At 39.1% G+C, this 280,125-nt stretch overlaps 32 protein-coding genes, 4 long non-coding RNA genes, 3 other non-coding genes and 3 pseudogenes across 48 annotated transcripts in view; 20 read left to right on the top strand and 22 right to left on the bottom strand.

Moving 5' to 3' along the window:
- LOC126583647 (pentatricopeptide repeat-containing protein At5g39980, chloroplastic) overlaps nt 1–1,845 on the top strand; it is a 2,695-nt gene extending 850 nt beyond the window's left edge. The window contains exons 1-2 of the mRNA XM_050248112.1: nt 1–1,610; nt 1,707–1,845. The exon at nt 1–1,610 is cut by the window's left edge and continues 850 nt beyond it. Of these exons, the coding sequence (XP_050104069.1) occupies nt 1–1,238 (1,238 nt within the window). The 3' untranslated portion in view covers nt 1,239–1,610; nt 1,707–1,845. The remainder of the gene's footprint in view (nt 1,611–1,706) is intronic.
- A 7,746-nt stretch (nt 1,846–9,591) lies between these two features.
- On the top strand, nt 9,592–13,239 carry LOC126583646 (beta-glucuronosyltransferase GlcAT14B-like). The gene is made up of 4 exons (XM_050248111.1): nt 9,592–10,628; nt 10,748–10,823; nt 10,953–11,068; nt 12,340–13,239. Exons 1-4 carry the CDS (start codon nt 10,049–10,051, stop codon nt 12,852–12,854), a joined length of 1,287 nt encoding a protein of 428 aa, XP_050104068.1. The 5' UTR covers nt 9,592–10,048; the 3' UTR covers nt 12,855–13,239.
- A 6,601-nt stretch (nt 13,240–19,840) lies between these two features.
- LOC126583645 (uncharacterized) lies at nt 19,841–20,906 on the bottom strand. The gene is made up of 2 exons (XR_007609792.1): nt 20,556–20,906; nt 19,841–20,303 (listed from the first exon to the last, which is right to left on the bottom strand). It is a non-coding gene; the product is annotated as an uncharacterized LOC126583645 (long non-coding RNA).
- An 8,418-nt stretch (nt 20,907–29,324) lies between these two features.
- On the bottom strand, nt 29,325–31,236 carry LOC126583644 (AAA-ATPase At3g28580-like). Its single transcript, XM_050248110.1, has one exon. The coding sequence runs from the start codon at nt 31,034–31,036 to the stop codon at nt 29,606–29,608; it is 1,431 nt and encodes a 476-aa protein (XP_050104067.1). The 5' UTR covers nt 31,037–31,236; the 3' UTR covers nt 29,325–29,605.
- An 8,504-nt stretch (nt 31,237–39,740) lies between these two features.
- LOC126582510 (AAA-ATPase ASD, mitochondrial-like) lies at nt 39,741–45,154 on the bottom strand (annotated as a pseudogene).
- A 2,325-nt stretch (nt 45,155–47,479) lies between these two features.
- LOC126583631 (AAA-ATPase At3g28580-like) lies at nt 47,480–49,376 on the bottom strand. The gene has a single exon (XM_050248096.1). The coding sequence runs from the start codon at nt 49,192–49,194 to the stop codon at nt 47,626–47,628; it is 1,569 nt and encodes a 522-aa protein (XP_050104053.1). The 5' UTR covers nt 49,195–49,376; the 3' UTR covers nt 47,480–47,625.
- On the bottom strand, nt 47,480–69,168 carry LOC126583632 (AAA-ATPase At3g28580-like). Its single transcript, XM_050248097.1, has 2 exons — nt 67,376–69,168; nt 47,480–47,597 (listed from the first exon to the last, which is right to left on the bottom strand). The coding sequence occupies exon 1, from the start codon at nt 68,969–68,971 to the stop codon at nt 67,403–67,405; it is 1,569 nt and encodes a 522-aa protein (XP_050104054.1). The 5' UTR covers nt 68,972–69,168; the 3' UTR covers nt 47,480–47,597; nt 67,376–67,402.
- LOC126583642 (AAA-ATPase At3g28580-like) lies at nt 51,105–51,813 on the bottom strand. Its single transcript, XM_050248109.1, has one exon. The coding sequence runs from the start codon at nt 51,697–51,699 to the stop codon at nt 51,220–51,222; it is 480 nt and encodes a 159-aa protein (XP_050104066.1). The 5' UTR covers nt 51,700–51,813; the 3' UTR covers nt 51,105–51,219.
- A 4,168-nt stretch (nt 69,169–73,336) lies between the features above and the next one.
- Nucleotides 73,337–73,462, bottom strand: LOC126584011 (small nucleolar RNA SNORD14). Its single transcript, XR_007609933.1, has one exon. It is a non-coding gene; the product is annotated as a small nucleolar RNA SNORD14 (small nucleolar RNA).
- Nucleotides 73,463–73,544: 82 nt separating this feature from the next.
- LOC126584050 (small nucleolar RNA R64/Z200 family) lies at nt 73,545–73,645 on the bottom strand. Its single transcript, XR_007609967.1, has one exon. It is a non-coding gene; the product is annotated as a small nucleolar RNA R64/Z200 family (small nucleolar RNA).
- Nucleotides 73,646–73,863: 218 nt separating this feature from the next.
- LOC126584042 (small nucleolar RNA Z199) lies at nt 73,864–73,949 on the bottom strand. Its single transcript, XR_007609957.1, has one exon. It is a non-coding gene; the product is annotated as a small nucleolar RNA Z199 (small nucleolar RNA).
- Nucleotides 73,950–74,730: 781 nt separating this feature from the next.
- Nucleotides 74,731–75,951, bottom strand: LOC126583639 (thaumatin-like protein). The gene is made up of 2 exons (XM_050248105.1): nt 75,795–75,951; nt 74,731–75,559 (listed from the first exon to the last, which is right to left on the bottom strand). Exons 1-2 carry the CDS (start codon nt 75,856–75,858, stop codon nt 74,835–74,837), a joined length of 789 nt encoding a protein of 262 aa, XP_050104062.1. The 5' UTR covers nt 75,859–75,951; the 3' UTR covers nt 74,731–74,834.
- A 1,604-nt stretch (nt 75,952–77,555) lies between these two features.
- On the top strand, nt 77,556–80,650 carry LOC126583634 (serine/threonine-protein kinase D6PK). Its single transcript, XM_050248099.1, has 2 exons — nt 77,556–78,658; nt 79,695–80,650. The coding sequence occupies exons 1-2, from the start codon at nt 77,997–77,999 to the stop codon at nt 80,566–80,568; spliced, it is 1,536 nt and encodes a 511-aa protein (XP_050104056.1). The 5' UTR covers nt 77,556–77,996; the 3' UTR covers nt 80,569–80,650.
- A 1,411-nt stretch (nt 80,651–82,061) lies between these two features.
- LOC126582509 (uncharacterized) lies at nt 82,062–83,203 on the bottom strand (annotated as a pseudogene).
- LOC126583640 (uncharacterized) lies at nt 82,877–84,637 on the bottom strand. The gene is made up of 2 exons (XM_050248106.1): nt 83,418–84,637; nt 82,877–83,379 (listed from the first exon to the last, which is right to left on the bottom strand). The coding sequence occupies exon 1, from the start codon at nt 84,449–84,451 to the stop codon at nt 83,843–83,845; it is 609 nt and encodes a 202-aa protein (XP_050104063.1). The 5' UTR covers nt 84,452–84,637; the 3' UTR covers nt 82,877–83,379; nt 83,418–83,842.
- Nucleotides 84,638–98,306: 13,669 nt separating this feature from the next.
- Nucleotides 98,307–100,376, top strand: LOC126583633 (glycerol-3-phosphate acyltransferase RAM2-like). Its single transcript, XM_050248098.1, has one exon. The coding sequence runs from the start codon at nt 98,440–98,442 to the stop codon at nt 99,985–99,987; it is 1,548 nt and encodes a 515-aa protein (XP_050104055.1). The 5' UTR covers nt 98,307–98,439; the 3' UTR covers nt 99,988–100,376.
- A 1,539-nt stretch (nt 100,377–101,915) lies between these two features.
- LOC126583637 (probable prolyl 4-hydroxylase 7) lies at nt 101,916–104,542 on the top strand. Its single transcript, XM_050248103.1, has 8 exons — nt 101,916–102,105; nt 102,202–102,288; nt 102,415–102,472; nt 102,590–102,694; nt 103,408–103,465; nt 103,563–103,738; nt 103,834–103,894; nt 104,051–104,542. The coding sequence occupies exons 1-8, from the start codon at nt 102,005–102,007 to the stop codon at nt 104,359–104,361; spliced, it is 957 nt and encodes a 318-aa protein (XP_050104060.1). The 5' UTR covers nt 101,916–102,004; the 3' UTR covers nt 104,362–104,542.
- Nucleotides 104,543–105,094: 552 nt separating this feature from the next.
- LOC126583638 (transcription factor MYB35-like) lies at nt 105,095–107,347 on the top strand. The gene is made up of 3 exons (XM_050248104.1): nt 105,095–105,418; nt 105,536–105,665; nt 106,492–107,347. Exons 1-3 carry the CDS (start codon nt 105,286–105,288, stop codon nt 107,141–107,143), a joined length of 915 nt encoding a protein of 304 aa, XP_050104061.1. The 5' UTR covers nt 105,095–105,285; the 3' UTR covers nt 107,144–107,347.
- Nucleotides 107,348–107,875: 528 nt separating this feature from the next.
- LOC126583643 (uncharacterized) lies at nt 107,876–108,899 on the top strand. Its single transcript, XR_007609791.1, has 2 exons — nt 107,876–108,506; nt 108,590–108,899. It is a non-coding gene; the product is annotated as an uncharacterized LOC126583643 (long non-coding RNA).
- On the bottom strand, nt 108,783–111,496 carry LOC126583635 (uncharacterized). The gene is made up of 9 exons (XM_050248101.1): nt 111,104–111,496; nt 110,943–111,023; nt 110,429–110,779; nt 110,186–110,321; nt 109,924–110,086; nt 109,599–109,727; nt 109,273–109,467; nt 109,053–109,175; nt 108,783–108,957 (listed from the first exon to the last, which is right to left on the bottom strand). Exons 1-9 carry the CDS (start codon nt 111,252–111,254, stop codon nt 108,847–108,849), a joined length of 1,440 nt encoding a protein of 479 aa, XP_050104058.1. The 5' UTR covers nt 111,255–111,496; the 3' UTR covers nt 108,783–108,846.
- A 700-nt stretch (nt 111,497–112,196) lies between these two features.
- LOC126583636 (uncharacterized) lies at nt 112,197–115,275 on the top strand. Its single transcript, XM_050248102.1, has 10 exons — nt 112,197–112,392; nt 112,490–112,587; nt 112,699–112,794; nt 113,411–113,515; nt 113,599–113,703; nt 114,010–114,148; nt 114,359–114,471; nt 114,550–114,606; nt 114,741–114,954; nt 115,129–115,275. Exons 1-9 carry the CDS (start codon nt 112,251–112,253, stop codon nt 114,849–114,851), a joined length of 966 nt encoding a protein of 321 aa, XP_050104059.1. The 5' UTR covers nt 112,197–112,250; the 3' UTR covers nt 114,852–114,954; nt 115,129–115,275.
- A 7,806-nt stretch (nt 115,276–123,081) lies between these two features.
- On the bottom strand, nt 123,082–125,353 carry LOC126583630 (inactive LRR receptor-like serine/threonine-protein kinase BIR2). Its single transcript, XM_050248094.1, has one exon. The coding sequence runs from the start codon at nt 125,221–125,223 to the stop codon at nt 123,421–123,423; it is 1,803 nt and encodes a 600-aa protein (XP_050104051.1). The 5' UTR covers nt 125,224–125,353; the 3' UTR covers nt 123,082–123,420.
- A 1,586-nt stretch (nt 125,354–126,939) lies between these two features.
- Nucleotides 126,940–131,252, top strand: LOC126583629 (uncharacterized). Of its 2 annotated transcripts, XM_050248092.1 has the most exons (5): nt 126,940–127,078; nt 127,224–127,400; nt 128,176–128,229; nt 128,377–130,059; nt 130,571–131,252. In XM_050248092.1, the coding sequence occupies exons 1-5, from the start codon at nt 127,061–127,063 to the stop codon at nt 130,601–130,603; spliced, it is 1,965 nt and encodes a 654-aa protein (XP_050104049.1). In that variant the 5' UTR covers nt 126,940–127,060; the 3' UTR covers nt 130,604–131,252. The 2 variants fall into 2 exon arrangements, with proteins under 2 accessions (XP_050104049.1, XP_050104050.1); XM_050248093.1 differs by lacking the exon at nt 128,176–128,229 and having other exon boundaries at nt 126,955–127,078.
- A 3,130-nt stretch (nt 131,253–134,382) lies between these two features.
- LOC126583641 (uncharacterized) lies at nt 134,383–135,148 on the top strand. Its single transcript, XM_050248108.1, has one exon. The coding sequence runs from the start codon at nt 134,383–134,385 to the stop codon at nt 134,872–134,874; it is 492 nt and encodes a 163-aa protein (XP_050104065.1). The 3' UTR covers nt 134,875–135,148.
- A 2,464-nt stretch (nt 135,149–137,612) lies between these two features.
- LOC126583627 (type I inositol polyphosphate 5-phosphatase 4-like) lies at nt 137,613–140,518 on the top strand. 3 transcript variants are annotated; one of them, XM_050248087.1, is made up of 8 exons: nt 137,613–137,737; nt 137,886–138,142; nt 138,261–138,351; nt 138,442–138,552; nt 138,671–139,252; nt 139,539–139,802; nt 139,925–140,114; nt 140,231–140,518. In XM_050248087.1, exons 2-8 carry the CDS (start codon nt 138,043–138,045, stop codon nt 140,354–140,356), a joined length of 1,464 nt encoding a protein of 487 aa, XP_050104044.1. In that variant the 5' UTR covers nt 137,613–137,737; nt 137,886–138,042; the 3' UTR covers nt 140,357–140,518. The 3 variants fall into 3 exon arrangements, with proteins under 3 accessions (XP_050104044.1, XP_050104043.1, XP_050104045.1); XM_050248086.1 differs by lacking the exon at nt 137,613–137,737 and having other exon boundaries at nt 137,744–138,142; XM_050248088.1 differs by lacking the exon at nt 137,613–137,737 and having other exon boundaries at nt 137,744–138,142; nt 138,218–138,351.
- LOC126583628 (uncharacterized) lies at nt 140,477–142,960 on the bottom strand. Of its 2 annotated transcripts, XM_050248089.1 has the most exons (9): nt 142,843–142,960; nt 142,481–142,650; nt 142,333–142,395; nt 142,220–142,239; nt 142,066–142,110; nt 141,676–141,737; nt 141,344–141,480; nt 141,154–141,242; nt 140,477–140,737 (listed from the first exon to the last, which is right to left on the bottom strand). In XM_050248089.1, exons 1-9 carry the CDS (start codon nt 142,913–142,915, stop codon nt 140,605–140,607), a joined length of 792 nt encoding a protein of 263 aa, XP_050104046.1. In that variant the 5' UTR covers nt 142,916–142,960; the 3' UTR covers nt 140,477–140,604. The 2 variants fall into 2 exon arrangements, with proteins under 2 accessions (XP_050104046.1, XP_050104047.1); XM_050248090.1 differs by lacking the exon at nt 140,477–140,737 and having other exon boundaries at nt 141,123–141,242.
- A 3,318-nt stretch (nt 142,961–146,278) lies between these two features.
- On the top strand, nt 146,279–171,850 carry LOC126583623 (ABC transporter B family member 15-like). The gene is made up of 9 exons (XM_050248084.1): nt 146,279–146,788; nt 146,921–146,978; nt 147,092–147,270; nt 148,092–148,549; nt 151,091–151,646; nt 152,162–153,055; nt 169,000–169,470; nt 170,161–170,440; nt 171,153–171,850. The coding sequence occupies exons 1-9, from the start codon at nt 146,534–146,536 to the stop codon at nt 171,770–171,772; spliced, it is 3,771 nt and encodes a 1,256-aa protein (XP_050104041.1). The 5' UTR covers nt 146,279–146,533; the 3' UTR covers nt 171,773–171,850.
- On the bottom strand, nt 160,610–161,484 carry LOC126583624 (uncharacterized). The gene is made up of 2 exons (XM_050248085.1): nt 161,419–161,484; nt 160,610–161,338 (listed from the first exon to the last, which is right to left on the bottom strand). The coding sequence occupies exons 1-2, from the start codon at nt 161,437–161,439 to the stop codon at nt 160,685–160,687; spliced, it is 675 nt and encodes a 224-aa protein (XP_050104042.1). The 5' UTR covers nt 161,440–161,484; the 3' UTR covers nt 160,610–160,684.
- Nucleotides 163,821–164,682, bottom strand: LOC126583626 (uncharacterized). Its single transcript, XR_007609790.1, has 3 exons — nt 164,510–164,682; nt 164,329–164,426; nt 163,821–164,153 (listed from the first exon to the last, which is right to left on the bottom strand). It is a non-coding gene; the product is annotated as an uncharacterized LOC126583626 (long non-coding RNA).
- On the top strand, nt 171,799–177,331 carry LOC126582508 (ABC transporter B family member 15-like; annotated as a pseudogene).
- Nucleotides 175,060–175,604, top strand: LOC126583625 (uncharacterized). Its single transcript, XR_007609789.1, has 2 exons — nt 175,060–175,154; nt 175,259–175,604. It is a non-coding gene; the product is annotated as an uncharacterized LOC126583625 (long non-coding RNA).
- Nucleotides 177,332–195,750: 18,419 nt separating the features above from the next.
- LOC126583622 (ABC transporter B family member 15-like) lies at nt 195,751–203,354 on the top strand. Its single transcript, XM_050248082.1, has 7 exons — nt 195,751–196,236; nt 196,650–196,704; nt 196,796–196,974; nt 197,142–197,599; nt 198,092–198,632; nt 200,464–201,366; nt 201,722–203,354. The coding sequence occupies exons 1-7, from the start codon at nt 195,994–195,996 to the stop codon at nt 203,111–203,113; spliced, it is 3,771 nt and encodes a 1,256-aa protein (XP_050104039.1). The 5' UTR covers nt 195,751–195,993; the 3' UTR covers nt 203,114–203,354.
- A 5,338-nt stretch (nt 203,355–208,692) lies between these two features.
- On the top strand, nt 208,693–210,633 carry LOC126583621 (paired amphipathic helix protein Sin3-like 4). 2 transcript variants are annotated; one of them, XM_050248080.1, is made up of 4 exons: nt 208,693–208,801; nt 208,947–209,111; nt 209,247–209,436; nt 210,196–210,633. In XM_050248080.1, the coding sequence occupies exons 1-4, from the start codon at nt 208,782–208,784 to the stop codon at nt 210,364–210,366; spliced, it is 546 nt and encodes a 181-aa protein (XP_050104037.1). In that variant the 5' UTR covers nt 208,693–208,781; the 3' UTR covers nt 210,367–210,633. The 2 variants fall into 2 exon arrangements, with proteins under 2 accessions (XP_050104037.1, XP_050104038.1); XM_050248081.1 differs by having other exon boundaries at nt 209,247–209,440; nt 210,196–210,364.
- Nucleotides 210,634–214,243: 3,610 nt separating this feature from the next.
- Nucleotides 214,244–223,015, top strand: LOC126583616 (paired amphipathic helix protein Sin3-like 2). 3 transcript variants are annotated; one of them, XM_050248070.1, is made up of 24 exons: nt 214,245–214,565; nt 214,676–214,751; nt 215,481–215,690; nt 215,779–215,959; nt 216,042–216,140; nt 216,263–216,436; nt 216,525–216,819; nt 217,414–217,550; nt 217,743–217,818; nt 217,903–217,932; nt 218,128–218,327; nt 218,410–218,564; nt 218,753–218,880; nt 218,990–219,244; nt 219,347–220,018; nt 220,139–220,230; nt 220,343–220,963; nt 221,048–221,148; nt 221,247–221,385; nt 221,501–221,653; nt 221,755–221,918; nt 222,200–222,311; nt 222,485–222,653; nt 222,755–223,015. In XM_050248070.1, the coding sequence occupies exons 2-23, from the start codon at nt 214,678–214,680 to the stop codon at nt 222,614–222,616; spliced, it is 4,200 nt and encodes a 1,399-aa protein (XP_050104027.1). In that variant the 5' UTR covers nt 214,245–214,565; nt 214,676–214,677; the 3' UTR covers nt 222,617–222,653; nt 222,755–223,015. The 3 variants fall into 3 exon arrangements, with proteins under 3 accessions (XP_050104029.1, XP_050104027.1, XP_050104028.1); XM_050248072.1 differs by lacking the exon at nt 222,755–223,015 and having other exon boundaries at nt 214,244–214,565; nt 222,200–222,324; nt 222,485–222,640; XM_050248071.1 differs by lacking the exon at nt 217,903–217,932.
- Nucleotides 223,016–224,633: 1,618 nt separating this feature from the next.
- Nucleotides 224,634–227,166, top strand: LOC126583619 (uncharacterized). Of its 2 annotated transcripts, XM_050248077.1 has the most exons (4): nt 224,644–224,716; nt 224,885–225,004; nt 225,247–225,313; nt 226,051–227,166. In XM_050248077.1, exons 2-4 carry the CDS (start codon nt 224,942–224,944, stop codon nt 226,869–226,871), a joined length of 951 nt encoding a protein of 316 aa, XP_050104034.1. In that variant the 5' UTR covers nt 224,644–224,716; nt 224,885–224,941; the 3' UTR covers nt 226,872–227,166. The 2 variants fall into 2 exon arrangements, with proteins under 2 accessions (XP_050104033.1, XP_050104034.1); XM_050248076.1 differs by having other exon boundaries at nt 224,634–225,004.
- A 2,103-nt stretch (nt 227,167–229,269) lies between these two features.
- Nucleotides 229,270–231,135, top strand: LOC126583617 (probable galacturonosyltransferase-like 10). The gene has a single exon (XM_050248073.1). The coding sequence runs from the start codon at nt 229,270–229,272 to the stop codon at nt 230,626–230,628; it is 1,359 nt and encodes a 452-aa protein (XP_050104030.1). The 3' UTR covers nt 230,629–231,135.
- Nucleotides 230,934–233,216, bottom strand: LOC126583618 (uncharacterized). Its single transcript, XM_050248074.1, has 5 exons — nt 232,655–233,216; nt 232,289–232,550; nt 231,644–231,742; nt 231,350–231,561; nt 230,934–231,134 (listed from the first exon to the last, which is right to left on the bottom strand). Exons 1-5 carry the CDS (start codon nt 233,101–233,103, stop codon nt 231,059–231,061), a joined length of 1,098 nt encoding a protein of 365 aa, XP_050104031.1. The 5' UTR covers nt 233,104–233,216; the 3' UTR covers nt 230,934–231,058.
- Nucleotides 233,217–234,307: 1,091 nt separating this feature from the next.
- LOC126583620 (protein transport protein SEC13 homolog B-like) lies at nt 234,308–236,086 on the bottom strand. Of its 2 annotated transcripts, none has more exons than XM_050248078.1 (2): nt 235,919–236,086; nt 234,308–235,472 (listed from the first exon to the last, which is right to left on the bottom strand). In XM_050248078.1, exon 2 carries the CDS (start codon nt 235,390–235,392, stop codon nt 234,490–234,492), a length of 903 nt encoding a protein of 300 aa, XP_050104035.1. In that variant the 5' UTR covers nt 235,393–235,472; nt 235,919–236,086; the 3' UTR covers nt 234,308–234,489. The 2 variants fall into 2 exon arrangements, with proteins under 2 accessions (XP_050104035.1, XP_050104036.1); XM_050248079.1 differs by having other exon boundaries at nt 234,308–235,487; nt 235,919–236,085.
- Nucleotides 236,087–237,009: 923 nt separating this feature from the next.
- Nucleotides 237,010–241,787, bottom strand: LOC126583615 (alpha-mannosidase 2-like). The gene is made up of 4 exons (XM_050248069.1): nt 241,057–241,787; nt 240,584–240,733; nt 240,399–240,431; nt 237,010–240,297 (listed from the first exon to the last, which is right to left on the bottom strand). The coding sequence occupies exons 1-4, from the start codon at nt 241,618–241,620 to the stop codon at nt 237,559–237,561; spliced, it is 3,486 nt and encodes a 1,161-aa protein (XP_050104026.1). The 5' UTR covers nt 241,621–241,787; the 3' UTR covers nt 237,010–237,558.
- An 897-nt stretch (nt 241,788–242,684) lies between these two features.
- LOC126583614 (uncharacterized) lies at nt 242,685–246,411 on the bottom strand. Its single transcript, XM_050248068.1, has 14 exons — nt 246,181–246,411; nt 245,995–246,092; nt 245,689–245,868; nt 245,528–245,588; nt 245,366–245,412; nt 245,152–245,244; nt 244,934–245,024; nt 244,507–244,555; nt 244,090–244,206; nt 243,847–243,994; nt 243,546–243,638; nt 243,379–243,447; nt 243,178–243,220; nt 242,685–243,060 (listed from the first exon to the last, which is right to left on the bottom strand). Exons 1-14 carry the CDS (start codon nt 246,227–246,229, stop codon nt 242,960–242,962), a joined length of 1,239 nt encoding a protein of 412 aa, XP_050104025.1. The 5' UTR covers nt 246,230–246,411; the 3' UTR covers nt 242,685–242,959.
- Nucleotides 246,412–265,545: 19,134 nt separating this feature from the next.
- LOC126583604 (protein NRT1/ PTR FAMILY 5.8-like) lies at nt 265,546–268,803 on the top strand. The gene is made up of 4 exons (XM_050248056.1): nt 265,546–265,904; nt 265,986–266,203; nt 266,919–267,433; nt 267,861–268,803. Exons 1-4 carry the CDS (start codon nt 265,853–265,855, stop codon nt 268,705–268,707), a joined length of 1,632 nt encoding a protein of 543 aa, XP_050104013.1. The 5' UTR covers nt 265,546–265,852; the 3' UTR covers nt 268,708–268,803.
- Nucleotides 268,804–269,911: 1,108 nt separating this feature from the next.
- Nucleotides 269,912–271,160, bottom strand: LOC126583611 (metalloendoproteinase 2-MMP-like). The gene has a single exon (XM_050248065.1). It carries the CDS (start codon nt 271,125–271,127, stop codon nt 270,198–270,200), a length of 930 nt encoding a protein of 309 aa, XP_050104022.1. The 5' UTR covers nt 271,128–271,160; the 3' UTR covers nt 269,912–270,197.
- Between the last annotated feature and the right edge of the window lie 8,965 nt (nt 271,161–280,125).

Below are 280,125 nucleotides of genomic sequence, written 5' to 3'. Positions count from 1 at the left end.
ATTCGATGATCAATGTGTTTGGGAAAGCTAGGTTGTTTAGGGAAGCTCGGCTCCTTGTTAAAGAGATGAGGGAGGTTGGTGTTTTGCCAGATACAGTTAGTTATTCGACGCTTTTGAGCATGTACATTGAGAACCAAAAGTTCGTTGAGGCGTTGTCTGTGTTCTCGGAGATGAATGAGGTTAAGTGTCCGCTTGATCTCACGACGTGCAATGTTATGATTGATGTTTACGGGCAGCTCGATATGGCTAAGGAAGCTGACAGGTTGTTTTGGGGCATGAGGAAAATGGGACTTGAACCCAATGTTGTCAGTTACAATACTCTTTTGAGGGTTTATGGCGATGCTGAGCTTTTCGGGGAAGCCATCCATCTTTTTCGATTGATGCAGAGAATGGATATTGAGCAGAACGTTGTCACATACAATACGATGATCAAGATTTATGGGAAGTCACTTGAACACGAAAAAGCTACGAATCTTGTGCAAGAAATGCAGCAGAGAGGGGTTCAGCCAAATGCAATTACATACTCAACGATTATATCTATATGGGGTAAGGCTGGGAAACTGGATCGGGCAGCAATGCTGTTTCAAAAGCTGAGGAGCTCCGGGGTTGAGATTGATCAGGTTCTTTATCAGACCATGATTGTGGCTTATGAGAGAGTAGGCTTGGTTGCTCATGCTAAGCGTTTACTTCATGAGCTCAAGCGCCCAGACAATATCCCTAGGGAGACTGCAATTACGATTCTTGCTAGAGCCGGTCGCATTGAAGAGGCTACATGGGTTTTCCGTCAAGCTTTTGAGGCTGGGGAGGTGAAGGATATATCGGTCTTTGGTTGCATGATTGATCTTTTTTCAAGAAACCGGAAGTACGCGAACTGCGTTGAGGTGTTTGAAAAGATGAGAGTGGCAGGATACTTCCCCGCTTCCAATGTGATTGATCTAGTTCTCAATGCTTATGGAAAGTTACGGGAATTTGAGAAGGCAGATGCTGTATACAGTGAGATGCAGGAAGAAGGGTGTGTTTTCTCCGATGAAGTTCACTTCCAGATGCTTAGTCTTTACGGTGCAAGAAAAGATTTTAAGATGGTAGAGGCACTATTTGAGAGGCTGATCTCTGATCCCAACATCAACAAGAAGGAGTTACATCTCGTCGTTGCCAGCATCTACGAAAGATCAAATAGACTTAACGATGCATCCCGGATCATGAACAAGATGAATGAAAGGCGAATTATGATGTCTTGACCCTCTTTAGAAGTCCATAGCAACGTGTTAAAAATTTACCCTGTTACTGTGAATACGATGTTCTGCCGGTTATTCTGTAGATAATGTACTGCGTGACCAAGTTATAGGCTGCAACACAACGGAACTACGAGTATCCAAATTTTGGACTTGAAAATGTTCTAACTGTACACACCTGCAGAATTGTAAGTCCGTTTTCGCCAATTTCTATGTGGAGGAACCATTAAACCAGTCCTTTTGTTCTTATAGATTGCGGATTTTCAACAGCGCTGAAAAAGCAAGTTGAAGTGTCCTGTTGACAGCTTCTACTTCTCCATGTTTAAAGAGAAAGAGTTTTGACTGCAGTCCCGTTACATGTTGTACTTGTATTTCGAGGTTGGTAAGCGACCATCGTTTGAAAAAATACCTACGATCTCAATTCTTTCTTTCTACTGACTTGTCTCCCCTTTGTTTCCCCCTTTTTTTTTCCAGATTCGACATCGTTAAAAGCTTCTGAACTTATACTTTTGTTGCAAGTAATGTAACTTGGAAGAGATACCTTGTTCTGTATTTAGGGTTTTCCAGCATACATGTTCAATCGTGCATTATACCAAACGCATTGACACCTTTATCTTTTTTTCGTACCATTTTCTGTTGCATTGCTGGATAGGACCGAGGCTCTTTCCGTCCCTCCAGTAGGGGAGATTTTAGCATACAACTGGGATATATTACGGGCACTGTTCTAAAAATCCTCGTCTAGCGCCATCTAGGTGCTAGGTGGTTAACCACCATCCTGATTAATACTTAGGCGTTAGAAAATTAAGAAATGATACCTAGACTTGATGAGAAGCTCGCCTAGACTGCCTAGGCGCTCGTCTAGACTACGGCTCACTTAACAGAAAATAGATAACTTCATTTTGCATTTTATTTTTTTCAATAAATTGTAAGAGACTTGTTGAATACTTAAATGAACGCACATTATATGCTTGTTCTTCATGTTTTCATTATGTTCCAATACTTCATAATATATATGTCATTCTATTTTGTAGTTTATGATGAAATTATATATATTTTAAGTATAAACAGACATTTATTTTACACGAAATATAATAGATTTACTTAAATCCGCTTAGGCGTCCGCCTAAACCCTGCCTAGCCGCCTAAGCGTTCAACCCCAGCCTAACGCCCGACTAGCATCTAGCGTTTTTTAGAATCTTAATTACAATCTTAATTACGAGACGAATGATATGAAGTGATGGTGATTTTTTCCCTCTTGTGAGCATGTCACTGTCTAAGAAGATGTAAATGAATAAACCGAGAAGTCTTGGGATTAAAGAGGTTACATATTCCTAGCCATTCATGGTGGATGATAACCTACTTTCCACTAATTTCAACTTATTTGGGATTTTTGAGAATGTTGGGGGGGGCCATATTAATTCGTAGGCGTAGTTGGTAATTGAGGCTTCAGTGGGTCCCGAATTGGGTAAGACTTCACAGGCAACCGTGACGCTAAATTCTTTCGCATTTGGCCAAAATATTTGAGCTTGAGCCCCGTAATTGGAATCAAATTAACTCACACAGACATAGTTCATCGGAAAAATCGAGTCTAATACGAGTGAGTTCAATTATTGAGTGTAATATATAGATCTTGTGAGCTTGATTTTAACGAATTATGCCTCTCACAACTATCAAACTCACATCACAACAAAAATAATGTTATAGGAATCTAACTTAAGAATCAGGCTGTATATGGGAATTAACTCGCATAAACCTATTAAAGAATACTTAATGTGACGGTTTCTTAAATCAATAAAATGATGCCGTGTTAATAGGTTAAAACATATAACAGCATGTGATAGGCTTTTTATATCGTTATTTTAACGTCCTAGTTGGATGTTAACAGTCAAATAAGGTACCCAAGTCAAGTCGTGCCATATTAAATTCACAATCAACATGCTAAGTGCTTCCAAAATTTCATTAGTGCGTGTGAAAGTGTCCTTTTGACTTTTGGTTCTGGTTATTCAAAAGAAGAAAAAGAAAGTTCATAAAAAAAAAAAACAAAATTTGACTCTTTCTACATGATCTTCTTTGTTAATTATTTTGGCTTAAAAAACAAAGAATGTCCAAAAATCACTATTTTTAATTTGAGAATGGATTTCAGGCTTGTATTTTTTGTGAGTCTTTTTAGTCTTCGAAAATATAGGTTGACTTGACGAAGTCATTAGCTGATCATTTTTTTTAAAACAAGAAACAAAAAAGCACTAATTTTACTATTTTAAGAGTTTTATTCTACAGTCTCGATCTCCCAATTCGAAATATTGTTAGAGTTAGGTCACTGAACTCATGAAATATTCTCTTGAAAATAAAAGAATAATTTTTTTATTTTATGTTATTTTTCATAGAGTTAGCTGATCCCTTTTTAAAAATAAAAATCACTAATTTTACACTTTTTAGAGTTTTATCTACAGTCTCGATCTCCCAATTCGAAATATTGTTAGGGTTTGGTCACTGAACTCCTGAAATATTCTCTTGAAAATAAAAGAATAATTTTTTATTTTATGAAATTTTTCATAAAGTTAGCTGATCCCTTTTATAAAAAAAAATCACTAATTTTACTCTTTTTAGAGTTTTATCTACAGTCTCGATCTCCCAATTCGAAATATTGTTAGAGTTTGGTCACTGAACTCATGAAATATTCTCTTGAAAATAAAAGAATAATTTTTTATTTTATGTTATTTTTTATAGGGAATTATTATTGGCACTCCAAAATTTTCATTTAACATTTCAAACTTTATAAAATTAGAAAGAAAAATACACTTATAAGGAGTGTAGTATGAGATTTTTAAAGTACTAATAACACTTCCATTTTTATATACTATACATTTTGTAATGACGAAGAACATCCACTATATGATGTAATGTTATGCTTATTATACAATAAATATTGGTTAAATTTTTTATCAATACACCTAATCCACCAATACATTATTTTATTTGGCGGTAATGTTGTTTAACTTTGATTAGTTGCTTATTTGTTGAGGAATTATTTTTGCTCACCAATATTTAGTGTGGTGTATGCTCACCACTCTATTTATTATCATTAGATGAGTTTGAATTTCGAGATTTGTACTTATCTACTACACGAATCTTGAAATTCAAACTCATCTAACGGTGATAAATAGAAAGGTAAGCATACACCACACTCAACACTAAATGGTGGTGAGTAAAAATGCATTCATTTGTTGACGTGAGCATTGTGATTTGTTGGTACCATATATTGGGCCTCGTATATTTGGGCCTTGGGCCTTGTATTTGGGCCTCACACTAAAGCCCATACTTTGTAAAAGAGGAGGAGCCCCTTATTCTATAAAAGGGGACTCCTCCCCTCATTCTAAAGGAGGCAAAAAGCCAAGCCTAAGAAGGCTAAGAGAAGCTCTCATTACATTCAGGAGAGACCTCACACCACCGAGGCTCTCCTCTCCCTTCTCTTCTCTCTCTGGGGGACTGCCCCTCAAACACTTGTATCCATACAATTACAGAGAAACAGAATCAACTACAGTGTGGACGTAGCCCAAACATTGGGGTGAACCACGATAAAATCCTTGTGTTCTTTGTGTTCTTCGTGTTTTTGAGCGTTTGTGCGGATTCACGGTCGGATTTACGTTGTTCCAAGACCTCCGGTTTTGTGCATCAACCTTTGGCGCCGTCTGTGGGAAGCGATACTAAAAGTTGTGTCGGTTCTCTTTCATTTTTTCACCTCCACCGTGAATCTGCAATAACCCAACAACCCAAAGCTTCCAGAAAACCCATGGAGCCACCTCCTCTCTCGATCAGTCGCACACAAAAATCGATTTGCAAACCCAAAGAAAACATTTCCTCGTTTGGTTGCGGCTGTCCTTTCTCCTTCTCCCGTCATGTTGCTTTCCCCTTCTCTCCCAGTAAGAGCCTCACGTCACATAACTTGAAACCGACTCTCGTAATTAGCACTTCTCTGAGATTCACGAAAGCAGAAAGCTCGAGAGAGTGAGAGAAAGAAAGCGTAGAGAGAGAGAGAAAGAACCGATGGCTTTGAGCCTAAATTCGATGACCTTCCCGTCTCACAACCTCACTGCCAAGTCCCACAATCTCAGATCTCCAGCCCTGGGAAGCTTCCTCGGCGTCAAGGAGTCCTCCCGCGCCGAAGTTGTCAAGCAAATCTGGGCCCACATCAAACTCCACAACCTGCAGTTTATTCAGTTTCATCTGGAATTCAAAGATCGTCAGAGTCAAATATCCTCTGCTTATCATTGACAACTCTGGCGGTGTTGCGGTACAAGGCTCGCTCTCCTGGACTTTCCCGCCGGCAATTCTCAACCTCATCAACCTGCAAATTCTCAACCTTTCTCGTAGGCGATTCTCAACCTTTAATGGGTGGTGCCGTCGCTAGGATGCAGCCTAATCAGCAGCAGGTGCAGCTCATCGACGACCTGATGGTGATGATGATCCCTCCGTCGTTTCTGAACAAGACATACGATAAGGTGGACGAGCCGGATTCAAATCGGGTCATGTCGTGGAGCAGGGAGGGGGGAGCTTTGGGGTGCGAGACCCACATATTTTTGTGATGAGCCTCATGCCCGAGTACTTCAGGCACAATCATTTCTCAAGCTTTGTGAGGCAGCTTAACACTTACGCACCATTTGAAGAATGCGAAGAGCACTCACAGACGGAGAATAACATATATGTGCGCTGACAGTGGAAATCTAATGGCGATTGCCCAACAAGTCACTCCGCAGCACCAGCAACAACAAACAGCAGCACCACCAACAACAGTTGCATCCAGGAAGTTTAATCCAGAAAAACAGAGAGAACTACAAGCTCTTGATACTGCCTTCCTAAAGCCCGTATTTTCCTTGGGCCCTCAAACTTGGGTCGCTCCCGTAAAATCAGAGCCGAAGCCAATTTACTGGTGGTGCACTGAGCGCGCCCTCGACTGGGACCCTGGTTTTGGACCAGATCTAATTGCCGACGACGATGGTGACGCCACTCACTGCCCTGCCCCGGTAGACCAGATCTGATCGTCGACTCGGTCAGCTAGATCCAACGGTTCTGTTTCCTCTGCTGCTTTCTACGCCTTCATTATCCATCGATCCCTCCAAATCTCTAGCGATCAGAACCTCATCGAAGACACCACGTTCCTGTTTTCTATTTTTGGGTTCTCTGAGGAATTTGATCAGCTCAAAGTCATTGAGGACGCAGACGATGGAAATGGCGGTATCAATTTCGACGCCTACGAAGACATCCCGGTGGAGGCGAGCGACGAGGACATTCCACCACCGGTGGACACATTTGTCGAGATCGATTTGGCCGGTGCAAGTACGTGAAGCCCACGCCGATTCAGCGCCACGCTATTCCAATAGCCATGGTTGGCCGCGGCTTGATAGCCTGTGCTCAGACTGGGTCCGGTTAAACGGCTGCGTTTTGCTTCCCTAGTATCAGTGGGGTCTTAAAGAACGGTGTGGGGTTGTCGCCAGCTCGCGTCGTGGATGAAACTGAAAAGAAAACAGTGATGTCTTAAAAGAACAGTAGAATGGGTATGAAATTGAAAAGAAACCCATTTTTCCCGAAAATACTGTGGATTCAAAGGAGCCAATTCCTAGGCAAGTTCCAGGAGATGGAGATCAAGACCAGATACCTCCACCAAATGGAAAGTGCGATCTTTTCTCCGCGGCAGTTCCTGTTCCACGTCCATGGCTCCACCGCTGGTGACATCTGACTGGAAAAGCAGTGAAGATCCCAGCATGCCGAAAGCAAAGGAAAAGATAAAGCAAAAGCAAAAGTGGAGATAAGCTTTCTATTATTATCACTCATTTTGTCTGCCAAAAGAAGGGACAGAGAATGAGCAGAGAATGAGCGGGAGATAAAGAAAAGTAAAAGAAAAGATTCTTTTCTTATTGTTAATTCTATTAATCATCCTTGTTTGCCATGAAGCAGAAAAGAGGAAACAAAAACAAGGAGAGAAAGCAGAAAGCAAAAGAAAAGGCATAAGGCAAAAGTAAGGAATAAACACCTCATCAGAGTGATGTAATTTATTTTCCTTATCTTTCGAAAACATCTGTATAAACCCCATCAAAGGGTAATATGTATAAACCCCATCAGAGGGTTAAAAAAAAAATTAAAAAAAAAAAAAAAAAAAAAACGACAAAGCCCACAATAAATGGGCTGTCATGTTGTGGAGGGCAAAGGCCCATAAGCCCAAAATAGCACCAACCAGGTCATCAAAAGTACGCCCAGTACTTCAAATCATACATGAGCATTACTCATGTCAATCATACATAAACATTCATGAGCATTACTCATCCAATCATACATAAACATTCATGAGCATCACTCATGTCAACATCCATGAGCATCACTCATGTCAATCAAACATAAACATTCATGAGCATCACTCATGTCAATTAGCTTCAAACACTTCATTTACAAAAGCTCCAGCTTCGAAAGCTTCATTTACAGAGCTCTAGCTTCGAAAACTTCATTTACAAAGCTCCAGCTTCGAAAGCTTCATTTACAGAGCTATAGCTTCAAAGCTTCACTTGCAAAGCTTCACTTACAAAGCTTCAGTGCATGGTCTACAAAGACCGCCTCCGAACAACCGCCACTTCGGCCCATACATGGATTCAATTTGAAGTCTCCAGCCAACAGACTCTATTGACCGAAGACTTGGGGGACTACATTATGTACTATATATTGGGCCTCAACTGGGCCTTATGAAAAATACTTGGGGGACTCTAGCCCATTATTTATGTATTAAGGAGCGAACCCTTATTCTATAAAAGGGACTCCCTCACTTTCATTGAAAGATCACCCATGATTTATGTATTGAGGAGCGAGCCCTTATTCTATAAAAGGGACTCCCTCACCACCATTAGAGAGCATCGCCGCCTACTGAGCAACTGTCTCACTGCGAGCATCAACTCTAACCCATCACTTATGTATTGAGGAGAGAGCCCTTATTCTATAAAAGGGACTCCCTCACCTTCAAACGCCACAAGCCGAGCCAACCAAGGCAACACAAGCTACAAGCAGAGCGGCCTCGCAACATGTGCTACTTCTAGTTGAGCATCATTTCAGATTGGGCACCGCCTCATATCGAGCATCAGTTCTAGACGACATTTAGTTACTTCGGCCCACACATGGACTGAATTTCAAGTCTCCAGCCAAAAGACTCTCTTGACTGAAGACTTGGGGGACTACTGTTGGTACCATATATTGGGCCTCGTATATTTGGGCCTTGGGCCTTGTATTTGGGCCTCACACTAAAGCCCATACTTTGTAAAAGAGGAGGAGCCCCTTATTCTATAAAAGGGGACTCCTCCCCTCATTCTAAAGGAGGCAAAAAGCCAAGCCTAAGAAGGCTAAGAGAAGCTCTCATTACATTCAGGAGAGACCTCACACCACCGAGGCTCTCCTCTCCCTTCTCTTCTCTCTCTGGGGGACTGCCCCTCAAACACTTGTATCCATACAATTACAGAGAAACAGAATCAACTACAGTGTGGACGTAGCCCAAACATTGGGGTGAACCACGATAAAATCCTTGTGTTCTTTGTGTTCTTCGTGTTTTTGAGCGTTTGTGCGGATTCACGGTCGGATTTACGTTGTTCCAAGACCTCCGGTTTTGTGCATCAACATGATTAAAAGTTAAAACTCATAGTTGACGTGCAAAACGGTTTCAATTTTGACACGATGTTTGACACTTTTCCAAATAGACAGAAATATTCATAGAAATTAAACGCAACAACTTATGCAATTGAATGTAATAACTTGAACTTAATCATTTTTATAATTAAAAAACAGGTCAAATTCATCATTTCACTCGAAATTTCAAGTTCAATTAACTGTCGTATACGTCAATCATTTAAAAATAATAAATAAACCAGCCAATAACAACGACATAAGATCAAAAACAACCCAGGCAAAGGAATTAACTTATTGCACAAGGCCCTGTATTAGGGTCCACATTAATCCCTAGTTAATATTAAGATTAAAAATAAGAATTTAACTTGTGCATTTTTTATTTTCTTAAATTTAAATCCTACTTATAAACAAATTAAAAAAAAAAACAACAACAACAACAAGAAAACCGAAAAATGGAATCACATTTTGTTCCAAGTTTGTTTTTCACTTTTCACCCAATGAATCCCATGTTTTTTGTTCAACTCAAAGTTAGAAAACGGCACAACGTTTTTTTGACTATTTTCCGACTTAAAAAACACCTGAAAACAAATAACGTTTAACCAACAAGCATAAATCTCGTGGGGCTCAGATTTCTTTCCTAATTTAAATCATTTTCAAATCCACCAAGAAAATGTGTATATATATATATATGGATCCTGAAATTTGTAATTTTGTAACTTCTAGTCCACCCTACTCGTCCCTCCCCGTCGCAATCCTTTAGAATTTAGCCCCTCCTGTCACGGCGGTTGGACAAATTAGTCCGTCCTTATCCGCCGGAGACCTTTCTTCTGTACTGTTCACCGTCCTTCATATAATCCCCTCCATTAACCCAGCTCAGTGGACAAATTAAAGAACAAGTCTTTAGTCACTAATCACTGATTAAACGAACTAATCACTTCTTTAATCAAATCCCACCAGCAAAAAGATCATTTTCTCTTTCATTTTCTGTCCTTTTCCCTCACTTTCCTTCCAACCAAACAGAAAACACATGCTAACAAGCACCCACCTTTCATCCTTCATCTCGAAAACCCAGCAGGATTAGCCCGTTTTGGAATCTGGGTCGGTGGGATTTTTTTGTTTTTTTTTTGGATTCTGGTCCGGAAGTTTGTGAATTTTGAAAAATGAAGAAGCTCAAGAGCTACTACTCCCATCTGAGGCACCACCAGACAATTGAGCTCAAATGGATCTTCCCCTTGGCGATTGGCTCCATTGTCTCCCTCTTCCTCCTCTTCCTCACCACCCTGACGTGGTCCGGCGGCACACCGCTGCTCCCCTTCTACCGCTCCTTCTCCATCTCCAGCTCCGTCTTCATAGAATCCAAGCTCCACCCGATTCCCGTCTCCTCCCTCCCGCCGCCGCCGCGCTTCGCCTACTTCATCTCCGGCTCCATCGGCGATGGCAACATGCTGAAGCGGACCCTCCAGGCCCTCTACCACCCGCACAACCGCTACGTCGTCCACCTGGACCTCGAGTCGCCGCCCAAGGAGCGGACTGATCTGCAGAATTACGTTTCTACCCACCCCGTTTTTATCAGGTTTGGGAATGTGAAGATGATCAGCAAGGCCAATCTCGTCACTTACAGGGGCCCGACTATGGTGGCCAACACCCTCCACGCGGCCGCCATTTTGCTGAGGGAGGGCGGCGATTGGGATTGGTTCATCAATCTCAGCGCTTCTGATTACCCACTTGTTACTCAGGATGGTGAGTCTAAAATTTGGGCCTTTTGGACTGCTTTCGTTTAAAATTTGGGATTTTTGGACTTTTTTGTGTGTTAAATTTGAATAATTAATCATTGGATTTTGATTATTTTGGTTGATTAGATCTGCTGCACACGTTCTCATACTTGCCGCGGGATCTTAATTTCATCGATCATACGAGCAACATTGGATGGAAAGAGTATGCATAACTTCCCCCATTGTTCTTTATTTTGTTGTCTATATTTATAAAGTTTCTGTTTTTATTTTCATTTCTTTTTCTGAGTGAGTAAAGTTGTGTGATTGATTTGGAAATGCTGCCTGTTTATAGGTATCAAAGAGCGAAACCGATAATTGTGGATCCGGGTTTGTATATGACCAAGAAAGCTGATGTTTTTTGGGTTACACAGCGAAGGAGTGTGCCAACAGCTTTCAAACTTTTTACAGGTACAAATTTTAGATGACAAATCATATAGGAGGACCAAATGGGACCTAGAAAGTAGAAATCCAAACATATATGAAGTACGTAAATTTATACATATATTGTTAGGAACGGAAATGGCTGTCCTTTTTCTGCTTTGATTTTCAGCAAATAAACTTGTTTAGTAGTCTATGGATTTGAAAATTGGTATTGAAATATGGCTAAGCAGTAAGACAAATGGGGTTTTGCCAAATTAATGACAGCCTTTGCTTTTTTTTAAAAAAATATTCAATTGTCACAAGAAAACATGAGATGAACAAAGGATGTCCCGTAGCTATTAGAATTTGCAATTGAAACATATTTTTTTGTGTTGAGTGCATTAGAATCAATAATTAGCAACCTTTGTTCAGCTTTGGTGTTTGTGCAAAACTACAATGCTGACAACATGGGATTGCTTGGAAACATTAGAGTTCAACTCCGAGTGGATGAGGCTATATGTCTCAGCCCTCTCTGGTTGTTTTCTTTGAAGAAGCAACTCCTAAAACATCTTTCGTATCATGAGAAGACGTCTGTTCAATTTCATTTACCCTGAAGTGAAAAATAGGAACAAAACAGAACATCATATTGATGACTCAATAACAGTTGCAGTTAAGGAATGACCTTTATTTAACAACTTTCACAAATGCATTCCTAAGTGTGTCGAACTGCTGTCTTTTGCAGTTGAACCAAACAACTTATATGTGTGTGTGGATTATATCCTCTTGTTCTGCTGTTCTGAAACCGTGAACTCATAATAGTTGCATGTGCATTTGGACCCTAGTTTTTATAGCCGATATTCTCTATTAGGCATAAAAGTAACTTAGTATGCTTTTTTTTATTTCTCACCATGTGGGATGAATTACCACGATTAATAACAACATCAAAGCATTAAGCTATGTAATCTGATTCCATGTTGCGTGATTGTTAAATTGTCTCTTATACAACGCTGGGATTTCATGTACTCTGCACATTAAAAATATATAGTCCAGAGGTCCTCTAGGGTGCTAGCTAATTTCTTTACACACCACTCTTATAGTTCCTTTTAGCCTGACCTTGGCTTTTGTAGGTTTGGACGTTAAAAAATGTGGTTTTTTTTAGTGAGATTTGCTAACTTCCCATCAATTCTCCACCTGTTGCTCCTCTCCAACTGCTACCTGCCCTTACAGAATCCCTTGAAAAATATCCATAAGCTCTACATTGAGAACCATTTCCTGTTGCCATAAGTTTAATTTAACCAAACGTTTGCTTTCTCTCATAGGTTCTGCGTGGATGGCACTTTCAAAGCCTTTCGTTGATTACTGCATATGGGGCTGGGACAACCTACCTCGAACTGTTCTCATGTACTATGCAAACTTTATATCGTCCCCGGAGGGATACTTTCACACTGTCATCTGTAATGCTCAAGAGTTCCGCAACACAACTGTGAATAGTGACCTACATTTTATAACGTGGGACAACCCTCCCAAGCAACATCCTCACCACCTTAACCTTGCAGATATGCAAAGGATGGTCGACAGCAATGCTCCCTTTGCAAGAAAGTTTCGCCAAGATGATCCAGTGCTTGACAAAATTGATTCTGCGTTATTGTTTAAGGGTCCTGGCATGCTTGTTCCTGGTGGTTGGTGCATAGGAAAAAGGGACAATGGGTCCGATCCATGCTCTGATATTGGCAGTACCACAATCCTCAGGCCTACCCCTGGAGCAAAAAGGCTCGAGGTTTTGATCAGCTCTCTATTGTCCAATGAGAAATTCCGACCAAAACAGTGCAAATGACAAGAACTCAAAACTGCTTGTTTAAGCTGGTTGAAGTGCTTCCCCGCGCCAGTTCAGTTAGTTTACAATTGACAATGGAATACAGCATGATCAGGGAAATGGTATTCAATATGGTTGGAAGACGAGATGGCTGAATGTATGCACATACTTCCGATGAGCTGTAGTGCTTCCTGCTATAGTGGCATGGTATGTATCATTGATTTATAGGTTAGCCCACCATTTCCCATTTACCTTTTTTTCGTTCTAAAATTTTTGGATACTGTATTTCTCATGGTCCGGGCATGTCGTATGCTGCAGTAAAATGTGTCTTGAAATGATGACGGGAGTGTAAGAACTGCTGGAAAGATGTACATTTGAAAGAGGAAATCTAAAGAAAACTTGTCTCTGATCCTGTGCAAACCTGTGGACCTAAAGCTGTTTCTTTCCAAAAAAAAAAAAAAAAAAAAAAAAAAAGCCGTGTTTTGCTCGTCTTGTTACGTTTAGGGGTTTTTTTTGGGTCTTTTGATATGGATCAAAAGTAATTAAAAATTGGATCTATTTCAAAAGTCAAAAGTCACTAAAAATTGACCTATTTCAAAATTTTCTTTTTTTTTTCGTTGCCAACATTTTGTTTGTTGGATGATAATTCATTTGGTCATGCCTATGAATTGAAGCCCATGACCCCGTCGGCTTTGGAGCCTCCTAAGCACAGGCCATCCATGACGTTCCCCCGCCGTGGAGAGATTCTAACACATACCCCCGTCTCAATATTTCTCGTCTCATTTCATATGGTAGATATACATTTGATTACACTCAAGAATCTCCTCCCACCGGAGGAAAATCTCTCTTTCTTTTTCTTTTTACCCAAACTTTTATAATTTTGTAGAATAACTCTTAAAGTAGTGTTATGTGATCCCTCCAAGTGATGTATTATATTGCAATTAAATGAGTTTTACATTAAAATGTGAATAAAATCAATGTTGATGGTGGTGCTCATCACCACAATTAACACATATTTAACACTTAAAAATGGGCATTCATTTAGCTAAATAGCTACTCATTGACCAGCCCTACCGTCCACTAAAAGGTTTCAAACTCCATTGCTGCCCGTGAGAGATTTTATTTTCTGTTACATTGCAGACTTTCGGATTCTGAATTCAGGCTACTCATACCCATCACTTTACACCCCACCCACCCTCATAACGGGCTAACCCTAGTGCCTTTGTGAAATTATTAACTCTAAAAGGAAAATAAAATTATTAACTCCTAAAAAAGCTTGTATTTCTCTTTTCTTGTTAAGATTTGGTTCACTCTTATTGATGGAAAGTAATAAAGAACACTAGTGCATGGTGTTAAGGTTGAAGGGGACTTGACATCAACATTAGGGTTTGCTGCAACTAGCAAAACATAAAGTGATGGACTCATGCGGTTGATGTCACAATATTACAAATATATACAAGTTAACTGTCTTGGGATACAAGTAATCTTAAGTCCACAAGAATTTACAAAACCTAGCCCATGAGAATCCTAATTGAATTCTCCTATACTAACACCGGTAGAGGAATATGGATTTTTTTTAAATAAAAAATTATTAGTATTAAAGGAGAAGAAATTTCAAAACTATTTAATTTTTAGAATATACACTCATACAAATTACTCATGTGCCAGGAACCAGATTTGAACTGGTGACAAATCCGCTGAATAAGGGGAATTTGCTTTCTCCTGCGGCTGAACATGCTTCGGGACCACATAGATAAAAATCTAACACCCGTACACTAAAACATTGGACCATATGTCCTGTAGAGGACTATGGAGTGATACTTTTCCTAGCCAAATTCATTGCATAACTCTAAATAATCCAAACGGGTGTGGCTTTCCATACACCTGTGTTGTGCATGCTAGCTAGCTTTTTTTTTTTTCAATCATTTTCTTTCATGTAAAATTATTGGTCCCAAACACCTTTTGTGTTTATCTACGAATGCAAGGCAATTTAGAAGCATGCATTGAAGCAAATAGTGGCCCCACTTTCAATAATTATCTTCCACATAATTCACGTCAATGGCGTATGTTTTATGAGTAATGTTTGGGAAACTAATTTTTAGATAAAATTTACAAATTAAATGATGTATCATAAATAAAAATAATTACGTTTATCAATGCTTAAGTCATAATTCAATTATCAACTTTCATGTCATTTAAGCTACAAACTTTTATCTAAAAATTTACTCTCCCTAGGATTACTATGTTTTATTGTTCTTGTTTGGGAGAGTTTTTTTTATGTATAATCAGTGATATACATCTTTGTAATTATATTTTGAATTGTGTAATTGAGAATATATGAGTTTATATCTATATCACTCCTGATATAATAAGTGAAAGATATATTATGATATATTTTGGGTGTCCGAATCCTCTTGGTGAGAATTTCAAAAATTTGTAAATCGTGTTCGTTCATCGTATATCGTGTAGTTAAAAATATTTGTAAATTTTTTTATCTAAAATTAAACACAAATAGTATTTGACGAAAACTAATCACACGATATACAATAAACGGACACGATTACAAATTTCTAAATCTTCAAAAAAAAATCGGAAAATATCCTGTTGGTACTAATGTTATATATTAAAAAAATGAAATGGATTCTCTCCAGATCTCTTCCATCAAATTCACCCAATAAATCAATCCGAACTTTTGAAATTTGATCAAATAGCTATAAACAGAATACCTTTTAAAAGTTATAATAATTTTAACCGTTGGATTAAATTTCAAGAGTTCAGATTAGATGATTAGATGAATTAGGTGGAAATAGATCCTTTCCTGAAAAAAAACTCTCATTAGTCAGTTGATTTGACGCTCCTCCATCTAATTCAATCAAACTTTCTGCCATTTTTTTCAGCCGTACACCGTTCAATCTAGCTTTCGGCATCGTAAAATAGTTGAATTACCTCTTTACGACCTATCTAAAGAAAAATTTCTACCGTGCAACTGTAACGATAAAGAGAAAATACTTTCTACTGCAATTATGATCGGCTAAATGCTTATAAAAAAACAATAAACATAAACTAAACTGACTACAAATGTATGAATTGACACCACCACTATCATCACCACCATCATCACCACCACATATTACAAATGTATGAACCACCACTATCATCACCACCATCATCAACACCACATTACAAATGTATGAATTGACATCACCACCACCACCACCGATTACAAATGTATGAATTGACACCACCACCACCACCACCACCACCACTACCACCACCACGGTCCAAGATACGGGTAGAAGCTCCCAACCATAGAAAAAGAAACCCCTAAAAGTATATATCATGAAATCACTGGGACCACAAAAGTGTGTATATAGTCCCTATATATAAAACCATTCGGACCACAAAAGTGTGTGTGTATATATATATAAAAGTGTTGTTGGTACTTCAAAAAATCTCATTCTATACTCCTCATAAGTGTATTTTTCTTTCTAAATATAGAAAATTTGGAATGTATAATAAGAATTTTGGAGTGTCAATAACAATTGGGAAATTTTATTTAAAACCATGTAATCTCTTTCTACACCCAACTTAAATTTTAAATGTTAATTATCTATTTTACCCTATTGCATAATTACTATTAAATACAAAATGAAATTAATAATAAAACTCAAATTTATCAATAAACCCAAACACCATAATTAAACCATACGATCACTCTTTGTTTATCCTATATTCATTCCGGCTAAAACCCTAATAGCTCTCATAGAGAAAAATAAGTTTTTTTATTGATGGATGATGATTTTGAAGTTTTGAATCCTCCAAAAAAGGTATGACCCAATTTATGAATTTTTTGTTCGTTTGATTTCAATTTTTTAGAGTTTAGAAGATGAGTATTTTGGTTTTAATTTTTTTTTCAATCAATCCTGCATAGTTTGTTTATCTTTCTGCAACAGCAAATTGCGGCAGTCGCTCAACAAAAAACAAGAAAGAAAGTGTTTCAATTAATATTAGAAACCATGTTGAAATCGATTGATCGAAGGAGGAGTCCCTACGTAGCTCCTGCTCCAATTCAATGCTTATTCCTGATTCACGTGCAGCAATCTGTCTCTACCACCGCCACCACTACCACCACCTTCTCTCTCGTTCTTTCCATATTTTGCGCCGATTTTCTTTTTTTTCTGTAGCTACCTGCAACTATGTGAAACCCCCCCCCCAATCAAAAAAAAAAAAACAACTTCGATAAGACACAACCTAATCACCTCAAACCCTACCTAATTTATTAATTAACCAAAAATCATCATGAATAAATTTTAAACTCATCAATTTATTCAAACTTCCAATCTCCTTTCATATATGGGCTTTTATCGAATTAAAAATTAAAATGGGGGGGATTTGAAGAGAAAAACAAAACCAGAACAATGCACCCGTTAATTGATAATGCAAAGGGAGAGATGGTGATACATGATTTTTGTCAACATTTATAGAAGTGTTAGTCTTGTAGTCAACCATGGCTGAATTCACATCTCAATTTTTAGTGTCCATTTCTAGACAGCGTAAAGATAGAGTTAAAATTAAATGGGTCTAAAGAAAAATCTACATATTGAATTGGGTTTATCAGGGTATAATAAGTTTTGGTTTAAAGAGATATTAATAGTTTAGTTAAAAGGGTAAAAAACTATTTACTACCCTCATGTTTCGTGGTTTTCAACATTTAGTACATCAAGTTTTTTTCGTCCCAGAGTTATACCTCAAGTGTTAATTTTGGGTCAGTCTCATACATCCGTTAGTCAAACTGTTAAGTTTGCTGTTAACTGATGACGTGGCACCTATGTGGACAATGACTGGGCGCCACATGTCATTAAGGGATCCATGTGGAAATTAAAAATTCAAAAAATTAAAAAAAAAAAAAAAACAAAACAAAATAAAACCCATAACCCCTTCATCTTCCTCACCCCCACCCGACATCCCTCCATCCCCAGAACCCCATTATCTTCCCCACCCGACACCCTTTATCCCTGCTTCCTCAATTTCCTTGTTATGGATGTCGTTTGCAAATCACCATCTACACCTTCCTTCAGCAGCTGAAGACTTCGCCTCCTTGTCGTTGCTCAAAGAGCAGGTGAAGCAGGATGAGCTTGACCACAACATGGCATCGAATGACGACGCATCGTTAATAGAAGAGACGCATAAGGAAAGGAACGAGGCCATTTTCGATTACTACTCTGATTTGCAGGAGTGCTACTCGGAGGTGGAAGAATCTGAAACGATGAAGCGGAGAAAATCAAGAAGCGACGCATGTGAGGCGATGTCGGCGGTAGCTGATGGAGTTGAAATAGGTAAGCTGGGAGTCGAATCGGGTCACTATCGGCGACTGTGTGTCAAGGACAGGTCGAAAGCATGGTGGGACGAGTGCAACCAGCCGGATTTTTCGAAATCGGAATTCAAACCGTCATACCAGATCCGGTTGATGACTCAGCTTGTCTGTCCGTCCCTCATTCCCTCATTTCTTCTCCCTTTCTTCTCTCTTCTGCACGAACCCACCAAATCGTCCTACCAGATCCGGTCGATGACGTAGTCTGTCTTGGGCTGCTGCTACAAGCTGTCTCGTCCTCTACGTCCAGATCCTGGACCACCGCCTCTTCTCTGCCCTCTCGTCTCTTCTTCTTCCCTTCTTCTTCCTTTTTCCTTTTGATTTTCCTTTTCTATTTCCGTTATTTTTTCATCTCGAAATAGACCCCAATTTTTCTGGGTTCATAAAAGAAACCCAATATTAGTTGATCTGAATATTTTTTTTCTTTTAAACTATATAGTTTTCTGGAAAATTGGGAAGATTTGGGTCTCCTCCACCCGCTTCAAGTTTGCATTTTCTGGTCCAATTCGAAATGGCCCAGAGGATGAAGAATTTGATTTAATGGTTTATGCCCCAGATCTTGTCAAGATTATTGAAACCTCAGTCCACACTTTTCAGCTTTTCCTGAAGATGGAAGTCACTTGTTTCTTAATTTGCTTTAATTAAACTTCTTGTTTCATTATTTGAGAATTGTGATAGATGTAGAGAGATTGAGTAGCGAGGGAGAGGTGGGTAAGACGGATTGAAGAACGATTCTAATTTAACTTCTTCTCTTTTCGTGGAATAAGGGTCGCGAGATAGGCTTTTTCTGGGTTTTTCTTCTGGGTTCACAAAGAGAAGATCCATACTTGAAAATACCAAATTCTTGTTGAAATAGAATTTCTTTGGGTGGGATTTTGTTGGGTTGGGTGTGCGGAGATGATGGGTACGGGTTGTAGAGGAGAGAAGGGAGGGTGGTGCAGGTGCAGAAGAGAGAATGGAGGGAAGGGGTGCGGGTTGCATAAGAGAGAAGAGAGGGAGAGGTGCGAGGGATATGAGGGAAGAGACAAATGTTTGTTTTTTTTTTTCTTTTTTTTTTTGTATTTTTAATTTTTTTAATATTGAAGTGGGCCCAAATTGACACGTGGCGCCCAGTAATTGTCTATGTGTGTGTCACGTCATCAGTTAACAGAAGTTCTAACAGAAAACTTAACGGATGTATGAGACTGTCCCAAAATTAACACTTTTGGGATGACTTTGGGATGGAAAAAAATTGATGTACTAAATGTTAAAAACCACGAAACTTGAGGGTAGTAAACAGTCTTTTACCCTAGTTAAAAATCAAATGGATGTAAAGAGTAAGTTGAATGTAGAAATAGGTTACATGAGTTTAAATAAAATTTCCCATAACAATTCCCTATATATATATATATTTGTTTATTTATGGAGCACAACACTGGAAAGAAAAGATAATTCTTTAACGACATATACAAACATCTGTCTACATATATAGGAAAGTGTTATTGGCACTCCAAAAATCTTATTCTACAGTCTTCATATTTTTCTTTTTAAATATAGAAAATTTAGAATGTAGAATGAGAATTTTGAAGTACCAATAACAATTCCATATATATATATATATATATATATATATATATATATTTATGGAGCACAACACTGGAAAGAAAAGATATTTCTTTAACAACATATACATACATCTATCTACATATATACATGTTCAATAATATTCTGGGCCAGAAAAATTGAATTCAAATAATAATTAAAATAAGAGAACATAGGGTTTGCTGCTATCTCCAAACTATATAAGCTGGCTTGAATATTTAGCAAAATATAATAGAGAAACACCATTTGCAGGCTTACAATGATTTTTAAGTCCTAATTAACACTGCAATCACATGTAAAATGACTATACTTGCGGCGAACCCTCTGAACACAAGATCTTCAATTAGCTCTCCATCCTTTAGCCTTCATCTGGACAAAGGAGTATACAAACCCCTCTCAGAAGAAATCATGTGCTTGAGTCCTTCACTAGCTAGCTAATGAGCGAAACCCCCGCCGACCAGGCCATGCGATTCTCCGTTGCCTTTGTAGAAGAGGACGTCACAGGTGGCCGGATTTAGCTAAAAGGAGAGGAAAAACCAATGTGCATTTGGATCTTGGAAAACATTTGCTAGGTACTCACAAATACATACATACATACATACATATATATATGTATATGCTTTCTATTCTTTCGATCCCTTGCATGTATATAAGCACTTACCATGATCCATTGATCCAAGAAAATAGGTTTTGTTCATAACAAAATCTTAGAGTACAATAAAATTAGACAACAAAATCCAGAAAAAAAGGGTAAAACAATACTACTTCACCTGATCTTTCTCCAAGCTTGCAAAAAATTAAAGATGGGTTTTCTTTTCTGTAGAATCAAAGCATTAGAGGCTTCTGTCGAGGAGAGATGAAGCTCGCTGCCCCGAATTACGTGGCATCGGCACCATCTCACCCACGACAGAAGTCCCGACGATTTGATATTTCGATCTCGCTTTTAGTACGGTTTTTCGATCCACTGGGTAGATCTCTTCTCCGGAATCCTCATGATGCAGCTTTTTATATATAGGCATGAAAGAGCCAGTATAGTATTTCTTCATTTTCCTTTTTTATTTTAACAAAGTGCAACTCGTTCTATAAATAACTATTATTCGTACATTATAAACTCCAAATTTCTCTCTCACAAACAATGATTAAAGCCCCATGGTCGTGGATAAGGGACACAAAATATAATATACAATACATATTTAGTACAGCTTTGGATATAAATATATATTATAAAATGAAACAAATATATAAACTTATATTTAGGAAGGGGTTGTCCTTGGGTGAATAAATTTATTTTTTCATAAAAAAAAAAAAAAAAAAAATATATATATATATATATATATATATATATATATATATATATAAACTATGTCATTTATGATCTCAGCAGTACTATATGTTTATTTTTAGATTTAAGACCTAGCCCTAAGCTCATACATATGAGTTGATGAATTATTCATGAAATTTGTCAAACGCAAAACAGTTGTGAGATGAAATCGATCTGCAAAACCAGTATTATTAGTTGATTAGTAATCTCTTGACCAAGTCTGAATGATAAATTAGTACTGCAATATATATGAGATCACCAAGAATTCCATCATCTAATCATACCAACTTATTATATTTACAGCTCCAAATAGAAGGAACCTTTTATTATTAATCCACGTTTTAGTGCGGTAAGATCAATCATCAGATTATGATAATCATGATAGGCCTGTTTTAATTAACAATGTATATATGGCTTCTGCAGTAGATACCTAGCTAAAACAATCATATCTTGACAAAGTCAAGCTTAAGTAATTGAGAGTATATTAATCAAAAAATTAATCTACAAACATAAGATAAAAATCAGGTTGAAAAAAAAAAACTAAAATGTCGTAACGTTAATATTTGCTTGATCTATATAAGTTATGGAGTGTGGTTCTGTAAATCAATGGAGTTTACAGACCTTAATATTAAGGCCTTACCCAAAATAAGAAGTCGCAAAATGTGAAGACCAAAAAGAACCCAATTAACATATCCTTATATACACAGACTACAGTCTACAGAAGTTGTAGGATATCTGATCGTCACTAGCTTAAAGGCCAGCAGCGAGGCGTCCGTGCCATTCCTCCTGACAAGGGTCCTCAACTCCTATACATATTTTCTCTTTGAAGTTTAAACCATGCCTTCAATCCTCATACCCTCTCGTTTTTATATTTAAGGAGGTGCTATCTACATTATACTACTTTTTACTTTTTACACATTTTTCTCAATTTCTGGAAATCGGCTCGATTTAATCGAAGAAAATCAAATAGCAGAAATTAACAAATGATGTAGGAGATAAAAATAATTGTGTGAATGGAAAGTAGCAGGTTGGAGAAATTGATTGGGCGTCCATATATACATTAACAACTCGTTGAGTAGAAAGTTGTCCGGTGCAATTCCAGTAAAAAAAGGTAGGAAAGCAATCCCTACATATCCTTCGGCTTTCCCAGTCCATTCTACCATGTATTTTTATATATTTATTGAGAAAGTAAGTTAGTAGCAGAATTACACAGATAATGATAGCTTCTAGATGGAGAGATCGATCAGCTCCAGAAGGCACATCGACCCTATATTGATAGCTAGGTTAGAATATGTTAGCTTCCCTGCAAACAAGGCCGTCTCTAAGATTTAAGGGGCTCTGTGTGAAATTTATAAAAGCACCTCTTTTTAAGATAATCTTAAAAAATGTAGGACAATGTATTGACACTAAAAATCAATTACTTAAATCAAAACAAAGTTTAGCACTCACTGATTGCAAGTTTAAAAATGTCATCAGTAATAAGTAAAAGAACTACAAACATAACGTTCCCTAAATAATCAAAAGTATTTCACTCTTAAACAACCAAACAAGAAAACAGACTTCAAAAACTCTAACTTTAAAGTTTCACTTGAATATGTAACATTTTTATATAATAATATTGAAAAATACCGTCTTTTATGGGTATTATTGACACTCAAAATATTTTATTGTACTCTAAATTTTTATATTTAGAAAAGAAAATAATTACGCTTATAAAGAATGTAAGATGAGATTTTAAAGTGCTAACAAAATCAATTTTTGAATATAAAACATTATCTCATAACAAAAACAATTTTAAATATAGAATATTATTACATATAAATACTAGATGACAAAAATTTTAAGAACCCCTTCAAATTTAGAGTCATTTATGACTGCATCTTTTGCACCCCTCAACGCCCCCTCTGCCTGCAAGCACATGCATTTGGAGGAGTCGTTCCTTTCACACGTAAAATTTCCAGATTATAAAATTTGCCTCAAAGAAACGAGACAAGCTTCCGACTTGCTTCATCATTTTTAATCACATGGACTGCGACATGACCTTTTTTTGTTGATAATTTGAGTGATGACAAAAAGAACGAAGAAAGGAGGACAAGTTTATTGGAACGTGGACAACGAGGATGAAAAATTAAAGTAGCAACCTTATGGCACATAAAGTAGTTTTATAATTACTATAACTAAAAATTGGTCACAAAAGAGATCAAACGTAACGGGAAAAGTGCAAATGGCTTGTTAGCAAGTTAATTGAGTTTGTTCGACGAAAAAAAAAAAAACGTTAATAGAGTTTGTTGCATTCACATTAATTAGCAAGACAAAAGTATTTGGAGAACTAACAAAGATAAGAAAAATATCATGAAATTTAATAAGATCATGACTATGAATAAACAACTACAATATATATATGGATGCAAATATTGAAGATGGAGTTGGTACGTGCCAACTTACCAATATACCATTTTTTTTTTCTCTTTGGATTCTTGTTAGATGGCCATTTAGAAAAAGATCAAAAGTTGTAGAAGTTGTGCAGAGATTTTTGGTCACAGGAGAGATGGCAACAATTGTTGACGCAATTGCAGTACAATTAGTGCCATCTCTCCTGCGAACATAAATCCCCCAACCTTTCTTAATTCCATCACTTCTCTAGAGTACCTCTCTCCCTCTCTCCCTTTCTCTCAATGAATTTGGATAATGCTGCAGTTTTCTTTAATAGAATGAAGAAATTATTGCATCTACATAAAGAAATAAAGGGGTTCATGTCACAGGAGGATGGAACATGCTGTTAGCCATAGCGTAGCTCGTACCATCTCTCCTGCGACAAGAATCCCTTAACCTCTTTTATCTCTTCTTGTTTCTCTATACAATGTATTAATGCTCTACGACCATAGATAGCCCCCATATTTATAGCCATCAAGCTAGGCCGATGTTTCTCTATGTACTCAGAGAATGTTAGGTTTATCAACAATGTAAGGAAATTACCTTTACATTTCCATGAAGTTTACTTTTAATTTGCAAGGACTTTGCCCGTGATTACATAATATATAAAGTGAGATAAATTGGCATATGCTAATGAATTAATCATTATTCAAAATCAAATATATTGTTTTAAATTTGGAAAATTGATCTTACCACACAAATTAGAAACTCACCAGTAATTTACAGGGTTCATTTTTCCATGGAAAATAATGAAAGTTACAAGCACACAATTTCGTCGAGACCTTCATATCTCCTAATAGATCTCCATCGCTAGTCAAAAGAAAATGAAAATGATGTTAGACTCTTCGAATGACTGAGTCATTCTGGCTTGGACTAGATTTTTTTATAATGTTAGTCATATATTAGAACTAATCACAGAATTTAACTTGTAAAACGATTCTTAGCAATGAAATTTCAAGTTCTCGTGAAAAGTGAGACAATTTTGATCCGTAAATTGGTCTAAGAAATAGCTAGGAAATAAGGGGTGTAATTAAATAGGATTTAAGAGGACTTTAATTGACTTTTTTAAGTGATGGTTTTCATTATGTTGACTTATAGAAATTTCATATGGATTTTGGAAGATTTGAGAAGATTTTTTTTCTTTTTGTTATATTAAATGTTAGATTAGTGAGCCGACGAAATTTGAACCCATGCCATGGTGTAAGAACAACACTTTCCACCACTGTGGTACTTATGATGAAGATTTGAGAAGATTATATAATAGATTTTTATGGATTTTGATTGACTTGCATTGAATCTTGACTGTCGAATAGATCAAATGATGATAAATGTGCCTAGGTTTAAACCTAATCAAATTGTCACATCATGGCATGGGGTTCGAATTTACGTTGAATACACAGATTTGTGATTCTATTTCGTTCGAGTATTTTCTGGTTGCGGGGTGTACACATTGTGCGCTCTTTGCGTGGTGTTTCGAAGACAACCTCTATGAAATTCAAGCACCAGGATTCCAAGCATACTACAAAACCTGGGGATTTAAGTTGCATCTTATCACTTTGTTTCCAGTTTGACATGTTTGTTCATGAATATGCAATCATTCTCTATAAGATATATGAGATTCAGACTGATGTATCAACTGATTGGTTTCCGAATACAAGATTCAAGTTAGGAAACTATTAATCTGCCACAAGTTTACATGCTGCCTTCAACAAATCTACTATAATTAATTAAGCAAATTTTACATAGACATCGATCTGATTAACCAAATTGAAAGCCACATTTCTTGCTTAATTACCTGTATCTGCCAAAGATTAATCACATCATTTTTGGCTCTATTGGTGTTTCCATATATTAGTCTTGGGATCTAGTCATCAGCCGGCCATTCCTGTATATGATACTCGAACTTTGAAGAGGGTCTTGTGAGGAGAAGCCGGATTAGGGACATGTGAGAGGGAAGTAGGACCAAAGAGTGGTCCAAGGTTAGCATAACAAATCATGAGGATGGACTGGTGGATTTTTTTTGTGTCTTGGGACCGCACAGACAGGCGATATGATTGCCAGATCCCAAAATTTCTTCAAACTTGAAAGAAAAATAATAGATACCTCAACCCCTCCCTGATGGTGCTTCATTTGTCATGGGCATCCAGTGCTAATTTTTGAGCTCAATATTAAACATATACGGTCTGTGAGCAATCATGCACTCTGGTCTGGATACAACATTCCTCAGATAAAACTCCCTTTCTTTTAACTGGAGAATATATTAACAAGTACGTACGTATATTTTATATAATATATACTGAACCATGACATGTGGGGAATATTTCTTTCTAACTTTATACATTTTCAATCAGTTTGTCCAATGCCGGGAAAGCATGAACACCCGGTAAAATTCCTAGCAGGATCATTATGCAGTGCGAAATTCATTGGTAGTATCCTCAATATAATACTGTAGAAAAAGCGGCCTACTGGAATCTTATGTTGTTGCTTGTGATTTGTGTCGAAGCTTTGTGCTTCTTTAAGATTACGTTCTGGTGCAAATTTGCACTTTTTCCCTAATAACTGAGTGTCCACCACATGCTAGTTAAATTTGTGTGAATAGAGGGGATTAGTTATGCCCGATTGTATATTCATGTTCGAGACAGACATATATTCCTTTTGGATTGGATATCTCTCAAACAATGGATGTACAACCGACTCCAAGATAGATTTTTCCTAAACATGAGGCTACATGCCCAACAATTGCCTTGCTCAAACCTTGACACAATTTGGTAAATATATATATGTAAGCTGGTTATTGTGGGAAAGAACTAGGACCACATTGGCGGTACCTAAAGACAACCACACTTTAACTTTGTGATAGATTTGGGATATAACCGCCGTGTCTTTCCATGTGTAAGTAAAGTTTCTTTTATATATGGGTTATGGATACAAAACTTGAAATGCAATACCCAACTTCAGGTAAATAAAGTCATATTAACCTCCCCAAGAACTGCTAGAATATTGCCCATACGAACATTAACCCGCCGACCGTGGATCTGAGGTGAGCGAAAATGGTTGCCGGAACCATGATTTGGGGTTCAAAGTTTGAAACTTTTTGCTTGTTCTTGGGTTTCTTCTGCGTGATCGTGCTGAAAATGTTAAAATTTGTATAATTTTGTGGAGAATAATGAAAATATATTTAATGGAAAAGGGGTTTTTGGGGTGAGTCGGTGTTGATTATTCTGTGCGAATACAATTAAACGTGAAGGTCCAAAAATTGACGGGTGGATTTGTTTCAATGCAAAGAAGTTGGCGTGTGTGTGTCTGCGGGGAAGAGTCGTGGAATCGTTTACCTTTCTCCGTAGGTTAGCTTAAGGTGGGCCAATGGATATATTATCTTTAAAAAAATGGAGTTTTTTTGTTTTTTGTTTTTATAAAATGGAAATTATTATTAGTTCCCTGACTTCATATAACAATGATGTCATCATAATCTTTTAGTTCAACAGTTCAACTGTTCAACATCACATGGTTGTATCCTCTCAGTTTGAATTGCACTTAGTGGCAAAGGAAATGCCAATTAGTATGGTCCCAAAATAAATCATGAACTGAAATGTTTGGTAGGAAAACCATCTGCTTATTTTGTTGGCAAATATGATATCCACACATAACTGATGCGATATATTGGACGGATGTTTGTTCCATAACTGGATGAGTACGGAAATATCAATTAGTAACTATGTTAAACATAATCTTTAAGGGAAGAGATTCCTATTTTTTGAAAAAAAAATTGGAGATTAGTGGTACGGCTCACACCACATCGAACTTCAACAATTCAAACTGTCTATTTTTCAAGTTGCACCCCATAGATCATTTTTGTAAAAATATTAGCCAATAGGAAATATCTGAAGCATAATTGAGTTCAAAAAAATTGACGAATACTATGATATAAGAAATATTGGAATTTCATAGTGACAATTAAATAAGCAAATGATTTCGGATTGAAATGAATTTTTGTAATGATGCATCAAATAATCGAGACTTAAAAAATCGACGGTTCAGATTATTAAAGTTCGATGTGGTGTGGGCCTCATAACTAATCCCCATTTTTTAAACAAAATGAGAATCTATTCCCTTAAATGACCTGTAATTATTGATTAGCCTCTAATTATTGATATACTTACTTCGAGTAGGCCTATCTGTGCACCTTCTAATCCTTTCTTAGGATGTTCGTTAATTGGTATGTCTTCCCTTTGTTTTGTATTTTGAACCTACAATACAAGAACATGTGTGAGATTGACGATGTATTAGGGTTGACGGTAGTCATGAACTCTTTCCACCCAAGTTCTTATTACATTATTAAGATAAACAGTCACATTCATCAGGTTGTACAATGGAAGAAATAAGGTTGAAAAACCCCCACCCCACCCCCAGGCTGACTGTTTTCTTCAAAGTATGTCTGCTGGAGTCGCCGTTTAAACTCCGCTTTTCTTGCATGGCCTCTGTATTTTACAAAGACGGGCAAGCAGTCCACAACTAACCGTAAACAAGGAAACTAATCAGTGTTCGTTTGCTGTTGACAATCAGTTAGCAACATATATATGCAAGCTAAAGAAAAACAAGGAAACTAATCACATTTCTAGTTATATTGACCAAATCTGATGGAAATTGTAGACAATTTGTTGTTAATTGATAAAATTATAAGCTTTTCTTGTATGCCCCTCCCCCCCCCCCATTTTTCTTGTATTTTGTTTTTCTTGCTTTATGATGGGTAAGGTTTATTCGTACAGGCGAAGTTTCTCAATAAATTTATTCGTACAGGCGAAGTTTCTCAAAAAAAATAAATAAATAAATAAAAACTTGAAATAGGGTTCACACGCACGTCACACCGGCGATATCTGAGCCTAGTTTAAGCCCACACCCATCACACGCATTCTTTCTGCTTCACTTTCAGTTTCAATTATAGTTAAAAGCACCTTCCTGTAAATCACATATTGCGACAAGTGCATAAATATCTAATTAAAAAATGCAAAATAAATAAATAAATTACACGCATATCAAATTGTGTGACACAGCGGAAGTTATAGGTTAGGTATCACGAACGGTCACCTTTGGATAGAATTCTGGAATACCAGATATTGAAAGAGAACTCTAGTTTAATTTCTGAATTTTATTGAATGAAAGATCCTAAAATACAACCCTAATAGTTGTTTAAGTAGTCTTAACAAACCCTAGCTCCAAATAAAAAAAATAAATTAAACAAATAACAAATAAAAATTTCTAAAATATTGAAACCCAAATTAAACACATTATACGACATAATTAGCCTAAATTTCGGCTGGGCTCGTTGGGCGTCAACAAGTCTTGTAGATCTCGTCGTTTTCTTCGAATTCATATCTTACAGGATCAAAATTGACATGCCAATAAAAGTAACATTCATCCAAACAACTTGAAAAGCCTAAAATATAAACTTTCTAGATATGGCACCAGCAAATAATCTATTAACCCCCTGAATTACCCATTTCTCCAATTACTTTTCTTAATTAAATGACGCTTCATTGTATACTTTGATCTGAAATTAATTCAGGAATGTATTGCAGTAAGAAAATCTCAATAATTAGAGACAGTATTACTTACTTTCACCTTGTTCTTCACAGCAACAAGAGTTGTTGTAGATTAACTTGTTTTGCTTTGCTGCCCACAAGTTTTTTGTGCCTCGCCTTTGACTCTTTTGTACTTATATTGTAGATAAAAGAGAAAAAGATAAAGAAAAAATAAAAGTGGCTGCAAACCATATACTTGAAGACGCTTATGTGGCTACACAAAATGTTTTACAACTCCATTAAATGATTCTCATTACACACTAACAAAAGGTAGAACATATACAAGAAAAAGGGTTTGTAAACTTTGTAGCTCATCTGCTACGAGCATTCGCTCATTGAACTCGGGATTCTGAGTTCGGTTCCCTCACATCCTCATACTGCTTGTATAGAAAAGATGATGAGGATATTATATAAGGTGGAAAATATAGTACACAAACATCACACTTACATAAACAAACATAGCATTAGAGGATCCGATTCTTAAATCCTAATTTTTGGCTCTCTTTTTATCTTCTATCAAATGATCTTGTGTGCTTGTCATGCACTTCCAGCTGATTGCTCCGTATTTCCTTTCTTCCTTGGCTATTAACTTTCCGTTATTTTTCTCCCTTTTGAGAGCTTGGACCAGGTTCTGCAGGCAGATGTCAGCGCTTTGAGAAAGTGTCTTGGGCATCAAATGCTCTGCGACATCAGCTGGAACCACATTAGTTTCCCCCAGCAACTCGCAAATCGTGGGGAACAAATGGTGGGATTCAAGTTTAAGGTAGTTTCTAGAGAGCACCTTGAATGCTTCAAAGGTGCAGTATGATAGTTCTATGTGCTTGTCCAACCGTCCTTTTCGAGTGAGTGCAGCGTCGAGTTTCTCCACATGGTTGGTGGTGAATACTATCAGCCTCTCTCCTTTACAGGCTGACCAGAGCCCGTCAATGAAGTTCAGAAGCCCTGAAAGAGTAACCTGGCTCAGTATATTTGCTTCCTTTTCCTGTCCTCCGTTTTCCTTTCCATGACCTTTATCTTTGTCCTCTTTATCTTTATCATTCTTCTTAATCCTTTGCCCAGTGAGATCAAGTGAACAATCAATGTCTTCAATCACAATAAGAGACTTGTTCGATGTTTCAAGCAGTAGCTTCCTCAGCTCGGTGTTGTTCTTCACTGAAGTCAACTCAAGATCGTAAATATTGTAGCCCAAATGATTCGCCATGGCGGCAATCATGGTTGACTTCCCAGTTCCCGGGGGGCCATAAAGGAGGTACCCTCGCTTCCACGCCCTCCCAATGCTTTTGTAAAACTCTTCCGCTTTGCTGAATGTCATTAAATCGTCCATAATCTCCTGCTTCTTCACCGGATCCATGGCTAGTGTCTGAAATGTCGCAGGGTGCTCAAACACAACATGGCTCCATCGTACCCCGCTGTTGGTATAAAGCTTCCTTTCCCGGTTTCTCAACTTAATTGCATTGCCCTCTTTCATGACATGTTCGATATAACGCCCGATAATGAGATCCCTCTGCGTCTTATGAAAAGTGAGCTTGTAGTACATCCTCTCACAAGGAACTGGATGGTGTAACGAACTCCGTTGCATAACAATGGTTTTCCCGAAAGCCCACCATACTTTGGCTCCTTCAAACTCGTCAGCAACCTTTTCATTTGCATCCATGCTAAGCACAAGGGACTGGTTGTTCGTCACGCAACCACGCAGCCGATTTGCTTCTTCGCAAGCTTTGGACCTCAGGTAGTTCTCAATGGCGGAGAAGGCTTCACTGCGCATGAGGTTATGTTCTCCAGAATATTCATTGAATTTGATTTGGATGTAAGGATAGTAAATGGAACCGAGTACTACTGGAAAGAGCATATCAACGTGTCTTAGAAAACCGTAGGCAAAGCAGAATTCTCTTAAGATAGCCCACGCAGACGAAGACATTATATCGCTAATTGCTGTTTATGGGTGCTAATTAACCTCCTTTTCACTCTTTTCTTGCTTCTCTCTTGGCTTCAAGTCCTCCATTATATATTTACAGGCAGCGCCAGGGTTCATGTATTTCTTTTTCTTTTTTAAAAAGTGTTAACAAGGGCAGCAAATCTATCTACATTTACTGCTTACAATTATTCTATTAAGAGTTATTTGTCGACTTCTCCTCACTTGCACAGAGTTAAATTTTTCTGAACTTTAACTTTAGTCAGTTACGCCCAGACTTTTATAATTAGCCAATTTCTCTTCTAAATTTTAATTTTGGTCAATTACCTTTTGAACTTTTAAAATTAACCAAGTTATTACCCTCTTAATTTTTATAATTAACCAATTTTCCCCTGAACTTTAGTTTTATTATTGCAAAAGATAATTTTATCCCTAATGTGGACAAGATGTTTTTTTTTTCTTCTTCTGCTAGTTTACTCCGTACACTTTTTGTTTGAATTTTTAGGATTTAGGGAGAAAATTAGTTAATATAAAAGTTCAGAAAGGTAATCGACTAAAACTAAAATTCTAGGGGAAAATTACTCAATTATTAAAGTTAAGAGAGAATGGTCGGTTAAATTAAATTTTAAAGAAAAATTGACAATTCCTTACAAGTTCGAGAGAAACATTGGCCAATAACTCTTCTATTAATTACATAGATTTCTTGTCGGAGTTTCTTCTTGTAATCAAGATTTGCTACTCTGGTTAACACTAAGGTTAAGTTTTCGGAAACTTACTTGCAATTACAGTATATATAGGAATCAGAAACACAATTTCCCCCTTCGACCCTTCTTCATAAATTCCCCGACTTCTTTCTTAAAACTTTTAACATAGTATTCTTACTACGAAAATATGCTCACATCTCCATAACAAAACTATGCGGGCGCAAGAACGACAGTGACAGGCCACCAGCTTTACTAAATATGACTTTGATGGAGAGTATAAAACATTATCCCGACTGATGTCAGTGTGTCGTGCAAGGTTCAGACTGGAGTAGGATTCTCTCGAGAAATTTTTCATTATGATCGGAACACGAGTGTCACACCATGTGTTTTTATAGAAGTAGTGAGAAATTTTATTTTTTAAGTTATTAATTTTTTAACACACATATCTTACCATTTATATAGTGACATGTAATGTACCATCCCGTTTATTAACAGTTCTTTTTCTGTATTTTTAAGGATTTCAATCGAGGCGGCAATTAAAGTAGTCCTCCGGTTGGACTCATGCTTTCTTCCCATGACGCACTTCCTGCGTGTAGAATCAGGTGTGAAAAGTTCTTCTATGGCAGATCGCGACGGTTTCCAATCGATTGTTCTTTTTATTTTTCATGACGCAATTCCAGTTGGAAGTACCCGGACTTGTTTATTAATTACGATGGTTCTTCGAAACTTCCTAAACAAACTTCTTCTGACCGATTTCCTTGCGGCTCTTATGTCTAAAGGTAAACCCGAGATTTTAGAGAGAAAAATCTCAAAGAGTTTTTTAATTAATTCTTGAATGTTCCATTATAATAGAATTCATAAGGCTTAAATAAACTTAATTTGCCTCTTGGGAAGTTGTTCTTAGGGAATGTAAAAGACATTAATCGAACATAAAACTAAAAGTCTGATTTTTATTACAAACATTAAAACATTGTTTTGAAGGCTGAAACCATCTTTTTTTACTTTAAACATTTTGGAGGCTAAAATTATCGTTTTTACCCCAAACATGACTAGGGATGGTATGGGTACGATTATCGTATCAATACTCATGTACCTATTATCATACCAAACTTTTGGTATGGCAAAATTTATTACCATTACCGTGCCAAATTTTTAGTATACCGAATTTCGGCATGCCAAATAGTTCGGTTGACATGGTATGGTAATAGTAATTACCACATTGTTTTTTGTTTTTTTTTTCCAACTCAATTCAAGGCCCAAACTTGTTTTGGGCACTCTCTTTGGGTTTTTAAAACTTTTTTAATTAATAATGAGAATTTTATAGAGATTTATTTAAGAAAAATAAGTAAATAAATGGAAGAATTGTTGAAAGAACTCAGCATCCCTAAAAAAATTAATACAAAGATTCCTAAATTCCATCTCTACGTTCTTTAAAATTGTACAAAAATTAACTTGATATACGAAGCCAGGGAAAAAGACAACTCAATTTGATGAAGGAGAAGATGAGATGGACTGCAAAGAAAGAGAGTCGCCGGAATGGGAGCAACAGAGATGAAGTCCATGGCAAGATGAGTGAAAATATGAAGTAGCAATAGAGAAGGCTTAGGGTTTTTTATTGAGAAAGTAGAGGTTAGAGGGTGAGAGGATGGTCTTGCATAAATGACTAGGAAAAAAATATAGAAGTGCATATATAATGATAATAATACATAATTACGTATATAAATGAATAAATAAATGATATAATATTAATAGGAGCGGTATGGTATGGTATACCATTGGTAATGGTTTTGAATATCATTACCGTACCGAAAATGTATGGTACGGTACAAATACGGTACCATTACCAATGGTACAATTTTTTTGGCACAACTTTGGTACGGTACGGTTGGTAATTCAGTTGGTATGGTAATTTGACAAAAATTTCACCCCTAAACATGACAGGTTCATTGTATATCCATAAGTCTTGTTTTGCTCGTGATTATCTTCAAAACAACGTATTGTACTCGAAATTCTGACACCAGTATATTTCTTGATGTCTTTTATGTCGCCATATCGATTGAATCCAATATTTCCCAACTTTAATTCTTCTTTTTCGTAATTTGAAACATTTTATTTTCTTTATTTTTTTTCATTGGTATTGACCCATATCTTGACCTACATCAACCTCTTCCACTTGAATGGAACTCGACCTCAAGTTTGTCTTAATATTGACTCTGATACTAGGGATCTTGAAGCTAGATAAGCACATATATACTCTAACATGCAGTCGATTTCATAAATAAGATCTGAATATGCAGTTGACTCATCATCTTGTTGTTTGGGTTCACATGCTTAGTACTTCATGTTCGTGTTTGATAATGGCTTATCTCTACAACCATACAACCATCGACCACAATAGTTTTAGTTTTATCAATACCTTGTTCATCATGGATGCTAACTTGATTGTCTTCTTCTATTATGGCTTCCTCTTCAATCACGAGATCACTTTGAATTGGTGATTCAATTCTTTTATGTCAGAATTCATTGTCGACTCCTCAAATACGATCACATCATTCGGCTCTCCAAGCACCTTCATTTGAGATTCTTCCCCTTTCTTTGCTTCAACAATTGGCTTAGCTTGTTTGCAATTTGGATATTTCCTTAATAAATACAAATCGTAATCATAAGGAAACAATTGTTCCACGAATAGCCGTTTCATCTTCCTCCCTGTGTTGACTTCTGATTTGCCTTGTTAACGGGCTTTCTTTATACTTTTCCATGATATTTTAGCAGTATTCCTAATCCATAATTTCAAAGAACAACTCAACATCTTCAATCTATAGGAGAAATCTCTTAATACACTCACAATCTTTGAAATAATGAATATCCTCCATGAAAGATTGATGAAGTTGGCCAGGGGCAAATCCTATAAGAGCAATTCCACCTCATACTATTAGGCTGGCACCCAACTTGAAAAATGGACAGGCCTCCTCTTTTTTTGCTCCACCTCAGCCCAAGTCAGGCCATAAGCGGCCTATAATCGACAGACCCATGCGACGGCCCATTTGACGCCATGCTGATGCCAGCGTGGCGTCGGAGGGCATTTGAATTTTTTTTTTGCACCAAGCGCATGGGAAGCACCTGCGATTGGGTGAATGTCGCTAACAAGAATTTAGAGCACGGGGCCCGCATGCGTAGGGGCACTTTGCAAACAAATGGGGAGGCCATGTGGCCCGTCCTAGGCCGTTGGATTTCCAACGGTTAAAAATTTTGAATTTGACATCCAACGACTAGTGATGTGGCTTGATTTGGACCTTCCGATCCAGAGATCAACAGTCCACGTTCCCCCCTCCCCCCCCCCCCCAAAAAAAAGAAGGCACAACGGTCAGAATTATGACAGTTGGCCACGTGTCAACGTATAGGCTGTTGGATTTGAATCTTTTTCTAATCCAACGGTCCAGATTAATTAACTAAATTAAAATTTATAAAAAAAATTTACTAAAAATTGTTAAAAAAATACATAAAAAATTAAAAAAAATCTATAAAATTTTTGTATAATTTTGTATTTATTTGTAGTACTTTATTTAATTTCGTCTTAATTTTTAGTACTTTATGTAATTTCTTATTTATTTTTATTAATAGATGTAATTTCTTATTTATTTTTAGTACTTTATGTAATTTATTATTTATTGGTAGTACTTTATGTAATTTCTTATTTATTATTAGTACTTTGTGTAATTTCTTATTTATTATTAGTACTTTGTGTAATCTCTACTAATTAATGAAACCCTCTTTGTCAACCAAAATAAGATGAAAAGACAATTTAGTCTTCTATCACACAAAAAAAAAATGATGGGCAATAATTTAATTTCATAAGTCTAAATTTTACTATTTTTTATTGGAGCATCACTTACAGGTGATGTTAAAATATCTCTAATATTTAAAAATAAAAAAAAACAAAAACCTCTCTCTCTCTCTCTCTCTCTCTCTCTCTCTCTCTCTCCTTCTCATTTTCCAAAAAAGATGTGTTCATATACACAACATGTGTAAGCAAATGCTAGTTTCTTATTTATTATTAGTACTTTATGTAATTTCTTATTTATTTTTAAAACTTTATGTAACTTCATATTTATTTTTTGAACTTTATTTAAACACATCAAATAAGATTACATAACCTCATCAAATAAACTTTAAAAAAAACACACTAAATAAGATTATATAAATTCACCAAATAAACTTTAAAAAAAAACACACCAAAAAAACACACTAAATAAGATTACATAAACATACCAAATAAATTTTAAAAAAAACACCAAATAAAATTACATAACCTCACCAAATAAACTTAAAAAAAACACACTAAATAAAATTACATAAACTTAAAAGAAAAAAACATTTTATTCTTCAACCACAAGCTCATTTTAATTATCTTCACCTTGTTGCAATCCCCACTGGTGCTCAATCAAATCATTCTGGCGGCTTAATATGCCAGTATGGCTCTTGCATTGAAGTGTCCGCTCAATGATCAATTCATTGTAACATTCATCCCGTTCCAACGGCCCGTGTTGCATGGGATTTTCGGTCCGGTCATGAGCATAGTAGATACGTGTTCTTGAGTTGTTCATCGTATCTGGCTTGTATTCATCGACATCATCATAATCATACTCATCTTCCACAATCATGTTGTGGAGAATAATACACGTCATCATGATGGATCATAGAGCCTCAACATCAAACATTCTAGCAGCAACCCTAATAATCGCCCAACGAGCTTGCAAGATACCAAAACAATGATCCATATTCTTCCTACATCCCTCTTGACATTTTGCGAAGTGTTTTTCTTTTTCACTCTGTGGATGTGACACTGTTTTGACAAACGTTGTCCACCTTGGGTAAATGCTATCTGCAAGGTAGTATGCTCCGTCATATTTATTGCCATTAACCCAATATGTGCATCTCGGCGCTTTTCCTTGCAGTAGTTCGTCGAACATTGGAGATTAGGCAAGGACATTTAGGTCATTCTGAGCTCCTGGAATACAAAAAAAAAAAAAAAAAAAAAAAAAAAACATGCCAAATCCATGTATCAAATGAAGCCACTGCTTCCAAAATGATACTTGTGGTTTCTTTTCTGTCGCCATAAGCTTCTTGCCATACACTTGGACAGTTTTTCCAAGTCCAATGCATGCAGTCGATGCTTCCAATCATGCCAGGGAAGCCTCGCATCTCACCCTTCCTCAGAAGCCTTCGCATGTCCCTTGGCGTGGGTTTCCAGAGGTACTCATTATTGTAGAGGGTTTCAATTGCAGAGCAAAAACGCATTAGGTACTCTAGAACAGTTGTTTTTCCCATCCTCGCGATCTTATCCACTTGATCTGTAGATGCTTTATATGCAACCATTCGTAAGGCAGCCGTAATTTTTTGCTCATAAAGAAAACCTAGAACATGAAAAGCATCCTTTTTTTGCACAAAGTATGGATCATGATTGCAAATAGCACTCATGATTTTGTCCAACAAACTTCGTTGCATTCTAAAACGACATCTAAAAACATGATCAGGGAATACCTTGTTAAGAATAAAATAATTTTCCAAGAGATCTTTACCTTGTCTTTCCCTTTTTCTATTGAAGTTTGCGGCACGCTTGGGTTTGGCTATCTGACCCATAACTTCCATGACACGGCGGGAATGTGAGGCCCCTCTGCCTTCTATGGTCATCATCCTTATCCTTCTCCATTGCGAAAGCCTCATCTTCACTTCCACCTTCCTCAAGATTGACTAATTCTTCCTGTTGTGCCAACAATCTTTTTTGTTGCTCCTCAAACTGTTTATACGCACGCTCTTCCTGAAGAAGACATTGTAAGAACTCAAGATTTGAAAATGATGAAGAAGGATTCTGAGATAAAAAGAAGGATTGAGTTTGGTGTGAGGATGGATGTAGAGATGTAGGGTTGATATGGACACAAAAAAAAAGGATGAGGTTTTGGACAATGACACGTGGGTACTACGTGATTGGTTGAAAATCTTATCGAAATCTTGGCTAAATTATTGTAAACAGATAGTGACACTTGGTGCGTCGAGATTGGTTGAAAATTTATCCACAAAATAGTACGTTCGGATAATGACATGTGGCATGACAAGATTGGTTGAAAATCTTATCGAAATCTTGGCTAAATTATTGTAAACAGATAATGACACGTGACGCGTCGAGATTAGTTAAAAATCTTAGCGGAAATCTATCACAAAATAGTACTTTCGGGTAATGACATATGGCGTGACGAAATTGGTTAAAAATCCTATCCGAAATTAAAACTATTTTATTTATTTATTATTTTATAAAAAATTTAATAATATTTTAAATGGGGTGGGTGCCAGCGCATTTTGTAGGGGTGAAGATCGTTTGTGCCAATGCATTTTTTAAGGTAGAGATGCATTTAGCCTATTATTGTTCATTGGGGTCTATGACTGTTTACTGAGTGGATTAAATGAGCTGGGTGCTGGCGCATTTTTTAGGGGTGGACTTGCTCTAATGCATTCCCTTCAATATTTGGTACTCCTTTACGAACAACGTCGCTTAGGGTTTTACTTCTTCCACAATTGATTGCCATTAAAATAGGGCAAATATCTACTAATACCAACTGACACAGCACGAGCTAGAAGGAATATATGTGAAGGTTTTTCGAGGATCCTTTGAATATCTGATATGAGACTTTTTTGTGCCCATCAAGTGTGTCCACATATATAGTTGTAAACATGAACAGTCTCTCCCCTCAATAAGCTGGCCAAATCCAATCGATTAAGGCCCCGTTTGGGATTGAGGTGATTTTAAAAAAAGCCACTGTGAAAAAAAGCTGAGGGTCATTTTTGTGTTTGGTAAACTGAAAAAAATGGCTTATTTTGGAAGCTGCTGTGAGAATAAGCTGAAAATCAAAGGAAAAGCTGAAGCTGCTATTTGCTGCTTTGAAAAAAAACCAGTTTTTTCAAAGCACACGGAGCTACAGTGCTCCTTTAATGAAAAGACACACTATCATCCTGCTTTTTTTTTCCAAAAGCACTTTCACAAAAAAGTTTACCAAACACTCTACTGGCTTTATTTCACAGCCGCTTATTCTCACAGCACAGCCGCTTATTCTCACAGCTTTTTTTCAAAGCACAGCAATACCAAACCAGTTTAGCAGCCCCGAAAGAGTCACCTTGCTCGGTCCTTTTTTTCATTTTCCTTAATTTTTCGAACTGGATCCTTTTCTTCATTGTCCTCCTCGTCCTTCTCCTTCTTCATCTTTCTGTATCCAGTAAGATCAAGCGAGCAATCAATGTCCTCAATCACAATTGTAGACTTATTCGGCGAGTCAATCAGTAGCTTCCTCAGCTCAGTGTTGTCCTTCACCGTCGTTCACTCAAGATCTCAGACATCATAATCCATGAGATTAATTAAAATATATTTAATGGGAAAGGGGTTTTGCGGTGAGTCGGCATTGATTATTCTGTGTTAATATAATTAAACATTATGGTTCAAAAATTGCCTGGTGGAATTGTCTCAATGCAAAGAAGTTGGGGTGCGTGTGTGTGTGTTAGCGTGGAAGAATCGTGGACTCGTTTACTTGCTCCATAGGTTAACAAGCCAATGGAAATTATTATTAGTTCCATGACGTCAATAACAATGATGTCATCATCATCTTTCAGTTCAACGTCACATGGTACGTTCCTCTCGGTTTGAATTGTAGTTCGTGGCAAAGAAAATGCCTCTTAGTATGGTCCCAAAGTTACTCTGAACTAGAATGTTTGGTGGGAAAACCATGCACCTCTTTTGTTGGCGAATATGATATCATTGATTCATTATATTAACTTCCACGGTATAACTATAACACATTATAACTGAATGATGTCAATGTGTGTCATGGTTTCTTCCGGTGATGAATCTTCTTTCGCTCTTCTTTTCATTTTTTAGTATTTTACGTATAGGCCGGCGCTTTAGTCTTCCATTTGGACTCATGCTTTCTTCCGGTGATGAATTCTGCCTGTATAAACCGGTGTGCAAAATCTTCTTTCACTCATCGCAGAGCTTTCTAATTGACATATATGTATTTACACACACACATTTTATCGTAGAGATCAATTGTTCGTAAAAAGTTTTTCTGAACAATTTCCTTGCGGCACAGGTTACATATGTCCTTGATGATCGAAAACGCTTATGTGCCATACATGATTTATTACAACACCATAAAATAATTCTTATTACATATTAAGGAAAACCACACACTGATCAGGCTGTACAAGCACAATTTAAGAAAGGTTGAAATTTATACAGATAATTTCACTATATTTCTTACACCTTCAAGCACTTTGTTTTCTTCGCGCGTTGCATCTTATGTTCCATTACATTTTTCTTCAACTAGCAGACTGGTCTTTCTCCTTTTCTCTCTCTGCCTTGAATTTTTCTACTTCTTCTGCCTTTAATTTCGCTTCTTCCTCGGCCTTCACTCTTGCCTCCTCAAGCGCTTCGATCAAGTTCTTCAAACAAGACTCAGCATATCCTGTATAACAGACTTAGGCATCAAGTTCTCAGCAACATCAGCAGGAGTCATATTGGTTTTGCCCAACAAACGCGCAATCGTTTCAAACAACTCGTGTGAATCCAAATCCAAATAATTCCTAGCAAGCACTTTGAATGCTTTGAAGCAGCAGTAGGACAACTCTATGTGCTTGTCCATCCTTCCTCTTCTAATGACCGCAGGATCAAGTTTGTCCACATAATTAGTCGTAAACACGACCAGTCTCTCCCCTCCACAAGCTGACCAAATCCTATCGATAAAGTTTAGCAGCCCTGAAAGAGTCACCTTGCTCTGTGTGTTTTCTTCATCTTCCATCTTATTTCGAACTGGATCCTTTTCTTCCAGGCCCCCCTTCATCCTTGTCCTTCTTCTTCTTTCGCTGTCCGGTAAGATCAAGCGAGCAATCAATGTCCTCAATCACAATTATAGACTTACTCGACGTGTCAATCAGTAGCTTCCTCAGCTCAGTGTTGTCCTCCACCATGAGTCGATTTTATACTATATATTATTTCCTATTCTTGGTATATTTTAGTTATTATTTTGGTGAGATTTTGATGTTTTGCTATGTGTTTTTAATGTAGGACATGCGAACTTGTTCTAAGCATAAAATAATCAAACGGTGGAATTTTTGAGTGATTTCAATTGGAGCCGGTTCATGAATCTGTCAAGAAGGTTGTGTCAAAATTTCATAATTTTATCCGTAAGCATCTAATCGTGACGAATTAATTTATGCCCAGTGCTAGTAGATGGGGCTGCAGAGCTTATTTGTGACTTGGGCTGAAAGATGATGGATTTTGGACTTGGACTCTTCTTGGAACTTGAAGAGGAGGTCATAATCTTTCATTCAACACGTTAGTGTTGTAAGCAGGATTATAGTAGTCAAAATTTTCCGTAAAGTACTACAACAATAATGTAGATTAAAAGTTCGATCAGCCAATAGATATTGTAGCAGCTCAAACAAAGTCGTTTTCCACAGGGATTGAATGAATAATTTATGTTTAAAACAAACTCTTAATTAATTATTTAAAACAAAGTTTTGAAAATATTGATTTTGGAATTTAATATAATAAAAACGAATTTAAATTAAAAAAAATTAAATAAGTCAACTAGAAACCAATTTAAAGCCCTAGGGTTCATCCGTCACATTAGCAATCCTACGTAGTTCTTCCAATTACTTATGAATTATCCATGCATATTTATAATGTTAGGTTTTCCTAAGATATATTCTATTTGGAACCTCCAACATAGAACATATATCTAACATGAAATCCATTCGGATGTTCAAATCAAATATGAACTTGAAAGACTCATTAAGTTTTATGAAAACCCTTTGAAAAATCATGCAACCCTTAAGACGTGGTGTTAATCCTAAATGAAATTACAATTATTAACCACAAGAAGCCAGCGCCAATTTCAGGGAACCTTCCGACCAAAATTGCATCAAATTACTTTTCTAAATATCCTAATGGTAGCGAATCACTAAAACACTTAGATAGTTCACTACTACAAAAGAGGTTATCACTGGCGGTGCAAAAACCAACACTAAATCCTAATTAATGTTGGATTTTTCGTAAAAAATCGACATCAAATCATGCAATGTCGGATAGGGGAACCGACATCAATGCTAGCATCACGAAAGGCTTTTGATGTCGGTTAGTCCTCTTAATCCGCCATGAAGAATCCGACATGAAGAAGAAAGCAATATAAAATAAAAAAGGGTAGTAATGTCGATTAAATGTGACACTGAGACTGACAAAAGCTGTTGATGGAGCAGACTAGTGTCAGTCCTAATTGACACCTAGAAAAATAAAATAACCAATATAATGTCGCAATGACACCACAAATTTTTAATAATATTTTAAAAAAAATCTATCTCAATTATTAATAATAATTAGCAAAGTAAAAAATATATATAAGTAGGAAATGTTTATATCTGAGAAATATGGATCAGGAAATTACCTCGGCGGCGAGGTAAATGGGAGCGCTAGTACCAGTACATTGGGCGTAGCGTCCCTTTTCGAGGAAACGAGGGATACAACCGAAAAGGAATTGGAGGTCGGCTTTAACTAACTTGGACACCGACTTCTTCCGCCGACGCCCTTGGTGCCTTTCGTAGCTTCCATTCTCCCTGAGTTTTTGGGGAAATGAAAACGATTCGTTTAGGAGGGAAAACGAATTATTATTTCCTCAAAATTCAAAAAGTCATTTCTGCTTTCCTACATTTTCCAATCTAAGCACAAAGATCTCCAAATCACACTAATTATCTCATCTTCTTCGCATTGAACATATCGAAATGAACAAAACCCACATTCATTTTTTCAACCACGGTGTGGGTTCTAAGTTTACATGCAAGCTCGAAACCAAGCTAGAAAACGGAAACTGAAATGAAATGGAGTAGTATGGAGGCTTACCAAGTCAAGAGCTCGAGAACTAGTTGGGGTACGCGATGAACAGTGGTGGAACCCATTATGTAGAACTTGGCTTGGCTTGGTGTCCTTAGCAGATCCAGAAGCTCTGTGCGTGGAAAAGGAGAAGTGCATTGGTGGGATAAAGGGAGATGTGCAGTGGAGAGGTAGAGGAAGGGATAAAACTTGGCAGGTTGTAGGCTAAAGGGAGATGTGTGGTGGAGAATAAAGGGAGATGTTTGTAGTGTTTTGATTTGTGGTTTTTCATAAGAGAAGAAGATGGAGGGATGGGAAATGGAGAAATCGAGGAAAGAGAGAGAGAATAGGAAAGAGAGAGAGGGATGAAAGAAGGTTGAGTGGGTGGGTGCAGAGAGATGTGATGGAGACGGAAAAGAGAGGGGGTGAAAAAGAACCAGTTAAAAAAAAGTGAGAGAAATGAGACATGTGTGTCAGAAAGAGAGAGAAAGAAACCCATGTGAGGGAACTGATGTGTGCGTAAGAGAGAGAGAGAGAGAGAGTCAAGTGAAGTAATGGGAACGGAACGGAACGGGCCAAAATTGGGTTTTAAAATATTAAAAAATAATTATTAGTGTCGGCTACAACTGACACTGGGTTTTACAGTATTTAAAAATTATTATTAGTGTCGGGTAGAAGTGACACGATTCTTCATGTTGACACGATTTTCTTTTTAAGCGACACCACCATTCATAAAGATTAAAAGCTATGTCGGTTATACTCGACAGTAATTCCGACACCATGTAAAGAGGGTGTCAGAAATGTCTTATCCGCCAGTATATTATATAAAACCAACACCAGTCATCGACAAAATAAGCCACTTTTGTAGTAGTGGCTTAAAACGGTGATCAATAATTCAAAACATGCATGCATAATATCATAAGTAAATTGAAAAGAAACTACATATTCTTACTAAGGCTCAAGGCTTCGCCCTAGCAAAAGAAACTAGTTACGAATAATCATAAAACAAAATATTATTAAGAACATGGAAAGGAAACACCTTGAAAATAAACTTCAAAAGCTCTCTAAAGTAGTGCCCGTGTTCTCCTCCCCTTTCCTAATGGCTAAAAAGCCTTATTTATACTACTCCAAATTAAAACCCTCATAGAAAAGGTTTTCTAAAAATAAGGAAATAAAATATTAAAAAGATAACTAGGAATTACATTCTTATTCTGACTAGGAAATCTGCCCAGCAAAGAAATAGCCACGTTTCTAGACTTTCATGGCTCCAAATCAGGCCCAAAACGTCTTGAATTAAAGACTATGACCTCCTCTTCAAGTTCCAAGAAGAGTCCAAGTTCAAAATCCATCATCTTCCAGCCCAAAATTCGCAAATAAGCTCTGCAGCCCCATCTGCCAACACTGCACGTTGACCATAAATTAATTTGCCACGATCAGATGCTTGGGGATAAAATTATGAAATTTTGATAAAACTTTGTTGACAGATTCACGAACCTGCTCCAATTGAAATCACTCAAAAATTCCACCGTTTTATTATTTTATGCTCAGAACAAGTTCACATGTCCTACATTAAAAACACATAGCAAAACATCAAAATATACCAAGAATAAGGAATAATATATAGTATAAAATCGACTCAACAGTCGTTAACTCAAGATCATAGACATCATAATCCATGAGATTAGACATGGCAGCAATCATAGTAGACTTTGCAGTGCCTGGTGGCCCGTAAAGGAGATAACCCCGATTCCAAGCCTTCCCGATTTTCGCGTAGTACTCCTTTCCCTCCCTGAACTTGGTGAGGTCATTGATGATTTCCTCCTTCTTTTCTGGGTCCATTGCTAGGGTTTTAAATGTTGCCGGGTGCTCAAACACTACAGGACTCCACTTTGTCCCCCTGTAGGAATACCAATTAATTATGTGCAGGATTGTTAACGTAGAGCTTTCGTTGCCTGTTGCTCACCGATATTGCCTTCCCTTCTTTGATCACAAGATCAAGGTAAGACCCCGTGATGATATCTCGATGGCATCTGTGGAACGTCAGCGTATAATGTTTCTTCTCATCAGCCCGAGGATATATAGAAAGAAAAAGTCTGATTCGTCGGTAGTTTCCTGGAAGCCGATGAAAGCTTAATGCCTCGAAATTCATCAATCACTTCTTCATTGTCGTCCATGCCAAGGACTAGAGACTTGCTGTCCTTGACATCATGAGCTTTTAAACGCGTAGCCCGAGTGGAAGATTTTGTGCTGAGGTAGCTCTGGATAGCCGAATAGATTTCGCTTTGGTTGCGGAAATCATTGGTGAATTCATCAAAGGTGATTTGGATGTAAGGGTAGACAAAGCCCACTAATTTTTGAGTGTATCCTTCGACATGGTCCCGAAGTTGGAGGGGAAGGTATCGTTGAAATATGGTGATAACGAACACCATACTCGCTATCACCGAGCCCATTTGAGGCCACATTCCCCCAATCATCTTCGTTTCTGACCGAAGGGTTTACGGAATCTCTTGAAGGTTAAGGGTTTTAATTTTGTTTCTGCTCAATGAAAGACATGGTTTTATATAGAGTGGAGTATTTGTTCTTTTCTTAAAAGCCAAGTTTTAGTTGTTTACGATAACTCAGTGACTAAAGGGGAAAAAATGAGGAAGTTTGCTGGGATCTTCCGAAGGGAAAATTTTTAGTTGTGACGAGAATACGGATGATACAACATGTGTTTTTATGCAAGTGATGAAAACTTTTAATTTTTAAGTTATTAACCTTTTAATACATGTAATCCACCATTTATATAAGGATACGTGATGTAATATTTCGTGTGACGAAAATATTGAAAAATCTCTTCTTCCGAAAGTAGCCGCCATTATTGACAAAAGACTACAAAAGACAATTATTTTTGGCTTATTTTTCTGTTTTTAAGAGAAACTCCGTTGTACGAGTTGATGTTTTTTTTTTTAATTTAAAAAAAAAAGTCATTTTTTAATGATGGAAAAGAAGAGGACGTAAGGAGAAATTTGAAGTGGAGTGTGCTGGAAAAATTAATTTGTTTCTAAAGGGAAAATGCATACGCCTTCATCCTGTTACTATCATTGCTATTGTTGTCACCACTATCACCAGTGTTACCTCTACAGCTCAACAACCACCACACCCCTTTATTAGCACCACTATCACCATCACAACTATTGTCCTTGCTACTGTTCTTGTGGTTATCACTCGTACTATCATGTCCATTTTTGTCATTGTATACAATTACATCATTTTTACACCAAAGTTTTACCAATCACTTTTACACTCCTTTCCATACTGAAAAGACTTTTAAAAATAAAGTTTACCAAAGCTCAAACTAGCCCTAGTTCATACAATGGTCCAATCATAATAAATTAGTAACAAATTTGTCGTTTAAAATATTCAAGCTAAGACCTCCAACTTGTAAAGAAGAATAATACTATACAGTTTAGACCATATTACTAAATAACATATTACCGGACCTTAATCCCAATAGTCAAAGGTTAATTTACCAAAACTTGTTAATCAAGTGACAAGAGTAATTAACCACATACGTTTCAAGAAGAAAATAAAACTAACCTAAACAACGAAGGACAACAAAAGACATAAATTAACAAAAGCAAGAGACACTGAAGACAACATAACCCAACAAGTGGGATCAGTGCGTACAGTAGAACATATATCCTTTGTTTTTTCCACCCAATAATTGATATTAGAAGAAGATAAAAATGTCGAACGGGCTGTAGCACAGCCAGTCCTGTGGCTCTCTATGTCCCTGGGTTTTGGTTCATCCGTTGGCCGGTGAATACGCAAACCTTCACCGCCCGTCGTCTATTCCATTGCGCTATAAAGTCGAACGGTGATACAAAATAGTGACTACTTAGAGTGGATGCATTATTTTTTTCGGAACCTCTTGAAGGTTTAGGTTTTTTTTGTCACGACTAATGAATGGTGGAAAAAAAGAAGGGGCATTGGTTCATTCCTTTGGCTGGTGAATAAGTACTCAGAGCAGATGTGTTTTTTTATGTCCGAGTTTGAATATCCTTTTCTCTAATTTTAAAGACTCGTTTTAAGAAATTTCAGATGGGAGCTGCTCTTCTACTGCTGATTCTGTTTGATAGGCCTGGCATTTTGGACCCAACCCGACCCAACCTGTTAATATTTGTATTTAGGTGGATGCTTAACGGGTCGGGTCGTTAACAGGTGAACCTGTTAACAATCCGTTAAATAACGGGTCACTTTGGGTCAACCCATTAGACCCGTTAGGACCCGTTAACATCCGCTAGTTGAGGATATTTTAGTAATTTTAGTAAAGTCTTAATGACAAAAAATAAACTTTATGCAAAATATAAAAATATTAATAATTGTTAACGGGTGTTAACGGGTGAAACGGGTGACCCGTTAGCTTGATGGGTCGGGTTCGGGTGACCTGTTAGCTTAACGGGTTGGGTTCGGATGATCCGTTAACTTAATGGGTCGGGTTCAACTCGATCCAAATTCAATAAACCCGACCCGTTTACAGATCTACTGTTTGACATGTTGCAATTTGACAGGTTGGTCCAAGGTGCACAGAAAACAAGAAATTGCAGATGGGAGCTGCTCTTCTACTGTTGACTCTGTTTTGACAGGTTTGTCCAAGGTGCACAGAAAACAAAAAATTAGTGAAGTGACTAACAAGAGTGCAAGTCACTACATACTTTTCATTCTTTCACCTTCACAAGGGGATGAAGAATGTCAAGCTCTTGACATCCGAGCCTCCAATTAATTTGGCCGAACCATGCAAATACTCGTGTTCTTTGAATAATTGTCGGATTTTGTTGTCTTAATCATAGCTATTCGTTTACTCTAATTGATAAAGCTTCATCAATTGAGAATGTAAATGATAAGTACAGCCTTAAAACTTCTAAGAAACTTTAATAAATAGTAATGAAATTAATGGAAGACATAAAAAAAAAAACTTCAAATTACTAATCTTTTCGTTTAGATTAGATTAGTAATGGGGTGGCACCATTTTCCTTAACTTTTTCAGCTAATGTTCCATTACATTTCACTTCCTCTTTGGTAGATTCATCTTTCTTCTCCTTTTCTTCTTTCTCCGCCTTCAATTTCCCTTCTTCCTCCGCCTTCAGTTTCGCTTCTTCCTCCGCCTTCTGTTTTGCTTCCTCCTCCGCCTTCACTCTCGCCGCCTCCTTGGCAGCCTCGAGCGCTTCAATCAAGTTCTTCAAACACGACTCAGCATCCTCGACATCAGATTTTGGCATCAGATTCTCCGCAACATCGGCAGGTGTCATGTCGGTCTCTCCCAACAAGCGCTCAATGGTTCCAAACAACTCGTGCGTTTCCAAATCCAAATAATTCCTAGCAAGAACTTTGAACGCCTCGTAGCAGCAGTAGGACAGTTTTATGTGCTTGTCCATCCTTCCTCTTCTAATCAGAGCAGGATCAAGTTTATCCACATAATTAGTCGTGAACACGATCAGTCTCTCCCCTCCACACGCAGACCAAATGCCATCGATAAAATTCAGCAGCCCCGAAAGAGTCACCTTGCTAGTTGTGTTCTCTTCTTCTTCCGGCTTTTTCAGAATTTGATCCTTTTCATCACCATCTTTGGCCTCCTCTACTTTCTTCTTCTTTCGCTGCCCGGTAAGATCAAGCGAGCAATCAATGTCCTCGATCACAATAATCGCTTTACCGGATATGTCAATCAGCAGCTTTCTCAGCTCGGTGTTGTCCTTAACCGCGGTCAGCTCTAGATCATAGACATCATAATTCATTAAGTTCGATATGGCGGAGATCATGGTGGACTTCCCTGTCCCCGGTGGCCCGTAAAGGAGGTAACCCCTCTTCCAAGCCTTCCCGATTTTCTTATAGTAGTCCTTCCCTTTTCCGAACTTCAAAAGATCGTTAATTATCGACTGTTTCTCCTTCGGATCCATCGCCAATGTCTCAAACGTCGCCGGATGCTCAAACACCACATGGCTCCACTTCGTACCCTTTCCGGTGTTGTTAATGTAGAGCTTCCGCTGCCTGTTCTTAACCGCAATCGCCTTCCCCTCCTGCCTCACATGGTCAAGATACGACCCCATGACAACGTCCCTATGCCGGCGGTGGAACGTCAGCTTGTACATCTTCCTGTCATCGTACTCGGGAAAGAACGAAAAGGATGTCTTTTTCGACGCACTCTTTTTGGACGCCCACCAGAGCTTGATGCCCTCGAACTCGTCGGTGACCTCCTCGTTGTCGTCCATGCCTAGAACCAAAGCCTTGCTTCCTTTAACCTCATGAGCCTTGAGGCGCTTCGCTCGCGTCGATGATTTCGTGCTGAGGTAGCTCTGGATGGCGGAGTAGACCTCGCTCCGCCGGTAAAAGTCGCTGTCGTATTCGTCGAAGGTGATTTGGATGTAGGGGTAGACACAGGCTACTAATTTCTGACAGTATTTTTCAAGGATGTCGCCGAGATTGTCTGGGAAGAATTGCTTGAACATGGCATAAGCAAACATCATGCTCGCCATCACCGAGCCGAGCTGCCCCCACATATCCCCCATCTTCGCCATCGGTGAAGGAGAAATCTCGTGACAGTCCGACAGTAACAGTATTCTCAAGAAGAAAGTCGACAATTACTCTGTAATTCTCTCTGATGGAGGTTTGAAAATGGAGGCGAAGTTATATAGAGAAGACGATGAGGTTGGCTAGGTGATCAGGACACAGGACTGCCTCCAGAGTAGTGTGACCAACTAACTAGATGCTCTGATCAACTCAACTTCCTGGCAGCTTCCATTTGGCCACCATTGATTTCTATGAATTTCGCTTTGTCCACCTACCAAGTTTGACCGAATATTGTGCATGTTCGCATACATGGAATTGAAATGACCAAGATTATAAGATATTTTTTTTAAAATATTAGTATTTAAACGAATACTTCACGTATTATATAAAATATATAGTAAAACATTAAAAAATATATTATTTTTAACACGGGGGATCGATTTAACTTAGGTCACGAGGTAATCGATATGAATATGAAACAGAAAGCGGTTTTCTCGTTAAATTATTTACTTACGGTCATGAATTGAAGTAAAATTAGTTTGGCTACTGGAATACTTTTGTATACGATAACATTTACTACTCAATTTTCAAGGAATTGTTTTTGGTCTTTGAGCATGGAGCATTTGATCATGACTTGTTTAGAGGTACTTTTAAAATTATTGAAAAAACGTTGTTAGATGAAATGTTTTTGGATTCTCAAAGCACTTGAAGTGCTTTCTGAGATAATGATTTACTTGCATTTTTACCAAGAATTAATTTCAAAAATAATTTTAAAACAAATTATTTTCAGTCATTTTAAAAATATTTCAAACAAGCACTTGTTTGGAAATGCTTTTAAAATGATTAAAAATGTTGTTAGACAAAATGTTCTTTTGATTCCTAAAGTACTTGAAGTGCATTCTGAGAAAAGAATTTACTTACGTTTTTATCAAAAATTAATTCCAAAAATATTTTTACAAAAAGGGGTAAGGCTAGCCGACATTCACCTCTCCCAGACCCTGCGTAAAGCGGGAGCCTTGTGCACTGGGTACGACCTTTTTTTTTATTTTAAAAATATTCCAAACAAGCACTTCCACAGAGAACAATTTCATTCATTGTTCCTTTTAATTCCCACCTAACATGAGGAATCTCACTCGCCCTACAAATTAGTAATGGCATTCCTAACTTACTTACAAAGCTATTTGATGGAAAGGGATCCTCTCCGGATTCCTTCATCCTAATCCACAAAATCAGTGGATCCGTGCCATGAAAATTTAATTCAAAAGTTGAAGTTATTATAACTTTTAAAGTGGGTCTCTGTTTGTAACCGTTAGATCAAATTTCAATGTCACAGATCTACTGATTTTGTGGATTAGGAGTAAATGATCCGGAAATGATCCATTTCCCTATTCCATGACCTTTTAGAACAAGGTGTCAAAAATTAAATTGGTTAACCATCTTTTCCATCTTACCTTAAAATTCATAAATTTTAATTCATCCCTTAAAATCTTAATTAAACACGCCTTTTTAAAAATAATATAATTTTATATAAACGGTTTATTAATTTACATCAATCAAAATGGATCAATATAATTATTAAAATTTTACATGCTAATTAATAGTAAACATAGAATATCAAAAAATTTGTGAGTGTAATAATTAAAAAATTTGCACACCTAATACAAATTCTACCTTCTTTACACATAAAAATTGCATTGTCACATCAATCACCTTCACTACTTTTTTTCTTTGCCGATTCACCTTCACTTGTTCACACAAATCAAATAGGATGAGTACACCGGCTTCTGACGTTTTCTATTAGAATCGGTCACCAATTAGTATACGTTGGCGTGACCAACACGATATAAATTATTCTCCGTTCTCCACATCACACTTCAACACTCAATTTAAAATATATATATATATTTCATATCATTTTCTGCTTCTTCTGCCTTTAATTTCGCTTCTTCCTCGGCCTTCACTCTTGCCTCCTCAAGAGCTTCGATCAAGTTCTTCAAACAAGACTCAGCATCCTGTATAACAGACTTAGGCATCTAGTTCTCAGCAACATCAGCAGGAGTCATATTGGTTTTGCCCAACAAACGCGCAATCGTTTCAAACAACTCATGTGAATCCAAATCCAAATAATTCCTAGCAAGCACTTTGAATGCTTTGAAGCAGCAGTAGGACAACTCTATGTGCTTGTCCATCCTTCCTCTTCTAATGACCGCAGGATCAAGTTTGTCCACATAATTAGTCGTAAACACGACCAGTCTCTCCCCTCCACAAGCTGACCAAATCCTATCGATAAAGTTTAGCAGCCCTGAAAGAGTCACCTTGCTCTGTGTGTTTTCTTCATCTTCCATCTTATTTCGAACTGGATCCTTTTCTTCCATGCCCCCTTCATCCTTGTCCTTCTTCTTCTTTCGCTGTCCGGTAAGATCAAGCGAGCAATCAATGTCCTCAATCACAATTATAGACTTACTCGACGTGTCAATCAGTAGCTTCCTCAGCTCAGTGTTGTCCTTCACCATGAGTCGATTTTATACTATATATTATTTCCTATTCTTGGTATATTTTAGTTATTATTTTGGTGAGATTTTGATGATTTGCTATGTGTTTTTAATGTAGGACATGCGAATAGGGGTGGGTTCAAAAAACCAAAAACCGAAAAAAACCGAAAACCAAACCGAACCGAAACCGAAAAAACCGAACCGAATGAAAAAACCAAACCGAATTGAAAAAACCGAACCGAACCGAATTCTTTTGGTTCGGTTCGGTTTTAGTGATCTAAAAACCGAACTAAACCGAACCGAACCGAATTAATTAAATTAATTTTTTTATTTAATTATTTGTTTTGGGTATTATTTTCTAAACCCAATTTGTAAGTTAAAATGTGCTAAACCCAATGTGTTGCCAAACTTTAAGCTCAAAATATTTAAAAAAGGCCTATAAAAACTCTAAACCCTAACCTATTATTTATCCCCCATATAAGGTTACGGAACCAAACCTCCTCCAGAAGTACCTACATCCATCTCCATAGCACTGCCTACTTCTGCCCTAGCTTTCTTTTCCAAATCTACTCTCATATAACATGTAACAGAATCCATAAACATTTATTTCGGGTAGATTACTTGGGTAATTTGTGATGGAAAAGAATCTAACACACACTAAATAAATCCACCCACGCATTATTTTTACTAATCAAGTTGTCAACATGCAATTACAAGCAAACAACCTTGATCTTTGAACAACATCATACAATTTAACTTTTCTAAGTCATTTGTACGATTTTTGTGTTGTGAGGTTGTTAGTTTGGACTTTGGAAGACTTGATTGATGATTTTAGTTCAATTTTAAATGTTTATTTTCATTGTCTTTGATTCTAGTTAGAATGCTTATGTTATGATTGTGTTGGATATGTTAAAATTTAAAATTTCAATGTTTTTCATTTTTGAAAAAAAAAATAAAAAACCGAAACCGAACCGGAAAAAACCGAACCGAAAAAAAACCGAACAGAAAAAAATCGAAAAAAAAATGAACCGAATCGAAATTTCGGTTTGGTTTCGATTTTGGCAAAAAACCGAACCGATTTAAACCGAACCCACCCCTACATGCGAACTTGTTCTGAGCATAAAATAATCAAACGGTGGAATTTTTGAGTGATTTCAATTGGAGCCAGTTCATGAATCTGCCAAGAAGGTTGTGTCAAAATTTCATAATTTTATCCCTAAGCATCTAATCGTGACGAATTAATTTATGCGCAGTGCTGGTAGATGGGGCTGCAGAGCTTATTTGTGACTTTTGGGCTGAAAGATGATGGATTTTGGACTTGGACTCTTCTTGGAACTTGAAGAGGAGGTCATAATCTTTCATTCAACACGCTAGTGTTGTAAGCAGGATTATAGTAGTCAAAATTTTCCGTAAAGTACTGCAACAATAATGTAGATTAAAAGTTCGATCAGCCAACAGATATTGTAGCAGCTCAAGCAAAGTCGTTTTCCACAGGGATTGAATGAATAATTTATGTTTAAAACAAACTCTTAATTAATTATTTAAAACAAAGTTTTGAAAATATTGATTTTGGAATTTAATATAATAAAAATGAATTTAAATTAAAAAAAATTAAATAAGTGTTGACCCTAGAAACTACAAAGCCTACGTGGCGCGCAGGCCGAGTAATTAATGAGCTAACTACGTCCTTCGGTGAATGCGGGGCGTGCCAACTCGTCGGCCGAGCTCGGCCGAGAAGTAAATTTGTTGATGTTGCGTTGGGTCGCGCTACTGACTTCTGCGTCTTGCGATTGCGGCCGAGAAAGGAACACGTCTCGGCCTCTTGGGCTCTCGAACCTGAAGACAAGGTTACTATTCTTACGAAGTTCGATATCAAATTCGGCTTTCAATGTGCCGAATGTAATAACTGTAACACCTCACTTCGCCGAGAAGGCTGATGAGATGACCTCGACCAATAAGGATTTAGAAACCCTTCTCGCCCGAGACTTGGATAGGTAATCAATCGTTCTCGCCGCAGTGCTGTTGATGCCAACGGAAGATACTGCGAGACCGACTGACTCTACGGTGACAGAGCTATCTATGCCGACTTAAGATATCACCGGTTGCTTCCACAGTGCTGTTGATGCCAACGGAAGATGTGTCAGCGAAAAAGGAAAAAAGAAAAATCACAAGTTGTGAGAGTTTGCGCAGGGCAATTTTGTATTGATTTGCAGGGGCTTTGAAGGATGTGCAACCTCTTCTATTTATAGCAATGGCTCCCCTCAAGGTCAAGTTAAAAACCTACTCGGACTAGGTTTTCTTCCCCTGATCAGCACCAACTCGACCAGTCCTACCTTTACTAGGACTGTGAACCTAGTCCCTAACTGAGCCGGATTCACTTCCGGGTCCTGCCGAGACTCCTTATTGAACTAGGATTCGACCTCTTGCGTTATGACCTAGCCGACCTAGGTTTGGAGGCCCACGTACAGAACGATCCATGGTATTCTTGCCGCAAGGCCTTCCGGGCCAAGAATGACCCTACACTCGGGCCAAACTGTTATTTTGGGCCCAAACATTGCCCCCTCGCTTCTGAGGTCCTCGGCCTGAATTCTTTGGCCGAGTTTCGGCCTTGAAGAAGCGAATCTACCACCCAGAACCCTAATGCCCGAGTTCCAAGGCGCATTTATTGAACATGATTGCACGATCTTGATCCTGCTAACCAAACTCGCCACGTGGCGTCCTTTAATACGGCCAACTCCAATGATGACGTCCAAGGCGTGCGGCTGCCTGAACCGTCGACATTATGACCACTACCTCAAACCGCGAGCCACTTCCTCAGTTCGTGAGCCCACTTGTCATCGTGCAGGCGTCGAAACGTCTTCCGCCATTAATTTCGTCGTCACACGCAATCGTGCGCCCCCAACATCTGAAACCTTCGGTCTTCTCAACTGCATTTCCCAAATGTTCATCATGATCAACGATTCTTTCGGTCGATTTTGCCCCTTTGTTTTGAATTTCAAACGATTACCCTTCCTGCCAAAAGCCTATAAATATTGAAAATCTCTCATTCGCACTTTACGCTCCCAAAACTTTCTGAAAAAACTCTCGCTCTTATTCTCCAACACCTTTCTTTTTCAAGTCTTCGTCTTCAAATCTTTGTTTTCAGATTTCCGAACCCAGAAAAAACTCCATTCGCGTCGTGCTTTTCAATCTTCCTACAACGGCTTCCTTTATTTCCAAATTCTCCAAGGAATGCGACCAGTGCCAAAAAATTCTTGACCGAAGCTCAATCAAAACTATACGGTTTGAAAGTGACATGAGCACCATTCACCAAATCCTGGGCCCTCTCTTCAAAGCAACCGTACCATCAACTATCACCGAGCTTCTACAGGAACACTGCTTGTCACCCTTGTTCCAAGGGTTTGAATGGTCAAGATGGGAGGCAGCGAAACCCCAAGGCTCCTGGCCTTCGACCACTACAACCTGGGCAACCTGGGTCGTTCGAATGGAGAAGCTTTTCGGCGAGCAATGGAAAGTCCTCGGCATTTACGACGCCATTCTTCTTTCGTCTATGGACGTCGTTCTCGACAAGGAGCTTCTCCTAGCCGCCCTATGCTTCTGGTGTTCGGCTACCAACACCATGGTTCTCCCTCTTGGTCATATCGGCCCCACCATTCTTGATGTTACTGCTATCTTGGGGACTTCAGCAACTGGAATCCCCATCGATGCTGCCCTCTCCGGATATCGGTCGAATCTCGACCTGAAGACGCTCTTCGACCGACGGGCTTTTGAGACGTTGAGCCGTGAGGGTCATATCCCCTCAAAAGAAGACGTTCAGAAACTCCACAAGAACTTCTTCAACTACAACACCCTCTATCTCCATTTCGCTGGCCGAGGAGAAGAGGCCCTGCGGGAAGGGGAACATAAAGCTTTCCTTTTCTACTGGTACAACAAGTACATTTGTTGTACCAAATCGAACAAATGCCTGGTCGAGAATATGCCAGTGGCCGAGGCCCTGGCTAGCGGTCACGTCCTGGCACTTGGCCCCAACATCTTGGCCCATCTCTTCCGTTGCCTGGCTAAGATGACCCTGCACAAAATTGACCCATACCAGAATGGTCCTCTCTGGGTCTTCCAACTATGGCTCCAAGTGTATTTCGCCTCCCTTCGGCCCGCCATCGTCGATTTCTCACCCACAGAGGCGCTTGGACCTCAGCTGGCCTCTCGACCAATACCCCCTCACCGAGCCGAAGAAATATTTAAATTCTTTTTCGCCCTCAACGATCTCTCCAACGATGAGTTCCTGATATGTCGTCGTCGGGAATATCCTTCCTCGGTCAGGCTACCTATATCGGCGTGGAGCGCAGATGAAGACGCCGACCTTCGTCAGTCCTGGGGGTCATTCGTGCTTGCTCGCGACCTCCCCGTCAACTGCGATGGAAAACGAGCGGGCTGGGAAGTGTATCATCCCAACTTCCTTGCTCGGCAGCTTGGCTACCTCCAAGGTTACCCAGTCCCCCTTCTCTCCTCTCGGTCCGTCCTAAGTCGCGGACGCGAACCTGGCTCCTCAGAAAAGGAATGCGCCGACGCCAAAAAGGAGTTCCAGGAACGGTGCCAGAAATTTCACCTTCGACCGGCCATTCCAGAAACCCTTTGCACCGACACCTTCGGTGATTGGTGGGACAGTTATACCCAACGGTTTTTTGGGGTCTCGGTCAATACCATTGTGGACACACTTTTTGGTGGTCGACCTAAAAAGTCTTCTGCCCCCCAAACCCAAGGTAATGGTTTATTTCTACCTTATTCTTTCAATTTTGAACTACTGATCTACCTTGCTGACTTGCTTTTATCTTCTCAGGTAGTCGGCATTCGAGAAAGACAGAGGCTCTCGCCGCGGCCACGGTCGAGAAAAAATCGGCAGTGGTTAAAAGGGATAAGGCTGCTGGTCGGGCCGTGCTGACCAAACGCCCTCACCAAGAGGCCGAGCCGGTCGTCGAACCTCCGCCGCCTGCCAAGCGGGTAAAACAGCTGGCCAAGAAGGGCGCACGGGAGATCCACGTCATCTCCAGCCAAACTACAGGGGCGACAACTCCCAGTGTTTCCCCTTCTCCTGCCGTTGTTCAACCTTCGGTCGAGAAACAGCCCGCCCCGGCCGCTGCGACAGTTCGAACGCAGCCCATCTCTGGGACTGGTACACCAGTTGTGCCTCCCTCCGTCGAGGAAACACCTGCTCCAAAAAAAAAGGTTTCTGCGACCGAGGGAACCACCCTTGGAAATCCAAAACCCTCGGTCTTCATTCTGGAAGAGAGTGAGGGGAGCGACGAGGTCCCGCTGGCAGATCGTCCTCACTCTCGTCGACAACCTCTCCCAAGGTCTGAGATGGTGATTCAAACCGGCCCCTCCACGGCTGATCGTGGCAAACGCCCGGTCGAGGAACCGACAGCGGTGGCCGAACCCCTCGCTCCTTCTCAGGACCAGGATGTCCCTGCCTCCTCCGAAACGGCTGCCCCGGTCGGCCCATCTGCAGCAGACCGTGACAAACGCCTGCTCGAGGAACCCGAGGCAACGGCGGAATCGCCCGTTCATCCCCAAGACCAGGGCTTCCATATTCCTCCACAAGAGGTTACCTCAGCCTTCGTAAGTACCTTCGACCATCTTTCCTTGATTGTTTTTTTTCTAGAATTCTAAACGAGGAAAATACTAAATGTCAGGTGCCTGTACATTCTTTTCACCGACAATTCTTCGCGCCGAATGGCGTTATCTACATTTCTTGGCCGCCTCAGTGGCCATCAAACGTAGATAATCTCCATCGGCCGCGTGAACTGAGAAACAATCTGAAACACTGGGCTCGGCCATTAAGTTCTTTAGGTTCGAGCAACGATCCTGGAGACATGGCCGAGGTCTCCTCTCGGCAGGTTAAAAAAAAACACGAAACCTTCTTGCTATTCTTGTCACGACTTCTTTTAAACTTAACCTGATTTGTATGTGCAGGCTTCATGGGAGGTCGAATTCAAAGCGCTACTCTCCAGCACAACTGCAGAGTCCGGTCCTTCGGCTGCTACAACTGAAACTGCCGATCCAAGCGCCCTTACCCAGTTGCGAGAAGTCTTGTCGCTTTCAACATCGCAAGTACTTGAGCGCAACGGTCTTGATCTGCTCGGCGTATGCCTGAACGACCTTGGAGCCGACGGTCGCCTGAGCGGAGATGCCATAGTTCGGGCATCGTCTGCCTTGGAGCGCGTTCGGGAGACATTTAGTATCTTCCAGACCGCTCTAAAGGCCGAACAGGACCTACAAGCCGCCATGGCCATTCAAGACACCCTTCGTCCGAAGATCGATGATCTACGGGCAAAAGGAGAAGCGTTAACGGAGCTCGACCGTCAGATGGCCGAACTAGCAAAACGTCGGTCGGCCATTGCTTCCGAGCTCGCTAAAGACTTCGAGTCAGGCGGTAAGGATCGCCTAACTGAGTATGCGGCAACCAGAAAACGGGTCGAGCAGCTGAAGCTGGACAAAAAGAATCGGCAGGCCGAAGTTATCATAGTCGACGTGCGGTGGTTGGAATTGAAGGCCCTACTCAGCACTCTTCTACCCTCCTCTCCTTGAACGACTTTGAATGTAAACCAATCTACCCACTTATTTGTAAATGCTTATCAATCGTAATGGACTGGTTTTCTATTCTCGCATTTCCCATGTGACCAGATAGTATTTCTTTAAAAACTTCCCATTGATCGGTAATCTGTGAACTACACCGGTTCGGTCTTTAAGATGATACGCCCCTTTTCCGTATACTTTATGCACAATGAACGGCCCCTCCCAATTCGGCGACCACTTGCCGAACCTAGGATCTTTTAGTCCTACGGGCAACACCGTTTGCCACACTAATTCACCCTCGCCGAATGTTTTCTGTCGCACCTTTTGATTATAAGCTCGCTCGGCAATCTGTTTTTGTGCCACCAATAAGTTATAAGCGTCAAGTCGCGCTTCTTCCAAATCTTCTATTTCCTGTCTCATGGACTGATTATATTCGGCGCTAAACAAACTACTTTGTTCAATTAATCGCAATGAGTTTATGCTCAACTCGACTGGTAGCACTGCATCGTGTCCGTAGGTTAATGCGTACGGGGTTGTCGACGTCGCCGACCGGGGCGACGTTCGGTATGCCCATAATGCCTCATTCAACTTCAAATGCCACATGCCAGGCCTTTCTTTTATTATTTTTTCGAGGATGCCGATCAACACTTTATTACTTGCCTCGGCCTGCCCATTCGCCTGTGGATAATACGGTGTGGACTGTTCCAACCGAATTTTCAAATTTGCCGTGTATTCTTTAAACCTTTCGGCTGTGAAGATTGTTCCATTGTCGGTTATGATCGTTTCCGGTACACCGAACCGGGTCACAATGTGTTCCTCCACGAAGTCGCAAACCTCTTTAGATGTTAACTCGGCGTATGATTTTGCTTCGACCCACTTAGTAAAGTAATCAGTTGCGACTATTATCCATGCATGCTTAGCAGCTCCAGAAGTCGGCGTGATTTTGCCGATTACGTCCATGGCCCATCCTCTAAACAGCCATGGTTTAATGACCGAATGTAACGATTCGGCCGGGACCCTTTGTATTGGCCCGTGGATTTGGCACTGTACGCATCCTCGTGCAAACTCGATACAATCCTTTAGTATCCTTGGCCAAAAATAGCCGTGCCGTCGAAGTAACCATCGCATTTTCTGTCCGGATTGATGAGCTCCACAAACCCCTTTATGAACTTCCGAGATCGCCCGAGCACCCTCTTGAGGGCCGAGGCATAGCAGTAGTAATCCATCCTCCCTTTTTCGATATAACTCGTTCTGGTACGTGACATAGTTCGTGGCGTGAACTCGTGTCTTGCGACTATGTTTTCCATTGGGATTGTCAAGGTACTGCATAATGGGTTTTCTCCAATCATCTGGTATTGCCTCGACGGTGCAAACCTCTATAGTATCTTGTCGGTCTAACAACGAAGGTAAAGACATGACTCGAGTGCGTATTACATCGTCGCGCCGGAGGATTTGCTGGTTGACCAAGGCCGGGTATAATTGTCGTAGCACCGGTATTTCTCGGCCTAGCTTGCCCCCCAGGAGTTGTGCGCCAGAGGCAATTTGAGCCAACTCATCTGCGTCGGTATTATGGATCCGGGAAACATGCTCGAACGTAATACCGTCAAAGGACTCGGCCAAATAGCTGGCAACCATGTGGTAGGGTGCCAGGGTACAACTCATGCAGCGAAAAGATCCATTAAGCTGGTTGATCACAAGTTCAGAGTCACCGAGGACGAGGGCACGGGTGGCCCGCAAGTCATGAAGGAGGCCAAGGCCGATGATTAAGGCTTCATATTCGGCCTGATTATTAGTGCAGTCAAAATCCAACTTAAGCGAAAAATACCAACGATCATGATTAGGAGATTGAATGACAACTCCAACGCCGGCCGAGGATGAAGTACTGGACCCATCAAAATACATCGTCCAATAGTTGTCGCGTGCTTCAACCAGGCCGATTTCGACCTCGGTGTCCCCAAAACCATAGGGGGAAGGATGGTGAGCCAGGAAATCGACCAATGCTTGGCCTTTGACAGCTTTCTGAGGCACGTATTGTAAGCTAAACTCGGACAACGCCATCGTCCACTTCCCAATTCTCCCTTTTACGATCGACCGGGTAAGCATGTACCGGATGACGTGGGTCTGGGCAATGACTTGTGTGACCGACGGAAGCATGTAATGCCGGAGTTTGGAGGCGGCGAAGAACACGGCAAGACAGACCTTCTCCACGGCGGAATAATTGATCTCCGGTGGATTAAGATTTCGACTGAGGTAAAAAATAGCCTGCTCTCGCCCGGCATCATTGTCTTGGGCAAGGAGGCAGCCGATAGACTCTTCAGCCGCCGAAATATATAGTTTGAGGGGTTTACCGCGCCGAGGTGGAACAAGAACATGCGGCGTTGTGAGGGAGACTTTGATTTGTGTGAATGCCGCCTGATGCTCGGTAGTCCACGCAAATGTATCCGAGTCCTTAGGTTTCAAAAGCGTGGAAAACGCTTTCATTTTTCCTGTCGAGTTAGCTATAAATCGGCGGAGAAAATTTATCTTGCGGAGTAAGGACTGCAGCTGTTTCTTCGTAGTCGGTGGTGAAGCACTGATGATTGCACGTGCCTTATTCTCATCGACTTCAATCCCACGATGATGTACGAGGAAACCAAGAAAATTCTCGGCCGATACACCGAAGGCACACTTGGCAGGGTTCATCTTGAGGTTGTGCTGACGTATGCGGAGGAAAGCCTGTCGGAGATCGTCCAGATGTGTCCGTCGGCGTTTAGATTTGACGACAACATCGTCGATGTAAACTTCGACGATGGTGCCAATTAAATCATGGAAGATGGTGTTCATCGCCCGTTGGTACGTGGCGCCAGCATTCTTGAGGCCGAATGGCATGACAACCCATTCGTAAGTGCCGAGTGCCCCCGGGCAACGGAAAGCAGTTTGGTGCACATCGGCTTCGGCAATAAATATTTGGTTGTACCCGGCATGTCCATCCATAAAGGATAAGATCGCGTGATTTGTCGCGGCATCGATTAACAGATCTGAAATCGGCATTGTATACTCATCTTTGGGAGTTGCCAGATTCAGATTTCGAAAATCAGTGCAGATGCGCAGTGCACCATTTTTCTTTAATACAGGAACGATATTCGCCAACCATTCGACATATCGAGCTGTCCGAACGAATCCGGCTTTCAAAAGCCGAACTAATTCGTCCTTGATACTGAGTTGTACTTCGGTCGAGAATCGACGAGGTGGCTGACGGAAAGGTTTAAATCCAGGCTTAATACGTAATTCATGCTCGACCAGAGTACGATCTAGGCCGGGCATTTCATGATAACTCCAAGCAAAACAATCTTTGAATTCCGTAAGCAAGGCACGAAACTCGTCTTTCATTCGTTGGGGAAGTAAAGCACTAATAAACAAAAGCCGTGGGTCATCGGCCGTCCCAACATTAATCTCTTCTAAAGGGTCCTTAACTAGGGGCCGATGATCTTCGAGCTCGGCCGGGGCGGCTCGAATTTTATCAAAAGGTAATACAGGCCTATTATCTCCCTCAGCAAGGAACTCGACGAGGTTGACACCCGAATTTGGTTGTTTAAATATCGTATACCAATGGGCCAGCAGCCGTTCCATAGTAGATGAAACCGCGACCCGGCGTGTTTCCCGATCGGTGTCAAACATCGGCTTCGGGGAGGAAGTTGGCTAATCCGAGTCTCACCGAATCCTGCTGGACAGTCTCGGCGCCAACCTCGATAGCTTTCTGAACGGAAATACGAGTCGGCCGTCCCTCTTCATTGAAGCCTTGCAAAGTAATGTAACCGACGTGATCGTCATAATACCGTGCTTGGATCATGTTAGCTTCGAAGGGCTGGCTATCGGCCGGATGAACAGTGACCGATTTGCCGTCCCAAAAGACGAGCACTTGGTACAATGAGGAAGGAATACAGCTGGTTTGATGAATCCAATCTCGGCCGAGCAATGCATTATACTCGGTTTTGGAATCAACCACGAAAAAGGCGGTCATGTGGGTGCGACCGGCAATATTCACAGTTAACGGAAGTACACCTTTGGTGTGGGATTTGTCGCCGACAAAACTACTCATTGTGATTCCTGACGGAATAAGTTCATCATTTGAACGGCGTAAGGCCTTCATGATGTTCAGAGGCATGATATTGACGGTAGCTCCACAATCGACAAAAACTTTAGAAACTGGATATCCCTCGATGTGAGCCGTCACATATAATGGCTTTAAATGGTGAAGCTTGGCCGATGATGAACGAGGGAACAATTCGGCCAAAGCGGCCTTTAGACTATCATCTTTTGCTGTTGACTCGCCTTCAGCAATCGATACAAAATCAACATGGCCGGGTTCCTCGGCAACCACATCTCCATCAAGGAAATTTGGTTGAGCCGTGCTTGATTGAAAATCAGCAGGTAACACATGGACCATACTGATTTCCATATTATCCAGGACTGACGGGCTCATCTGGTCAAGACCCTCCTTGTTCGGTTGGTCGGCGACTACGGACTCAGTTGTCGTCAAAGTCGGACAACGAGATTCTTCTGTCCCTTCTTCAATGTCGTCACTCGGCGGAGCTGCTTCGGCCACTTGTTGGTTCTGCGTGACCGCCTCAGGTAAGGTTGAGATTGACAATGAACTTGGGGTCAGGACCTGAACCTGCTCCTGGTAGTGTAGCCGAGCATCCCTAGTGTCGAGATAAGCATCCAAACGGGCAATACGTGCGATTTCATCGGTCGTAAGGCTGAAGAGAGAAACCGCCGAAAATACTTCAAAGTGATATCGTAAATACTGAAGGTCCTCCAGCGAGAAAGGAAGGTCGGCTACATCGATATCGGTGTACGGGTCGACTTCAAATCCAAAGACACGAGCTTCTCGTATGTGCTGGAACCTTGCTTTCAATCCTGGATCTGAGGTCTTCTGGATGATCCGCTCAGCATCCGGACAAGTCAGGACAAGATCAATGGTGTCCTGGCATGCCTTCGGCAAACCATACAGATCGTTGGCCGAATGTTTCTTATGAAATTCTCGCATATATTCCAAAGACTCCCCAAGGAACGGGGGATGCAAATTCCGTCGAATTTTGACCAAAGGTTCTTGTATAGCCGGCGGGGATAATTTGCTTTCGGCCTCTTGCCTGAAATGTTCAAGGCGTGCCTTCATCTCCCCTGGTCGAATGAGAAGTTTGATCCGTTTATCAGCTTCTTCAAACGTGGTCTCGACATCTTGATCGACCAGCCGTTTCCCCTGAACCAACTCTGTCATAATTGCTGGAGGTGGTCGCTCATCATCTGTGGCAACTGTGTCCTTCGGCCGCCACTTAGGGGCCGAAGTTTCTTGGGCTGCTCGTCGGCAAGCCATACAATCTATCCGTTGATGCCGGCGTTTCTGAGATTTGGACAACGCGATGTAGACGCCCTTCGAAGAATGATATGTGTACCAACGTTGATCTCTAGGCTCGGGAGGCTTGAAGGTCTTTTGGCTCCGCGATGATTCTGAACTGCTAGAATTACGTTTATGGTAATCATCGTCATAGAATGAAGCATCAAAATCGAGGCGCCGCCTGACCGGGGGTGTCTCTTCCATCCGTACTTTAGGACCGAGCCTCTCAAAAACCCCGTGATGTTGGCCTTCATTGGCTACCTTTTGCCGAGTTGCGGCCACAGGTTGCGAAGAGGGCTTCTCCTCTGGTTCACTGTCGACCTTCGCTCTACATTTCCTGCACAAAACCGCCGTCCCACTGTCTTCATCGGTGCTATAATCCATCATAGGTTTGACAATAGCGGGCCCCGTTAAAGCCGTAGGTAGTTTGTTTGAACGAAAATCGGCCATGAACCGTGGCCGAAAATTCTGATTCCGCGGGCGTTGCGTCTCAACCTCTTCGGCCTTGCCTTTCCCTTTGTCCTTGGGTAGGTACGCGTCGACCATATTTACTGTTTCCGTGGGGAACGGATCAGTATCAACACTCATCCTCTTCTCGGGAAACTTCAGTTTGCCATTATCAATCCAGCTTTGGACGTTATCGCGAAATACAACGCAATTGTTTGTCGTATGTTTGCTCGAATTGTGGTATTTGCAATACACCTTTCCTTTAAGCTCTTCGGCCTTAGGAATGTTATGACCAGGCCGAAGCTTGATGATTCTTGCTGATAACAGTTGGTCAAAAATTGCGTCAGCCTTGGTAATATCAAAAGTATAAACCTTTGACGGTTTCAATGTTCCCTCAGTGGCCGAGCGACTTTTGGCTTCTCTAGAATCAACCTGAGTCAATGCCTTGCAAACGTATGGCTTATCTATCACTATCTCAGCCGCATCCACACTAACGCATTCATCCTCGGTTGATGCATAATTGACAGTAGGGTTCTTGTAAATCGTTCCCCGAGTTGGAGTTTTCGAAGTCTTTTCCTCGCGGAGCAAATAATCATACTGCTCGACATGTTGGGCTAATTCATACATATCCCGAAAGTTTACCCCCAAGAATTTTTTTTTGTATTCAACGTCGAGGCCGTTCAAAGCAAGCCTGACAAATTCGACCTCGGGTAAAGACACTCGGCACCAATTCCTAGCTGATTTGAACCTGGTAAGATAATCCATGGGTGACTCGTCAGATGCTTGAGCCATCCATGCTAATGAAGAGACTGACATCTCCATACCCGGCCGATAAAACTGCTCGTGGAATTTCTCGACCAACTCCTCCCAGTTTTGGACGGAATTAGGAGGAAGATTGATGTACCAGGCAAATGCCGAGCCGGTCAATGAAAAGTTGAACAGCCGTAACTTATGGAAATCACTATTTACATCTCCGCATTGCGCGGTGAAACGAGCCACGTGTTCCAACGAAGACAGGGACGATTCACCGGCAAAAAGACTAAAATCTGGGATCTTGAAACCCTTCGGGTATCCAAACGTTTCCACGTAAGCTGGGTACGGATGAATAAACTTGGGAAACTTCGGCCCTTTCTTCATGGCCGAGTCGATCATCCGCTGAACTTCGGTCATATCAACAGATGTTGCTTCGATCCTCTGGTCGGTTCCGTCTGACCTACTATTCGACCCTCCTCCCTTTTCCAAGTTAATTGGTTTGAGCGGAGCAGGAATAAGCTCGGCCGGTACAATCGGTACCGGGTTATTTCCTGGTGGACAATGTTGGAGAAGATCGAAAGGCCTGCTGCCACCAACTTTACTAACCAGCATTTCGAGCAGCCTGGTTTGTCGATCGTTGGAACTGAGTATCGCGTCATGCAGCTTGTCAATGCCTCGACTAAACGTCTGTTCGACTGACCGAGACTGCTAGTCTAGTCGCTTTCGGAGAAACGACCTCGTTGGTGGGTCAGATCCTTCACCACCATCCTCGTCACACTCCTCTACTATCCCTTCATTGAGAGCGCATGTGTTTCTGTTAGGGATTTCTAAACCATGGAGTTGACCGCCGAGATTAACTTCTCTCTCTCGGCGAGTCGCGCTCGTGGACTCAGGTGTCACAGCGCTAAGGGGATTCTGCGCCTGCGGCACACTTTGTCCCAGGCTTTGATTCGGCAAATCGGCTGTCAACTTTCCCATAGTTGTTTTCTTTTTTACCGATTGTGTTTCAATTGGCATGAACTTCGTAGTTTAGCACTGGGTCCCACTGGGCGTGCCAAAATGTTGACCCTAGAAACTAAAAAGCCTACGTGGCGCGCAGGCCGAGTAATTAATGAGCTAACTACGTCCTTCGGTGAATGCGGGGCGTGCCAACTCGTCGGCCGAGCTCGGCCGAGGAGTAAATTTGTTGATGTTGCGTTGGGTCGCGCTACTGACTTCTGCGTCTTGCGATTGCGGCCGAGAAAGTAACACGTCTCGGCCTCTTGGGCTCTTGAACCTGAAGACAAGGTTACTATTCTTACGAAGTTCGATATCAAATTCGACTTTCAATGTGCCGAATGTAATAACTGTAACACCTCACTTCGCCGAGAAGGCTGATGAGATGACCTCGACCAATAAGGATTTAGAAACCCTTCTTGCCCGAGACTTGGATAGGTAATCAATCGTTCTCGCCGCAGTGCTGTTGATGCCAACGGAAGATACTGCGAGACCGACTGACTCTACGGTGACAGAGCTATCTATGCCGACTTAAGATATCACCGGTTGCTTTCACAGTGCTGTTGATGCCAACGGAAGATGTGTCAGCGAAAAAGGAAAAAAGAAAAATCACAAGTTGTGAGAGTTTGCGCAGGGCAATTTTGTATTGATTTGCAGGGGCTTTGAAGGATGTGCAACCTCTTCTATTTATAACAATGGCTCCCCCCAAGGTCGAGTTAAAAACCTACTCGGACTAGGTTTTCTTCCCCTGATCAGCATCAACTCGACCAGTCCTACCTTCACTAGGACTGTGAACCTAGTCCCTAACTGAGCCGGATTCACTTCCGGGTCCTGCCGAGACTCCTTATTGCACTAGGATTCGACCTCTTGCGTTATGACCTAGCCGACCTAGGTTTGGAGGCCCACGTACTGAACGATCCATGGTATTCTTGCCGCAAGGCTTTCCGGGCCGAGAATGACCCTACACTCGGCCCAAACTGTTATTTTGGGCCCAAACAATAAGTCAACTAGAAACCAATTTAAAGCCCTAGGGTTCATCCGTCACATTAGCAATCCTACGTAGTTCTTCCAATTACTTATGAATTATCCATGCATATTTATAATGTTAGGTTTTCCTAAGATATATTCTATTTGGAACCTCCAACATAGAACGTATATCTAACATGAAATCCGTTTGGATGTTCAAATCAAATATGAACTTGAAAGACTCATTAAGTTTTAAAAATCATGCAACCCTTAAGACGTGGTGTTAATCCTAAATAAAATTACAATTATTAACCATAAGAAGCCAGCGCCAATTTCAGGGAACCTTCCGACTAAAATTACATCAAATTACTTTTCTAAATATCCTAATGGTAGCGAATCACTAAAACACTTAGATAGTTCACTACTACAAAAGAGGTTATCACTGGCGGTGCAAAAAACCAACACTAAATCCTAATTGATAAAGCTTCATCAATTGAGAATGCAAACGATAAGTACAGCCTTAAAACGTCTAAGAAACTTTAATAAATAGTAATGAAATTAATGAAAGACATAAAAAAAAAAAACTTCAAATTACTAATCTTTTCGTTTAGATTAGATTATTAATGGGGTGGCACCATTTTCCTGAACTTTTTCAGCTAATGTTCCATTACATTTCACTTCCTCTCTGGTAGATTCATCTTTCTTCTCCTTTTCGTCTTCCTCCGCCTTCTGTTTCGCTTCTTCCTCCGCCTTCAGTTTCGCTTCTTCCTCCGCCTTCTGTTTTGCTTCCTCCTCCGCCTTCACTCTCGCCGCCTCCTTGGCAGCCTCGAGCGCTTCAATCAAGTTCTTCAAACACGACTCAGCATCCTCGACATCAGATTTTGGCATCAGATTCTCCGCAACATCGGCAGGTGTCATGTCGGTCTCTCCCAACAAGCGCTCAATGGTTCCAAACAACTCGTGCGTTTCCAAATCCAAATAATTCCTAGCAAGAACTTTGAACGCCTCGTAGCAGCAGTAGGACAGTTTTATGTGCTTGTCCATCCGTCCTCTTCTAATCAGAGCAGGATCAAGTTTATCCACATAATTAGTCGTAAACACGATCAGTCTCTCCCCTCCACACGCAGACCAAATGCCATCGATAAAATTCAGCAGCCCCGAAAGAGTCACCTTGCTAGTTGTGTTCTCTTCTTCTTCCGGCTTTTTCAGAATTTGATCCTTTTCATCACCATCTTTGGCCTCCTCTACTTTCTTCTTCTTTCGCTGCCCGGTAAGATCAAGCGAGCAATCAATGTCCTCGATCACAATAATCGCCTTACCGGATATGTCAATCAGCAGCTTTCTCAGCTCGGTGTTGTCCTTAACCGCGGTCAGCTCTAGATCATAGACATCATAATTCATTAAGTTCGATATGGCGGAGATCATGGTGGACTTCCCTGTCCCCGGTGGCCCGTAAAGGAGGTAACCCCTCTTCCAAGCCTTCCCGATTTTCTTATAGTAGTCCTTCCCCTTTCCGAACTTCAAAAGATCGTTAATTATCGCCTGTTTCTCCTTCGGATCCATCGCCAATGTCTCAAATGTCGCCGGATGCTCAAACACCACATGGCTCCACTTCGTGCCCTTTCCGGTGTTGTTGATGTAGAGCTTCCGCTGCCTGTTCTTAACCGCGATCGCCTTCCCCTCCTGCCTCACATGGTCAAGATACGACCCCATGACAACGTCCCTATGCCGGCGGTGGAACGTCAGCTTGTACATCTTCCTCTCATCGTAATCGGGAAAGAACGAAAAGGATGCCTTTTTCGTCGCGCTCTTCTTGGACGCCCACCAGAGCTTGATGCCCTCGAACTCGTCGGTGACCTCCTCGTTGTCGTCCATGCCTAGAACCAAAGCCTTGCTTCCTTTAACCTCATGAGCCTTGAGGCGCTTCGCCCGCGTCGAGGATTTCGTGCTGAGGTAGTTCTGGATGGCCGAGTAGACCTCGCTCCGCCGGTAAAAGTCGCTGTTGTATTCGTCGAAGGTGATTTGGATGTAGGGGTAGACATAGGCTACTAATTTGTGACAGTATTTTTCAAGGATGTCGCCGAGATTGTCTGGGAAGAATTGCTTGAACATGGCATAAGCAAACATCATGCTCGCCATCACCGAGCCGAGCTGCCCCCACATATCCCCCATCTTCGCCATCGGTGAAGGAGAAATCAAGTGACAGTCCAACAGTAACAGTATTCTCAAGAAGAAATTACGTAGCGGTACGACTGTCACATCCTAAATCTCTCTGATGGAGATTTGATAAGAAGGCGAAGTTATATAGAGAAGATGATGAGGAAGTTTGGCTTGGTGATCAAGACAGAGGACTGCCTAGAGAGAAGTGTGACCAGTTAAGTAAAAGCTCTGATCAACTCAATTTCCTGGCAGCTTCCATTTGGCCACCATTGATTTATCTGAATTTAGCTTTTTCCACACCTACCAAGTTTGACCAATGCAAAATATTGTGTACGTTCACAGACATGGAATTGAAATGACCAAGACTATAAGATGTATTTTTTTTTAAATATTAGTATTTAAACGAATACTTCATATTTTATAAAAAAAAATATAAAGAAACACGAAAAAATATATAATTTTTAACATGTGGAGTATGCTTTAACTTAGGCATGAGGAAATTGATGTCAATATGAAATAGAAAGCGGTTTTCTCGTTAAATTATTTACTTACGGTCATGAATTGAAGTAAAATTAGTTTGGCTACTGAAATACTTTTGTGTACGATAACATTTACTTCTCAATTTTCAAGGAATTGTTTTAGGTCTTTGAGCGTGGAGCATTTGATCATGACTTGTATTTTTAAAATTATTGAAAAAACAATGTTTTTTTATTTCCAAAGCACTTGAAATACTTCCTGAAATAATGATTTTACTTGCGTTTTTATCAAGAATTAATTTCAAAAATATTTTTACAACAAATTATTTTCAATCATTTTAAAAATACTCCAAACAAGCACTTATTTGGAAGTGATTTTAAAATTATTGGAAGTGTTGTTAGACAAAATGTTTCTTTGATTCCCAAAACACTTGAAGTGCTTCCTGAGAGAAGAATTTAGTTGCGTTTTTATCAAAAATTAATTTCAAAAATATTTTTACAAAAAAATATTTTCAATCATTTTCAAAATATCTCAGACAAGCACTTCCACACAGAACAATTTCATTCATTGTTCTTTTTAATTCCCACCTAACATGAGGAATCTCACTCGCCCTACAAATTAGTAATGGCATTCCTAATTTAGCTTACGAAGCTATTTCGTGGAAAGGGATCTGCAGATCCCTTCCTCTTAATTCACCAAATCAATGAATTCGTGCTATTGAAATTTGATCCAACGGCTGAAATTATTATAACTTTTAAAATGAGCCTCAGTTTGTAGCTGTTGGAACAAATTTTAATGGCATGAATCCACTAATTTAGTAGATTAGGAAGAAGGGATCCGGGAAATATCAATTTCCCTATTTCATTACCTTTTAGAACAAGGTGTCAAAAATTAAATTGGTTAACTATCTTTTCCATCTTACCTTAAAATTCATAAATTTTAATTCATCAAAATCCATTATAATCTTAATTAAACACGCCTCTTTAAAAATAATATAATTTTATATAAACAGTTTATTAATTTACCTCAATCAAAATGGACCAATATAATTATTAAAATTTTACATGCTATTTAATAGTAAACATAGAATATCAAAAAATTTGTGAGTGTGTAATAATTAAAAATTTTGCACACCTAATCTAAATGGACCCGGCTTCTTTGCCCTCTCATTTTCCATACACTCTCATTCCTCCTATTTTGTGTTGTCATGGTTAAGCTACGTCAACATTTTATATTGATTTTTTTATAGATATAAAGACAAAAAACAATAATAATATAAAATGTTGACGTGGCTTAATCGTGACCGCACAAATAGAAGATGATGAGAGTGTATGAGAAGTGGGAGGGCAGAGAAGTCAGGTCCGCGGACAAGGATGGTGTGCCCCCCCACTTCCGATGCCCTCCCGTGCCCTCCTGTTTTATATGGTTACGGTTAAGCCATGTCAACATTTTATATTATTTTTTTATAGAGATAATAAAACAAAAATGAATAGTAATATAAAATATTGACATAGTTTAACTGTGACCACATAAACAAGAAGGCATTGGAGGGCAGACAATCATTGTCCCAATCTAAATTCTACCTTCTTTACACATAAAAATGGACTTGGATTGTCTGCCCTCCCATTTAGGTGCCCTCCCCGTGCCCTCATGTTTTGTGTAATCACGGTTAAGTTACGTCAATATTTTATATTATTTTTTTATAAAAATAATAAAACAAAAAGAAATAGTAATATAAAATATTGACGTGGCTTAACCGTGACCACAAAAAACAGGAGTGCACAAAAATTGGAGAGCAGACAATCCAAGTCCCATAAAAATTGCATTGTCACATCAATCACCTTGACTACTTTTTTTCTTTGCTGATTCACCTTCACTACAAATCAAATAGGATGAGTACACCGGCTTCTGACCTTTTCTATTAGTATCTGTCACCAATTAGTATACGTTGGCATGACCAACACAATATAAATTAGGGAACTTTAACGAAAAGCACCCGGTACTGTTCACTTTAACGAAAACCACATTTTTACACTAAAAAGTCAATCCTGGTACTATTCACTTTACCCTTTATTTTGTCCTTATCATTAAAACTCAAAGTTTTCAAGCCCTTTTCATTAGTTTTCCTTATAAATTATTCTCCGTTCTCCACACCACAATTCAACAGACAAGGACTGTCTGCCCTCCCTTTTTTCATGTCTTTTCATACTTTTTTGTTTGTGTGGTCATGATTAAACCACGTTAATATTTGATATTATTATTCATTTTTATTTTGTTATCTTTATAAAAAAAAATAATATAAAATATTAATGTGACTTAACCGTGACCACACAAAACAAAAAGATATGGAAGGGCATGAAAAAAAGGAAGGTAAGTAATCCTTGTCCCACTTCAACACTCAACTTTTTTTAAAATATATTTCATATCATTTTTATTTTTAAACTAAGATATTAAATTGTTAAAGCAACGTAGCATTTTTGTTTTTATATTAGTATATTTTATATATTTTGTTTTAAAAAATTTTGATACAAATTTAATCTTCTTAATTTTGTCAAATATATTTATGAGAGAAATTTGTGCATTACCCAAATGTATTTATAAGGCCATCTCCAATCAACCCGACCAAATGATCATTGAGCTAAAAATAGTTCGGAATGACACGAAAATCTTCTCCAACAGAGGGTTATCCCAAAGGGCTTATGGGTTCCATTAGGCCAAAACTCCCAAATCAGGCCAGTGGGCTGGTCATTTCCAGCTAACCAACCATCCCTCTAGTGCCAGAATGACAAGCTTGATATTTTGCCAACCCTCCAGCTCTAGAATGTCAAGCTTGATATTTTGTCAACCCTCCAGCTCAGTCCATTTGAATGCAAACAGCTAGTTGTTAGAATTTGAATTGTTTTTTTGGACGAATTTAAAAAGAAAAATTCTAATTTTTTTTCCTTATAAATACCTACACCATTCCTACAACATTGAAAACTGAAGATAAGAAGTGTCACGTAGATACAAATCTTATCTAAAATTTGCACAACAAATTACATCTTGACAAATGACACTCGAAATCCTATCCAAAAAATTATTAAGATTAATAAAGATAAGAAATCTGGAGAGTTATGCACTTTAGGAACACGTATCACTCAAAATCTTATTCGAAAAATTATTAAGATTACATAAAGATAAGAAATCTGGAGAGTTATTTATGTTAACGTCACATGTCACTTAAAATCCTATCCAAAAAATTATTGAGATTATATAAAAAGAAATTTGAAAGCTTATTCATTTGGCGACAAGTGATACTCAAAATATGACACTTAAAAAAATAAATTATGTTTACCCTATGACCCTTTGGCCCCATCGGTTTGAGATAGTTTTTTGTCAAATGACTATGTTTCGCCTATGATCCTTTGGTCCCCTCGATTGAAAATGGTATAAAATATAACTTAACACTGTTGATTAAAATATAATTTTTTGTAAGCCTATAGAGTTAAAAAGCATGACCTAAGGGAAATTGGTTGGTCTAAAGGGGTAATAGAATAATATTTTAATAAAATTGACTAGGTTATTTTTTGTTAAGGATGAAGATGCTTTGATCTATTACTGTTCAAATGGGTTTATTTCTGTTCACTTAAAGTGAATAAATATTAAGGTTTATTACTGTTCCTTGAGTGGATAAATGCGGAGGCACAAGCGCAAAGTCTTTGAGGGTGAAAATGCTCTTAGAGAAATTGGTTGGCCTACGTCTGACAGCAAACGCCGCACAACGTCGGAGGAGCTCCCGCGAACGGAAATATGGGAGGAACGCCGCCGAGGAAGGCTTTCTTTGTGACGTCAAAATTCACGAATGTTGCACGATCAAAAACTGAAACGAAATCGTTATCAAACATAATAAAAACAAATTGCAAGGGAGTCAATCTCAGACATCCAAGGAAGGATAAAAGCAGCATAAGCTCTCAAGCCCGGCGAAAGGCGAAAGCTCTTAGGCGGCCACTGCGAATGTTCTTGAGAAACAAGCCTTCGATTTTGTCATCATCGATAATTTTATACTTATACATACAAATTATGATTTAAAAATTCACAAATGCAAAAATCATAAATTAACAATTTTTTTTGTGAATGCGATCTGCTCAGATAATTTGAATTTTCATTCTCATTGATTTAAAATAAATAAATCTCTGAAGTCTGACATGTGAATTAATTCAGAAATCATCACAGCAGAGAAAAAAATGAAGAACAATTAGAAAACTTTCGGATATTTTTAACGAAAATTTGAAATTGGTAAAATTGGAAGAGCGATCAGAGATGGTTAAGGGTTGTCGGTCACGGTTAAATCAGAAACACGGACCAATAAGTTCCTCATCATATCACAATTGAAAAATAAATAGGCTTAAATTTGTGAAATTCATGAAATAAAATAAATAAATGGAAGAGTGGAAAGAAATCATCAGAGACTTAAATACTAGGAATCATGGAAAATGGAGCGTATCCATCATATTGTTGCAGTATTTTCTTCATCACCTGATTCGCCTTCCACATCACAGAACTAAAATCGGGGCGGTAAAACACGCTAACTAAATCACACGTAAAGAGATAGAGAGGCCGAGGGGCGGCGGAGGGAGTGTGTGCGTGTGCAGAGGTTGAAGAGAAACCCTAGAGTGATAAGAAGAGGAAGAAGACGATGGTTTGGAACTGCAGGAGAGAATATTTATAAGGTAACGGCTGAGATGTAAAAACCCTAATGCCAATCTTCTGGGTTTTGATATGGGCCGTGAGACATAAATGGGCCTTGTATTCACTTAATACGTATTCATAATGTAATGGCCTCTCTATACCACATGGTATAAGGTCCACAAATGAAACCCAAAAACTTATCTTTTGGGCTAGTTTAACCTAAAGGTGGGCTGAGAGCGATCCGGTTTGGTTTGGTTAAACCCTCAAATCGCATACTGACTTAGATCTTTGCTCATTCATACTTTTTTTAAGTGTGAATGGTTGAGATTTAACTAATTAAGCTCGTGAGAAAAAAGGGCACGAAGAATTTCCACATTGACCCAATGTAAGTGTTAAGAAGATAATAAAAGTAATATTGACAGTTTAGTTCGGTTTAAGTCAATTCTAAATAGTTAATTTTGAGTAGTCTTTTCGTATAAGATTTCATTGCTTTAACGTAAAATTTGAACCAAATTGCTCAAATTGGTTTGGTTTGACTGAGTTGAATAGTTTGGACAGTTGTCAGACTATTCCTAGATTTTTTTTCCCCCTAAAATTTGGAGAAATTGAGTGTCCAACGAAAATAAACGTAACAGTTTAATCTCCAACAACATTATTTGTGGTGTTGATTATCAATTGTACATTAGCCTTTACACCCGAATTTCAAAGTAACACAACATGGGGCAAACTAGTCTTTAACCTACATGGAGATATACCCAGCACCAGCAGCACCCCACCCCGCAGGACAAAATGTGATCACATACTTACTCGCCTTGCAGGTCACCAATGGAGGTGGTGTATCATAAGCATAGCTGTAATACGAAGGGCAAGCATCTTTGAATAACTTTGAGTACACACTCGGCTTGCATTTTTCTGGGGTTCCATACTCTTTCCGGCAACAATACGCGTCCGTATTAAACGCCAAGCAAGCGCTTTTGCACGCCACAACTTCCCCTTTCTTGTTTAAAACCTTAAGCTCTTTGGGGCACCGAGTTTTCAAATCTTTCAAACACCCTCCGATAGTGCAATTGGATGCTACTGGATTTGATAAGACCACGACCGGAAGATTGTATCCATCAACCACGCTCACATCGTAGAAATTCAGCTTGTCTTTGTCGCCTTGAACTGAAACTTGCACTAGTGTCACTGGTGGATTGCCTATTAGCCCTTTGCATGCTAATCGTCCGTCACAATCTCCTGTTTCGCAAGCAGGATTCCCGTTGGAAACAAAGTTGCATCCTGTTCGCGCCCAAATCCGACCGCTCCATGACCACGGGGCAGTAACGCGCTGAGTCTTGCCAGCGGGGAGGTAGAAGCCACCATCAGCTATCACGGCCTTTCCGGCGTTGGGGGCAGTTGCTGGCCATATGTTGAAGGGGCACTTGTTGTGTACGTAAAACGCAACTGTCTGTGCCGTTCCATGACCTGCAATATAACATATTGATTCAAAACTAGTAACAATAAAGTTCAAGAACAGTTTAGACACTGAAAAATATGAATCTGCTTTAACAAAGGAAAGCGATTTTCGCATTCCCTCCCCCCCCCCCCCCCAACATTGTTTCCCTTAGGGAGGAGTACATACCGAGAGAATGGGAGTATGAAAATCACTACCCTGACAAACAAAACTGTTAAACGAACATGTTTGTTTATATGAACTTACCAAAAAAGATGAAAGTCCACACTAGGAACAGAAAGAAAGCAGCAACAAAGTCAGGCGACTTCATGTTTTGGATGCATATATTCAGGTGGAATGCAATGTTGCTTAGGAGCTACATATATAGGTAAAGTTAAATGGTGCTTCTTGTTGGATTGCACTTCAAGGTTTGGTGTGGACAATCTTCGTACATAATTAATACAAGATTATAGTAATGTTACCCTTTAAGCAACGTTCTTAAATTGTCATTTGGACATTGACCTCTGTTGACAAATCATGAGAAGCAATACAATGTCTAACTACCTTTGCAGAGAAAAATCACCAATAATAGGTCACATGTAAAACATCAGATGAGAGGTAATTATCAGCAGTGCTAACTTTAAGGTCACTCTTTCATAGGGTAAATTATTCGGTGAATCCGGTTGTATATTTTGTGTTTATCATGAGAAAAGCGAGATAGATACAAGATTATATGCATTCCGTTGTGCCATAAGTTCTCTAATTTCATAGCGAAAAGTTCTAGGCACAACCAAGTGTATATCACCCTGTCTTTGTTCCTTCTATATCTCCCTTCATGTGATACGGCACATGAGGAGCAAGATAGGCACAAAAAAATATACACTCGAGTGTGTATTACTTTGTTTTTGTTCCTTCTATATCTCCCTTCATGTGATACAGCACATGAGGAGCGAGATAGGGACAAAAAAATATACAGTCGAGTGTGTATCACTTTGTTTTTGTTCCTCCTATATCTCTCTTCATATGATACGGCACTGAAAAGCGAGATAGGCACAAAAAAATTATACACCCGATTGCATTTTAGTTTCTTTTCTTTATATAGAAAGGAGAAAGGCAAAAGCTTTCCAACAGTTGGACAATGATGATGAATGATTTGTGTAATATAAACTTATGAGCGCTGCTTCGCTGCTGAAGGTTTCAGCAGGAGTTCCTGCTTACACTTGGGCTAAAACCTTCAGGAGCGAAGTCTTTATTCTAAACTTATTTTCTTTTCAAAATTGAAATAATACAAAAACTCTCAGATAATCATCAGTGCAATTAATGTGGTAACCAAGAAATTCAACCCAGGATTCTGACCTGACCCCCTCAGTTTTTGTGCATTGTTTTATTCTTTCCAAAGTCCAAATAATATTTGTTATAGTAGTGTTATTTACACACTTATTTTTATTTCTTACATACTTCTTGCTAATCTCTATCCTTCGATCAATTCATTCGATTCGCAACCGAAAATTAAGAGTGGTGTGTGAGAGGTAAAAATAAGTCTGTGAATAACACCACCCTATTTGTTATAACAATGGTGATATTTCTTGCCCTTTTTATAACAAATTAATAAATAATGAGTTCCTTTCTTATTCTGGTCTCTGCAAATGTGTTTCAGAAATTTAAAAAATAAAAAATTGCCTCTTTTTAGTAAAATCTATTCACATACATGGAAAAGTAATTATTGTCCAGGGTGGTTTACCTTACGTTCTCCTTCTCCTGCCACATTTAGCTGTCAAGAATATCCAATGGTATCCACACTGCATCCTCTGCATCAATTGCACTTTGCAAATTTGCTATTCACCATCTACTCAATTCTGGATACAGTACACTGAAACTGTTCATAATCCGTCACAAGATAAACTTCTATATATCAAAATGTCACCGCGACGATATTTCAAGTTAATCACGAACAACCCACCAACCCAAACTTGAGACCTGATGTGGGTTTATCACATGGCACCAAACACTCAAACCAGAGGGGGAAGGCAATAACGGTATTGGCTGAGGAGGTGTATAATATACATTTGCACTTTTGGTTTCATTAGAAAAATCTGAGAGGCTTTTGTCGTCCTCGTAAACAGGGATTCTCTGTTTCCTTCTCTCTCTCTCTCTCTCTCTCGGTGTTGTGTTTTGTCTCCAAGCTGTAACATTTTCTGGGGCAGAGAGTAAGAAAATGGACATTGGTTATCTCACCCCGTTCTTCCCACACTCACGCTCTGATTTCAAATTTGAATACCGTTTTTATACACTCTGTTTTGGGTCCCTACGCTCAGCTCCCTTCTTCGCGCCCGCATCTCTCTCGTCCTCCCTTTGACCACCTCGGTCACCCCCCCATCCGTCCCCCACCCCACCACCAACCCCCATTTTTAACCCCAGTTTTTTTCTCTCTGACATTTCATCGAACACTTCATCCGCAACCTCTCAACCATGGACAAACCACCCCACTCCGCCGAATCCCACGACGGCGAATCCGTCGTCAGCAGCCTCCAAGATCTCAGCTTCAGCATCAGCATGTGTAGCAGCACCGTTTCTGGCTCCGACAGCACCAAGGTCAGCAGCAATGGCACTCCGGAAGCAAACAAGAACGCCGAAAATGCCGATTGCGAAGACGAAAGTTACAAAAGCAGCTTAACCCACTTGGGAAATTCCAACCGGTCCGACCCGAACGAGGGCAGCTTCCGGAGTTTCTGCCCGTCGAAGCCGCACAAAGGCAACGACGCGCGGTGGGACGCGATACAATCAGTGAAATCCAAAGACGGAGACTTGGGACTCGGCCATTTCCGGCTGCTGAAGAAGCTCGGCTGCGGCGACATCGGAAGCGTCTACTTGGCGGAGCTGAGAGGGATGGGTTGCTTCTTCGCCATGAAAGTAATGGACAGAGGAATGTTGGCGGGAAGGAAGAAGCTGATCAGAGCTCAGACGGAAAGAGACATATTACGGTTGCTGGACCATCCGTTTCTTCCGACCCTCTATTCGAATTTCGAGACCGATAAGTTTTCTTGCTTGTTAATGGAGTTTTGCTGCGGCGGCGATCTGCATACGCTGCGGCAGCGCCAGCCCGGGAAGCATTTTACTGAACAAGCAGCGAGGTTAGTGTCCCATAATTTGCAACATATTATGTAGGTCTGATGATATTAAGGACGTCGTAATTTTTTGGTCAAGGCATTGTTTTCGTCGCTACACGTTTATTTTCTCTGTAAATTATAATGGTTTATAATATCGTCTTATAAATGAAAAATTCTTAGTGTTTGTTTGGTATTCTAATTTTTTTCGTGGTTAAAATGATTTTTTTTTAATTTTGATTAGGCTTAACTGTTTTTTTTTTTTTTCACAGCTAATTTTTATTCACATGATTTAGACCAAAAAAATTTCAATCTTACGCAACAAATAAAGTGATTATTTTCTCAGCACAGCAATATCAAACTAATCACGTGTTGCCCGAGATGTTGAGGACTAATTTTATACCAGTATTCCACGCAACATGTTCTAGGTTCGATTATTGGTTTGTATGATTCACACGATGATGGTCATGAGGAGGAGGCTTGGTGGTCAGGTCAGTAGGAGGCTGAAATGCCAGCCACTAGAAGCCTTTCAACCTTGAAAAAGATAGATTACCGTGATGAAGCCACCATTAGTCTATTTTCAGAAGAAAAAAAAACTATTATAATAAAAAGTGATTTATTTTTAGTTTAACTCTTGTACTCTTGACGCTGGGAAAAGGGTCTCTCCTTCCAAATGGTTTTGCAATCAAAATATTTAGAAATTTCATTAGCTTTTGAAGCTTTTATGGGTATAGCAAGATCACGAGTTGTTCCACTTTTCAACTATCTTTTTATGTTCATAGCCACAACACCCTTTTAAGTGCTTGGACCTAGATCCCGAAACCGTCAGCTCGATAACCATGTAACTGTGACAAATGTCATATGTTTTAACTTTCTCACATGCTGTATTAGTTACATTCATAGCGAAGTATCCGGTTTATGTAAATCTCTTTCAGTGTAATGCTTGAAAGATTTATCTACCACCACCAATGATTTGATAACTAATTCCGGTTAATTTTGATGCTAACTTCTCAATCAAACAGTAAAAACATTTGCTCATATCAAATTGCATTTTGTTTTGCAGGTTTTATGCTTCAGAAGTGCTTCTCGCCCTCGAGTATCTCCACATGATGGGCGTGGTGTACAGGGACTTAAAACCCGAAAACGTACTAGTGAGGGAGGACGGCCATATCATGCTTTCCGACTTCGATTTATCGTTGAGATGTTACGTGAGTCCGACTCTTGTTCAGTCCAGCGACGATCCGTCTTGTAGAATATCTGCGTACTGCATTCAGCCAGCATGCATTGATCCCTCGTGCAAATTGCCGGTTTGTGTTCAACCTGCTTGTTTGCAACCCTCTTGCTTTAAGCCTCGGTTTCTTAGCTCCAAATCAACCAAGGAGAAAACCGAAAGAGTAGGATTTGGAAATTCAGATTCGTTGCCTGTACTTATTGCTGAGCCAACGAGTGCGCGCTCTATGTCATTCGTTGGGACACACGAGTATTTAGCTCCCGAAATAATCAGAGGTGACGGTCATGGTAGCGCGGTTGATTGGTGGACTTTCGGTATCTTCTTGTATGAGCTGCTGCATGGGAAGACGCCATTCAAAGGGAATGGTAACCGGGAGACATTGTTCAACGTGGTCGGTCAGTCTCTTGAGTTTCCGGATGGATTCAACGTTAGTTTCGCTGCGAAGGATTTGATCCGGGGCTTACTTGTGAAGAACCCTCAAAAGAGACTTGGATTTAAACGTGGTGCCACAGAAATTAAACAGCACCCCTTCTTTGCAAGCGTAAATTGGGCTCTCATCCGCGGCACGCGCCCGCCGGAGATTCCAAAACCGTTTGATCTTGCGACTCTAAGTCACACATTCAAGTCCGCAGTGCCTCAAAACAACAAGGTGGCTACCGAATCGAATCGATCATCGGGTCCATACTTAGATTTTGAATTTTTCTGATGAATTTTGATGGGACGAGAAAAAAGGATTGTAGCATTTTTCTTGCGACATTATTCATGTTCTCAATGAAATATTTTCTTCACATGATTGTTTCATTCAACTCCGTGCATAGGGAGGTTTATGCTAAAAAGTATAATTGCGCCACGATGGTGGGGTATGAAGCAGATCAAACACTGACATATGAAAAAGTTAAAACATGATACCCTATATTAGTTTAGAATACTGTCACAATCATATCTCATTTGTAGGTGATTAAGTTTCTGTCCCTCTATTGGTGGTGGAGAAAAACATCGGGCACATACTATTTGCCTCGTTCGCCTCACACAAAACCAGCCGTCCCCATGTATTTTGTCACACCCGTTGTTCTTGAACCGTACCTTTTGTACTTACGGCCTGAGTGCGGTAGCTCTACTGAATACTCCATATTCTCGTTTACTTGTAAGTTTCTCTCCATCTACTGGTGCTGGAGTCTGAATTGACATGTAAAATGTCCGAAACTTTGGCTGGAAATGCACTTTTTGAAAAGAAGATTAAGAACGAGACAACACAAAAAAAGGGAGGAAAAAAGAACCGTGATTTTGTCTCCCTGGCACTTTGATCTCTTTTGTTCTTATATAATCTGCTTTTATCAGTGTTGGATTCTGCTTTTTATTGAATTGTTCCATGTGCTTCTTTGCTTTTTTTTTTTTTTTTTCCAGTGCAGCCTGCCTTTCTTCAAGATTATACTTTATCAGTGTCCTTTTCCTAAATAGTGAAAATGATTTTACAAAAAAAAAAAAAATTGTGAAAATGGATACTCACCAAAATATGAAGAAATGTTTTCATTTCTGATATCGGTTTTCTTCGTTTTACCCGCTGTCTTTCGGACAATACTTGGGTACTCACTGAGGAGTACCTAATTTACTGACTTCATAATATGAGTCAATAAAAATCGGGAGTAAACTGTCGATTTACCCCCTGAACTTTCACTTAACTTTCGATTTCCCCCCTGAACTTTTCTATTGGAAAATTAAGGACTCAAACTAATTTTTTTAGCCGATTTTCCATCCATATTTCTGTTAAGTGAGATCATGTGCACAACATGTGACAATTCTTTAAGGGCAGAAAAGTCATTTAGCAAGACTTTCACACAATATACCCTTTGCACAGTCGATGTTAAGAAATCTAGGGTTTACACACGATTTGCAAGGTGGGTGTTCACTGAAACTTAGGGGAAATTGACTTCATAGTTTGTTGATGGTGGATTCGACAAAATCATTGAGATTACAAAAAGTTTTGAGAGTTGAAGATGCCCTTGGAGGTGCGCAGTGGGAGGAATCGTCCTATGCATGAAAAATGACATGTGGTGTTATTGTCTTCATAAGTAGCTAAGTTAGTATTTTTCTTGAAGCATGTACTACCATTTTTATTTTCTCTAACAAATTAATAATTTGACAAATGCTCATGATGTTATTGTCTCCAAAGCAATGCATTAATACAAGAAACATGTTCAAAATACTCATAAAAAAATGTTCAAGATAATTACATACTTTTCATAATGTCATAATAATCCCAATACAATTCCACAAAATGATCCTTAAGAAGTTGGAAAACATAAGAGATTTTATCATCCATAAGGTATATAACCCATATAATTTGGATTACAAAATATGGGCATTCCACTTAAACAAACACAAGCAAAATAAGGTTTTAGTTATCAAAACAAGAGCACAAACATTCTGCTCGAAATGCACATCACACGTGGAGATCAACTACACTTTCCATGGCCTTCCTCGTTTGGCTGGAATCTTGTACCTAAACCTATTTTCATTTCTAATGGCTGAGTAAGGTTGAGGGTGTGATGTAGAAGCAACAACTTAAGGTTGTGCTGCTTGAGATACATACCCTTCTCTTGTAACCTAAAAAAAATATCAGTTAAAGCATTAACATAAATCAGTTGAAATATAAAAACTTCACTTGAGATTCATGCCTTCCTCTTGTATTTTCATTTATACCTATAGAATAGAAAATGATGTACTTACAGAAAAATTTGTCGTCCTTTGAGCTTGAGATTGAGATTGAATTGGACATTCAGAATGAGCTTGAGTTGGAACTTGAGAATGAGTTTCAACTTGATCTTGCTTACCTCCTAAACCTTGAAGTAATTCAATGATGTTAACAATAGTTTATTTACCAATTTAAATAAAAATAAAAACTTAAATTGATGGTTTTCATCACCCCTGTTAAGTTTAGAGCTTCTCCGCCTCCTCTTGCTCCTCCACGTTGTCGTCTTGCTCCTTTTACCTCCCCTTGCTCCTCTTCCTCTTCTACCTCCTTATCCATCCATCTGCAATAAAGTTGGGAATTTCAATGAAATGCGTGTGAAACTATGAGAACTAAATTAAGTTCAAGTCAAAATTTGAGAATATCATAAATCAATTAAGTGAAAGTGAAATACATGCTCATTGTTGCGACAAGTTGCTGAGTTATGACCATCAACACCACAAATGTTGCAATTAATAACAATGCCATATCTTTTCAACTTTGTTGCCTTTTTTGGTATCTCATCAGCTTCCTTTTTTCGACAAGTTTTAGGTCTCCCAGGTTGTTTGTGATACAAAGGGGGCTTGATAGGCACAAGGCCTGTTTTCCTCATAAGCCATATGCTGGCCTCTTATAACAAGAATGAACATAATCAAGTGGGTTATGCTCTTTCTTGCCTATTGCAGTAATAGCATGTGGACATGGGATTCCACATAAATCCCACTTTCGACAAGAACATGTATGACCTTCCAAATCAACAGCATACATACCACCATGAAGATGGTTCACCTGATACTTTCCCTCACCAGCATATGAAGATGGTTCACCTGATACTTTCCCTCACCAGCATATGAGGCTATGCATAAAAAACTTTCAATTTTATATTTCTCAACTATTTCAAATATTCTGGGCCTAACTTCATGATTCCAAATTGTCTCTCGAACCCTAGCCATATAGCAGCATTAAAAGACTCACACAAATTGTTGAGTAGTATATCACACTTTGCATTAGTATTGAAATGTGACCTACTCCAATGCAATGGTCTACTAATAGCAACTGAATAGTACCTTACAGCCTCCCTGCATGCCTTCATGTCAGGAAACTCCATACCCAAATAAAAGGTTGGATTTAACAAGTCAGTCTTTCTTTTGAATTGTTTAAACCTTGGAGCTTTTCTCTTTCGTCTAACCTTTTTCACAACAATACCTTCTTCATATGAATGCTTCTCTTCATCAAGGCTTAGCAGCTCCTCTTAGTTGTACTCATCAGTAGAAATTTCGTCAGGCTCTTTATGCGATGCCTCAAAAGCCTCATCAACCACAAACCTCTCAAATAGAGTATCATCTTTCACAACGTCAGTATCATTTTCAGATTGCACATAATCAGAGTCAACATATTCAAAGTCATTTTCACTTTCCTTTCTTGCACCATCATCTTCCTCCGTATCAAGCTCTGATCCCACTTCATCATCATCACCAACATCTTCATCATCTTCATTTTCATTTTCATATTCATCATCAGCATCTACATCAAATATTTTTACATCAACTCTTTGATTCACACTAGCTTCAACATTCACACCTTTTTCACATTGTACTGTAGCATCTACAAGATGGTTGTCTAAGTCAGTTGCCAACACTTCTGTCTCAAACCAATTATCCCAACCATCACCCCACTGACCATTATTTGTCAAATATAAAACTTGAACCCTAAATGAAGGTATATGAGAAACAAATTCACTAACATCGGCATCTGCAATAAGAGGGACAAACCCTTTTACTTTGTCTTTGTAGTGAAACCCCGTTTGTAGATGGTTGTAGCCAAGTGATACAGCCACATCATATATGTCTAGCATAGACATTAAGTCAGCGTCGAAGTTGTCCACCCACTGTACAAGACCACCAACATACTCTCCATCCTTAAGATGACCTCCATGGTGAATCTCTATTGTGAATAAATCAGGCTTAGCTACAAAAATAAAGACACATAATTAAAAATCTATTTTTGTTAAAATAATAAAAGGCCCAAGGTTCAAATCCCTACAATGTAAACAACAACAACAACAACAACAACAAAGTCTTTTCCCACTAAGTGGGGTCGGCTATATGAATCCTAGAACGTCATTGCGCTCGGTTTTGTGTCATGTCCTCCGTTAGATCCAAGTACTCTAAGTCTTTTCTTAGAGTCTCTTCCAAAGTTGTCCTAGGTCTTCCTCTACCCCTTCGGCCCTGAACCTCTGTCCCGTAGTCACATCTTCGAACCGGAGCGTCAGTCGGCCTTCTTTGCACATGTTCAAAATCACCGGAGCCGATTTTCTCTCATATTTCCTACAATTTCGGCTACTCCTACTTTACCTCGGATATCCTCATTCCCAATCTTATCCTTTCTCGTGTGCCCACACATCCCACGAAGCATCCTCATCTCCGCTACACCTATTTTGTGTACGTGTTGATGCTTCACCACCCAACATTCTGTGCCATACAACATCGCTAGCCTTATTGCCGTCCTATAAAATTTTCCCTTGAGCTTCAGTGGCCTACGACGGTCACACAACACGCCGGATGCACTCTTTCCATCCAGCTCGTATTCTATGGTTGAGATCTCCATCTAATTCTCCGTTCTCTTGCAAGATAGATCCTAGGTAGCGAAAACGATCGCTTTTTGTGATCTTCGCTAGATTGCTCCGGTCATTAGTGTGGATAAGTATATAAATGGATAGAGATAGGAAAGCAAACACAAGATGTACGTGGTTCACCCAGATTGGCTACGTCCACGGAATAGAAGAGTTCTCATTAATTGTGAAGGGTTTACACAAGTACATAGGTTCAAGCTCTCATTTAGTGAGTACAAGTGAATGATTTAGTACAAATGACATTAGGAAATATTGTGGGAGAATGATCTCGTAGTCACGAAACTTCTAAGTATCGGAGTGTGGTGTCGTCTTGACTTGCCTTATCTGTCTCATAGGTAGATGTGGCATCTTCTCTGGAAGTACTCTTCCTCCATCCAGGGGTGGTATCTTTAACTGGTGGAGATGCACAAGGTAATGTATCAATTTCACTTGAAGCTTACTTGTAGTTTCAGGCTTGGTCAAGCGCGATACAAACCATGTAGTAGGAGTCCCCCAAGTCGCCGAGCTAGGGGGTCTGCTGAAAGAGGTGACAGACAAGGTAAGCAATCAGAGCTCCGACTGATTGTTCACCTTCTCCCCATCTTGCAGCAGCATGAAGGATAAAGAGAAGAAAAATGAGAAGAGATGATATGAGATACTTTTGCTTTTGAAGAAGTAACTTTCCACAGGCTTATTCTTGAACTGAGCTGGAGGGTTTTCTGGTTTCCTCCAGAGTATAAGGCCGACTGAAGAATTTGAGGGTCAAAACAAGTCCATCAAATCTAGAGTACGTTCCACCCTGCTGATATGGGATACTTTTGCTTTTGACAGAGTAATGAATGTATCGGCACGTGTGCTGTTACGCTTGTCTCCACATGCTTCCTTGTATCCTTCGCACTTGCCCTATCTGTTCCTCAAGCAGATGCGGAATCTTCCCTGGAAACATAAGATGTTGAAGATGAGTACTCGAGAGCAATGCCAGGTAAGTAATCAGGTAAGGGGTTCCAGGCAGTCAGTTCCTGGCTGGGAGCTTGATTCCAAGTGCTGACTGATTGCTCTCTTTCTCCTTGTCTTGCAGGTAAAAACAAGGCCAAAAGAAAAGACAGGGAAAAAGCATGATATGGGATACTCTTGCTTTTAACCCTGATGATATGAGATATTCTTGCTCTAGTATAGCTTGTTTGCAGAGGTATTATCGGGGGGAAAGAAAGCTGAATATTTCGAAAGGCTTCGTTGGGAGTGCCCTCTCAGATATGATGAAGGGTTGAGCATTTTTGCAGGTCTGCCTGTCCGTTGGGGATGGAGGTCGACATATATAGGAGTCTCCCTAACAACAAGTAGTAATGCTATTCCTTTACCCTGCTTGGTCATAGCACGGTAGTGGGAGCTGCCAGTTTCACATGTTTTAACTCTGTCAGAGCACTTTGAAAAAGTGGTCTGTGGTATCTGGCTCTCGAGATTCGGAGAACGATGCCTCTTCGATTTTTGAGAAAGCAATCATGCTGGGGGTATGACTCTCGAGATTCGGAGAGCAGTGTCTCTTCGATTTTTGAGGAAGTAATCATGTTGGGAGTCTGGCTCTCGAGATTCGGAGGGCGGTGCCTCTTCGATTTTGGAGCAAGCAATCTTGTTGGGAGTGTTGTCTCGAATGTGAGTAAAGGTTGGACATGTTTGCTAGTCTACCTTGCCACGAAGCACAAAGGTTGACACACAGGGACTTTCCAATTATCCAGCAATGGTACTGTTCCTTTACCCTCTCTTCGATTTTGAGAAAGTAGTCATGTTGGGAGTCTGGCTCTTGAGATTCGGAGGACGGTGCCTCTTCGATTTTGGAGCAAGCAATCTTATTGGGAGTGTTTTCTCGAATGTGAGTAAAGGTTGGGCATGTTTGCTAGTCTACCTTGCCACGAAGCACAGAGGTTGACACACAGGGACTTTCCAATTATCCAGCAGTGGTACTGTTCCTTTACAGTTGTGGGTAATAATATGGTAGCTAGACCTTCAAACTTTATGTGTCTAAACTTTTGTTAGTGCTGTTTCTTTGCTATTCTTTTACCTTTCTTGGTCAGAGCGATGTAGTGGGAGCTGCAAGCTTCACGTGCTCAACTTTGGCAGAGAACTTTGGCAAAGTTATTTGTGGTACCCATGAGCTATTGTTGCGTGTGGGAAGTGGGTGATTGAACAGTAAGATTCATGTGCTTTCTACTTCACCAGAAGTCTTCGACAGAATGCCCATAATTTCTGCAAAGCTGAGTGTGCGTGTGACAGGTGCTGACAAGGCTAGAAAAGTAGGTGCCTCTTCGATTTCTGAGATCGGCCCTCGTGGTCTCTGAGCAGCCCAGCTTTTGAGAAAGCGAGCGCCTCTTCGATTGATTCGGAGAACGATGCCTCATCGATTTTTGAGAAAGCAATCATGCTGGGGGTCTGGCTCTCGAGATTCGGGGAGTAGTGTCTCTTCGATTTTTGAGAAAGTAATCATGTTGGGAGTCTGGCTCTCGAGATTCGGAGGGCGGTGCCTCTTCGATTTTGGAGCAAGCAATCTTGTTGGGAGTGTTTTCTCGAATGTGAGTAAAGGTTGGGCATGTTTGCTAGTCTACCTTGCCACGAAGCACAGAGGTTGACACACAGGGACTTTCCAATTATCCAGCAATGGTACTGTTCCTTTACCCTCTCTTCGATTTTTAAGAAAGTAGTCATGTTGGGAGTCTGGCTCTCGAGATTCGGAGGACGGTGCCTCTTCGATTTTGGAGCAAGCAATCTTATTGGGAGTGTTTTCTCGAATGTGAGTAAAGGTTGGGCATGTTTGCTAGTCTACCTTGCCACGAAGCACAGAGGTTGACACACAGGGACTTTCCAATTATCCAGCAGTGGTACTGTTCCTTTACCCTTGTGGGTAATAATATGGTAGCTAGACCTTCAAAATTTATGGGTCTAAACTTTGTTAGTGCTGTTTCTTTGCTATTCTTTTACCCTTCTTGGTCAGAACGATGTAGTGGGAGCTGCAAGCTTCACGTGCTCAACTTTGGCAGAGAACTTTGGCAAAGTTATCTGTGGTACCCATGAGCTATTGTTGCGTGTGGGAAGTGGGTGATTGAACAGTAAGATTCATGTGTTTTCTACTTCCCCAGAAGTCTTGGACAGAATGCCCATAATTTCCGCAAAACTGAGTGTGCGTGTGACAGGTGCTGACAAGGCTGGAAAAGGCTGGAAAAGTAGGTGCCTCTTCGATTTCTGAGATCGGCCCTCGTGGTCTCTGGGGAGCCCAGCTTTTGAGAAAGCGAGCGCCTCTTCGATTTTTGAGATCAGCCTTCGTGGTCTTTGAGCAGCCCAACTTTTGAGAAAGCAAACGCCTCTTCGATTTCTGAGATCAACCCTCGTGATCTCTAAGCAGCCCAGCTTTTGAGAAAGCAAACGCCTCTTCGATTTCTGAGCAGGCGCCTCTTCGATTTCTGAAGCTTCGTCGAGTGCAGATTTTTATAGGGGCTGGCATTAAGTTCCAAAGCACACTTGAATCTCCACCAGTAGAAGCTTCATTCTTGCACTTCTAAGATCTTGATTTGTCCGACCTCTTCTCTCTTCAACACCTTTGAAAATGTATGGCCCCTCCGACCGTCGTTTTGACTTGAACCTTGTTGAAGAGGCAGCCCCGCCTTCTCCAGACAACATATGGCGCCCATCCTTCGTCTCCCCTACTGGTCCTCTTACCGTTGGGGATTCCGTGATGAAGAATGATATGACCGCTGCGGTGGTGGCCAGGAACCTTCTCACTCCCAAAGATAACAGACTACTTTCCAAACGGTCTGATGAGTTAGCTGTTAAGGATTCGCTGGCTCTCAGTGTTCAGTGTGCAGGTTCTGTGTCTAATATAGCCCAACGCCTATTTGCTCGAACCCGCCAAGTTGAATCATTGGCGGCTGAAGTGATGAGTCTCAAACAGGAGATTAGAGGGCTCAAGCATGAGAATAAACAGTTGCACCGGCTCGCACATGACTATGCTACAAACATGAAGAGGAAGCTTGACCAGATGAAGGAAACTGATGGTCAGGTTTTACTTGATCATCAGAGATTTGTGGGTTTGTTCCAAAGGCATTTATTGCCTTCGTCTTCTGGGGCTGTACCGCGTAATGAAGCTCCAAATGATCAACCTCTGATGCCTCCTCCTTCTAGGGTTCTGTCCAGTAGTGAGGCTCCAAATGATCCCCCTCCGGTGCCTTCTCTTTCTGGGGCTCTACCGACTGCTGAGACTTCTCCTAAGCAACCTTTGTGAAGGCTCCCTCTTGTGTGCTTATTTTGACTCATGTATATGTACATATTTGTAGCTTATCGGGGATATCAATAAATAAGCTTTCCTTCATTTCAACTTATTGTGTTAAATACACCAAAGCCTTCACATCCCATGGAGAGTATTAGAATCTACAGAGTGGTATTACAAGATTTTTGATCCAAAACTTGAAAAAAAAAAAGGATATGGGACGACAAACTGACTAAAGCAACTGCAAGGTAGTAACCAACCAATTCAAAAACATTGTTGAACGCATCATCTACAAGTTATAATTGGCAAATCCTAACCAAATGGAGGCTCAAACTGATTCTTTAGTGACTAGATTTCGTACTTCTGTATCAATAAGATTGCGGTAGATGGCAATTAGACCTAAAAATCTATTTTTACATCAGCATCTTCATTTTCATATACATCAGTTGTTAAAAAAAATCCAATTGTTGCCTGGCACACCCATTCCCTTCTTCTTCTTTCCGTGTTAAGGTCCACATGCTTTTCTTTAAGACCACATATACATTTGACCACAATTTGAAACCAAAACGAAATCTCATACAAAGCTATAAAAGAGAGAAAAAAAACCATGTAAAGCCGACATCTTCCTATTAAACAAACAATTACAAAAGGTATAAAATAAGGAAAACTAATGAAAAGGGCTTGAAAACTTTGAGTTTTAATGATAAGGACAAAATAAAGGGTAAAGTGAATAGTACCAGGATTGACTTTTTAGTGTAAAAATGTGGTTTTTCGTTAAAGTGAACAGTACCGGGTGCTTTTCGTTAAAGTTCCCTATAAAATATACTTACAGTACTTTGGACGATTCCCCCACCTGCGCACCTCCAAAGGCAACTTCAACTCTCAAAACTTTTTGTAATCTCAATGATTTTGTCAAATCTACCATCAACAAACTATGAAGTTAATTTCCCCCAAGTTTCAGTGAACACCCACCTTGCAAATCGCGTGTAAACCCTAAATTTCTAAACAGCGACTGTGCAAAGGGTATATTGTGTGAAAGTCTTGCTAAATGACTTTTCTGCCCTTAAAGAATTATCACATATTATGCACATGATCTCACTTAAGCACTTTTTTGTCGTTCTATTGGGGGTCCAACTTTTGTTTTGTGCTTTATGTGTAATTAGGCCTTTGTTTATGTACATATACTGTGTTAGTAATAAAATTTGTCGTTTACCATAAAAAATACGAAGAAATGTGTATACAAAGTTTTATTTTACAATACGATGTATATGTTTAATTACTCTGATTTTTATATACAAGGACGAAGATTAAAACGTGAATGCAAAAGGAGGAACACAATAATCTAGCTAACCAAAACTAAACACGTATGCTTTCGACTTGTAAACAATATTGCGACAAACTAAGCCAAATTCAGCTCAATGATTTACCAACAACATGGTACTTTTTCCCCTTTTGCATTATTGGTTGTGGCTTCACGTCTCCTCTGAAGCCCAATTACATGTACAAGGCTTAGTTGTTAGTTGGAATTTTTATTTTCTTGCTAACGAGAGTTGATTGAGTTGGTAAAGATCGTTCTTTTTTAATAAACTAAGGCTTAGGTTTGAGTTCCGCTACAAGCAATCTCACTTGGTGGGTTTTTTGTAAAAAAACAACAAAAAAAGGGTTGAGCCCCACTCAATAGCCCACAAAGAGGCGTGTGATATACCCTGACCCTGAGACGGGGAGTAGCCTCTTCTTCCCCTAAACTTTTGGTAATCTCCCACTAACGCGCATGCACACAAGCAGCACAGCATGTATAAACATTACATATTGAATGTCGTTGCATCTTTGTTTATGAATAGCATACATCCTTTATAATGTAATAAAAATAAAGAAATGATAAACACACATTATTTTTCTTTTTTTTTTATACCTCTCATTGATCTTTTCATTGTTTCCATTTTATTTATGGGAAAATTTATTTAAACCCATTTAACTTATTTATACACCCAACTTACTCTTTGCACCCATTTGATTTTTAACTAAATTATTAATATATCTTTAAACCCAAATTTAATACCTAATATACCCCCATAAACCCAATTCAATATGTGAATTTATTTTTACACCCAATTCAATAGGATGGCCTTTGCAGACCGCTGGGGGAGTTCTTGCTATTGTTGATGGTGTTTCTGGGTATGGAACTTATGTTGGCTTGCTTATCTACCCTATGACGTTTTACGATTCGAAAAAGAACAAGAAATCCAGGAAAATTTGGTTTAAGAAACTCCAAGGAGTGGACACATAATTCATCTGTTGATTTCGAAAGTTCTGATCTTCTCATTTTTTTGGCTTGGCAGTTGGGCTGAACAGGATGTGGATCCTTCATTGTTCCCCAAAGAAGTGATGGCCAACGTCTCAAATCTTGTGGGAGATGAGGATGTAGTTTCTCTCAAAACCAAGTACCACTTTCACTATTGTTAAGTAGATTTTCGAGCTTGTGTAAATTTCATGTTTGCTATGAAACCCAAGGCATATCCCATATAGCAGGTGAATAACAATCCTCATATTCTGATAGGAAAGGCACATGCTTATACCTCCTCGATAGGTTCTGCTACAGTGTAAGTTCATCATTTCATTCAAGAAATCTTCGCTGTAGTTTGCCATATTTGTTCAAGAGATTCTTACTTAGCTTTCCCTTTATCTAAGTAGAATTATAACCAAAATACTCATCTTCTAAACTCTAAAAAATTGAAATCGAATGAACAAAAAATTCATAAATTGAGTCATACCTTGGTTAGAGGATTCAAAACTTCAAAATCACCATCCATCAATAGAAAAACTTATTTTTCTCTACGAGAGCTATTAGGGTTTTAGTTAAAATGAACGTAGGATAAACAAAGAATGATCGTAGGGTTTAATTATAGTGTTTGGGTTTATTGATAAATTTGAGTTTTATTATTAATTTCATTTTGTATTTAATAGTAATTATGCAATAGGGTAAAATAGATAATTAACATTCAAAATTTTAAGTTGGGTGTAAAAAGAGGTTGCATGGGTTTAAATAAAATTTCGCTTATTTATTTACTTCGAACCATTACTAAAAATAGGCAAGTGTCTAAAAATTGTGGGTGAAAATCTATATACCCTACAAGTATCACTTTCATTATAATTTTAAGTTCAATTATCTTCGCACGAAACTTATACAATTATAGCTTAATTAATTAGTAAACTCCCCTCTTTCCTATCTTTCCCATAAACGAACAAGAAAAACAGTTATGTAACCTTCACCTCTCCACGGAATCATCAAATGACGTGTTTGAAAGTCGTATAACATTTTATGGTCATCATTCAAAGTTATACTAGTCGACAGTATTGAAACGAACCAAACCACCCAGTCCATGAGCTCAATTCTTCACCAATTACATGCACTAGCCTTTGCTCATACTCTACTCAAACTTAACACAACAAATCATTATTTTCAGTCTTCTTTCCCACCAACAATATATTTCATAGGATAATCTAATACAGTTGGTCCAGTGAAAAACGACCAAATGTTTGAAATCTTTAATTTAAGTTTGTATTCTTATGAATGCATTTTTTCGAACCTTCGATTCTATTTTGGCGTACCGTTTGACTTCGGAGCTGAAAGACATTTTCGCCTCATGGGAGTTGGACTACATGGGGAGGAGGATTTAATCTAACATCAATGTGCAGCGGGATAGCTTTATATTAGTGAGACCTAAAAATATAACTTTCTATTAAAATAAAACGATATTATTATTCTAATATAAATTTAAAAAAGAGAGAGTTTAAATATGAAAGTAGTAAGTTGAAGATAAAAACTTTATTCATTACGGCAATAATTCAAGACAGAACAGGGACAATAGTCTTCCACCATAAATTTTGGATATGATTTTCATACACCCCATTTTATATTATACGTGCTCTAAAAAACTATTACATAATTTTTTTTTTGTTAAATAACCAGCTAGTGGAGAAGCTACGACAATCTATCTTCAAAGGAGCCGAAAAAACTTACAAGGACATTTTAGCCTTTTCTAATCACTATCGTATATGATTCACTAACACTATAAATCGAACTCAAAACAAACAGTATGAAATAAGAGTTTAATAATCGGCCTGACCGGGTCAACCTCTAGCTAGTAGAATGTGTTGCAAGTCATGTAATTTTTATCTCCCAACTACTCCCCACACTCTTGCCATCCCCACATTATCAATGATAGGTTTGAAAAGTCAATGATTTAGGTTATGGTTATTGGGCTACCGGTGGGCCGAGGAAAACAAATATCACGCGAACAACTTTCCATGATCGTGTTAATAAGGACATATACGAAGCCACGACGCGACAGCCCATCAGCGGGACGTACGAAGGTGCTCGTTTTAAATGTTCAAATTCTTTCACCAGAATGCAATAAAAACATAAAAATATAATAGAGATCAACGACTACGTCATTTAAGTCATGTATGGCTAACAGCTTAATATCATGACTAGAAAATCAATTCATTTTAAATTTTCAAATTCTTTCACCATAACGCAATAAAAACATATAAATATAATAGAGATCAACGACTAAGTCATTTAAGTCATGTATGGCTAACAGCTTAATATCATGACTAGAAAATCAATTCATTTTGGTAGTAAATCAAATTCCGACGTGATATAGTCTGTTCACATATATGATAACACGATGATACTGCATTTATAATTTTTATTAATATTATACCTAATTCATGTGTTGGAATAATTGGGTCTAATTGCTTTATTAAATCACATAAAAATTAAAAAAGAATTCATGCAATTATATATCAAAATTAATGCATGCACATGATGTTAAATGAACATGACACAATGGATTAGAAAAACCTAGAAAATACGATCGAGGCAAGTGTTGTACACTTTGTCCTTAAGACAAGTTTACATCCCACCATGGTACTCATGGTTGATCGGCTCATATCTCCCAAGATACAATGACTATGTCCTTGCAATAGTAGCACTCCAAATCACAAGGCTCCATGAACTATGATTGTGTTGAAAACTCTCTCATATGAACTCAATGAGACTCTCTAATATTTAATGCACTGTATATATGTATGATGAAAAGTTATTTTGTGATTATAGGGGGCTTCCTTGTTTATAGAATGTGAGATAACTCTTTGGAAAACATGTAACTATTCATGAAGAGTCAAAAGATGCAACTCTTCATTTGATTAGACACATCTTTCTACCAAAAGGCTCCACTTCTAATTTCCATTCAATTAATAAATATAATAATAATATTATTAAATTTTCCAACAATCCCCCACATGAATGGAAATTGACTCAATACCATACAAATGACAATGCAGACACTAGAGAGAGAATTCAGTATGAAAAGTACCGCATCGGGATATGTGGCTTTTGGCTTTAAACCTTCCGTAGTGAATTACTTTCGGATTTACTTGGCTAATCAATAAACGTAATGTCTTGAACTGCTCAGCCATTTGTGTAAACCAAGACAATAAGAATCACACAATACCCTTCCAGACACCCCTTGGTTGCTCGGTTGTGTTCATTTTGGCCCTGAACAATTCTTGGTTTCTCATGAGCGCTTTTAGAGAACTAAGCCCTTCAAAAAATTCTCACATGAACGGTCTCACTCATCACTCAAGATAAGTGACTTCCCATTAAGAGTATCTTGCAATACCCCACTTGTTATTTACAGGTATAGGAATCATTAAAAGCAAAGCTAATCCTAAATACACTGCAGATAGCACTGTTTCATCATAGGACATAGGTAGGAGATTATCTCCGTAGTGCTCCCATTGAATCATCCACAATTCGGTTGTCCCTTTGAACCTAGATCTTGGGATCTCCAGTCAGCTAGGTTGGGTTGCCATTATGGCGATTCTTAAGACGTAGGCTTTTAACCCATTCTCCTTGATGATACAACTTACTCTCTAGTCAAACCTTTAATTAATTGGATCCACTAGGTTGATGACTATCACTTATGGTGCGCACTTCCATTTATGAAATTATATTCATTCGAGAGTAGTTGTTTTCCAACGCTAAGTCCTTCAAAACATATGTTAGGACTTAAAAAGTAATTTGCTAACACTCGAGTACATTCCCCCACATTTAAGGTTTTTTTTTTTTTTTCGGAAGGTCTCTAACCTTTCAATACCTTAAATTAAAGAATATCACTTTTCTTGAAGCAAATTACTTTTCCATTATACTTAAGTATATCATTTTTCAAAAATAGCTAAGCCACCCCCACAATTCCCTTACATTGTGATTGCTTTTTAATGCTATCAATTACTAACTCATCATACTTAAGAAGTAGGAACCAATGAAGATATTTTGTTTTTATCTATTTTCACTTGTTATGCCTTAAAGTATCACTATAGCATCTTCCCGGAGAAACATGTTTTGAACTTTGCATTTAGCCTATAAACTTATCGAGTTCTCATGGCTATACCTAGCTTTGATCAATGACAACACCAATTTCAGTAGTCACACTTCGAAGTCAAAACATTATTCTCCCATGTACCTCCCTTCTCGGAAATAATTGTCTTTACCTTACTTCCCTTTGCGGGAGTAGTTATTTTTCTTTCTCTCAATGTTGTTTTCCTTTGTTAATCACAGTGTTTATAATAAAGATGCAAACTCTGCTTGTTTCCTTGTAGGCAATTAACAGTGAAAACTATGCCCTTTGCACACTAACATTTTTCACCAAGAGTTGCATATGCCTGTAATGTTGGCCAAGTCATCACCTTGAGATAACTGTCAACCACCAAATGATGATCATTGTGATCATCTTACATGAAACAATAATATGCATGAAGCACCTATTCAAGCAAGTGTGGAAGTCTGCAGTTTCTGCAAATGTTCCTTCTAATGCCCGGCAACACCTTATGGCGAAAGGAGCATAGGCATTTTATGCTTCAATTTTAATGACCATCATCACCTTATTGTGATCACTAGCAACAAATATACACGATACTACTATCATGCTTTGTCCTGAAAATGTTCAAACACCTTCTCTTTACCAACTATATAATTGTTGGGTGACTGCACAATCTGCAGATGCTTGATACATGACCGAAATCAAACGATCCTTATGCGGTTATCCAGACTGGATACCCCATCGCCATAGTACCTTTTCCAAGTGAAATGATGCGTAGGAGACAAGATTAATCTGATAATTAATTGTAACTCTAGATTGAAAAGGTGCATGGTTTACAAATACCAAATGAGATTTAAGTGTGCAATTCACTATTATCTTAAACAATTGCAAGAGATTCCGGGAAATACATATATCCCAAAAAATCACGTAGGTATATGTTCTAATACGTAACGAACAAAACTCGTGTCCTTAGAATAATGTCAGGATATTTAGTATAATAATAATAGAGTGAAGCCGTATCTTGATTACTATACCCAACACTCTCACGGTTTGCAAAGCCAAAGCGTTTCACCATTTCATATATTATTCAAATTAATTAATTTTAAGGAAAACTAATGAAAATGGTTTGAAAACTTTGAGTTTTAATAATAAGGACAAAATAAAGGGTAAACTGAATAGTACCAGGATTGACTTTTTACTGTAAAAATGTGGTTTTTCGTTAAAGTGAACAGTACCATGAGCTTTTCGTTAAAGTTCCCTTAATTTTACCCAATGTATTTCTTCCAAAAGTAAAATTCATTAATAACTTAGTTGACATACAAAATTTGCCCCAGTCAAACAAAGAGTTCACACTAAGCATCGTAACCTTAACGCTCAGGCATCACAAAATTGAAATTCAATGCAAGGCAAAGAGGTAACCAACTAACCAAGAATATAATAATTATTTTTGCAGTAAACAAAACAAGACCACTTCTTCATATGCAAGATTAGATATGAGACCATTCTCCCACAGAATTAATCAGGAAGAAAATTCACGCCTATAGGGACCAAGTATTATATCACGGATAATTTAATTCTCAAACAAACATAGCAATCAAACCATAAACTTGTCTTAAGATTGTTAGAATAATTGGGTCTAATTGTAATATTAAATCACATAAAATTTAAGAAATAATTCATGCAATTACATATCAAAATTAATGCATGCACATGAGTAACCAATGCTAAATGAACATGACATAATGGATTAGAAAAACCTAGAAAATACGGTTGAGGCCAGTGTTGTACACTTTGTCCTTAAGACAAGTTTACGCTCTATTAGGTTTCTCATGGTTGATTGGCGCATGTCTTCCAAGATACAACGACCACGCCCTTGTAATAGTAGCACTCCAAATCACAAGGCTCCATGAACCACGATTGTGTTGAAAACTCTCTCATATGAACTCAATGAAACTCTCTAATATTTAATGCACTATATATATGTATGATGAAAAGTTATTTTATGATTATAGGGGGCTTCCCTATTTATAGAATGTGAGATACCTCTTTGGAAAACATGTGACTATTCATGAAGAGTAAAAAATTGCAACTCTTCATTTGATTAGGCACATCTTTCCACCAAATGGCTTCACTTCTAATTTCCATTCAATTAATAAATTTAATATAATAATATTATTATTAAATTTTTCAACATCTTGTTATAATATAAACATGTTAGTATTAAGTAACGCAATGTGATAATGAAACGTTTCGACGCCCATAATTTGGCCCATAATTTTAAGCCCTAATACAATAATTAGCATTTTTCTTTCTCTCGTTCATTATTAAGCATTTAAGCCTAATACACACAACGCAACTAACACAAGACAAATGGGTAATGAGTCAAATGATGGTGTCACCATTCTCTCGGCGACACTGTCATTGGTCACATAAGTCAAAAAATTCAAGCAACCACCCTATTTCTCTCTTTCTATATATATATCCACAGACATACCATATTAGGCAGGTACTAATAACAAATTACTAGGAAAAAAAATATTAGTACCAACAATTTTTCCATAGCCAAGTTGGTATAATTTGCAAAACTTTCGATCCCCTCCATGGCCACCGGTATGAAGGAAGGTTCTCTTCCTACCTTGCCGGCAATCGACCGCTGCCCTTCAATCGGTCGCGAAAAACACACTGTCGTGGCGGACATGGACGGCACTTTGCTAAGAGGACGGAGCTCCTTCCCTTACTTTGCCCTCGTCGCCTTTGAGGCCGGCGGCATACTAAGGCTTCTCTTTTTACTACTGGCGTCTCCACTCATTGGTCTGCTGTACTACTTTGTCTCGGAGTCAGCCGGCATTCGTGTCATGGTTTTCGCCACTTTCGCCGGTATGAGAGTCTCCGACATAGAATCTGTGGCGCGTGCGATCCTCCCCAAGTTCTATTCCGCCGACTTGCACCCCGAGACGTGGAGAGTCTTTTCTTCGTGTGGGAAACGCTGCGTTCTGACCGCAAACCCGAGGATAATGGTGGAGCCGTTTTTGAAGGAGTTTTTGGGCGCTGACATGGTTCTCGGGACTGAGATCGCCACCTACAAAAGCAGAGCCACAGGTTGGGTCCTCAGTCCTGGGGTTCTGGTCGACGGAGGCAAGGCCAACGCGCTTAACAAAGCGTTCGGCACTGACCCCTCATCAGCTCCTGATGTCGGGCTTGGCGACCGAAAAACGGACTACCCATTCATGAAGTTATGCAAGGAAAGCTATGTGGTTCCTGCTACGCCGGAAGTTGCGGCGGTGAGCCTCGACAAGTTGCCAAAACCGATAGTATTTCACGACGGAAGGCTGGTTCAGAAGCCATCGCCGCTCTTGGCGTTGCTTATAATTCTTTGGATCCCGGTCGGTTTTACTTTAGCTTGCTTGCGAATGGCAGCGGGCGCACTGCTTCCTATGCCCGTCGTATACTACGCTTTATGGGCGTTGGGCGTACGGGTGTACATCAAAGGAACCCCACCGCCTCCCGCCAAGAAATCAACAGGCCAGACCGGAGTCCTTTTCATTTGCTCACACCGCACTCTCCTCGACCCGATTTTTCTCTCAATCGCTCTGGGCAGGCCCATCCCGGCCGTGACCTACTCTCTCTCCCGTCTCTCCGAACTCATCTCGCCAATTAAAACCGTCCGACTCACACGGGACCGGGTCAAGGACGCGAACCAGATTAAAGACCTCTTAGAACAAGGCGATCTCGTCATATGCCCCGAGGGAACAACGTGCCGAGAACCATTTTTGCTACGATTCTCCGCCCTGTTTGCAGAGCTGACCAACGAGCTCGTCCCCGTAGCCATGTCAAACAGCATGAGCATGTTCCACGGGACGACGGCCCGAGGGTGGAAGGGGATGGACCCGTTCTACTTCTTCATGAACCCTAGCCCGGCGTACGAAGTAACGTTTTTAAACAAGATGCCGTACGAGCTGACTTGTGGAGCCGGAAAGTCGAGCTACGACGTGGCGAATTGCATGCAGAGGACCATCGCTGCGAGCCTGTCGTATGAGTGCACCACCTTCACGCGGAAGGACAAGTACCGGGCATTGGCGGGGAATGACGGCATCGTCGAGGAAAGGTCTAAGCGTACGGCTGCAGCCAATAAAATTATGGGCTGCTAGCCATAACGTGATTAATTAAGACAGAAATTATATACAAATTAGCGTGTGTGTTTTGTTTCTCAAAAAGTTAATCTCAGATAATCACATGCATATTGGGTAACAACCTATGCATGGCAATGCATGGCGATAAATTTTTCAGTATGCCGAAAATACAGTCAGGTTATGACATTCAATATACCGAATCGTAGTCTCGGCACACTAAAAAATTTCTCATGCATGGAAATTAATTAATTAATATGTTGCAGTAGTTCAAATGTATTTTTCCTTTGGTTTGGTATTTTTTTTCCCTGAGTTTAAATGTATTTTTCCTTTGGTTTTCAATTGGGAGTTAGTTTTGATTAGCCAAAGGCTAGTTGCCCCATTAAATAATATTTTTCGTTTGATTGGTATTGATTTAGAGGTTTCGTGCAAGACAATATAAATGTCGCTATTGCATTTGTTTGTGAACTTTATCATAGTTTGTCAAAAAATATCACAAATTTAAATACTGATTAAAACCAAAGATTTTTATATCGCGTTAGTTAGGAACACAGTTAAAGGTTAACTGATAAAAACCCTAGAGCCGGAAAATTTTCTTAGAGAATCTCCAAATTAAGGAGATGTAAAAAATTAATGTCAGTTGGACAAAAACGTATATTTTTAATAGCAAAAGTGGTTCCAACCGATGAACCAAATGCTGACTTGAATTGAAGCAGGTGCTTCCAAATATTTTTAATTTGATTAAGATAGGGTCCACAATAACTACAACCTTTTTGGTTTCCTTTGAAATTATTACTTTCCACTTTCTTTAATAGAAATGGAAAATAATATAAAATGAAACATTCTGATATATGATGGAGTAAGAAGTTTTGTAGGATACCAAATTGCCACATAAGTTCTCAAATTAAAATTTGATATTTTACATTTGATATCTCCTTTTAGAATGTGCTTAAAAACTCATCAAGTCCGAAAAAATAGTCTTAGGAAATTAATCAATCTTTAAAAAGTAATGCTACACTACCACATATTTGTACCATCATTTGTACTATATATATCTAATAGAGGTGAGGTCTACCAACACATGAAATCTCGTCCATATGAGAAAAATGATAAAAAAAATTATACAAATATATGAAAAGAGTAGCTTTATTACCTTCGAAACATACGTAAGTTAAAAGTGTGGCCAACAGTTAATATAAACTGGCCCAACAATAAAGAGGTTGGGTATCAGCACCCTGGGAGTTGGAATTCCCACAAGATTTCTAGGCCCAATATTTAACATTGTGTTACACAATGCAAGCCCATATACGCCTAACCCAAATCCGATAACATGTATAAACTGACCTGCCGAATGGGAAGTTGATTTAGTTGTAGTGCCTAACTACGCCTAACTCATAAAGATTGTTGGTCGATCAAACAGCAGGACGTTGACCATGAAAATTCAAATCCGATAAAGAACATGTATAAACTGACCTGCTGAATCAACTAGTTACAAATCCAAAAACAAACGACGCTAAAGCAGACGACCTAAACCCCGTTGTCATCATAAGTTTCAGACCCCTGATGAGTAAGACAATGCAACATTGCTACAAAACATGGGTTTGATCCAACACTACACTGATCTACTATATGTGAGAGCTATCCAATCAAACAGTTCTACCGAAATTTCTCTTGAGACCCTTTATTTGTTTTTCTTTCTTTGGACTAGCCTTTTGACCTTGTGTACCCTACATTACCTCAAACAAACGGAACCTTCCAGACAATCACAATTGGGGCTTTGACTGCAGACAACAGAAACAAAAACGGACCAAAACGATGCGGTGGGCGCCCATTTTATTTGTCCCAACTGAAGAAAAAGCTAAAAAATCGAATTAATTAATTAACTTTTTGCCAGAAAATTATTTAATTTGCAAAACAACCCACCAATTTAGTACATTTTCAGCATAAAACCCCTAGGAAGGGCCGAAGTCTTCCATCTTCGTCTTCCTCCGATTCTGTGACATTTCTTACAAACCTTACCAAAACCTTAGATTTTCTCATGGATCTTGGATATTTTCTCGCACTTTCTCTCTGTTTCCTCTGCATTTCCCCTCACCTCGCCCATTCCCTCGTTCCGGGATCGCTCGACGAGAAGAAAGCGTATTCCCATCTCTCTCTCTCTCTACGTAATTTTTTGTGTACATTTTCGTAGTTTCGTTTATTTAATTTTTGTTTGGAAATTGTGTGAATTTTCAGGGAGGGATCGGTGATCAGATTTAGAAGAGGAGCTTCCTCTGCTACCTTCGATCCGACTCGTGTCAGTCAGCTCACATGGCGTCCAAGGTGAGGTTTTTATTTTTCTCTCAATTGCATTTCTAATAATTTCTGCTGAATTTCTCTTTTTATTATTGTTTCATTAATTTTATTGTTTTTTTTTTCTTAATTTTTCGTGTGATCGACAATCTGCAGGGCGTTTTTGTTCAAGGGTTTTCTTTCTGAGGAGGAATGTGATCATCTAATTGAAATTGTAAATGATTTTCTTCCCTATATTTTCGTTGAATTATGTGTTTTTAGTCCATCCAGAATTCACTAATTAGAGTCTCTAATCAGTATTAATTTGGTTTGTGTGAATTTCGCGGAGTAGGCGAAGAATAAGCTAGAAAAGTCTATGGTGGCCGATAACGAGTCTGGTAAGAGTATAGAGAGTGAAGTCCGGACGAGCTCCGGAATGTTCCTTCTGAAAGCTCAGGTTTGTCAATTCCTCTGCTTTCTTGAATTAGTCATTTTACTTCGTTGAATGATTTTGAATTACTTCATTAATGCCGCAATGATTTTGAATTAATTCGATGTACTTTTGAAGGTTCGTCTACATACCATGTTACGTATTGATTTATACTGTAAACAGTAGTTTCAACTCGTACGAGTTCCTCCACGCAGTTTTGAACCTACTTGTTCAGCGGAGTTGTTAACTTGCCTTTGGTGTTGTCCAATTTGTGGAATTAGACCTGAAACGTCTAACATTCATAGGGTTAATAGTTATGTTTTTTTCCTCCGTCGTTGATAGACAATTGAACTCAGAGCAAGTGTATGCGTCAAGATGATCATCCTCTTGCATCTTATTTAAATCAAATTGGGTTGTAGACTTTTCATGTCAAATGAGTCTGAAAGGGATCATTGATCAAACCTTCGTATATTCGTGTTCGGAAGAAGAGAAGTTTCTATTTTTTTTTAGCTGTCAAGTTAATCCGTCTTACTATGCCCTGAGATTCAAACCCGTTGCGCTTCTATGTTAGATGATAATCCCATCATATGCAAAAGCTTATGCGGTAAATGTAGCCATTGTGATGGATTGTTTTTAGGCATTTATTAGAAAATGCAAACCATGTTCCATTACTATGGTGTCTTGCTTTCTCTGACTTTTGAATTCAGACGGTTTACTTGGTGTTCTATGTTTCACCTTAGGATGAAGTAGTTGCTAACATTGAAGCTAGGATTGCTGCATGGACCTTTCTTCCAATTGGTAAAATTTCTCTCGCGCTTTTGATTTACAGTTTATTGGACTCTTAAGAAAGTGCCTTATTTCATCTTTGTTGAACTTCCTTTCTTTTTCTAATCAGAAAATGGGGAGTCCATTCAGATACTGCACTATGAACACGGTCAAAAGTACGAACCGCATTTTGATTATTTTCATGACAAGGCTAACCAACAATTGGGTGGCCACCGTATCGCCACTGTATTAATGTATCTCTCTAATGTTGAAAAGGGTGGGGAAACAGTCTTTCCCAATTCGGAGGTAATGGATTACTTGCAAGACTGAATTCGTTTGCCCTCCTTTTCTTTCTCCTTCCTTACCTCTTGAATTTCATTCATCTTCTTATGCGTTGACAGGGAAAACTGTCTCAAATTAAGGATGACGACGCTTCTGATTGTGCTAAAGACGGCTATTCAGGTATCACATTATGATATGGTTTGAAATTCATGTTCTGTGTAAAGTGCGGAAGGGGGTAGTGAATTATAGTTTGAAATGCATACAAAACATATTTGCTGTTATACTGTTTTATATGTGTTGTAGTCACTTATTTACTATGTCTATGTATCCCTACAGTGAAACCGTACAAGGGTGATGCCCTGATGTTCTTCAGTCTCCATCCCAATGGAACCACCGATCCAAGCAGCTTGCACGGGAGTTGCCCTGTCATTGAGGGCGAGAAATGGTCTGCAACCAAGTGGATTCATGTGAGATCCTTCGAGAAGTCGCTATTAAAGTCTGCAACTGGCAAGGGTTGTTCAGACGAGAATGATAACTGCCCCCTTTGGGCTAAAGCCGGTGAATGTCAAAAGAACCCGACTTATATGATAGGCACACAGGGCCTTCCTGGATATTGCAGGAAGAGTTGCGATGCGTGTTCGTCCTAAGGGAGGTCAATATTTACAGAGCGCGGTTAAATGCTTAGGTGTACATAACATTGAGCTCTGCCATAGTGAGATATATGTTCGGAGCTGCTGTGCCCCAGATGGAAACTTTAGAACATTATTCATTTGTTGCGCAGTTTACTATTACAAAAATGAAAATTTTAATTTGGGAGTCTTAACGAAATACTCATGGTACTGTTCATTTTTAACGTTAAGGACATTTTGGGAGTCTTAACGGTTATCCCTTATCCGTTGAAGCATCACGAGCTCTTTACCTTGACGATTTACGATCTCTTCTTCTGTCTGTGAACTTCACTGAATCTTGCAATGAATGCGGAAGCGGGGACATTCCCTTGGAAAAGTTAGGGCCAAAATGAAAGGGAACTAGTTTTATCTACGTACGTATTTGAAATTGTCAACCTAATGCATGTCCGGTTCCAAGTTTGTGAACATTCACGACCTGTAAAAGCTTATGTCCAACTGTTTAATTCTGCTTGTGCCTTAACCAAATAATTCATCCAATTTGGAACAGCTGGGTGAGAGAGAGGGCGCATAGGTTGGTTTGTGATGTCATGTTAAACCGTTTTCTAAGAGGAGAGATTTTTTAATATGCCGGAAACATTGTTCGGTACACCAAGTGTAATAATATAATTGGTTGGAAACTTAAAATAAAGAAATCAACCAATTGTAATATCACATTTTGTGTACTAGACCGTGTTCTTAGCATACTGAAAAATTTCTCTTATAAGAGATGAAAATGTTCATGCAAGTCTGGTTAATTGAGAGCCTATTAGCATGCATTCCTTGCCTTCTTCTCTTTGCCAATTTCTTTCCTCTTTTTAAATTGCTCTTGCAAAGCTTGGAACTTTGCATCACCATTACATAATTACTCTCTCTCTCTCTCTCTCTCTCTCTCTCTCTCTCTCAATGGGAAGGCCGCCTTGCTGCGATAAATCGAACGTGAAGCGAGGCCTCTGGACTGCAGCCGAGGATGCAAAAATTCTTGCCTATGTATCGAAACATGGAGTCGGAAATTGGACGTTGGTTCCTAAAAAAGCAGGTTCGATTTTTATGGTTAACTTCGTTAACTGTTTATCTAAGCGTCTGTTTGATAACTATTTCGTTAGTTCGTCCGATGTTTAAAATTTACGTGTTTGCATGATGAGTTTATCTGCAGGACTCAACAGATGTGGGAAGAGTTGCAGGCTTAGGTGGACTAATTACCTGAGGCCTGACCTCAAGCATGACAACTTCACTCCTCAAGAGGAAGAGCATATCATTGACCTGCACAAGGCCATAGGAAGCAGGTGGAGTAGTTTTTCTTTTACTTTTCTCCTTTCATGTGAACGTAACTGGTAAAATATAACATAAATAACCAAGATTATATCTTTAAGTATATAAAAACCAAGAAATTAACCCAGATTACCATGAGAAGAAGTAAATAATATATCTAGAAAATTAGGGAATTTCCCAATAAAAACAACAAATTAAAATTTTAAATGTACATGTAAAAGAAATTCTGTGTTTCTAATGAGTTAATAATATTGTAAACGTCATACTGTGATTTGTAGCTAGACGTCATATTGTGATTTGTAATTAGGTAAGGAGTCAAGCGGTATTTTCCCCTAACTTGGTTGGTGTGATATTTTGGTTTTAATGAACTCTTTTAGGAGTAAGGGACTTGTAGCTCAAGTGTTTATGATCATTATTCTCTATGCACTCGAATTCCTAGGTGCACTGCCCCGTCTCACCATCACTTGTATGATTGTATCAAAACAAAAAATTAGATGAATCCAGAACTATTAAGATATTCATTTGTAGTGAAGAAAATAGACAAATACGATTTTATATCACTAAATTTAATCCAATAGTCATGTGATTTTGAATTTGGATGATTTATGGTAGACATGATCTTTGAGAGAAACCTAAAAGATAGACGGTTTGGATTGTTAAAATGCATTACATAATGACCCTAAAAAAAGGTGTGTAAAAGCGTATGTTTTCGAATTTTCACCCTATATATGTATATATAACTAACTGTTTAACAGCCTGTATTAATTCTGTTAGAAGTGCATGTACAATAACTCTCTCTCTCTCTCTCTCTCTCTCTCTCTCCATGCTTATGTAGTGCAGGTGGTCTCGCATTGCAAAACGACTACCAGGAAGAACGGACAATGATGTCAAAAACTACTGGAACACCAAGCTCAAAAAGAAGCTTTCCAAGATGGGAATTGACCCTGTCACCCACAAACCCTACTCTCAGATCCTCTCCGACTACGGAAACATCAGCGGCCTCCCAAGCACTGCCGGGAATCATCCGTTCTCGTCCCTTTTCAAGCAATCGAAAAGTGCATTCGCACCCGAATTAAACTCTTCCTGCATCACAGGAATTCCATACACCAATGTGACCATGAACCCTAATATTAATGGACAAGGATTTTCGCAACCAACTAACGCGTGCCGGGAGTCACAAGAGGCTCAGATTACGCCGTCCTCTTCTTCGTTCAATTGGAGGGAGTATCTTCTGTGCGATCCTTTTACATCAGCTGATCATTTGAAGCAAGAACAAGATTTGATGTCTTCTTCAGAAAACCCTACATTTGGAGTGCAAGGCAGCTCCGATGCAATTGAGGGATGTGATTTTGTAGGTCAAAGGAGCTATGACTGGCCTGATCACCAAGCTTCTTCGACTTCCATGTGTTCGTTTGTGGAGACTATCTTGGGTCAAGACAGTGAGATGCAGGCAGCTTTTCCTCAACTTTTGGATGCTTCTTTCGATTATTAATTAGTTAAAACTATTTTTTGATATGATGATATCCTATAAACTATTATAATTTAGAAAAAGAGGATTCAAACTTGGATGCAACAGACGAGCATACTACCATTATACTGACAATAACTCACATCTGCATTAATGTAGTTAATTTATTGTCTTAGCTTTAATATGTTACGTTAACTACATAATGAAAGCTTTAATTTTCATGTCCAATTAATCCTTTACGGTTTATACCCTTCATTAACTTCTGCGTCTGCTTTCACCTACCACCAAGGATGAGACCACAATAATCAGTATCAAATTATTTAAGGTTGAGGGAGATTTTTTTTTGGTTACACAAAGGAGCTAATAGCCCCGACAAAAGAGAAATTACAAAATAATGTCGCGAGATCGAGATATCTCAAAAATATCAAACAATAATAACTGCTTACAGAAGATAAAGCTTGCTCAAAATAGACCGGACCCAAAGGATGAGCGAGGCTCACATTGGCCAACTGATCATCAACAAAATTCATCTCACGATTGATATGTCGCTTATTACATTTCCGGTCACGCAGTAACATCGCACGACAAGCTTGAATCAATTCATCAATAGGATATTATCAATTGCACCATGTGATATCAACTAGAGAGCAATTGCGAAATCAGACTCCACCAAGACGCTGAACGAGAGATATTATCACATAATACTAGAATAACATCACGTAATTTTAACTTAATTTTAATATGGGTGGATTATTGTTAATATTATAACCTAAGACATAAAGTCGTTGTCCACTCATATTATAACATGGACTCACAAGTTACCAAAACTAAAGAAAGATGATGGTAAAGGGCATAGTAATGAATTGCATCTAGAATAAAATTGTGGCTATAATTATGAGTAAGTGGCCACAAACTCAAAACAAGAAGCTGTTTTGTTTGTTAAAAAAGGAAAGCCTATTAATATCATCCTCCGAGCAAAGGAAGAGACCAAACAAGACGGATGAAACAAGGGAACACGAAGACAGCGACCGAGGAAGGGAAGACACCGAAAGTATCGATCAATGACGGCGTTGCGGAGATCGTCGATGTCATTTCGAAGGCAGGGCTCCTCCGGCCTCATTTGGGAGGATAAGAGTCAAACCGTCGAGAAAAAGCCGACTCTGGAGGTCACAGTTTCGATTAACAAAAGTGACGGGGAAGAACATCCAAATCCAGACGAAGGGTCTCGAGAAAGAAAGGATGCTGATTCACATTCCCCACCAGATTCATCTTTACGTTCTAAGCCTGATCACAGTGTTCATAAATGTTCGTTTTCTACGGTTTTCGGGCGATGTCTGAGGCCTCCTGCAGCCTAGTTGGAACCTCGTTTTATAAGTGCCTCACGACGGTAATTATGAATGAAAATCTTTATTTCTTACTTTCTTACCATGTACATCTGGAAAGATGAACTTATCGATCATCAGCGTGCAGATAAAAGCAGCAGCTTCCAGATACAATCAGTGGATTTAAATGGAGGGGAAGGAATGAGACCTGTAGATGCAGCAGCAGGAGGAGGAGAGGAGAAGATTCTGGCTCTTGCTCCGATCTATAGCCAAACCCCTTGCTGCCAAGAAGCTGCAAACAGAAACCGAAAGCATACTGGACACAGAAGTATGAATACAGATTTTATCGTAGAATTTGTTTTTCAGTTATTTATTGATTTGAAAAACTCGAGCATCGTGTTGGGATTACAGAGACTTTGGATTCAAAACTCCTGGTAATGATTTATTATTGTAGTCAACTTTGTTCAACCGTATGCTGCATAACAAATGTTCAGGCAAGTCTTCTGGCTTGTTCCCCTATTTGAAAATCACAATGCATAGCACAGATTAGGTGTCGATCTTAAGTATGAGGTAAATGCGCCATGCTCAGATTAACGAAATATATTGTTTACCTGAATTGTGAGACCAAAATCCAATACCGACAGCTTCATTCTTTCGTGAAATGCTTCAATACCTTTTCTAGAGATGTAGCTGAATCTGTGCATATCCAAATCGATCTCGAAGTAGTTTTCTCCCTATATGAGTATGATTGACGGGAAAGAAAAGTTAAAAGGGGATATATGGTGTGTTTTCCGATAATTACGTAGGTGGAGAATCAAAACCAAAAATTACCAAGTAAAATTCATGTTGAGGACGTGAAAGAACAGGTTTTTCATTGTAAGCATTCATTAGCTTCTTCTCGGCTGTGCTTAAATGAAGATCCTCCAAATTTGCCACTCGGCCCAAAATTTTCAATCTTTCCCTGAAGGGTGCAATTGTATCGACAGGGAATCCTCTAACTCTCTCCACTTCGTCATTGATCAGTCTCTGTCACGGAATTAACCAAGGACACAGAATAATTAATAAGCTATACATACTAAATCAACACAATGAGCGAGTCTTGAGTCTACTATACGATAATCAGGAACCGGACACATCTAGAGTTTCACGCAGCTTACAGTGATACTTTCTCGGAAATGAGGGGGAAGCTCTTTGGAATAAGTTTCAGAAATCTTATAGTACATAACCAAGTTCATTCCTTCTCCATCACTATCGCCTTGAAAAAAATTGGCTGGATAAAGTGGTATCTGTAGCATAGAAGATTCACATAGAATTAGCAATTAGGGAAAAATTACAAAGAATGTTTAGCCAAAGAAAAAAACGATTTCCGAACCTAGAGGACAAACAGATTATGAACATACCAACAGGTTTAGCATGGAACATTATTATTATTATTTAAAGCGAAACGAAATAAGTTCAGAGTAATTTGTGAAGAATAGGCACCTGAACATTTACAACAAGAATAGACGGGATGTCTCCAGTGGTACTCACAACTGGAAGTTCCACAAAACGAGCAATGTGATCAATCTTTTTCTGAGATACGAAAATATCAGCGGCGAAAGGATAAAATGCAGCGCAGCTCGGAGCAATTTCTTTCTTTTTATCCCTGTCAAGCAAATGAAGAGTTGATATACAGACAAATCAGACAGATTGTTCCAAGAAAAAAAGAAATCGATCAATTCTATTGAAAGTACTAAGCTCTCACCTAAGATAATTTTTACCCCGGACTTTGAATGTATTTGGCTCGAGAGGTGACCAACAATCTGGAATTCTCTTCTCAACGGGACAGTACGGAATTGTAGAACCGGCAAGTGGTCTTTTCGCAAGCGTTCTGGGGGAAACTAACACGAACACAGAAGATTAAGATCAGCTGCCAATCCACATTGTTAAGTAGCACGATTTAACATCACAATACTAACAAAACGGCAAGTATACGGGCAAAACTCACGTAATGTGGGGGTGGAATCAGCTGCAGCTGCAGCACTAGCAGAATGCCCTTCCCTCCATTTAAAGGAAAGGACTTTCCTCCTCAAGCTTGGCGCGGCCGGGGTTATTCTTTTGTCGCCCAACGGGCTATTGGAAGTGGAAGGAAGACAAGGCAAGCAAGAAGTTTGAAGAATCCAACAATGATCCAGTCCCTGCATCTTGTCCCCTCCGCCAATTTCATCCACAGTCACCTCCGCGGACACAGCGGAGGTGGAATGCAATGGCGGCGGTTTCAGTGCCAGCCGAGAAAGACCTCTCGGTGAAGACACACTCAATGTGGATGCACTTTCCGACTCGTGTAATGACATCACATCTGCAAACCAATACAAAGCAACCCACTTTTCAACTCCACCGTTCACTTCCTACAACTACTCTTGCACAAACTCGCTTTAACTACAAAATTCAGGCCAAATTCCTACGCAATTATTTAAAAAAATGGAAAAAAAAATTACTGAAAATTGAGAAATGAAAAATACCATCATGAACACTGTAAAATTCGTCATCTCGCTCCGACTCGATCGCCGAATTCGCATCAAAAAACGATGCATCCATACTTCCTGCTGGACAGAACTCGTCCAATTAAATAAAATAAAAAGAAAAACGGAAACCCAACGAATCAAAAGAGTAAATTAAAGACCTTGGTGTGTAGGAACGGAGTGAGAGCGATCGGAGGCCGACGAAACGCGCCGGGGAATGACTCGCCTCCGGCGGCGGGCGCCGCCGTCATTCTTCTTCTTCTTCTTGAATCCGAAACTGCAGCCCTTCGGCCTCGAAGCACAAGCCCCCATTTCCCCCAAAACTAAATTCCCTCACTTTCCAATCGGATTGGGCAGCTTGTGCTTCTGCTACTGCTCCTCCACTCTCTGATCGATCGATTGATTAAAAATTAAATACTTAAACTAATTAATTAATTAATTATCAAGATTCGACGCCTCTTTCTCTCTCGTTTGCGGCATCGTAACTGGCCAAAGTTGGTGCGCGAGTCCAGTTTAGAGATTTTCCAACGTCACCGGTATACGGCGTGTATTAATGATGTGATATATTATATATGCGTTGAGAAGTTAATAATTTAAAAAATAATTTTTTTTATAATTTTTATAAAATACGTGATGTATTATTTATATTTTTGTTATCATCATAATGAAATTTTTTTGGAAGCAGATTATCTACCTTCTGTTTGGTACTTTTATTTATCATCTTCTATTTATGTGGTCACGATTAAGTCACGTAAATATTTTATATTCTTATTGTTTTTTATCTTATTATTTTTATAAAAATAATTAATATAAATATTAACGTGTCTTTATATGACCGCACAAAATAGAAGAGTATGGGAAGGGGTGTGAAGACAATCTGCCACCAATTTTTTTTCCAGTTTCAGTGACGCGGTCTTTCCACGCATGAAATCGACGGCCTACCGAATGCCGCGTGGCAGGGTGATCGTGATCGTGATAGCTAGATACCATGTGTTCCATGCGTTAGTGTATACTGACGTGTCTCAGTTTGCGAGATCCTGTTTGGTGACGCTATTGGTGGATAGATTCGGACACGTGTGGACGCGTTAACAAGGCACCGGGTTCGAGGAAGAGTCTGGTTGTTGGGCTAGCCGACTAAAATTGTAGGCCCATCCACCCTTTTTCTGATTTGTATTGATTCGACACATAAAAGCCCACATATATAGGCCCAGCTCGTATTCAGCCCAACAGAAAGAAAAAGATAACAAAGTGAGAAGCTTTCACTCTGCAGTCTACAGCTTGAGTTGGAGCTCTGAGCTCAGGGCGGCAATGGCGGTTTCATCTTCTCCGATCCTCTCTCCATTCCGAATGAAGATAACAGCTACGGAATTTGTCTCGCCTTCTTCCACTCTTCCTCGCATCAATTTCTGCAACAATCGACGGCAATCACCTGCCGTCGTCCTCGCTTCCAGTAAACCTCGTCGTTTTTATACGACTCGGTTCATTCAATTGAAATTTCGTCGTTTTTATTAGAAATTTGAAGCTTTTTTGTGTGTTAATGGTTGCAGAGTCGGAGAAGGAATCGTGGAGTGAGGCCAAGAGAGTGTTGATGGAGCAGTACGGCTTCAACCCCGATGAATCCTTATCTCCTGAGCCCTCTCCAAACGTACCCTCTCTCTCTCTCTCTCTCTCTCTCTCTCTTTAATCCGTTTGTTATATATAAAAAATATATATGTATGTATATGTGTATATTTACGTTTGGGAATTGGAATGTTAGGGAAAGAGGAAGAAAAAGCTGAAAGAGTCTGGACGGGGCGTTGAAATTACACCAAAGGAGCCGAAGGCCGCTCGAACAACCCATAAGTTGCTTACTGTATGTAATTTCTCCAAATTTTGGGGGGTGTGTTCAATTAGGATTTTGAGGGATTTTAATTCTTTTAATGAATCTGGGGTATTCAATTTAAGTGATTCTCTGAAATTCAATGTGAATTCAATCAAGATTTTAAGATAGTTTATGAAAATCCTTAGAAATCCGGGTGTATTCAATTAGAATTTTAAAGAAGTTTATAACATTCAAGGTGTATTCAATTAGAATTTGATTTTAAAGAATTTGAGAAAGTTCAGGAATTAGAGGGAATTGGAAAGATTTCGTAGTATATTTTGAGCATCCACAAATCTCACCTCCCCCAAGAGATTTCGAGGAAATTGAATCAAAATTTTACATGGAATCTCTACAAATCAATTAAACTCCATAAAAATCTATGGATTTATAAATCCATTAAAATCTCTCAAATTCTCAATTGAATACACCCTCCTTTGTGTCTTTCCTTCTTAATTTAATGCAAGTTAAGAACACATTTAGCTGCTACTTGTTGATTAGCGAAACGGCGGTATACAATAACATGTTTGGCAGTTGGAAATAGTGAAATACCAATTACAGTAATATTTCTTGAGTCTAAAATTGCAGCCAATGATTACGGCCAATGTAGGTGCTTGGAGGAAAGGCGCGGAGAATGAAGTTGCTAAGTCCAAAAGGTATGGATGTGCGCCCGATGATGGAGGTTGTGAAAGGTGCAGCCTTTGATATCCTGCAGGTAAGTAAGTCTTGTGCCTACGACATATGTGCCTGTATTCGACATCTGTGCTTGTAAATTAATATTTGCGCTGCAAATCTTAGGCTGCTGGTGGTTGTCCTGCATCTTTGAGGCCTGGCCGTTGGTTAGACTTGTACAGTGGTACTGGATCGGTTGGAATTGAAGCTATTAGCCGAGGATGCTCCGAGGTACCATTCATAAATTAGTTCATATCTCTTGGTACTACAAAATTGTTCAATGTTTAATACAATAGACTTACGTATGTACTTTGGTGAGTTCTCAATTCATATCTGGACCTACAACAGTCTAAAGCAGTCTTCTAATTTTAGGTGAAGTTGGGGTTTGAATGTGGAATTTCCAATGAATTATTTTTTTTTGCAATGCATTTATTTTCTGTGTTTGTTGTACTTCGTAGCATATTATATCTTTTGTGTCTTTGGGTCAAGAACTTACATCTTGATGAATTTCCTACCTTCACCAATTACAAATTCCAGGTACATTTTGTTGAGATGGATCCATGGGTTGTTTCAGATGTTTTACGCCCAAATTTGGAATGGACTGGGTTTCTTGATATGTCAGTTATACATACTGTTCGTGTTGAAAAATTCATGGAACGTGCACAGAAACTTGCAGGTATGTGCTAATAATCTCTCTTTCTTTCTTGCTCTGTGTGTGTGTGGTAACCATAGACAAATGTTTAAGTGCGGATTAGAAGTGACCTCATTGTGCACAAACATTGTTATAATCTTAGATTCGTTATCGTCATATTTCTTACAACATATATACCATCTTTCATTCTCTTTTTGTATCCAGTCATTACAAAATAAAATCAATTTCCTGCAGGCAAAGAACCATTTGATTACATTAGCGTTACCCCACCGTATATGGAAGTTGACTATGCAGTACTGATGGATCAAATATCAAGTTCAGATCTAGTTGGAGAAGATAGCTTTATAGTAAGTTGTGATTTTCTATTTCTGTTATTGCTTATATTTTTGCCAGTTCTTCACTAATCTTCCAAATTCATGGTCTAGGTAGTTGAGTACCCACTAAGGACTGACATGCTGGATTCATGTGGATGCCTTGTGAAGGTAATGCATACTATCAGTAGTTTTACAATGGATAAAGCATTATGAAATGTGAGATAGTGATAGCTATCCTGACCTTATAACTGTAGAATGTTTGGGATGGGTTTAATTGCTAATGGTTTCATATGAAACTGCAGATAACCGATCGACGGTTTGGCAGGACACACTTGGCTATTTATGGACCCAAGTGGGCCCAGAAGAAGAAGAAGAAAGAAAAGTCACTTCGAGGAGCAGCAGTAGAAATTTGAAGGAAGTCTATCTATGGGAGGGGGCTCATGGAAACTGAAATATGAAACTATGATGATTTTTCAGATGATGCAATTGCACATTCTCTAATGCCATGTCGAGAAGGTGAGCTTGTAACTTTGAGTCATGCTGCATCAGCCTTAATGAACTTGCATTGTAAGTTACTGTTTCACGGGCAGTATATATGAATTATGTTTTCCACATGGTCCCATAGATGTTACTATTATGTATATGTCCATATTGTTACATCTCTCTGATTTTTGGACCTATATATTGCAGGTCAAAGACTTTGGTGATAAATTATAGTTTCCTGGATGATCAACTACTGTTGAAATTGAGTTAAACTTTATTATGTTAAAGCTGAGTTTTGTCAAGAATGTAAGAAATCTGCAACTAACTTTGTATATATATTTCTTTTACTGGAAAGTTAACTGTGTAGGTAGAGTTATTCTTTAAGTATTTATCATCTCCCAATATCTGAGTTGCTCAAATTATTAGGTCTTGTAACCAGCTTATCATTTGGTTTTGCATGAAATAATGGCACCAAAATTGCTCCATATCAATACCTGCTATATTTGTGAAGTCTTTTCTTATGTATGCAGGATGTATATGTGCTACATAGTCATCTCCTGATCTTCCAATGCTATAGTTATAAATTTTGTTTTATAACTATATGAAAATTCTTTTCATTTTGATCGCAAGATTTATGTATACATGTGCTACATAGCCTAACTCTTGATCTACCTATACTATCGTCTTATCTTATCATTCCCAAAATGTAGTTGATCTGTAGCATAACAGTTCCTCTAGAATTTCTTTAAAAATTGGTTTCCTTTATTTTTCTTTGCTGATGTGATGGTGGCATTATCTTATTCATATTGGTGTGTAGTCTTACTCCATTCAAGGTCGGTAACGGAGGTCTAGAAGAGCGCATAGCATCTAGTATCAAATTGGTTGACCCCACTAAATGGTTTATGCTTCTAAGATCTAAGGTAAAGGAAATACTTTTGACTTGATTCTGTTGGTTTTAGTATCAGAGAATCAAATTGGGCCCTTGAAAGCACAATATATGTTCACCTAATAGAGGTGACAGTATGTAAAAGTACAAATGTCATAAAGAGAGGTGAATTTTGATCAAATGATGAATGGTGGGCCTAAATAAATACTTTGAGTTTTGTAATTGCAAGTTTGAAAGCACAAATACGCTGCGTAGGGAGGGGGAAAACTAGTAGAAATCAGTAAGGCCTTATATCAGACATGTAGGGTACACTCGCTTTGGACAGAAATACTGACTTTGAACTAGGTTCATGTCTTCATTGTGGGATGAGGGCTTGATGTTTGGATTCATTGTGACTTGTTAATCTTATTTGTACGTCAAATTGATTAGCTCACTCACACTCGCATATGGTGCATCACAAAGAACAAACATTTTCTGACTGGATATATTTGTAGAATCGGATGGATAAATGTCTAAAATTCAAGTCAAGTTCAGTGTTCTTTTTTTCCTTTTACTTTCTGGCAAGAGAATTGAGTTCTTTCAGGTTTGTGATTGGTGATTATATGTTTCATGTTCTAGGTTTTGCTACTTATACTCCAATCTTTGTTGTGGAAAGGGCAGTTAGCATTGAGTAGGCATCTCACAACATCTGAAAGTTGATTAACTTTTTTGCGAATGATTTAGATGTGGTTTGAAATTTTGAATAGCATCTGCATTGCTGCTTCATATCAGGAGCTATCTGCATTTCGTTGAACTGATGATATTTCATAGCTAATGTTTGCCCCATTTCCCCTCTCCCTTCTCTCCTCAGAACTGTGAGAAACTAATTGGGCTAAGTGGAAGTTGGGACCCAAAAAGGTAAATTGTTGTTGTTGGAACCCAGTTAATTAATAAACTATAGTCTCCACATGTACTTATTTATGAAGAAAGAGTTGGGACCTTTTGGTGGACCGTATATCTCATATGATTGAAAGAGATGCCCCCACATGTTGATTTGAACCGTAGTTCTTTCAATGGAGCCATGGATTAAGAATTTGTTGATGTAATACTTATCTCTAGCCTTGAAAGTAACATGGAGAACTTTGAACATAAAATAGTTAAAGCTAATATTTAAATACTATTAGATAGGTAACATTACTGGTAGCATTTCTTTATCTGTCACTAAATATATATCGTATGTCGGGCAAGCTGCCAAGCTTTAGTACACATCAGTTTCTGTAAGTAGTGACCATGGATATTTGTTCAATCATATATGGTATAATCGTCAGATTTCGTAAAAACACCACTAGGTTTTTTTCAGGATTCGATGTTTCTGATTCCTCAATTATTTGGGACACTTAGTGTTATGTTTAAGGATTTGTGTCTGGTCCCCCCACTTGGATTGCAATGGCATCCTCTTTAACTGTCACTCTCTAGTTGTATTTCTTATAATGCTATGGTTGTTGTCGACATTGACGAGTCTGATGGGTAATCCCCTATTATACCCTTCTCGTGTTATGATTAATAAGAAAGTAGATTTTAGAGATGTACTTGTGTTTGCCTCTCCAGTTTGTATCTTTGTGACTGAATTTAGTAGATTAATTATGTGCTCACATCTCTTTATTCAACTCTTATTCCTCTATAAGCTTTCAAATTTTGCACGTCCACATGCATATGAATAAAACTAGTTCAAACTGTTACGAGATCATCCTTACTTGAAGACGCTTAAGGAGTAAGTAGCGTAAACTTTTGTGATACATCGTTTATCATATATTCATGTGACCGACTGATGTCGACTAGTGTTGCAACTGATTAGGGGACAGATATACCTTATGGTCCTCTAATGAATTGATTGCATCAAAGTAATTGCATACTTGATGGCTTAATTGATAGTTCTAAAGCATTTAGCATCTTTTCGTTGGGACTTTTAAAACCTGTTTGGAAATTTCACCTCATTTTGAGGGCATATTTGGAAATTTGTCTAGTCGACTAAGACAGGTACATTATCAAGTGCAGAATACATTGATCTGAAACTTAGTGCCAATCCAATTTGCTATTGTTTTTATTTGAATGAAAAGTAGCATATGGCCTTACTTTTTATTGTTAATTATTTTTACTTTATTACAGACAAGCATATGTTGAGATCCTTACGAAGCAAGGAAACTCTCAACCGTAGCCAAAGTTTTAGCCTGACGCCTTTCTGTTTATTAGTATTATTATTATAAATATCATTTAGTTTCTGTTGTTTGGGTGTAGTTGTTTATATAATGTGGGTGAGGGCTTTAGGGTTTAGTTTAATTCAGTTAAGAAATCAGGGGGTAGCTTGTTCTCTGGAGCCAAGTATTCATCATAGGTGGGGAGGGAGGAGCTCTTGTGTGAAGCTAGTGTATAGGGTAGCTGACTCAAAGGTGTAGGACCAGCGTGGGGTTGGGTGGGACCAAATACAGGGGGTCCCGCTCTGTTGTGGGGAGGGTCGGACAGGTTACTTGGTCCAGCAATTGAATCCTAGAATTTTCCGGTAGGGAGGGGAACAAACAAACCAGTAAATAGGGGGTTCCAACTTCCTCAGTCCCGAATGTTATATAATAGGGTAGCTCCAGGCTCTATGTCTTTTAGAAACTTGGGAGTACGCAAGGATTACGAGGACAGTGAGGTCCCCTATTAGCTGCATGAAAATACACAAACCAAAGCAGAGAAAGAGGGTACAAATGGACCCATTCAACACAGAAAAGGAATAATGAACGTTTCTGTTTATTATTATCCATTTATTCTCTCTCTCACTCACAGAAATACCTCTCATAGAGCACCTTCCTGTATGAGCCTTTAAATAGAACCAACCACTCTACCCGCCAAGTTAAAGATCACCTAATCATTTGTTCAATTCTGTTCTCCTTTTTGCTCTCTCTCTCTCTCTCTCTCTCTCTGTTTTCTGTTTGTGCTTGCTTGTCTGAGAGTTCATCTTTGTACTCTCGCCACAAGCATTGGTCTTTGGGTACATTCTTTATCTTGGTTTCAAATGGCCGGCCATCAGGCTTGGTCGGAAAGCCAGTAGGTAAAACTTAAAGCCGGAGGGGGCTGAGGAGAGATATATACATGGCAAGTGGCAGGAAGGTTTTAAGAGCTATGTTTGGAGCTCTTCTGCTTCTGGGTGTCTTTTGGTTTTTCCTTGCTGGAATTCTTGTAAACCGCAGTGCCGAAAAACCAGCTGTTACAGTTTCACCCACCGAAATCTTCAAGCATTGGAAGTTGATTGGAAGAGAGAAGCATGCTGTTGTCTGGGATTCCACCTTTATTTACGTGAGCAAAAGAAGAGTGCCAAATGGACCCGATCCCATTCATAACAGGTACTTATATTTTCCTTAATCAATTTTTACTAGTATATTTCTCCGTAGCACTATAATTTACTGCTGCATACTTAAAAGCTGCTTAATTATGAGGGGGGGGGGGACATGCATACTGAGACAGAAGAGAGAGACTTCCCTACACCCGGGTATGCCACTGGGGCATCTACAACGCAATGTGGGGAATTTAAAACTCGTGGCATTGTATCATTGGTTTTGGTTTGGGATGCTAAAATGGCATCCCGGGGTGTAGGTAAGTCCTCCCCTACACAAAGATCCAAAAGAAAGAAAACCAATAGGGAAAAGCCAAATAACAGTAATTGGAAAGAGAATATATTGTTTCCATAAATTTCATTTCATATATTCGCTTTCTGGTTTTCGGAGACGTGACCGTGAACTTCTTTCTTTACCTACAAGTGGCTCACTGGCTTTGATATCATCCTGAAATATTAGTTTCTTTTTTCTTTTATTTTTTTTTGGGGGGGGGGTGGGGGTGGGGGTGGTAAAAAGAAATGCATCCCTGTTTCTTTCTTTGTTTGTTGGTATATTTTGTATGGAAATTGAGGATTGTCTCCCCCTTTATTTAAAGCTTCTTTATATACCAAGCTTTCTCTTATTTTTATAAGGAACACGCATAAAGGCCTTGGAGAAAGAACTTAACAACTTTTTGTTGTGGGAGGACCTTTTTCTTTTGATAGTTTTGTTAATATATATACAGTGTTGATCTACTCTTTTGGCCCCATATGAATTCGAGATTAAAATTGGAGTATTAATTTTAATCTTAGGAAGGCTTCGTGCAAAACCGAGCGCAGTGGCTTAGTATTAAACTCTTGATAATCGGCATGTTTTCCCAATTTGCATACCATTTGCTCGCTCGCCTCATCTTTTTAGTGCTTTCTTTTTTGTGTATACAGGAGAGCAGTGAAGACTAGACAACCACCTATGCGAGCCTAGACGTGCGGAGTTTTGAAGCTTCAGAACTTGAGCAGGAGGCATGTACAATAAGTTAATTATATATCTGCATTCTGCATTTTTTTCCCCTTCAGTTAGTTATCATTTTCCCCGCCCGTAGGAATTAGAACTTGTGGAGTGATTAGTTACTAGATTTTTTCGGAGAAGGATAAGCTTAAGCTCACTAGTTTGATCGATTTCCAAGTTCCCAGCATTGTTGCAGACTCATGGTAAAGTTGTTCGTGGGCATGGAAAGAAGCCAAAGCTTTATCTCAAACAAAATATACACGTTCAAGAATCTTGAGAAAGGAACAACTTTTGAAATGTATCTCGATGGTATTTGCTTCAAATGTTTTGGAGGCAAGTTTATGGAGTGGATTTTGCTTTTGTATTGAAAAAAACAGACCAACTAGATATACTATAAGAAAATTGGAACACCGCCCGAGGAAAATCCTATTCTGGTTCCATCTGATGTGAGAGTTAGCCGGTTGAAGTCTCGGTCCCCCATATGATATATGTTGATGTCACTCGTGAATATCTCACTCATCATGTGATCTCGCACTGTACGTATTGGAGTATTGAAGAGGAGTGGGCTTGTAACTTGTATGACTCATTCATCACTCCTCTTTCTCCTCTTTCTTCAAGTGGCTTTTGTCGTTTGTGTTTCCCAAGTAAAGCAATTCCCTCTCAATAAAGGTAAGAATCCTTGAATGGTGTTTGTGAAATAATGTTGCCGTTTCATTTTAATTTTAATTTTTTTTTTCCAAATTCATGTTTAAAAAGAAAGGTGTTGAACGCACGGGGCCTAAGCTTGTTTAAGAGCGTTTATCGATGCACTTGATATGTGGGCTTCGAATGGAATTCCCTCCTTTAACTTCGATTGTATCCAAAAAAGGAACGTAGAGACCCACCAAAAAAAAAAAATATATATATATATATATATATAATAAAAAAAAGATTTAAAAAAGAAAAGGGAAAAAAGAGAAAGTAGAAAGCAACGCATCGAGTTGAATTCAAAGTTAAGAAGAGATGGTGAATATGCAAAGTGAAGAATCGACTCTCTGGAGATCTCGTAGCTAGAGCCAACGGGTCGTGTAATCCAGACCACACGTTTAAATCCTATGGTTCCATAGGAGAGAGGATCATTGTCGGATCTTCTTTGTGAAAATCTTAGAAATCCTCAAATCACATCCGCTCATCGTATATTAAGTATTGTTTATATTCAATTTTAAATAAAATTTTACAATAATTTCTGACCGCACGATATATGATGAACGGATGTGATTGGAGGATCCGGCAAGGATCCTCCTGGCTATTAGTCTATTCCACTTGTCACCTCACACAAACCAAGAGTCCGAATCTCTTTTTATTAAAAACGGTCTCGATTACTCTGTTGGTTGGCTCCGAACTGCGAGATCCAAAGAGAATCTGAATTGCAAAGTAAAAATGAAGGAGCTAAAAAATGTGGAATTTTGCTTTAACTTTTGCTTCCTTTTGTCGTTTTGATTTTGATTGATTCGAGAGAGGGAGAAGGAAGACTGGGTCCAAAGTCCCTTTTCTTTGTTGCATGGGACACAGATTCACCTCCCGTGCAGTGCCGTTCCCTTCCCCTTGCTTTGCTTTAAAGAATCAAGGCAGTAAAAAGAAGAATTTTCCCCCTCAAACTATTCCACTCAAATTAACACTACTTAGACAGACAAAACTAACGACATTGTCTATACTCTTTCAAATATAGAGGTGGGGACATTTACTATTGCAAGTACGATACACCTGTATTAAAGAGTCGTTAATATGATCGGTTTTGTACGGCTAAATAACGATACTTGTACTAAACATACACAAAAGCGGTAATGGCACGATGCATGACAAATCTTGCAGGATTGTTGCTGGATATGAGGGTTGGTCGTTCGGTTTTATAGCATCGATCGACCAGTTACTCACATCTAGTCGAGCACTCGAGAATTACTAGCGATGGCATTGGTCAATTACAAAGTATAATGGCCCAACTCATCTCATGCTAACTATTTGTCAATGATGAAAGTTGAAATCAAAGTGGTGCCGTGCTGAAAGTGGTGATGGTAGCAGTGGCCTAAGTCTACGGATTAGACTTGGACTGCCTGCCGCACACAACTTAAATTCTTAGTGGTATGAAGGGATCAGATTAGACTACAGTATTCAGTGCCTCAGACTATTTCTTTGCCACTGTGTTGTGTAATTCCAGCTGTTGTATAACAACACTCAACACCTCTATTTCTAACCTTGTTAGTTCGGGGGCACGAACGATTTTTCTACGAGTTTCTATCACTGCTTAACGAGAAAGAACTAGCATATCCCGGTTGTGTGCAACATGTACAGCCGCGTTCTTCTCCTGGCTCGACGCTGATCTACCTAAATAATTGTTAAACTGAAACCATCAATCTACAAACCCCATGTTGCTCCTGTACCAGTTGGTATTTAAAGTGATGTATAAGAACTCGGAAGTGGATACCAATTGGTAATGCGTTACCACTTCGGATATTTTCATCACTGAATGCACCTCCTAATGAGCATGTCTAAACAAGAAGTAGAAAGGCTCAGTCTGTATCGAATGGGTCCAGCTGCGCTGTTTCTTTGGTTCTAGCCTAGCACCTAGATCGGCATCAGTTCTATCAGTTGTAGTTCAGGCCTCTAAGCTATCCACCACTCTTTTAGCGAATGCATAAATTGATCATCAACATCTTTAAGAGTGCAAACAAAATCTTGTTTAAATCATAAACACAGTTAATATGCAAAGGAGGTCGTAAGAAGTTGAACACGGTAGAATCAGCACGCGACACAAAATCTTGTTTCAATCTGAACAACGAGAATGTGAAGGTCATGGTAGTCTAAGGAGTCCAGCACGATTCAGATAAACTTAGACGTTCTGAAATATTTTCGTTGTGTCAAGCAGTAAAAGAAATAGCACTTCAAAACAAATTGAGCAGATAGAAGGCAAGGATTTAACTGTTTGCATATAATATCTTACACTGGAACTTCCATTTTTCGATCTTTCGTTCCAACTTTCTACGGCGAAAAACTGGAAAGCATATTGTAAACATCACTGGATTTATAACAAATAGTTTCGTGGGATGCAGGACCTTAGGATGTTTATTGTATCATACAGCTAACTAAAAAATAGGGAAAAACCGGGTAATTAAAATAAAGATCACATCGTACCATCGTACCATTTACATATATGAACCTTATAATAAAACTTACCTGAATACGGAATTCTGTAACCATTTGTCATCTCTCTCCTCTTCGATTCGAGTTGAAGCTGAATCCTTATTCCGTGTCTGGCTTGCGAAAGAGCAATGGAAACTCGTCGTCTTGTTCCCTGAAACTGTGTTCTTTGCTCATACTCTTCAATGCATGGTAAACCTGGTACATAGACCACCTGTCCTTAGGCCGAGAAATCACACAACTACTAGCAATCTTCAGAAACTGCAAAATTTCCTCGTCATGCCCTTTTCCGATGAGAGCTTTATCGATGGCATCCTTGGTTCGACCAGAATTATATAGATGATTCACCCAATCCACAACATTACCCTTATAACCTTCATCAGCCGTGCTGACTTCGAGAGGCATTTGCCCGGTCGCCAGTTCCAGAAGCACAATTCCAAGTCCATAAACGTCCCCTTTCAGTGAAGCAACCAGAGTACTCGGATACTCTGGAGCTACATAACCGAGCTCTCCCAAATCTCCGTTAACGAAACTGCTCTCCTTAGGATCAGAAGCCGTGAGCGTTGCCAATCCAAAATCCATTATCCTAGCATCAAAATCCTCGTCGAGGAGGATCACATTGGAGCATATGTTCTGATGCATAATCGGAGGTTGGCAACCGTGGTGAAGCCAAGCAAGTCCCCTGGCAGCACCCAAACCAATCCTAAACCTAGTCGGCCAATCCAATCCCTCACCACTTCCGTGCAACAACGAATGCAAAGTCCCACTCGACAAGTACTTATACACCAAAAGCTTCTCCTCCTCCACAATGCAGAAACCCAAAAGGGGGGTCAAATTCGGATGCCTAAGCTGTCCTAACCGGTTCATCTCCAACCGGAACTGCTTCTCACCGAGCTTACAAGCACTAAGCCGCTTAATGGCCAGCGCCGACCCATCAGGCAGCAGGGCCTTGTAAGTAGTCCCCGTCCTAGTCGAAATGATCACATTTTCGGGGCTAAAATTATTGGTAGCCGCCATCAAATCCGCCAACTTAACCTTCACAAGTGGCTTCTGAAACAAAGAAACTTGAGTAAGCCTATGAGCCCTCAACTTTTCAGCCCAATCTTCCCTCGCAACACCATAACCTCCCGTCCTCCGCTGCTTACTCAGCCTCAAATGGTACCACCACCACAGCCCCAAAGCCGCCAGCAAAGACGCAGCCGCGCCAAAAACTCCGGCAGCAATTATAATAGCAAGACTCTTTTTGCTCAAGCCACCACACTTGGACCCGAGAGGACCGCCGCAAAGCCCGCTGTTCCCGGCAAAATCCGCCTTATCAAAACGGTCGAGAAACGAGGGGATAGCTCCCTTCAACTTATTATTCGCCACCGAAAACTTCTTAAGCCTACCCAAGCTAGATAATTCAAAGGGAATCGGACCCGTAAGCTTATTATCCGAAAGGATCAGACTGTTCAGATACTTACAGTGCTGGAGGCCAGGCGGGATCGGGCCTGAGAAGTCGTTCCCGGACAAATCCAGGGTCACCAAAAAGGGCAACCAATCGCAAATATCCGGCGGAATCGGCCCGGAAATAGCGTTGCTGCCGAGATCCAGATTCGTGAGGCTGCCGCAGTACTCTATCTCCTTGGGAACCGCGCCGGTGAGCTCCATCTCTCGGAGCTCCAGTTTGACGATCCGATTCTCCTTATCGTTCCAGCAGGTGATGCCGACGAACTTGCAGATGACTCCTGCGGTGGTGTTCCCGAAATCCCAAGACGCCAGCTTCTCGAGCGGATCATGCAGCGACTGCTTCAGCCCCCGAAGGCACCTCAAGTCGTCTTCGACCACGGCGTAAGTGCAGAAATGGGTGCTCACACAGCTCAAAAACAACACCGGAATCCAAATCCTGGCTGTACGGGAATCCATATCCGGCCAATTCAGCAGGTAACAAATTGTGGGTTCTGCTCCTTGAGGTCTGAAATGCTCAAAGGTCCGGACTTTTTAGTCAAATTTGCGCGTATTCTGTGGGGAAGAAGAAGGTAGGCTTGTAGAGAAAGCGAGGGCCATTGACTTCTCTGCGTCCCTGTCTGAAAGTCTGAAATTACCAATTTACCACTACATTCCAGGCAAATAGTTGCATGGAAAATTTAGGGTTGAATTGGATGAATCTCTGCGAAATGTGTGACTGAAAATTGAGAGTTGAAAATTATGAGAAATTTTTAATTGTGATGAGAATATGGATAGTACATCACATGTTTTTATGTAATTTGTCGAAAAAAATTACTTTTTAGGTTATTACTTTTTAACATACATATTTCACCATTTATATAATAAGACGTAGTGTACCACTTCGTGTACCGTTACATTGAAAATTCTGGAATTCTTTTAAATAAAATTTTAATCTTGGTTTAGTAGGCAGGTGTTTAATTTAATTAACTTTAATTGAGGGATTGTTTGACTTAAAGGGGCTGCCTGCTATACTACATAATGAACCGAATATGGTACTTCTTTCAATTATTTAACTAACTTCCAATTAGTTTCTAATTAATGTGTGTTTTATTCTTCTGTATTAGTTTGTCCTTTAGTGCCCAGCCAATCAGGGTTTGGGAATATGCATCATTGACTTTGACTGCCACTGGCTTGTAGATTGGGAGTTATTTTTTAATATGTCTGGAATACAAACGTATACGTCGGATATTATTTAGAATGACACTTGAAAAAAAAAATTTATATTATGAAATTCAGTGTCTTGGACCGCATTTCCGACACATTGAAATTTTTTTCCTTGATAGGATGGAATTTATCTTAGTATTGCTCCACCTATCAAATTTATGACCTTCTAGTTTGGTCATATCTTTATTTTTGTTTCATGTGTTTTTTTTTGGGTCAAATTTGTTTCATATTATAACCACTTGCGTTTATTTTATTCTTATTTCGTTGATTTCGTTTAACGTTGATATCATATACATGTACATTGATAATGTGTTGGTTCTTTGCATTCTTATTACGCGTACATCAATAATGCGTTGGTTCTTTGCATTCTTATCCATATAAATTGAAGTACTCTTCAAAATTATCTTGTAAAACAAAAACTAATATCAAGCTATTGAAATTATTCTGTAATATCGACAATATCGTGAAAATATCATCGATATGGGAAGAAACCGACTTACTCGCAATCTCAGTGTCAATATTCGGAAAAAAGAGGTATTATTGGCCGAAACTAATACGTGCACTTACATTTCTTTATTAACTTTTAACATTCAAGAAATAAAAACTTTTAAAGTAAAATAATCCTAATTCATAATTTCACTCTTTTTCGATCGAAGATCTCAAAAACAAATTTGACGATAACTAACCGACTCCTATAGTATGAATGCAACAGTTGAATCTTTCCTGGCCCAAAATATCCTTTGACATCAAAGCCCAATAAATAACAAAAACGAGGCCCAATAGAAGCCCAGTAACCCTCCAGCGGAGACGTGACCTTGACGGCGCGTTTACAGAAGAACCGCGACCCGCGTCGTATTAAACTGTCGGAAACAGCTTTATGCTACCGGTGGGCCCCCCAATTTTCCCTCCTCGCGCGCCTAAACGGGTGAAATGACCAAACTAACCCCCAAGACCTAACTGACAGGGGCACACGCAATACAGGCACGGCTTAACAACCGAAAACCTCCCCCCTTTTCTCTCTCTTGCTCTCTCTCTCTCTCTCTCTCTTACTCTTTCACTACTCTCACTAGTTCGTTGGCCCCCAAGAGAAATGGACGACGAGGCGCAGGTGAAATTCCCGACCACCTTCCACCACTACTTGTGGCGCCGCCACCATCGCCGCCTCAAATTTCAAATCTTTTCATCTTATTTTGTAAAATCGGGTGCTGATTTACTTTGGTTTGTTGGTGATGATGATGATGATGATGTTGCAGAAAATGGAGGCTCTGAAGAAGGTGTACGCGGAGATAATTCTGAACACGGCGAAAGAGGCGGCGGCGAGAGTAATGGCGTCGGAGCGCAAGGCTCTCCGGTACCAGCACGATCTGCAATTTACGAAAGACGAGGCGCTTCGCGTGCTTTGCCGCTTAAAGCAAATGCTCGATTCCAAGGTTTGCTTCTTTCTTATTTTTCTTCTTTTATTTTCCTTCTGAATTTTGCATCCTTGAAGCTTAAAGTTCTGTTTTTTTTTTTTTTTTTTTAACTAGTTTTGATGATCGGATTCCTGTTCTTGGTTGGAAAGAGGGGTTTTTTATTTGTCAAAACTAAATGGAATCATCAATCTTGAATCTTTGTGATTTGTTTGGATGGAATGAATGTGTTGGAATTCTGGAGGTTGTAATTGTGATTTGTTTTCGCGAAAGAAGCCATTTTCTGTTCTATTGAACTTAGATGATGCTTCACTTTCGAAATTGGGTGTGTAGACATCGAAATTTCGGTGAACATTTATTTCGAAATTGGGTGTCTTTTTGTGTGCTGTAAAAGCAGTTTTCTATTTCTAAAAGCGAAAGCTCTTTGTTAATCTTTAGATATACTGAACTTTGACGAAATGGAAGGTAGCAATTGAAGAATCTTTGTAATCTAATTTGGATGGAATGTGAGTGTGTTTTGATTTGAGAGTAATTGCGATTCGTTGCTATGAAAAAGCCTTTTTCGGGTATTTTTAACCTTGAAGAAGCTTCACATTTCAAAAAGCAAGAAATCCCTTTGCATCTTCTGTTCAAGCAATTAAATTTTCCGAAAAGCTAGATAGCATTTCCCAAGTGCTAACTACTTGTTCGACTGTCAATGTCGTCGTTTAGGAGTAAGCTCTTTGTTGATGTTTAATCAATCTACTCATTTTGAAACTTCTGTGATGCATCCATTATGCCTTGTCTAAATTTGCAGGGTTTCCTCCTTGTGATGTTTGGTTGTACTTGCGTCGTCTGGCATTGCTTGAAGGTTCTATAGATTCTCTTTGTAATATACCCATGTGCAAATTGAGTGATGCAAGAGTTTTATGTATATCGTATGGAATTTATACTGATCACTCACTCATTGTATTTACTATAAGTGCTCTTATCTTAATGGACATTTCAATTGACGCAGACAAGTGAAGCGGAGATAACTTCTTTGAGCCAGCAAAGAAAGATTGAAGAGCTTGAAGCGCAGCTCCAAGAGGCGGAGGATATCATAACTGATCTGAGATCAGAGTTGAAACAAGTATGGAGTGAATTGGAGAGGGTAAATAACAATCAAGTGAAGCCTTTGGACGAACAAATGACGAGGGAAGATGCATCATTTTCCTACAATCCGATACCTGAGCCTATCATACTATCTTCTTCAGCTACAGGACATGAAACTATTCCAACTTCTGGCCCGAAGAACATCAAAGCAAATAGAGGTATTGAGCATAAGTGCTGTAATGAAATGAAACGAAGTGTTTCTGATTTGGATAAATTTTTTGCACCTGACTCTGACCTTGCCTCAATAATCATGAGACCCAAGGAGCCTGAGCTGCTCAGAAATGGATGCACACAGAGAATTCGTGCTTTTGAAAGAAACTTACTTGATGATAAACCGCTGCCTTCTGGATATGTAGACAATAGCATTTGCCATGAGAAGAATGAGTTGGTCATCAAAGCAAATGACAAGGAGGAAGAAAAGTGTGGTTCACCCTCTTTTAGCGACAACAGCGTGGAAGAAGTTAATGGCCCATCTTTGGAAGAGACCAAAAGGAATGCTAAAGTGCACACATTACGAAGAAGGCAGACTGGATTTGGGAAAGCCAAAACCTCGGGCCGATATCGTCCTAGTGAGCTCATGAAATCTCACCAACAAACTTCTGTTCCTTCTCGTTGTAGAGTATATTCAGTCAATGGAAAAGATAGTTCTCAAAAAGAAGCTTGCATCCTGCCCTCTATCAAGACCAAGAATGTAGACATGACAGGAACTTCCAGTGGGTTGGAAGAAAGTTCGCAGCATAGTAGCTGCTATTTCATGGACAGAGTTAAGAATATTCCGAAGGGAAAAAGAAAAAGGAAAATGAAAAGTAAGAATGACATTACAACCTCACTCACGAGTACTGATCAGCCGTCTTCTGTTCTGTCCCGCTGCAGGACTTTTGCGTATTTACTTTATGGTGGTGTGAAATCTTGGGAAGATCAACCAATCACAACTGAAAATGCGGCTAAGATGAAGTCATTGCCCCGTCTGGATCCTGGGTTGATATTAATGAGAAATGATGTGGATCCTATATCAGGGTCAGCTAGTGTCACGGTGAGCATGAAGGGGATGAATAAATCTGGAACTGTCCAGGATGCAGCAGACAAGGACATGGAGTTGATAGATGTGCCTGTGTTGATGACGGAAAGTGATGGTATTGAGAATTCAGAGGCCCCGAATTCTGAACTCGACCTTTGTTCTGTTGATGTATCACTAATGAACTCCGAGTTAAAAACTGTCAAAGTGTCATTGATGAATTCTGAACTAGAACATGTGAATGCATCATTGGTGAAATCTGAATTAAATGATGCAAGTGCATTATTGATGAGTTCTGAATTAAAAGATGTGAGAGCATCAGAACAATCAAATGGATCTCCTAGTCGTGTGGACAACAGCAGACTTCTCAAGTACACATTCCAGAGGAAGCGCAAGAATTCCTCAAGGAACCCTGGTGAAGAGAGCACTGCTAAGAGGAGGATGGAAGAGAAGGAATGTGTTGCACAACAGCCACAAACGACAGATGAATTATCTAGGGACAGCCGGCGACTAGCTCAGGTTGCTCGACAGGTTGGTTGCCAACAATCCTTTTCTTCATTCCAAATTTGAATTGAAAACTGAGATAACTTGACCTTATTTTTCATATCCGTGAATTGTATTAGCACACCAAGGGCTAAGGTCACTGTGCACTGTGTTTGGGAAAAGTTTACTTAGGCTGGGGAGGAAAGGAGGTCAATTAGGCAATCATGAATCATGAACTGTGTTACAACTCACACGTATTTGTTAAATTTCATAGAGCAAAACAAATACAGTTGGATATTGTAATGTTCCATTGAAACTCGGGATCTTAGGTTGAAATGACCTGAAGTATATTGTAGAGCTTTAATCCCCACGGCGAGAACCATAACAAGATTGCTAAATAGGGGAACTTAGCCGGTGTTGTCTCCAAACTTATTTATGCTTTGATATATGGTTTGTCTGTGAAATCTTTATTTTTGGGGACTACACTCTGTAATCTATATGCTTGTTAAGTTACTGCTACGGGGTCATTGATCTCTCTTAATCTTTCATTTGTTGGCAGCTCATATCATTGTCTGGGAAGAGATGGGATTAAGAACCACGATCGGAGGTAGTTTTTGAAGGATGTTTTTCGACAAAAATTTGACAGACAATTGGCTGCAGAGTATCAGGGGAGAGAGAGGGGGCAAGAGAGATTTATGAATCTGCAGTAATGTCCGTTAATTCGCAGTTTTTCAATACTATTTTTACAAATCCAATACCGGTTCTAAAGCTTCTCCCAAGATGCCTCCAAACATTATTCTCTGCGATTTTCAGTAAGCATATTGCAAGCTGACGCTTAGAATCTTTTGTATCTCATTCTCGTAGCTGCTCGAACAAGTCATCATGTGAGTTAGGTCAGTTTGGTTATAGGCAGAGTGTCCGCCTGCTTGTATCCGATTCAGTCCCCTCGGAAAATTAGAGCAGTTTAGAATGATAACCACTTCACAGTGTCTAGTTTCTGAAAGTTTGGGCCATTTCTTGTTTACTTGATTCTTTTTTCTTTTGTTTTGGTCCGCAAAGGGTGCAATCTAAAAACCGATGCAATTCACTTCCAAAGGTCTGCCCACAGCATAACGAGCTGGTTTTTGAATTTCAGTCCGGTTCGGTTTTAGACAGTTCAATTTTTTTGTCCAAACCAAACCAGGTTCAGATTGACCGGTTTGGTTGGTTGGACCATAATAACGCCCACACTTGCGCTTGAATGGTCTGTTTTCATGTTTGGAGAGATTTTCTCATGTTATCAATTCACCACGTGGTAATTGATATTTGCTATTGGACAAACAATGTACTTTTAAAACACGTGACAATCAACTATTTAACAGTGACAATATCAAGACTGAATATTGATTGGACAAGAGAATCTCTTGTCTGTTGTGGACCTGTAGATTGAAATCTCTTCTTTCTATGAAAATTTGAAAAAACGCAGGAACCCAAAAGAACCAAAAGAATGATTCTCTGGTGTTGACAGCTGCTGCCACCGGCGGAGGGGGGGGGGGCGGTGGTTGTGATGTAATTACGGTGGCATGTGGGGTCGTTTTTCTGATGATGAAGCAATCAGGCGTGCTTTTTCGACCTTTACGTTAAAAATGTGATTTTTCGTTAAAAATGAATAAGATTAAAAGTATTTCGTTAAAACTTTATTTTGTTGCCTCTCCGTTACGCGGCAAGGCACGCTTTCCAAGTTCCAACTTCCGATTCGAGTAAAAATGCATGCGCCTTTCCTTACTACTTCTCTAGAATTTCGCCTAACTTAAGCTTTAATTAAATTAAATCAAATAATTTTCTTCTATTTTCATACAAGCAAGGAGAAGATCACATAATCTCATTCATTACTTTAAATTATGTAACGGGTGAGATGGAGTGATGAACATATTTGATTATGTGTAAGAATGTCTTAAAACCGAATATAAAAAATTTTGCATGGTTAAATCTAAAGTCAAGAAATTGTTAAGAATATATTCCTGCATGACTATGACAACACTCATATGGAACACATATTAAGAGAATTTAGCCAAGCTAAGTTGCCAAAATCAAGAAAACATTTGAGTGTAATTGAGGATATCCTCTATCATACTTACGCCTCACGTAAGAGAGAAATAGGAGAAAGACTTCTATGAAACGTGTTTACCGTTACGTGACGTTCTTTATCCAATAATACATTGTCATACGCAAGTTTTTCCCCCACAGCAATATCTTATTAAATCAGTATGCTACGTGGCAGTGCACATATCAATATATTATTGGACAAAAGACGCCACGTGATGGTGATTGTAAACCTATTTCGTATAAGTTGCGCTTATGATAGAATGAGTACACGTAAGAATATTTTCACAAACAGCTAGAAGACTAAATCCAAATTGGAGAACTCATCACATGGTTACAATGCAGGTTGCTGAAGGGAAGAACATGGACTGCAGGGCCTGTAGGCTTCAGTGGATATACGTCTAGATGTCTCCCCTCCCCGAGCAATTGCTTAAGTCACGTCTCTCTGATCATCACAGCTGCTCCCTGAAAAATTGAAGCGCACTCAGAAATCCCACAAAATCCTCTCCTGTCCAGCAACCCAAAGTCCCACAGATAAATCCCACCCCCCAACCCCTGCCCCTGTATATATAAACCAGGAAAGGCCGGATCTCTTCCATCTAATCATTCTCAGCAAACATTAACGGCTAAAGTTATTATAACTTCTAAAGTAGGCCTCTGTTTTTAACCGTTTGATCAAATTTCAAAGGTCCGAATTGTTTGATGAGGAGGATTAGGTGGAAGGGATCCGGAGAGGATCCTTTCCTATAAACCAAACCAAGCAGATGATATCACAATTTGTAACATCTGAGAAAATCAAACACGTACATTGATATTGATAGGGATTTTGCCACCTATGCAAATAAGGGCAAAATCACGTGAAATACTTGCAAGAATACAAGGATGTAATAGTATAGATGTCCATGCAATGTCGTTCTCCTCAAGGACTATTTAAATAATTTATGTAAAAACAATTCCTAATTAACTACTTAGAATTAAAACTTGAGAAAAGAGATTTTGAGATTGGGTAATATTAAAAACGAATTTTAACAAAAACTAATACAATCGAAGAAGAGAGTTTTAAAAACCAATTTATAAAGGCACTAGGGGTCCACCATCACCTAGCAATCCTACGAATTTCTACTAATTACTTATGATCTACACATGCCACTTTGAATGTTAGGTTTTCCTAATATATATTCTCTTCGTGATATTCAAGCAAGAATGTATATTTAACATGCAATCTGTCTGTGATATTCAGATTAAATATAAACATGCAAGACTCATTAAGTTTTATGAAAACATTTTGAAGAACCATGCAACCCCTAAGAACGTGATATTCGCTTTAGATGAAATTACAATTATCAATCACAAGAAGCAATACTCAATCCTCTAGTGATATTCCGACCGAATTGCATCCAATCACTTGTCTAAACATCCTAATGGTGGCCAGTCATCAAGACAATTAGATAGTTTAAAAACAGTGATCAATAATTCAAAGTGTGCATGCAATCAATCATAAGCAATTAAATAAAAATTACATATTCATGCTAAGGCTTAAGGCTTCGCCCTAGCAAAATGAATTAGTTACACATATTCATAATTGAAATCATAGAAAATATTATTAAGAAGAAAATGAATGAAAACACATTAAAGTATAAAATCTCCAAAAACCCTAGCAAAGTTCTTTGTCTCTGAAGTTGAATAATAATAAGCGTAGAGAAAAACTGTAGACGGCCAAGCAATATATTTGCTAAGCCATCACACAAACCCTAAAACATAGGTCTCTTATTCCAATTAGGAAACTAAGAAAAATAATAAAATATCTTAGAAAATAAAACCCTAATTAAACTAGAAGAATCTGCCATGTAACTGTACAGCCACGTTTTAGCCTCAGATCTCCTCCAAATCCGGCCCAAGATAGCTTGTTTTAAAGATCAGGACGTTCTGAACACATATCCAGAAGGCCACGAAACCATCTGAGATCATCTTGGGCTCCAAAAACGCAATTTAAGCCCAAAAACGTCATTTTCCAGCACCGCACATCACTCCTTTATTTTATCGCCAGAAAATAACCACTTGATGGAAAAATCCCAAATTTTGATACGATCAAGCTAAGTGACTCACGAACGTCCTCCAACTGGAATTACTCCAAAATTCGTCCATTTGGTCCTGTTTTGCTCATGAGGATGTCGAAAGTCCTATATTGAAAATACAATTCAAAGTATCAAAATTCTTCCAAAATGTTAACCAAAATATACTAAGAATATGGTAAAATATATAATATAAAATCTACTCATCAGATATCATATGGAGAAGATGAGAGAGGGTGGGAGAGTAAACACAGTTTTGTTCACAGCAGGAGCAGCTGTGTTGATGGCATGTTTGAAACGTTTTATATTAATGGTGTTTCTCATGGAGCATTGGCGGGCGTGGGTTTTCCTTCTACTCAACCTCGTCCTCCTAGCCGTTGTTTTCACCTCCATTTCTTCCAGGACATCGAATACTGATCGAAATCGCGAATGTGAAAACAATGCCGAAGGGTTCAAAAGAAATGAAGGAGCAAAAAGAAGAGAATATCGATGCCCATCAGCTCCTCAAATAGTTAAACGAGTTAAGGTATGTGACGATGAAGTGTGCAAGAGATCGGCGAGCGGTGGCGGCGAGAGCGAGCAAGAGCGGGTTGAAGACGATACGGAGGAGGAGGAGGTTAGGAAGCTGTCGAAGGAGGATTTGAATGAGAGAGTGGAAGCCTTCATCGTTATGTTCCGGCAGCATTTGGTTTCCGATTCAAGGAATTAAGGTTGTAGGGTTTAGGGTTTATAAACCAGCACTCTGATTTATAAACCTGTAGTCTGTTTTAGTTTGTGTAATAAATGGGGGGTTTACCGGTTTAGGGTCTGATATACATTGTCAAAACTTGGGGATGAAGTTCAGTTTGACGCCCAAATATTCAAACTATGTGTGTTTTTCTTATGGGATACTTTGGATGCGGTACTTAATCCTTAACATTATTTGATTAAAATCTTAATAGTATTCAAAGTTTGATCTAGGTCCCTTAACTTTGTACACCTCATTATATTACTATTAATACTTATATTTTTATAGTTTTGACATTAATTATTTGATATTTTATGAGATTTATAATTTTATAAATTTAAAATCGCTCATTATAATACTATTCGAAACAGTTACAATAAAAAAATTCAAACATTTTGATTGAATAAATGGATAAAAACTATGTAAAAATAAGAAATAATAAATGGCAAAAGAATGTATCCATAGTGTTAAAAAATTGGTACATTTTACAAAAAAATTGGTACATTTCACATATAACAAAGTGCTACATTAATAAAGAAGAATGGGTACATTATAAATAAATTAGGGTACAGATAAAAGATTAAAAAAATTATGAGTACAAATGAATTTTTAAAATATATAGGAGCTAAAAGAAATTAATACATGGGTACAAAATAAAACTAAAAAGAAAATACTACAAATTTAGAAAAATGTTGCAAATTAAAAGTGGGTACAAACTAAAAATATAAATACATGATACAAAGTTTAGGCATAAAACATAAATATACCATATGTAATTTTTCTATCATTGATTAAATATACAATGTCACGTGACGGTATACACATGGGTACAAACATAAATAAAACTTTAAAAAATATGGGCACAAAGAGAAACTAATATATGGGTACAAATTAAAAATGAAAAGAAAATTGGTACAAATTGAAAAATATTTGCAAATTAAAAATAAAAATATATGATAACAAATTTAGCCATAAATATAAATATACTAATTGTAACATTTTTAACACTAAAGGAATATATTTTAAAAATAAAAATGTTTTATTAATCAAATAATTAATGATGTTATTAATACCCAATGACCTTGATCAAAAAATTAAAAATGAATAGAATTTTAATTAATAGAATAACAAAAAGAAGGATGTGAACCTAATTTCTCATTTTCTTATTATATTATAACTTGTAAAGAGACTTGCATGTATCCAACGTATATTTTGTATTTACGTTTTATCTTACGCGATGAAAACGTTTTTTCATGTAAGAGATCAAATAAAAACGTTTTCTCATGAAAAAAATCACTTAAAAAGAAATATAGATACGAACCCGAGCCCGTGATACATGGGTAGCAACAATAACAAATGAATTAACAAGGTTATTTTTCCCACCCAAACAAACTTCCAAACACTTGACAAGGTATTCAACTCCTATGAAGATGGGTGCTATAATGGGAGGGTAAGATCGTCATTTTACGCGTAAAGATTGGAAAACGAATCAAATGGTCCCCAAGGAAGGAAGGTTGAGGAGTAGGCATCTCATTATAGTTTGAGGTAGAAAGCTATCTGCAAAGACTATAATCGCATACACTTCTCCCGCTAGAATGTCTCAAACCCATGAAAACAAGAAGAATTTAATTAAAATACGTCAAAATCCAGCTTCCAAAGGATAAGTGTGGATCAAATTAATTCCGATCCGCCAGTTCAAATCTACAAGGTACATTGAGGCCACAAAAGGTCAAAGTGCATAAGATTTGAACTCTAGGCCAGCCTGCACCAATGACGAAAAATGTAACTTTCGTTTGTTTTTATATGGTTATATTGAAAGTTTCGAACTCTGAATCTAACCTATTTTTACTGATCACCGTACTCATTCATACCACCTAACCTATTTTTGCATGCCATATACTTCATGTGCTTGTACAATAAATCCAAACGTACAAGTCACTGGCGTCATTACTACTTTGGACCCCATTATCCATGCTCCCACATGGACTGATGGTGAGACGATCTACATTTTGGAGTTTTATTTTGGCCATTAATCTTTACTAGGAGTTGGGACAACAACTTATCACATATAAACCAAAAGAGCTCAGTGGTTGGTGAGTCGTCGGCCTCACTCTCATCCACGATTGGTGAGTCATGAATTCACTTTCATTGACGATTGACAGTCACTCACATATATGCCTGTCAATTGCTCGCACAATTCATTAACGAGTTAGGTTGTTATCGGTTAAGAATCCAATAAGACATCGTTTGTCAGATCTAGACATTAAACATGATAATTTCTTGCATAACTTGTTAACCTAACATGAAATAACACGATCTATAAAGGAATTGGGTCGTTATCGGGTCACCTGTTTATGACCCTTTAAGATAGTAAGTGTAACACGAAAACAACACGAACACGACAAACACGACCCGTTTTCCAGACGTACTCATATAGTCCAACAAGTTATTGATAGGTCGTGAGACTCATATCAACAGCTAACAAACCAGCCACACATAGTTGAATATGTGATTAATTAATGGAAGATACTCCATTTAGTTAGTTAATGCAGCATTAGTGAAGTCTAAGAAGCCTATAGGGGCAGATATGTAAAAAGATATTCTAGCTTGTTGATTGGACTTTGGACCCCTCGTAGGTGTACCCAATGCGATAACCCTATAACCTGGCTTTTTAATTATTTGACTTGGACATGTTATATACTTGTCATGTAGAAATACCACGACACGAACGTGACAACTACCAACCTAACCAACCCGAATAATCAAACCAAATGAAAGAGCCATTGTCCTTTTAACCCTCCCCTACTTATCCTAATTCTTAACCATCTCTGCCTTCACACGCACGGTATGTTTTCTCTCTTGTGTTTGCCGCCGGATCCGTATTTTCTCTCAGCTTCTTGCGCTCGTCTGTTCCTATGCTTTGAATCGCTTCCGAACACGGCGGGCTATACGATGTTCTTACAGCTAAACCCGCGTTTTGTTTTTGTGTCCAGAGCAATGCGGCTAGAGGCCGCCATGGTAGGAGGGGAACAGCCTTCCATCTGATCAGCAAGGCGCAGGAGTATTACGGAGTTTCACAACGGCGATCCTCTGGTACTCTATCTATTTTGTAGTTGATGTATGGACATACGAAAGACCGGAGAGTAAGGCATGGACGGAGAGAAACCTAAGTCGAGGAGAAGAATGTTTAGAAAGTGGTTCAAGAGAAAGCATAAGGGAGCTGAACCCTATCAACTGAGTCAAGTTTCAGGTTTTGTTTCTTCTAACTATGGATCTGATACCGACTTCTTTCTTATTCGCGTTCTTATTCTTCTTCTGTCCACAGAGTAAGTTCAATCCGGACTGAAGTTTACTGAATTTTTCTCCAGATGGGGGCGAAGATGAAAGCACGGATTACTTGGATGATATTCTCTTTCAGTCCATGGAGATGGATCCATGCACTTCAACTAGTGAGTTGAGGTAATTTATCGATTTATGGAAGAAAGAAAGCAACAAGAAAGTGTATGATCTTATAGTACTTCGTCTGATAACCATTTTCGTATGTTTTAGAATCTTTGTGGGAACTTGGAATGTTGCTGGAAGGTCTCCCAAAGGGAGCTTGGCAGTAGATTTGGATGAGTGGTTGAATCTTAAGGACGCGGCAGACATGTATGTTCTCGGGTATGTTACATAAACTTGGAACTCAACATTACACATGGTGTTCATATTTTCTTGATTTTTTATCTGACTAATATGAGAAAGCAGCATGGATATCACAACTCGGATATATCGCTTGCAGATTTCAGGAGATCGTACCTTTGAAGACCCGAAATGTGATAGGAGTGGAAGACCCAACCGAAGCAAGAAACTGGAACCTGCTGATAGGGAAAACTCTCAACGAAAAATTCGGGTGCCCTTGGTTGACGCCCATTGTGCATCCAATTTCTAGTGAGAACTACAATTATGTGCAAGTTTCTGAACTCGAACCTGAAATCACGAGGGAGCAATCAAGAACCCTACAAGAAAAGCCAAAGAGTGTGAGTAAGTACAAGCTAATTGCAAGCAAGAAGATGGTTGGAGTCTTCCTTAGTGTATGGATGAAAAGTGAATTGGTCAGAAAATATGACATTTCAAATGTTAAAGTTTGTTCCGTGGCCTGTGGCATCATGGGTTATTTGGGAAACAAAGGTTCGGTTTCAGTTAGCATGACAATCGAAAGAACTAGTTTTTGCTTTGTTGTTGCCCATTTAGCTTCTGGAGAGAAGAAAGGAGATGAAGGTAGAAGGAATCATCAAGTCGCAGAGATTTTTAAGCGAACGGCTTTCCCTCGATCCTCTTCAGACAATGATATTCCTCATCCTCTCACCATCTTAGGACACGAGTACGTGTTCCTCCCAGTAGAAATGTAGCAGTAAAATTTTCCCGTTATTAGTTATTCAACCCAATAATTACAAGAGTTCCTAAAACTGACAATGATAGGACAGCTTTTACAACTAGTAGCATGCTTTAACGTAACCAAAACTCAATACTCACAGGAGTCTGTCAAAATTTAACCAGATTTTAAAACCTATAAGGTATCTGGATGACCCGATTAACTGAATGAGTCAAAATTATCAAAGAATGGAAGAAGTCATCCTTAACGGGCTAATTTTTCTGTTGTGAAACAGTCGGATTTTCTGGTTCGGGGATCTCAACTATAGGCTATACTTGGAGGACAATTCAGCCAGGCAGCTGATAAGGAAACTAGACTGGACAGCGTTGCAAGAATTTGATCAACTTCGTAGGGAACGAGAATATGGTGGGGTATTTCAGGGTTGGAAGGAGGGAGCTTTAGAATTTGCACCTACCTATAAGTATTCTTCATCAAATTGCAATCGCTATTCAGGTGGGCTTCCAAGTAGATCAGGAGAGAAGCAAAGGACTCCAGCATGGTAAGAACCACCAGAATCAGTTGTCTACCCCCCGATAGGCCTCCCATGAGCCTTGATCAACAAATACCTTAACTTTCTTCTGCTACGTAAAAACTAAAGACGTAATTTAATTATGGTGGCAGGTGTGATAGAATTCTGTGGTATGGAAAAGGGGTGACACAGCTCTCTTATTTCCGGAGTGAAAGTAAGTTCTCAGACCATCGGCCCGTCTCTGCCCTATTCTCAACACAGGTAGATGTAGTGCAGTCTACTAATCCAAGAATGGTTTCAATGCATACCATTCTTCCCGCCATACCAACTCCTAAAGAAATTGTAAGTTTTCTCTAACAAGGTCAAGTTCAGTAAACTATATGTCATGTTCAATTTGAGTTTTGTAAGAAGATGAAGCTTTTGTTGTTGGAATAATAAGAAGAAATTTATCAATGCAGGTGCAGAGCAACCGTGATGAAGAGGCCAGTTCTACATTTTTATCATTGATCATAAAGGATTTCAAAGAATCACCAACACAAAATGCAAGTTGTATAGAACAAATAGATGACAGTGGTTGCAGCTAGCATTTGGCAAGTGTGTTGTTTGATGCATGCTCTCCAATATAGTGTAGTAAGCAATTATCTATGATATAATTTAAAATGCCAATTCAGCAGTATGGAACCTTAAAAAACTCCAAGGAAAACTGTGGTCATTGATAAATTGCATATCGATTTATTGTTCTACAAGTTCTGATTTGCAGTACATTACTTGTTAGGTAAAACGAACATATAAAGTGTAGTGTAGTTATGTGAAGTAGATTACTTACAAAAAATTAATCTGCCTCACTTGACTGAATTAATCCACCCAGGACGTCCACATTGTCAAAATGACAACTGGGACATACGCATCTGCTCTGCAACGTCTCACCAATAGTAGCACAGATTTGTTCCAGTTCTGAAGTCTGCTTATTTCCCGTCAAAGGCAAAACTTATGTAGGTCATGCTCACAAATATGGTATTTAGGGCAAACTAGACCTTAAAATCCAGCATAGCAAATTAAATTCTTGACTTCATGACTAAAACAGGCATTCACTTCGGAAGCTTATACAAATAGCTCTTGTGGATTGGGTTGCATTCAATTATGGCAGTTTTCAAATGATGAAACATTCAAAACGGCCTACGAAGTGCATTTGACTATTCTCACAATCATTTATAAGCATTGGGACTGCTTTAAAATCCTTCGCCTATGATCAATAAATAATAGCCATATGGGATGCATAATTTTCTTGCATTCTAATTTTCTCGATGGTCGGGAGGAATAATATATTTTTTGCTTAAGCATTGAATAATTTCAGTAACCAATGCATTCTTGAAAAGGATATCTTGTCAAATCATGCACTTCTTTCGTTGCCTTTAACAACTCCTCCATCAAGAACACCTTCCTTTCACAATCACTCAGCACCTGCTGGACCTGCAGAGGCAGAAGTGCCATACAATCCAATTACTTAAGCTAAGCTTCTAGCAAACTGTAAAGACCCATTCGTAATGTTTCCAAGACCGATTATTCTTCACCTGCTTTTGAGTATTCTGTTCAGCTTTGTATTCTTCTTCCGCTTTGGTTGTCTGAGACACCACACCAGCAAGCATATCCTCAAGTTCTCTTAAATCACCTTCAGTAACCTCCTCCTTTCCTAGCTTGGGATCTTCTTCTGAATCAAAAATTGCAATTTTATTTTAGTTGCTACCCACACTACATTACGGAATCATTTTGTTCCTCTAATGAGAAATATTTATTTTGAAGATTAAAAGAGAGACAGAGGAGTTTAGTCCATAACAAATAGAAGATTCAACAAATTGAATATGTCAAGAGATCAATTCTACAGGTTAATGGAAAAACGTATCACCTTCTGCACTTCCACAGTACTCTTCCTCATGAATATGGCCAGCAATTGACTCTTGGAACTTTCTACATTCACAGATTTTAACAAGTACAGTAGTAATTTAGTAACTGCAGGAAGGCACTGAACGCTTTTGAAACATAACTCACATCAATCACGTGAAAGTAGACTATAAACGGGGCACATAAATATCTCCAGTATTCCAAATTATCTGTGAACTTGTTACAAACTGCAGCTTGGTCGCGGTCGATCAAGTTGTGTACAATGTCAGTATTGATCTAAGCAAAATTCAGTAATATGTCTGTCAAGAATACGAAAATGCCTTCTCTTCTCCTTTAAGATATGCATTAAACGGAGCATACAAGTACAACATTTTGCTTTTGAAATGAGGCTAACCTTATCTTAGCGTTGATCTCAAACATTTCGCTTATAAACTCATCCCTGCGTAAACAATTATGGAAAATAGGAAGGTAAGCAATTGGAATATTTCGAAAAGAAAAACAGATGTGAAAAAATAAAAGTAAAAACAATTGAGATGAAAATTTCATACCTCGAAGCAGCTTCTTTGTTCTTTTGCAAGATCCAACAAAAACAATGTAAAATTAGGATCAGCAATCAAAGATTTTAGCTGAGAAAATTACAAGAAACTGAAACTTCAATTACCTTAAGAGCTTCTACTTCAGATCCGACGGCGGAAATCTCGTCTTGCGTATGGGAAATCCTCAACTGAATTTGAAAATCCGATCGGAACCTAATCAAATTAAGAACAAAATCACTCAATCCAAACAATGCGCAAAAATAACAAACAAACCTCCAGCGTTTGAATCGTTGCTTCGTTCATCGCCAATTCGACTTCGAAGCCTTTGACCTCTTGCTCGGCGGTTTCCTTGGTGCGCTTGGCTTCTTCGAGCTCCGCATTTGCAATTTCCAGCTCGGATCCGAGCTCTTCGATTCGCTTCCTCAGACTTACCACTCTTCGCTCTGCATTTCTCAAATCATGCACGTGAAAATTCCTTTAGCTGAATTTTGAAAATCAAAGAAATCGGAACTCTATTTGTTCATTTCCAGGTGCAAAATTGATTTTTCAAATTTTCCTTTTCCTCTACATTTTCTCAGGAACCAAACAGAGTAGCGAATGCAGAACGGGAAAAGGTGTGCAGGTAAGGACTGTACCTCCGTGCGACTTTTCGGATGCGAAATCGTGAATTAAGTTCAGAAGCTGCTTCCGAGCGTCGCTTCCCGCCATGACTCGTGTGCTTCTTTTTCGCGCTTCTTCTGCAAATACGTAGTGCTCAACAGTCTCAGACCAACACACCCTACCGCGGATGTTCTTGCTTATATGCGAGATCATAAATTTATATTGTTGTTTTAAGCCCAAGGCTAGGCCCACTTCCCTCTTTTCATTTTTGATGGGTCAGGCCCAAAAAGGCCCGCTACAACACTTGTAAAAAGAAGGTCGTATTCAATTTTCAACAAGGGTGGTATTTGCTCATGCATCCGAAGTTTTGTGCTTCGAAGTTCTCGCTAAGTTATTAATATTGTTTGCTAAACTACCCTTGTGTTTGAATTTCTCACAAAATATTTTCAATAATAAGATTGAGTTAATAAAGAAATTTTTGGCAAGTGAAATTGAATATAGTTGGGGAGGAACATTATTTTCATTATAACTTTGTTGGTCTTAAAAATAACATAGCTTAAGTGGCGTCTAGGCCGAAACGATTAGGAGTTAAATACATTTCTTTCGATGGCTGAAAAGTTGATGCGTGCCAATTCGTTGCCTGGATCAGCCGGACGAATAACTTGAATGTGGTGGATGTGGTGAAATGCGCTATTTTGGGTTCTATAAACTATAACTTGAAGTCTATGTTATGCAAATCATTGTCAAGTTCTAAACCTTCTACACTAGGTTCAGTAGCCTATACTATATTGGTGAGAATATAGGTTCGTCGAATTGATATCAAGTTGTATGAACAAAAATACTCAAAGGGGATGATTGTCTTTATTGTAAAAGTGGTTCGAGCATTTGCGTGCCGAACTCTAAAGATAACTTGAAAGTGACAAATCACAGATTCACTTCGCCGAAAAAGCTGATAGAGTGACATCGAAAGAATTAAAAACTCTTTACCAGCTAAGACTTAAGATAAATAGTCAGCCAAAGACTTAGGAGAATGCACGTCTATCCAGTCAGTCGCTTTCCTGGTTACTTTTGGAAAACCTCGTCTATCTAGTCGATTGTCAACTCAACCCTATTTATCCAGTCAAAAGTCATGCTCATGGTTAGTGAAGCAATTAGTTTTGACATAAAAGTGTAGGAGATATTTATCATGTATAGCATTGATTTTTATGTTGAGTTGAAAGTCTTTTTCTCTTTTCCAATACTCTTAGGGCCCGTTTGTTTTACTTCACTAAGTTTCACTGGACTAGACTGGACTAGCTTTTAGTCTAGTCCATAATTTTTTATCATGCAAGGCTAAGATTAATGAGATTAGCCCGGACTCGCCGGGACTAGCAGCGTCACTAGAGGTTCTTAGCTAGAGTCCCCGAAAACCATGGGACTAGCTAAGACTTGCTTCGTTCATCTGTTGCTCGTTTGCTTCCCTTTGCCAACTCCACTAGAAAACGGGTTTGATTTTTCCAAAAAAAAGCTCGATGACTCCACCGTTGAATCACCGCATGTCTTGCCGCACATACATCGGAAAAGCTTGGACTTTCACAACCTCCGCCATTGAATCGTCGACTCAACACACCAACTCCCCCAACATGTCTCAAATCGTCGGGCTCCAACTCCGAAAAGAGTCTGGGTTGGCCGAATCTGGGGCCTGGGAAGATGACAGTGAATTGACAAAAAAAAAAAAAAAAAAAAAAAAGAAATTCAAAATCGCTCAAGACTTTGGGTCCTTCTTGGAAGCTCAACTGCAGGAGAATTAGAGCAAGTTTCTTCCTTTTCCACGACTTGAGATAGGAGGCAGAGAGGGAGAGCATAGAGAAAGATGATGAGGGCGGGACTGAGAAAAATGAGGAATAAAAACAGAGGTTGATAGATGGAGAGGTTTCTAGAATTAGGAATAAATTATGAATTAAACTATATAATATTAGAATTTATTATTATTCTGCTTCTTTGTCCGACACTGCACCAAAAACTTCACTAAGCTAGTCCAGCTTAGTCTAGTCTAAGCCAGTCCAGCTTAATCCCTGCAACTAGTCCAGTCCGAGACAGTTCGGTGCAACAAACGCACCCTTATACCTATAGGACTAGGTTTCGTAATACTCCGGCCGGAGTGCATATCGTGTGTTTTCCACGTCATTGTGACTTTGTCAACAGCAAAACATAAGTTCGTTGTAGGAGATTCATGCACTTGCCAAGCAATTTGGCTGAATAGGCTACTTAAAACACTTCATTATCAGCAGTAAAAGCCCAACAATAGTGTTTTGTGATAATATTTCTGCAATTAAGTTGTCCAAGAATTTAGTTTTACATGGCAAAAACAAGCATATAGATGTGAGATTTCTTTTTCTGCGTGACCTGTGGAAGGATAAAGTCATTGATATGATTCATTGCAAAAGTCAAGATCAGAATAATATTTAACCAAGTTTCTCAAGTTGCCTGTGTATTTGAAGCGAAGGAAGGAGCTGGGAGTTTGTTCATTGAAAGATACTGCTGGATGAAGTTATATTATGCACAAGAACTAAAGTCGTTTTCTCTACACCTGGAGAGCATTCAGCTTAGAGGAGGATGTTAGGAATTAATTTTATTAATTTTTTTATGTTTAGTTATCTGTAAATTAATAAGTAGTGGAAGTCCTATTCTTTAGGAATCAATTTGGATTGCCTACAGATTAGGAGTATCTCGTTTATATTAGAGTATGCAGTTGTTACATATTTTTAGCTATTTTTGTTATTTGTACATGTAATTATGTTGAAGTTTTGGTCAATGAATAAAAACACTTCAGTTAAAAAAAAATTCATATTCTCAAGCTTTCAATTCTAGTCTTGTTTTCAACACCCTTCCGCGTAGGTCTAAATTAGACCACCTACCCGTAGTCCACACAAGTCACTTCTAGTCTCATTTAAATTAGTCCTTGAGCACATCAAACATAGTATTATAATCCTAGCTTATCCAATCCTAGCTAAGGAAGTGAAACAAACAGCAATCTAAGTTGGAGTTAACACAACATGTTTACGTGGTTTAATCGTGATCATTTAATAATTGGATTAGAGAGGAGGAAAATTTAGAGGGAAGAGAATCATATTCCATTGAAGTTAACATTGAGTTATTGTTTTAACTTATTCGAGATGCATTATTAAAAGACAGATTAATTGGTGACGCAGAATGATAAACTAAACGTCTTGTATGTCTTGTAACTTTTTTAGTTCGTCTCCCACTATAAGATACCAAATTATACTTTTAACAATAATCCAATGGAAATGTCTACTCCTTGAGTTGAGTCCTTGTAGATATTTTAACTTTTGTACTTTGCTTTATATATATATATATATATATATATATATATATATATATATATATATATAGCAATTAGAACCATAGAATGATATTTGCCTTCCAATATTATTCTCAATGTCATGCCTCACATGCAAAATAAAATGTTTAAATTCCACTTACAAAACGTGACACTACATGCATTAAGTACTATGTTCCACCAACGTGAACAAATAATTTCCAGACTTTTCTATCCAAATCACTTTATAAATTGTTTGTCAGAATGCAAGCCAACTACCAATAAAGCAGGAGATGGATGCTAATCATGCTATCCAGTGGCCATTATAAACAAGAAGGCCAGCAGGTTTATTTTTGCATTACTAATTAGTACTGCTTGTCATCATCTCCGAGAGAGACTGAGAAAAAATGAGTAGTGCAGAGAAGAGTAGTAATGGAGAAAAGAAGAAGAAGAAAAACGGGTCGATACGCTCCATTTTCGTGCATGCAGACGGAGTGGACATGTTGTTGATGACTCTAGGGTTGCTCGGAGCCATTTTTGATGGATTCACATCGCGGTTGCTTGCCGTTCTCGCTAGCCGGTTGTTTAACCTTATGGGGAGAGCGGACAGACATGGAGCCTCAGATTTCGACGCACATATTTTGCACCGTTATATCAATAAGGTATCTCTCTCTCTCTCTCTCTCGACCTTCCCACTCCTCACACATGCACAAGCACAAACACTGAAAAACGAGTACTGAAAACCCAATCTCAAGTTTGTAACGTTGGTTTCTGATCTCAATGGCCTCATGCAGGACGGAGTACTCGCTTTCATATACTTAGCCTTGGCGTCGTGGGTTGCTTGTTTCTTAGGTAATCAATCCGATGCGATCCAATCTTAAGCGTCAAACGAGTTATATAGTTTTTCTCTTTTTTTTGTTTTATTTTGCATAAAGTAATTTTCTGTGTAATTGTGATTGTTTTAGAGGGTTATTGTTGGACAAGAACAGGGGAGAGACAAACTGCAAGAATGAGAAGTAGGTATTTGAAAGCAGTATTAAGGCAAGATGTAGGTTACTTTGATTTGCATGTAACAAGCACATCCGAGGTCGTCACAAGCATCTCAAACGACATTCAGGTCATCCAAGATGTGCTTGGTGAAAAGGTTTGATCCTACAAATCTATTTTCTGAATTCTAATTATATATAGTGACGAAGTTAGAAATTTATGTTAGGAGTGTCATACTTTAGACTAAAATATTTATGGACAACTATATATATATATATATATATATATATATATATATATATATATCAAATTCAAAGATGATTGACTATACATTTAAAGGTGAGTGACTATGCATTTATTCTTCACATTCAAAGGTGACCTGAATCTCGTTCTTTTGTGCACCTAGGTATCAAATTCAAAGGTGAATGACTATGCATTTATTTATTCTTCATTATATACATGGACAACTATATCAAGACTTGACAATAAAACATTAAAAGCACATCCGTTTATTCTTCATCCTTGATATCTAATTCAAAGATGAGCGATCATATATTCCATTTCTCATGGTGATCAAGAGAACATTTTTTGTAAAAACATTAGGCATAAGAGATTTTGAAAGTTTTTTGTGCTAATTTGGATACAAGAAATCTATTTCTCTTCTTCATTTTATGGATGATATAATAGAGGGAAATGAGAAATTAACCAAAAAAATAGTCTCAAAGCAAAGGTAAAAAAATGTATGTAGGTAAAAAACAGAGAATATGATCAACTAATATTATTATATAACTATAGTTTCAAATCTTTAATGTAAAAAATTAAAGACTGTATTTGTTGGATTGAAGTTAAATGGACTAACCAATACAATTACAAATTGACGTACACAGTATGAGAAAAAATCCAGAGAATTACACACACGCACACAGTATATGAAATTGGTACAGTCCAAAGTCCGATTTCTAAAATATGAATGATCAGGTGCCAGATTTTTTAAGCAAAGTGTCAACGTTCATCGCGGGTTACATGGTGGCATTTATACTGCTGTGGGAACTGGCCATGGTGGGACTCCCTTTCGCATTGCTTCTGGTTGTCCCAGGTTGGATTTGCGGAACAACTTTAACCGGATTAGCGAGGAAGAGAAGAGAAGAGAACATTAAGGCCGGGACAATAGCCGAGCAGGCAGTATCTTCCCTTAAAACTGTTTATGCATTCGCTGGAGAAAACAAGACTATAGCACAATTTTGTGCAGCTCTGCACGGGACGATAAAGCTGGGGTTAAAGGAAGGCTTGGTTAAAGGCTTGGCCATTGGCAGCTCCGGCATTGCCTTCTCCATTTGGGCTGTCATGTCTTACTCCGGTAGCAGAATGGTTATTTACCACGGTGCCTTAGGTGGGACTGTTTTCGCAGTCGGCTTCTCAGTCGTCAACGGTGGATTGTAAGCAAATTTTCCTCAGTTTATGATGATAATATGAAGCATTTCATGTTATTGCCGACTTTTTTTAGTACAAATACGTATTAAGTACGAACACATGTAAATGACTAATCAGGTGGTGTGTTAAGCCAATTAAAAGATGATATTTTCAGGTGTTCATATTAAGTACGTGTTTGTACTGTAGTTGGACCCATTATTTAAATAAGAAATTCTATTTGTTCATGTTTGGAGCCGTTAGTTTAAACGAAGATCAAGAATGTTTGGGCTTGAAATCTTGGTTCTGGATCAGCTGTTAGAAGTCAGCCAAGAAAGGAGGTTGCGAGTCTCGGCCCAGCAATGTATAACTGGTGGCGTGACCGAGTCTTAGGTGAAGTAGGATTGTTTGAAGACTAGGATTGGCTTCTGATGAGATTTGAAGTAGCTACTTAAAGGTTAGGATTAGTTTACGATGTGCCGGAGTCCTAGACGAAGCAGGACTGTTTGAGGATCTTCACTGGTTTCTAGATAAAGTATGAATCAATCATATAATCAGTCTACGTTTAGAGTCATAGTTCAAGTTGAAGAAGGTGAGACTCGGCATTGATATAGTTTTGGTCGAGGATAATTTCAGGTGTATCCGTATAAAGTCGAGAAATTGTAGTGCTATTCGAAATCTACCACTTGAGCATCAGGAAATTTGTCCCTTTACATATAAGAGGATTTGCAATGTAGAAAGGAACTTTAAACCAACACACAAATCATCGCTTGACATGAATATCTTCACACATTTTTGTGAAAACTAACTGCTTCACTAACCGTTAGCACAAATTTCAACTGGATAGCCAAGGTTTTCCTAAAGCAACCAGCGAAGACGGCCGACTTGATAAACGGTGCCAGAGTTGTAGAATCAGTTTGGCGTAAGAGTCTCAACTGACCGGACAGAAGGGGATCTCCCAAGTCCATGGCTTACTAACTATCTCAAGTCTCAGTCAACAAAAAGTCTTTAATTCTTTGACCAAAAGAGGCCACTTCATTAATTTTCTTGCCGAAGTGAGGTGTTATTTCAGAGTTCAGCACACAGACGGCCGAACTATTTTTAAACTTCACAGCGATGTTGTTTGGGCCCAAAATATTAGTTTGGGCCGAGTGTAGAACTATTCTCGGCCCGGAAGGCCTTACAACAAGGGTACCATGGATCATTTAGTGTGTGGGCCTTCAAACCTAGGTCGATTAGGTCATGCTGCAAGACAAGCCGAGTCCTAGCGCAATAAGGAGTCTCGGCAGGATTAATAACCCGGAAGTGAATCTGGCTTAATAAAGGACCAAGTTCACAATTGTAGTGAGAATATGACTGGTCGAGTTCGTGTTTGATCAGGAGAAGAAGACCTAGTCCGAGTAGGAGTTTAACTCGACCTTAAAGGTATCCAGTGTTATAAATAGAGGAGGTTGTCCATCATTCGAGCCGCTCCAATTCAACACACAACTGCCCTGCGCAAACTCTCTCAACAACTTTGAGATTTTTATTTTCTCTTTTCGCTGACACATCTTCCGTTGGCATCAACAGCACTGTGGAAGCAACCGGTGATATCTTAAGTCGGCATAGATAGCTCTGTCATTGTAGAATCGGCCGATCTCGCAGCATCTTCTGTTGGCATCAACAGCACTGCGGCGAGGACGGTTGGTTACCTATCCAAGTCTCGGTCGAGAAGGATTTCCGAATCCTTGTTGATTGAGGTCATCTCATTAGCCTTCTCGGCGAAGTGAGGTGTTACAGTTTGCTCGGCGCATTACACGCCGAGTTATTTTATGATTGGATACTCTCAAATGGGGTTTAGAGTTCGGCATTCAGACGGCCGAACCACGTTCACTATTAAAACTTATATTTGCTTTGAGTATTTATGCCCTTACACTTCGGTGTTGATTCGGCGTGAGTTTACTCTGACGAATAACATCACCGTGACCGAATCCGACGACGACGATTCGTGAACTTCGTAAGAATAGTAGCCTTGTCTTCAGGTTTGAGAACCCAAGAGGCTGAGACGTGTTCCTTCCTCGGTCACAATCGCGAGACGCATAAGTCAGCCGCGCGCCCAACGCAACATCAACAAATTTACTCCTCGACCGAGCTCGGCCGACGAGTTGGCACGCCCCGCATTCATCGAAGGACGTAATTAGCTTATAGATTACTCGGCCTGCGCGCTACGTAGGCTTGGTAGTTTTTAGGGTTAACAGATGTATAACCTTATCTTTAGGTTATAGAAGTCAAGGCCAAGAGCGTTTCTTCCTCAGCCAAAGTTGCTCGATTCAAAAGTCAACAACGCATTTCACCACAAGCCACCAAAGGACGTAGTTAGCTCCTAGTTAATTCGGCCTACGCGCCATGTAGTTTGTGTAATTTTTTAGAGTCAATAGAAACATTTTATGTTACGTAACGAATTTTTCAGAGTAGAAATAGTATTAAGTATGAACAACTACAAATGACCTATCAGGTGATTTAACTTACCAATTTGACAACTGTATTTTTCAGTATTCACATTTTTGTACTTATTTGTTTTTGGTGAACAGAGCAATGGGAGCTGCATTATCCAACCTGAAGTACATTGCTGAAGCATGCTCAGCTGGTGAGAGAATAATGGAGGCCATAAAACTAGTCCCCAACATTGATTCAGACAACATGGGAGGCAAAGTATTAGAAAATATTTCAGGAGAAGTAGAGTTTAAGGATGTCAAATTTGCCTATCCATCAAGGCCAGATAGCATCATCCTCAACAAATTTTGCCTCACCATACCAGCAGGAAAGACTGTTGCCTTGGTGGGTTCGAGTGGCTCAGGGAAATCCACAGTGATATCTTTGCTGCAAAGATTATATGACCCACTTGAGGGAGAGGTTGTTCTGGATGGAGTTGCTATTGATGAGTTGCGGCTCAAGTGGCTTAGGTCACAAATGGCAGCAGTGAGCCAAGAGCCTTCTCTTTTCTCAACTAGCATTAAGGAGAACATACTTTTTGGGAAGGAGGAAGAGGAAGAGGAGGATGGTGGAATAGAGGAAGTGATTGAGGCTGCCAAAGCTAGCAATGCCCATGAGTTCATATGTCAATTGCCTCAAGGATACGATACTCAGGTAAATTAACATTCCCTACTAGAAATTAAAACAACGTTAAACTGCACAAATCACTCTTGTGAGGTAGAGAAATTTTGGGGTCTGGACAACTGGATCATCGTGACCGTCTTACTACACGCACAAAACACCCTACTCCCTGCATTTTGGTCTTCCACTCTTTCCCACGTCCAACCGCACACACAAAACACCCTATACTTGTATACGGGTGACTGGAATGAAGATCTCTCTCTTCTGAGGTGGGTGATATGTCAATGTTACTCTCGTGATGGAAGAATTCTTGACCATGCACATGAAGTATGGTCAAGAATTTAGACTGAAAGTTCAGTTTGGACTGTAATTGATAAAAATATAACCACAAAGGACATTAGTTATCAAAGTTCTTCCTGAATGAGTGACATTGACATATAATCGATGCAATTTACACCTAAAACAACTATTTACATAGTTATATGCTTACAAAAACTTCCAATCACGTTATGGTAAATTGGTAAAAATTCAAGAGATATGAACTGCAGGTTGGTGAGAGAGGCATGCAACTCTCAGGTGGACAGAAGCAGAGAATAGTCATTGCAAGAGCAGTGATAAAGAAACCCAGAATCCTTCTTCTCGACGAAGCCACCAGCGCATTGGACTCGGAATCTGAAAGGCTAGTCCAAGAGGCCCTCCACAAGGCAGCCGTGGGCAGAACAACCATAGTCATCGCACACCGCTTGTCCACGATCCGAAACGCTGACATTATTGCCGTCATGCAAACCGGTAATGTCATAGAAATTGGATCACATGAAGAGCTGGTTCAAAGCCAAAACAGCCTCTACTCCTCATTTGTCCGTCTCCAACAAACGATAAAAGATCCAGAAAAATGCACCGCAAGTATGTCCTTTCACTGCAACAGTACTAGTAGTAGTAGTAGTCTTTTATTATTGGCTAATCAACCAGACTCGAGTCCCAGGGTCGCTGGATTTGATAGTACTAGTACTGCCCGAGAATGTCCAAACAGCATGACTAACCAGTCCAAACACACTTCGTCGTTTTGGAGATTGCTGCTGATGAGTCGACCGGAGTGGAAGCAAGCAGTTTTGGGGTGTTTGAGTGCGGTTCTGTTCGGAGCAGTTCAACCGTTGTACGGATTCATCCAGGGCGCTACGGTGTCTGTGTTTTTCGCGACGGATTATGACGAGGTTAAAGAGAGAATAAGAACCCTTGCGTTAAAGTTTTTTGGACTGTCCGTTTTTACAATGGGGATTAATATCGTCGAGCATTACAATTTTGCATACGTGGGGGAGTGCTTAACTAATCGGATTAAAGGAAGGTTGCTTTCCAAGATACTCACTTTTGAAGTCGGATGGTTTGAGGAGGATCGGAATTCTAGTGGTGCCATTTGCTCTAGACTGGCCAAAGACACTGAAATGGTACGTAATAATATAACATATTAGATTGTTTAACAAATATTTATTGACATGTTTTCTATAAAAAAATGATTATCTTTTTCGGTCTTTTCTCTTCTACACTTCATTTTTCAGCTCTATAAATGAATAATTCTAAAAAAAATTAAGAGACCCCAAAAAAAAAAATTTAATGCAACCCAAAACTAAGAATGAGAAAATTACCATCCTTTTCTTTTAGCAAATATCAATTTAATATAATAATGCATATACATTATCTATGTTTTATGAGTAATGTTATTTATACCATATTTTTATATCACTTTTCTATACCACCTTAGGTGGCATTTGATGTGGACAGCCACATTATTTGAAAAATTTGCAAAACCCAAGGAAAGAAAGGAGAAAGACTCCTCGTATACCACAATTATCATTTAATTAACTAGTTTTTCTTAATTATTAGTTTATTAAATAATGAACTAAATTTAAAAATCTGATTAATTCAAATGATGTGGCTGTCTGTCGCCTAAGACGGAATGAAAATGTGGTACAAAAATATAATATGAATAGCATTTTTCATTGATATTAGCAATATCAATAGAATATAGACTGCATAGCACCAATCTATACAACCTGTTTGTACCATACTTGACCAATCCCGAAACTACCGAGCACCGGCCAACGCTATACTGTCAAGGACCCAGAAGAGTTCCCCTCCGACCAGGAGGCCAATCACTACTCGACACGTGTCAAGATTAGAAGCCAATCAGAGCGCAGGACGTGTCGACATCAAGAACCAATCATAACATGACACATGTCAATGTGACAAAGCTACAAGTTTTTCTATAAATAGGGGTCATTCCCCCACAATATTGCCTAATGCCATTTTGTGTTAAATCATTCACAAGAACTCACTAAATTGAGAGCTTGATCCTTTGTACTTGCGTAAGCCCTTCACTACTAATAAGAACTCCTCTACTCCGTGGACGTAGCCAATCTGGGTGAACCACGTACATCCTGTGTTTGCTTCTCTGTCTCTATTCATTTACGTACTTATCCTCACTAGTGACCGAAGCAACCAAGCGAAGGTCACAAAACCTGACACTTTCTGTTGTACCAAAGTCTTCGCTGATTTTGTGCATCAACATTTGGCGCCGTCTGTGGGAAACGACACTTATTCCTACTCTCTTCAGCTGTGTCAAGCTGGTTTCTATCATTCGTACACTTTCTTTTGACCAGGCATCCCTCTCCAACATGGGAAGCGAAGGAAGCCACAGCACACAGAATGACACCCCCCTTGCACATAGTGCGAAGCAACGAAAGAAGGAAGGAAAACGAGTTCTTCTTCAAGCTAAAGTCGATGAGTTGGAAGCTCAGAACAACAAGATAGCAATGAGGAATGAGGTCCTCCAGGAGCAATATGAGAAGCTCTTCGAGACACTTCACGAAGCTAGGCAAGCTCAGACACGCGAGCTTGTTGCCCCCGTGGAAGTCAACCATCAACTGGGTGCCCTCCAACATGGAGGGTCACATGCATTCGACATAGATATCCCTGATAGGGAACAAATTACCCCTCGATTTGATAATCAACATGAGGCTTCTCTTAACCCAGTTGCTTCGACCCGAACCATGAGAAGTGGAGGGAGACACCTCTTTGCTGAAGGGGCAGAAGGATCGAAAGCCGTCTTTCACGATTGTCGGGATTTCCTGAAGCAACGTCGAGAGAATTCCATCCATATAAGCTCAAAGATCAATGACCCAAGGATTTCTGAGAGACTCGGTCCCCTGCCACGGCCTGAGTCGGCCACCAATTTGGGGAAGGGGCAACAAGTCCTAGAGAGACATGAGGGTACAGGGGACTCAGAGGTGTTCCGACAGACATACCCTGGAAGCCAGTACAGCGAGTCCAGGGAAAAATCACATGCCCTTGATCAAACCTTCCTAATTCCAAGAGGAGATGGAGATTTACGAAAGAAAGCTCCAGTGGCACATGACTCCGCTCAGGACCCCCTTGTCCTACAACTTCTTGAGGAAGTAAACAAGTTGAAAGCTGAACGTCAGGCTGAAATACCTGACTGGAACCAACCCAGGCCTGGCCCTCTTACAAGGAGGATCCTCAACACCCCCTTCAAGCAAAGACAAAGCAAAAGCTTGGCTTGCAACTTTATACTGGAAAAGAGGACCCGATTGAGCACCTTAACCTCTTTGAGTCCACCATGGCATACCGGATGCACACCGACGAAGAGCGATGTCTTCTCTTCCCCTCCACCCTTTCTGGCGGAGCTCTAAATTGGTATTGTCGTCTTACACCTGAGACGGTAGACTCATTTGAGGAATTGAGGAAACTATTTGTTTCCCAACACATTTTCCAAACCGATCGCTTACACTCTGCAGATGACTTGTACACTATCCGTCAGAAGCCAGACGAGTCATTACGTATGTATGTTGGCCGCTTCAGCCATGAATACTCCTGGTGTGCCGAGGCAGACGACAAGACTGCCCTCAAAGCCTTCACGGCAGGCCTACGTGATTGTTTCTTTAAATACATGATCAATGCCAATACTTGGAAGACTTACTCTGAGGTGATGGCGCAGGCTTATAACCATGCCTCCGCCGAGGCAAAGACATATCAGGAGAAACCTCCTACAACCATCCTTTATCAACAAGTGGGAGATGGAAGCCAGACTCACCTAAATGAGAAGACCTCGACTTTCCAAACAGCAGTGGCACCTCCCCATGCCTTGCATAATGCTTCGCCGAATCAACAGACATATCAATTTCAAGGCAAGAGGAAGGATTTCCATCCTCACCACTCTCATTTCAGTAAAAAGAGTAAGGGACACTATCCCGATAACCAAGGGTATCGCCACAATAACGCTCGCCCCCAGGCAGTCAATGCAGTGGGTCAAACCCGCGTCAAGATACCCCCTACCCCAAGGTATGAGACATACACGCCCTTGAATGCCACATGCGCGGCCATTTACCCCAGCATAGCTCACCTGATACCAAAGCCAAAGCCGAGGCACCCAGATTACACGCCCCCGAATAACGCGGGCATGTTTTGTTGCTACCATGAGCATAACGGCCATGATAGCGAGAAATGTATCATCCTCCGTGATCGTATTGAAGCTTTGGCACGAGAAGGAAAAATTGATCAATTCCTCCTTCACCCTCAAAGGGATAACCGTAACCAACGCCAGGTGAATGTCATATATTCCATAAGCGGCGGCACACCCATATCTGAATCTTCCAATAGGGCCATGAAAAACAGTGAACGAATTCTGAGGCCTGGTCACCAAGTGTTTCACGTGGAAGACATCAGGGGAGGGAAGTATCAAAAGCCTAACTGGGATCCGATATGTTTCTACCCTGAGGAAGAAAGAGGCATCATCTACCCTCATAACGACCCATTGATCGTGGAGGCTCACATAGCCAACTTTGATGTTCGACGAATCCTCGTAGACACAGGGGCTTCGGTCAATATCATGTTTGCCGAAGCTTTCAGGGCACTCAGTGTAGCTGAACACTTGCTCGATCGCTCGATTTCTCCTCTGATAAGCTTCTCCGGTGATATCGTGCAACCCTTAGGGAGCATACATTTACCCTTTACTATTGGTACAGGCCCTTACACGGCTACCATTACCACTAACTTCCTAGTGGTTGACTGCCCAACGGCATACAATGTCATCTTTGGGCGCACAGGCATCAATGATCTCAAGGTTATGGTATCCACGCATATGCTGTTGATGAAATTTCCAACCCCCCATGGCAACGGCTACATCAGAGGAGATCAGCTTAGTGCACGATCATGTTACAACACTTCAGTTAAGCAACAACATTTGCCCGGACCCAAGGAAACCCTGTCTGTACATGACCAAGTCACAAAGACCAGCCTAGATGAAGCGAACTTGGATCTTCCTGATAGCAACAATCAACCCGATGATCCTCGAGATGACTTTTTCACCCAGCAAGCCCAACCTGCTGAAGAGTTGGAGAAGGTACCTATCTCAAGAGATTATCCAGATCGCATGGTGAAGATTGGCACCACATTGTCACCACCCCTTCGGTTAGCATTGATATCTTTTTTGAAAGAGAACACTGAAGTCTTCGCCTGGTCATACGAGGACATGCCAGGCATCTCTCCCGATGTCATATGTCATCGTTTGAGTATTGACCCCAAGATCAAGCCGGTGAGACAGAAGCGAAGATCTTATGACGATGAACGATACGAGGCAATGAAAGCAGAAGTTGAAAAACTCAAAGGCATAGGCTTTGTCCGCGAAGTCAATTACCCGACATGGGTAGCAAATGTGGTCCTTGTTAAGAAAAATCCGACCAAAGAAAGTCTTTTGCTTCAAAAGGTCTTGTGGAGAATGTGTGTTGACTACACCGACCTAAACAAAGGGTGTCCGAAAGATAGCTTCCCTCTTCCTCTTATTGACAGACTTATAGACTCTACGGCCGGGTGTGAACTCCTGAGCTTCATGGATGCTTACTCAGGATACAACCAAATCCTCATGAACCCTTCGGATCAAGAACACACAGCCTTCACTACCGACAGAGGACTATACTGCTATAAAGTCATGCCTTTCGGCCTAAAGAATGCAGGAGCGACTTATCAGAGACTAGTCAACTCAATGTTCGCCGAGCAGATTGGGAAGAGCATGGAAGTTTACGTTGATGATATGTTAGTCAAGAGCAAACATGCTGACCAACACATCACCAACCTATCTGAAACTTTCACTATTTTGAAGAGGTATCGAATGAGGTTAAACCCCAACAAATGTGCCTTCGGCGTAGGCTCTGGCAAATTCTTAGGTTTCATGATTAGCCAACGAGGCATTGAAGCTAATCCCGAGAAGATCAAAGCAATCCTCGACATGAAGGAACCGGTAACTTCAAAGGACATCCAGAGCCTTACTGGCAAGGTGGCAGCCTTAACCAGGTTCATTTCTAAGGCCACAGACAAATGTGCTCCCTTTTTTAAAGCACTTAAGGGAAGTAGGAAGTACATTACATGGACTGATGAATGTGCCGAGGCATTCAAAAACCTCAAGGAGTACATGAGTAAAGCCCCTCTACTCTCCAAGCCCGAGGTAGGAGACATTCTCATTATCTACCTATCGGTATCAGCTTCAGCCGTAAGTTCCGTTCTCATTCGAAAGGATGGGAATATTGAGCGACCTGTCTACTACGCTAGCAAAGCCTTACAAGATGCGGAGACACGGTACTCTAACATTGAGAAATTGGCTCTGGCATTGGTCATGTCTGCTCGAAAACTCCGCCCTTACTTCCAAGCGCACTCCATCATCGTGCTTACCAATTATCCTCTTCGACAGATACTCCAAAGTCCTGACACTTCAGGGCGAATGATCAAATGGGCAATAGCGTTGGGTGAGTTTGACATCTCCTACCAACCAAAGCCAGCTGAGAAGGGCCAAGCAGTGGCAGACTTCATTGCCGACTTCATATATCCGGTTGACATTGCTTCTACACCTGAAGCAGTGGCTTCATTACCCCCGGAAGCTCAGAAGATAGAACCAACAACCCCAGCATGGAGTCTGTATGTTGATGGCTCATCCAACCAACAGGGCTGTGGAGCGGGACTAGTCTTGACTACGCCCGACAAAGTAGCAATGGAGTATGCTCTTCGTTTCAAATTCAAGGCATCAAACAATGAGGCCGAGTATGAAGCCCTTCTAGCAGGATTACGTTTGGCCAAACACCTCGGGGTTAAACAAATTGATATTTTCAGTGACTCCCAATTAGTGGTCAACCAGGTTACCAACAACTTTGATGCTAAGGACAGCTCCATGGCAGCATATCTTGCGCAAACACAACTTTTGCTCAAGCACTTCCACTACCAGATCACCCAAGTTCCTCGAGCGGCAAACAGTCATGCAGACGCCCTGGCTCGCCTCGCCTCAGCTGTGGAAGACAAGATTGGAAGAAAAATTCATGTCGAACTGTTGGCAACACCAAGCACCATGGCCGCAGAAGTATGCAACTTACAACAGGGGGATAGTTGGATCACCCCGATCTATAATTTCCTTGCTCATGGCACCCTCCCAAATGATAAAGTCCAGGCTAAGCAAATTCGATACAAGTCTACCCGCTACCTGATCATCAATGATCAACTCTATAAGCGAGGTTTTAGCCTGCCATACTTAAGGTGTCTTACGCCTGCCGAGGCGGAAATCGTCATTCGGGAAATACATGAGGGAGTCTGTGGAGATCATGCTGGATCTCGGTCCCTAGCACACAAGACTTTTCGCCAAGGATATTACTGGCCAACACTTCACCAGGATGCCATCAAAGTATCCCGCTCATGTGACAAATGTCAACGATATGCAACTATTCCTCATTCCCCTCCAGAGCCTCTTACTCCTATGATCAGCCCTTGGCCCTTCGCCCAGTGGGGACTTGATTTGATCGGCCCAATGCCGGCAGGGAAGGGCAAAGTCTGTTACGCAGTCGTTGCAGTGGACTACTTCACAAAGTGGGCCGAAGTAGAACCCTTGGCAACCATTACTGAGGCAAAGATAGAAGACTTCGTGTGGAAGAACATCCTTTGTAGATTCGGCATTCCCAATGCGATAGTCACTGACAATGGGCGACAGTTTGACAACAAGAAGTTCAGGTTGTTCTGCTCTAAGTTCAACATCAACTTATGCTTTGCCTCTCCAGCTCATCCCCAGTCTAATGGACAAGTTGAGGCCATCAACAAAATAATCAAGCGCACTTTGAAAACCAGCTTGGACAAAGCTAAAGGCTGTTGGCCAGAATTTGTACCCCAAGTTCTTTGGTCATATCGCACTTCATATCGGACTTCAACAGGAGAAACTCCATTCTCACTTGCCTTTGGCACAGAGGCGGTTGTCCCTGTTGAGCTCGAGCAAGCAACATTCCGAGTCCAGAACTACATTCAAAGTGAAAATGACAAACAACTCACCCTCAACTTGGATTTAGTCGAGGAACACAGAAACCAAGCTCACTTGAGGAATGTCGCCTACAAGCAGCGCATCTCCAACTATTATGACTCTAGGGTCAAGCCTCGTTCTTTCAAAATAGGAGACTGGGTCTTAAAGAAAAGATTACTCTGCGACAGAGTCCCGAGTGAAGGCACACTTAGTCCAAACTGGGATGGACCGTATGAAGTCATTGGCATCAGTCGCCCTAGCTCTTACACACTTAGAAGCTCCGATGGCAAGACCCTTGGCCATCCATGGAACGCTGATCACTTGAAGTACTACTACAAATAGACTCACGATGTACAAGTGTTGAGCTATAGCCGTTTGGCATCCTATGTAATGAAGGCCATTTGGCAATGAATTCAATAAAGAGGTAATTTAGCCAACTCAGCCCTCACTCTTTTACAGCAAGGGAACACTCAAGTGTTAAAACCTCAAAGCAGATATATCCAACACGAAACAAAATCTAAGTATGTGTCGACAAGACTATACAAAGAAAGGAACAACCAAACAATGGCTTATATCCAAACAATAGATCTATTCATACATAGCCAAACATGCATTAATAATAGTGCAAACACTCATAACACCTAAAATCCAAAACTCTCAAGCTTATAACATGGGCACATGTTATACACACATCAGACTACTACATCCAGAATACATGCAGATAGTAAAGACACTGCTATTCATTCTCATCTGAAGCCGAACCCCTGGCAGTATCACTCCGCGTCCTACCATCATCATCTGCATCCCCAAGATCCTCTTCACCATGTTGAGTCTGTGCATCAGCAATACCTTCATTATCAGACTCATCTTCGCTGCTAGGATCAACAGCAAGGACAAATGTCTCGCCCTTTTGATGATGCTCATCTATATCTTCGTGGTATTTTCGAAGAATGCTCCCATCATCATAACGATCAAGGACGGCCATCCATTTCCTTTTTTCAAAGCGAGCTTCTTGAGCACAGTGGGGTTTAATAGCAAGATGAAAGGTCGAAGAACTTAAGTATTCTTGCACAGCAGCCTCCCTTTCAGTTGGAATGCTCTTCTCCAGTTCAGAAATCTCAACTAAGGCACCATCCAATTCTCCCCTAACCTTGGATACCTCCAAGGTAGCCACCTCCAACTGTTTTTTAGTTGCCTCAAACAATTTCTTAAGCCTTAGGTTCTCACCATTTCGCCTTTTCAAGCTCTCCATGGTTTCGTCCTTCAGTTGGAGAGCCTGAGTCAAAAGTCCCTTATTCCTTCGGGCCTCGTCCACAAGCTGCTTATTCTCCTTCAGTTTTGCCTTGTACCGCTCAACCTCTTGCAGTCTGTCGTGATACTCGGCCATGACCTGCATGGCAAGACGATCATCACTACCTAAATAATGACAATAAAGAGGAAAAAGTAAGGAAATGACAAAGTAACACTCACATATGAAGACAGCTTCAACATCCGGTCGCAATCCGATTCATCCTTAGCTAAGGGCTCTCCGAGCTCATCGAATGCGAATCGACGCCCTGCCAAGCAATTGTTGATATCCCCAAAATCCTTTGGCCGCTTGGCAACCCTCAAGTCCTTCCACGGGACACTGCCAGCTCTTTCCTTGCCTTTCCCCTCATGGTGGGAACCAGGATCACTTTCCTGGACAGTATGCTCCATAGTAAGAGGATGAGGCAACAGTCGGCTCCCTTCTCCTGCAACTACGGCAGCAGCCTTTTCAACGGCCTCGACTCCAGTCTTCCTAAAGGCAGGCCCCTTAAGGACCCCATCTTGGGACTTAGGTCTAACGGATGGTTCCCCTCGGAACTTATGAATTTTCTTATGCGGTAGGATGTCTTCCGAAGGAACTAACACTGGTGCTTTCCTTTTATGGGTGCTAGTCCCTGTTTTCTTGCTTACCTTCTCCACTGCATAAGGAAAATCAAAATAAGAAATACAACTTTCCAAATAAAGTAAGGAAAAGAGCAAAGTTTACATGAAGGATACAACTTACTCGATCGTCCCTGGCTCTCGGAAACTACGGGTTGGAAACCGTACCGACGAAATAAGGGTCGTAGCTTGCTTAAGTGTCTATCCTCTTTGGGCACCCTCAACACCTTCTCTATGTCAGATAGCTCCTGCCCAAACAGTTTGATGGTGCCCCGCGTCATTACATGAAGCAAAGTGTTAGAAGCAAGAAAAGACCACAACAAATAGCAAATAGTACGAACGGTTGATACGTTACAACCTACAGTCTGGAAGTGAGTAAGCACACGTCGCTCAGGCGTGACACCCTTATCATACTCCCAATCATTATACAGAAAGCACCAACGGTTTTTCCATGTGTAGTATGTCTTTTTCTTACCATACACAATACGCTCTCTCTCACTCCGACATGCACACTCGGCATAACCAGTGCATGATTTTGCTGGGCGCATCTTGTAACAGTAACGCCACTGATGGAAGGAAGGCTCACACAACCCACACTCCATCCAAATGATATAAAATCCAATCAAAGTATCCCAGAAACCAGGATTGAGTTGCCCAGGTGCATATCCGATCAAAGATAACATCTTTTGCAACCACGGATGTAAAGGTAGTCTCACCCCTAAAGTCAGTAATATCTGGGTGTAGAACATAACATGACCCTGGGGAGGCTCAGAAGACCATTCTTCATCATGTACCAAACGTATCCCTACACTACGAGGGATATTACATGACTGCCTTAGCGCCTCAACCTGCTTCTCATTATCTAACAAGTTATTCTCTAGATGGTCTGCTGTGAACTCAGAGCGAACTATGGGTATGGCATCAAAAACAACCCCCTCACCCAACGCCATGGAGGAAGAACTAGCAATAGCTAAAGTTTGACGGTTGGGAAGATCATCCAATGTTTCTCTAGTACCGGACTCTAACAAAGACCCTGAAGACTCCGACATTGCAGACTCAGACTTAGAGCTAAAGCTAGAAGAGCCCTCATCACTAGAACTTCCAGGCTCTGACATCTACAATAAGAAGAAACAAATTCTATCACTACATGCATGATCAAAACATAAGGAAGTTCCTATATTACCCACATGAAGATGGTGCAAAGCAATGCCGGAACCCTTCTCAATCAAAAAGCAATCCGTCTTCCACAGTCACTACAAAACAAGCAAATGAAGACCGTGTCAAGCGCCAAAAAAAAAAAAAAAAAAAAAAAAAAAAACAACTTCATCCAAAAAGCTTCACCCGAAAAGCTTCACCTCCAAAGCTTCACCCACAAAGCTTCACCTAAAAAGCTTCACCCACAAAGCTTCACCCAAAAAAAAAACTTCACCCGAAAAGCTTCACTTAAAAAAAGCTTCACCCACAAAGCTTCACCTAAAAAGCTTCACCCAAAAAGCTTCACCCGAAAAGCTTCACCTCCAAAGCTTCACCCACAAAGCTTCACCTAAAAAGCTTCACCCACAAAGCTTCACCCAAAAAAAAAAACTTCACCCGAAAAGCTTCACTTAAAAAAAGCTTCACCTACAAAGCTTCACCTAAAAAAGCTTCACCTAGAAAGCTCCCTCTACATACTTTCACCATCAAAGCTTCACCATCAAAGCTTCACCTAGAAAGCTTCATCTACAAAGCTTCATCTACAAAGCTTCACCATCAAAGCTTCACCTAGAAAGCTTCAACACCAAAGCTTCACCTACAAAGCTTCAACACAAAACCTTGCTCCAAATAAACAAATTTTGTTCACAAAACCCAAGATGCCCTTGAACTTGTACAAAAACACTTGGGTAAACATAAACATTTTTTGTTTTACACCCACAAGGGCCCAAAATCTTCCCTCTTATTTATTCACTTATATATGTTCCCCAACATATTATAATAGATCAAATAATAATTCAAAGTCCAAAATTTAGTTATGGACAAAAATACAAGCAATTCACCAGTACTGAAGTTGCTACAAAAACTGGAATCTTCCCCAGCCTAGAAATCCAACAAAGCTTCGCCTCCTTTCCTCTATCAAATTTTTGCAGCTGCTGCTTTTCTCCAATGGAGCTGAATTTTGGACACCCTCTAGTTCTTGAGCAGATGAACAACTTTCAAGAAGGAATCGTTTCTGTTTGAGCGACGGAAATTAACGTGTTGAAGCTCCACACATGATAGTCGGCTTCTTGCAGATTTCGAAGCTGTTGTGATGTTTCGAAGATCTGGAAATATTTAACCGTTAGTTCATCCTGAATTTTTGATATGTTATGAAAGAGTTGATGAGGAACAACTTCAATGAAGAAAGCATACCGATCTGAACAAGAGAAAATGGAGTTTCGAAGCTCACAACAAATCTGACGGGTTGACAGAAAAATAATAACCAGTCATTCATCATACCTGGATTTCTGGAGTTATACTGCTCCGAGGGATCTCAAATTTGGATATGTTGTAGTTCACAAGCTGAGGAACAACTTCAATGACGAAAGCATGCTGATCTGAGCAAGAGAAAATAGAGTTTCAAAGCTCACAACAAATCTGACGGGTTGACAGACAAATGATAAACAGTCACTCATCATACCTGGATTTCTGGAGTTATACTGCTCCGAGGGACCTCAAATTTGGATATGTTGAAGTTCACAAGTTAAGGAACAACTTAGATGAAGAAAGTATGTTGATCTGAACAAGAGAAAATGGAGTTTCGAAGCTCACAACAAGTCTGACGGATTAACAGAATATTGATGAACAGTTACTCATCATACTTGAATTTCTGAAGTTGTACTACTCCGATGGATCTCAAATTTGGATATGTTGTAGTTCACAAGATAAGGAAAAACTTTCATGAAGATGACTTTGCAATCTGAACTATAGAGAAAGGTGTTATCTTGCATCCACTCAGGCTGATTAGTGGAAACGAAAAGCAATTCCACCAAAGAAAAGATGAAAAAGAGAGAAAAGCTACTAATTGCACTTGATCTTGTCTAGTCAATAGCATGCAGCATCAAACACACAAAAGTTGGAAATATTTTTAGATAAAGCATATACGAATGTGTGACATCGAAACAAGGATTCGTTACTTTGACAAATTAGTAACACGCGAGACACCTCATTCGGCAACTCTCTTCGCCTGAAGACTTGGGGGACTCCCACCATATGCTACTGCACCTTGATACTCGGCAGTCTCACAACCACTCAGTGACTTGGATTTTTCAAGTCTCCAACCGAGAAGTTTTCCTCACTCGGGAAATTAAGGGAACACTACCTCAAACTACATGCTTCACTCACAAAGCTTCAACAATACAGGTTTCAACAAAAGCAAAAATTCAAAGAACTTTATGAAGAAGGTTTTGGTGTATTTAACACAATATGTTGAAATGAAGCAAAGCTTATTTATTAATATTTTCGATAAGCCACAAATATGTACATATACATGAGTCAAAATAAACAAACAAAAGGGAGCCTTCACAAAGGTTGCTTAGGGGAAGTCTCAGCAGTCGGTAGAGCCCCAGAAAGAGAAAGCACCGGAGGGTGGTTATCCGGAGCCTCAGTACTTGACAAAACCCCAGAAGGAGGAGGCATTGGAGGTTCATCATTTGAAGCTTCATTACCAGGTACAGCCCCAGAGGACGAAGGCAATAAATGCCTTTGGAACAAACCCACAAACCGCTGATGATCAAGTAAAACCTTACCATCAGATTCCTTCATCTGGTCAAGCTTCCTCTTCATGTTTGTAGCATAGTCATGGGCGAGCCGGTGCAACTGCTTATTCTCATGCTTGAGCCCTCTAATCTCCTGTTTGAGACTCATCACTTCAGCAGCCAATGATTCAACTTGGCGGGTTCTAGCAAATAGGCGTTGGGCCATATTAGACACAGAACCTGCACACTGAACACTAAGAGCCAGAGAGTCCTTAACAGCCAACTCATCAGACCGTTTGGAAAGTAGTCTGTTATCTTTGGGAGTGAGAAGGTTCCTGGCCACCACTGCATCAGTCATATCATTCTTCATCACAGAATCCCCAACGGTAAGGGGACCAGTAGGGGATATGAAGGATGGGCGCCATATGTTGTCTGGAGAAGGCGTGGCTGTCTCTTCTCCAAGGTTCAAGTCAAAACGACGGTCGGAGGGTCCAGACATTTTCAAATGTGTTGAAGAAGGAAGAGGTCAGACAAATCAAGATCTTAGAAGTGCAAGAAATGAGCTTCTACTGGTAGAGATTCAAGTGTGCTGTGGAACTTAATGTCAGCCTCTATAAAAATCTGCACTCGACGGAGCTTCAGAAATCGAAGAGGCGTTTGCTTTCTCAAAAGCTGGGCTGCTCAGAGACCACGAAGGCCGATCTCAGAAATCGAAGAGGCGTTTGCTTTCTCAAAAGCTGGGCTGCTCAGAGACCACGAGGGCCGATCTCAGAAATCGAAGAAGCACCTGCTTTTTCAGCCTCGTCAGCACCTGTCACATGCACAATCAGTTTTGCGGAAATTACGGGCACTCTGTCGAAGATTTCTGGTGAAGTAGAAAGCACGTGAATCTTACTGTTCAATCACCGCTCTCCATATGCACCATCAACTCCTCGGGTACCACATATAACTTTGTCAAAGATCTCTGACAAAGTTTAGGCACGAGAATTTCGAAGTTCCAGCTACCCTACTATTACCCATAAGGGTAAAGGAACAGCACCACTGCTTGACAACTGGAAAGTCCCTATGTGTGTCGACCTCCGTGTTTTGCGGCAAGACAGGTTGGCAAGAACGTCCAACCTTTACTCACATTCGAGAAAAGACTCCCAACATAATTACTTTCTCAAAAACCGGAGTAGCACCGCTTTCCGAATCTCGAGAGTCAGATCCTCGACGGGATTGCTTGTTCGAAAACCGAAGAGGCACAACTCTCAGAACTTCGAGAGCCAGATTTCCTTAGATAAAGCTTGTCTGTAATCTTCACACGTAATATCAGCTTTCCAGATACCACATACCACTTTTTCAAAGTGCTCTGACAAAATTAAAACACGTGAAGCTGGCAGCTCCCACTACATTGCTGTGACCAAGAAGGGTAAAGGAATAGCATTACTACTTGTTATTGGGAAATCCCTATATACATTGACCTCCCTCCTCAACGGACAGGCAAACCTGCAAAAATGCTCAACCCTTTCTCGCATTCGAAAAGGCACCCTCAACATAACCTCTCGAAATACTCTGCTTTATTTCCCCCCGATAATACCTCAGCAAATAAGCCACACCAAGAACAAGAGTATCTCATATCATCAGGGTCGAAAGCAAGAGTATCCCATATCATGCTTTCTCCCTGTCTTTGTCTTTGTCCTTGTCCACACCTGCAGGACAAGGAGAAAGAGAGCAGTCAGTCGGAACCTGAAATCAAACCTCCAATTTGGAACTGACTGCCTGGAGCCTTTGCCTGGTTGCTTACTTAGCATTGCTCTCGAGTACTCATCCTCAACTGTTGTCAAGGTCACGAATTCCACCGGCAAATACCTCATGACAGTTGATCAGATATTGGCTCTTTACACTGAAGCTGCCAAGCGTGGATGAGTCACTATGAAGGAATGTTCTGAAGGACCATTTAAATGCAAAGGTTGCACACCACTTCTGCCATGCAAAAGATTGAAGCAGAAGGTTCAACGGTGAGCTGAAACAGATCACTACAACACGACACCTTTCCATACCACATTCATTATTCCGTCAACAGCAAAAGTATCCCATATCATCAAGGTCGAACGTACTCTAGATTTGATGGACTTGTTTTGACCCTCAAATTTTTGAGTCGGCTTTATACTCTGAAGGGCACCAGAAAACCCTCCAGCACAGTTCAAGAATAAGCCTGTGGAAAGTTACTTCTTCAAAAGCAAAAGTATCTCATATCATCTCTTATCCATTTGCTTCTCCTTATCCTCGCAGTTGAATGAGAGACAAGGAGAATGAGAACAATCAACCGGAAGCCGAAGTCAAACCTCTGATCCTGGGTTGCTTACTTGGAAGTTTGACTGCTTACCTTGTCTGTCACCTCTTTCGGCAGATCTCCTAGCACGGCGACTTGGGGGACTCCTACTATAGGGTTTGTATCACACTTAACTAAGCCCGAAACTACAACTAAGCTTCAAGTGAAATTGATACATTACCTTGTGCATCAACATCAGCTAAATACACCATTCCCGGATGGAGGAAAGGTACTTCCAGAGAAGGGCAGATGAAGATCAGACCACACTTCGGTACTTAGAAGTTTCGTGATTACTCAAGGGATTGGATCTTGCAAGTCCCCAACCGAGGAGTTTCCCTCACTCGGGAACTTAGGGGAGCACTGTTTGTACCATACTTGACCAATCCCGAAACTACCGAGCACCGGCCAACGCTATACTGTCAAGGACCCAGAAGAGTTCCCCTCCGACCAGGAGGCCAATCACTACTCGACACGTGTCAAGATTAGAAGCCAATCAGAGCGCAGCACATGTCGACATCAAGAACCAATCATAACATGACACATGTCAATGTGACAAAGCTACAAGTTTTTCTATAAATAGGGGTCATTCCCCCACAATATTGCCTAATGCCATTTTGTGTTAAATCATTCACAAGAACTCACTAAATTGAGAGCTTGATCCTTTGTACTTGTGTAAGCCCTTCACTACTAATAAGAACTCCTCTACTCCGTGGACGTAGCCAATCTGGGTGAACCACGTACATCCTGTGTTTGCTTCTCTGTCTCTATTCATTTACGTACTTATCCTCACTAGTGACCGAAGCAACCAAGCGAAGGTCACAAAACCTGACACTTTCTGTTGTACCAAAGTCTTCGCTGATTTTGTGCATCAACACAACCAAACAATACTTTCATTATTCCTATCTATCAGAAGTTTTATCCGTTGGTTATTCGCTTTTAACTATGATAACTATTTGTTGAAAATGCATTGATAATATATTACTAGGTTTTGTTGGTGACACTGATAATAACACATTATCAACACATATATCGACAATTCGTTCCTCACTGTACAAAAAGAAGATGTTAGTTCTGTAGAAAGATTAATTTGTGGAATAACCATGCTTTGGCGATTGTCAGGTGGGATCTTTAGTGGGTGACAGAGTGGGCTTCCTTGTACAAACATTCGCAGGCGTAGCCATAGCATGGACAATGGGTCTAATAATCGCATGGAAGCTTGCAATCGTCATAATAGCCGTACAACCAATCGTGATTGCGAGCTTTTATGCAAAGCGAGTGCTACTCAAAACGACCTCCACCAGAGCCGTCGAAGCCCAAGAGGAAAGCTCCAAGCTTGCGGCTGAAGCAGTCGCCAACCACCGCACCATCACTGCCTTCTCAGCCCAAAACAAAATTCTCAAGATGTTGCAAAAGACGCGAGTGGGCCCACGTAGAGAGAACATCAAATGGTCATGGTACGCAGGCATTGGGCTAGGGTTTGCGCAGAGCATCACCCTCCTCAATTGGGGCATGAGCTTTTTGTGGGGTGGCATGCTCATCTCTAACGGCCACGTCACATCAAAAGCAGCGTTTCAAACCATCATCATTTTGGTAAGTGCTAATTTCTTTTAGGTCAAAAAAATAGTATAAGGGTAGAAAAATAATTAGTATAAGGGTAAAAAAATAGTAGGCCTCAAATTTTGCACAATAATATATTTACACTAAGTGGCTGGAGAAATAATTAGTTGTGCATTAATCACTTACGAGATTTTAACTTAAGACCATTCACTTATAAGAGTAGAAAAATATCATTAGATTGTAATACTAGATAACACTAGTAGGCAGCAATTAAATTAATTTTTTTTTCATTAGCTTAGATTAAAGTTAAATGGTAATTCTTTCATCATTTGTAGTAATAATGAAAGTTTTGTTTAGCATCATATTGAATAATAATTTTACAGTAAAAAAGTTATAGTATTAGACATTACAAAATGTGTGTCACCTTTGTTTTCTTTTTAAGGGGGAAAATGATAAGTTTTTGAAAAGTATAATAAACGGTTTACTTGTGACATATATTAACAATGGGCTCGTGTGAAGTGCTTAAAAATAATTAATAGTGTTTTTGGAAACATTTTAACTGATGTTTCTTGCATGAAGCATTTTAAGTACATTTGAAATTCAAAAACAGTTTTTTCTAGAAACGCTTTCAATTATTTTAAAAACACTTTCAAACAAGTTAAAATATGATGATTTCTTTACAATTATGAGGAGTTGTGACCAAAACCTAATATCCTATTTCAGGTAACTACTGGCCGAACTATTGCCGATGCTGGAAGTATGACTTCGGACCTTGCCATTGGTTTGTACTCAATCGGTTCGATTTTCAGTGTTCTGGACCGGACGACAAAAATCGAGCCCCAAGTTCCTGAGAACTCCCAAGTGGAAAAGATAAGGGGCATGATCCAATTTTGTCATGTTTATTTTGCATACCCAACTAGGCCAAATGTGATGATCTTGCAAGACTTCTCGTTCAAAATTGAAGCAGAAAAATCTACGGCTTTGGTGGGTCAAAGTGGATCAGGTATAAGTACTTTATCTTATGCCAAAAAATATTTTTAATATTTGGAATCAATTAAATTACTTTTTTTTTATGTTTAATTTTAGATGAAAGTTAACAATTAAATCACTATTTTTTTTTCTATTTAGTTTTCCTCTTCAACTGATCACTCTGTTCTGTTTTGCGTTTACGTCTTTCTCCTCTCTTTATTTAGTGCACCCCTCCTTATTAATATGGCTTAATTGGATTAATAATTTTCGTGGTGATAAGGTAATTGGAAGATAGCTCATGTGATAAAAAAAAACGAGAATTTAAGTCCCTGTGGTAAAGTCTGTTAGGATTTATGCCCAAAATTGAAAATTTCATCAACTTTCTGTTAGTTATTAGCACGTGAGCCAGCCCCACGTGTTAGCAATTAATAGAGAGGTCCGTTTTAGCTTAATATGTGTATGGAGAGTTCCGTTTTAACCTAATATGTGTGGCTCACATACTAATAATTAACATAAAATTTATGAAATTTTCAATTTTGGGCATAAATCCTAACAAACTTTACCACAGGGATTAAATCCTAGTTTTTTCACCACAGCGCCTATCTCCCAACCACCCTATTTACCACGGAGACTATTAATCCAATTAGTCCTAATAATATTATAGATATAAGGCATGTCAAACAAGGAAAATATTTCTTCCACTTTCAAATTTAAAAGTTTTGTGACCCAGACAAAACTTCCTGCAGGTAAATCGACCATCATTGGATTAATCGAGAGATTCTACGATCCAATCAAAGGTGTATTGGAAATGGACGGTCGAGATTTAAGGTCATACAACCTTAGATCATTGAGGAAACATATTGCGTTGGTAAGCCAAGAGCCAATGTTATTTGCCGGAACCATAAAAGACAACATTGCATATGGATCGTCCAACGATAAGGTCGACGAGGCGGAGATAGTGGAGGCGGCCAAAGCAGCCAACGCTCATGATTTCATCAGCGGGTTAAAGGATGGATACGACACCTCGTGCGGGGACAAAGGAGTGCAGCTATCAGGGGGACAAAAGCAACGGATAGCAATAGCCCGGGCAGTACTAAGAAATCCAGCGGTGTTGCTATTGGACGAGGCCACCAGCGCGCTCGACAGCCAATCAGAGAAGGTGGTGCAGGAGGCGCTCGAGAGGCTGAGGGCGGGGAGGACTAGCGTCGTGGTGGCGCACAGATTGAGTACTGTACAGAAGTGCGAGGTTATAGTTGTGCTGGAAAAAGGGAAGGTGGTGGAGAAGGGGTCGCACTCTTCTCTGCTGGCTATGGGGCCCGCGGGGGCATATTACTGCTTGGTCAACCTCCCGACGACGGAACCATAGCTGACTAGCTACCAAAAGCTTATTAGTTGGTGTGCTTAGTTGAGTTTTGTGTGCTTTCAACAACAACAACAACAACAACAACAACAACAAAAAAAAACCGTGAGTTTGTGCAATCTTGGATTGGTACACTTATCAAAGTTTTAGAAAATATTTCAGGAGAAGTAGAGTTTAAGGATGTCAAATTTGCCTATCCTTCAAGGCCAGACAGCATCATCCTCAGCAAATTTTGCCTCACTATACCAGCAGGAAAGACTGTTGCTTGGTGGGTTCGAGTGGCTCAGGAAAATCCACGGTGATATCTTTGCTGCAGAGATTATATGACCCACTTGAGGGAGAGGTTGCTCTGGATGGAGTTGCCATTGATGAGCTGCGGCTCAAGTGGCTTAGGTCACAAATGGCATCAGTGAGCCAAGAGCCTTCTCTTTTCTCAACCAGCATTAAGGAGAACATACTTTTTGGGAAGGATGAGGAGGAGGATGGTGGAATGGAGGAAGTGATTGAGGCTGCCAAAGCTAGCAATGCTCATGATTTCATACGTCAATTGCCTCAAGGATACGATACTCAGGTAAATTAACATTCCCTACTAGAAATTAAAACAACGTTAAATTGCACAAATCACTCATGTGAGGTAGAGAAACTCTGGGGTCTAGCCAACCGGATCACGTGATCGTTTTCCTACACACACAAAACACCCTACTCCTTGCATTTTGTGTCTTCTCAAAATGACATATTTGCTCTTGGAATTTAGACTCAAAGTTCAATTTGAACTGAAATTGATAAGAAATATAAATTATCAAGATTGTTTCCTGCATGAGTAAAATATTGAGAGGGCGAGCCTTGGCGCAATAGAAAAGTTGTTCCATTGTGACCGAAAGGTCACGGGGGGACCCTCGCAAAACATAGAGGCTTGTTGGCTTGGGGTTACCTTTTATGTACTCACGAAAACTTATTATCACATGTTATTTGCACTACTAAATTGGTGAAATTTCAAAAGATATGAAGTGCAGGTTGGTGAGAGAGGCATGCAACTCTCAGGCGGACAGAAGCAGAGAATAGCCATTGCAAGAGCACTAATAAAGAAACCCAAAATCCTCCTTCTCGACGAAGCCACCAGCGCATTGGACTCGGAATCTGAAAGGCTCGTCCAAGAGGCCCTCCACAAGGCAACCGTGGGCAGAACAACCATAGTCATCGCACACTGCTTGTCCACGATACAAAACGCTGACATTATTGCCGTCATGCAAACCGGTAACGTCATAGAAATTGGCGCACACGAAGAGCTGATTCAACGCCAAAACAGCCTCTACTCCTCATTTGTCTGTCTCCAACAAGCGATAAAAGATCCAGAAGAATGCACCGCACATATGTCCTTTCACTGCAACAATACTAGTAGTACTAGTACTAGTCTTTCATTATTGGCTGATCGACCGAACTCGAGTCCCAGGGTAGCTAGATTTGATAGTACTAGTACTGCCCCACAAAATCCAAACAGTATAAAATCCAAACACACTTCGACGTTTTGGAGATTACTGCCGATGAGTCGTCCGGAGTGGAAGCAAGCGGTTTTGGGGTGTTTGAGTGCGGTTCTGTTCGGAGCAATTCAACCGGTGTTTGGATTCATCCAGGGGGCCATGTTGTCTGTGTTTTTTGTGACGGATTATGACGAGGTTAAAGAGAAAATAAGAACCCTTGCATTAAATTTTTTTTGGACTGTCCGTTTTACAATGGGGATTAATACCGTCGAGCATTACAATTTTGCGTACGTGGGGGAGTGCTTGACTAATCGGATTAGAGGGAGGTTGCTTTCCAAGATACTCACCTTTGAAGTCGGATGGTTTGAGGAGGATCACAATTCTAGTGGTGCCATTTGCTCTAGGCTGACCAATGACGCTGAAATGGTAGGTGATAACATAACAAAGTAAACTGTTTCATAAATATTTGTTAACAATTTTATGGAAAAATGATCATTTTTTCCATCTTTTCTCCTCCTCTACTACTCATCTTGTTTTCAACTCTAAAAATGAATAATTCTAAAATTAATAATGTAATTTGATTTTACAATAATCATGCTTTGATGATTGGCAGGTGAGATCTTTAGTGGGTGACAGAATTGGACTTCTTGTGCAAATATTCACAAGCGTAGCCATGGCATGGACAATAATGGGTCTAATAATCGCATGGAAGCTTGCAATCGTCGTAATAGCCGTACAACCAATAGTGATTGCGAGCTTTTATGCAAGGCGAGTCCTGCTCAAAACGACCCCCACCAGAGCCGTGGAAACCCAAGTGGAAATCTCCAAGCTTGCAGCTGAAGCAGTTGCCAATCACCGGACCATCACCTCCTTCTCAGCCCAGAACAAAATTCTCAAGATGCTGGAAAAGACGCGAGTGGGCCGCGAAGAGAGAACATCAATCGATCATGGTACACAGGCATGGGGTTAGGGTTTGCCCATAGCATAGGACCAGGATCCTCTCCTGAGCAGATGGAGAGGATCCTCCTGACCAAGCCCATCTGGCCGTTCATTTTTTATCCAACGGCTACAAACAGGGGCCCTTCTAAAAATTATAATAATTATAGCCGTTGGATAAAAAATGGACGGCTCGATGGGCCTGGTCAGGAGGATCCTCTCAATCTGCTCAGGAGAGGATCATGATCCTGTCATCGCCCTCAATTGGGGCATGAGCTTTTGTGGGGTGGCATGCTCGTCTCTAACGGCCACGTCGCATCAAGGGCAATGTTTCAAACCATCCTCATTTTAGTAAGGGCACGTTTACTAATCCGTAATCAAATTGAGAGGAATCGGATTGAGGAATAATTGAAATGAGGAGGAATCAGAATCAGATTCCTTTTGAAGTTGTTTACTAAAACTGTCTTGAATCGGAGTAGGAATGACATTGATGTATATAATTGTTTATTCACATGAATCGGAACGAAAACTATTGTGATTACTAAAATACCCCTAGTTTAATTAATCTATTTTATATACTAATTATTTTTAGTAAATCTTTTATTCTTTTTTTTTTAGAAGAGAGAACCATTATTATTTTTTATTTTTTAGTAAAACTTTTATTATTTTATATTTGAATTTTTTTAGTGGAATTCTGGTGCTTATCTACAACCCACTGTCCTCATCCAAATTGGCATTATCTAGAACCACAACCTCGAGAGTTCACCTCCTACCGCTTCTTCTTCGGAGAGATCACCTCCTACCTGCGGAATTCTCGTGCTCAAAGCCTCATCCCGACAAAGAGATCACCTCCTTGGGCGACGTGCGGGCATCGAGCATGCGCCTCAGCGTGGGACTCCGCAACCCCGAGCTCCAATTCGGGTCTTTCTCGGGTCTCTCTCACCTGAACCCGCTCCTCTCCCTCGGCCTCTCTGGTACCACTCTCTTCTCCATCACTTCCGTTTTCTGAAGATTTGATTTTTGCTTTGGGTATGCTTGCCATTTTTGGGTTGATTTTGCTGTGTCGAATCCTATGGAGGAGGACGTGGAGGATTTTGAGGTGGTGGAGCGAGAGGAGGCGGCGGAGCAGCAGAGAGCTGCTGGAGAGGATGGCGGAGGACAAGTAGAAGATGGAAATGAGTACTGAAGGGTAGGGCATTTTGGGAAGGAAAATTTGATTCCGGATGGAGCCTTCTCCCCGGAATCCAAATACTACCTTCTTCTAGGTAATCTAATTCCGACAATATCAGGAGATGAATTCCTGATTTTACCTGGGGCCCGCAGAACTGTTCATTCCGCTTAAGTTGGTAAACGGAGGAATAATCAGGAATGGGGAATGATTCTCATTCCATCATATCCTTTCCCTGTATGTAAACACGCCATAAGTGCTAATATCACTAGGTCATAGTACGGTACTAGCAGGCAGCATTTTTGAACAAAATATGATGGTTTATTTACAATTCTAACGACCTAATTTCCTCTTTCAGGTGAAGACCGGTCAAACTATTGCCGATGCTGGAAGTATGACGTCGGACCTTGTCATTGGTTTGTATGCAATCGGTTCGATATTTAGTATTCTGGACAGGGCCACAGAAATTGAGCCCCAAGTTCCTGAGAACTCCCTAGTGGAAAAGACAAGGGGCATGACCCAATTTTGTCATGTTTATTTTGCATACCCAACCAGGCCGAATGTGATGATCTTCCAAGACTTCTCATTCAAAATTGAAGCAGAAAAATCTACGGCGTTGGTGGGTCAAAGTGGATCAGGTAGGTACTTTATCTTATGCCAAAAATTAATTTGTTTATTAGGAATCAATTAAATTACCTTTTTATGTTTAGTTTTACGAGGTGTATTTAATTGAGAATTTGAAAGATTTTAATGGATTTATAAATTTATGGATTTTTATGGAGTTTAATTGATTTGGAGAGATTTCATGTAAATTTTGATTCAATTCCCTCGAAATTTTTTGGGTAGAGGTGAGATTTATGAATACTCAAAATACACTACAAAATCTCTCAAATTCTCTCAAATTCCTTAACTTTTTCAAATTCTTTAAAATCAAATTCTAATTGAATACACCTGTAATGTTATAAATATTTTTAAAATCCTAATTGAATACACCCAGATTTCTAAGGATTTTCATAAACTATCTTAAAATCCTGATTGAATACACATTGAATTTTAGAGAATCACTTACATTTCTGATTGAATACCTCTATATTCATTAAAAGAATTAAAATTCCTCAAAATCTCAATTAAATACCCCTAAATTCATTAGATTAAAGGTTAACAATTAAATTTGCCTTTTTCTATTTAGTTTTACTCTTCAACTCATTATGTTTTCGCTTTCATGTCTTTTCCTTTCTTTAATATTTATTTTCTAATGCACCACTGTCCTTTATAATATTATAAATATAAGGTATGTTCAACAAGAAATCTTCTTTTTTTTCATTAAAAGTTTTGTGACCTAAACAAAACTTCCTACAGGTAAATCGACCATCATTGGATTAATCGAGAGATTCTACGATCCAATCGAAGGATTATTGGAAATGGACGGTCGAGATTTGAGATCATACAACCTTAGGTCATTGAGGAGACAGATTGCATTGGTCAGCCAGGAACCAACGCTATTTGCCGGAACCATAAAAGACAACATTGCATACGGATCTTCCGATGATAAGGTCGACGAGACGGAGATCGTGGAGGCGGCCAAGGCGGCCAACGCTCACGATTTCATCAGCGGGTTAAAGGACGGATACAACACGTCGTGCGGGGACAAAGGAGTGCAGCTATCCGGGGGACAAAAGCAACGGATAGAAATGCCCGAGCAGTACTAAGAAATCCAACGGTATTGCTGTTGGATGAGGCTACCAGCGCGCTCGACTGCCAATCAGAAAAGGTGGTGCAAGAGGCGCTCGAGAGACTGAGGGTGGGGAGGACTAGCGTGGTGGGGGCGCACAGATTGAGTACTATATACAGAAGTGCGACGTTATTGTTGTGCTGGAAAAAGGGTAGGTGGTGGAGAATGGGACCCACTCTTCTCTGCTGGCTAAGGGGCCCGCAGGGGCTTATTACTGCTTGGTCAACATCCCCAAGACGACGGAAGCCTAGCTGACTAGCTACCAAAAAGCTTATTAGTTGGTGTGGTTATCTGAGTTTTGCGTGCTTTCACCATGAGTTTGTGTAATATTGGATTGGTATATTGATCACAAGTTGTGATTAATAAATTGTTGTAGTGCAGGCCAATCATAATAAACTTGTATAAAAAGGAATAAATTGTTATGTAACTAAATTGTGGTATATTGATCACAAGTTGTGATTAATAAATTGTTGTAGTGCAGGCCAATCATAATAAACATGTATAAAAGGAATAAATTGTTATGTAACTAAATTGTAGAAAAAGGAAGAGAAATTGCAATAAAGTGTGCTCTAATAAACTTGTCACTTTAGTTTTCATTGCTAATAGGGGTGTTTTTCTTTATTTTTCCAAACAAAAAGAAATTTCATTAAATATACAAATCGAATGTTGACATCATTCACTAGAATATCAAAGAGCTCGTATACATGTTTTGAGGAATGAAAAAAGGGTATTGAAAAGTTGATCCAAAGTAGGTCTTCTAGGCCTCGTTTGGTATTGGAATAAATAAGCCTAATATATTCAAAGGTTTGTTGAAAGAATAAATGAAAATTTGTGTCTAAGGTGAAGTTGAACCACCTTATTATGACAATTTCATTATAAAGCTTATCTCTCTTCCCACGGTTAGTGTAGATAAAATCGCTTGTTCAAAAAAAAATTTACCCATTACGAAAACTGTGACAATCCGTCCCTAGTTTTACGATTTTATAAATTTTAAAAGAATGAATTTACGAAAATGCCCTAGAGGTGAAGGTTTTTACTTTCATTGACCAACGTGTAGAGAAACGTATGACTTATTCACTTAGTGCATTTGTGTAGCACTCGTTGGTACGAACGCATAAGCGAAAGCCGTTTGCGAGTCCAGATTATATCGGTATAGTTACAGACATTTGAAATTGGTTATTTAAAGTTTAGTTATAAATTAATTCAAACTCCCACCATGTGGGAATGGTAACCAATCAATTTTAAGAGAGGAAAAGGAGAACCAATTAGGAGGGGAGAAGGAAAAAAAAAAATCTTCCCGTTGGGCAGTGCACCCGTACACCTAAACCGGTCAAAATCCAGCCAATTTCTGCCATTTTGCTTTGTGGAACACCATATCCACCACCTGCAACATCTTCCCCAATCTTTCTTCTTCCATCTTTGCTCAAGATTGAAGAGTTTTAGGCCCAAAAACGCGAAGAACATCACCGGAGCATCGGAAGTGTTCGATGGTGATTCCTTCGATCCGGCGAGTTTCATCACCCACCACCACCCTTAATCAACTCCTCTTGGACCCAGGAACAAGACCCAAGCAATTGTAGGGGTGTTGGAACCTCGAGGAAGTCGAATCGAAGAACACCCATCTTAGGGTTTCCGGCGGGTTTGAGTGAAATTGGAGCCTTTCTCGGCTAAACTGGACTTAGCCACAGGTATAAAACTTGTTCTACTCATTGAGATCTTCATTTTTGTAAAATTTGGTAATTTTTAGAAATAGTTAGATTTTCCGGCGAGTCGGGGCGGTTGACCGCCACCCACGGCGGCGCGTGGCTAAGAGGCCATCGATATCATTCTTAGGCTAAATTAGATGCCTTGAGTTCATTGTTGGTAACTGTATGACTTAGGTTGATAGTTGGAACCTAAATTCTCTACGTCATGTTATTTGGTAAAAGTGTGAATCGACGATCACCGTTGGATCGTCACCAAACTTTAATACATTATAGTACGTAATATTTGAGGACCATAGAAACTTACGGATCGGGAATCCGACGTACGGATCTTCCTGAATTGGATTTGTAAGTTCATAAAATAAAATGTTGACCGTCACTTGGTTTTGGCAATTAGCGGAGGTCCGACCGTTGGATCATAATGAAATATTAGGATGTGGTTCTAGGAACATAATGTGAATCCTTGGAAGTAACAAATCGAAAATATGTGATGCAGATCTTCCGGAGTGAATTACGTAGGGATGTGTTATTTGATAATTGTTCTAGGCGACATTGGTTCTAGGCGACTTCGTTATGATCAATCATATATATATATATATATATATATATATATATATATATATATATATATATAATAACACATTGGGATGTGGAATTTTCTTCTGTAAATTATGTATTCTATCGGTAATAACTCTGAGACGTTATTTGATAATTGTTCTAGGTGACATTGGTTCGTGACGTCTCAATATTCGTGCTAGGGAGTCGTAGCGCGGACCTCAGGTGAGTGGGTCTTTTCCTTTCTATCGTGTATATTATATATATATATATATATATATATATATATATATAATTGATAATTCCACAAACGTTTTTAAATTGATTTATGCATATTACCTACATATATTTACTGTGAATGCTTTGAAGTACTAGTGTGAACTACAAATGGCTTTATCCCTGTTTAGGGTACGTAGGCAATCTAACGAGACGTTAGATGCAGTCATATAATAAATGAGACTAAATAATTGAGACAATAGCCTTGTTTGGGGAATTAAGCAATGTGAAAGAGATTGGTGGAATATGTGAGATTTAAACTTATGATTTGGTGGTTAAATGTTGTTCATAAATCAATGTGCGAAGAATCAAGAAATTGAAGTAAGGAAATGTAAGTAATGATAGTTAATTAAACTAGTGTCTAATTGGGCTTATCACCGATAATTATTCCCGAAAATAAATAGTTCGGGAGTAGGGCGTTACAGCTTATGCATTTTATGCATTATTATATATATATATATATATATGTATGTATATATGTATGTATATGTATATAATTGAAAATGCTATGACATGGTTGAGTATTAGATTGCATCATGGTATATCCATATGTATATTACTTGCATATAATTATTGTGAACGCTTTGAAGTGCAAAGGTGAACGTAGGAGACCCAGGTAAGTTCATGTGAGTTGTTATGACATAACTACAAGTATATTTTAGGCAACTCCGACACTATCGTACAAGTTGTCTATGAGTCGTACATGTTATAATAGATGTAGTTAAAGCTCATTATCCTGCACCCCCGTGTTAGTGCTCCGCCCGTGGCCATGGCCTAGCCTTACGTGATCGTTCATCTCCTGCACCACACACTCACCTTGGATCCAAGATAGGTGCCAGCCTGTCGTACATACCATATTAGGTGGTTCCGACTCGTAGGTGACTTACGATATTTCGCACAGCCTTCACGTGATCGTAGCACTTGAGCGTATTTATTTACACCCAACCTGTCGTACAGACCACTTTAGGTGGTTCCGAGCCGTGTGCAGGAATTAGCAGATTAGCTATATATGTGACTCCGACTTACGTGCTAACATTGATTGATAAGATATGGGTGAGTCGTACAAGTCACTATAGGTTACTCCGACTTACGTGCTAGCATGCTAGCATTGATTGATGAGATATGGGTGAGTCGTACAGGCCACTATAGGTGACTCCGACTTACGTGCTAGCATTAATTGATGAGATATGGGTGTGGTCGTACAAATCACATTAGGTGACTCCGACTTGCATGCTAGTATGGATTATTAAGCACCTGATTATTTATATTGCTGATGAGATGTTGAATCATGGTATACTTCTGGATTTACTAATAGTATACAATTGATTTCATCCTTATATGTAGTATGATTTTCTAGAAACTAAGCAGGTGGTTATAACGTTTAGAAGATCTTTATTAAAACTTTGTTTTCAGGCCATTCACATTTTCTGTTTCCGCCCATTCAGGTGTCGGGCAACACAACTTGATTTGGAGTCCTTGTGGACATTCCGAATCGGGGTGTGTCAGAAACTTAGCCACTCTAACCCAGCCCACCCCGGCCCTCCTCTCCATATGAGAGAATTAAGTGTGTTTATTCATTACAACAATCCGATTAGTTTATATATGCAATTGCATGGAATATGCATGATGAAATTGAAGCTTTCACATACAGTGGCGAAGCTAATGAAGGGCGCGGTGAAATTAAAGCTCACAAAGAACGAAGAAAGTTTATTTCCAAAGAAAACCGGAGACAAAATCGATGCATGCACTGTCTAAAGAAGAGGTGAATGACTTTGTCAAGTGTTTGGCGTACGAGTAAAGTTGCCTACAAGCCAAATAAATGCTTCTTTTTTGGTGTGTTAGGCATTGATATGCTTTGTGTTTTTTCCATATTAAGACAGTGTCTCAAACTTCAAGGACCCCCACCCGGCCACCCCACACTTATTTCATTACAAATTCATGTACTGCACTTTCGATAAGGATCGTGAATTCCAAATGCGATCGACCTTCCTTCAATTGTTCATCTTGTCTGTCAATCTTTGAGTCTATGATTTTAACTGATATGACAGAATGAACGAACAAATGCAATCTGGATGAAATGAACTCTCCATGCCATGCTGATGTGGAATCCAACAATTTGAACCGAAGGTCTTCAATTATTTGATGACTAATCAACTCTCCTTAACCTCAATTAGTTATGCGTGAAATTTTGACTACAAAAAGGAGATAATTATTAGGAATGTGGCTTCAATGGCGCCTTTGGATATCACATATATATGTTCCCTATTCTTAAGCAGAAGTGTTCTTAATTTTTACGATTTTTGTTTTAATTTTTTCTTAAATCTAGCATTGGCATGGCAAGGGCCAAATGATTATGTGAGCAGAACTATACATTCGGGGTTAAGTCATCGAACTACTACAACAGCTTACTTTCCCAACACATAGCGATTAGAGGGAACTTCGGCCCCGATAAACTTAATGCCCTTGGTCCCTAGCTCCCTAGACACCCATATCTACTAAAACGTATTAGCAAAGAAGAGAAAAGTACAATGAGGGCACATGTAGGATGTAGACAAAGACTCATGTATATGAAACAATAGTTACACATGAACAACCAATCTCTATTTAAAAAAAAAAGGGTAAATCTCTATTTACTACCCTCATGTTTCGTGTTTTCAACATTTAGTACATCAAGTTTTTTTCGTTCCAGAGTCATACTTAAAGTTAATTTTGGGACAATCTCTTACATCCGTTAGTCAAACTATTAAGTCTGCCGTTAACTGATGACATGGTGCCACATGTCATTAAGGGGTCCACGTGGATTTTTTTTTTTTTTGAGAAGGGGTTCAAAAAAAAAAAAAAAACCAGTGGCTCCTAAAACTGCAGCAACCATGGCTTTATCTTCATCATCCCAAACCCCTCTTCCTAAACCCATCTCAATCTTCATCTCCAAAATCCAGAAACATCAACAACCCTACAAAAATCGAGCTAAAACTTTCAAAACCTAGATCAAATCTTAGCCCCAAATACCCCCTAAACCATGAATAAAAAAAATCAAACAACATAGAAATTTGGAAAATCCAACAAAAACCCAAATCTAAGTTTTCGTCGATCCGCACGCAGAGCCATAAAGATCTGAACTTTGAAGCTCCGAGAGGCCCACAAGCCCACGAGCAGCGGCGGGGAGCCGTCGTACTGCTTGGTGTTGTGGGACCAGCAGGCCTACCATGTCGTGATGGCCTCCTCCTCCAACCCCATAATCGCCATCCACGACTCTCTTATCCTGTCCAGCCCTCCCAAGTTCCTTTGCCACCACCGCGACAGCGTCACGGCTCTCACTTTCAACCCCAACTTCAGCTACCTTGCCTCCGGCTCTATCGACCACTCTGTCAAGCTCTATAAGTTTCCCGGTCAATATGTCCCTACCAAGTAAACAGACAACACCCAGATTTGAATTTCCATCCAAAATCAAATACAACAAATTAGGGTTTCGTAATCTGAGAAATTGGGATTTGAAAATTGGGTATAACAAGGAGAAAAATAACAAATTCATAATAAAGTTTGAAGGTTTTAAATATACAAATATGTAAATGGCATGTTAATAGTACAAGGACCCATATATTCAAATTTTAGATAGAGAAAGAGAGACAGTGAGATAGGAGAAAAGAGAGAAAACTTACTCAGGTGGGTGTAAACCGCTCTTTAGGGTTTTGCCCTTCTGGCGAGAGACAGAGAAGAGAGAGAAAACTGAGAGAGAGAGAGAGAAAGAAAGAAAGAGAGAGAGAGGGAGAGAGAGAGAAAGAAACTTATGAGATAGAGAGAGGAAAGAGGAAAGAGGAGAGGAAAGAGAAGAGCAAGCGGTGGAGATGGAAGCTGGCACGGGTGAAAGAGGCAAGGGGCTTATCGTCGCACCAGTGGGGAAGACGAAGGGGGAAGGAAAAAAGGGGTTTTTTTTAAGTACTTTTATTTATTTAATTTTTATTTTTTTTAATGACACGTGGCGCCCAATCATTGTCCACATGGGCGCCACATCATCAGTTAACGGCAGACTTAACAGTTTGACTAACGGATGTATGAGACTGTTCCAAAATTAACATTTTAGGTATGACTCTGAGACAAAAAAAACTTGATGTACTAAATGTTGAAAACCACGAAACATGAAGGTAGTAAACAGAGATTTACTCTATAAAAAAGTATAAACTGTTTAGGGTTTAGAGTTTAAAAGTGTTTTCCTTGCACAGAAGCCATTATTTATTTTCGGTATCATTTCAGTTTTATACAATGTCCCCAAAAAGACCCTGTGCAGTACTACTATTTATTAATTATTAGTTATGCATATAATGGATATATGTGCTTCCACCGAAGATTTGTGTCACATCCCAACCCGAACCCCTATCATATCCCGGGCTCGACTCCACTGTAGCACGGTATTGTCCGTTTTGGGCCCCCACCACGCCCTCATAGTTTTGTTTCTGGGAACTCACACGAGAACTTCCCTGTGGGTCACCTATCCTGAGATTGCTCTTGCGCGTACTCGCTTAACTTCGGAGTTCCGATGGAACTAGAAGCCAGTGAACTCCCAAAAGGCCTCGTGCTATGTAGAGATGGGAATATACATATAAGGCTTAAAGGATCCACTCCCCTGAGCGACGTGGGATGTTACAATTTGTGTGTGAATCTTTAGATGTGCTAGCTTGATTTGAGAATCATTTAATTCACCACTTAATCTCTTTGTGTCTGTGTCTATGTGACTATAGATTACCACCTACGAGAAATGTACAATATACAAGCACTCATATAGAGTGAACTTAAATTGTTAGTGACCTAACTACAAAAACTTAAATGATGGCGGCAGAGAACTTGCCCTACAACGACAGTGACGACACAATACATATATCGCAATTACATAAAGTTCTTAATTTTCATGTAGTGAATGAAGGTGAGAGATAGTGGGTTGAGTGTGTGATAAGGAGAAACAGAGACCGATATGTACCTGCAGTAAAGCTGCTGCATGATCATGTTGGACGGCTGATGGATGTTGGCACATAACTGTCCTATACACTATTTCCATCCACTTTTGATGGTTTATAATAACAGAAATGCAGAAAGGGTGATGCACATTTATCAACAAGCATATAATTTCAAAAGTTAGCCAGTGAATGAAATTAGAATTCAGATGGACAGAAGTATCGGGCCAAGGCGCCAAAGTTTAAGCCTTTGAGGGGATTATTGATAAATATTCCCCTCCCCCCAAAAAAAAAAAAAAAATTCTGCCTTGTGCATGGTTTTTTATTCATCTCATATATATATGTTAATGGGTGCAACGATACGATATTTTTGGTCCAACTCACAGCTCAACAGGGCTGTCTTATAACTTGGTTTACTTAATAATTTACTAATTCATTGGATTATTGGTGAAGTTGATGATTACAGATCATTAACAAAATTATGATCATCAAATGTTTGACAATAATGTAACTTTCAGCCTCTCATCAGTATGACAACAACAATAAAAATTATTAGAGGATTGATAAACCATCTGCTTCTCTGCCACTCACACAAAAACAAACAAGAACAATTTTAGTGAGTTAGGCAATCATGGAAGTAAATGATGACAGGGTTTCCTAGTCATCAAAACTTGCATTAATTAGTTGGTTATAAAAAAATAAAACTCCAACTATCAATTTCGGTCTTCATATTCCTTGATGTGAAGTGTTTGTAATTTGGTTGGCAAATTAAGGTGGGTATTTTTCATTCATAGGACATGTTGATTCCTTGGTGTAGTTGAATTTCTATGGGACTAATTATGATAAAGTCACTAGTTTTCAATTTTATTTGGGTGTTGTAATTAACAATCGACAAATGTCATTTGTGCTCTTTCTGTAAAAAAAAATCTTGTATTTTAATTTTTTTTTAAGAGAAAACATGATAACAATTTAAAGTGCTAGTAACTACTCCTTAAAAAAAAAAAAAAAAAAACAACCCCATTAAGTAGTCTAGTTTAATTTACTCTTTCTCTGAAGCCTTAACCATTAAGAGATATAAAGCATGTTCCATTTCATCCATGCATGTCCGGATGTCCCTTTTTGGACCTCCTGAACGGAACCAAATAAATGAAAGTTGGAGAAATGGAAGGAATGTTTAAATAGTAAGAGAGCTGCCATATATGGCGCCTAGGGCCACTGTTGGTGATTGGTAATGGTGGGGATGTTAAAGAGGTAGTACTTGGATGACTTAAGAAGTAGTTGCTTTTTCTTTAATCGTGAGGAAAAATAATTTGCTTTGTTGCTAAATCTGCTGAAAGATTCTGCAGAGAAATTGATGATGGGGGAGCTGTTCTTCCGAATTGGTGTGAATAAAACAAATCAATGGTGGAGCCTTAGATGTATGGAGTTGTGTACCCTTTGGGTCCTCTGCTGCAATAATAATATCGTCCCCTTCTATAGTTCTATGGGTAGCATCAGCCATCTGCAAACCCTATTAACCACTTTAACTGAATCATATTGAAGTGAAGCACCTCCTTCACTTTTCTCTATTGTGTAGTTTACTAGCTTGGGATGCTGAAGACGCCCACAAGTTTACAGAGGCCTGGCATGCACTACTAGCTAGCTACTTCATCTCATTCACGCTACTTCACGTGTGTTGGAGCATGTGTTACCGTTGAGCAATCAAGTGAAAAGTTTGATATGGTATCAAATCACTTAACAATAGTAAAAAGCTGTAGATCTTTAAGCTCTTGTGCAATACTTGTGAGAGTCATGCTGTCAAACCCTTCTTGTAAACACACTAACGCATTAACAAAACAAATTAGAAGGAATGTATAGCTCCAAGCAAATTAAAATTGATCATGTATACCAGGGTGGACATAATCAAGTAGCACTGGACCAGAGTGTGCCCCTTGCTTTTATCTTGCTGTCATTGAGGACGAAAATCATAAGCATTTAGAACCAAATATGTGTACATATGTATGTATGTGTGTGTGTGTGTGTGTGTATTTTAAGCTCTTGTTCTGGAGTTGGAAAAATGGCAGCATCGATGCGCACAATACAACAGACGGTTATAAATACATTGATCTGTGCATAGAATCTATGCTACTGCAAAAGTGTAAATACATAACTTTTGTTTTCTTTTTATAAAAGTGATTTAAAGAAGGGAGAATAGAAGATAAGACTGTTCGAGTGTATGAGTTCTTTACAGCAACTTAAAAATCACCAATGAATTGACAAGAACATGAATACAAGACTCATCAAAGCAAAAATTAGGATGCATTTAGCAACTTAAAACTAATATTCATGTAATCAAATTTTGCACGGAATATGTTTTAAGTTCAGATTGTCTGCAAAAAGTTAATATATGTTTAGCTATTAATTCCCAATAAAGATGGATTTGATCCCACTCTTAATTTCTAAGTAAGTATACAAATAATTATAAACAACCACTTTTACTGGAAAATTGGGTGGTTGAGCTTGAAGACAGTTAATATACATATGACTGATGTGGTCTTGAAATTAAAAGAATTAAGATATTTCAAATGGGGAATCCAATAGTATGGGTGTTTTAAATCTTATTCTCTTCAAATTTGCCTTTATTCCCACTTTTAAATGCAAAATATATTCACCCATATTGAAGTATAACACAAAACGTACGAGAAAGAATTGTTTCCAGTTGGTGATTTGTCCTGGTCCAAATATAATCTTTTTCCATTTGGAAAAAAATATATTCTCTGCTATATTTACTTTTAGCGATTTTGGAACTTTTCTTGTACATACACAACTGAAAGCTATATTGATACTCAAATGTTATACGTAAAAAACGTAGTCGTCCGCTGTTTTCCTCAAATATGTAGGGAGATTCTTATATGTAATTAGGTATATATATGTTGGAAAATTTAATAATATTATTATTATATTAAATTTAGTAATTGAATGGAAAATAGAAGTGGAGCCTTTTGGTATAAAGATGTGTCTAATCAAATAAATAGTTGCAACTTTTGACTTTTCATGAATAGTCAAATGCTTTCTAAAAATGTATCTCACATTCTATAAATAGGAAAGCCCCCTATAATCACATAAGAACTTTTCGTCATACATAAATATAGTGCATTAAATATTAGAGAGTCTCTTTTAAGTCCATATGGGAGAGTTTCAACACAATCGTGGTTCATGGAGCCTTGTGATTTGGAGTGCTACTATTACAAAGATGTGGTCGTTGTATCTTGAGAGACATCAGTCGATCAACCATGAGCACCGTAGTAGGGCGTAAACTTGTCTTAAGGACAAAGTGTCTAACACTTGCCTCGACCGTATTTTCAGGTTTTTCTAATCCATTATGTCATGTTCATTTAACATTAGTTACTCATGTCCATGTGATTTAATATAGCAATTAGACCCTAATTTTTTCTAACAATATATTAATGCCACTTATTATATTTTAGTACGTGATGAGTAAAATAGAGATACCAATTATTGAGCATGATATACTCCAGTTACATCTAAGTTAATTTTTCTTCTCAATTATAACATAACTATAACGTTACACGACGAGGGAAATTCTTATATGTAATTAGATTTATCCGTCTTATCTCACTCGTTATGTAACCAACTACACGTAATACGGTTAAAGATCAAGGAGGGTAATATATAATCCGATTACATACACCTAAGTTTTTCTCTTCAAGTGTAAGACATATCTCGATTTTAACCAATACTACAAGAAAAAGCAGCAACAAATTAAAAGTTGGTATCAAGGGACCTCGAATTATAAGAGATGAACTGCGCGCATCAATCACATTCATGGATCGATCCCACCAGTTAGTTGATATATATGTGTCTTTAGAGTGAATCTTACATTGGAACAAAAATTAATCTTGCATGTGTTTATAAGAGATTGGTCATTCCCTGTATTGCTAATTGGTTTTATGGTGAAACCCCACATTTTTTCATATATGGTATCAGAACCATATTGTCTCATGTGTGATGCTCAACGGCACACGTACTTTACGTCATCCGATTTTTATTGTCCACGTGGGAGACTTGAAAATTTACCACACATGTGGGCTTGTGTTGAAAGTGAATACCACTACGGAAAAAAAAAAGATATTTTATATGTGCTTATAAGAGATTGAATTACTTCTCATATTGTCATTGATTTTACGATGGATTCTTTAGTATGTTGTAATTGAAAAGCATAAACTATTGCCTGAACTTTCCTACGAAGTACATACATGACCAGTCACTTTTGCATCATGGGAAAAAGTTCAATATATTGGTGACGAAAATTGAAAACTGAAGTTGGTGGATTAAAAAGACAAAGGGGGGGTGTGTGGCGTTTATGGAGTAAACGGACCAAATTGACAGTGAAAGAAAACCAAATGACATGGAGTTGAACCCGAAAGATGTGACTAATGACAACATGATTAAGTGTTAGTTTCTGATCGCAATATGAGTTTGTCAATGAAGAGTATGTCCATGCCTGTCTGCCAGCCAATTGGTAATGTGATTAGGATGCTACTTTCTTATCTTTTCAAGCATGCAATTTGATTAAGAAATCAACACAACACTTCAAGTGCAAGTGTTAATATTGCAAAACATTATATTCTTCTTTTGTATCTGGTCTCATAACTACACCATTAGTCACCTAAATTAAGCATCTCCTACTATTCCATCAATATCACCAATTTAGCTGTACATAGTGTAATCTTAAAATATTTTCCAACTTAATCAGATAAACCGTCCACTTTGTTTTAGATTTGTACACATTAATTTTTAATTTGTTAGGTTTATTAGTTTAGAGAAGACCGTGGATAATTGGACATATCACATCAAACTAAAACGTCACTACGTGCGTTTCTAATACTTCAACAAGAAAAATACAAATTAAAATAAAACGACAATGGTATTATAGTAGTATGCATGTAATCAGTGTCAACCCCTTTCTTTGGCTTCAAGCTTCAACATATAACGAGGGATGGAATTCTGATTCTGGACCTAAAAAAAAAAAAGAACTCTTACTTTATATATTATACTTCAAAGTTCAAACGTATTTCTTTATATGTTTAACTTGAACATATAGCCATATATATGCAAGTTCGTCATATGTACTTACTTGAAATCCTGGATCTCTACTCTTACTAGCAGACAAGGAGAAACCTACCATGTTCCATAAATTCGTATAAGAGATGAGCGAAAGGAAGTTGAGGATGGGAGGTGGCATATTAAGTTGTTAATGAGTATCCATTAAGATTTATTTAGTTTGATTTCATCTTACATTATCATTATTACAATCAAACTCACATTTAAATTATTATGATATCAAATTAAACGGATCTTAACAAGTACACATTAACAATCTATTAACTTGATTTGCCACCTCTAGATGAGAATATGAGTATGTGAGTTGTTTGGCTTAACCATGGATTTAAATATCGATATTATCGGCGAAATATCGCCGATAATATCGATTTTTCGGGGAATGGATATTTAAATAGGTATCCGTGGGGTTTTCGTCAAAATATCGCGATATTATCGATAATATCGCGATATTTTGGAAATATCGAGATATTTTGTTGAACGGTGCAATCGGACTCCGATATCGAACGCCGGAGAAGAACGCCGGAGATGGTGTGCCTATTCCCGAGCCGATTTCGTCCCAAAAACCTTGCAAAAACACGATTTTTAACTTCAATTTCACATATAAGCTTCAAATTTCACGCATGCATCAACGATTCAACATATGTGATGTCGGTTTAGGGCTTAGGGTTTCAATGGAATCTCACCTGAAAAATCGATGACTGGGCCAACTCCTTGCTTAGCGGCGCACCACCAGAGACGACTGAGCCAAGTCCGACTTCGCCAGAGCCACGATCAACGGCAGCGAAGGATCGAGAGAGTGGGCGAAGGATCGAGATAGTGGGAGAAGGGGGAGATCTGTGTGTGTGTGGGTCGAATGGAGAAGGGGGAGAAGAGAGGTCAGGCCTCAGAGAAGAAGAGAGAAGGATCAAGGGCCTCAGAAAAGAAGAGAGAAGGATCGAGAAGGGGGAGATCTGTGTGTGTGTGGGTCGAATGGAGAAGGGGGAGAAGAGAGGTCTGGCGCCTCAGACTCAGAGAAGAAGAGAGAAGGATCGAGAATGAGAGAGAGAGAGAGAGAGAGAGCCGTATGCGTGTGAGATATGTGTGCGTGTGTTGTGTGCGTGTGTGATGGCATGTCTGTGTGTGTGTGTGCCTCTGTGGTTGAGTGACCCCATCTGACTCACCTCATGAATTTTTCAATCACTTTTTACAATTGCAGACAATGGACAAAAGTGTAAAATTTGAACCTCATAGAAACTCTATGTGGTACTAAAGTGTAAAATATTTTACTAATTCATTATATATAAATGATTATGGTGTGTTTAGACTTCTTTCATTAATTACTACATATTTTCTACACTCACAATGTTTGTCAGCTCGCTATATAATCAACTTGATAATGTTAAATCCATCATGCAATGCATTTCTTTCCAATTTTTTGTGATAAACTAATAGATAATTGACTAAATAAACATCCTACAAAGTTTCAATAAAAATTTCCAAGTTTTTCTTACAATTTCCGTGGTTTCCATGTAATTTTTATCGATATCGATATTTTACCGATATTTCCATCGATATTTCCGTGTTTTCGGACTACCGATATTTCCGATATTACCGATATTTTCTTCCTTGAGCTTAACACATATAAGTTAACTTGTTCTGATACTAATTAAAAAAAAAAAGTTAAAATTGTACTATAAATTTGGTTGTCAAAATAACTTAAGTGCTTATAATCATATATAATTTCTTCACTCTTGACAATGAGAACTGTTAAAATGCATTAATGGCTTCCTCCTGCTGCCTGCAGAGAGAAGACCACTGCATGTCTTTCCTTCTTCCTCCACATTTCTGCATGTGGCACCATCTGCATAAAGCTTCTGGAACTGAAAACTACCAAATTTGGTCACGTATTGGAGGCATTGGCCATGCACATCAATGCACAATTCCACATCATTGTAGCGACTGTTTTCAAATCTATTTTCTAATTAATGCAACTCTTTTATAAATTTGTTAATTTGGAATTTGCGTTTTTACTAGGAGAAATATTAAGAAGACTTTTTCAAAAATATGATTTTTTATATGTTCTTTGTCATTTCAAATTTTTTACATAATATTTTATAATATTAATATAAAAATTAACCTTAAATTATAAGATAACAGAAAATTTATAAAAAACTCACTTAAAAAAAGCGACATTTAACAGTCTCTTTTTGCGAAACATATCGAAGAAACCTGCAGCTATAATAAAAGCCAAATTTAATGCCAGTCTTCATAAATATATTATGCATATATGCAAACCAATTGAAATTAAACCCAATACCTAACAAAAATAAGATTATTGGATATCGTGCAAGCCACGTGTATGTTATGAGCCACGTGTTCACCTTCTTGCATGTTTTTGTTGAGAGATGCTCTTTTTGTTAGAGTGCATTTTTGTTCACCATCATTTATGTAGTGTATGCTCACTATTCTATTTATGTATTGTATTCTTTTCCGTCAGTATAGATACAAACTAATTACAAGAGAATAAGAAATTATATTATTGTAGGAAACTCTAATTATAATTATGAAGTTAATTAAGCCTACACAGGGATGGGCTCACGCCTCACGTTTGTCTCATATTATAATGAATGACAAAAGTTGATTGAATAATAAACATCTATGGGACGAGACTACGAGTGATAGTGCTAGTAAAGTCTAAAACCATGCTTTTAGCTACAAAAGAAAACCTCTCGTTTTTGTCCCTTGCAATCAGAATCTATATGATTTTGATCGTTTTGTACCAATGGTATCTGATTTCTTTATTATTTTTGTTTCTTTTATTTGTTGGATGAGAAGTGGAATGTCAATATGACTGCGATGGTTATGGCCATGAGCTAGCAGAAGACGGCAACCTTAAATAATGCTTTTTTAACGAGAAAAATAAAATAATGCTTTTTCAATATATTAACCATGTTTTTCCAACAACCTTCTTCCGGATCAGACACAAATAATTGTGATTTTTCACTAGTTGTCTTTTTTTTTTTTTTAAGAAAAAAAATGTTAACCACACTTATGACAAGCTCTTATTTAAATTTAGGTTTTTCAATTAGTAGTTGGTTATAAGCTGTTAGGACTGTCAGATAAGTCCCGTATTATTTTAATTTTCTCAGCTTAACTGTCTCACAATGCACTGTACAGCGTGATTATAGCTTTTATTTTATTCAATTTTTATGGTTTATTGATTCAGTAACACCGTTAGGACTGTCAGCAAAATTTTAAACCACATATATCAGGCATACTCTAGAATCCAAATAACTAGCTAGCTTAATTAGAATTGTTTATACTTAATTGTAATGTAATCGTGATGAGAGGGAAGTGATGATATTTGATGCAATTCTTTTATGCACCTGATGTGAGCCTTGTACGAATCTTTGTTTGACGAAAAAAATATATATATACTACTGATAATAATTTGCGAATCTTGAGGACAACCATTGAAATATTTGTTGAAATTTAGTGAATGTTTTTTCACAAACAATAGCGTTAGGAGGTTAAATTGTAAACATCATGAGTGAAAGAGATCAGTGGAGATCAAACTCGCAACAGAGTGCATATGCGTTATTGTTTTTCATCATGTGGTAAATAATAACAACTTTTAATAGTAATTAACTCTATTTGTGGGGAAAATAGTAATAGAAATATTTTATCCCAAATAATATTTTCTACATGGGTACTAATCAAATATTCAGTTTTGTAAATAATTTGATAATACAATGGATACATTATAAATATATGAACCAACTACTTTATTAATATTTTTGTGTTGTATATATGTTATTATTTTAGATGCATTGTATCTAATAGTTTGATATAAATATATGCAACAACTACTCGAGCAATATTTTTTGCATTTAACCAATGAGCATTTGGTTTGGTGATAGTTGTCTCACATATTTGTAGATTAACCAATTTTTTTTTTTTATCGATTTGTGCATATAATTGCCAATACGGTATGCATATGTAATGAGTTTAATATTTAATTGTGATTTAATTAACGGCATAATTTTGTATAAAACCCTTATTTTCTTCAGAATGTTCCTTTTGCTAGAAAACAAAAATATCAAGCTAAGATTCCTTTTAATCGAAAAAAAAAAAAAGATTGATGAGGAAATTTGTTTAGAACATGGAAAAAATTTGCCCTATTTGTGGTATTGATGAGGAAAATCAAAATCATTTGTGTCTAAATTGCCAACGTGCTATGGAGATCTGGAACCTTTCTCCTGTAAGTCCTTGGAAAAATAATTTGAATCGAGTAATTAATGTGATTGGTTGGAAACGCTGGATGCTAAGGAAGGAAAAGCGTTGAGTGATTTAAGCAAAGGGTTCCTTAACTGCTGGCACATCTGGAATAACAGAAATAACGAAGTTTTTAGAAGTTTAAATCCTATGGCAACTAGCTTAGCCATTGTGGCAAATATTGGTGTTTCTTATTTGCAGACCAACTGTAAGAAGAAATCCAACGGAGACCACACCATTGAGCACCCCATCAAATGGCTTCCTCCCCCTCATGGTTGTATTAAACTAAACTTTGATGGTTATGTGCTGCTTTTGTTTTAAGGAACGAGATGGGCCAACGTGTTGGTGCGGGGGCGATTAATCTGAATGGCGCCACTATTTCTACTGCGGAGGCTATTGCGTTGAAGGAAGGACTAGGATTTGGATCCTCTCCTGAGCTAACGGAGAGGATTCTCCTGACCAAGTGTTATGGGCCGTTGGATTTTCATCCAATGGCTATAATTATTATAACTTTAAAATGATCCATCTATTTGTAGCCGTTGAATGAAAATCCAACGGCCCATAACACTTGGTCAGGAGGATCCTCTCCATTAGCTCAGGAGAGGATCCAAATCCGAAGGACTATTGCTGGCTAGACGAAAGGGTATAAATACTTTAATGGTTGAAGGAGACTCAAAGCTGGTTATCCAAGTGGTTCTTTGGCGATTGGGTCCCTCCTTGGCGTCTTAATCTGATCATTGACGACATCAAGTGGCTGGCTTATGATTTTATAATATTAGTTGGAAGCATATATTCAGGAAAACTAATTTTGTAGCTAGTGCCTTAACCCATGTATGTCTCTCGATAGATAATCCTTTCTTTTGGGACCACTGTCTTCTGAGGTCGGCCATGGAAGTTTTTAGATTTGATTGTTTGGGCACTGGTTATACTAGAGATTTTGAGCTTTTATAAAATTTTATTTTCTGGTAAAAAAAAGAAAAAAAAAGATTGATATGTGGATTTAAATAAACAGATAGAAAGAAGTAGTGAAAAAGAAAGTAGAAAGGTAAAAACAAAAAACCCTTCAAATATAATTAATTAATAATTGTTTTGTACCAAGTTGAAGGTACAACATGTGGCAATTCCCAATTCTAAAACCCAAATGAGTAATAATCCAGGATCCAGGTTCCAACTCAAGAAATTAAGCACCAGCAGAGACCACTATTCCTGCAATATTCCAATTCGTTTTTAATCCATTATTCCTGCAACATTCCAATTCGTTTTTAATCCAATGTTCCTGCAACATTCCACACCATTATTTCTGCAATATTCCAATTCGTTTTTAATCCATTGTTCCTGCAACATTCCACAGGCTTGCCAAGGGGGGATTGCTTTGCGAGCAAGAAGCTATTTGATTTGAAGAACCACCGGATATGTTAGCTGATGTTTTGATCGAGGATAGTCTCAATGTTTAATCTATAACTCTTTGTAGTTTCTGTCATGGTGGTCTATTTTTCTTTGATTTCTGGTTGAAAATCCTGACAAAGTTTGTTATTTTATTTTCTCAGAATTTCACTTGTATATAAATTGTGATATACCCTGTTCACTTGTACATAATTAAATTGTGATCTATTATTTTCTACGATTTCTTTTGTTGCTTAATGAATAAAAATAAATAAAAATCATTTGCTTTTTAAAACACTATATAGCAGCAGATGCTTACGGGGAATAACCAGTCATAACGTGGGTCCACAGACCCACCGATCGTCACCAATGACGCTATCCGCAGAGAAGGGCCTTTAAAGTCAGCCGTGATCTTCTCCCATCAGCACATGTTCATTTTATTCATCCCAACTTTATTTCACTTACAATAGTCCTATGCATAAGAAATCCTAATCCTCTGGGCTCTGAATATATATATATATATATGTATGTATGTATATGTATATATCTTCCTTCTCAGTATACTATAGTGAAGGCCAAGGGGTTTATATATTTTTGAAGCATACATAACCCGAGTCGGGACGTGGTCTGAGAATCTTAACTGTTGTTTGGTTGCTGAGAAAGGGTGGGAAAATGGGACAGAAAAGTTCCAGTAAGGACAATAACAGCAGCAGCACGATGAAAGTTGGGTCCATGAGGTCCATTTTCATGCATGCTGATGGGGTTGATAGATTGTTGATGATTTTAGGGCTGTTTGGATCCCTTGGTGATGGCTTCTCCACACCGCTGGTTTTGTTGATCACTAGCAAATTGATGAACAATATTGGCGGTTCACCAACTTCGGCTCAAGATGCGTTTCTGCATAACATAAATAAGGTAATCATTTAATTTAAGTATCACTCTCTTTCTCTCTCTCTCTCTCTCTCTCTCTCTCTCTCTCTCTCTCTCTCTCTCTCTCTCTCTCTTCGCGGAATGATATTTTCACCTTCTGTTCACAAACTCAAAGCCGATAATTTTGACACTTTTTTTCTTTAGCTTTCTATATGCTCTCACAAGTGCATATAAACTATGGAATATTTACTTTGCAGTGCAGTTGATTGAAAGAGGAGTACGAGAAAAATTGTTGTTTCACTCTAACTTCGCATATATTATCTTATGAGTGAACATAAAAATATAAAATATTCAGTTCAGATTATACTCGGCTGAAAAATGGGCAGCGAAAATCGTCGCAAAAAGGAAAACACAAATATTTAATTTTCTAACTGGGTTCTGGTTTTTGTGGTTGGCAGAATGCAGTGGCGCTGTTGTACTTGGCTTGTGGGGGATTTGTTTGCTGTTTCCTAGGTGGGTTTCACCAAATGTTGTTTACTTTTGCTCACTCAATGACTCAATGAAATAATAACTAATATATCACTTTGAACTTGTAATTTTGTAGAGGGATATTGCTGGACAAGAACCGGCGAGAGGCAAGCAGCTAGAATGAGAGTCAGATATTTGAAAGCAGTTCTAAGGCAAGATGTAGGCTACTTTGATTTACATGTCACAAGCACATCAGAAGTCATCACAAGTGTCTCTAATGATAGCTTAGTGATTCAAGATGTCCTAAGTGAAAAGGTCATCCCACAAGCTTTCATTGTGCATAATTTAGTGAAAGTTGTTATCAAACACTTCAAAATCGTCATTCTAATAGACGAGTGCATAATGACTGTTTTGTAGTGCTAATAACCTTTACGAGTTTATTTTCATCAAGTAATGAAGTTGCATGTTTCAAATTCCACCAGCTACCGAACTTCGTGATGAATTCCTCCATGTTCTTTGGAAGCTACATAGCGGCGTTTATAATGATGTGGAGGCTAGCAATCGTAGGGTTTCCATTTGTGGTGCTGCTAGTAATTCCCGGTTTAATTTACGGAAGGACTTTGATGGGATTAGCTAGGCAGATTAGGGAAGAGTACAACAAGGCTGGCAACATAGCAGAGCAGGCAATTTCTTCAATCCGGACCGTTTATGCCTTCGTCGGAGAAAACAAAACTATATCGGAATTCTCTGTGGCTCTTCAGGGCTCCGTCAAGTTGGGATTGAGCCAGGGCTTGGCTAAAGGCCTGGCCATTGGAAGTAACGGCGTTGTCTTCGCCATTTGGTCTTTCATGTCGTATTATGGAAGCACAATGGTCATGTACCATAGCGCTCGGGGAGGCACTGTTTTTGCTGTTGGTGCTGCCATCGCCGTTGGTGGATTGTATGCTCGACGCCTTTTTGCATATTTTTAATACGTATATCGTTGATTTTTTTTTTTTTTTCTTTTCGTCGGGAAATTGCATTGATCAAACTGGTTTAGACTTTTAATCAAAAAATAGAATGTGAACAACACTAAACAGGTGCTAAAATGGCACAAAACTGTGAGTAGTGTATGACATATTGTTTGTTTAGTGTTTCCCATTATATTTTTGAGATAATTTATAAAATGTCCACTCATGCATATTGCCTCTTTTTTATTTGTTACGGCAAAAAAATGACAATGTACCATGTACTGTAGTCTGTAGATTGGTAAATTGGTACTTCTTGTAAGTACAAACTTATAACCTCCCAAAAATGATGCATCCTTTGATTTTCTTCGATTTTGTTTCTGTTTATGATAAAATATTAACAGTGTATCATGTGCTGTAGATTCTTATGATCCTTTTAGTTTACCCAAATTCTTAATGCATGGTTTTATTGTTTTGGTGAACAGGGCATTAGGTTCTGGACTATCAAACTTGAAGTACTTTTCAGAGGCATGTTCGGCAGCCGAGCGCATAATGGAAGTGATAAGAAGAGTTCCCAAGATCGATTCCGACAACATGGAAGGTGAATGTCTAGAGGATGTCTCCGGTGAAGTCGAATTCAAGCATCTCGAATTCGCATACCCGTCGAGACCGGAAAGCATCATCTTCAAAGATTTCAACTTGACAATTCCGGCGGGCAAAACGGTGGCGTTGGTGGGCGGAAGCGGCTCGGGGAAGTCCACGGTGATATCGCTGTTGCAGCGGTTTTATGATCCACTCGGAGGCGAGGTTCTTCTTGATGGGGTGGCGATAAATAAGCTTCAGCTCAAGTGGCTGAGGTCGCAGATGGGTTTGGTGAGCCAAGAGCCTGCTCTATTTGCAACCAGCATTAAGGAGAACATACTTTTTGGGAAAGAAGATGCTGAGATTGAAGAGGTTATTGAGGCTGGAAAAGCTGCTAATGCTCATAATTTCATCTCCCAGTTGCCTCAAGGATATGATACTCAGGTAATTACTTCACAGCATGTAACACGTTAATTAGTTACATGCTACTTATTGACTTTTCATATAAGAGATTAATTTTTTTTCAATCACAATTTGATGTAGAAACTAAAATATATCATTATAAATAAAAAGAATAAAAAAATATTTCAAAACATTTATCAAAATTTGAATTGTTAACAAAACGAATGATACTTTGCATATAAAAGTCAAGTATTTTTATTAGAAATGGTGTGATATTTAAACATTCCACTTTTTAAGCAAATGACAAATTATTGCTTTCCAATTGTTAATCACATATGATGTCAAAGATTCTGTCTTTTGATATGTTTGTCGTCTAGTGTAGTGGATCCACATAGGAGCCAAGGATAACTAGCCAAACTGGTGTGGGGGGTTTATATTAGGGCAGTAATTTCAACACTCTTTTTTATTTTGTATACACTTTTCTTAATTTTGATCTTTGATTTTACTTTATAATTGTTTAATTTAGTGGTTATAAAATTAGAAAGGTGTTGTATGAAGTGAGCAGAGATGTGTAAAAAGCACTAACCTTATCTTTTTCGTAGATATTTTGAACGAATAGTGGATTTTAAATTATATCAATCGGGTTTTCATTGGTATATTCTTCTAGTGCAAGCTCTTTCTTATTCTTATTTCCATTTTTCCCGAAAAGTCTTTGTTTTCCTGTAGAGAATGACATGAGTAAGTAAGAAATGTGAATAAAAAAAAGGATTATCTTAGTTTATAGATATAGTTTTAAAATTATATATTTGTTATACAGTTGTATATCTATTAATTTATATAATAATAATCCTCTACTGTGCGCATTCCTTTATGCATCTTATTGCTCCTAAACCTTGATGATTTTGTCCCCCACTAGGCTATGAAGGTCTTCCCTTCAATCGTCTAAGTTGCAACAGAACAAACCCAATATAATAGTAGTATTGCATGCGCACCACTATTTGCAGCCATCAGTTGCATCATATAAATCTTCACCACCTTGGTTATTATATAATTGGTGATTAATGTTATCGTACTTTATTACGTTATATCCTGCCCTTAAGTAAGGTTTTAATTTAATCAGGAATCAATATAATTGCTAAATTTAATACGAATTTGATTGCCTCTCTAGCATGTAAAAAAACCTTCCCCCCAAAACCCCAATAAAAAAAGCTCTAAACTAGTATTCTACCATTTTGTTACTCTCAAACGATAACGTTAGTAGTTAAATTGTTAAATGGTAGGGGGATGGTGATCAGTGGAGGACGAATCGCACTAGGGTATGTAGGCTTTATTACTTTTCGCTACTGCAATTAAGTGTCATCTGCTAGTCTTGCACAACTTAATTTAGGTAAACTTAATCAGTAAACAACATCTTTATTGCTTCTTTGACAATGATGCTTGCCTTGCATTTTATAATCATCAGTCGAAACTGCATTATAAGATACCTCTAACACACCAACTAGCATTTGATTAAAAATCCTTTCGTTCATGTTTGGAGAAGTTTCAAGTTTAGAAGTTCCTTCCAACAATCACTACACTAAGACCAACCCTGTAAATAAAAAGACGTACTTACAATGAGTACGCCATGACATTTAAATTCGATAACTTTACAGCACGTCACTGCATTATTCGTATAAATATTGCTAAAGTGGCGAACCTGATTTTTGTTTCTCTTATAAATATATTAATTGATATTCTTAGTCTTGTACAATCATTTATGAGTAACTCTTTCTAGTAATTTTCATTTCATTTTTATTACAGTTCATGAAACATGCAGGCACAACAAAACTACATTTTTCAAGTACTAAAACAAATTAACGTTTTGATTAAACAGGTTGGCGAGCGAGGTGTTCAAATGTCGGGAGGACAGAAACAAAGGATCGCCATTGCACGAGCCATCATCAAGAAACCTCGTATCCTCCTCCTAGATGAAGCCACCAGCGCACTGGACTCCGAATCCGAACGAGTAGTCCAAGAAGCCCTAGACAAAGCAGCCGTCGGCCGCACCACAATAATCATCGCGCACCGCCTCTCCACCATCCGAAATGCGGACGTGATTGCCGTAGTTCAAAACGGCCAGGTCATGGAAATTGGCTCCCACGATGAGCTCTCCCAACGTGAAAACGGCCACTACACGTCCCTTGTCCGCCTCCAACGAACGGAGAAAGAAAAGGAACCAGAAGAGTTAGGGCATTATGGTGTTTCGTCTTCCATTTCAAACGATATTCACAGCACAAGCAGCCGTAGGCTCTCCATGGTGAGTCGTTCGAGTTCCGCAAACTCGTTTGCTCAGGGTAGAGCTCCGGATCAAGAGAGTGTTGTAGAGTATGAACAGAAGAAACTGCCCGTGCCTTCGTTTAGGAGACTTTTGGCCTTGAACCTTCCCGAGTGGAAACAAGCAGTTATGGGGTGCACGAGTGCGACTCTTTTTGGGGCGGTACAGCCGTTGTACGCGTTTGCGATGGGGTCCATGATATCGGTTTATTTCTTGAAGGACCACGACGAGATTAAGGCGAAGACAAGGACTTATTCTCTTTGCTTTCTAGGGTTGGCAATCTTCTCGTTGCTGATCAATGTCAGCCAGCATTACAACTTTGCTTACATGGGAGAGTACTTGACTAAGAGGATTAGAGAGAGGATGCTTTCAAAGGTACTCACTTTTGAAGTGGGATGGTTTGATCAGGATGAGAATTCTAGTGGTGCCATTTGCTCTAGACTCGCCAAAGATGCCAATGTGGTACGTATAATCAGAATTTGATGATGCCTATAGTCCTCAAATTCGTTCACTAATAATCTACTATGATCGATAATGTTGTTCAGACAAACAAACTGATCACATTATTGACGCATTTTTTTTTTAAATGATTCACTAGTTTAAGAGTGTGTATGTAGTTATACTCATTAGAATTATGTATGGAGTCGCATATTTTATGTTTTTGTTAGAACTTTCTTAAAATAAATGTGATTCGAACTTCGAACTTAATTTGAAGTTGAAAAGAAAAATAACATTGTAGAGCTAGTTGGACTGATCTTCTTAGCTATATAAAAGTACGAATTTTTTAAGATTTAAGATGAACATTATTTTGTTGCAGGTGAGATCTTTGGTGGGTGATCGAATGGCTCTTGTTGTACAAACCATGTCAGCAGTAACAGTAGCTTGCACAATGGGACTGATCATTACATGGAGACTTGCACTTGTCATGATAGCCGTACAACCCCTCATCATTGTATGCTTCTACACAAGGCGTGTCCTGCTCAAAAATATGTCCCAGAAGGCCATAAAATCCCAGGAAGAAAGCAGCAAGCTCGCCGCGGAAGCAGTCTCCAACCTCCGGACAGTCACCGCCTTCTCATCCCAAAACCGCCTCTTGAAAATGCTCGAAAAGGCCCAAGAAGGCCCGCGTCGGGAGAGTATCCGACAGTCATGGTATGCCGGCATTGGACTCGCTTGTTCCCAAAGCCTCACGACCGTCACTTGGGCCTTCGACTTTTGGTACGGAGGCAAGCTTGTCGCCAAGGGCTACGTCAATGCAAAACAACTTTTCCAGACCTTCATGATCTTGGTCAGCACGGGCCGGGTCATTGCCGATGCTGGTAGCATGACCACAGACCTCGCCAAGGGAGCAGACGCCGTTGGGTCTGTTTTTGCCGTGTTAGACAAGTACACAAAAATCGAGCCTGAAGACCCCGAAGGTCTCGACCCCAAAAGAATTACGGGCAGCATTGAGCTACGCAACGTGCATTTCGCGTACCCCGCTAGGCCCGATGTTATGATCTTCAACGGCTTCTCAATCAAAATCGAGGCGGGAAAATCAACGGCATTGGTGGGCCAAAGTGGTTCAGGTAAATCAACGATCATCGGATTGATAGAACGGTTTTACGATCCGATCAAGGGAGCGGTCAAAATCGACGGTCAAGATGTGAAGTCGTACCACCTCAAATCATTGAGAAAACACATAGCATTGGTCAGTCAAGAGCCAACGTTATTTGCCGGGACCATACGAGAAAACATTGTGTACGGCGTATCGGACAAGGTCGATGAGTTGGAGATAGTGGAAGCCGCGAGGGCGGCCAACGCGCACGATTTCATTGCGGGATTGAAAGACGGATATGACACGTCGTGCGGGGACAGGGGAGTGCAGCTATCCGGCGGACAAAAGCAACGGATTGCTATAGCCAGGGCGATACTTCGAAACCCCGTCATTTTGTTGCTGGACGAGGCGACCAGCGCGCTCGACAGTCGGTCTGAAAAGGTTGTGCAGGACGCGCTGGAGCGTGTGATGGTGGGGAGGACCAGCGTGGTGGTGGCCCACAGGTTGAGTACAATACAAAATTGTGATATGATTACTGTGCTGGATAAAGGAAAGGTCGTGGAGAAAGGGACCCACTCGTCGCTTTTGGCCAAAGGGCCTGCAGGTGCTTATTTCTCATTGGTCAGCCTCCAAAGGACCCCACCCGCAGAAAAGGGCACTGAATTGTATTGAAATTATAATTGACTCCTCCCTTCTTTTTGTTCTTATTTTTGCCCCACCAAAATGGTGGTTGATGATGAAGGTTTAAATAGTCCTAAGCAGGAAGAGTAAACTTGCAAAAGCTTCAAGTCTCTTCGAAATAATGGTGTTGGCATTGGGTAAGAAGTATGGACTAGAAAACTAGAAAGGATGCCAAGGAACTGTATAAATATTCTCTCTTTTAAACTCTAATGTACACATATATGTTGTCTCTCTACTAATTAGGTTTTTCCGTAAAAAGTAGTGATATACTTACCATGCATTTGTACCATCTTTTCAATAGAGGTAGAGCCCACCAGGACATGTGGGTCACATCTCTGTTAGAGAGATGGTACAAATAGATGATATGAATATCATTTTTGTTCCTTAAAAGGAACCAATGGTTTTAAAGTTTTTTCACTAAAACAAAACATGAAAAGTCTCTTAAGTTGTTAAATTAAAAGAAGGATAGTGTTATTCACACATCCGTTTTTACCTCCTATACACCCTTATTAACGTTTTGTCATTCATCTTTTTCAATTAATTCGATCTAACGGTCAGAAATTGAGACAGGGATGTGAGAAGTAAAAAATTATGTGTGAATAACACTACCCTAAAAAAATGTCTAGCATGTATTTTAGGTTCCATGTTTAGATTTTTTTTTTCGAATGTATAGCATGTATTAAAAGTCTCAGTAAATTTTCAAGGCTCCTAAACCACTTTCCCGTGGCTTCTTTTACTTCAGCCCAACTCCCTGAAAATAATGTTCTGACTTGCATGTATTGAGCATATAGCTAGCATTCATTTTGAGTCATGACCAAACTCTTCTTTTGTATGATTAGGCCTCGTAGTGGTAGTAACTGGTGAACCGGGCAAGTGGATCTTGCTTCTCTTATGATTTTTGTTATCCTATTTTTTTAGGGAACTGTTATTAAGACTTTAAAAATCTTATTTTACACTCCTAACAAGTGTAATTTTTTTCTAATTATAGAAAATTTAGAGTGCCAAATGAGATTTTTGAAGTGCTAATAATAATTCTTTTTTTTTTAATATAAGAAGCTTGCGCTGGTGGTTGGGCGGACGACTAACATGAATAATCCGACCTAGAACTTAGTCTAGGTAGCCTTTAACCACTGTTTATACTCAAGTTGGCATATGAGACTAAAAGAAACAGAATGTCTTTGTCAACCAAATGACGATAAATCCAACTGCCAAGAAAAACAACCAATTGACATAGGAGATTCCTTTTGAGGCTTCTGACAGTAGGATCAGGATCCTCTCCTGAGCTAAGGTGAGGATCCTCCTGAGTAAGCCCATCAGGCCGTTCAAATTTTATCTAACGGTTACAATTATTATAACTTTTAGAGAGGCTCCCTGCCGTTGGATAAAATTTGAACGGCCCAATGAGCTTGCTCAGGAAGATCCTCACCCTGAGCTCAGGAGAGGATCTTGGGCCCTGATAGTAATAAAAATTAATAGAAAAACACTTAAAAATGTTTATAACCCTTAATTGCAAACGGACAGTTATTTTTTTTTTTTTTTGTCAAAACAAAAATAAACTACAGTACTAAATAAGCTAATCATACGCCAGAGATATAAGTTTAGCAAAAATGTAAAGCCATTCTACCATAAATAATCAATAGGGGGGAAGTTGTAAATGACTTGGATCAACGAACGCCACAATGATGCATACTAGTTAGGTTGAAGGAAAATAATTTTAGAATTTTGCTAGAGTTTAGTTGAAATTGACAAGGAAAATAATACGATCAATCGCCCTTTTAACTATTGTTCAAATTGGGTCTCATAGTGATCAACGGTCAAGAATCATCTATACACGCAATTGAGTGCACCCTAACTCGATCAGCAAGCTTAATTCTTACGTACTATTGTGAAATCTCATTTATTTTTTGGATGAGTTTGTGTCTTGCCTAATTGTGTATTGAAATGGAGATTGAATGCAACAATTACAGGTAGCAATGATGCCGTCCTATATTGGGGGTGTAATTGTGTTAACTTTGATTTGGGGAGGAAGTTGACCCTTTTGACTTTTCAGTCATTTCATTCTGATGACCTTTTCGTGATACCGGGAGCACCTGTTGTCAACTCCTCAGTGGTCCAAAGGAGTACAATTTTCTCATTAATTTTGGAAGGGAGAGAATCCTACTCCAGTCCAAAGGGTGCTTTGCTCTACATATGCAGGGCATACAGTACAACGAGCCATTTCTCAATGACAAACCTCTACCACTACTTTGCACGACTTATTGTTTTGATTAAGGCTACGGGTGCTACTATGGCGGAAGCTTTGGCCATTATGCATGGGTGTAATCTGGGGGCAAGAATTGGATGGAATTCGATATGTGTTGAATCGGACTCTTTCGATTCAATCTCTTGCCTGAGGGATCCGGCAAAGAAGGGCAATTGGGATGCTTTTCCAATTCTCAGGAAGTGCTTAAGATTGGGAAGGGCTTTTCAAGCTTGCTGCTGGTCTTGGGTTCTAAGACTGGCCAACTTGGTCGCGGACTGTTTGGCGTCGCGCAATTGTAAGGAAGTATGTGATCAAACTTGGGTCAATAGACCCCCATCTTCCCTGGTCCATGTATTATGCAATGATGGTCTTCCTTGCCCTCCGTAGTTGCTTTTTGTTAGTTTGAGAAGGGACACTTTAGCATTTGGTGCGGCATCACGGTTCCCTTGTATCTTCTTGTTCTCTTTTCTGTTGTTGTGATGTTTGTTTGTTAGCCACTTTGGTTGGCTTTCTTGTTCCTTTTGGCATCTTTGCCCGGATATGATTATTCTGATTTCCAAAAAAAAAAAGGAAGATGTTATTGACACTTCAAAAATCTCATTTTACACTTCTCACAAGTGTATTTTTCTTTCTTAATATAGAAAGTTTGGAGTGTATAATGAAATTTTTAGAGTGCTAATAACAATTCCCTTTGCTAATTATTATCTCACACTTTCCCAATTTTCTCATTTATCAACGAGGGAAATAATATTAGGGGTTTTTGAACATTAATCCTTGCAAAAGATTAAAATTTTAAAAAAAAACCTGGTGCTAGATTAAATATTCAATTTAATCCCTTGAGTGTACTTTTATCAAAATTTACATTCAATTTTTGTTATTTAATGTGTATTTTTATTTAATCTCTCCATATTAAATTTTAATTTTATTAATACGCACATATTTAGTTTTTTTTTAATTAGAAATGAATGTAATGAGAAAATATTAAAAAAAAATTGTGATACAAAAATATATAAATACATAAGTGTTCATAAATGATTGTGCCAAAATATATAAAATTGACTTTTTTTGTACTGAAATATTTGTACCTACATGATTGTACCGAAATATATTATAATGAACCTAAATGTATGTACCAAAATGTATTATATTGAATTAATGTACCTAAATGTCAATATCGAAATGTATGTACCTAAATGTCAATACCGAAAATGTATGTACCTAAATATCAATACCAAAATGTATGTACCTAAATGTATTTACCGAAATATAATAATTGAATTAATGTACCTAAAAGTCGATACTCAAATGTGTGTACCAAAGTGTACGTAACGAAATACATTATATTGACCGAAATGCATTATATTGAATCAATGTAACTACATGTTTGTACCGATGGATATACCAAAATATTCAAATGTATTAATGTACCTAAATAAAGAACATACAAAATTGTTATCGGAATATATATTATAAAAAAAATTAGTTGCCTAAATGTAGACATTAAAATATATTATGATGAATGAAATAAAAATTAAATTTAAATGTAATTAATACATTAAAATAAAAATAAAAGGATAAAATAAAACATCAAAATACAACTAATAAATGATATGATTAAATGTGCTAGGGACTAAAATTGGATTTTAATCTTACATATGGTTATAATCTAAAACTCATCTTTTTTAAGGATTAAAATGAAGTTTTCTAATAATATTATCAAACATTTTGCTCAATTCTAAACCCTCAAAAGTTGGGTAGAGTTTGATAGTTATTTGCATCTATACAAGTAATATGTGTAGCAATATCAATCAACATTTACTACATGCTTCGCTTCAAACTTTGTATGCGGTAGTAATTAATGGGTTCAAACTTTTCATGATGCTTTTTGGGTAAATTACATAGTAGCTCCTCAGGTTTGAGGTCTATTACAATCCCATACAACAACTTTAAAACATTTAACTTTCATACATGCATCCAGTACCATTTTAATTCAAAATAATATATCTGTTAGATTTTCCATCCATTAGTCTGTTAAATGCTGACGTGGTTACCACATTTGTGCTGATGTGGTTGCCACGTGGAAAAAAAAATATTTTATTTTATTTTTAAAAAAAACCTAAATCTTCTAAATAATAAAATTAAAAAAAAAAAAAACTAGAAAATCCCGAAACCCAGATCCCTTCCTTCTTCTCCCCCCCCCCCCCAACACCCTAATGCAACTCCTAAAATCCTCTCTTCTCCCCGCAACCCTCAAACCCATACCCCCCCCATCTTCATCTTCATCCCTGCAACCCAAAAATGATAACCCCCCACCCCACCCGCGTCCCCCACCCTAAAACCAGAAACCCATAACACCCCCCCCCACCGGTGACCCTCCCTCCATCCGCACCCACCCTCTTTCCTTCTTTACACACCCCCCATTCCACGAACCCGATGATGGTGAGACGGGATCTGGTTTTTTTTAATTTTTTTTTGGGTTGCAGGTAGGGGGTTGGGGGAAGAAGATGAAGATGGGGGAGAAGATGGGGGAAGATGGGGGGGAAAGACAAACCGAAGGGGGCTTTTTTTTCTTCTTTCTTTTCTTTCTGGGTTGCAGGGAAAAAGATGAAGATGGGGGATATGGGTTTGGGGGTTGCGGGGAGAAGAGAGGAGGATGAGGGAAGGTTTCAGTTTTTTATTTTGATTTTTAATTTTAATATTTAGAAGACTTAGGTTTAAAAAACAAAAAATTGCCACGTGGCAGCCACATCAGCACAAATGTGGCAGCCACGTCATCATTTAACATACTAATGGATGAAAAATCTAACGGATGTGTTATTTTGAAATAATATGGTACTGGATGTATGAAAGTGAAATGTTTTAAAGTTGTTATATGTGGTTGTAATAAACCTCAAACCTGAGGGACTACTATGTAATTTACCCATGTTTTTTTTGTTTAGTTAAGTTTACGGAATCAAATGTTTAGCAAGTATTTCATACATGTTGTCTCTTGTACCAATAAAAATAAAAAAGAGTTGTCAGTGAGGAATGGATTTATGGTTATTTCAGAATGCTGACAAAATTTGTAAAAAATAAATAAATAAATAAATAACCGAGGAAGAAGCTTTTTGCGGTCACAAGAATAACCGAGGAAGAAGCACGTTAATTAATACTTAAATAATAATTCAATTATCAACAACTAAGTCATTTTGTTTGAAAGTTTGGTTTAAAAATTTATCCTAAAAATCGAAAATACAAGCGGTCATATCCACAAAACCACCAAGAATTTGTTTTTAACACAAAACCCTAAAACATCAGTGTCCCCATTTGTCACTGTCAGCGATCAAAACCCTAACCACTTTCCCGCTCTTCCCCGAGATCTAGTTCACATATTCTGCTTATTTTCTCGAGAAAGTCCTTAAAATTTCTGTTTGGCGGATGGCTAATGGTTTTGAAAGGTGAATTTCAGAGCTTTATGAATTTTGTCATGTATATCTGTCGTTCTTCCAACTTTTTTTTTGGATTATATAAATTTTTTATCTTAGATAATTATATTATCAAATTTACGAATTTCTTTTGTTCCTTTCTGGATTTGGAGCACAGCAATGGGCGATCCCGATTACCCAGCGGTGGAGGAGGCGGTGATTCTCAGAAATTGACAACCGCCGATGCTCTTTTGTTTCTCAAACAAGTGAAGGATGCGTTTTGTGACAAAGAAGAAAATTATGAGAAATTTCTCGAGATCATGAAAGATTTCAAGGCTAAAAGGTAAGTTCAGATTTCCAATTTCCAATCTCAAATTAAAACTAATTTTTTTTTTCTGTTAATTATGATGGATGGGTTGTTGTTGGTGTTATATCCGCAGTTGGATTAATTTTCTTGTTCTCGTTCTCCTGAACTCAGGGCTGTCACAGAAGATGTGGTTGCACGAGTGAAGGAATTATTCAAAGGGCATAAGGATTTAATTTTGGGATTTAATCCCTTCTTACCGGAGGGTTATCAGATAACCCCGGATGACGACGAAGATGCAACTTCGCTGAAACAGACAGTTGATGAAGATGAAGAAGCTGCTGGCTCTATAAACTTGACAAACGTGAGTGAGTACAAATATATTTTTTAAATCAAAGCATGTGTCTTAATTTGTTAGGATTCCGTGGTACATTGAATGACATAGTACGATTGTTCATTGACAGTTAAATATATAGAGTTGTTGAATGTCATTACAACATATATGATCGTTAATTGGTGTTTATATTACATGAATATATTGTTTTTGGTGGTATGATATTTGATTTGAATTGTTGATTTAAACTTCTGTTTTAGTTTTTGAATTTTGCCAAAATGATTACTATTTGTCAAGTATGTGAAGTGTATTCCATCGGAATATCTAGCAACATAAGATGCTTATGTTGTCAAAGTTGTGGATATGGATCGTTGCTCATGAGTAACTGTTGTGTGGTACTAAAAAACAGCTACATGAGTTGGTCCCCGTGTTATGAGTGGATACTTATAGATACTAACCCTAAAAGTCCCAAATATCAATCCGTAACACATGGACTTGTTAAATCACCTGGCCGAATTCCAGTTGGTAATTTTTCATTGATCAAGATAATTTTTGTTTCAATTCGGATTCCGACAACATAAGCATTCTGGCGAAAAATCATTACTCGTGAAAATGTGAAATCCAAAATCAAAACTCTAGATTTCAAAATTATCAATTCAGGAAAAATAAAGTCTTCTCTATGAGAAGTTTTGAACTTTTGAGATTATTATCATGATTTCCTCCTTGCAATAAGTATAAAATTATTGTTATTATTTTAATCATAATCTTCTGTTGATCTTTGACTTTCAGGAGGACAACGGGGAGTGCAGTATCTGCTTGGGGAGGCTGAATGCTGGGTACATTTCACTGGATTGCTCCCACCGCTTCCATGCTAAATGTTTTAGGACCTGGTGGAGCAATAACCCGACGTGCCCATATTGCAGACTTCGGGTCAACGAGAATGGAGAGAAGGATCCCTAGGAGGACCGAACCTGGGTGGAGCTGGAAGATGGAATAACGAGAACCTGTTGCGAGCAGATAAACCACATGATTAGATAACGGGAGTTGTTATTGACATTTAAGAAAAGTCGTACACATTCAGGGAGAAGTTGCACTTGCTAGAGTAAGTGATGACGTTTTTGAACTGCCATTGGTGGCTCCCGAAGATACACAGAAGTACATTGGTTGTTTTCATAATTAATAAGAATCGATCGAGGTCAATTAGAAGTTTGGATGTCTTAAGAACTAGAGCAATAAAGTGCACAGGTCGAACGTTTACTGAAGAAGATGATGTCCTCGCAGTTGGAGCGCGGGAACATTTGTGTTCTTAAATCTTAATTTTCTTGTTTACCCAATTGTCTAATTTTTGCTTTTAGTTGAATGTGGTAAAAAACACAAAACCAAAAATGCTTGATTGACATTCAAAGTTTTCATCATGTTTTTCTAAGGTTGTTTAATAACTATTTCGTTTTCGATTTTGTTTTTACATTTTTATTTTATAAAAAACAAAACAAAAATCATGTTTGGTAACTATTTTTTGAGTTTTCAGTTCAAGGAAAACTAAAAATAAAAAACGATAAAATTAAATTTTGAAGTTTTCAAAATTTGACTTTTTATTTTTTGTTGATGTTCTGATTTTTTATTATTGGAACTAGGTAAACTTGAATCACCATAAGATAGTAGGGAGCCTTTCCACCCACTAAACATGGCATTTTAAACTCAATTCATTATTCCAAAGCATTTGATTTTAGGTGAATGTTTTACAAATCGGATTGTTAACGGGTGAATCTATTAAATAACGTGTCATTTTGAATTTACCTGTGAAATCCATTAGCACCTATTAATTTTAATAGAACAAATCACTTCACTTCGCTTATAGCAAATAGTTTCATTTTTCAAGCAAAGTTGAATGCTCGAGGAAAAAGCTGGGAAGAAGAGAACAAATAAGCTTATCCACCGTCCTTTTCCAGTTTCTAGTTATGGATGAGCCTTTATCTTAAAATTTTGAGTAAATCATAGCAATGGTCCTTCAATTTTATTCAAATTGGAGCAATAGTGCCTCAACTAAAAATCCATTACCATTGGTCATTCAACTCATCAAAACGTGTAGCTATGGTCATTTTCATCAACATCCTTAAAAATTTGTTAAAACGAGTTATGTTAGAAGGACCATTGCTACAATTTGATTAAAGTTGAGAAACCATTTCTCCAATTGGGTTAAAATTGAGGGTCAATTTCTCCAGTTTGATTAAAATTGAGAGATCATTGGTAATGAATTTTTAGTTGAGAGACTATAACTGCACGTTTTTATGAGTTGAAGGATAAATGCTAATGGATTTTTAGTTGAAGGACCATTACTCTAATTAAGTTAAAGTTGAGGAACCATTGCTACAATTTACTTTAAAATTTTATTCTCTTAAAATAAAACAAGAATAACTAATAATATTCATCTAAGAAAATGTCTTCATCTTTTCTTTTTATTTGCCTTTTGTAACAACTGAATCTAAAATCGACCTTTTGCACTATATTCAAACACATATCACTTCCCCTAAATTTTTAATTAAAGATATTCCATTTTTTTAGGTGATCGTAAGCGATTTAGTTTCTTTGGGGATGAATTCGTGACACCAGTTTTTTTAAACAACTTTTGACACATGTTTTTGTGGAGCTCATATCGTCTTTTAACCATCTGAACATCTATCTTTTAGGTATTATCTCAAATATCATGTCTTTAAAAATTACCCAAATTTGAAACCATATAGCCATTGGATTAAGAATTTTCTTTGTAGAACCGTATTTGTTTATTTTCTTCACTATAAATAAATGTCTTAATGACTTTGGATTTGTCTAATTTTTTGCGACGAGGATCTATGAATGATGTTCTAAAAAACAGAAGGTTTAGATTGTTGAAGTACATTACGAAGTAGGCACTACAAAAACTTGTGTTAAAAATTATGTAAAATAAATGATGTCACATATCTATTTTGATTTCTTTTGTTGAAGTACATAAATATGTACTACAAAAACTTGTGTTTAATTCAACAGTTTTTGTAGTGCCTACTTCGTAATGTACTTCAACAATTTAACCAAGTCTCTATTTTGATGTCATATATTATAAACAACTCTAGTTCATTAGAAGGAAATTTAAACTTGAGTAAATAAATCGACACATTATCATCACTAAATGACATAACCTAAATCAGCTTAATACTTTTCTTTATAGTTACTCCTCGTAGACCCTACGCTTTAAAAGATGTTAGGAATGAATCTAAGTTATCAAACTATATTTTAATCTTCCTCTCTTTGCCATTGTTTTTCTTTTCTCTTCTTTGTCACATTTTTCTGGCCCTGCCTTTTTGCATATTTTATATTTACTTTTGTGCATGGAGTTGATTGTACCACCACATTACCACTTCGAGGAGGAAGGCACCAGTTTGTGTACTTGCGTGGATTGGCAGTTTTGAAGCCTAACTCCACTTGAAAAAAATTAAGAAATGTTTCAATGTACCGGAAATAACGTCCAATACAACAAGTATTAGAGTATAAGGGGTTGAATTTTTTTTTTCAAGTATTTAACCACTTGTATTATAATACTTAATTTACAAAACTATGTACTTGACATACTGAAAAATCGATCCAAATAACTTGTGCGGTTGTAGGTTTAAGATTCCCAACGGTCACACGAGGCAGCCTCTCTACAAAACAAACAAAACAATCAACAAAGGAAAAATTGAACAAAAGCTTAAAGTTGGAGACAGGATCACATTTCTAGAGAATGAGAGCAATTTCTAGTCATATATACAAAAGGCCAATACGTAAATCTGTTGAATTAAACCAGAGACTTGGTTAAATCAAATTTAAAATCCATAATTATAGTAACCACTCTTTAAGTTACGATAAAATCCGATGTTGTAATATGACAGTTACAATAACCCACTTTACTCCACTAACCAGCGTTTTAATGTCTCACTTTAAACTACTAATCATTAAGTTTGTCAAGATGACATAGTTGTTCCGTGGTCTTGACGAAATATTTTAAGTTACTTAATGGTGTGGAACAAAATGACACATCAAACATCATTCATGTGGGAAAGCTAGGTCAATACAACTTTTAGAGCAATATCAGATTCGACTATAGTTTCAAGAGCGTGGCATTATTCTAACCTCTTTTTTTTTTCAAAAATTTGAGTACTAAAGAAGGGCAACATTCTCCGAAAAAAAAAGGGAAAAAGTAGGCCGAACATACTTTACATGTACTTTCAAGACATAACAATCATGGGCTAAAATTGTCCAACCCGGGCCCATAATTCGGTCCAAAAAAATTTAACGAAATCCGTGAATTTATTTAGAGTAAATCAACTTTTTAGCGCAAACCGTGTTACTAATTGAACACGTTAATCAACATTTAACATTTAAATAATAATTTAATATTCAACAACCACGTCATATGATTTAAATTGATCTTCTCATTAGAATTATGCATTTATTTAAGAAGAAATATATGACTCGTTTGAAAAAGATTTTTAAATGACTGAAAATGAGTTTAAGTTATAAAATCACTCGACGTGTTTATTGCAATAAGCACATGCAAGAAACACTTGAAGTGATTCTTACCGAAAACACTTCAATTGTTTTTATACATAACACTTTAGAATTCACTTGCCAATTTACCATAAATTAATTTCAAAAATATTTTCACTAAAAACGTTCTCATCGGTTTAAAAAGCACTTTCGAACCAGCGTTGTTGTTTTCTTTTTTAATTTTTTTTTAAATTTTTGCAAGTGGAGGCCGAGGCTCGGATGGGAAGAGAAAAGAGAGACATGAGCTATTTTTCGATACAAAACCCCAAAAGCCACAACCCATTCCGTTCCTCTTCACATTTTCGAATTCTCTCTCTTCTCTCTCTTCTCTCTCTTCTTTCTCGTCTCTCTCTTTGTGTCCGATTATTTACTTGCCATTTCCACGTTTTTTCTTCTCCTCCAAAACTAAAAACCTAAAGTCTCTCCCTTCTCTTCTCGTCTCTCACAAAATTCACTGCCTAACGTAACACAAGAGGCAGCAGAAAGCAGAAGAGACAATCACAGATATCTCAAAAGCCATTCTCTCTCCTTTTTTGGGTTCTAATTTTCTCTCTTTCTCTCTCTTCCTCTGTGCGCGATCAAAGATCTGTTGCAGAATAGTAAGTCTTCGACGATTGCTTTCGGCAAATGGCTGTTTTTTTTTTTTTTTTTTTTGTATTTTTTTGGGGTCCAATTTTCTGATTTGCGATTTTTGGTTTTTTTTTGGCAGGGATGAAGAGAGTGAGAGATGATGTGTACGTCGGCCCTCAATTGAAGCGGCCCCCCTGTTCGTCTCGCGGGGACTCGTAAGTTCCATGATTTGTTCATCACTCTTCAATTGCATGATTTGCTTTATGTTTTGTTTGGTTTGTGAGGATTTTTAATTTTACTCATGTCAGTGTATCGGTGCGCGATTTTGGTTCTGTTGCCCTTGTTTGTGAATATTGGTGTAATTTGATCGTTGTGTTGTTGAATTGCGTACTTTTTAACCTGCAGTGGATTGGATTGGTTGTTCTTGATCATAATTTGTTCAATTTGTTTAGGGTTTGTTGTTTATTAGAGTTGAACTGAGTACTAGTTTGGGTTTTAGAGGTAAAGTCGAGAGCTTTCTGAAAATTTTGTTAGGTATGTTGTTTTTAGCAGATATGATTTCGGTTTTTAGAGGTAAAGTCAAGAGCTTTCTGAAAATTTTGTTAGGTATGTTGTTTTCAGCAGATATGATATGCTTTTAGGAAGATTAAATCTTCTGATGAATATTAATATAGTTTTATGTTTGAGGCTTAGATCAATGCAGTAGATGGAATGTTGACGGAAATAGTACCTGAGAATGATGATTATCTCTGTTTTCTGGAAGTATGTTCTATTTTTTCTGTTGTAGCTGACTAGATTTAGAAAACAACTATCAGGGGAAGTAGGAAGGAGTTGTATGTGTTGAGTAATTATTCTTTTGTTTATGATGTTTCATGAATTTGACAGTATTTATTTTATAGTTATATGTTGAGTTTGATGATCATTTTTTGGATGTGGGGCAATAGGCAATCTCAGATACCGGGGGGAGGAGGTGGAGGAGGGGGCGTTGGAGTAGGTGGAGCTGGGCCCATTGGAGGAGGAGGAGGAGGTGCTTCACAGAAATTGACCACCAATGACGCTCTAAGCTATCTCAAAGAGGTGAAGGACATGTTTTTAGACCAAAGAGAAAAATACGATACGTTTCTTGAGGTTATGAAAGATTTCAAGGCCCAAAGGTATCAATGTACCCATTATCATTCCTTTTTTCTCTCGTAATACATTCCTAGTTGATTCCTCAGCTACTGGATTCCTTGTCTTTTTCAGAACTGACACAGCAGGTGTCATTGCAAGAGTAAAGGAATTATTTAAAGGGCATAACAACTTAATTTTGGGCTTTAATACCTTCTTGCCGAAGGGTTATGAGATAACCCTCGATGAAGATGAGACTCCACCAAAAAAGACAGTTGAGTTTGAGGAAGCTATCAGTTTTGTAAACAAGATAAAGGTGAATATGTTTAATTTTATTCTAATGGCAAGTTTAAACATTTATTATTTTCTGTTTGATTGATGGATTTCTGGCCCTACAGAAACGTTTCCAAAATGATGATCATGTCTATAAATCATTCCTAGACATACTGAACATGTATCGAAAGGAGCACAAGGATATAAATGAGGTCTACAGTGAGGTAAGTGTACCCAATTTTCACTTTTGGCGTTTGATGTTGAATTGTTTTCTGTTACATGGTATTTCTATTTACCTGAGAAAAAATTCCTCCCTATGTTCTTAGTAGTTTAAATCAATTTACAGGTTGCTGCTCTTTTTGATGAGCATCCCGATTTGCTTGATGAGTTCACCAGATTTTTACCAGATGCGTCAGCAGCAGCTTCAGCACATCAAGCTCAATACGGCCGCAATTCATTTCCACGTTTCAATGAGCGAAGCTCTGCTACACCCACATTTCGGCCAATGCATATGGAGAAGGTAATTACGAAATTCTCTTTCTATTATGTTTTTGATGTTTTCTTGTTTAGTTAGTGATTTGTAATGGGGGGCTGGCTTCTTTTCACAGCAACGTAGGAGGGATAGGATCATGACATCCCATGCTGATCGTGATCTTAGTGTTGATTGTCCTGAGCTAGACGATGACAAAGGAACGGTGAAAGTTCAGAAGGAGCATAGAAAGCGTAGTGAAAAGGAGAATAGGGATAGAAGAAATCGGGACGATGATGATAGAGAATTAGAGAATGATAACAGTGTCTACAAATTGCAGCGTTTTCCTGACAAAAGAAAATCCACCAGGAAGGTTGAAGGTTTTGGTTTGACTGCTAACTTTGCTCCTTATGATGACAAAGACTCCTTAAAGAGTGAGTTTGTGAAGAAACTGTTTCAGTTATATACATTCATGGTCCTTTCTTAAATGTGTTGCATCTAGGTATTGTGGTTTTATTCTCTGGTTTGCAGATGGAATAAGGAGTTGTAATTTGTTTTGAAATGGCAATATGCGTGTTTCTCATGATGATAGCCATCTTAAATGTTAGTCTTCACTGCCATAAAATTATGAAATAAATTGTTGGTTTGTCAACATTGATACGATTTTAGGTTATGGAACTAACAAAAATGCACATCGTTTGTTTAGTTTTAGTGTAAGTGTAAAATTCTACCTGGAGAAAGAGATGTGATTTCTGGTAGTTGGTCTGAAAGTCTGCCATTAGAGATGTGTTAATCGAATATTCTTTTAACCCACAATGCGCCTTGTAATGTTTCCCTGTTCAATATTAGGAAAACCTGAATTTTTTTTATCACAGTACTTGATTTTGAAATCCTTGGGAAATGGATGCAGCTTATTTTGCTTACGTTCATCATTCTTTGGAACATAATTGTTGTTTTTTAAAGTTCTATAGTTTCAGTTCTCGTGTTATTACATCAGTGTTGCTTATGGTCTCTCATTTTTATGTTAGGCATGTACAGCCAGGGATTCGTTTTCTGTGAGAAGGTGAAGGAGAGGTTGTGTAGTCAAGATGACTACCAGGCATTTTTGAAGTTGCTTAACATTTATAGCAACGGAATAATTAAAAGGAATGATCTGCAAGGTTTGGTACGTATTACTCCATGTTCAGCAGTTAATCAACACTTCTAAAGTCAAGCATTTTGTGCTCTCTCTTTGAGCTAGGGGAAACTGGACGAAGGACACTTCATGATAACCACATATTTATCTTTCTATTCAATAAACTTAAAAAATGCTATTGCCTCTAGTTTGACTTTTACCAGTAAACTTTACCCATCTCAGGTGACTGATTTATTGGGAAAGTATTCAGATCTTATGGAGGAGTTTAATGATTTTTTGGAGCGTTGTGAGAATATAGGTAACTTAAATGCCATCAATTTTGAGCTGCTTTCTTGTGGTTCTTTTTCTTTTAGATTGTATCTGATGGGATTTATTCTTGCAGATGGGTTCCTTGCTGGTGTTATGAGTAGAAGTATGTATATTAGTCCTCCATTGGTCTTTTTTTTCATAAGATACTAGGTGATCTGTTTCTGTACAATCTGCGTTTGGAAGAATAATTATTCTTCTGCATGGCATAATTTGAGCTATCATGTGATTTCTCATTTCTCTGGAATTTTTGCTTGCTTCTGTAATTTGAGAATCCTGATTGGTAACTTGTTGACTGCAGAATCTCTGAGTAGTGATGGTCCTGTTCCTTTTTCTAGACCGGTGAAGGTAGAGGACAAAGATAAAGAGCCAAAGCGTGAAACGGAGGGAGCTAAAGAAAAGGAAAGATACAGGGAGAAGTATTGGGCAAAATCTATTCAAGAGCTTGATCTCTCTAACTGTGAACGTTGTACTCCAAGCTATCGGCTTCTGCCTGAAGACGTACGGGTTAACATTCTGTACTTAATATAGGACTATGTAACATAGTCTGATGCTCAACTTATTGTTGCTTGTCCCTTTGCAGTATCCAATACCTTCAGCAAGCCAGAGATCAGAACTTGGTGCTCAGGTTTTGAATGACCATTGGGTCTCTGTGACTTCAGGAAGTGAAGATTACTCTTTTAAACATATGCGCAGAAATCAGTATGAAGAAAGTCTGTTCAGATGCGAGGATGATAGGTAATGTTTGGTACAAGGCTGTTGATATCATTTTTACTTTTGGTATGCAAGTGAGCTTGCAGATCGTATGGATGGATAGAGATCCTAGTAGGTTCTGTAGATCACTATTGATGTAATATCATTTCCTTTACAGTACATGCTAGTTCATTATTGTAAACTTATGTTGGCTTTCATTTTGGAAAGTTTAGGTTTGAGTTGGATATGTTGTTAGAGTCGGTGAGCTCAACTGCTAAGCGAGCAGAGGAACTCTTGAACAGCATTAATGAAAATAAGATCAGCATGGAAACTTCAATCCGTATTGAAGACCACTTCACTGGTTGGTATCTATTAACTGATTGAGAAGCAATTAAATGTCAGGTATCTATTCTGCTATTTGAGCTCCTTTAACTGCATTGACCTTTTTCATTTGATTTGTTTTATTGCAGCATTAAATTTAAGGTGCATTGAACGTTTATATGGTGACCATGGTCTTGATGTGGTGGACATACTGCGGAAAAATCCAATTCTGGCTTTGCCTGTTGTATTAACTCGCCTGAAGCAGAAACAAGAAGAGTGGACAAGGTGTAGATCCGATTTTAACAAGGTCTGGGCTGATATATATGCCAAAAACCATTACAAATCACTTGATCACCGGAGCTTCTATTTCAAGCAACAAGATTCAAAGAACTTGAGTAGCAAATGTAAGTTTTTAATTTGACGATTAGTTTCCTTGAGCACTTCTCTCTCTGTGCGTTTTTAATAACTTTTCCTCCATGCTGATTCTGACTCCCATTGATTGACAGCTTTGGTGGCTGAGATCAAGGAATTGAAAGAGAAAAAGCAGATAGAGGATGATATCCTTCTGGCCGTTGCTGCTGGAAACAGGCAATCTATAGTTCCACATATGGAGTTTGAATACTTAGATATCAGCTTACATGAAGACTTGTATAAACTTGTCCAATATTCATGTGAAGAGGTTTTCTCAACAAAAGAACAATTAAATAAGGCTATGAGACTTTACACTACCTTTTTGGAGCCAATGCTGGGTGTTTCTTCTCGGCCCAATGATTCAGAGGATGATGAAGATGTTGACAAAAGTAGGAATCAGGCTAAGAATTGTACTGCGTCAAGCATAGGAGAAAGCGATGGAAGTCCTGGTGGTGATTCTGCCACAGTGAATTTTAAGCAGCCCAAATCTGTGTGTAATGAAGAAGAAAATGCTTTAGCAGAAGTGGAAAGTTTGGCTAACGGGGATAACTCGGCTAAAGAAGATGGAAGTCGTGATGCAGATCTTGTCTGTAGGAAAGATTCTATATCTGAGAAAATTCAACTAGAAAAAGACCAGAAGAATATGGATGTCCCTAAGAAAAGGTATCTGGGCACTGGCATGGACAATGCTTGGCCGTCCAGTCAACCATCACATCCAATTGGAGCAGATAATAATCATGGTAGAACGAGCTTGGAAGTGTTATCAGGTCTGTTTTTATGAATTTGATTTTTTTTTATTGTAATGGCATCTTATTCGATGTTATAATTTATTTTACTTTCTAGAGTTATAATAATGCTAGAATACTGTGAAATTTTTTCAATTGAAGGGTGTGCTGCAACCACGTCAAGGCCTGGTGCTTCTATTAGTGACAATGACCATTTACAGAAAGGAAATGCTGATGCTGTTCCATTGTCAGAGGTATGAGTCTGGATCCTGGAATATCGTCATTTGTGATGGCTTTTGTTTTTAATTTATTTATTTCACCTTATGGTTTTGGCAATGCGTACTGATTTACTGTTTGGTGCTTCAGGGTGTCGATAATGCAAAACCTGCTTTAATTGCTAATGGAGTGTTTCCAGAAAGCACTAAAGTTAGCAGTCGTCATGAAGAGTCTGTTGGGCCCTCCAAAATTGAAAAGGAAGAGGGGGAATTATCACCAATTGCTGACTTTGGGGAGGATAACTTTGTTGTCTCTGGAGATGCTGGGGTGCAAGCTATGCCTAAGGCAAACCGCAGTGTTGAAAGCCGACCGTTTCAGTCTGGGAATGGGGAAGACATTAGTTGTCAGGAAGCTGGAGAACATGATGCAGATGCAGATGATGAAAATAGTGAAAATGTTTCCGAGGCTGGTGAAGATGTCTCTGGCAGTGAGACAGCTGGTGATGAATGTTCCAGAGAAGAGCAAGGCGATGATGAAGACGCTGAACCGGATGACATTGATGGTAAGGCTGAGAGTGAAGGTGAGGCAGAAGGGATGGCGGATGGGCATCTTGTTGGAGGAGATGGAACGTCCTCGCAATTGTCAGAACGTTTTCTTTTGTCTGTGAAACCTCTTGCGAAGCATGTACCAGGTTATTTACTTGAAGAAAGGAAAGACTCTCGCGTTTTCTATGGGAATGATAATTTCTATGTGCTTTGCAGGCTTCATCAAGTAAGAGAAATTTTCTTTCATTTTTGGAAGTTAGTTTGTCTTTTATTTACAACTGGATATAAGCTTGACTTATTTGATTTGCAGATTCTATACGAAAGGATTTTGTCTGCAAAAACAAGTTCCACAGGTGCAGAAATGAAATGGAGAACTTCAAAGGATGGCAGTTCTCCGGATCTGTATGCCAGGTATTTTTCAGGCCTCTCTTTTGTATAGATAATAGATTAGAACTGTCGCAACTGTTCAAAGCAATTTTAATCATACAGTTTATTCATCTATTATGCAGATTTATGAGTGCTCTATACAATTTGCTTGATGGATCTGTTGATAATGCAAAATTTGAGGATGAATGCCGAGCTATTATTGGAAACCAGTCTTATATATTATTCACCTTGGACAAATTAATATATAAATTCGTCAAACAGGTTTGCTCACTAGAAATTTTGTACTTTGACTCAAAAATAAAAAATAAAAAAATAAAAAAAATTTCTGTGTGTTTTCTTTTGCTGCCAAGGTTCTGATCAGTGGTTATTTATGCAGCTTCAAACTGTTGCAAGTGATGAGACGGACAATAAGCTTCTTCAATTATATGAATATGAAAAGTCCCGGAAAACTGGGAAGTTAATTGATTCTGTTTATCATGAAAATGCACGGGTCCTCATTCATGAGGAGAATATTTACAGATTGGAATTTGTAAGTTCTTTGACAATTGCCCGTGTATTAGACTAAAACCTACCCTTTTGAATATATTTTCTTATTTTGTGATTTACTTATTTTTAATTTTCTTTGTGCAGTCCTCTTCACCCTCCCGGCTGTCCATCCAGCTGATGGACAGTGTGAGTGAAAAGCCTGAGGTGTTTGCAGTTTCCATGGAACCTAATTTTGCATCTTATCTGCACAACGAATTTCTGCCGGTTTATCCTGGGAAAAAGGAGCCGCATGGGATTACCCTTCAGAGGTGATAATGCACTCTTCATTAATGTTAAAAGTGCTAGAATTGCTATATACTTCTCTGAAGAAACACGATAGACACTGAAATACGGTGCCATCCGATGGATTTAGTTTCTTCCCGTGTTTTTTGGCAGGAAAAATTATATGTAAATCCTCTCAGTGTTATGATATGTTAATAATTAGTCATATACAGCAACTCAGGTTGCCTTGCGGTATATAGAATGAGCCAAAAGTTTCTAGTGTTTTTGTTAGTTAATGGATAACTTGCTGATTCAATCCGTTTTGCAGAAACAAGCGCAAATATGCAGGGCAAGATGAATCCTCTTCCTTTTGCAAGGCCATGGACGGTGTTCAGTTAGTCAATGGTTTGGAGTGCAAGATAGCTTGCAACTCATCCAAGGTATCTTGCCCTCGTATGTATTTCTTATCTTCACCATCACCATCAGTTTTACCTTCTTTACAATATAAGCACAGCTGGAAGCTGGAGAAATAATAGCCACACGTGCACATGAGCACACACACTTATGCATTTTTTGTGCACGGAGTTTTATTCATCAGAGTATCATGTGGCAGATCTCTTACGTTCTTGACACAGAAGATTACTTCTTCCGCGTGAGAAGGAAAAGGACATCTGGGGCTCGATCACCATATTGTGATCAGACGAGAGTACAGCGATTCCACAAATTCTTATCAATCTCATCATAGCTTAGAAGGAAATTCGTTTGACATTGGGAAGCTAAAGGTAGACATGATAAACATTTCGAAAACATATACCCTTTTTTCGTATCTTCCACTGCCATACAAGTTTTGTGAACGACTGTAAACCCAAGCTTTCTTGAACAGGAGTCATCTACTCGATTTCTGAGACTGGTGAAGGATGATGGCGGGCCTGGACACGTAGAGCATGTCTGGTTCAGAAGATTGGCCTCCGAGCCATTGTTGTGTATATAAGGTTGGTGTATGATAATTTCGTAGAAAGGTATTTAAGTTATAGTTCTTGATCTTTGTCATAGTTAGGATATTTTCTTCCCCACTTCCATAAGCACACTGTGTAAGTGTAACAAATTGATCAAATAGCAGAAAAAGCACGCGAGTTTTAACAAATCCCGAGCTTTTTAACTACAAATTTGTGGTTTCGTACCAGCATTTTGCAGGCATTACTGCATCAGTATTCTTTTCCACCATAAGATTATGTTTCATAGAACAGATTCTTTACCTTTTTCGATGCATCTGTGTTATATATGCTGTTCTTACCGAAAGATTTTTGAGTTGGCTATCACCGAAACTATACATGCGCGCCCATTTTGTTTTCGGACTCAGTTACATCGGGACGGAAATAAACGGGGTGTGGAAGAAGGAGAAAAGTAATGTGCGGAAATCATTTTCTTTATGTGCGGAAAACAGATGAAAAAAATTCAGATTCAAGACCAGAAAGGAAGTAAATGCTGAATCTGGGTAACAAAGCTAGAACGGGGCGGGAAGAGGATCCTCTCCTGAGCTTAGGATGGGGATCCTCCTGACCAGTTCATCTGGGCTGTTCAAATTTAATCCAGCGGTTGCAATTATTATAACTTTTAGAAGACCTTCTGTTTGTAGTCGTTGAATTAACTTTGAACGGCCTAGATGGGTTGGTCAGGAGGATCCCCAATCTGAGCTTAGGAGAGGATCCTCTTCCAACGGGGTGGGCCCAGAGAACTGGATTAGCGTGAGATGGAATTGGATCCGGAGCCTAGAGATTAATTCATCTGGACCGCACAAATTCAATCAAACGGTTCTATTAACTCATTTTTCTAGCCTACCACACAAAACCAATAGCTCTGATTTCTTTTACACACCAATCAACGGTTCAGATGATTTGATCCTTGGGCTCCGAACTTAAGATCCAATTCGGGTGGAAAGTGGGCCGGAGCGGGTTGAATCCGGTAACCATAGATAATGGATAATGCGCCGTCACGTGGTTCTCGTACGTGGAAGTGCAACGGACTCCTCGTTTAGGGATCCACTTTCTGCATGTTGACTTGCTCGCGCCACTTGTGGCTTGAGCTCCGCCAGCAGTAACAAGAACCTGCACCCGTTAATTACTGAAATGCCCTTGGCTCGTTTAAATATCAACAATTAGTTATTTTCTCGTATTGTTGATATTTAAACAAACATCATCTTAATCGTCAGACGGTGATTGCATTGCAGCCAATTTGGACGTAATTGATGTGCTCTTAAAAGACGCAATTGAAAGTCCAGGAGGCAAAATCGTAATAAGATATTAAATTCGTTGGACAATGCTGATGTTTCTTTTTATGCGTAAATAAAGAGGTCTCATGTTTGAATCGTTAAATGGCAAGTTTGATTTCTAATTATGTAGTTTAATCGAAATCCTTTTATCCCTAAAACAAAAAATAAAAACCAAATTGTATTTTTCATTTATCCCTTTTCTATTTTCAGCTTTTTTTTTTTTTTTGGTCAAACGATAAATTTGTTAAATTAGATGTTAGATTAGTCATCAACGGGGTTTGAACCCACGCCATAATGCAAGGGTTCAACACCTTTTCACCACTGCGGTAAGGGGCCACTTGCATTTTAGCTTATCGATATGAATGCTTTTTTCTTTCAACGAATGTTTTAAAAATGGAAATGAAAAGCGTACACAAGTAAATAAAGGTGGATCTCGAGGGTAGTTTCGGAATCGAAGAAATACATAAAACCGGCAGGCAGAAAAAGTGTATGGCTGTCGGAGTGGTAGAAAAAATCAGTTAATAAAAGAAAGAGAGAAGAGAGGCGAGGAAGGAACGCAGAGAGCCAAAAGATTTCGTAATATCCACTCCCTCCCTATCCACCCCCCCCCCTCTCTCTCTCTCTCTCTCTCTCTCTCTCTCTCTCTCTCTCTATATATATATATATATATATATATATATATATTTATCTATCTATATTTCCCAGTTTCTATCTTCTCATTTTTCTCTTCCATTTCCGAATCAGTCCTGTGGGGTTTTCAGAGCTAGGGTTTTTGTGAATCGAATTTTCATTCCGATTTCAATGAGTTCGGGTTCAATCTCCTGCTCTCCTGTCGTCACCAAAGACTTGGCCAAGAAGAAGAGGGTAAGCTCGCTCGCTATGTCATCCATTCTCCTCCGCTCTCTGTCTTTTCTCTTTCGTGCATGCGTCGGTCTGAGCTTGGAAATGGAGGGAAATTTGAATATGAAAAGTTTCAATTTCGACCGAGGGTTATTGGTGCATTCGTGAAATTCGATTTCAATTTTGGTTTTTGGGCGGAATTGAAGTTGAATTTTTGTGATGTTGTGAATTGTGAGCTTGTTCTTACTTGTAATTGTTTTTCTCAGACGAACAGGTTGGCGAAATTGAAGCAGAGCAAGCTCGATGTTCGCCGCGAGCAATGGCTTTCACATGGTATTGCTTCCTTCTCTCTCGAATTTTTTTTTTTTTTTTGAATTATGAATTTTCAATACGAACAGAAAAAATTTTACTTTTTTGGATTGCCAATGAAGCTAGTATGTCCAACAAATAAAACAATGGAAGCTAATATGCTTAGTGGAGGTATGAAGATCGAAACTTGGGCATCGGACAATGTTTGTATTTGGATGCAGAACTTGGTGTTTGCGAAATGTAGACTTAGGCATTGGGTGAGCACAATGACGTTCGTTAAAAATTTAGAAAAATAAAAAGGACCTTTATCTAAGGTGTCATACATGTTCTTACCCACAATTTTGAAGTAAAGCTGGTTTCTTTGTCAAGAGTTCGCTGCCATCGGTCGTCATTACTCGATCAATGACATGATCAATGGATATAGGGAAAAGTCTTTTTCATGCCTTAGGTAGTTCTATGAACCAAATCAAGACGCCGAGCTTTTTCTAGAAGTTTTGATCTCATCGATTCAGGAAAGACTGAAGAGTGGCTTCGCTTTTGAATTGTTTTTTTTTTTTTAATGTGCGTCTTGCACAACTGACTTTGATGTGGCACCTGACGTTTTCCCTGACATTGATGACCTGATTTTTCTTCTCCCCACCCCCACAAAAGACAACGAAGTTTTACATTAACGGCTTTTGTGGAACAAGTTATGGATTTTTAGTAGTTATCAAAATTTTCTTATATACATTTGATCCTAATAAACTTCGTGTGCAATGCAGTCAAGAATAAAGGGCACAAAGTGAACTTGGATGGGAGGGGTGGGTCTCCTACACCATCTAGGCAAGTAGAGAAAGGGCAAAATGGATCATTGGACAATTTGGAAACGAATTCAACCGGAGGAGAGAATGACAATTCGAGCATCCATGACAGCGATTTGGAGTCTCTGACAACCAGTCCGAGTGGAAGCAGTTTGGATTGTAATGATTCGATGAAGAATCTTAGTGAGAGCAGTGGAAGAAATTGTTCGGGAACTGTCAGCAAGGAGGATGCTGATGATGGGTGTCTAGATGACTGGGAGGCTGTGGCCGATGCTTTAAATGCAGAGGACAACAAGCATACCCCTCTTACTGATTTTCCTTCCAAAGCGGAAATCACAGTTGAACCCACAGTTCTTAAACTATCTAGCGAGAATCCTGGAGTTGAATTATCAAATCCAGAGGATAGAAACATGGTTCCTGGGTCACATACGGCGCGTTGTGCTTGGAGACCTGATGATGCTTCCCGTCCTCAGAGTCTGCCCAATGTGCCAAAACAGCATAGTTTCATGGTGCAATCAGACTGGCATTGTGGCCATGGAACCATTGCATGGGCATGGCAAAACATCGTGCCCCAGCCTTCTTCATGTCCTATATGCTATGAGGATTTAGATGTCACAGACTCGAGCTTTATTCCGTGTTCATGCGGCTTTCGCCTTTGCCTCTTTTGCCACAAAAGGATTCTAGAGGCAGACGGGCGCTGTCCAGGCTGCAGGAAGCAGTACGATCATGGAAACGGAGCAATGAGCATCAACAGAGGAGCTACAACTTTTAGAGTGGCTTGATCTTGCAGTGTGAGTACAAAATCCTAGAAAGTGAGTTTCTATATCGTGAACTTTTTGTTTATCGCCTCTCTGTTTGCGCTGAGTCAAGTCCGTCAAACTTTATATATCGTTAACGAAAATTTGAGTTGTGATTGAGGCGGGAAGCGGCCTGGTATCGGAATTGGAACTTTGGTGAGTCCAATTCCTGTATAATGTTTAGAATATGTTGGTGTAGGAAACTGATGCAGTTATGTGAATAGTTGGGGGTGGTACAAACTTTCCAAATAAGAAATTTAAGTATATCCACGTTCTTTTACCTATGGGGATGTCACTGGCGTTCTGGATCAATAACACAATGGAATGTTCCCGAGAGATCTCTCTTAGACGACACTTCTTGCGGTCAGTCCCTGTCATCTCGGGATGCCTCAATGGCAGTATTCTCAACCAATCATGCAGTGTCATGTACCAGATACGATTGTCTTGAGATACTGTTATTGTCGCATCGAAGTTTCACTCTTGTATGAGATAAAATTGTCGTGTTTGTCTAGTATGAACCGACTCATAGCATGCCTCGAAATCTATAGCCGTTGAATTGTTGGATAAGGATCCAACGGTTACATTCTGGAATTTCCGATTTTTGGGTGTCTAAATTCGCTTGAATTCTTCAAATCTAATGTGAAACTGCCAGATGGAATTGTGGAGCTACGGCTTTGTGGTGACGACAGCCAGCCAGTTAGTTGCCGCCTTCTCCTACAAGACTCATCTGTCCACGTGAACTCTTAACATTTGGAAGCCATGTTGGTTAACTTTTATTTTTTAAATTCCAATTTTATTATTCTCAAAATTTTCAAAAATTGTACTTTTCTATACTTATTTTCTTGCGTCTCGTTTTTATACTTAAAAGTTTAATTTTTCTGTCACTTAGCATATTTCCGTTTGTCTTTTCGTTATGTTTTCCGTTAACTGTTGACGCGATGAAAAAATCAAAGGTGGTCAACTATTTGTTGTCAAATCTGCGTCTCCCAAGGGGAATGGCCATTGACTAGTTGGCTTCCAAAAACCTGCTACAATTTAGTCCCCATGTCGCTTTAAGATTTTGAAAACCTCGGATAACTTGTGTGACCAGTAAACCCAAGTCACATTTATCTTCTAGGCCATCTTAGATACTTTGTAGAATGTATGTATAAACTTGACTACTTACTCTCGAAAAAATTATAGTAACAAGGGGAACATCATCATCCATGATAATCGATCAACTTATAACTTAAAAAAAATAACAATCAAACCTTATTTCACTAAGTAGGATCGATTGTATGAATTCTAAAATGCTTATGCGCTTGGTTTTGTATCAAATTTTCCTTTTGATGAAAATTGCGATATTCCAGCACCGTTAGCTCTAAGTATTTTATATCTTTTTGAGATTTTCTGTTACTTTTTCGTTTAAAAGGATACTATGTTTGAAACTTGAAAGGTAAAAACAGCAATTGTGTTTTAGTCCAAGATAAATGGGTTTTTTTTTTTAATTTGGTACCACAAGTAAAATAAATATAATCATTTTTGGTTAAAATAAGGTACTTTCTTGGCATTGAGATTCATTCTGGATTTCTGTATTTTGAGTCTGTAAATCGAGAGATCTGAACTAGTCAACTTCAATCCAACAACCCCATTAGCTCATCTCACTGACCTACTTTGCAAAAATTCAAAAACTTAATTATTTGAATCTCTTTCTCTCTCTAAACAATTTTTTAATCTTTAGACTTCTGACACAAAAATCCGTATTAAACCTCAATTCTCATTCATGGCATGTGGTCACTTGCCAATGATTAACAATAAGTGCAATAATGATATTCCAAGCTGTTCAAAGCACATGGCCACATGGCTTCCTACGCTGGACAGAACCTCCAGTGGAAAAGCATATTAAAATAATATATTTTTTATTTATTATCCAATACTAAAATAATATTCAAACAACCCGAAAGCTAATGGAAAATTCCTCTGCACCAAACCAAAGTCCTCTCAGTTTTCCAGAAATTTCACTTTCTTCTCTACAATTTATTTTTTTACACTTTCATCCAAATAAGTTTGTTTTGATTTTTACTTTAGACATGTTTGTGATTGCTTATACAAACACTAAAAGTGCTTTTTATGAGCATAACTCCTTCCCTACATAAGCATAACTCGTAAAAGCCTGCAAGGAAAACAACAGAAAAACAACTTTCAATACCCTGTAACTGAGAAACAAAAGAACAAATCCACGAGGTTTGCGTCTGATTAATAATCGGTATAGGATTCCCAAGTGAAGTTGTATTTATAAAACTTAAAAAAAAAAATTCAGCCTCATTGCCAGATTGAAACGATACTATCGAAACGAACCTACAGGGATTAACACGAAAGAAAAACAAACTATATCGGAACAAAAATGAAAACCCGAATAAGCTACGGGGACTGTTGGTGCAATTTTAATATTTTGGTCCCAACTAATTATTACAATTTAAGCAACCAAATAATATTCAGACGCGTTTTTCTGTTAACACAAAAAAGACGTTTACTCTCTCTCTCTGCTTTTTCTTTGACCATTTCACTTACATATACTCCTTCCTCTCCTCCTCCTCTCCATTTCCATTCCCCTCCTCCATCGCCGACGATGCTTCTCCTTAAACCCATTGCTCTCCTCCTCCTCCTCCTCCTCCTCTCCGCCGTCCCCATTCCCGCAAACGCAATCCGATCGTTCCCGGACTCGCAAACCCAACCGGGAAATGAAAAACGATTCCACATGGATTTCTCAGAAGCTCCCAAATACACAAACGGAATCAGCTGCCCTGTTCTTCCGGGTGCAGCAAACGACGTCTGCGATTCCTCCCTCGTCCACGTCGCAATGACCATCGATTCCGAGTACTTGCGCGGCACCATTGCCGCCGTGCACTCTGTTTTCAAGCAAGCCTCCTGCCCGGAGAACATATTCTTCCACTTCGTCGCCTCGGATTCCGGCTCGGTTGATTCTCACCGCCTCTCTCGCATTCTGACGTCAACTTTTCCGGCGCTTAATTTCCGAGTTTATATCTTCAGAGAGAGTCTGGTGAACCATCTGATTTCTCCTTCGATTCGCCGAGCTCTGGAGAACCCATTGAACTACGCGAGGAGCTACTTGGCTGATTTGCTCGACGCCTGCGTTGAGCGAGTGATATATCTCGACTCCGATGTCGTTGTTGTCGATGACATCCAGAAGTTATGGGGGATTTCCTTATCCGGGTCGAGAGTGATCGGAGCTCCGGAGTACTGCCACGCCAATTTCACCAAGTATTTCTCCGACGAGTTCTGGAGAGATTCCGAGCTCCCCAAGGCGTTCGATAAAAAAACCCCGTGCTATTTCAACACCGGCGTGATGGTCATCGACTTGGTGAGATGGAGAGCCGGAGGGTTTACGAGAAAGATCGAGAACTGGATGGAGATTCAGAAGGAGAAGAGGATTTACGAGCTGGGTTCTCTTCCGCCGTTTTTGCTGGTGTTCGGCGGCGACGTGGAGGCGATTCACCACCGGTGGAACCAGCACGGCCTCGGCGGCGATAATTTGATGAACAGCTGCAGGCCTCTGCATCCGGGTCCGGTGAGTTTGCTGCATTGGAGCGGCGGAGGGAAGCCATGGACGCGGCTGGATTTGGGAATGCCTTGCCCTGTCGATCTTCTCTGGGCCCCTTACGATCTCTACAAACACCATCAAAGTCACCTTCAAGATCTGCATCTTCTTCAACAAACACATCAACAATTTTTTATGTTGTAGCATTAATTAGGCACAGGATTATTTATTTATTTTTTTATTTTTTTACATAAATTCGTTGATAGATAGGAGGAAATATTATTTTTACCAGATGTAAATAGAGGGAGAGATTTGAACTGAATGAAAATTTTGGAACATATCGTTCCGTTTTTCTTTTCTCAAGGTGGTCTTCTGGTGCGTTGTACGATCAACATATGCCCAGACCGTCAATGCGCTCGGTTTTGATCTTATTTAGATCGTCTTTCCAAATCTTTGATAGGTTAAGTTATGCAGATCAAGATGCAAGAGGTCAGAAGAACAAGCGAAAATTATTGCGGTATTCCGTAAAACGCTTTCATTTCGAAGAAGAAGAATGATACAGATGAACTAGTAAAACAAACAAGGTTGACATAGATGAACATGAAGAATGTACACGCTTCGCACTTTCCCCTCTTCACAATAATCCAACAACGCAACTCAAATGTAATCGGTTCTCCAAGCCTCTTAAATGATGACCTAACAACATACACCTGCCAAACGAAATGTGAACTTTCAAATTTCAATCGTTAATGGAATCGGTTCAACTAGTACGATATCTCAGAAATCTGGAGCATTTATTTGCGCCTACGACTATACGTATAAACTATGTGAACGCGGACTATTCCCAGAAGTGACTTCATGCAAAGCAAATTTGGACAAGCAATAAAAACAAGCCATTTAAGGAGGACTATGACAGGAGTCTAACCAGAAAAGCAGTTTCGCTAGGTAATCTCGTGAAGTTCCTATGGTCTCAAGTTCGCCATCAGCATCTAGGCTAATCTCTTTGTCCCCTGTCTCCAAATCCTCAACAAATTCTGAGGAAGTACCATCTTTGAAGAATCTCTGCAATATATTTTGAACAAGCTGGTGTATAATTTCCTGCACCTCTAATGATGACGGTCGAGATAGTTCAGTTACCTGTTAAAACAAATGATGGTAGCATCATAAGAAAGGATGGACTCATAAAAATTGCAACCCCATCGCAAAGTAAGATTATTACCATATTAGAATCTAGAGACCGTAGATACTCCAATAAATCATTCCTAGGTCCTCTATCATATTCTAGTTGCATATTTTCCTGCTTTTCCGCCTTCAGTTCCTGAAAAAAGCAAAGCATGTCATTCCCACATTCTGCTTAAAACAATGCACAATCCTTCAAGCATTTAACTTCAATATCAAATTAAGCTCAAAAACACAAAACTTGAGCATCGTTACCTAGAGGTGGCAAATCAACCCATTGGGTTGTTAATGGGTAACCATTAAGACCTGTTTAGTTTGATTTCAACATAATAAGGTATTACACCATCATCACCACTACCATTCTTACCACCACCAATCTCACCACCTTATTACGGTGAAATCAAACTAAACGGGTCTTAATGGTTACCTATTGACAACCGAATGGGTTGATTTGCCACCTTCGTATATAAGATTGATACAAGACACATACAACGAATATAAAAACGTTCAGAACCTAAAACTTGGAAGATCATAAACCAAACAAAAAGGAGCTTTGATCTTGCTTTCAAAACTTAAAAAAAGCAGTCCAAACTAGAATTTTCGACTATTTTAGGCTCAATTCGAAGAAAAGCACTAGTAATTGTGGAAATGAAAAGGACAGAAAATTCAGAGAGCAAATGCTCACCTCCTTCACATTTGTCAGCTCTGATTGCAACGTCTGGATATAATTCAAAGCCTCCGGAGGCAAATCGCCGAAAACCTGAGGAGTTGCTGAATCCAAGAGTTCGCTACTCACCCCGATACCATTTCCACCATCCCTTTCCTCGCTTTCCACCCTATCCGACACCCCATCCATCTCCGACCGATCCAACGGCACAGAATTCTCCGTGGATATGTCGAAATTCCTCATCAACGATATCCGATACTCCGCGTTCCACAGTGTATATCTAATTGATACAATAAATCCCAAAGCAATTTTACTCTAATTAATACAATTACGCACTGAAATTACTGAAATTTGAAGAAAGGGGATAAAAATGTGAATTATTACCCGGTGATTATGGAGGATGCGAGGAGGCGGTGGAGAGGGGCTTTGCAAACCCTAACGGTGACGGAGAACTGTTCGGACGGGAGCAACCCCAGCATAGTAGAAATGGTCTGCTTCATGGAGTCCCTGGCGGAATCCGAAACGCCCTTGGAGATAACGGAGGTGTCGAGGGGCTCAATTTTCTTGAGCATGTTCGAAATCACGGAGAACCCGCGGTCGAACCCGGACTTCCGAGTCGAGACGAACTCGTCCGACACGCCGCCGCCGTCGACGCCGGAGATGAGGCATCGGACAGAAGAAGTTGAACCGGCGGATACACGTCGCCGCGGAAAGGAGGAGGGGAGTAAGGGGCGGACGAGGAGGTGGCGGGAAATCGGTGGCGGCGGTTGGGATGGCTTGAGAGAGAGGTCGGCGACGCGGGAGAAAACGAAGGCGCGAGCTGGCGCCGCCATGAACGAGCTGGCTATTTGCTGGAAGCTCTCCGCCTCTCTCACTCTCTGTGGCTTGCGCCTCCTGGAATCTTCAATCTTTATATCTGCCCGTTCAATTTTGATTGGCTGATGAGATTGACCTGGGTTTTTGAGGAAATTACAGATTCACCACTGGTGGACCAAACGAGGAGATCAATATTTAGACAAGTACCTACTGCGAAAGCGAGTACAAGTTTGTTGTGGGATTTTTGTGAATCAATTTCTAATAAAATAAAATTTAATTACTATTGCAATTATTGTAATCGAGTGAGTTGGCAATTTGCAATTGGACCACGTATCTAATTAGCTAAAGTAGAGGATAAAAAGAACTTGGTTGCTATACTTTGTTCTCTTTTTCTTCTTTGTAATTGAGATCCTGAGCTGACAGATCACGTAAATCGATTCGAACCGTTCAAAAGAGGAAGAGGGAGATTCGTACTTTTGGTTTCTGTGGGCTGACAGACCACGTAATTCGATTTGAACCGTCCAAAAGAGAAAGAGGGAGATTTGTACTTTTGGTTTCTGTGAGCTGACAGACCACGTAATTCGATTTGAACCGTTCAAAAGAGGAAGAGGGAGATTTGTACTCTTGGTTTTTGTGAGCTGACAGGCCACGTAATTCGATTTAAACCGTTCAAAAGAGGAAGAGGATACTCTTGGTTTTTGTGAAATAAGTCAGTAAGATGGAGTAATGAAGGCCGTACAATTTGAGATGAGTGATCCGAATTACTTGATCCATTGGCTTCATCCTAATAAAGCCGTACAATTTGAAATAAATGATCCGAATTACTTGATCCGTCGTCTCCTAATCCGGAGAGGATCTAGATTCCTTCCCCCGTTCCAATCACACGTCATTTTTGAACTCCCCGACTAACAAAAATCTTGCCAAGCAGGTAAGCAACATTGGCAAAGATATCATAGTTTGGTCATAACTTGAGCATTTTCTCCAAGTGAAAACCAACGAGTAGTAACTTTTGACTATTACCATTGGGGTGTGATATCTACACACCCCTGTTTACTTCTCACACACTCTTCTAAATTTTCGGCAGCCGGATTAGATAAATTGAAAAAAAATCAACGAAAAGAAATTAACAAGGATGTATAAGAAGTAAAAAAAGGTTTGTGGATAGCACACCCCTTACCGTTTCACCAGTGAAAACACATACGATCGAACAACTCCAACTGATTACAACACGAAACCTGAATCTTCATCCCACAATAAGCAAAAAACCAATTCGATAAAGCACTAACTGTTACAGGCAAAGTATTGAAAATAAAACCGACATAATTCTGTTCTAAGACGCTATCAATCTAGTTGATGAAAAATACCGTTACGACAGCAATTGGAAGTAGTGGTGATCACAAAACCTATGGCTCGACTGTGCTTACTTGTTGCCACTCGCCATCGACAGATTCTTTCCACAATGTTACATTGTTATCCCCATCAGCTACCGCCAGCAAATTTCCGGTTAGTGACCATGACACCCTCCAGACCGGGGTCTTGAAATCCTTCAAAACCTTCCCCTCCCATTGCTCGCCTTCCTTAGCCACAATCCAAATCACCACTGTTCCATCCTGCGAAGCACTTGCGATTGTGGACTTTGGCAGTCCCAAGTTGGGTGCCCAGGCTACATCTCTCACCCAATCACTGTGCATTTGAAGGGCGGGGAAGCAATCCATCTTCCAAATCCCATTGTACAGCTTCCACACCTTCACAGTATTATCGCACCCACCGGATGCCAGCTTATGAACGGGATCAAGCAGACCAGATCCTACTAGAGCGCCAGGAGCCATTGCTGGGGCCCATGAAACTGAGGTTACTCCAACAGGGTGGGCTTGATCTATCTTAGTGGTGTCCCAACCACCATCGGCCCTGGCAGTGAAAACCGATATATTCCCATCAGAAGAACCGCAAGCTAAGATTAGACCAAGTTCATGAGGCGCCCAAGAAATGGAATTTACTGACGACTTGTGGTCATTAAAAACATGAGCCTGTTGCCACTCATTCGGATTACCCTCCTTCCAGATGATCACCTGACCATCGTAAGAACAGGAAGCAAGGATCGACCCGAACTTGGGATGCGCCCAAGCTACCTCCCAAACAGGGCCGCTATGAGCTGACAATGTAGCTAGGTGCTGTGATGCGTGTCCAACACCAATTATCTTAATGGTGGCATCAGACGAAGCTGTTGCTAGACGCTTTCCGTAGTAATCCATGGCTACATCGTGGACAGTGTCCTGGTGACCCGTTTCGATCTTCTGTGCAGGCATCGTTACCAATTTATATTCTCGTGCCGAAAATTTCCCCAAATCACCTTTCCTTCAATTTCCTGAATTTGTCTCTGCTTCCTCTGGAGTACAATGTTCTTCACATCAAAATTCAAGTCTAATATTCAATAACTAAATTCCCAAATTATTGCAATTCAGATAATTTCTATAGGCAAATTATATCACAAACAACGAGAAATTGAAGTAAACAAATTCACAATAAAAATATTATTTTGCGAGAAATTCCTCTTACAGCAGGTTGAAGATCTTAACAGATCACAGGAGAAAAAAAAAATTCGCTATAAAAACCCATAATTTAATTTAAATGTTCATACCAATAAAACGAAATCAATCATAATTTCAGATTAATTGCAGCCGAAATATAAAAATTCCAGAAACTTTGATTTCAGAAGCTCCGTAAGGGAAGATCTAGAAATAAAGTGTGATAGATCTGAAAATATCGTGCCAGAAATTGAACTGATTTTACATCGGAAATATAAACAAGGAACACGGCGGAGGAGCGTCTGACCTCTGAGAGGAAGAGAGAGAGTGAGAGAGGACGCGGCGGCGGTCTCTGATCGGAGAACCAAAATTTCTTGAGTTGAGAGAAAGCGCTTATCTTTGTAAGAGAGAGGAGAGAGAGTCGCTAACTTTCAGGCTTCAGCAGCTCAGAGCGTGCGTATGTGTTTCTTAGGGAATGTTTAGGCACGTGGGCTCTGATTTGGATATGGGCTTCCCTTGCAAGGATTATGAGAATCTTCGAATTGTGTCCGCTTATCATATATCGTCCGGTTAGAAATTATTTTAAATATTTTTATTTAAAATTAAATATGAATAGCATGCGAAGAAAATTGATCGTACAATGTACGATAAACGAACACAATTTGAGGATCCTCATAACTCTCACAAAGAGGATCCGAACAGGATCCTCATCCGGCTTCCCTAATATGCATAGCCAGCCAGTTGGCCCAGTTGATCGTTCAATAGATGTTTGTCACATCGCGAGTTTGTTTGAGGGAGGCAGATTGTCTGCCCTTCTGTTATGGTGCCCTTTCCATCTCCTCCTATTTGTGTGGTTATGGTTAAGCCACGTTAACATTTTATATTGATATTTTTATAAAGATAATAAAACAAAAAACAATAAGAATATAAAATGTTGATGTGATTTAACTGTAACCGTACAAATAAGAGGGAATGGGAAGGGCAACATAATAGAAAGGCGGACAATTTGCTTCCTTGTTTGAGGAGAGACTCTCTTGCCAAGTGTCCAATAGATGTTTTGCGCTTGTTACAATGGATGCTTGTCACATAATTTTCCCTTTTTTGTACAATAGTTTCTCACCCGCTCAAAGACACAAAGAAGAGAGCTCTTTGCATTCGGGTCGACGGTCCTAAATACAAGAGGTCCTCCTTGTTTGTGTCTTGGACGAGAGAAATTCTAGGGTTTGGCCTTCTGAACGGCCTCATCCCTCCATGCACAAAATCTCACCCAAGACCAACCCATACATTCCGGCCCTACGTACCACTGTGTCTTGGTGCTCAAACCAAAGTTGTTGTCTTTGGACGGACAGGTGACTTGGCCCGAGTGATCATACCTAAAAATCTCTTGGATGGATGTACTTAGACAACAAATTAGCCCTCTATATCATGGATGCGAAACATTACAAGCAAAATCATAGCTGAAACAAAATCCAAACATTACCACTTACCTCACTATCATTTTGAACACAAATACTAGTCCTAATCTCATACATAACTGTCAGCAGCAGTTTTACAACAAAAAGAATCCCGAGGGCAAGTCTATCAATCGAATTGCTCGCAAGGGCAACCGTGGATGACTGCTTTGACTGTATCGCTACTCTACTAGTTGTCCATGCCCTGACTTGGCAACATGTATTGAAGTAGCAGCATGTATATGGTTCCCACTTTCATCAGGCTGATAGCGGGATGTGAGAAACCATTGTGATTTGCTACTAACCCCATTGACGAAGCGTCCATGAGAATGCAGTAATGAAATCAGTCACTGGTACCTTTGCCCGTGTGGTAGTAACTTGAACTTGTATGCCTGCATTTCTACGGGAGAGATAAGGATGCGTCATAGCTCTTAGCTATAAACCCTGCTGAAGAAGCAACAATGAGAATACAGTAAGAAACCAGTTGCTAGTACATTCATTTGGGTGGCCGCAATTCCAACTTGTAAGCCTGTATTTCCATTGGAGATATAAGAACGTGTCCATCTTGAGCAAAATCTCCAAATTGCTCAGTATACCCAAGCATATCCATGTCCTCATGTAAAAGATTTAAGGAAGTAACTCTCGCATTCAATACCTTAAGGTCCTTGAACATGTAAAAGAGATTCACAGTCTCATCAGCAAATCTAGTGCACCCTGATCTGCCCTTCCGACAATATGAAGCGTCCCAGTTCTGTCTCTGTAAAATTAGGGCAAACCTAGAATCTTCGAGAGGTTGCTGAGAGTATTTTAGAGGTTGGGGAACCTTAAAACTTACAATATGCAGATCACATGGTAAGGGAGCGGCTAAGGGGGAGAAAGACCTTGGGGGTGGCTGCACTGACAACTCCTCTGGCTTCTTGGCAATGAATGCATGCAACGGATAGTTCAAGTGAGCACTGACGCGGTGAGAAAGAAGCGAGGGATTTAAGGGCAATGGGTTGGAAACCGGGTTTGATGTGGCTGAAATGTTAGACTCCACAACGATGTGGAAGATTACATTCATTGCACGATTGTCCATCACTCCTTGTCCAAGACCTCGTCCATCATCTCTTACCAAACGACGGTCAAGCATAATCTCCAACCATCCATTTTTAAGACTTGCCACACCCAAAGACTGCCGGGAATGGACTGAAAACCGCTGACCAGCAGACCCCTGCATGAATGCAAGAGAAGGCATAGGGTAGTAATTGCCCTGAACTGGGATTTTATCATAGGTTTCTCTCCGGCTTATCTGAAAGCCATTTAAATCAGAAAAGAATATTCTTTTGTTATCAACATCTGTTTTATATCTAACTATCAACTCCTTGTCATCGAACTCCTGACCAAGAAGCTCAACATGATACTCCTTCTCGATGAGAAATTCCTGTACAGTATTCTCTCCATTGTAGACACGAGTGCTATGAGAAATGGGGCTCTTTTCCCATTCAGTCCTTGGATAAGAGTATACTTCCTGCACCAAAGGGCCCTCAGAGATCACCAACTGCCCACCTTCTTCGATGATAACCTGTGCATCACCGTTGGGTTTAAATAGGTAGGCTCCGCTTCCCCAACTAGAGTACATATCTATTTCTTCGCCCACAACATTTGGGGAACCATTCTTATAGCTGACTTTCTGCAACAGACCATGCTTCACATCAAAGGTGAGTATTTGGTGCCTGTTCTGGATTTCAGCCACATCAGCATCTGCTTTTGAGCATGCATATGGAGTGGGGCAAGATAAAGAACTAGACTTTGAGAAGAATCTTAGTTTTGCTGGTTTGGCCTTTTCACATCCATGCAACCCGTTAGCAATGTAATATGTTTGCAACCCCAAGGCGGGAACAGAAACCTGCCAGTAGACACGATGCCTTCCAGTAAATATTTTGCTTTTATCATGCTGCAGCTCAGGAGATATTTGGCTTTGAACACATGTCGAGTTTGAGTCCAGAACAGTAACATCTGGACGGTTAACAATAACCATCACAACCTCTTCTCTTGTCTGCTCCAAAGGATTAAAAAACACCACTGATTGTCTAGTTCCTTCACGGGCCATGATTGCTCTATGGACAGGCTGAACATCATATTTAGATCTCACCTGTTCTGCCTCAAACTGAGAAGGGTTGTTGTCATTTTTCTCATGGCGTATTCCAAGCAGTACTTCAATAGCTTTAGACATGAAAATCTGCAAGTCCTGCAAAGATGTGTGCATCCGAGTCCCATAGTCCAGGACCACATGATCTTTAGCAGTACCAGTCACACCATCATGATGCTGGAAAAGAGCCAAGTTCCTCCTGGCAGCAGCCAACTTGTAGGAGAACCCCATGGGCAACTTTTCACATTGTGCTCTCTCGCAGTACCCAAGCAGGAAAGCCATCATCATATCTGTGGTACGAAGTGTTTGCTCGAGTACTCGATCAACAGCCTTGAAGAAAGGCCTGGACACATAATAGCCACTCCAATAGTCCTGTTGCCTATCAGCATAAGTGAAGAAGTCACCTGACAAAGAAGGAAAACCCCCAACCTGACCAGAACCAATCTCACCAGGAAGTGAATGATTTATTCTTTCAGCCTCCTCACGAAGGGTCGAAAAGTAATCTTCCAAAGTTCCAAACTTGACCTCTGTGTTTAAACTGGGATTAGAATTGATATAGTCAAACAACATTTGGTAGTTCCTAAACTGAGCTTCAGCTTCATCGATGCTTATGTAGCGGAAATCATCTCCAAGAGGAATAAGAAGTGTATTTGTCCTGTACAGTGTTGATTTCTTCTTATATTGATCCAGTAGAATAAGTGCCCGCTCCTGAACATTTTCCTGGTTGGTCTCTACTGGATTGTCTCCCCACGGACAAAGTTCATAAACAAAGCCACGCATTCGAGCAAAGTCAAACTGACAACAAATGGCCGGCTCTGGCCCACAAGTATGTGGAATATCATAAGAATAAAAGGGCATCATATGGACAAAAATATCAGTAGTTTCATCCACATCCCAGCTCTGACGCCATATATACTCCAAATTTTTATGCAGTGCAAGTTCCTTCTTCAGCTCATAATGGGTCCTCTGAATAAGCATATTTTCGAAACCCATGCGACGGAGAAGATATGCCATGGTAGGTGAGTATCCAAACGGATCTATTGCCCATGCATTTTTAGGAACAACCCCAACAGTTTCATTCAACCACATATTTCCTTCAGTCATCTGATACATCAATTGCCGAAAGATATAAGAAGCAATTCAGCAGCATAAGAGATGCATAAAATCTTAACAAAGAACAATATAAAAAATTTAATATAATGTACCTGCTCAATTATGGCATAATAATGTGAATTAGCCTGCATCAAGAAGAAGAACCAATCTATTAAGCTTCAACAACACGAACGCATTGGTTAAAAAATCAATGTAGATCTAAGAGTAGTCTAAGCATATGCTATACCAGTAAAAACAAGCATGCAGTTAAACAAAAGCTTACATATATGAATATTACCTCATCGTTCATTACCCAGCCACCTCCAACAATTTCCAGCTGACCATTCTTCACCAAATTTGTGAATGACTCCCTTTTGTGATCAGAGGAGTCCCTCCACCATCTTTCCAGATAAGACATCTCTTCCCATATAAACTTGCGCCGAGAATCCTACACATCCAGGAAAAATCCACTCAACTGAATCACACACAATCTCGGAAAGTTTCGAAAACAGAAAAACCTCAACAGAACAGCAAAACCAAAATTATATGTAGTTAACCTATAGTTTTTTCTCAGCTGAATTACTGCTATCATACAAAATGCAAGTTCTTCCATAATTAAAACAATCAATCCAAGAAAAAGCATTAGCAGATATATTAACCGGAATATATGAACTCAATGCACTAATCATATAAAACAATAAAATTTAACCCAAATGAGTAAAATTTAAGCTCAAGCAAAACCCAATTAAAAGTTTGAATCTTTTTGCTCACCTTAGAAAGCGTATCGACAATGGTGTCGAGAATATGCCTGGATTGCCTATCGTAGTACTCTTCGACGGTGAGCTTCCAGCCGGGATCGTTATGCGAATGGGGCACCACAAACACCTTCAATTTCTCAGAGTCCCACTCGTCCCCTTTGTAGCTCACCCGCCACCCCTGCTTCCACGGCCCGCCGTCCACATCCGAGAATTCAATCTTGTCGTACAGCTCCTTGGTGGTGATGTCAACGGTGGCCCCCGCAGCGGCGTCGGCGCCCGAATCGGGTTTGCGGGAGACGGGCTTTCGGGGCTTGGAGAAGCGGGTGGAGGATTTGGATTTGAAGTGGGTGGAGAGGGGTGTGGGGACGCCGTAGCGGAGGATGACGATGAGAAATAGGAAGAGGGAGATCGAGAGGCCGATGATGAAAAAGTTTGCGAAGATGAAGTCGCGGAGGGATAATCGCCTGCGGGGCTTTCTGGTGAGCTTGGATTTGGGGTTGGAAGCGGAGGAGGAGGGGAGGAGGGAGTTGGCCCAGCCGCCGCGGCGGGTGCTGCCGATGTACGATGAGAAAGCCATTGTCGTTTGTTTTGCTTTGGGCGAAATGATATCGAAGGGAAGGAGGAAGAGGAGAAGACGCACTTTACAGTCGGTCGTTTGCTTGCTAATGGTGGGTGGACCCCGCGGCCGAGAGTTTTCAGTTTGTTTGTAGTAGTGCAGTTTTGGTTAGTGTAGTGACGACTGGATCAATACGGCAATACCAATCGGATCTGTCGGATTATTGGACTTTTCTCTTCGACACTATTGACTTCTTTATTTTTCTTGACTTTTTAGCTACAATTGTGAGATCCGTTTAACTCATTATTTTGGTTTCTAATATTTGAATTTGATAGAAATTGTTTGAATTTGTCTATCGTCAATCATTTAGGTTATTTCGTAAAAGATCGTTGTTAAACAAGGATCAAAATAATAAAAATAACCTCAATTTACTATACAATTTGCCAAAATGATTTCACAAAAATTCAAAATATTTTTGTTATTTTATCCTTATTCAACGAAATTCTTTTAAGAAAAAGACTAAAATGGTTAACAATATTCAAATACAGGAATCACTTCTATCGATTTCAAATCTCATGGTCTAAATTAGAAACTATGTCAATTTCATGTATCATTTTGGCTAAAAGGCCAATTTTATGTGATATAATATATATAACGTAAATTGTAGCAATGGTCCATCAACTAAAAATCTATTACTATTGGTCCCTCAACTCATCAAAACGTGTAGCTATGATCATTTTCGTCAACTTCGTCAAAATTTTGTTAAAAAGAGTTATGTTGGAATGACCATTACTAAAATTGAGTTAAAGTTGAGAGACTATTTCTCCAATTGGGTTAAAATTGATGGACCATTTATCCAGTTGGATTAAAGTTGAGGGACCATTGATAATGAATTTTTAGTTGAGAGACTATAGCTGCACGTTTTGATGAGTTAAAAGACCAATGCTAATGAATTTTTAGTTGAGAAACCATTGCCCCAATTGAGTTAAAATTGAAGAACCATTGCTACAATTTACTCTTATATTACTCCAATTGAGTTAAAGTTAAAGTTAAATTTGAATTTTTAGGTACTAGAAGAAAAGTAGTAACTCGAGGTCTCAAGTTCGATTTCATTTCGACATTAACGCTTTCCGGCACATTTGAGACTGTTTTTGAACCCACTGAAAAGCAATCCTTCGTAAACAAATAAACTTTTACATATCTGATACAAATGCATTCTTCGTCGAAACAAAAATGTTGCGTAGCTGTTCTTGTGTAGCTCAATTATACAGTACGCTGGTTAACCAAAATAATTAAACAAAAATACCGGCATGAACACGAGCGGCGAGCAAAAACCAGGAAGCAAGCTCTCTCTTGAATATCATAGAATGATTTCCTCCTGTACGCTAACGTTAAGAGTCTTATTTGGGAGAACGATGCTGTTGATCACCACAACTTCGTCTTCAACTGTCACCTCTTCTCCTGCGAAAAGAAAACGAGAGGGCTCTTCAAATCGGTCAAATACATTGAAAAATAAACTTGTGCATTCCACGGCATCAAATTCAAAGACGAAAGAATTGAGAAACCAGGCATGCATACCGAGGATGGTAATTCCAAGCTTTGCGCTGTAGTCTCCGTCAGCCTAAACCAGTAAATTAAGTTTTTAGTTCGCCACAAGAATGACGAGCAAGCTGTACAAGTTTATAGAAATCTATAACTTAACAGAAAAGGTGAGTTACTAGTTTAATTCGCTAAAGTTTGTTAGTTTTCCTTATCATGCAACTACATAGCTAGACTTGCCTGGACACGCGACCATTTTCCAATAGACGACTTCCATCCAACAATAGCATTTATAACGACTGCATTTTCCTGTCATGAAATAGAACAATGAAGTTTGGATAAATTCACTAAAGCATTCCCAATATGCTATGGTTCTTGTTTATCCATCGATATACCAACTTCAATACCTTGATTTCCACATCATCCAAGACAATGCAATTTATAAGCCTTACTCCTGCCCCTACACGAACATTTGCTGAAAGAGACACATCGGGACCAATCTGTGCACAAAAGTAAGTCACACTTAGAAGGAAATGCAGAAGAAGGAAGCTCTACTTCAGAGTGTCAGTAATGACTACTGCCTCCACTATATTCACCATCCTACACCGTTCAATATTCATGTACAATATATACATGCAACCGCAAATAAGAACAGAACAAAATGGGGTACATGTATATTAGTAGAAGATGAGATGAAAGTGAACTTACCTTAGAAGTTGGATGTACTTTTGCCGATGGATGAACATAAACATTACCAACAATTCTAGCATTCTTGGTACCATCTCCACTAGCTAAAAGGTGTTCGGAGTTAATTTGGAATTGAGAAAGATACAAACCCGAACATTTTAAAGACATTCTGTAACAGAAAACAAATATTAGTATAAGGCAAATGATAGTAAAGATTAAGGAAAAAGGAAAAATAAAGGAAGCTATTAGGATAAATTAGGCTACCCAGGAGTCTTGATCTGTTCCCAAAAATCCATGGTCTCATATGTATACAGTTTCTTCTTTCCAGCAAGAGGTGACAAAATATCTTGATCCAATCTAACAAAATCTGTAGGAAGAGTCCTGTTGAAAGGAGTGTAAATCAACATTAAAACTGACACACACTAAATTTAAACCAGTTACAACTCTATTTCTAAACGCACTGCGTTCATGCCACAAGAGATGACATTCCAAACAAAAGTTCCTTCTTCTAGTACTAAGTACTAACACAAAAAGATCTTAGCTTTTAAACAGGTATTCACAAAGTATACGATCTGGACAAGCGGTAAGCACTTCTCAAGTGAAACCAGGGAATTTAAATGAGAAATTGCTATAAGTTCATTATTCAAAGTATAAGTATGCAACCAGGATAAAGATGTCAACCTTGTTGCGGACTGGAGGGCTTCAAAGCTGGAAACACGACGTAAATTAGCTGCAATTGTCAAATACAAAGTCAGACTCCCAGAAGATGGAAACCAGGGAATTCAAATGAGAAATAGCTATAATAAGTTCATTATTCAGATATGGACAGACGTCAATGAATTCTGCACGGCTATTCATTTGCATCATGATCCAAGCTTCATGACTTCATTTTGAATATTCTATGGAGTAGCAAATGATTCATTCACTGTGAAAAATTTATGCATATTTACTTCATAGGGGTAAAGGAAAATAGGAATAGCAATAAGTGTTGAGGCCAAATTTGTTCTCAATAATTACAAATCAAGTAACATAATATCTTTAGAGCCAGAATTTGATCCCAAGTGCAAACCAATCCACAACTATATTGCCAGTAGAGAAAAAGACAAACCTCTGCCTTCTCGGTGACTGGAGACTTCTTGAATGGCAGAAAAAATATCTGGAGTAAATACATATACACCACAGTTGATCAAATCACTCACCTGCATTTAGAAAATAGATAACCCTTACAAAAAGTGGTCGGGAACAAGCAAATAAAACGAAGAATTGAGATCATCAAACACCAACTAAATGAACAATTTCTGAACATTTACTGCATCGTTTACGTACAAAAGTCTCTGGCTTCTCAGTATAATGCAATAATTCTTTGGTGGCAGGATCAGCAACCAACTCCCCAAACTGGTTTGCAGATTCAGCAGAAACCTACAGATGAACCAAAAAACGAAGAATAGAATGACGAAAAAACAAGAGGAAAGAGCATCAGCAATATGGAGCAGAGTTGCAACATTATTCAATAATTCAAGCTGTCTGTCACCAAACTAACCTTAATTACTAACATTGTACCCATCCCCTTATATCCTTTATGAGCCTCTGCAACGACGAACAACAAGAAGCAATAAAAGGAATTACTTTTTTGAAATCTTATCTATAATTACACGCAATAAACTTCCAATTAACATACACGAATACAGAACACAAAACTCACCAAGCATGTCTGCAAGCGGAAAACTGCAGCAAACATCACAATTCAGCAAAAAGATGTGCGACTGTTCCACAGACAAATACAACATTGCATTAAGCAAAATCTTATTACAAACATAGCAGTGGAAAATGGAAACAAACGAGAATTAAGCATAGAATTCGAACCGGGCTGTCTTCCATGATGATATCTCTGTAGTAATACAGTCCGCCGGCCGAGCCGTGCGGTTTGTCCTCTCTCAAGTACCTCACTGGCACTCTGAGCTCATTGGAAATGGAAGACACGTACAGTGCGAATTCTTTCTCTTCATAGAATCCAACCAAATAGATTTGTGCTAAATTGGGTATCTGTAGCATAAAAGCAAGCATTCAAATCTTGCTACTTAGTTCGAAATCAAAATTCTTTGATGGGATTTTGGTTAAAGGTTGAAAAGACAAAATCCAAAAGCAAAAAGCCAGAAGCCAAAAGCTAACCTTTTTACAAGCTGAAATGGGGTGGTACACCATAGCCTGCCCAGCCAATGGGAACAGCGGTTTCGGAGTGTTGAATGACAGAGGCCGAAACCTAGTCCCTGACCAGAAATTCAAACGCAAAAAAATCAGAAAAATTGAAGAACAAAAATTGAAGGAAAAGATTATGAATTGTACGAAGAGTAGTACCTTTGGTGGGCCCGCCCACCATGATTACAGCGACTACCTTCTCCCCCATGACTGAAACGGAAACCCTAGATCTTGAGCTGGGCTGGAGATCTCAGCTCCTCGGAGACAAGCTCAAAGTTTGAAGCTTTGAGGAGGAGAAGAGAGTTCGTTACTAAAGCACATATGCTGACTTTTTGCTTCTGTGGTGAGAATTGCGAATTAATCATAATTTTGCTAAAATCGGATCCCAAGGGAGAATATTACTTGAACTCAAGGACCAAAATATCGATGATATCGGAAATATCGGTAGTTCAAAAATACGAAAATTTCGAAGGAAATATCGGTATTATCGATATCGATAAAAATTGAATAAAAAGCATGAAAATTGTAAGAAAAACTTGGAAATTTTTATTGAAACTTTGCAGGATTTATCACAAAAAATTGGAAGGAAATGCATTGCATGATGGATTTCACTGATTTAAGTTGATTATATAGCGAGCTGACAAACATTGTGAGTGTATAAAATATGTAGTAATTAATTAAAGAAATTTAAACACATCATAATCATTTATATATAATGAATTAGTACAATATTTTACACTTTATACATTGCATGGTAAGATACATGAATGACTTAGTACCACGTAGAGTTCCTATCAAGGTCTAAAATATCGATGATATCGGAAATATCGGTAGTCCAAAAACACAGAAATTTCAATGGAAATATCGGGATATTATCGATATCGATAAAAATTGAATAAAAACCACGGAAATTGTAAGAAAAACTTGGAAATTTTTATTGAAACTTTACAGAATGTTTATTTAGTCAATTATCTATTAGTTTATCACAAAAAAATTGGAAGGAAATGCATTGCATTATGGATTTAATTAATTTAAGTTGATTATATAGCGAGCTGGTAAACATTGTGAGTGTATAAAATATGTAGTAATTAATGAAAGAAGTTTAAACACATCATAATCATTTATACAATGAATTAGTACAATATTTTACACTTTATACATTGCATGATAAGATACATGAGTGACTTAGTACCACATAGAGTTCCTATCAAGGTCTAAAATATCGATGATATCGGAAATATCGGTAGTCCAAAAACACTGAAATTTCGATGGAAATATCAAGATAATATCGATATTTTAGATCTTGCTTGAACTCGACACCATCTACGACGTCGTTTGGCACGCTATCCACGCCCACTTTTTGTTTTTGTTTTGATAAGCAACGATATTTGGTATTTCATTAATCATTCGAGAGCAATACATAGGTGTCAATTGGGTACAATCCTTCAGCGTCCAAGAAAATGATCTGAAGGTGAATTTGTGCAAAAGAGACAATAATAGTAAACTCCTAGACAGTTACCACATGTACAAGAACTTCCCATTACATCCATACAAACCTGTCATATAAACAATATATAACATATTTGTATAGGTGAATGCAAACAGTCACCGCCGAATAGCACGACCACATAAAGTCATCGTTAGTAGATGAGACCACATAATATAACGCTCAAAGCGGAAACCAAGTACAATCATCATTGTAGCGCGGCCATAACACTCGTTAGGCGTGGCGATAGAGTTAGACTGAACTAACTCAAAACTAAACTAAATTAAATTAAACTAAACTAGGCTAGAAAAACTAATCCAGGAAGGGAACCACTAAACGACACAATCCGGTGGGGGAAAGAACCCTCAGGCAAGGATTATAGTCGTGCCGAGGCACAAGACGACAAAAACCCTAAACACCATCTGGGTCCGCCACATCCACAAGTCTAGCAGAGATGCAAAGATGAACCACATGCGGCATAAATTCCAGATCTGAAAAATGCAACCACCAACAATAGTGGCCCAGACAAAACCACCGCCAGATTTGCAAACCCAAACCAAAGCAACACCACCAAGGAAGCGTTGCGCTCAAATCCGAGCATGGATTCCGGCAAATCACAACACCAAGCAGAGTGATGTAAACGTGATTCCAACGGATCAGCACCCTTGGGAAGGCAAGGTCTGGATCTGAATGAAGAAGGAGAGAAACGAGAGGGGAAATGAGGGTGGAAGGCTGAGAAAGGCTAGGATGGGGAAATGGCCTAAGAAACAGAGGGGGTGTTTGGCGAGGCAAGAGAAAATTGAGGTGGCAGGGGGAATGGAAAGGAAAAAGGGGACAGGGAGAAAGGAGGGAGGCTAGGAGGAGGAGGAGAAGCTACCACCGACCCCTAGCCTTAGCCAAAGGTCGGCGGCCATGGAGGAAGGCTAGGGTTTGGCTCTGGTTCAAGGGGGTTTATGGAGAGAGTTTCTAAAGAGAGAAAATGAGAGCTCAGAAAATCTGGAATTCTTTTTTGAACATTCCACGCGCTTTTTGTAGTTCTCACACAACCCTCTCAATGTTCGACCATCAGATTGAATGAATTGAAGAAATCAATGACAAAAATTAACATGGGTGTGTGGAAGGTAAAAATGATTGTGTAAATAACATTATCCTTTGTCAAAAATATATCCTTTCACTTGTTCGAGTCTCTCTATCCGTAGATTAAAATAATTTGAAATATACATAATCATTATCAACTCTCTAGTATTTCAATGATAATTCTCGTTATAGAGTTAAAGTAAGGCGACTAAACGTAGGCAAATTAGCTAAAACATAGTCTCACACTTGAATTTCTCTCTTAATATATTTTATGTCATAATATCTCTCGAACATATAAATTATATCAGAATATCGCTCGAACATGAACCACAAACTACATTATATTGTATTACCTACTAAAAGAAGTTTACATACATCCAATCTACCCAACACAACTATTGCCCTTTGCATGTTTCTTGACATGTCCAAACACCATTACATTCATTAGCCACACAAACATGAGCTACCACTTCTCATGACAAGAGGGAAAGATGCATGCCCATCTTCAAGCAGAAAAACATCTGGTATCATAAACTTCATAATGTTTGACAAAATCTTTTTCTCAGCTTCAAGATGTACACAAAGAAGTCCCCAAACGATGGCGAAAGAGGCGCTGGAGAACCCATCTGGAATCGCCAACAGGGTCCTAAATCGCATCGAGTCCACAATAAATGGGCTACAATGTCACTGTCAATTCTGTCAAGGGATGAAAGTTGTCAAAAGTTCTAATGCTATGACCCAACGCATTCCAACTGCAATGTTATATCCTTGACTCCAGCTTCGTGTAGTACCTGTGATACTCGTGCCCTTGCAGCAACCCTGTCAAATTCTGTCGAAACACCACTACGTCTGAGTTTGTGAAACTCCACACGTGCCAGTTTCGAATGCCAGAAACCCCCCTTATCTTCCTAACCTCGATAAGAGCTTTTCTCAAATCCTGCTCGTGTGCTCCAGGAAATATTTGGAGCAAGATTTTTGCCGAGTTTCTGAGTAATGGGATAACTGAAGATATAATCAAGATGGAAATGAATATTGACCAAAGTAAGTAAATTTCAGAAACCAAAGAGAAAGTTATGCTAATTTCAAAAATCATTTTGACTAAAAAGTCTTCTGCAAATCGGCCACTGAAATTCCTTCTCAAGCATTCCTCCTCCACTCCGGGAGTTCCCCTAGGCCATTTGATTGACGTAGTCACGTAAGCATTTTTATCATATGATGATGACGATGAACTCCGCCTATGTTTTACATGGCCGGTCCCAAGCCCGGATAAAGGAGGAGGGGGAGGGCGTCAGGTAGTCGACAGCCGGCACTCCATGATCACGTCGAATCCTTATGAAAATGAATCCAGAACAAAATCGCGCTAAAGCTAGGGCGTCACCCGTAAGTGGCGCGCTGTGTGGCCCGAGCACAGTGATAAGTGAGCAAGGGTCGCTGTATCTCCATCGGCACCCGGATGCAGTGTTAAATGAGCAAGGGGGCCATAGAAACTTTTTTTCGAACGACTCCACTCAAAGTTGTTTGGGAGCATATGCTCCTATCAACTTTACCCGGGACACACAAAAGAAGTACTTTGATCCTATTAGACGGGGGAGGGTGAAGAAGCTAGGACAGAAGGGTAGAGTTCAAGAGAGCAAAATGCGTTTAGGAACGTGGAATATAGGAACCTTAACGGGAAAATCTATGGAAGTAGTGGAAGTTATGGTGAGGAGAATGATAAATATTATGTGCCTACAAGAAACTAAGTGGGTTGGTAGTAAGGCAAAGGATCTAGAAAACTCAGGGTTTAAACTTTGGTATTCGGGCACAAATAGAACGAGAAACGGTGTTGGCATCATCGTGGACAAGACCTTGGTACAAGATGTTGTAGATGTCAAGAGGGTAGGAGATAGAATCATGGCAATCAAGATTGTAATAGGACAAGAACTTATCAATGTGATTAGTGCGTACGCACCTCAAGTAGGGTTGGATACGAGTTCGAAGGAGAAATTTTGGGAAGATCTTGGAGACTTGGTGCAAGGAATTGCTCAGACGGAGAAGTTATTTATAGGAGGAGATTTAAATGGACACGTGGGCAGGGAGACAGGCAACTATGGAGGTTTTCATGGTGGCCATGGTTTTGGGGAGAGAAACGAGGATGGGGAAGCTATCTTGGATTTTGCAATGGCATATGATCTCTTCTTAGCCAACACCTTCTTTAAGAAGAGGGAAGAACATGTGATCACCTACAAGAGTGGGTCGTCAAAAACACAAATAGATTTTCTTCTAATGAGGAAAGGGGATCGTATAACTTGTAAGGATTGCAAAGTTATACCTGGAGAGAGTGTGGCTAATCAACATCGCTTGTTGGTGATGGATGTACATATCAAAAGAGTAAGACAAAAGAACAAGACTTGGAAGTTCCCAAGGACTAGATGGTGGAATCTAAAAGAAGAAAAACAAGTCATTTTCAAAGAGAAGGTAATCACCCAATGTGTGTGGGATAGAGAGGGGGAAGCTAGCCAAATGTGGGATTCCATGGCTAGTTGTATCCGAAAAGTAGCAAAAGAGGTATTAGGAGAGTCCAAGGGCTTTGCCCCACACCAAAAGGAATCTTGGTGGTGGAATGAGGAGGTACAAACAAAGGTGAAGGCTAAGAAGGAATGTTGTAAAGCCTTATACAAGGAGAGGACCGATGAAAATGGTGAAAGGTATAGAAAAGCGAAGCAAGAGGCGAAGAAAGCTGTCAGAGAAGCTAAGTTAGCGGCTTACGACGATATGTATAAACGACTAGATACCAAAGAAGGAGAGTTAGATATCTATAAACTATCTAGAGCAAGGGAAAAGAAGACAAGGGACCTAAACCAAGTGAGGTGCATCAAGGATGAGGATGGAAATGTTCTTGCTACAGAGAACGCGGTTAAAGACAGATGGAGAGGTTATTTTCATAATCTTTTCAATGAAGGACATGAAATGAGTGCTTCTTTAGGGGAGTTGAGCAACTCAGAAGAGTGTAGAAACTACTCTTTTTATCGTCGAATCCGGAAGGAAGAAGTGGTTGTAGCTTTGAAGAAGATGAAGCATAAAAAAGCAATAGGCCCAGACAATATACCAATCGAAGTGTGGAAACTTTTGGGAGAGACAGGTATAACATGGCTCACTGACCTTTTCAATAGGATTTTGAAAACAAAGAAGATGCCAAATGAGTGGCGAACGAGCACTTTGGTGCCTATCTACAAGAATAAGGGCGACGTACAAAATTGCATGAACTATAGGGGTATTAAGCTAATGAGTCATACAATGAAGCTCTGGGAGAGAGTCATTGAGCATAGATTGAGGCAAGAGACACGGGTTTCGGACAACCAATTCGGATTCATGCCAGGGCGCTCAACCATGGAGGCAATCTATCTCTTACGAAGATTGATGGAAAGATATAGAGATGGGAAAAAGGATTTACACATGGTCTTTATAGATTTGGAAAAAGCGTATGATAGGGTCCCAAGAGACATTCTTTGGAGGATTTTAGAGAATAAAGGAGTACGAGTAGCATATATCCAAGCTATAAAGGATATGTATGAAGGAGCAAAGACTGCCGTAAGAACTCATGAAGGACAAACCGAAAGCTTTCCCATAACTGTAGGATTACATCAAGGCTCATCCTTAAGTCCTTACCTTTTTGCGTTGGTAATGGATGAGTTAACAGGACATATTCAAGATGATATTCCTTGGTGCATGCTTTTTGCAGACGATATAGTGTTGATAGATGAAACTCAGGAAGGGGTAAATGCAAAGCTTAACCTTTGGAGAGAAGTGTTGGAATCTAAAGGTCTTCGCCTAAGCCGATCAAAGACAGAATATATGGAATGCAAGTTCAGTGCAAATGGAGGCCAAAACGAGTTAGGGGTGAGGATCGGAGATCAAGAAATACCAAAGAGCGACCGTTTTCGTTACCTAGGATCTATCTTGCAAAAGAACGGAGAATTAGATGGAGATCTCAACCATAGAATACAAGCTGGATGGATGAAGTGGAAGAGTGCATCCGGCGTGTTGTGTGACCGCCGTATGCCACTGAAGCTCAAGGGAAAATTTTATAGGACGGCAATAAGGCCGGCGATGCTGTATGGCACAGAATGTTGGGCGGTGAAACATCAACACGTACACAAAATGGGTGTAGCGGAGATGAGGATGCTTCGTTGGATGTGTGGGCACACGAGAAAGGATAAGATTAGGAATGAGGATATCCGGGGTAAAGTAGGAGTAGCCGAAATTGAAGGAAAGATGAGAGAAAATCGGTTACGGTGGTTTGGACATGTGCAAAGAAGGCCTACTGACGCTCCGATTAGAAGATGCGACTATGGGACAGAGGTTCAGGGCCGAAGGGGTAGAGGAAGACCTAGGAAAACTTTGGAAGAGACTCTAAGAAAAGACTTAGAGTACTTGGATCTAACGAAGGACATGACACAGGATCGAGCACAATGGCGTTCTAAGATTCATATAGCCGATCCCACCCAGTGACTTGGATTTTCTAAGTCTCCAACCGAGAAGTTTTCCTCACTCGGGAAATTAAGGGAACACTACCCCAACCTACATGCTCCACTCAGAAAGCTTCAACATACAAGCTTCAACAAAAGAAAATTCAAAGAACTTAGCGAAGAAGGCTTTGGTGTATTTAACACAATACGTTGAAATGAAGGAAAGCTTATTTATTGATATCCCCGATAAGCTACAAATATGTACATATACATGAGTCAAAATAAACACACAAGAGGGAGCCTTCACAAAGGTTGCTTAGGAGAAGTCTCAGCAGTCGGTAGAGCCCCAGAAAGAGAAGGCACCGGAGGGGGATCATTTGGAGCCTCAGTACTGGACAGAACCCTAGAAGGAGGAGGCATCAGAGGTTGATCATTCGGAGCTTCATTACGCGATACAGCCCCAGAAGACGAAGGCAATAAATGTCTTTGGAACAAACCCACAAATCTCTGATGATCAAGTAAAACCTGACCATCAGTTTCCTTCATCTGGTCAAGCTTCCTCTTCATGTTTGTAGCATAGTCATGTGCGAGCCGGTGCAACTGTTTATTCTCATGCTTGAGCCCTCTAATCTCCTGTTTGAGACTCATCACTTCAGCCGCCAATGATTCAACTTGGCGGGTTCGAGCAAATAGGCGTTGGGCCATATTAGACACAGAACCTGCACACTGAACACTGAGAGCCAGCGAATCCTTAACAGCTAACTCATCAGACCGTTTGGAAAGTAGTCTGTTATCTTTGGGAGTGAGAAGGTTCCTGGCCACCACCGCAGCGGTCATATCATTCTTCATCACAGAATCCCCAACGGTAAGAGGACCAGTAGGGGAGACGAAGGATGGGCGCCATATGTTGTCTGGAGAAGGCGGGGCTGCCTCTTCAACAAGGTTCAAGTCAAAACGACGGTCGGAGGGGCCAGACATTTTCAAAGGTGTTGAAGAGAGAAGAGGTCGGACAAATCAAGATCTTAGAAGTGCAAGAATGAAGCTTCTACTGGTGGAGATTCAAGTGTGCTTTGGAACTTAATGCCAGCCCCTATAAAAATCTGCACTCGACGGAGCTTCAGAAATCGAAGAGGCGCCTGCTCAGAAATCGAAGAGGCGTTTGCTTTCTCAAAAGCTGGGCTGCTTAGAGATCACGAGGGTTGATCTCAGAAATCGAAGAGGCGTTTGCTTTCTCAAAAGTTGGGCTGCTCAAAGACCACGAAGGCCGACCTCAGAAATCGAAGAAGCGCTCGCTTTCTCAAAAGCTGGGCTCCCCAGAGACCACGAGGGATGATCTCAGAAATCGAAGAAGCACCTACTTTTCCAGCCTTGTCAGCACCTGTCACATGCACACTCAGCTTTGCGGAAATTATGGGCATTCTGTCGAAGACTTCTGGGGAAGTAGAAAACACATGAATCTAACTGTTCAATCACCCACTTCCCACACGCAACAATAGCTCATGGGTACCACAGATAACTTTGCCAAAGTTCTCTGCCAAAGTTGAGCACGTGAAGCTTGCAGCTCCCACTACATCGTTCTGACCAAGAAGGGTAAAAGAATAGCAAAGAAACAGCACTAACAAAGTTTAGACCCATAAATTTTGAAGGTCTAGCTACCATATTATTACCCACAAGGGTAAAGGAACAGTACCACTGCTGGATAATTGGAAAGTCCCTGTGTGTCAACCTCTGTGCTTCGTGGCAAGGTAGACTAGCAAACATGCCCAACTTTTACTCACATTCGAGAAAACACTCCCAACAAGATTGCTTGCTCCAAAATTGAAGAGGCACCGCCCTCCGAATCTCGAGAGCCAGACTCCCAACATGATTACTTTCTCAAAAATCGAAGAGACACTGCTCCCAGAATCTTCGAGAGCCAGACCCCCAGCATGATTGCTTTCTCAAAAATCGATGAGGCATCGTTCTCCGAATCAATCGAAGAGGCGCTCGCTTTCTCCAAAGCTGGGCTGCTCAGAGACCACGAGGGCCGATCTCAGAAATCGAAGAGGCACCTACTTTTCTAGCCTTGTCAGCACCTGTCACACGCACACTCAGCTTTGCAGAAATTATGGGCATTCTGTCGAAGACTTCTGGTGAAGTAGAAAGCACATGAATCTTACTGTTCAATCACCCACTTCCCACACGCAACAATAGCTCATGGGTACCACAGATAACTTTGCCAAAGTTCTCTGCCAAAGTTGAGCACGTGAAGCTTGCAGCTCCCACTACATCGCTCTGACCAAGAAAGGTAAAAGAATAGCAAAGAAACAGCACTAACAAAGTTTAGACACATAAATTTTGAAGGTCTAGCTACCATATTATTACCCACAAGGGTAAAGGAACAGTACCACTGCTGGATAATTGGAAAGTCCCTGTGTGTCAACCTCTGTGCTTCGTGGCAAGGTAGACTAGCAAACATGCCCAACCTTTACTCACATTCGAGAAAACACTCCCAACAAGATTGCTTGCTCCAAAATCGAAGAGGCACCGTCCTCCGAATCTCGAGAGCCAGACTCCCAACATGACTACTTTCTCAAAAGCGAAGAGAGGGTAAAGGAACAGTACCATTGCTGGATAATTGGAAAGTCCCTGTGTGTCAACCTTTGTGCTTCGTGGCAAGGTAGACTAGCAAACATGCCCAACCTTTACTCACATTCGAGACAACACTCCCAACAGGATTGCTTGCTCCAAAATCGAAGAGGCACCGCCCCCCGAATCTCGAGAGCCAGACTTCCAACATGATTACTTCCTCAAAAATCGAAGAGACACTGCTCTCCGAATCTCGAGAGCCAGACCCCCAGCATGATTGCTTTCTCAAAAATCGAAGAGGCATCGTTCTCCGAATCTCGAGAGCCAGATACCACAGACCACTTTTTCAAAGTGCTCTGACAGAGTTAAAACATGTGAAATTGGCAGCTCCCACTACCGTGCTATGACCAAGCAGGGTAAAGGAATAGCATTACTACTTGTTGTTAGGGAGACTCCTATATATTTCGACCTCCATCCCCAACGGACAGGCAGACCTGCAAAAATGCTCAACCCTTCATCATATCTGAGAGGGCACTCCCAACGAAGCCTTTCGAAATATTCAGCTTTCTTTCCCCCCGATAATACCTCTGCAAACAAGCTATACTAGAGCAAGAATATCTCATATCATCAGGGTTAAAAGCAAGAGTATCCCATATCATGCTTTTTCCCTGTCTTTTCCTTTGGCCTTGTTTTTACCTGCAAGACAAGGAGAAAGAGAGCAATCAGTCAGCACTTGGAATCAAGCTTCCAGCCAGGAACTGACTGCCTGGAACCCCTTACCTGATTACTTACCTGGCATTGCTCTCGAGTACTCATCTTCAACATCTTATGTTTCCAGGGAAGATTCCGCATCTGCTTGAGGAACAGATAGGGCAAGTATGAAGGATACAAGGAAGCATGTGGAGACAAGCGTATCAGCACACGTGCCGATACATCCATTACTCTGTCAAAAGCAAAAGTATCCCATATCAGCAGGGTGGAACATACTCTAGATTTGATGGACTTGTTTTGACCCTCAAATTCTTCAGTCGGCCTTATACTCTGGAGGAAACCAGAAAACCCTCCAGCTCAGTTCAAGAATAAGCCTGTGGAAAGTTACTTCTTCAAAAGCAAAAGTATCCCATATCATCTCTTCTCATTTTTCTTCTCTTTATCCTTCATGCTGCTGCAAGATGGGGAGAAGGTGAACAATCAGTCGGAGCTTTGATTGCTTACCTTGTCTGTCACCTCTTTCAGCAGACCCCCTAGCTCGGCGACTTGGGGGACTCCTACTACATGGTTTGTATCGCGCTTGACCAAGCCTGAAACTACAAGTAAGCTTCAAGTGAAATTGATACATTACCTTGTGCATCTCCACCAGTTAAAGATACCACCCTGGATGGAGGAAGAGTACTTCCAGAGAAGATGCCACATCTACCTATGAGACAGAAAAGGCAAGTCAAGACGACACCACACTCCGATACTTAGAAGTTTCGTGATTACGAGATCATTCTCCCACAATATTTCCTAATGTCATTTGTACTAAATCATTCACTTGTACTCACTAAAGGAGAGCTTGAACCTATGTACTTGTGTAAACCCTTCACAATTAATGAAAACTCTTCTATTCCGTGGACGTAGCCAATCTGGGTGAACCACGTACATCTTGTGTTTGCTTTCCTATCTCTACCCATTTATATACTTATCCACACTAATGACCGGAGCAATCTAGCGAAGATCACAAAAAGCGACCGTTTTCGCTACCTAGGATCTATCTTGCAAGAGAACGGAGAATTAGATGGAGATCTCAACCATAGAATACAAGCTGGATGGATGAAGTGTAAGAGTGCATCCGGCGTGTTGTGTGACCGTCGTAGGCCACTGAAGCTCAAGGGAAAATTTTATAGGACGGCAATAAGGCCAGCGATGTTGTATGACACAGAATGTTGGGCGGTGAAGCATCAACACGTACACAAAATGGGTGTAGCGGAGATGAGGATGCTTCGTGGGATGTGTGGGCACACGAGAAAGGATAAGATTGGGAATGAGGATATCCGAGGTAAAGTAGGAGTAGCCGAAATTGTAGGAAAGATGAGAGAAAATCGGCTCCGGTGATTTGGACATGTGCAAAGAAGGCCGACTGACGCTCCGGTTCGAAGATGTGACTACGGGACAGAGGTTCAGGGCCGAAGGGGTAGAGGAAGACCTAGGAAAACTTTGGAAGAGACTCTAAGAAAAGACTTAGAGTACTTGGATCTAACGGAGGACATGACACAAAACCGAGCGCAATGGCGTTCTAGGATTCATATAGCCGACCCCACTTAGTGGGAAAAGGCTTTGTTATTGTTATTGTTATTGTTGTTGTATTGTTGATGATGACGATGAGTTAATCATGAAAGAGAAAGTCACTACATTGTCCATTAAATATAAATTTCACTTACTTCACGTAACTTCAAAAGTTTATATTATCTCAAACATTCTTTCCCAACTTAGACTTGATTAAACCTATGCGAAAAAAGAAACCACAAACAAGTTAAGGATATAATCTAAGCTAAGTCTATGTATGATACGGTATGAACATATATAAATAAGATATTTTAGTCAAAATGGTCTTTTGAGATTGAAATAGCTCTTCACTTTGGTCCCTCCATCAATCATTTTGGTAATTCCATGAAAAATGTTAAATAAGGACCAAAACGACAAAATACCCACAATTTTAATAAATAAAGGACGAAAATGATTGACGGTGGACAAATTCATGGACTACTTCTATCGATTTTAAATCTCAAGAACCAACGTGAGAAGTTATATATGTCAATCTCAAAGACCATTTTGACTAAAAAACCCTATAATAAGGTAACATTTTAGAAGTGATTTTAGAATGACTGATAGTACTTTTGATGAATTGCTTTTGAAATTAATCTTTAATAAAAATGTAAGTGAATTTTGAAAAAAACACTTGAAATGCTTCCTGCAAGAAACACATCACTGGTGCTTCATGAAGAAAGCAGTTCAAATTCTTTTGGAATCCAAAAATAATTTCACTAAAAATATTTTCAGTCATTTTAAAAAGACTTCCAAACAAGTACTAAATGTTTACATATATGTGGTGTTTAAGTGAAACAAACTAAACATCATGAGAGTGCGTCTTTTGTAATTAGCACAACTGCACATCTGATCAACTTCATCTACTATCCGTTGGTTACTCTTTCGTGCAGCAACAATATAAATTAATAAATTAATTTATAAATAATAGTCCCTTGTGTTACATTCAAAGGTGTAATTAACTGCGCTGTACAAAAATTCCATACCTATAAATACAGCATAACATGTGGAGTGTGTTTATGTAAATCGGAAGAATATCCAAGAATGTGTCCGCACTCATGTCTCTATATTGCTTTGCATACGTGTGTCAACTCAACCATCGTAGAATTTAAGATTACAAAACGACAGTTCTTTTACCTCCATTGTTGTCCCTGTCACTGTCGACCCCTCTTGTAAAGATTATCATGTGTAGCTAGCTCAACCATGCACAACTCAAAAGTAGGGTACCACTAAAAGGCGCTCATCTCTTGAGAAAATATAATATCATATAAGTTTTATAAATACTGAGAACACAAGTCACATAATGTATTATTTGTATAATAAAGGTGAAAGATATAACTGATATGTCTTACTTCTAAAATTTATTAATAAAATACAAATATAGGTATTATAATTTAAGTGAAATAGTAACGTTACATGACTGTATTTTCCTAGGACTCACGGTTTTGTTTTGTTTTTATCTCTCATAAATCTTTCACTACAAATCGCTAGTCGCTTTCATAAAGAAATCAAGTGCTTTCCATCGTTGCAAGCCACCCAAATGAAAAGTTTATAACTACTCCTCGAAGCACTGAAGAACCTTCACGCTCCCTCCATCTGTCCCTTCCCAGACTACATATCTTCAGCTAGTTATCTTTTACCTAACTTTTGAATTTAGATTTCTTAGTTTAATTCCTAGCTAAAACTTATACGTAGCAGCCATCCTCGTCAGCCACCACTGCATATATATACACAACTGTATATATAAAATAAGTGCAGGTGCATGCACGTCTGTACGTCTGCAGTTGTGTGTGTAAACTGTATGTCTGCGTATGTCACTTGTGTGTCTCTGTGTGTCATCTGTAAGGTGGGCTAATACAACATGGTTCTAGGATCACAATTTAACATGCATCATGATAATTACAAGAAGAAGATGAATGACACTAACTTGCACCGATTGGAGACATGGTGGCTTGAGTCCACAGGTTGTCTTCTACTTCCAAGAATTCAATAATATCTCTCTGCTATATGAATAGAGTCCAGCGTATAGCGTATCTAAGAGATTAAGCGTATGAAAGAAGGGACTTAACCATAGTACTTATATCATTAAGGCTTAATCACAGCCGGCCTATTATTGGTTGTGAAAATCAAAACCTATCACATAAGTGATTGAGTCCTACCATGATTCTATATCTTTGTAGTGAAACCTATTAGATTTCTTTGAGGTCAATTGCAAAGGTTAAGATTCCATAATCCGTATTTCACTAGGACTATCAGATTACTTATGTCGTTAACAACTCGATAAACAAGTGGCTTACTACACAAAGTGGCTTACTACACAGGTAATCCAATACATCATTCATTGTCATTCACAACTTTACATCATCTGCATGCTTTGCACTTCACAAGTAACGCATGCTGATGAATCTCTCTCTTAGTTCAATTCTCAAACGTAAAGCATCCCAACATCAAATGCACTCAAAACTTGATTGCTTCTGTTGCCCTAATTGTGTGGATTTTTCGACACAAAAATATGAACAAATTGTAACAGACTGAAAGGAGAGAACCGACCGGTTTGGCGAGTACAAAACATGAAAACGAAAAATGGAAACCTTAATATTAAAAATGGTGAAAGTTGCATATCATTATTAATGGAGATTGGACACTCAGTCAAAAGTGTTTTTTGCGTAGGATAAAGAGGCTGCTTTCTGATCATCATGGAATATTATCTTGTAGTAGTAGTATTATTGAGGATCATCTCCAAATCCTCATTGTGAGGATGTCGGAGATCTTTCAATCATGTCTGTTTATCATATATCGTATGATCAGTTTTTGTCAGGTGCTATTAATATTCAATTTGAAATAAAAAAATTACAATCATTTCTGACTGCATAATGTACGATAAACGAATATGATTAAAGGATTTCCAAGATTCTCATAAAGAAGATCTAGAGAGGATCCTCATTCATCTTTTAGTATTGAATCTTAATTATATGGAAATTACGTGCACAAGTGTGGCACATGCATGTTATTGTTTGAGAAAAGTTTACATCAAATCATTAGTTTTGATGCAAAATAAATATGATATGCGAAATAATTTGACAATATATAAGATGTTTATGTTATCATTTTGAATATACGAGTATTGTTTCCTACGTTAGTTTTATTTACTTTTCATTCCTTGTATGAGAAATGTAAAGTAAATTAAATTAACTTAAAAGTGACTCTTTTTTTTATTGTCTTTCTTTTGTGTTTATAATCTCTGTCCTAAAAAACGCCCTCGGCGGCCGTCTAGGCGTTGGGTGCCTAGCAACCGAGGCGTTTTTGGGCAAATCGGGCGGAAAAATCGGGTTGGGCCTAGGCGTGCTGGGCGACTAGGTGGGCTAGGCGGTCCTAGGCGATCCTAGGAGGTTTTTTTATTATTTATTTTTTATTAATTGCGTGCTTTTTTCTTTTTTTGTTTCATGGTGGTATACTTATGGAAATGGTGTATCTAATTTGCAAATGATGGATTTACTACAAGTTCATCCAATACTTATGGAAATTGTGTACCTAATTTGCATTTGATCATTATTTTATTATCCATACAAGTATAGTTTTTTTTTAGGTGTCAATATGTACTTATTTACAAGATACACAAGAAATTTACCTAAATCCGCCTAGGCCGCCTAGGCGCTAGGCGCTAGCCCGCCGCCTAGGCGCTAGGCGCTAGCCCGCCGCTCGACTAGCGCCTAGCGTTTTTTAGAACCTTGTTTATAATTATAAAAGGTTTATTATATTTACACTTCACGTATTGTTAAATAAACCCTACACACTTAATACACTCCACATTTACTTTTTCAATTAAAATTTATCTTAATACACTCCATTTACTTCCCCATATTACCCTCCCACCCCATTCTCAACATACACCTTACATTTTCTATATACACCTCACATTCTTCACATTTTATAATACTCTGTCACAATCAAGATTGGATGAAGATGAGGTTGTTGTGACTCTGTTGAAGGTGGCAAACGAGGTAATACGCTGAGGTTTAATGACAAAAAATCGAGGGTAAAAGCAGCAAGGGAAGGAGAACAATCAGAAGGTCTCTTGTAATGTGAATGGTAATAGGACTTTGCCCAGATTGGCAAAAACGTAGCTGAATGTTGATGTAGTTTCATTGCATTTTTAGATGTATTAAAAGAAAACATATTTATTTATTGGTGTTGAATTGCAGAACAAAGATTGTGTTTAGCCATTTTATTACTTAAGTGATTGAGTCCTACCATGATTCTATATATTTGTAGTGAAACCTATTAGATTTCTTTGAGGTCAATTGCAAAGGTTAAGATTACATAATCCTTATTTCACTAGTAGGGGTGGGCACGGTTTGATTTGGTGTGGTTTTGAGTGAAACCAAAACCGAAACCAAATTTTTTTGCGGTTTGATTCGGTGCGGTTTTGAAGCCAAAACCGAAATGAAACCAAACCGTTTGGTTCAGTTCGGTGCGGTTTCAAACGGTTTAGGTTTGGTTTTTAAGAAAAAATGTACAATTTGCAATTTAACATATTAATAAGCATTTCCCAGTAGCAATAAGAAAAAGACATTTGTTATATAAACAATTAGCATGTTGCATGCAGTTGTTATGTTAAAATATGTTTGTGCAACTAAAAGGTGTCTCGTACAAGGTATAACATAAAACAAGTTGAATAACTTTGAATTCATTAAACATGAGCGAAACTTTCATACTAGAATATGTGATATCATGCTTCAAATGAGTGCACTTCATTAGATCATTGTTCGACTCTTGATAACAAGATTAGTCCACCCTTGTACATATATGTGTGTGTGTGTGTGATGGTATAAAATAACAAAGGTCCTTCAAGTTAATGAACGAAAGAAAGTGATGAATGATGATATTCTAGTGTGGTTGTGTCCATACTAAGTGCATGGATTCTAACAAACAACCAATTAAAACATGAAATTTAATATGGACATTTAATTAAATGTTTATTAATATTTGCGATGCGATTCGGTTTCGGTGCGGTTTTCAAAAGCCAAAACCGAAATCAAACCGTTTTCTATGTTGCGGTTCGGTTTCAAAACCAAAACCGTTCCAAAACCACAAAACCAAACCGTTCGGTGCGGTTCGATTTGGTTCGTGTTTCGGTTTCGGTTTTCGGTTTTAAGTGCCCACCCCTATTCACTAGGACTATCAGATTACTTATGTCGTTAACAACTCATAAACAAATGGCTTACAACATAAGTAATCCAATACATCATTCATTGTCATTCACAACTTCACATCATCTGCATGCTTTGCCTTCACAAGTAACGCATGCTGATGAATCTCTCTCTTAGTTCAATTTTCAAACGTAACGCATCCAAACATCAAACGAACTCAAAACTTGATTGCTTCTGTTGCCCTAATTGTGCGGATTTATCGACACAAAAAGATGAACAAATTGTAACAGACTGAAAGGAGAGAACCGACCGGTTTGGCGAGTGAAAAACATGAAAATGAAAAATGGAAACCTTAATATTAAAAATGGTGAAAGTTGCATGTCATTATTAATGGAGATTGGACACTCAGTCAAAAGTGTTTTATGCGTAGGATAAAGAGGCTGCTTTCTGATCATCATGGAATATTATCTTGTGGTAGTAGTAGCTAGTAGTATTATTGAAGATCTCGAAGATCTTTTAATCATGTCTGTTTATTGCATATCGTACGATTAATTTTTGTCAGATGCTATTAATATTCAATTTGAAATGAAAAATTTACAATGATTTTTGATCGCATGATGTACGATAAATGAATACGATTAAAGGATTTCCGGCATTCTCACAAAGAGGATTCGAAGAGGATCTTCATTCATCTTTTAGTATTGAATCTTAATTATATGGAAATTACGTGCATAAGTGTGGCACATGCATATGTTATTGTTTGTGAAATGTTTACATCAAATCATTAGTTTTGATGCAAAATAAATATGATATGCAAAATAATTTGACAATTTATAAGATGTTTATGTTATCATTTTGAATATACGAGTATTGTTTTCTAAATTGGTTTTATTTACTTTTCATTCCTCGGATGAGAAATGTAAAGTAAATAAAATTAACTTAAAAGTGACTTTTTTTTATTGTCTTTCTGTTGAGTTTATAATTATAAAAGGTTTATTATATTTACACTTCACATATTGTTGAATAAATCCTACATACTTAATACACCCCATATTTACTTTTTCAATTAAAATTTATCTTAATACATCCTATTTACTTTCCCATATTACCCTCCCACCCCTATTCTCAACATACACCTTATATTTTCTATACACCCCACATTCTTCACATCTTATAATACTCAGTCACAATCAAGATTGGAGGAAGATGAGGATGCTGTGACTCTGTTGAAGGTGGCAAACGAGGTAATACGCTGAGGTTTAATGACAAAAATTCGAGGGTAAAAGCAGTAAGGGAAAGGAGAACAATCAGAAGGTCTCTTGTAATGTGAATGTTGCTAGGACTTTGCCCAGATCGGCAAAAACGTAGTTGAATGTTGATGTAGTTTCATTGCATTTTCATATGTATGAAAAGAAAACATATTTATTTATTGGTGTTGAGTGCAGAACAGAGATTGTGTTTAGCCATTTTATTACTATTATCATTTCTTTTAATTGGGGTTATGCTGTGAGACGACATATATAAAGCAATATCGTTAATTTCTTCACACCCATTCAAGTTCTAATCCGGCAGTTTTATCATTTTGCTTGCATTTGTTGGGAAGACAAAAAAAGTAGATAAATAATACGTTAAAAGCGATTTGGGTTTATTCAATTTTTTTTATTTTTTATTCTAACCTAATAAGGTCGAAATTGGCATTGCATAGTAAGGTGTATAAGTCATTTAATATGTATTCAACAGTATATGGTGTGCTAATAAAAAAAGTCTTATAAAATTGTATTTTGATGTCGATGTTTTTCGTTTTATTTGTTTAATAAAATACTTATTACCTTAAAAAACAATAATCACAGAGAAAATTCTAAAAATTAAGGAACCTATTCTAACATGCCTTTGATGTATGGTTGGCAAGAAAACATTAATGGTTAAGTAAGCTACTTTTAGGGTTTAATTGCATGAAAGTATCCCATTTATTTATCATCCATTAAGTCTATATGGTTTATATAATTACTAGTTGAAACTTAATTGGAATAACCTTGGTAATCTTCCATGTATATCACGAGAGATTTTTAGTGTTCCCGTCATACAAAGTGGTACATCACGTGTCCCTATATAAATGGTGGGTTATGTATATTAAAATGTTAATAACTTAAAAATTAAACTTTTCCACCATTTATATAAAAACACATGATGTACCTGCTGTATTCCCGTCCCAATTAAAATTTTTCCTAATATCACATGATTCGCATCACATGGAACACAAAGCAGGAGGGCTGGCCCCATCCTACGTGTCAAACGCTCCACGTGTTCCATTATGTGGTACATATATCAGTAGATATCAAACAGTGAACGTTAGAGACTGACGTATGGGGCTTATTTTGTTGCATCAGATCATTGCTTTCTTGGTCACGTCGCCATGAAGACACCATGCCCAAAACTGAAAAAAATAAAATAAAGTGGAATCCATTAAACTCTGATAGCTCTTTCCATTGCCTTATAATTTTGTGCGAGCATTGTTGGAGAGCTTATCATTATATATACAAAACATTTTCACAAGTGTTTGGGAAGGAAGGAAATATATTGCCAATGATGATGAAGTTTGCATTATTGCTTGTTGGTGGGAATATGAAAACAACAGTAGCAGCACAGTAATCTTCGAATGATGACAGATTTATAGGAGAGCCAAAGCCGAGCTCCGTGGCTATAGCTTAATACTCTAGTAGCTTCGCATCACATCAAAGCAGAGGTTATATGTTAAAGGGATCACAAGCAGCCATCCTTTGATATAATTTTGGAACATCATGGCTGGATCAGGAGGAAAAAGACTCGGCTCCTCTTGCTTTCTTCTGATAGGTAATTTAATCATACTGTCTTCATGATATGAGTTTTACCGGCCAGATGGGTTAATTTTTGTCTGTTTATTTATAATTATAGTGATTGCTGGGATGGAGAGATTTGCATACAAAGGAGTGGCATCAAATCTAGTGACTTATTTAACCGATGTGGTGAAAATGAGCAACTCGGCAGCGGCCAAGACGGTAAACAGTTGGTGTGGGTTCACATCCATGCTCCCACTCTTAGTTGCACCCCTTGTCGACTCTTACTGGGATAGATATCCCACCATCTTGGTCTCTTCTTTCCTCTATGTTGCAGTAAGTGTACACATTCACTTTGTTTTCTCCCTTCCCTTCCTTTGTTTTTGACAAAAAGGGATATCTCTAACTAGTTGAAAGTGAGATTCAAATTCTAGCGTAAGGTGTGCACACTGCACTGGTCAACTGACCTAACCCACATATGCACTTACTCTCTTCTTTGGACTCTTACTTAATATCAATGACTATCTATAAAATAGTTTTAGCAAATTTAGGCCAATTATCTTGATCATAGTATATCACTGATAAATAGGAATTTCTATAGTGAAAAGTGGATGCATCTACTTAGGTATCTTATTGAACAGAAATTCCTCTTTTGCTAAAAGTTTAAAAGCTCAGCACAAATAATGTTTTTTTTTTGTTCGGAATTTTTTTATCAAGATGTTGCTGATGATAGATTTAAAATGGAGTATGAGTCATCTGCACTAATCTTCTTTCCATTAGAATATAGTGGAGATTTTAAGAAATGCCTCTTAATTTATTGTTGAAGAATAAGGTCATAATAGCGGGTTTACTGTTAGAAAAAAAAAACAAGCAAGTTTACTACTAATTGCGCTGAGGTCTTTTATAAATAAAACCTCCCAACTACAACTACCGTTTATGACCTTTTTCTAATCTGGCCTCACGACTTTCAATTTGGTCACGATAAATTTTTGCTCTAAATGTGTAGAAAAGGTGAAACTATAAGCTCACATGTACGTGGTTTTGTTTCTAGGGGCTTGTGGCATTGACATCAACGGCATTCAAACGGGCAACACCTGCTGCAAACAAAACAAGTTCCAATTCATCATTTCTGTTTTGCTCTCTGTACTTGATTTCTCTAGGTCAAGGTGGATACAACCCATCGCTGCAAGCATTTGGAGCAGACCAACTGGACAGTGAAGAGGAACTTCCTAGCAGCAAAGACGATCAAAAATCAAGCAAAAAGAGAATGTTTTTTCAGTGGTGGTATTTTGGTGTTTGCAGTGGCAGCCTCATGGGTGTCACTCTCATGTCCTACATTCAAGACACTTTCGGTTGGATTATAGGTTTCGCCATCCCCATGATATCGATGGTTATATCGGTTGTGGTGTTTATGTGTGGAAGCCGAATCTATACATATAGAGAGAATGATGAGGCCATGGATTATAAGCCTATTTTCAACATAGTTCAAGTCATCAAGGCAACTGCATTAAAGTTAATGAAATGCAGAATCATATTACCGAATGAAACTAATGTTACCGAGCTAGAGTAAGTTAACTAATTTCTAACATGGTACTTCTTTTTGTGGTTTTAACGGTCAAGTTTACAATTAAAGAAATGATTTTCCCACACCGTTTTTCTCCCATGCACTCCTCCCTTACCTGTTGGGTTGAATAAACAAAGGAGAATGAAGTGACATAAATAAATGGACGACTGCCAAAAGGAGAAAATGAGAGTGTGGATAAAAAAATTTCTCTTAGGATTACGGAAAGTTTAACGAAAAGCTTTCGGTACTGTTCACTTTAATGAAAAACCACATTTTTATACTAAAAAGTCAATTACAGTACTATTCACTTTACCATTTATTTTGTTATTATCGTTAAAACTCAAAGTTTTCAAGTCATTTTCATTAGAATTAATGTAACTGAATTCTGATGCTAATGATATATTATTTGGCTGGTTTTATACTATATAGGCTTCAAGAGAAACCGCTTTGCCGTCAAAATAATAGCAGCACAGCAAGCTTGGTTGGGAATCCCAAAAGTGGCTTCTACGTACTTGAAAATGCAAAAGTGCTTTTGAGGCTTCTGCCAATATGGATTATGCTTTTGATGTTTGCAGTGATTTTCCAACAGCCTCCAACATTTTTCACCAAACAAGGCATGACGATGAAGAGGAACATTGGAAGCAACTTCAAGGTTCCACCAGCAACTCTTCAAAGCGCTATCACACTTTCCATAATCCTCCTGATGCCTCTATATGACAAAATAATGATCCCGATTACGCGTCTGGTTACGTCTAATGAAAAGGGTATTAGCGTGATGCAACGGATGGGGATCGGAATGTTCGTTTCGGTCATAGCAATGGTCATTGCAGCGGTTGTGGAAGCAAAAAGGCTCAAGATCAGCAGAGAAATGGAAATGCTGGGATCTCAACCCGAAACTGTACCGTTTAGCATCTTTTGGCTACTTCCACAGTACATTCTTCTAGGTATTTCAGACATTTTCACCGTTGTTGGAATACAAGAGTTCTTTTACTCCGAAGTCCCCAGAAGAATGAGAACAATGGCCTTTGCATTGTACACTAGTGTTTTTGGGGTGGGAAGTTACCTGAGTACCCTTTTGATTGCAACAGTTGAAGCAGTTACAAGTTCAGGAGGAAGGCAGAGCTGGTTCTCCGATGACATGAATGAAGCTAGACTTGATAAATACTACTGGTTTTTGGCCTCACTAAGTGCATTGAGCTTTGTGTTTTATGTAATTTTGTCTAGGTGTTACACGAGTATGAAGGATTTGGACTTGGAAGATGAAATCTGTAAATAAAGCTCTTTGTAATTTTGTCCAACATATACATACCGGTACAACTTTTATTTGTTTATTATTTTATAACATTTAGGTACAGTTTATTTGATCGGAGAATCTTAATTATCGTCAGTTATATGCTCAGAGGAGAATTTTTACCCGTTATAAGATAAATTTTTTCGTACAATAGGTATATTTATTTGATACAAGAAATTAAGAAACATTATAAGTTCATGGATTTTGACAAATTTATTTGATACAGAAAATTTTGAAATATTATAAGTTCACGGCTTTTGATGAACTTACTAATAAGTGAACGTGGTGATCATCATCGATCCAATGTTGTATAGAGCTTTGATTCCACTAATATCATCCCTAGTCAGTCTCCGGCGTGTGAAGCCAGAGCTAATGGTGGGAAGCATTACAGCTCCTCGAACAGAGAACTATGCCCAAGCCCAAGCAGATGCCCAATTTCATGCCAAGCCACAGACTACAAGTCATAAGCACCCGTCACAACATCCACAGCCCACCGTTCATCCGCGTCGAAGTGAAATCTCCCATCAGTAGGTGCAAAAGAATGGGCCAAGACTCCACGGTGGCCATCAAATGGGTATCCATCTCCATGAGCACGTTTATGAAAAATAGAAAACTAACGAAAAGTTCAAACAAATTTTAATTTTAATGAAAAATGACAAATAAAGATATAATGAATAATATCAGGAAAAGGTAAAAATGTGGTTTTTCGATAAAAGTAAACAGTACCGGAAGTGTTTCGTTAAAACTCCAAAAAAGAATAATGCTCAACCGTGTTAGTCAAACCATGTCCACCGTTATGGTGAGGTTTATTTCCTGATTGCATAGAGGTGGTGCCGTTGACAATATCCGGAACACCGTATCAAGACTTCATCATATTTTCGTACAGTTTCCGCGTCTAGTTTTACGGTAGAATTGAGGCTGTAGTTAAGCTGGTAAGTTTTGATGGAAGACTCCAACTGGGAAGGAGAGGAAGGAGGAGGAGAGCAAAAATACTATTCTATCATCTATTTGTAATAAGGTTTTCTTACAATCTTGTAGTTTTCTTCCCTTATAATTAATCTGTACACATATTGGCGGATTGGCCTCAATACAAAGAAGAATATAATACATAAAATTTTCAAATATTTTAGCAGAAACACAATTACACAAAACAAATTGACTGTAAATACAAAACAAATTGAAAGTTGCATTATATGTGCATGTTCCTAAAACATCAGAGTTAACACACGTTCAACATATAGAAGGCCAGACATCCATATTTCTATAAGCTTCAAAAGCTCCAAAAAAAAATCATATTTTCAGCATATGTATGCTGCTACAACTTTAATTAATTATTGCAGAATTTCAATACACTCAAGTTGAGGTACCTTATTTGATTAAGGGATGAAAAAAAGGGTGAACTTCAATAATAAATACTACTTAATTTAATGATTAATCTTTGAGTACTCTTGATTATGTGAATATGCATGTGAAGATCAAGTACTATATAAAGCTTTAATTCCTTGAATATCATCTGCATGCAAACTTTGAGCAAATCCAGTACGAACGGTGGAGGACATCACAGCTCCTTCAACAGAGCTATGTCGTAGCCCCAACAGATGTCCGATTTCATGCAATGCCACAGTCTCCAAGTCATAAGCACCCTCCACAGCTCCCACAGCCCACGGCTCATCGGCATCGTAGTGGAATCTCCCATTGGTCGGTGCAAATGCATGAGCAAGGGTCCCGCCTCGGCCGTCAAATGGGTTCCCATCTCCATGATCACCACTAGCAAAACTTATTGTCAGATCCGCGTTCTCATAGGTTTGGGATTGACTGAACGAGAAGTGTGTGTTGCCTGCCCATGTTGCAAAAGCGCGCGCAACTGCGTCTCGGGCCTCAGTTGGGGTGGTTTGATCAAAAGCATAGGTGAGATGGTACTTAGAAGAAGGCCATTTAGGGTTTCCAGGGAAGAAAGAATAATGAGCAACTGTGTGAGGCGAACCATGTCCGCTGTGGTGGTGAGGGTGTCTTTTCTTTCCCGATCGCATGGAGGTGGTGCCATTGATGATGTCTGGCACACCGCATCGCGGCATCATCATTTTTGATACGGTTTTGGCATCTAATGTTCCGGTGGCTTTGAGGTGGTAGTTGAGCTGGTAAGTTTTGATCGCTGACTCCAAGATGTCGTCGAAATCATCATTATCGGAATGGCCGTTTAAGTATCCAAATTTTTCAAGGTACTTCTTTAGGTCTTGGATGCCTTGGACCTTGTCGCCCTTGTGACACCCCTTAAGATGGTTGAGAAACTCGAATGGCGACGTGTTTTTGTTGTGGGTTTCTGACGACGTTGCATGGGAGAAGAGAGAAAGGAGGACAAAGAGAAAAGTGATTGTGAACAGAGAAAGAGTACATTTTGAAGCCATTGTAAACTACTTAAGCACTTATGATTAAGCAGATTGTGGATATATTGCAAAAGCTTTGTATTTGGAGGGCTATTTATAGGTCTAATAGCGAGATAAATTATTGCACAAATTGAGATTGAGCTGGGTCTTCAATAGTAATATGATCATGACCTTGACTATGCATGGCTAAGTCTTGCAAGGTTCGAGATGATGGTCCAGAAGAAGAAATAAATAAATAAATCGGGAACAAAATTAGTAGACTAATTCTTGGTGCAGACTCCAGAATATACGTATAAAACCAGCCAGCCAAAGAGAGAAACTGTCGGAATAATAAATTAAAGTTAACTAGAAACAAAGACCTAACCCAAAAATTCCACATATGCGTCAAAATTAAGGTTTTCTAACCTAAGTATGTTTCAAATGTTGTATAGTGGAGACACAATGAAATACCATTAAAAAAAAATGGGTACGTAACATCCTAGAAATCACTTGCGAATCGCTCTGTTTTTATGTATTGTTTTTAATTTGATTTTTCTGTTTTGAAAAATGGTCCATATGACTCCTGTGTAGGGGTGGTTCGGTATGGGATACCATACCGAAACTAGTATCCCGAATTCCAAATCGAAAATTTTCGGGACGGGAATTTGAAGACCATTCCCAAACCAAATTTTCGGGAATCCCAAAATATTTTTGGGATTTCGAGACAAATCGGGAATCCCAAATTTAAATTTTAAATTATGAATTGTTCTTCAAATATATAATTCAAGAACTAGGAATGTCATTTCATTCACACTACCATTTAATCGAACATTGGCATGCCTGACTATTTTTATCAAAGTCAAAATTCAAATTAATTAAACCCTTTTTGCAATCTATTAAGAGACAAAAGAATCAAGCATTCTGAAATCATCAACCATGGTAGCAGCAATAATAAAATCCAAATGAATATTAAACAAAACATGAAAAATCAAGGTGTAGGGCATTCCAGGTTGCAGAGCATGAATTAGAAACTACTAGCATCAATTATAAAAGAATAATATATATAATATATATGTAGAAATATATATATAATAATAATTAATATTATACATTTTTGGTTCGGTATGGGATTCCCGAAATATCGAGAAGCCAATCCTGAATCTCGTACCCAAATTTCGGGATCGGTTCTGGATAGCATCCCAAAATTTTCGGGAATTTCGGTTTGGGAAATTTTTGGTTTGGGATCGGGATTTTTTCGGTTTGGTTCGAGATTTTTGGGAATTTTTTCCACCCCTACTCCAGTGTGCGCTCTACTTTGCCGGCCTGATTTTTTTTAAGGAAAACTAATGAAAAAGCTTGAAAACTTTGAGTTTTAATGATAAGGACAAAATAAAGGGTAAAGTGAATAGTACCAGGATTGACTTTTTAGTGTAAAAATGTGGTTTTTCTTTAAAGTGAACAGTACCGGGTGCTTTTCGTTAAAGTTCCCATTTTTTAAATCAAGATAAACTAAAACTAATCCCTAACAACAAAAAGGAATATATTTTACGTGTAATTGTCTTTGGCTTGTTTTTTTTACATAGCAAGCATGAACCCTAGCCTTCACCATCATTCCTCTGCAATTCTTTTATTCTTTCTTCCTCTTCGTCTCTTTCTTTTTCAAATCCTAAGCCTCTCTATACAATTGAAGGGGCGAATCAAAATATATAACTAGGTTTAGAGGATTGCAAATAATGTAAGCATATGGAATCTATGAGTTTAATCTTTTTTTAATTTGGTAAACTATGAATTTATATTTTATGGTTGTGGATATATTTTGTTGGGTGTTATTATTATTATTATTATTTTGTTCCAGTTTATATGTTCATAAGTGATGATATGATATTCAAGCATTCACAAAAGACAAATTCTATGATTGTTATGCATTGAAGATTGAAGGGCCCACAAAAAAGTAGCAATCCATGTGAGCAAAATTCTATCACTCTCCCTCTACCTACGAATACACTTATATTCTCCTTTTATTATTTTTAATTCTTTTTTCTTAGTTATTTTTCTTGCAATTTGGCTAATTAATGATTGTTTTAAATTCCATAAGAATTAAAATTTCAAATTGATTTAACGTTCATGGGCATTGATGAGTGAAATTTTCAAATAATTTTTTTTTTAAATTGTATGATACTAATTTATCAATTGGTGCTAGGTAAATTGTTGTGTTATACATGAAAGTCAAATTATTCAGAGGGCAAAGTGGGGGTTTGCTTCTTTCAACGGATGAGATTGAGATAGGGGAATCTAATCCAACAAACGATTGATAAGTGATGAAATCTAACATTGTCACAATTTGAACTTTTTAGGTTGAAAGGTTCATATAAAAAAAAATTAAGATAACACGTCTAAAAATCAACTTAAGAAAAACTAACACACAAAAATAAATTATCGCTTAATCAAATTACTACATAAATAAATATATATAGCCCTATATAGAGCCCGAAAGATATAGCTCCTCATTAGAAGAGATTCTTTTATAAAACCCCAAAGATTCCTTGGAGCTCAAAAATTAGTTATATCCACCACTTTTCTAGCCTTATATAGAGCTCCTCACTGCGGACGCTCAACAATGGCTTGCCTAAGGCAATGTAAGTTGTCTTTTTTGAATTCTTAAATATATTATCATGTCATCTATCATGAACATCTAGACTAAAACAAAAAAAAGATTATATTCATAGTCTTCTATATGCTTTCCTTGAGTTGCAATCTTCTAAACCTAATGATATATTTTGATTCACCCCTTCACCTGTATAAAGATACTTAGAAATTTGAAAAAGAAACAGACAGAGAGGAAGTGAGATAAAAGGATTTGCAGAGGAATGATGGTGAAGGCTATGGTTCATACTTGCTATACACTTGAAATACGTTTCTTTTTGTTGTTAGGGGTAGTTTTAGTTTGTCTTGATTAAAAAAAATAAAGACGGCAAAGCAGGTTCTTAAATTGCACGGCCCCTCTTAAATGTACATGGTATGATCCTTTTTTTCAAAATAGAAAAATTGAATTAAAAACAATTCATAAAAGAATATCACACACGGGATTTGAAACACGAACCTTGGGGGAAAAAGCTTAAGTGTTTTAAAAAAAACATTACTTTGTCATTATTTCTACATTTATTAAATATTAAATATCATATCTCTACTAATTAATTAAAATCTCTTTGTCAATCAAAAGAGGATGAAAAGACAACTTAGTCTTCTATCACAAAAAAAAAATGGTGGGCAATAATGTACTTTCACAGATCCAAATTTTACTGTTTTTTATTGAAACCTCACCTACATGTGATATTAAAATACCTCCAATATTTAAAAAAAAAAAAAAACCGAAAACAAAAACCTCCCACTTCCCCACATTCTCTCTCTCCCTCTCTCCTTCTCATTTTCCAAAAAAATGTGTAAGCAAATGCTAGTATCTATTAAGTAAAAACAAAAAATTTGGACCCAGCGAAATCAGGTGCTCCCGTCAAAGACGGGTCTGTGAGCATACCCCTCAAAGTGCATGGATTTGTCAAAAGAAAAAAAACACATGAATTTGTAAGCAATGTGCCCAAAACGATGTTTTAACTTTACCAAGAACCCTAAAAAGACTAATTTGTGCGCTCTAAATCATCTCTATTCTCCAATTGAGAAAGTGATAGACGCATTAGATGTGTTTAAAATGCCACCACAAAAATATAATGTCTCATTTTTGATATACATATGGAACATTAACATCAACAACAACAACAAAGCCTTTTCCCACTAAGTGGGGTCGGCTATATGAATCCTAGAACGCCATTGCGCTCGGTTTTGTGTCATGTCCTCCATTAGATCCAAGTACTCTAAGTCTTTTCTTAGGGTCTCTTCCCAAGTTTTCCTAGGTCTTCCTCTACCCCTTCGGCCCTGAACCTCTATCACGTAGTCACATCTTCGAACCAGAGCGTCATGAGGCCTTCTTTGCACATGTCCAAACCCATTTTGTGTACGTGTTGATGCTTCACCGCCCAACATTTTGTGCCATACAGCATCGCTGACCTTATTATCATCCTATAAAATTTTCCCTTGAGCTTCAGTGGCCTACGACGGTCATACAACATGCCGGATGCACTCTTCCACTTCATCCATCTAGCTTGTATTATATGGTTGAGATCTCCATCTAATTCTCCGTTCTTTTGCAAGATAGATTCTAAGTAGCGAAAACGGTCGCTCTTTGGTATTTCCTGATCTCCGATCCTCACCCCAAACTCATTTTGGCCTCCATTTGCACTGAACTTACACTCCATATATTCTGTCTTTGATCGGCTTAGGCAAAGACCTTTAGATTCCAACACTTCTCTCCAAAGGTTAAGCTTCGCATTTACCCCTCATGAGTTTCATCTATCAACACTATATCGTTTGCTAAAAGCATACACCAAGGAATATCATCTTGAATATGTCCTGTTAACTCATCCATTACCAACGCAAAAAGGTAAGGACTTAAGGATTGTTGATGCACAAAATCAGTGAGGACTTTGGTACAACAGAAAGTAATAAGTTTGTGATCTTTGCTAGATTGCTCTGGTCATTAGTGTGGTTAAGTATGTAAATGGATAGAGACAGGAAAGCAAACACAAGATGTACGTGGTTCACCCAGATTGGCTACGTCCACGGAGTAGAGGAGTTCTCATTAATTGTGAAGGGTTTACACAATACATAGGTTCAAGCTCTCCTTTAGTGAGTACAAGTGAATGATTTAGTACAAATGACATTAGGAAATAGTGTGGGAGAATGATCTCGTAATCACGAAACTTCTAAGTACCAAAGTGTGGTATCGTCTTCACTTGCCTTATCTGTCTCATAGGTAGATGTGACATCTTCTCTGGAAGTACTCTTCCTCCATCCAGGGGTGGTATCGTTAACTGGTGGAGATGCACAAGGTAATGTATCAATTTCACTTGAAGCTTACTTGTAGTTTCATGCTTGGTCAAGCACAATACAAACCATGTAGTAGGAGTCCCCCAAGTCGTCGAGCTAGGGGATCTGCTGAAAGAGGTGACAGACAAGGTAAGCAATCAGAGCTCTAAGCAATCAGTCCCAGATCAGAAGTTTAATTTCGAGTTTCGGCTGATTGTTCTCATTCTCCCTATCTTGCAAGCAGCATGAAGGATAAAGAGAAGAAAAAAGAGAATAGATGATATGAGATACTTTTGCTTTTGAAGAAGTAACTTTCCACAGGCTTATTCTTGAACTGGGCTGGAGGGTTTTCTGGTTTCCTCCAGAGTATAAGGCCGACTGAAGAATTTGCGGGGTCAAAACAAGTCCATCAAACCTAGAGTACATTCGACCCTGCTTATATGGGATACTTTTGCTGTTGACAAAGTAGTGGATGTATCGGCACGTGTTCTGTTACGCTTGTCTCCACATGCTTCCTTGTATCCTTCTCACTTTCCCTATCTGTTCCTCAGGCAGATGTGGTATCTTATCTGGAAGCATAAGATGTTGAAGATGAGTACTCGAGAGCAATGCCAGGTAAGTAATCAGGTAAGGGGTTCCAGGCAGTCAGTTCCTGACTGGAAGCTTGATTCCAAGTGCTGATTGATTGTTATCTTTCTCCTTGTCTTGCAGGTAAAAACAAGGTCAAAGGAAAAGATAAGGAAAAAACATGATATGGGATACTCTTGTTTTTAACCCTGATGATATGAGATATTCTTGCTCTGGTGTAGCTTGTTTGCAGAGGTATTATCAGGGGGAATGAAAGCTGAGTATTTCGAGAGGCTTCGTTGGGAGTGCCCTCTCAGATATGAGGAAGGGTTGAGTATTTTTGCAGGTTTGCCTATCCGTTGAGGATGGAGGTCGACATATATAGGAGTCTCCCTAACAACAAGTAGTAATGCTATTCCTTTACCCTGCTTGGTCATAGCACGGTAGTGGGAGCTGCCAGCTTCACGTGTGTCAGAGCACTTTGAAAAAGTGGTCTGTGGTATCTGGAAAGCTGATGTTGCGTGTGAAGATTACAGACAAGCTTTATCCAAGGAGATCTGGCTCTCGAAGTTGAGAAAGCAGTGCCTCTTCGGTTTTCGAACAAGCAATCCTGTCGAGGATCTGGCTCTCGAGATTCGAAGAACGGTGCCTCTTCGATTTTTAAGAAAGCAATCCTGCTGGGAGTCTGGCTCTCGAGATTCAGATAGCGGTGTCTCTTCGATTTTTGAGAAAGTAATCATGTTGGGAGTCTGGCTCTCGAGATTCGGAGGGCGGTGCCTCTTCGATTTTGGAGCAAGCAATCTTGTTGGGAGTGTTTTCTTGAATGTGAGTAAAGGTTGGGCATGTTTGCTAGTCTACCTTGCCACAGAGCACAGAGGTTGACTCACAGGGACTTTCTAATTATTTAGCAGTGGTGCTGTTCCTTTACCCTTGTGGGTAATAATATGGTAGCTAGACCTTCAAAATTTATGTGTCTAAACTTTGTTAATGTTGTTTCTTTGCTATTCTTTTACCCTTCTTGGTCATAGCGATGTAGTGGGAGCTGCAAGCTTCACGTGTCTAAACTTTGTCAGAGATATTTGGCAAAGTTATCTGTGGTACCCATGAGCTGATGGTGCGTGTGGAAAGTGGATGATTGAACAGTAAGATTCACGTGCTTTCTACTTCAACAGAATGCCCGTAATTTCAGCAAAGCTGAGTGTGTATGTGACAGGTGATGACAAGGCTGAAAATAGCAGGTGCCTCTTCGATTTCTGAGATCGGCCCTTGTGGTATCTGAGTAGCCCAACTTTTGAGAAAGCAAGCGCCTTTTCGATTTTTGAGATCAGCCTTCGTGGTCTTTGCAGCCCAGCTTTTGAGAAAGAAAACGCCTCTTCGATTTCTGAGATCGGCCCTCGTGGTTTTTTAGCAGCCCAGCTTTTGAGAAAGCAAACGCCTCTTCGATTTCTGGGCAGGCGCCTCTTCGATTTTTGAAGCTCCGTCGAGTGTAGATTTTTATAGAGGCTAGCATTAAGTTCCAAAGAACATTTGAATCTCCACCAGTAGAAGTTCCATTCTTGCACTTCTAAGATATTGATTTTTTCCGACCTTTTCTCTCTTCAACACCTTTGAAAATGTCTGGCCCCTCCGACCGTCGTTTTGACTTGAACCTTGTTGAAGAGGCAGCCACGCATTCTCCAGACAACATATGGCGCCCATCATTCTTATCCCCTACTGGTCCTCTTACCATTAGGGATTCTGTGATGAAGAATGATATGACCGCTGCGGTGGTGGCCAGGAACTTTCTCACTCCCAAAGATAACAGACTACTTTCCAAACGGTCTGATGAGTTGGCTGTTAAGGATTCTCTGGCTCTGAGTGTTCAGTGTGCAGGTTCTGTGTCTAATATGGCCCAACGCCTATTTGCTCGAACCCGCCAAGTTGAATCATTGGCGGCTGAAGTGATAAGTCTCAAACAGGAGATTAGAGGGCTCAAGCATGAGAATAAACAGTTGCACCGGCTCGCACATGACTATGCTACAAACATGAAGATGAAGCTTGACCAGATGAAGGAATCTGATGGTCAGGTTTTACTTGATCATCTACGGTTTGTGGGTTTGTTCCAAAGACATTTATTACCTTCGTCTTCTGGGGCTGTACCGCGTAATGAAGCTCCAAATGATCAACCTCTGATGCCTCATCCTTCTAGGGTTCTGTCCAGTACTGAGGCTCCGAATGATCCCCTTCCGATGCCTTCTCTTTCTGGGGCTCTACCGATTGCTGAGACTTCTCCTAAGTAACCTTTGTGAAGGCTCCCTCTTGTTTGTTTATTTTGACTCATGTATATGTACATATTTGTAACTTATCGGAGATATCAATAAATAAGCTTTGCTTCATTTCAACGTATTGTGTTTAATACCAAAGCTTTCTTCACTGAGTGGGGTTGGTTATATGAATCTCAGATCGTCATTGTGCTCGGTCCTGTGTCATGTCCTCCGTTAGATCCAAGTACTCTAAGTCTTTTCTTAGAGTCTCTTCCAAAGTTTTCCTAGGTCTTCCTCTACCCCTTCGGCCTTGAACCTCTGTCCCGTAGTCGCATCTTCTAACCGGAGCGTCAGTAGGCCTTCTTTGCACATGTCCAAACCACCGTAACCGATTTTCTCTCAGCTTTCCTACAATTTCGGCTACTCCTACTTTACCTCGGATATCCTCATTCCTAATCTTATCATTTCTCGTGTGCCCACACATCCAACGAAGCATCCTCATCTCCGCTACACCCATTTTGTGTACATGTTGATGCTTCACCGCCCAACATTCTGTGCCATACAGCATCGCTGACCTTATTGCCGTCCTATAAAATTTTCCCTTGAGCTTCAGTGGCATACGATGGTCACACAACACGCCGGATGCACTCTTCCACTTCATCCATCCAGCTTGTATTCTATGGTTGAGATCTCTATCTAATTCTCCATTCTTTTGCAAGATAGATCCTAAGTAGCGAAAACGATCGCTCTTTGGTATTTCCTGATCTCCGATCCTCACCCCTAACTCATTTTGGCCTCCATTTGCACTGAACTTGCACTCCATATATTCTGTCTTTGATCGGCTTAGGCAAAGACCTTTAGATTCCAACACTTCTCTCCAAAGGTTAAGCTTCGCATTTACCCCTTCCTGAGTTTCATCTATCAACACTATATCGTCTGCGAAAAGCATACACCAAGGAATATCATCTTGAATATGTCCTATTAACTCATCCATTACCAACGCAAAAAGGTAAGGACTTAAGGATGAGCCTTGATGCAATCCTACCATTATGGGGAAGTTTTCGGTTTGTCCTTCATGAGTTCTTACGACAGTCTTTGCTCCTTCATACATATCCTTTATAGCTTGGATATATGCTACTCGTACTCTTTTATTCTCTAAAATCCTCCAAAGAATGTCTCTTGGGACCCTATCATACGCTTTTTCCAAATCTATAAAGACCATGTGTAAATCCTTTTTCCCATCTCTATATCTTTCCATCAATATTCGTAAGAGATAGATTACCTCCATGGTTGAGCGCCCTGGCATGAACCCG

Source organism: Malus sylvestris, chromosome 9 (genome assembly GCF_916048215.2).
Source record: "Malus sylvestris chromosome 9, drMalSylv7.2, whole genome shotgun sequence".
NCBI classification, from domain to species: domain Eukaryota; kingdom Viridiplantae; phylum Streptophyta; class Magnoliopsida; order Rosales; family Rosaceae; genus Malus; species Malus sylvestris.
This window is presented reverse-complemented; position numbering and strand designations above follow the sequence as displayed.

What these genes read in the sequence shown, in the direction of transcription:
- LOC126583620 (XM_050248078.1), bottom strand. Translation starts at nt 235,392, where the DNA reads ATGCCTGCACAGAAGATCGAAACGGGTCACCAGGACACTGTCCACGAT.
- LOC126583641 (XM_050248108.1), top strand. Translation starts at nt 134,383, where the DNA reads ATGGAGAAGATGAGAGAGGGTGGGAGAGTAAACACAGTTTTGTTCACA.
- LOC126583614 (XM_050248068.1), bottom strand. Translation starts at nt 246,229, where the DNA reads ATGGGGGAGAAGGTAGTCGCTGTAATCATGGTGGGCGGGCCCACCAAA. An exon ending in CAGTCACCGAGAAGGCAGAG is followed by an intron (nt 244,556 to 244,933) that starts GTTTGTCTTTTT and finishes TGACAATTGCAG; the next exon opens with CTAATTTACGTCGTGTTTCC. An exon ending in GAACAGATCAAGACTCCTGG is followed by an intron (nt 243,995 to 244,089) that starts GTAGCCTAATTT and finishes TTTCTGTTACAG; the next exon opens with AATGTCTTTAAAATGTTCGG.
- LOC126583637 (XM_050248103.1), top strand. Translation starts at nt 102,005, where the DNA reads ATGGATCTTGGATATTTTCTCGCACTTTCTCTCTGTTTCCTCTGCATT. An exon ending in GTGATCATCTAATTGAAATT is followed by an intron (nt 102,473 to 102,589) that starts GTAAATGATTTT and finishes TTCGCGGAGTAG; the next exon opens with GCGAAGAATAAGCTAGAAAA. An exon ending in CAGTCTTTCCCAATTCGGAG is followed by an intron (nt 103,739 to 103,833) that starts GTAATGGATTAC and finishes ATGCGTTGACAG; the next exon opens with GGAAAACTGTCTCAAATTAA.
- LOC126583631 (XM_050248096.1), bottom strand. Translation starts at nt 49,194, where the DNA reads ATGGCGAAGATGGGGGATATGTGGGGGCAGCTCGGCTCGGTGATGGCG.
- LOC126583634 (XM_050248099.1), top strand. Translation starts at nt 77,997, where the DNA reads ATGGACAAACCACCCCACTCCGCCGAATCCCACGACGGCGAATCCGTC. An exon ending in TTTACTGAACAAGCAGCGAG is followed by an intron (nt 78,659 to 79,694) that starts GTTAGTGTCCCA and finishes TTTGTTTTGCAG; the next exon opens with GTTTTATGCTTCAGAAGTGC.
- LOC126583617 (XM_050248073.1), top strand. Translation starts at nt 229,270, where the DNA reads ATGAAAACCCGAATAAGCTACGGGGACTGTTGGTGCAATTTTAATATT.
- LOC126583635 (XM_050248101.1), bottom strand. Translation starts at nt 111,254, where the DNA reads ATGGGGGCTTGTGCTTCGAGGCCGAAGGGCTGCAGTTTCGGATTCAAG. An exon ending in TTCTTGTTGTAAATGTTCAG is followed by an intron (nt 109,728 to 109,923) that starts GTGCCTATTCTT and finishes TCTATGCTACAG; the next exon opens with ATACCACTTTATCCAGCCAA. An exon ending in CTCAACATGAATTTTACTTG is followed by an intron (nt 109,176 to 109,272) that starts GTAATTTTTGGT and finishes ATACTCATATAG; the next exon opens with GGAGAAAACTACTTCGAGAT.
- LOC126583644 (XM_050248110.1), bottom strand. Translation starts at nt 31,036, where the DNA reads ATGTCTTCGTCTGCGTGGGCTATCTTAAGAGAATTCTGCTTTGCCTAC.
- LOC126583636 (XM_050248102.1), top strand. Translation starts at nt 112,251, where the DNA reads ATGGCGGTTTCATCTTCTCCGATCCTCTCTCCATTCCGAATGAAGATA. An exon ending in TTAGCCGAGGATGCTCCGAG is followed by an intron (nt 113,704 to 114,009) that starts GTACCATTCATA and finishes TACAAATTCCAG; the next exon opens with GTACATTTTGTTGAGATGGA. An exon ending in CATGTGGATGCCTTGTGAAG is followed by an intron (nt 114,607 to 114,740) that starts GTAATGCATACT and finishes ATGAAACTGCAG; the next exon opens with ATAACCGATCGACGGTTTGG.
- LOC126583622 (XM_050248082.1), top strand. Translation starts at nt 195,994, where the DNA reads ATGGGACAGAAAAGTTCCAGTAAGGACAATAACAGCAGCAGCACGATG. An exon ending in ATTTGTTTGCTGTTTCCTAG is followed by an intron (nt 196,705 to 196,795) that starts GTGGGTTTCACC and finishes GTAATTTTGTAG; the next exon opens with AGGGATATTGCTGGACAAGA. An exon ending in AAGATGTCCTAAGTGAAAAG is followed by an intron (nt 196,975 to 197,141) that starts GTCATCCCACAA and finishes AAATTCCACCAG; the next exon opens with CTACCGAACTTCGTGATGAA.
- LOC126583619 (XM_050248076.1), top strand. Translation starts at nt 224,942, where the DNA reads ATGAGTTCGGGTTCAATCTCCTGCTCTCCTGTCGTCACCAAAGACTTG. An exon ending in ACTTGGCCAAGAAGAAGAGG is followed by an intron (nt 225,005 to 225,246) that starts GTAAGCTCGCTC and finishes TGTTTTTCTCAG; the next exon opens with ACGAACAGGTTGGCGAAATT. An exon ending in CGAGCAATGGCTTTCACATG is followed by an intron (nt 225,314 to 226,050) that starts GTATTGCTTCCT and finishes TGTGCAATGCAG; the next exon opens with TCAAGAATAAAGGGCACAAA.
- LOC126583621 (XM_050248080.1), top strand. Translation starts at nt 208,782, where the DNA reads ATGGCTAATGGTTTTGAAAG. An exon ending in ATGGCTAATGGTTTTGAAAG is followed by an intron (nt 208,802 to 208,946) that starts GTGAATTTCAGA and finishes TTTGGAGCACAG; the next exon opens with CAATGGGCGATCCCGATTAC. An exon ending in AAAGATTTCAAGGCTAAAAG is followed by an intron (nt 209,112 to 209,246) that starts GTAAGTTCAGAT and finishes TCCTGAACTCAG; the next exon opens with GGCTGTCACAGAAGATGTGG.
- LOC126583629 (XM_050248092.1), top strand. An exon ending in TCGTCTGGCATTGCTTGAAG is followed by an intron (nt 128,230 to 128,376) that starts GTTCTATAGATT and finishes CAATTGACGCAG; the next exon opens with ACAAGTGAAGCGGAGATAAC. An exon ending in TAGCTCAGGTTGCTCGACAG is followed by an intron (nt 130,060 to 130,570) that starts GTTGGTTGCCAA and finishes ATTTGTTGGCAG; the next exon opens with CTCATATCATTGTCTGGGAA.
- LOC126583640 (XM_050248106.1), bottom strand. Translation starts at nt 84,451, where the DNA reads ATGTCTATGCTAGACATATATGATGTGGCTGTATCACTTGGCTACAAC.
- LOC126583615 (XM_050248069.1), bottom strand. Translation starts at nt 241,620, where the DNA reads ATGGCTTTCTCATCGTACATCGGCAGCACCCGCCGCGGCGGCTGGGCC. An exon ending in TTGTCGATACGCTTTCTAAG is followed by an intron (nt 240,734 to 241,056) that starts GTGAGCAAAAAG and finishes CTGGATGTGTAG; the next exon opens with GATTCTCGGCGCAAGTTTAT. An exon ending in ATTATGCCATAATTGAGCAG is followed by an intron (nt 240,298 to 240,398) that starts GTACATTATATT and finishes TTGATGTATCAG; the next exon opens with ATGACTGAAGGAAATATGTG.
- LOC126583638 (XM_050248104.1), top strand. Translation starts at nt 105,286, where the DNA reads ATGGGAAGGCCGCCTTGCTGCGATAAATCGAACGTGAAGCGAGGCCTC. An exon ending in GTTGGTTCCTAAAAAAGCAG is followed by an intron (nt 105,419 to 105,535) that starts GTTCGATTTTTA and finishes GTTTATCTGCAG; the next exon opens with GACTCAACAGATGTGGGAAG. An exon ending in CACAAGGCCATAGGAAGCAG is followed by an intron (nt 105,666 to 106,491) that starts GTGGAGTAGTTT and finishes TATGTAGTGCAG; the next exon opens with GTGGTCTCGCATTGCAAAAC.
- LOC126583616 (XM_050248070.1), top strand. Translation starts at nt 214,678, where the DNA reads ATGAAGAGAGTGAGAGATGATGTGTACGTCGGCCCTCAATTGAAGCGG. An exon ending in TAAATGAGGTCTACAGTGAG is followed by an intron (nt 216,141 to 216,262) that starts GTAAGTGTACCC and finishes ATCAATTTACAG; the next exon opens with GTTGCTGCTCTTTTTGATGA. An exon ending in GGAATGATCTGCAAGGTTTG is followed by an intron (nt 217,551 to 217,742) that starts GTACGTATTACT and finishes TACCCATCTCAG; the next exon opens with GTGACTGATTTATTGGGAAA.
- LOC126583642 (XM_050248109.1), bottom strand. Translation starts at nt 51,699, where the DNA reads ATGGTGAAGGACAACACTGAGCTGAGGAAGCTACTGATTGACACGTCG.
- LOC126583628 (XM_050248089.1), bottom strand. Translation starts at nt 142,915, where the DNA reads ATGGCGGGAAGCGACGCTCGGAAGCAGCTTCTGAACTTAATTCACGAT. An exon ending in CTGAAGTAGAAGCTCTTAAG is followed by an intron (nt 142,240 to 142,332) that starts GTAATTGAAGTT and finishes ATCTTGCAAAAG; the next exon opens with AACAAAGAAGCTGCTTCGAG. An exon ending in AACAGAATACTCAAAAGCAG is followed by an intron (nt 141,243 to 141,343) that starts GTGAAGAATAAT and finishes CTGCCTCTGCAG; the next exon opens with GTCCAGCAGGTGCTGAGTGA.
- LOC126583632 (XM_050248097.1), bottom strand. Translation starts at nt 68,971, where the DNA reads ATGGCGAAGATGGGGGATATGTGGGGGCAGCTCGGCTCGGTGATGGCG.
- LOC126583630 (XM_050248094.1), bottom strand. Translation starts at nt 125,223, where the DNA reads ATGGATTCCCGTACAGCCAGGATTTGGATTCCGGTGTTGTTTTTGAGC.
- LOC126583604 (XM_050248056.1), top strand. Translation starts at nt 265,853, where the DNA reads ATGGCTGGATCAGGAGGAAAAAGACTCGGCTCCTCTTGCTTTCTTCTG. An exon ending in CTCTTGCTTTCTTCTGATAG is followed by an intron (nt 265,905 to 265,985) that starts GTAATTTAATCA and finishes TTATAATTATAG; the next exon opens with TGATTGCTGGGATGGAGAGA. An exon ending in ACTAATGTTACCGAGCTAGA is followed by an intron (nt 267,434 to 267,860) that starts GTAAGTTAACTA and finishes TATACTATATAG; the next exon opens with GCTTCAAGAGAAACCGCTTT.
- LOC126583618 (XM_050248074.1), bottom strand. Translation starts at nt 233,103, where the DNA reads ATGGCGGCGCCAGCTCGCGCCTTCGTTTTCTCCCGCGTCGCCGACCTC. An exon ending in GCATCCTCCATAATCACCGG is followed by an intron (nt 232,551 to 232,654) that starts GTAATAATTCAC and finishes TGTATCAATTAG; the next exon opens with ATATACACTGTGGAACGCGG. An exon ending in GGTCTCTAGATTCTAATATG is followed by an intron (nt 231,562 to 231,643) that starts GTAATAATCTTA and finishes TTGTTTTAACAG; the next exon opens with GTAACTGAACTATCTCGACC.
- LOC126583646 (XM_050248111.1), top strand. Translation starts at nt 10,049, where the DNA reads ATGAAGAAGCTCAAGAGCTACTACTCCCATCTGAGGCACCACCAGACA. An exon ending in CCCACTTGTTACTCAGGATG is followed by an intron (nt 10,629 to 10,747) that starts GTGAGTCTAAAA and finishes TTGGTTGATTAG; the next exon opens with ATCTGCTGCACACGTTCTCA. An exon ending in AGCTTTCAAACTTTTTACAG is followed by an intron (nt 11,069 to 12,339) that starts GTACAAATTTTA and finishes TTTCTCTCATAG; the next exon opens with GTTCTGCGTGGATGGCACTT.
- LOC126583623 (XM_050248084.1), top strand. Translation starts at nt 146,534, where the DNA reads ATGAGTAGTGCAGAGAAGAGTAGTAATGGAGAAAAGAAGAAGAAGAAA. An exon ending in TCAGTCGTCAACGGTGGATT is followed by an intron (nt 148,550 to 151,090) that starts GTAAGCAAATTT and finishes TTTGGTGAACAG; the next exon opens with AGCAATGGGAGCTGCATTAT. An exon ending in GGTGGGTCAAAGTGGATCAG is followed by an intron (nt 170,441 to 171,152) that starts GTATAAGTACTT and finishes AACTTCCTGCAG; the next exon opens with GTAAATCGACCATCATTGGA.
- LOC126583639 (XM_050248105.1), bottom strand. Translation starts at nt 75,858, where the DNA reads ATGAAGTCGCCTGACTTTGTTGCTGCTTTCTTTCTGTTCCTAGTGTGG. An exon ending in GTGGACTTTCATCTTTTTTG is followed by an intron (nt 75,560 to 75,794) that starts GTAAGTTCATAT and finishes GTTATATTGCAG; the next exon opens with GTCATGGAACGGCACAGACA.
- LOC126583624 (XM_050248085.1), bottom strand. Translation starts at nt 161,439, where the DNA reads ATGTTGAAGCTGTCTTCATAT. An exon ending in TGTTGAAGCTGTCTTCATAT is followed by an intron (nt 161,339 to 161,418) that starts GTGAGTGTTACT and finishes CTTGCCATGCAG; the next exon opens with GTCATGGCCGAGTATCACGA.
- LOC126583633 (XM_050248098.1), top strand. Translation starts at nt 98,440, where the DNA reads ATGGCCACCGGTATGAAGGAAGGTTCTCTTCCTACCTTGCCGGCAATC.
- LOC126583627 (XM_050248087.1), top strand. Translation starts at nt 138,043, where the DNA reads ATGGACGGAGAGAAACCTAAGTCGAGGAGAAGAATGTTTAGAAAGTGG. An exon ending in TCAACTGAGTCAAGTTTCAG is followed by an intron (nt 138,143 to 138,260) that starts GTTTTGTTTCTT and finishes ATTTTTCTCCAG; the next exon opens with ATGGGGGCGAAGATGAAAGC. An exon ending in GCAGACATGTATGTTCTCGG is followed by an intron (nt 138,553 to 138,670) that starts GTATGTTACATA and finishes TATCGCTTGCAG; the next exon opens with ATTTCAGGAGATCGTACCTT.
- LOC126583611 (XM_050248065.1), bottom strand. Translation starts at nt 271,127, where the DNA reads ATGGCTTCAAAATGTACTCTTTCTCTGTTCACAATCACTTTTCTCTTT.